Source organism: Gadus morhua, chromosome 7 (genome assembly GCF_902167405.1).
Source record: "Gadus morhua chromosome 7, gadMor3.0, whole genome shotgun sequence".
NCBI lineage: Eukaryota > Metazoa > Chordata > Actinopteri > Gadiformes > Gadidae > Gadus > Gadus morhua.
The window spans coordinates 8,242,649-8,524,319 of NC_044054.1; the positions used below are offsets into that span (position 1 = coordinate 8,242,649).

Here is a 281,671-nt window from a genome sequence, read left to right on the forward strand (position 1 = left end):
GACGGCTGGACTCCAGGCCGTAAGAGCCATCAGACTGGGACGAACCAGGACCTTTTCCGGGGCCAGCTCCGATGAACCGTATATCGCAGTTTCACAAGCCCAATCAGGTAGGACAGCCTCCGACATTAAAGGGGACATGTTATACCACCAGGTGTGAGTGTGATTAGCAATTATAAGCCTTTTTGGAAATCTGTGTCTTCTGACATCACAAGTGGGCGTTTCCACCTAGATGTGCGCTGGATAGATCAGTCTACCAGCCTACCCAGTGGACCGTAGCAAACGTTGCTCATCTATCCAGCATATAAAATACTCAGCAGGTGTGCAGCCTCCCACAGCCCCAGAGTCCAATCAGACTCTCCTTCAGCCATGTGAGGCTGCTTCATCCAGACATCACACGCACACACACACACACGGGATGGGCGATATGGCCTAAAATCCATATTGCGATATACATTGCAGCCTCTTGCGATGACGATATATATCAGAATATAAAAATCATAAAATAACCATTTCCGAAAAGCTTACATTGACCCTAAGGAAAGCCAAACTGCTAAATGTATTTAAAAATAAGATAAATATAGTATGTCGTTTTGAGAACATTTATTGTGCAACGCTGTAATCATTTAACATAATGTTGCAGATAAATACAATTTAAGCACAAAAGCTGCAGAGACTTAACAAAGAAATAGTGTCAAGTATTGGGTTTCTTTCCTTCAGTGCAAACCATTCTAAAAGGCACTACACTTAGTTTAAGTCCTTGGTTCTTAAATGCCACCCATGATGCCAGAGGCGGATGGGCCGTCGGAAGAGATCGGGAGATTTCCCGGTCGGCCGGCCGGCCAGCGAGGTTAGGTGGACCGGCCCACAATTGTGAGCGGCCTGCGAAGTCAGTTGGACCGGCCCACAGTTGTGAGCGGCAGCGAAGCGTCTGCAAGCCGGCCCTGAGCATATTTTAATCCCCGTCAAGACGCCGTGAAAATCCCCGAAATAAACAATACATGTCTCGAGAACATCCAACCAATATTTATACCACTTGCTTACTCTCGATGTCTCATTAATGTTTTTTTACAGAACTTTCATGGCCATAAATAAATAATACGAACTAGGGTTGCCGCACTATACGGTATTACCGGTGTTACCGGTGTTGAGGCTAACACCGATTACTCGGTGTTGCACACCGGCAAAAACCAATTTTTTTTTTTTTTTTTTTTTTTGGAGTAATAAAAAACAAATTCAGTAAAAATGAATAATATAATTATAATTAAGAAAATTAAAATGTGTAGAATAGGCCACAGTTCTGCCACAGTTCTGCTCTGTGCGGGAGAATTGTCGCGCCGAGAATTGACGTGCTTCCTTACAAGACCAAACAAACAACAGGGTAAACAAACCCTGCGAAGCCCAATCCCTGCGTGAGCTCCCCGTGCTACGGCCATCCGGAGGCGCACAGAGCTTTTGGCCGTGATATTATGATATAAAAAATTGTATTATACTATTATATATAGAACGTTATAAGACGCCGAGAATTGGCGCGCTGCCAGCCGCTGTCACCGAGTGTGAGAGGAGAGTTGAGGGAGAAGATGGAGGTTGACCTATAGTTTCAAAGTTAATACCGTTTATACCGGTAATACCGGTGTTGACACAAGCGTATTACTCGGTGTGAAAATGTCCACACCGCGGCAACCCTAATACGAACTACAGTTTACTTTAATTTGTTTTTTCTTGAATTGACATAGAATGGAGCAAAGACTCCTGGGATTGGGAAATGTGTTTATCCAATAAACAGCTTGCAGGTCAAGTCCATTTTCGGAAATGTAGGGGGATATATGAACGGCCCCACGTCTAATGGCATGACCCTAAAGACACGTCAGACAGAGAAGGCGAGGAAGTTTGTGGTTGCTTGCTTTTGCTTGTTGTGGCACTCATGGAAGGCAAGAAGAGAAAAGAGAAAGGAGGGGCTGAAAAGGCCAGAATAAAGAAGAGGCGGATGCTGGAGGGGGATGCATCTAAGTGCTCAAAAATAACAGATTTATTCCGAAGTCAGACATTAACGAGTTGTGCAGGTGAATTGACAGAAAAACAGTTAGCCAGAGCTCCACCATTGATGTTATTGCTAGGCGGGAGCTAGCACAAGCTGTTAGTCAAATATGGATGTGCTGGTTGGTATATTTCAGACGAATTAATGACTTAACTGATCTTTCTCTTTTAATGGATGGAGAATATGTTAACAAAAAAAAAAAAAAATTAAAACTGGTCTCTTTTTAGACTGGAAACAGACACTGTACTGACGAACCCTGGTGCGATTCGCTTGAGATGTGAAAGCGAACGCACCTCGGTCCAATCAAGTTCTAAAAATGATAGACGGAACGTCTATTGGATATTTGGGTCCGATATCCAAAAGACATTCCGTCTCCTCTTTGCTCCATGTTGAGCCACGACTCAATTTCACCCGACGGTCCGACAAAAGCACATATTAAGTATGTTGGAAATATACATAAAAATGCTGATGCATTTGACACATTCTGAGTCAGGATGAGGGAGAAGGACTTGGACCGGTCCGCAGATCAATGTATATCACGCTGGATATCCATGATTGTTTACTTTCACCGGCGCTTTCTCCCCCTTTTTTTTTTCCTCTAACGCTTTACCCCGCCCCAGACCTTTTTGTCCAATGATTTAACGTTCTTTGCTCACATCCGGGTTTGTTGACAAATTCTGGCACTGTTGCGAAAATTGCTATGTGAAATCGAACCGTACCAAAGCAAAAATGAAAAATGAACCCCCTCCCCTGTCCCCCCGACCAGGGCCCAGCACCGTATGGCCCGACGAGAAGATGGGCCCCTTCGGACCACAGGACCGCCGCTTCCAGTTGCCAGGCAACACAGGGTTCGACTGTCACCTGGAAGGCGTGGGAAACCAGAAGCTGTTCCCGCTACACCGAACGGTGCCGGATGTACTGAGTGCGCCCACTAGTGGCGAGCGGCACGAGTTTGTGCTGGCGCAGTTTGTCAGCGAGTTCCAGGTAGGATTCTTTATTTTTTTACTGATTCATCGGGAACAACGACGGAAGACGACTATTTTTGTTCCGCTTTTTTATTTTTTATTAACGTTTATTTATTTTTTCGCTATTATTGGAAAAAGGATCCGCAACTGTTTTGATGGTGATTCTGCCGATCAAGCTGTGTACCATATTCAGATTTATGATCGTTTACCGGGTACTATGATGGAGGTGGTTTACGATGTTTTTATTTTGGTGTCAAGTTGTTCACTTTTATCGGAGAGGATTCCTCAAATGATCAAGCCGAGTAGCATATTTTGATAAAATTCACAAGTTACGGGTTACATATTATAATATGAATATGAGGTAAAATGGAAGAAAACAGAAACTTAGAAATACGGGGTCGTACCATATAAGGTTCCTCCCCTATCTTCCATATCTAGCCATCTCACTCTGTAATAAAGAAAAAATAAAAATAAATATCGTACCAAAAAAATGAAGTATAGAAACACGGAATAAATATAAAAAATAAAAAACTGAGGTAAAAATGGAAGCAAAAAATGAATCTGTGTGCGATGGCCATTCTCTTGTCTTCCATTGATGTTGTCATGTCTGTTTTTGTGTGCCTATTATGGGTACAGGTGATAAGGGTCCGTCCTTTGCGTTTAAGGCTCAGTTATTGTTCCACGTCGACGCAGCGCAATGACCACGCAGACACTGCGACACAGTCGTAACCCTGTTTTGGTTCTGCGTCGGGTTAAAACGAGCGGACCAATCGTAGACATTGCGGCTGCGTCGCCTCGACCCAAGGTTACACTTTTCGCTAGGTGCACGTCAAGCCCTTGGGGTGGACGCACGGAGGGTCCGCAAGGACGTAAAGGGTCCGTAAACCCCCTTGCGTTGCGTAGACCAACCATAACTAATCCTTTACTACTCCTACTACAAACTTTAGGTAAACATGGTGCGTCCGCCTGGTCACTCGGGAGTCAAACCAAGGACCATTCGTGCTGGACTTATAACAAAGTTATAAGCTCCTATAACTTTGTTTTTACGTTTCTTCCCCAGACCAAGGAGGCGAACTTGTCGTTGAGAATGCGCAAGGCCGAGCAGTACTTTGAACAAATGTCCACCGACTGCACTGTGAACTCCTGCCCAGAGCTGCTGAGGAAAGGTGGGCGTCCAATGAGTTGTCTTCCGATTGTTAACAGGAAACTACAGGAACGTACAGTTAAGGGATGGGCATTTTAAGAAATGTCCTTGATCGATCATCGATAAAATTAAAGATCAATTGTCCATTTAATCTTAATTTTCTTTTACAAGCACCTAGGCGGTGCTTGTAAAAGCCCCACAATGAGCTCTTAAACATTTGGAAACAATTCAAAAAGGCAAAATCTGTATTTCAATTCCAATAAGAACCAAGGAACAGCCAACCAAGCGGTTTGGCTGTTCCGTTACTACGCAACACAACCTCCTTTTGAGCGCCAAAATGCTTAACGATCAATGGTCGATCATCGATTAGTCATGCCGATCCCTAGTTCAGTTAGACTATTGTTAAAGGGTTACTTATCACCAAGCTGTCTTTTCCTCCAGGCGCCCTATTGGCTGGTTTAACACAATGACAACAGGGAGGCGACGGCAAGCAGCCAATTGCGTACAGAGTTGTTTGAACTATGCCCAATTGATCACGCCTTTTGTGCAGAAAATGACAGTAGCCTCCCCAGACCAACGTGCAATCTACGATTGATCTTGGTCTGGCAATAGCCAGGCTAGTAGAATGCTCCATTCACTTGAATGGGCCATCCCAACGATCGGCTGTCAATTATCTTTTAGAATTGACCGTTGCTAAGCATAATTGACCGCTGTCAGGGAAATAACTGGCGTTGTTTACTCTATCCTTTACATATTATACCACCAGGCGAGAGTGTGATTAGCCGTTACAAGCCGTTTGGAAAACCTGCCTCATCCCACATCACAAGTGGGCGTGTCCTCCTAGATGTGTGCTGATAGATCAGTCTACCAGCCTACTCAGTGGACCTTAGCAAACTTTGCTTATCTGTCCGTCATACATCTAGGTGGACACACCACACTGATGCCGAACACACACCGGCGCCGAAGTGGCGTGTCAAAAAGAACGGCGTGTCAAAAAGACCGGCCCCATTATTCCGCATGTACTAGACCACACCGGCGGTGGCTAGACGCGTGCTAGCGCTCGGCGGCGCGCCGCCCCGCTAGCTGTTTGGTGCATCGCGACTTGATACAAGGTCCTGTACATATGGAAATTTTTGATGCACTAGACTAGATTAATAATTCCACTATTCAATAATAATGAACAATGACGGTAGATAAAGTGTGTAAAGTGACTAAACCGTAAGCAAAGTGCCTGACAGTACATAACAGAGGATCATTGGCATCCGGGCCATATATGTAGTCATAAAACAGCTATGTTCAGTATAACTATGGTAGCCTATACTATGGTAGTTTGTGGATCTGCTTCATCCAAAACATGTCGCAACGGTGCTGCAGTGCGCCGCTTCCTATTGGTGCTAGCGGCGGCTAGCGGTGTGTGGCCGGCTTAAGGATGTACCACAGAAAGGATGTTCATAGAAACAAGTGCCAAAAACTAGCAATTGCTAGGTTAACCCATTCCCCGTATACAACACAGATGGCTTGGATTAAAATTGTGATTGAAACACAAACGCTGGATTGTTTACAGATGGCATCACAGCTGTGTTTAGAATAGAATATAATTCTCTTTATCTTCATTGCACATAGTACAGCGAAATTTAAATGTCTTTGAGACGGTGCGAATCATACCGAGCGAATGCTAAATATATAGGGAAGGTAAAATATGCGTAAATCAAATAAAGATAAAATTTACTAAAAAAGATGGAAAAATAAAAATAAAGCGGAAAATATGCAGATAAATAAGAATAACAACTGAGGTAAACGGTATTGCACAGTAGCGTCCATATAATTTATTTTTTAGTGCAAACGGTTATATCCAGGTATTTTTTATGTTGCTTGTGAAATTAGATCTAGTTCAATGCAAAATGAGTGGGCCCACAGCCCAAACCGTAAATGGTGCGGACATGCCAATAGCATGACTAGATTCAGGTCCGGCACCGCTACTCGGATAACAAAATCCAGACACGCCGGTCACTAGGTGGCGCTATACCAAGGAATACGCGTTTGGGGCTATAACTCCCACACCGAACCTCCCACAGTCAAAAACGTGTACGCACATATTCACTGGAGTCTGCTGCATCTTTTGGCATAGGCCACGCCCATTTGCGTCCATAATTTTTTTTCGCAAAATCGCGAAAACTGCAAAACTGTTTTTTCCCTACTCCTCCCATATTTCTTGACCAATCGACACCAAACTTTTCACACGACATCGTCAGACTCACACGCAAAAGAATGCATCGAACACTTTTTTGATCCGACCCTCGACGACGAAACGGTAGTGTTTTGAATATTGGTTTATTAGCTAAATTAGACGTGGAAAATCAAAAATCCAAAGAAATCCAAAATTAGACATCGGATCGAGTCCAAATTTTACACACATGTTGGTGCTAACCTTAATGTCGTTCAATAAAAAAATCGGAAAATTCTGCCATTAGGGGGCGCAATAAACGAGGAAATTGTATATCTTCTACAGAATTTAGCCGCGAAAACGCTACACTGACTTCTCGCTACTCCTAACACAGTCAAATCCTTTGTATCCAGAGGTTCAGGGTAGCGTTTTGAACACATGCTTCGCGTTGTGCCGGCGAAATGCACATTTCTTGTCGCGTTGTGCCGGCGAAATGCACACTTCTTGGACCCCTGCATAACTGCTTGCAGTTCTAGTTTTTGCATTGTTCAGTTGGCGTATGGCTAAGAACTCGGGGCCAGAAAGGGTTCAATGTATTCAAGTTTAGATATGTTGTTTCGGGGGTGGTGGGTGTGTTCAAGCCTACTGGTTTTATGATACTGGGGAGGCTGAGTCAGACTGATTAGGCTCTGGGGCTTGGTGAGGCTGCAGATCTTTTGTTGCAGGGCTTATCAAGGCCCCATCCAGGATCAGCCAGCCTGGCCCCAGTGTTATGCTGGTTAAACCCCTGTGGCGTGATCCGACATCCATACTTCCCCCACTTATTGTACTTAGTTACCTCCGGCAGCAGCTCAGGAGGTAGAGCGGGTTGGCTGGTAACCTGAAGGTTGCCGGTTCAATCCCCGGTGCCTCCTAGCTGAGTGTTGAGGTGTGCTTGAGCAAGGCACCTAACCCAAACTGCTCCTGACGAGCTGGCTGTCGCCTTGCATGGTTGACTCTGCCGTCGGTGTGTGAATGTTCGCGTGAATGTGAGGCAATATTGTAAAGCGCTTTGGGTGGCCAATGGTTAGAAAAGCAGTCCATGGTTATATAAATGTAGTCCATTTACATTTGCATTTAGTTTGAGTACGTAGGGCGTTCCAATTACGATTGGGCGAAAACGATGGGAAGGAATGATTTTCATAGCGACATCACAAGTAGGCGTGTCTACCTAGACTTCTGCATCTATGGTGCATTCACATCACTGGAAATTATGGGGAAACATTTTCACAACGTCTGAAAGTTCACGTGAACGACACCTCATGACACTGTTATGATTCTACTTCCGTTCGGCAACTCGAGCCAAATTTTGATAACAGAGTTATCTAGTGACGCTCATGAACATGGCGGAGCATGAAGGTTTTACTTAATATAAAAGAATCAACCATTATATCACATACTGCACTTAGCTGAGCACACGTATTTCCCTTCACCACTGCTGGATCAATCATTTTCGATGGGGGACTTTACGGATCACAGCATCTTAATCAAATTTGAATAATCAAAAATAATCAAAAATAATCTTGAAAATAGTTTGAATATTTGCTACTACCACCAAGATATTGATTGAGGTTGTAATGTCTGTTGGCATGACTTTGCTCAGTTTTAATCGTTGTCTACTGGCATAGGCGTCAATTCCGCTTGCAACGATTGCCCACCAGTTTTAGGCAAGATTGATTTTGTACACACCACTTGTAAAAATAGAAAAGAAAAAAAAACACTTGAGTTGAATCATTATGGATTATTACACAGCTCTTCTCAATGCTGTAGACTGCTTCATTCACTTGTATGGGCCTTTCCAACTTTCATCTGTCAATTCTTTTTGTTTATTACACGGCTCTTCTCAATGCCGTGATACGCTCACGTCCAGCATATTTGTCCGCTGTCAAGGAAAGTGAATCTGATTCACGTCTTCCGTATCACTCCGCAAGTTGCCCGTTTACCTATCAACCCCAGCGTATTCGGTTGATAGCAACGTTAACGTTTTTGGCAAACTATTTCTCTGCTGATCAACACTACGAATGATAACAAATACATTGTAAAAAGACACACTGTGTGAAGTAATTTTTTCATTTTGGCAAGATGCCAATGCTAATAATACCAATACTCGGATGCAATGATGAGGCATCAGACAATCTAGTCAATTTAGCCTGAATACATAGGTAAAAATCACCAGAGCAGGTTGCTAGTACCAGTATCCGAGTGATAACCTGATGAACTAAATAGAAAAAAAAGAGAGAATCCTCATTGATCCCAGCACTTCTGAAAATGCACTTCCGATTGCGTCTGTCCCCAGCACATTTCAAACAAAACTGACGCCCATGTGTACTAGTAAACCAGCTCTAGATAACGGCAAGTGTTGCCTTCCATACAGTGGCAATACTGTATGTGCTTCCCATAAATAAAAGCAAAAGGATAGTAGGGGATAGGCATCAAGGAAATAAAGGCATGCAAACTTGAAACTGATCTAAGTAAGTACTGTTTAGTTCTGACCGTTTTTTATCGGATAAAAAACCCCTGCTGTGAAGAACTTTTAGAATCCCTACCGTGCCCGTTATCACTGGTGAGCTGTCTCGTTATCACCAGGAGAGTAAACGCGCCTCTATCCTTTGTATATCTAGTTGGACACGCTCACTTGTGATCATTCCCTATGCCAAACGGCTTGTACCAGCTAATAACACTCACAGCTGGTGGTGTATCATGTCACCTTTAACATACAGGCAGGTAACCCTATTCTAGTAGAACCCCCCCCCCCCCCCCCCCCCCAATGCAATTATTAGCCCTAAAAAAAAGCATTGAAACAGGATCTTTGAACCAACATCCTGTGTTCCCTTCTTCCCCCAGATCTCGACCTGTACTTCCCCGCAGTGCCCACCGGGGGCATCACCGTTGTCACGGTAACGCAGCGAAACGAGAGGCTCAGCGGGCCGCAGGAGAGCGGAGAACAACTTCTCGGTCAAGTGAGAGCTCCCGCCAAAAGCCCCCCCCTCCCCAGATTGGTTTTTGTGATTTAACTTAAAGGGACACTGTGTAATATTTTAAGTCATTTATTACCTCAAATCAACGTATTCATTCATAAATAAGTCCTCATTGGTGTAAAATGATCTCTGCCAAAAATCTCACTTATCCTCGAGCGAAGAATAATTAATATGTAGTTACATAGGACGGGTAAGCTTCATGGAGGCTTCCATGTTCTTCCGGTCTATGAACTGCCGAGAGGGACAAAAAACACTACGTGGTACAGGAAGTGCAAACGCGTTTTCACTCTGAGCCAGCGTGAATGATGACTGAAATAATTCACTATCTTGCTTGAGAAATAATTACTCATACATCATTAGCTTATGATTCAATGCAGTTTTAAATTTGTTTGAAATAACGAACCTCATCATCACTCGAATGACTCGATGAGGTAGTATTGGATGTCATCACACAGCTTCTTGGCACATACTGCCAACCGTAGTTTTTGAACAAGCGAGCACTATTAGTTTGAATGCAATATACAATTGTACCACTAGATGGGAGTCATTTTTACACAGTGTCCCTTTAACAATCTTTTTTTTTAATTTTTTTTTACAATAGTTTGTTACCGGCGCCAAAGAAATGTGCTTCGCTCTGTGGACTGCGGGCTACTGGGCCGACTTCATTGACCCCATGACCGGAGCGGCCGTAAGTTGACCCTTTGACCCCAACCCCTTACCCATTTACGCTCAATCATTGCGGCCCGTTTTAAGCCGATTTGAGCTAACATTGTTAAAAGAGACATATTACACCACCGGGTGTGAGTGTGATTAGCCGTTACAAGCCGTTCTGAAAATCTGGCGTCACTCTGGCCAATCATTGGCCAGCAGCCTTTTTTTGCGTTGCATCGTAGTGGAACCATAACTAAGCTGTAAGAGCCAATGGTAAAGGAGGGGGGGGGGGGCTGTTGGGGGGTACACAGTGTGGCCAATCAGATCACAAGAGCGGGCAGGTTGTTTAGTTAATAATATGGAACATACAGAACTTAAAAAAAAGAAAAATCGCAATCGCAATATCAGTTGGAATAATCGCAATTGGATTATTAACCCCAAATCATTCAGCCGTAATCCGAACTCCTTCCCTGTAAAGAGCCATTAACCCGACATCCATCACCTATCCCTGGCTCCTCCCCCTTCCAGTTCTTCGGATCGGTGCTCCCGACGTCGGTGGTCGCCGAGGGCGACCGGCGGCACCAGGGCTTCCAGATCGAGGCGTCGGGCTCGTGCACAGTGATCCGTCACGTGCTCAGGGGAACGCCGGTGTTCGTGGGGACGGTGTTCACCAACGCGCCGACCTACAGCTCCACCGTCGCACGACTCAGGGGACTCGCAAACGTACGCTGATCGGACGGGGATGGCGTCGCGCAGCGGAGGAAAAATGTCTGGGGAAAAAAAAATATCGGAAAGTCGGAACATCCGACTTGGGGTTCTCCGGTCATGGACATGAGACCCAGGTGCACGTCTTTTTGGATATTTTTCGAACTCTTGTTTTTATATGCTGTACGTTAGGTGCATCCGATTAAAAACAACCTGGGTTGAGCCGTGATTGTAAACTGTAATGCAACTTGTAGCGAGGTCGGGAAAGTTTAGTGTGGATTTCTGAAGTGGTGGAATGGTATTTTTTTGTCTTATTTAAAATCAGATTTGGTTGTTATCTTATCGGATTCACAGATGAAAACCCTGGCTGTTCTCAGTGTTTTTTCGCCGCAGTCACGAGATTTGATTTTCCGATTGTTTATTTCCAATGAGTAAATTGGATTTGAGAGGAAAAGGAAATCCATACAGCCTCTTCGCTGACTAGTATGGAGACAGTCAAGTTATGCAGTTTGTAATGTATATTGTTCACCATTTTATATCGTCTGTCAATAGCCCTTCTGGAACCCACACTTGTCATTTCTCAACATTACTAAAAGTAAAGTTTTATTTTTTTGTCTGTATTGTAGTCCGATTTCCTTTTTGTAGCCGATACAAGCAGTTTTGAAAATCTCCCTCTTCTGACATCACAAGTGGGCGTGTCCACCTAGATGTATGCCGGATAGATGAGCAACGTTTGCTACAGTCCACTGGATAGGCTAGTAGACTGATCTAATGATTTCTTTATGAATGAGATCAGATCATAGATTTATGGGACTTTGTTTTGTTATTCTGAGAACTGACCACCCAGCTTGGAGATGCTATTCTGATTCAAAGTTCAGACTTGCTCTTCAATGTTGTACCCTGGATCGGCTAAGGGCAAACTAAAGTTAAGAAATTAAGTAAGAAACACGTGTGCCTACCATATCATGCTGTACTCTACCTTACAGTGGAGCAATGCCATTATATACAATTTTAAACCCGTGTTGCATGTAGTCTCGTCCCTCACCACTAGATGTCGCTTTTGCTTTAAGAGCGACCAGCCCAACCAGAAGCAGCATGAGGTCCCACCAAGACGCACGTTATATCAGGCTTCTTACTGCTAGTTGTATGCTCTAATGACTTAACTAGAAGTGAAGAGGTTGCAACTTTAGAATGGGGAGCATGTTTGGGTTAATAAGGGTCAAAGTACTAAAGCTAAATGGATGAACAATATCCTACTTTAGAATAGGGAACATATTTTGACTTAATTAATAATACAGGTAATATAAACACTTTTAGTTTTCGGTTGTATTCCATAAGAATAGACTATACTAATTCAGAGTAATATAGAGGTAATGACTGTTCCTGTTCTATTGCCCCTTAAAAAGGCCCCAATGATGCCTTGGCTATTAGCACTCATATCCAATAATGGCTTTATTGACGGTAATTAAACAATAATTAGGAGATTATATTGGGTGAAATCTTAATTAATTGAGTACTAAGGGTAAAATAAGGTTATACAGAATAAGGTATTGATATGTGTGATGATTACTAATAAAGGGACAGTATACTGATAGGCATATTAATAAACACATATTTTCCATTAACTAGGTGCTTATTAATATGCCTATCTGAATATAAAATATTCCCTTATGTGGTTACATTGCTTGTAGAATGGTCATCTGTGATGACCGAGGAGGAAATTGTGACATACATTCACACATTCATACTGACAGGCCACATATGTCCTTGGTGACTAGAGAAGCGTCCGGCTCATACAAGGAGCCATTCATTCACATATCAATTCTGGAGATTCCAGCAGGCCAGAGAGGTATCCCATCAACCAAGTTAAAAGCAAAGCCGGGCTTATTTTGCTTTGCCTCGCTAATTTCAGCTAGAATTCAGTTGCATTCCATTAAAGTGATTTACGGAAATGTCCGCTGAGTAACCGTGGCAATTTTCCCGACCAAACTAACCAGAAGGGTATTCCATCAAAGTCGCTAATGAAAGCGGCGCATAGTTGATTAAGCCATGTTAGAACTAGCGCCAACTTCCACTTGAGGCTAAAGCCATTCCATCAACGCAGTTCAGCCACGGCTTGAGAACTTGTGTGTCGGTTTTCCCTTCATCACACAACAATATAACACACAGAGTGATGTCCTTTTATCCTTCCTGCAATGCGTTGACGTCTCCCACACAGAGTAATATGGCTAATGGCTCGCTGAATACGCGTCAGATTGGGTCAGACATTAAAATGAGCAATGTCACTGTCCGGTCGTCAGTATACTTATACCAAATAATCTATACAAATGTTTGAAAAATCCAACCACCTTCCAATTTCCCTCTTAAATGGCTGCAGTTGGTAATAATGTTTCCATTCTGTCAGTTAACAAGGGGTCATATTCTCACAGATACAAAATATAAAACATTGGCATTGTCGTTTAAACATAATTTAATGACGCCCATGTGGATCTGTATTCACTATCTGTAGCTTTGGATAAACATGTTTTATAAAAGATTCAACAGTAATATATGAGGCTGTTTGTTAAGGCTAAGTTTCAGTACTCTGTTATTGCATGTGGAGCCACTAGGGAGCTGTGAATCGGTGCAATTCACCTTCTGGCCAACATGATTAGGGTGAAGGAGATGTGTTTGGAATGGTTGAAGAGTCTTTGGTGCTCAACACACACCACAACAAGCAGGTGAACAGAAAATAAAGACTCAACAGGAACCCAATCCCAATAAATGAACATACAGTTCAAAGTTTAAAAGTTATTTTTATTGGTAACATGTTTGTAAAAGATTCAAATTTTACATACTGTGAAATTAAAAAGGGGTTATCACTCTGTCATTGTGCAACTTACTGGAACCTGAATAAATAATAAATTATAGTAATCTAAAAACAGACTTCCCTTAATGAGCTGGTTCCATCAAAAATAAATAAATCCAAGTGCCTGGAAAATTGTGCAAATGGGCCAGTTATAGTCCACCAGATTTAAGCAGTCGAACTGCCTGCAGAAAGAAGCAGCTCCTCTGTCAGAGCTTTAGGCGTCTGCCCGACTGCAGCAGGGTGAAGAGGCCAGCATTTGGGACTGAGGCGTCTTGCCTTTTTTTCCTGGTTCTTGCCCTCACCCTCTTGCTGTATTTATCTTCCAGGGTAGGGAGGGTTAACCTACGGGTTAATAATAATAATAATAATAATAATAATAATAATAATACATTTAATTTAGAGGCGCCTTTCAAGGCACCCAAGGTCATCTTACAGAGCATAAAGTCATCATAAATCATTTAAAAACAAGACATTGTGGAAAAAACAAAACAAAAACAAGGCAAAACAAACAATCAAGACAGAATTCAGTTAGAAGTTGTGTGCAAGTTTGAACAGGTGAGTTTTGAGTTGTGACTTGAAGGTTGTAATGGTGTCTGACTGTTTTATGTGTGGGGGGAGGGAGTTCCAGAGCCTGGGTGCTGAACAGCTGAATGACCGGGCACCCATTGTAATGAGTCATGATGTGGGGATACATAGTAGTCCAGCAGAGGTTGAGCGGAGGGAGCGGGATGGATTGTATTCTTGGAGGAGGTCGCAGAGGTAACTGGGGGCTTGTGTTTTGGAGATGAAAGGGAGATTGGAGATGGGCCGGTAATGGTTAAGGTCAGGTTCACTCTGCCGAGCGCACCACCCTCTGCAGGGTGCACGAGACATAATGAAAGGTTCATTCAAGGTAGGTTTGTTAAACCATATTCTGTGGTGTGTGTGTTTGTGTGTGTGTGTGCGTTTCCTTGTATGTTGGTGCGCATGTGCGTGTGTGTGCGGTGTGTATGCGTGCTTGCGGTGTATGTGTGCGTTCGCGCGTGCTTTGTCTGTGTGAGCTGCAGGCTGTTAGGCACATGCGCACTGACCAACTTGAGTAACTGGTGTGACAGGCCTGCTTTTATATACATACGTATATATATATATATATATATATATATATAACGATGCATGGACATGAAAAAAGATTCATACATTTAAAACATTTACAATAAGAAAAAATATACACAGACAAAAAGAAGAATACAGCTGTAGAATTGTCCAGGAATGTGCAAAATATGACAATGGAAAAATAACAATATGTGCAATGTGCCCGAAGATTGTGCAAGAAACTGAAAGGTCTTCCAGGGAACAGACCAGGGACAATTCTGTTGAAATCATTATAAAGTCAAATAATAAATTCTTAACGAAAGATCATCACTGGTTTATTAGGGCTGCTGCTAGCTGAGCTTCGCTGCACCTGTCCTCCACACTCCACACACCTCCACCCAAAGCTCAACTCCACCTTAATGGTGTTGAAACGCAAGACGCAGTGTATTCACAAGGGTGTCTCCACTTCGCTGAGTCTTTCAGTCACTGTGGGGAAAGGGTGAGGTCTATTTATTACATTATACTGGCACACATTATGGCCTGAATTGGATCGCCTGTTCGTTAATGCTCACCTGGCCCGACAGTTCAATATTTGACCTTGCTTTGCCGTAAGTTTCACAGTGCACAGTGCGCGTTTTGAGTTGGGGGCCAAGTGGCCCCTGATATTATGTTAAGAAAATCCCCCACACAACAAAAGGACAAATATTGTTCTGTCCTCTAACTAATTTTACTGTAATTTATACCTCTTGTCTTCATTATGGAGGGGGATATTTTTCATCGTGAGTTTTCCCTTCCGCGAATTTCAAAGTTGAAGCTTAATTTAAATTAGGGTGACGCCCAATAAAGCAAAGAAATGACCATCCAACTGACTAAAACATTTGTTGATTTGCTTAAGTATTTACTGGTACTTTTACTTTCAATACTTCAGTAAGTATACTATCAGAAAATTACCTTTGATACTTAAGTGCAGTTAATATCAGATACTTGAATTCTATTGGGTGCCTTTTAATTTTACCAGGGCCCTTTTCTGGGAAGATATCTACTTTTATTCAAGTATGGCTTTCAGGTTCTTCTTCCACCACCTGCTGTTGTTGTGTGTGTGCACGCTCACACACGTGTGTGTCAAAGATTGTGTGTCTGCCATTGAGTATAGATATACATCTACATCTATCAACAGACACGAGAGGACGCAGATTTCGGCAAACATTTTTTTTTTATTTTATATACATGAATTGGCAGTTGGGCCCAGGTGAATTGAAACAAAGTGTGTACGTCCAACATCGGATGGGACCCGACCAAGTCCACATCGATGTGACATCACACTGGAGAGAAACCGCAGCTTGGTCTAAGCGCAGGTGAATTTAAACAAAGCATTACACACAGACAAAGCTGGGGTTTCACTCCTTCGTGGTGTCATATCGATGTCGACCTGGTCGGGTCACTTCAGTTGTTTGACGTATATACTTTGTTTAAATTCACCTTGGCCCAGACAAGTATGTACGTCATACATCGGATAAGTCCAGCCCAGGTCCACATCGATGTGACATCCCACTGGAGTGAAACCCCAGCATTGTCCTAGCTTAGGTGAATTTAAACAAAGTATGACACACCTTAGTGTGATGCAACATCGATGAGGACTTGGTTGAGTCAGGGCTCAGACAAAGCTGGGGTTTCCCTCCTGTGTGATGTCATATCAATGTGGACTTGGTCGGGTGCCATCAGATGTTTGACGTGCATACTTTGTCTGTACAATGGTGCCGTAATACATTTTATTGTGCAGTTTTTTTTTTTTGTTTTTATATGCTATTTTTTTTTCTTTCTCCTTTCTTCTTTTCTTTTTTACTACCCACAATGGAACCGGGCAGCAAATGTTGAAAGGTCCTTCATTCTAAGGTTCAGCCACTTGCTGATCCGAGGCCTGAGGCCCTTCCCCTCAGCCTGCTTTGTGGCTTCCCCTTCCTCCTCAGCCTCAATGACCACATCCTGCTGTTCTGGGGTGTTCGGGGGTAAGTCGGTGGGGTCGACGGCCTTGGTTTCGGCCCAGGCCATCTTAATACGCCTGAAGGGGTTCTGGCGTGAAGGGCGGCCCAAAGGCTTCACCTCCTCCTGATCTGGCAGGGCGGTGGTAGCTGTTTGAACCCTCTCCTCTCTTAGTGCCCTCACCCGGACCCTCACGTTCCCCATGACCTGGGACAGGTCCTTTCTTGGGGCCCTGTCTGCTGTCAGAGACGGTGAGAGAGTCGCTCAGTCAATGTTTCGTGATTATGGTGATATATAAAACTCAAAAGATAAATGCAATGCAGCGAACTCACCAGGTTCCTCAGGGATCTGGCTTGGGTCCGGGGCGGTCTGGCCTGGGAAGGGGCTCCGGCCTGAAGGGCGGCCCAAAGGCCTCTCCTCTTCAAGCCGGGAGGTGGTTCCTGGTTCAGCCCTCAGCTTCCTGAGGCCCTTCACCCGGAACCTCAGGTTCCCTATGACCTGGGCCAGCTCCTTTGTGGGGGGCCTGTCTGGTAAACACACACACAAAAAGGCACACACACACAAGCAGGTCAACACACACACACACAAGCAGGTAACACCACACAAGAAGGTAAACACAACAATGCAGTCAGCTCACCAGGTACATTGGGGAGCTGGCTTGGTTCCGGGGTCCGAGGGTCCTTGGGTCTGAGGCCCTTAACCCGGACCTTCAGGTTCCCCTGGGCCAGGTCATTCCTGGGGGGCCGGTCTGCGGTCGGAGGCAGCCAGGCCACGAAATGGCCTGAGTCTTCTCCCTGGAGTTGAGGTTCTGTCAGAATGAACGACAAAACTGTGTTTAGTGATGACCATAGCGGCTGGGTGTTTGTTGCTGCTATGGGTTCTGTTTTAGTGACGGTGAATGTGAGAGTCGGTCAGTCAATGTTTTGTGATTATTCTGACGTATAACACGTACACACACACACACACACACACACACACACACACACACACACACACACACACACACACACACACAACACAACAGTGTAATGATTGTGGTCCGGGTTGGTCTGGCCTTGGTCCGGGTTGGTCTGGCCTTGGTCCGGGTTGGTCTGGCCTTGGTCCGGGGCGGTCTGGCCTTGGTCCGGGGCGGTCTGGCTCACTTTCAGCCCTGACATCTCGCACTCTGCGACCAACTCCGGGTCATTCGCCTCCTCATTTGTCTCCATCCATTTGCTCACCGTCTAGGACACAAACACAAGGCATCAGGAAGTCATCGGGTCAAACACGAACCGACACTGAAGACCCACGACAGGAAACACAAAGACGTCTCAGTCGCTCCGTGTTGGTGTCCTCTCCTTCCTCACCTGTCTCAGTTGTTCTTTCTCTTGCGACGAGGTGGAGACCGGATGGGGCGGGGGGAGGTCTGGAGAGGGGGAGGAGGAGTCCGGATCGGGGGAGGCCTCTTTCTCCTGTCGGAGGAGATCGTCACCATTAAGGTTTCCTCGCCCCTCTCTTCTCCATAGTTCCCTCGCTCTTTGCTAACTTGGCTCACTGGCCGCTGTGCTCGCTCTCTGATCACCAGGTAGCGCTCATCGCTCCACTCTCTGATCACCACTGAGCACAGCACTGAGGAGCGGTGACTTATATTTGACTCACTATTCCTGAGTCCCGGCTAGCTGCTATTAACTCTTGATATTCAAACACAAGGTTGAGAGTGTCATTCTTGTAGATCAACTGGAGCAGACACACACACGCACACGCACTGTGTGGTCCACAGCCCATATCATGCGTGTTTATCCCCAGGTTATGTGAAGGTGTGAAGGGTCTGGTACGCTATTAGCAGGGGCCCTTGGGGAGGACGTAGGGTCTGTGTGGCTATCAGAGACCGGGGAGGTAGCCAAAGGCCCTGTGCTGAACCTATTAAAGAACCCCATCAGCCCCTTCCTGACTGCCTTCTACCTGATTTCCTTTAAAGGTCCATGACATGAAAATCTCACTATGAGGTTTTCTAACATAAATGTGAGTTCCCCTAGCCTGCCTATGGTCCCCCAATGGCTAAAACTTGCGTTTGGTGTAAAACGAGCACTAGCTGTTCTGCTCGCCTTTGAAAAAACGGAGGCTCAAGTGCGCTGATTTGGAATGCATTTATGACGTCACCAAGAATCTCAGCTCCTCCCCTTACTCTGCCTGGCCCGCCCAGAGACGTTGGCCCGCCAATGAGACTCGACCGTGCGAGCGCCACGTGTGTGTGTGTGTGTGTGTGTGTGTGTGTGTGTGTGTGTGTGTGTGTGTGTGTGTGTGTGTGTGTGTGTGTGTGTGTGTGTGTGTGTGTGTGTGTGTGTGTGTGTGTTTGTGTGTGTGTGTGTGTGTGAATACACCCACTGTAACGCAAGTGTTTCTTGTCGGTTCTTTGACGTGTCTTGTATTTCCACAACGAGACTGTTGTGGGGGTTATCTGGGCCATGGTTGAGAAGGAATTGGGGGAAAGGAACTTTGGCTTTGACTCGTACATGAACTGCAACATGCCGCCGGTTGCCGCGAGGCACCATCACCCGGCAGCGGGCAGCCGGCAGCAGGCAGCACCCGGTTCAGTCGACTTCAGGTTGATGTGAAAGTGGAAGAACCAGAGACGTCGCAGAACCCGACAAAGTCGTTTGTGATTCATAATATCGTCTGGAGGCGCACACAGCTTTTGGCCGTGGTAATATGTATTCAATTATATAGATTTCTATGTATTATATGATATTACTTAGATATAGAGCTCCAGGACTGTAACGCAAGTGTTGTACACTTCCTTGTTATTTGGATAACCGTTCTGCTTTTGGTATTATGGCGCATAACACGTCGGACTCTCGTCTCTGGTATTTCTACAACGAGACTCGTATTGGGGGTTATCTCAGCCAAGGTTGAGAATGAATTGGGGGGATGGAACTTTGGCTTTGACTCCCTCAAGAACATGAACCACGACATGGAGGAGAAAGGGATTGTTGGCGGCGAATGTCTCCCGCTTGAGACCCGCTGAGGGACCACCGGTGGTGCCTAAGCGCTGCCCGGCAACGATCCCTTTCTGCTCCTTGTCGCGGTTCAGTCTACTTTACATTGATGAGGACGTTGAAGAACCAGGAACGTCGGAGAACCCGACGCGGTCGTTTGAGATTCATAATATCGGCTCACACAGCTATTGGCCGTGATAATATATAGTATATGATATAGGTATCTATCTAGGCTATATGATAATATTTAGATATAGAGCTCCAGGACTCCTGTGTGTTCTAGAATATTTACAGAACACGGCTAAAGGCTGTGTGCGCCTCGCCATTGCAATACATCCACTGTAAACAGAGTGCATGGTACCGTGGCTGCAAGCTGCTCAGGGCCACACCCCCACCCTCCTCTTTGACCCGCCTCGCTCCTCCTCATTTGCATTATAGCTACAGACACCAAAACAGCGCATTTGGGGGAAGCTCAATGTGCGACTGGCTCGGAGTGGCTGTAACTCTGCACCACGGCTGAATTTCGGGAACGTCTTTGAATACTGTGTTAGTTGCCCACTAATACCTATATTAAAGAATACATAAAATAGCATGTCATGGGACCTTTAAACTTGAAACCGGTTATGGTTTTCATACTGTGCCACACAACCCTTATGTTGTTCTGCTGGAGCTTTCTCTCCAGCTTCCTCCTGGATGCCTCTTTGTTTCCTCTCAGCCTCACTCTCAACTCCCTCTGGATGCTCTTCAGCAACTCTCTGTCACCGTCCCTAATAATGCCTTCTCTTCTTGTTTTGCAGACCTTTCACAGGGGATTCGGGGTTTATTGTTTGCAAAGCAACTCACTTTCCTAGCAGGCACCACATTATCGACACAGAAGGACATGTAGTCTGTTATACAGTCCGTAATGGAATCAATGTTATTCCCATGTGGTTCGCAGAGCACATCCCATTCTGTAGCCTCAAAACACCCTTGAAGGAGCTCATTGGTTTCTTGAGACCACCTCCTGACTGTCGTTGTGGTTACCGGTTGCCGCTGAACAATTGGTGTGCAGGTGGGACTAAGCAGAACCAGGTTATGGTCTGACCTGCCAGGGGGAGGAAGGGCTGTGGATATCATATGTATGCATCCAGTGTGTTTGCATAAAGTAAAAGCAGTGTTTTATTGTCTCTGGTAGGGCACATGACAAATTGGTGAAAAGTGGGGAGTGATGTAGAGAGAAAGGCATGATTAAAATCCCCAGAGATTGCAACGAAAGCATTTGCATTTTAGCAGTGACTGAGTTGATGACGTCACATGCTGTGTCAGCATCAGCTGACGGCGGTATGTTAACAACAATGGCAACAGCACAGGTGAATTCCGTCGGGAGATAGTATGGACGCAGACTAACGGCTAACAGTTCGATGTTAGGAGTGCAGATGCGCTCCTTTACCGCAATGTGGGAAGGCTGACACCACTGGTTATTCACAAGCAGAGCTAGCCCGCCTCCTCTCTTCTTACCACTCAGCCTGTGATCCCGGTCAGCTCGGCATAAATCCATTCATAGTTGTGTTTGCCTCCGGAATATTCTCGTGCATCCATGTCTCGGTGAAACACATTAAACTGCATTCTCGATATTCACGCTGTGATCTTATGAGTCTTCAGAGTTGGTCCACCTTGCTCACCAATGACCTCACATTCCCCCTGACCATCGAGGGGATGCAGGGCTTGAACCTTCTCCTCCTTGCGTTCCTCCTTACACCGGCTCTACATCCTCGGCGTCTTCTCCTTAGCCTCCTAAGAAAAACTCAACTGATCCACTTAGTGTCCATCTCGACTAAATCGTATGCTAAAACAATTGACTTGACACGAAACAAATCACTTAAAAACACTTAAAACGCAACTGGAGCTGCTGCAACAGGCTGCCACTAGCGCAGAGCCATAGCCGCGCTAGTGATGATGTCTACAAAGGGCTGAGGTACATGGATCTCCTCCAGTGCACTCAGCATCATTTTTTGGGATAGTGTTCCAAAGGCATCTCATCTTCGTCCCGAAGCTCAGGGGCCTGGGTCTTAAAACACCCCTGTGCAACTGGATCCTGGACTTCCTGACGAGCAGACCCCAGGTGGTGAGAATGGGCAACCACACCTCCTCCTCACTGACCCTGAGTACCGGGGCCCCCCAGGGCTGCGTACTCAGTCCCCTCCTGTACTCCCTGTACACGCATGACTGTGTGGCAACACACAGTTCCAACATCATCCTGAAGTTTGCAGACGACACTACCATCCTGGGTCTCATCTCTAACAACGATGAGACCGCCTATAGAGATGAGGTAAGGGTCTTGGCAGAATGGTGCCAAGACAACAACCTGTCTCTCAACGTCTGCAAAACCAAGGAAATGATCGTGGATTTCAGGAAGCTGCAGAGGGGGGGTCAGGACCCCATACACATCGAGGGAGCTGAAGTGGAGAGAGTCTCCAACTTCAAATTCCTCGGTGTGTACATCAAGGATGACCTAACCTGGTCCATGCTGGCAGGCTCAGCAGTCAAAACTGCACAGAAGCGGCTATACTTCTTGAGGAGACTCAAGAAGTTTGGCATGTCTTCAAAAACTTTAACAAACTTTTACAGATGCACCATTGAGAGCATCCTCTCAGGCTGCATCACTGCCTGGTATGGTAGCTGCTCCGCTGCCGACCGCAAGGCCCTGCAGAGGGTGGTGAAGACAGCGGAGCGTATCACCGGCAGCCATCTCCCCACCGTGCAAGGCATCTACAACAGTAGATGCCTGAGGAAAGCAAAAAAGATTCTAAAGGACAACAGCCACCCAGGCTATGGACTGTTCTCATTGCTGCCGTCTGGTAGACGCTACCGGAGCATCCGAACACGGACTACCAGACTCACAAATAGCTTTTTCCCCCTGGCTGTAAGGCTTCTGAATCAGAAACACTGAACCTCTGAACAGTTGCCACCTCCACCTACTCCCTGCTCCCCCCACTCATACAATTCACTTCATAGATATATTTGCACAATTTTAAAAACTTTTAACTTATGCTTAGCATTTCTTTTTAACTTATTCTCTATTCACACTTAAACTGCTGCTAGCCCTTCTACTGTACTCTGCTACAGAGATATATGTTGTTTTTTAAATTGTTGTATGTTAATGTTACATTTTATTGTCATATTGTTTTAGAGTTTTATGTTATTTTTGTTATATGTATGACGTCTACTGCGTAGATGAATGATGCTTGCCAAGTCGTAAGAATTTTGCTGTGCTGAAGCAATTTGGTACATGCAACAATAAACACACTTTGACTTTGACTTTGACTTTGACTTTAAAATCCAGGAATACAGTATAAAGTTTACATGATTCATGTTTAAAATCATCAACTCCAGTTTTAAGGCAGAACACATACTCGTTCAAGCACACACAAACTCTAAGCACACACACCCAGACACACACACACATCGACACACACACACACACACACACACACACACACACACACACACACACAACCCAACACACACAAGCACAAACACCCATACGTACGCCCGCACTCCCACACACACGCCCGCACACACACAGACACGTGCGCACGCACACAAAAACAACCACAAACACACACACAACCAAACACACACAAAAATCGAGGTGGGTGCAACATGCGGCCTGCACGTCACCAGGGTCATTCACAACGGCAATCTCAATATGTAATTTAGGATCATAATAATTCAGTTAAATGAGTAGCCTTTATTGAAAAGCTAAATTGTTGATTAAATAAACCATTGTCACTCTAATGTTATGTTTCAGTGCCACTAATAATAAGTAATTAAAATGCTAATCTTGTGTTCTGCACCCTAAAGCGACTCTGCACTCTGTCTAGTTGTTCCACGTATATAACAAACATAAATTATGAAACACACAACTACTTGAGATGCCTAGTAAGTTAATATATAACAATTGCCGACGAGAATCGTTTTGTATCTCCGTGGTGCAATGCTCCAAAAGACAGGACAAATTTGTCTTTGATGGCCGTCAGAATCGCGTTGTTTGCCCACCCGCATGGCTGCTACTTTAATTGAAACGCTACGGAGGAGGAGGACTGAGTGAGTGAAAAGAAACGAAACAAGTGAAAATGTTTGGAAATGTATGCTGGATTGTTTTGACAGTACTGTAGAACAGGTGTCTTCAACGTTTTCCAGGCCAAGGACCCTCAAACTGATTGATAGGGGACCCCCTACTTATATATTATCTAAAATTGTGTTTTATATTAAACTGGTCCTATAGTGCCATGTATAAATGTACCTTGTTATTTTGTATTCAATACCAAGATATTCAAATAATACACAGGTTCATATATTCATGTTTTTATTTTAAACATGTGCAAGGTACAGTGAGTAGGGTGGCCATGCCACTGCCATTCATAAACATAACACAACATAATAAACTGATACCTGTCAAGATCAACATTGTCTGTCAATTGCATGTAATCATGCATAAAAGCTATTCAAAGGGCCATTTTTAAAACATAAATGTGGAAACGAAAATTAGTGATGCTTGTTAGTGTCTTTTTTGGCCTGATTCACGTCTTTCTTCTCACTCCGCAGGTAGTCCGGTAACTTATCAACCCCTGCGTGTCCAGTTGCTAAGCGACGTCAACGTCTTTGGCGGACTATTTCTCTGCTGATCACTTATTTTGCCGATAATGACGTTGCTGTGCTGTCCTTCTTAATTAAAGGAGCAGGCAGAGAAAAGCTCTCTCCTGCTGGGCTTTCATTAAAATCAAATAAATAAATATTTATTTGATTTGAATGAAAATAAATATTTTGATATCTTGAATAGATTAGTGTGCTCTCTAAGAACTGGGATATTCCATCTTTATTTTAACATATTACTCGAGACAGTGTTCTGTGTTGAACAGCGTTCAATGGTTTTATGCGTCCAGGAGAATAGACGTCACCGACTCAGATATTTTTCCCTACACGGGGCATGGCTTTCGCCAACATCACTTCTCTCCTAGGCCTTTTTCCATCTTCTTAAAACGGTCTAAAAGCGATAGCTTAAGGGCAGGTTTAACCATCATTATTTCGACATTATATATCAACAACTCATTCTGTCCTTACGCTTCCATGCTCCACTATCTCAGGCTTCGGCAACGCGCGTCCCCCGAATCACCCCTTTTTATTTTGCCCAACGGCCTTCCAATGACAAAAGAGTGGTTCAGAGTCCATCTCACTAAGGGTGTAGAAGGCGGCGGCCTACCAAATAAATAAAATAATAAATGTAACCGCAAGTGGCGATTAAAAAGCTAAATTAAAAGTCAAGAACACACTAATGGCAGATATATAAATATGACAAATAATTATGAAGGAAAGATGTTCCACTTGATGCAATACTCTGGTAAGCTGCAAAGCAATGGCCGAATGTCATGACTCATGTTCAGCATGCTATAATCAGGATTCGAACTCTCGACCTAATGATCACCTGTACAAGGCATTATCCCATTGAGCCACTGATAAACTTGAACTGCAGCCTCATTCACATGTTCAGAATGTCCATTGATAGGCATACAACATCCAGAAACCTCCAAGCACACATTTCTCAAATTAATTAAGGGCTTTCTTAAAAGCATATACCTGAAAAATCTTTGAAATTCAGGGGAAATCAAACATTTGTAGTTTGAATTTCAGGTGCTGTTCAATGTTGTACTTCTTAAATGAGTGGTAATGACAGAATGTCATGTACAGCTTGTTCATAATGCTCTAATCAGGATTTGCACTCTCAACCTAAGGATCACCAGTACACCGCATGATCCCGTTGAGGCACTGACATTCCTGAACTACATAAAGCCTCAATCACATTGTGAAAATGTCGATTAAAAAGCACGCAACATCAAGAAAACTCCAGGCACATATTTCACAAGAGGATTAAGGGCCTTCTTAGAAGAGTACAGATCTGAAAATGTGCACTGTTAATGGTATCCACCTAATGATAGCCGTATGGTAGTTATACAATAACAAAATGGTCATATAGGCAAAATGGTTTGGGACTCTGGACGTTCAGCTTTTCTATGAAATTGTTGGAAAAGTCAAAATTTTTAGAGCAGAAGACCAGGGTGAAAAAGATTCATCTGATTTTAGAGATGACTGTGATGAAAGAACTTTGAGTCAAGGTCAATCCCTTACGGAGAAATAAGGCTAGTTCATAATTTCTTTAAATAGCGCCACCTTTGGGTGCGGTACCACAATTTGGGTTTATTAGTAGTGGGGGGTATTGGCATCCACCTAATAATAGTCTTATGTTTTTTTATCCAATAACAAAATGGTCATATAAGAAAAATGGGCCAACTGCTCCAACTTTATTGGCCAATATTTCTCAAATGGAAAAAAAAGTAAAACAAATTCTGCTCAATGATTTTTGTGAGGCTTGGTCTAAAGATTGTATGTGGCGATTTTGATGAATTTTTGATAATTTTTGTAGCCTTTGAATCTTTTTAATTTTGAGTCCAGGTCAATCTGTTGCGGAGAACTAAGCCTAATTCATGATTTTTTACAATAGCGCCGCCTTTAGGTGCAGTACCACAAATTTGGGTTTATGGGTAGAGGGGGTTATTGGTAACGATACCTAAAGTATTACTTTTACAGAATTTGAGGGGAAGAAAAACACGTTACAGAAACAATAGGGGCCAAGTGTTCAGACCCCTAATAATAATGCTTAAAACTCAAAAAAAAAAAAAAAATTAGAAAATCTCATACGTAAAGTGAGATTTTCATGTCAAGGGACCTTTTAAAGGGACAAAACAGCACGGAAACGCGGATGGACTTTCACGCCTCACACACAAGCCACAGCCAGTAGGGAACATGACAGATCCAGCTGACGTGTTCCACTTGACCCAACTGGAGTCACTTCCTGTCACAAGAGCTCAGACACAGGATCAGACATTTAAATTGGCGACGTCACAGTCTGGTATTCAGTGTACTTTGTACCATACCTAATGGTCTATACAAATAATGTTTGCAAATATTCACCGTCCTTCAGTCTTCCCTGGTCAATGGGCGCAGTTGCACGTAATGTTTCCATTTTATCTATCTGCGTACTATATCTTGTGCTTTGGTTGTACTTCCTACCTAGATCCAAAAGGGTTTGAAAAATAAATGTTTTACTTAGAATAACATATCATTAGAAAATCCTAACTCTTAATTCTAAAATGGTACTCATTACTAATTTATTATGAATGCATGGAGGAAAAATACCAAAAAAGAATTCTATCCCATTGAATATTTTTAGCATTTTGAACTGGAGAGGACGGTACAGAGGCAAACAGAGAAAGACCAGGCAGTAGCTGGTAATTAAAATAACTCATTGACATCTCAACAAATCAAAGGGAAGTCTGTTCATTATATCATCAGCATGATTAAAGTGCCAGCTGTGGCAAACCACAACCCTAGACAATGTGTTTTCAGTGGTACTATTAAAGGGATACGTCGAGAACTCGCATTCATCTGTCTTACCTGAATTTAGATGAGATGTTTAATTTAGTGTGAGTCTAGAAGGGGTGTTTTTTCTTTGTAAGCATTGGTTATCTATTAGGCGTCTTCAAGGAATTGCAGAGCTTCAGCTCCTCATGTGAGAAAAATACGTTTTTAATTTACAAAGACTTACAATGTTCAGAATAGTCACTAATTCAAAAGGAATGCCAGTACCAACAAAACAAGAAGCCGTTTGCAAGCATATCAAGGACTAGTAGAAGTAGTGTGAGTAGTGAGTAGCTACAAGCTACTTCGGCTTTCTAAAATACATTTGATACATTGCTTATTTTAGCTGGTAAGAAGGTTAAATGTGGGTATTAGGTAAGAGGTTAAAAACAGCAGATCTATAGAGGTGAAAGGTATAATAAGTCAAATGTCCACATCCATTAGTCTTGAAACGCAGACACTTATTTTGTTTGGATATTTGCTAACATTATTTGTATAGACTATTAGGTATAAGAATACTAATGACTTGACTGTGGCATTGCTCAATTTACTGTCTGATCTCACCTGACAGCCATTGGCTACATTACTTTGTGAGAAACGTCAACACATTGCAGCAAGGATAGGAGCAGATTTGTGTGTATTATATTGTTGTGTAATGAAGGGGAAAAGGACAAGTGTCTCCACTCTATTTCTTGTTGTTCCTTTAAATTGACCTACTGACTCTGCTGGTGAGTACCATATTTTTTATTGTTTCATTGTTTTGCTCTGTATGGGTAGATTCTTCCCTTTTTGGACTCCTAAGAATCATTTTACATGTGAATTACTTATGGCTCCATCTCAAACGATCTATATGTTTTCACTTGTAAGAATATGAAGGAATGTAAACCAAATAGCTAGTATTATTTATGGACTTACCATGTTTTTCCTCCAGAATAATGGGGTCCAGTCATCTCATCTGTAGTTTCATTGGTAGGTAATAAGATCTCATCCTTTGTTTATGTGTAAGATTCCCACCACGAATAGTTAGAATATATAATGGATACAATAGTTGCAGGATATATGCTCGTGATAGTATTGCCTGATATTAGCAAAGCCAAGTATACATTTTTTTAAGTAAATAGTATGTTGGCATCCCCAGGTGTCGTGGTCCTCCTGTGGAAGCCGACCGGCTTTTCAGGTATTCCTATGTTCCGTATTTAGGGGCAGATGAGTTTATCAAGTTCATCAACTTGATCAACTATCCTGTGGTTTCTTTATCAATTAAGCTGCATCCCGCATTAACGTGGCGTTGAGCGGCACGGCTATTCAGTCTACAACCATCTCAGACAGCGGGAAGGCTGAACACTCCATTGATGGGAACACCGACCCTGTGTGGTCGCACACCAGCTGCAGCCGTACCGAGGAAGAGGCTGAACCATGGTGGAGGCTGGAGCTGCCTGGTGTGTACCGGGTGTCAGAGATCCAGGTCACTAATAGGGAGACCAATAGGGAGAGGCTGAACGGCATTGAAATACTCATCGGGAATTCACTGGTGAACAACGGAAACGACAACTCAAGGTGAATCACTGGTAAAACCTACCCTACTATCACCCAATACTGTTAGACTCCCAGCCGAAACGTTCTGGGTTTGATCCCCAATGACCTCAACCTGCTTTTAAGTGTCTTTGGATAAAAAGTTTAGCATAGTTTACTCCCAGAAAATAAGGAAACACAACCAGTGCTCTGCTGAAGTACACCTGGACACACCCCAGTTACTGGAATTTAGTCTCTGAAACCTACCTTCACTAAACTACTGTATCTTCTCAACGTCTCTTTGCCTCAGGTGTGCCATAATCAACGATGACCCAGGCTGCTTGACTCAGACTGTCAAGTGTTGGGGAATGGAAGGAAGGTTCATCAACTTATACCAGTCCTTTGATGTAGCAGACGTTTTGACGTTTTGTGAGGTCAAAGTGTACGGAGGTAGGAAACCAGACCATCGTTACATAATCATCAATGGGGTATGGGTGTACCTGTTAGGGTTGTGGGTGCAGGCAGGCAGGTAGGACCCAGATGCAGACGGTTTAGGGAGAACAGCACTTTATTTCTGCCAAAAGGCTAAGGCAAGGAGCAAGGGAACACAGGTGACAACAGAGAACACGCAGGGCAAACTAACCACAATGACAGCACGAGGAACAAAGGAAAGACAAGGGCTTAAGTAGCAAACGCAACGAGGAACAGCTGAGACATATAGGGGAGGGAGCAGTAATCAACACAGGAGGGAAACACAGGGAAACACACCAAAACACGACAGACCATGACAGCATCAGTACCACTTTTGGTCAGCCATTATTGGTCAAATGCTGCTGGTCCTGATAGCTCAAATGGTAGAGCATGGCATTAACACTGCCAGGCTTAGGGGTGTAAAGGGGGGGGGGGGTTAGGCAGAACCCAAGTGCACGGACAGACGACAGTTGAGGACAGTTTCAAGGATTTAATTCGGTACAGGATCAGGCAGGCAGAGAGCAAACAGTAAAGTCACCGACAGGTGGGCAGGGAATCGTCGATGGGTCGACAACGGGAGGGCAGACAGGCAGGCGAGGGGCAGGAAACAGGGAAGCAGACAGGCTGGCAGGGACTCGACAACAGGCGGCTGGTCAGACAGGCGAGGGGTCGGAAACAGGCAGAATCGGTGTTGGAGGATCAGTGTTAGAGAAACAGTTCAGGAGAAACAGTTCAGGAGTTGCAGGAAAGCTCTGTGAGAACAAGAGACGATCTGGCAGAGACTGAGTGGAGAGAGAGGATTTATATAGAGGGATCACAGGTGGAGGTGGTTGGGTTAATTAGGGGAGATCAGGGTGGCAGGCAGGTGAATGGGAAAACCAGGGGCGAACCATGATAAGGGGGTTGTTTTGTAATCAAGGATACTTGTCTTAATAGTAAATAGTGGGTAGGGATGAGGTGTGTTGCTCAGATACTTAGAGGGAGAATTACAGAGCTGAGAGTAGAACTCCCTCAACACCACACTGTCAATTGCTTCCCCAGAGCCTGCTGCACCCTCCATGAGCACTCAGGTGATGGGGAGGAACATCACTCTGGTGGGGACGCCGCTGTGCTGGTCAGACGCCCTGCTCTACTGCAGAGACTCTCACTGGGACCTGCTAAGCCTCTTGGGCCCAGAAGACCAGGAGATGGTTGATGAGCTGGTGGCTCGGACCCCCTTCCCACTAACCAGCCACCTCTGGGTGGGCCTGCGCAGGTACTGGCCAGGCCTTAAGGGCTGATTATGGTTCCCTGTTGACGCAACACAAGGGGGTTTACAGACCCAGTATGTCCGTGCGGACCCTCCTTGCGTCCTGACAAGGCCCTGACATGCACCTCCCAAAAATGTTAACCTTCTGTCGCGGCGACGCAGCAGCAAGGGCTGTGATTGGTCCGCTCACTAAAACGCGACCCTGAACCAAAAACAGGTTCACGACTGCGTCATAGCGTTTGTGTGGTCCTTGCGTTGCGTTGGCGTGGAACCAAGGCCTCATGATCATCTGTCCGTCCATCATTTTGTCTTATTAAATACCATGAAACTAACAAAAGCTGAATATTGAGACACTTATTCTTCCTTCCACCCAGGTAACTCTTTCATCTCTTTCAATGTTGGTAGGTCCCTCTCAGGAAGCTCCTGGTTTTGGATGTCCGGTGACCCGATGGACTTCAGCCAATGGGACGACGGCTCACACCATCCCTCCCCCTGTGGGGGCGTGTCCAGCGTGGAACCTTCCACATGGAGGCAACGCTCCTGTGAAGAACATCTTAACTTCATCTGTTTCACAGGTCGGTGCCCAGCCTATAGAGCCATTACCAGGTCCTTATCAAGCCAAATATATGCATGTTCTACCTGCACAAGGGGGTCTCAGATAATATCTTGATAAAGTATCTCCTTTTCCATTCAACTTTTTAACATTTAAAAACAGCTGGAAATAGTTAGAGGTTGGCGCTTCCTGTTTGGGAAAATAAAAGTCCTCATGAGTATTACGCCCAACCTAGAATTGTGATGAGCAGTAGGTATTTTCCACCACCTTCATTCATGTTCTTATATTAATTTTTCCGCAGGTCCAACAGAAGGAGTGAATAAGTTGCGCTTCTATAGTTCCACAAGAGAGGATCAAACTCACTGCACCTAACTTGGCCTCATTGGGGAATAAAGTGGCTGATTCCGAAGATGTCCTAAGTAGAGTGAAGGTTCAGAAGCTTTAGCTCAGAGTGTCTGGTAGCTTGCTAGTTCTGCATTTTGTCATTTTAGGCTTTGTGACAGGCCATATTTTGTTCAAGCATAGCATAAAGGATATATTTACTTTGTTATCAATTACCTTATTTATGAGCAGATGTAGGACTGTCATGCATGGGTTCAAGATGAAAACAGTAAACATCGGTTTGGGGCTTCTCCACAGCCTCAATTTGGGGTTGGGGGTTTGTGGAGTGAGTGTGGTGGATGACTGGTTGAGGCAGCCTCACCTGGCCCGAGTCAGACTGATTGGACTCTGGGGCTGGCTGAGGCTGCACTCAGGGAGATTACCTACATTGCAATATGGAGCACTATCTTCATGTCTCATTGTCTGCAAACTCTGCAATAAACCGGCTTTAAACATTAACACCTTATGTCTACGAGTCATTTCAATAACTAAAATGCTAAATGATGTTTGGAATGAAGTTACACTACGGGACCAATGTGTTTGGGCAGTGGGACCGTGGCAGTCTTAATAATAATTTTGTCTCATGACCTCAGGTTTCAGAGGTTAGCCTCGCATCATAGGGCCAGAGTCTAGTCAGTTAGTGATAAGGGGAGTCAGAGATCTAACGTGCAGGCGGACAACTTGACAGGCGCTAGGACCCTGGGGAAGCCGTGGTCCTTAGGGTCCTAGTGCCTTTCAGGTATGAACTGATGGCGCGTTTCGACCGGTGGTTGTCGCTTCGGCCCAGCATGCCTTGGCCCAATAGGGAAGTTGCGGTTCGGCCAAGTTCAGTTACGGCTCACGTTTCCGCCGCCGACAATACCCTTACGGTGGGGCGGGGTTTAAGCAGGATGCAATAGCCACGGCAGCTATGTAAGCATCGTGACCAGTGGCGAAGCACAATTATCCGGGGCCCCCCTGCAGAGTCCAAGCATAATGCCCCTCCCACAAACCAACATAGGCCTACCACTCACTTCGCAGATTTAACTACAGAATTCCAAATTCCTTGACAGGCTGGCCAGCGCATTAAGTCTATGTGCCCAAGATACATTTACGTTTACTCTGTATGAAATAATGAATATCATTATCAAAATAAATGCTAGTTAAGCAACTGTAGGTTCATTAAACACAAAGGGCTTAATTATACCAGTGCTAACCAATTAAGACATTACAGAACATACATCTATTTCCAAAATGATTCAGAACATTGCACATGCAGTTATAAAGAAAATATCGCATGTACATAGAAGAAAATAAATAATTTAGGCCGGGCCTAAGGATATATCGGGACAGGCAGGCAATAGGCTTTAACATGCCTAAACAGTGTCTCGCTAGCCTACTAATTCAGTTCCTTATTAATTCACATTGCAACATTGTTCATACATCATAATAAAATAATAGGCCTATAACAAAACAAGGGGGAAAATTTGACTAGTCAGGAAAGCCTGGAAAAGCTGCATGAAGCCCATAATGTCTATATTATAGATGTAAAATACAAACGTGATCATACGGATAGCCTATCACAAGAGAGCAAATGACTGGTGCTTAGCAACGGGCTGCTCAGCCTCTTGCCTGCTTGCCGTCTTGTTAGAAACTAACGTTAGAGGTGGCTAAATAGTTTGTTATTATTTTCAGTTTGTAACTTCGATTTTTATTTTTATTTTTATTTATTTTTTAAGTATTTCTGTAACGAGGCAAAAAAGTTTCACAAATAAATAAGTGGGCAAGTGGGCACTGGGCGCAGTGTGGGGCCCCTAACACTGGGGGCCCCTGCACCGCGTGATCTGGGGGGCTTCCCCGACGCCACTGATCGTGACCTCATAGCAGCCCGACACAGTGTAGCCTGCTGATAAATCCAAGGAAAAAGAAAAACACGACAAATAAACAAAGAGCAACAACATCGAAGAAGGACTGCAAACTTTTGTCCGTCATTTTCTTCAAAAAACTATGCTTTCGCCGTTGTCCAGAAATATCTTGCGGGTTATGTGTTTGCGGAAGTGACTATTCTGTTGACCAATCAATGGAACCAACCCGCATCCGCCGGTGGTAACGCGCCATGATATATATTTACATTTGGTGGGTCTTAAAACAATCAGTCGGTGCATAGAAGCTTTACTTCTTTTAAACAGGTAGACAGAAACAAACCTACAACAGACAAGGAACTGACAAACTAGGGTATAAACTAGACAACTTAAATGCGTGGAACACAGGTGAACCGAATGACTCTGACAACCTCCCGCATGAGAGAGGGAGCTTGACCCCATGACCCTAGACTCTGGCCCTGTGATGCTGGGCAGTCCTCTGAACCTCTGAACTGTGACATACATTCACACACTCATATTAACAGGCCATATACGTCCTTGGAGCCTAGGGATGCGTCCGCTCCATGCAAGGAGCCATTCATTCACATATCCATTCTGGAGATACAAGCAGGCCAGGTGTCTGAGAAACCCAGACACTTGAGGCCACAAAAACAAGAGTAGTGCCCACACTACACCAAGCCACAAACCCACTTGCAATGCCCACACATAGCCACAAGGGACAAGCACCGAGTACACATACGGGCCTCCAGGAGGCGGGAGCTCAGCACCACGCTTAGCCAATCAGAGCACGTTATGGAGGCCACGCCTGCCGAATATTAAAGACACAACACATAGCCCAGGGGGGGAGAATGCTCCAGGAAGGGCATTCACGGATACCCAGCTAAGCGTACCTCCACGCGATCATATACAATTCCTCTCCTTTTGCTTCATCGATACCATAACGAACCTTTACCAAATAAAGTGAGTTACAAGCGATCCTAACTCGGCCCCCTTTTTCCCAAAAGGAACACAGCAGAACTCTGGGGTCAAGAGACTTAGGCCAGATTCACCCCATGGCACGTAGTTAACACACACACACACACACACACACACACACACACACACACACACACACACACACACACACACACACACACACACACACACACACACACACACACACACACACACACACACACAAACACACACACAGTCTAACCTGTAAAACACTTTCAGAAACACCACAGATCAAACCAGGCAACAGAACAGCAACAATAAGGTTGAAGTCATTAAAATAATCAGTGTATTAAGAGGACAATTTCTTTGTATTTATATATACTAGAGTTTCTAACCTCTAGTGGGTCATGAGTTTCAGAATCCATTGATTGTCATCGCACATATGTGCGGTGACAATCAATGGTCATCTATGGAAGCATGTATGTAGCAAAATTCAAATGGCAATGTAATTTGCAATTTGCAATTCAATAAGTCATTACATTATGCAATTGACAATTCATTATGCAATTTTATAATGTAATGTAATACGTTATTCAAAGTGTATTTTAAAATGCAGAGTGACAATGCAATCCTCAATTAAATTTGCAAAAGTTATAAAAATAAAAATAGAATAACATTTTGTCAAATTATTTTGAGTTCCTTTATTCAAATTGAAAAGCTATAGCGTCCCCGTGATTGCAATCCACTTCGCCACGCTCCGTGTGTTGCGATATTCAAATTACATTTCAATCCGCCAAACGCTTTGCAAAAGATTTTCCAAACGTAATCTCAAACCTTTTCCAAAAAGTCAATATGCAAAGTTGCAAACGTATCAGCCAATCAGCGTCTGGGTGGGAACTACGTCACTTGCTCACAATTTCCTTGTTCACGTTCGCACCAAGAAATACAATCAATGAAAAGTGTACCAGGCATAACATAAAAAATAACATTTAACTTAAATAAACTCTTTAAAGGCTTTGCGGTACAGGTGAGTCTTAAGGAGGGACTTAAAAGATGTCACAGAATCAGCTAACCTTATTTTCTCAGGCAATGCATTCTAAAGCTTTGGGGCTAACACAGAAAAAGAACCGTCCCCTTTAGCAGCTAGCCGGGACTCAGGAATAGTGAGTAAATTATAAGTCACCGCTCCTCAGTGCCGTGCTCAGTGTCGATCAGAGAGTGGAGTGATGAGCGTTACCTGGTGATCAGAGAGCGAGCACAGCGGCCAGTGAGGCAAATTAGCAAAGAGCGAGGGAACTATGGAGAAGAGAGGGGCGAGGAAACCTTAACGGTGACGATCTCCTCCGACAGGAGAAAGAGGCCTCCTCCTCTCCGGACCTCCCCCCCCCCCATCCGGTCTCCACCTCGTCGCAAGAGAAAGAACATCTGAGACGGGTGAGGAAGGAGAGGACACCAACACGGAGCGACTGAGACGTCTTTGTGTTTCCTGTCATGGGTCTTCAGTGTCGGTTCGTGTTTGACCCGATGAGTTCCTGATGGAACCCCTCTCCTGGAACCGTCACCTTATCGTGGTGGAGAGGTTTGCGTGTCCCTGTGAACCTGAGGGCTGTGTTGTCTGGAGCCTTGTGCTCCTGGTAGGGTCTGTCATGGCAGAGTGGTCTCAGGTGAGGGGCCAGACTTAGAATGGTTCAAAAACCTCAATGAATAACATAAGAAGAGGTGATGTGACCCGGCCCGGAGGAAGCCCGGGGCCCCCGTCTGGAGCCAGGCCCAGACGGAGGGCTCGATGGCGAGCGCCTGGTGGCCGGGCTGCCACGGAGCCCGGTCGGGCACAGCCCGAACAAACTACGTGGCACCCCCCCTCTCTTCATCCCATGGGCCCACCACCTGTGGGAAGACCCTTTGGGGTCGGGTGCGCAGCCACATGGGTGGCAGCGAAGGTCAGGGGTCTCGACGGACCAGACCCGGGCGGCAGAAGCTGGCTCTGGGGACATGGAACGTCACCTCGCTGTGGGGAAAGGAACCGGATCTTGTGAGGGAGGTGGAGCGCTATCAGTTAGATCTGGTGGGGCTTACCTCCACGCATAGTCTCAGCTCTGGTACCGTACTCCTGGATAGGGGTTGGACTCTATTCTTCTCCGGAGTTGTCGAGCGCGTGAGGTGCCGGGCGGGTGTGGGGATACTCATAAATCCCCACCTGAGCGCCGCGGTGTTGGAGTTTACCCCGGTAGACGAGAGGCTCGCCTCCCTACGCCTAAGGGTTGTAGGGGAGAAAAACTCTGACTGTTGTTTGTGCGTATGCACCAAACAGCAGTTCAGAGCACTCGGCCTTCTTGGAGCCTGAATGGATTCCTGTATGGGGCTCCAGTAGGGGACTCCGTAGTTCTGCTGGGAGACTTCAACGCCCACGTGGGCAACGATGGAGACACCTGGAGAGGCGTGGTTGGGAGGAACGGCCTCCCAGATCTCAACCCGAGCGGTCGTTTGTTATTGAACTTCTGTGCTAGTCATGGATTATCCATAACGAACACCATGTTTGAACATAAGGGTGCTCATAAGTGTACCTGGTACCAGAGTACCCTAGGTCGATGATCGATTTCGTGATCGTGTCATCTGATCTGAGGCTGCATGTTTTGGACACTCGGGTTGAGAGAGGGGCGGAACTGTCAACCGACCACCATCTGGTGGTGAGTTGGATCAGGGAATTGGGGAAATTTCCGGATAGACCTGGTAAGCCCAAACGAGTAGTGCGGGTGAATTGGGAACGTCTGGATGAGGCCCTCGTCCTAGGTATCTTCAACTCACACCTCCGGCTGAGTTTTTCTGGCATTCCTGTGGAGGTTTGGGGCATTGAGCCGGAGTGGGCGGTGTTCAAAGCCTCCATTGCTGAAGCTGCGGTGGCTAGCTGTGGCCTCAGGGTCTTAGGCTCCTCAAGGGGTGGTAACCCTCGGACACCGTGGTGGACACCGGTGGTCAGGGAAGCTGTCCGATTGAAGAAGGAGGCCTTCCGGGATATGATATCCTGGAGGACTCCTGACTCGGTTGCAGGGTACCGACAGGCTCGAAGGGCTGCAGCTGCTGCCGTGTCGGAGGCTAAGAAGCGGGTGTGGGAGAAGTTCGGAGAGGCCATGGAGAAGGTCCTTCGGTCGGCACCAAAGTGTTTCTGGAAGACTATCCGGCACTTCAGGAGGGGGAAACAGGAATCCATCCAAAGTGTACAGTAATGATGGGACGCTGTTGACCTCAACTGAGGAGGTCGTCGGACGTTGGAAGGAACACTTTGAGGAACTCCTGAATCCGAATAACATGCCCTCTATGTTGGAGGCAGAGCTCGAGGTTGATGGTGTTTCGTCGTCAATTTCCCTGGTGGAGGTCACTGAGATAGTCAAACATCTCCGCAGTGGCAAAGCCCCAGGGATTGATGAGATTCAGCTAGAAATGCTAAAGGCTGGGATGAGGATCAGCACCGCTAAATCTGAGGCCATGACTCTTAGCAGGCAACCGGTGGAATGCTTACTCCGGGTAGAAAATGAGTCCTTAGCCCAAGTGAAGGAGTTCAAGTACCTCGGGGTCTTGTTCGCGAGTGAGGGTACTATGGAGCGTGAGATTGGCCGGAGAATCGGAGCAGCGGGGGCGGTATTGCGTTCGCTTTACCGCACCGTTGTTACGAAAAGATAGCTGAGCCGCAAGGCAAAGCTCTCGACCTACCGGTCGATCTTCGTTCCTATCCTCACCTATGGTCATGAGGGTTGGGTGATGACCGAAAGGACGAGATCACGGGTACAAGCGGCCGAGATGAGTTTTCTCAGAAGGGTGGCTGGCTGCTCCCCCCGCTTCCCGACCCCGGATAAGCGGACGAAGATGAGATGAGATGAGTTCCTGATGCCGTGTGTTTGTGTCCTAGACGGTGAGCAGATGGATGGAGACGAATGAGGAGGCGAATGACCCGGAGTTGGTCGCAGAGTGCGAGATGTCAGGGCTGAAAGCGAGCCAGACCGCCCCAGACCAAGGCCAGACCGCTCCGGACCAAGGCCAGACCAACCCGGACCAAGGCAAGACCAACCTGGACCAAGGCCAGACCAACCCGGACCAAGGCCAGACCAACTCGGACCAAGGCCAGACCAACCCGGACCAAGGCCAGACCAACCCGGACCAAGGCCAGACAAACCCGGACCAAGGCCAGACCCCCGATGAACCTTGTGAGCTCATTACACTGTTGTGTTTACCTGCTTGGGTGTGTGTGTGTGTGTGTGTGTGTGTGTGTGTGTGTGTGTGTGTGTGTGTGTGTGTGTGTGTGTGTGTGTGTGTGTGTGTGTGTGTGTGTGTGTGTGCGTGTTATACGTCAGAATAATCACAAAACATTGACTGACCGCCTCTTACATTCACCGTCACTAAAACAGAACCCATAGCAGCAACACACAGCAGCCACTATGGAAGGACCTGGCCCAGGTCATGGGGAACCTAAAGGTACGGGTGAAGGGCCTCAGACCCAAGGACCCTCGGACCCCGGATCCAAGCCAGCTCCCCAATGTACCTGGTGAGCTGGCTGCATTGTTGTGTTTACCTTCTTGTGTGTGTCTGAGTGTGTGTTTACCTGCTTGTGTGTGTTTGCCTTTTTGTGTGTGTGTTTACCAGACAGGCCCCCCACAAAGGAGCTGGCCCAGGTCATGGGGAACCTGAGGTTCCGGGTGAAGGGCCTCAAAAAGCAGAGGGCTGAACCAGGAACCACCTCCCGGCTTGAAGAGGAGAGGCCTTTGGGCCGCCCTTCAGGCCGGAGCCCCTTCCCAGGCCAGACCGCCCCGGACCCAAGCCAGATCCCTGAGGAACCTGGTGAGTTCGCTGCATTGCATTTATCTTTTGAGTTTTATATGTCACCATAATCACGAAACATTGACTGAGCGACTCTCTCACCGTCTCTGACAGCAGACAGGGCCCCAAGAAAGGACCTGTCCCAGGTCATGGGGAACGTGAGGGTCCGGGTGAGGGCACTAAGAGAGCAGAGGGTTGAAACAGCTACCACCGCCCTGCCAGATCAGGAGGAGGTGAAGCCTTTGGGCCGCCCTTCAAGCCAGAACCCCTTCAGGCGTATTAAGATGGCCTGGGATGAAACCAAGGCCGTCGTCACCACCGACGCCCCCCCGAACACCCCTGAACAGCAGGATGTGGTCATTGAGGCTGAGGAGGAAGGGGAAGCCACAAAGCAGGCTGAGGGGAAGGGCCTCAGGCCTCGGATCAGCAAGTGGCTGAAACTTAGAATGAAGGACCTTTCAACATTTGCTGCCCGGTTCCATTGTGGGTAGTAAAAAAGAAAAGAAGAAAGGAGAAAGAAAAAAAAATAGCATATTAAAAACTAAAATAAAAAACTGCACAATATAATGTATTACGGCACCATTGTACAGACAAAGTATGTACGTCAAACAACTGAAGTGACCCGACCAGGTCGACATCGATATGACATCATGAAGGAGTGAAACCCCAGCTTTGTCTGAGCCCGGGTGAATTTAAACAAAGTAGTCAAACATCTGATGGGACCCAACCAAGTCCTCATCGGTGTTACATCACACTGAGGTGTGTAATGCTTTGTTTAAATTCACCTGCGCTTGGACCAAGCTGCGGTTTCTCTCCAGTGTGATGTCACATCGATGTGGACCTGGTCGGGTCCCATCCGATGTTGGACGTAAACACTTTGTTTCAATTCACCTGGGCCAATTCAACTGCCAATTCATTTATATAAAATCAAATAAAAGTGTTTGCCGAAATCTTCGTCCTCTCGTGTCTGTTTATAGAAGTATATGTATATCTATACTCAATGGCAGACACACACTCTTTGATACACACGTGTGTGAGCGTGCACACACACAACAACAGCAGGTGGTGGAAGAAGAACCTAAAAGCCATACTTGAGTAAAAGTAGATATCTTCCCAGAAAAGGGCACTGGTAAAATTAAAAAGCACCCAATACAATATGACTTGAGTAAAAGTCTTCAAGTATCTGATATTAATTGCACTTAAGTATCAAAGGTAATTTTCTGATAGTATATGTACTGACGTATTGAAAGTAAAAGTACAAGTAAATACAGCAAATCAACAAATGTTTTAGTCAGTCGGATGGTAATTTCCTTGCTTTATTGGGCGTCACCCTAATTTAAATTAAGCTTCAACTTTGAAATTCGCAGAAGGGATAACTCAGCACGATGAAAAATAACCCCCTCCACAATGAAGACAAGAGGTTTAAATTACAATAAAGTTAGTTCGAGGGCAGAACAATATCTGTTCTTTTATTATGCGGGGGAGTTTATAAACATAATATTAGGGTCCAAGTTAGGCCAACAACTCAAAACGTGCACTGTGCACTGTGAAACTTATGGCAAAGCAAGGTCAAATACTGAATATAAATATTTGAAATATCTTGCCAGGTGATCATTAAATGAACAGGCGATCCAATTCAGGCCATAATGTGTGCCAGTTTTATGTAATAAATAGACCTCACCCTTTCCCCACAGTGACTGAAAGACTCAGAGAAGTGGAGACATACTTGTCTCTGCACTGCGTCTTGCGTTTCAACACCATTAAGGTGGAGTTGAGCTTTGGGTGGAGGTGTGTGGAGGGTGGAGGACAGGTGCAGCGAAGCACAGCCAGCAGCAGCCCTAGTCTCCCTGGTCTGTTCCCTGGAAGATAGAAAGAAAATGATCGAGTTGGAGTCTTCCTGCCCCAAAGTGTGTTTGCACATGGGCAGCTCTACACTGCCTTTAGCAGAGGGAAGCGTGCAAGAGGTGTAAGGGTGTTTGTTGGAGACCACAAGGACGGCCTGACAGACAACATTGTGTATTCAGAACTGCTCTAAGTGCACTGTGGCTGACGAAAAAGTGAACATTTTTGCAATACAATATTACCAGTTCACTTCACTGTGTGACTGGGTCTACGTATTTATTTTGTGATTTGATCTCGCACTTAATCTTTTGGCTCACTGAGAGGAGTTGCTATAGATTACCATTGATTGTCTCCACACATGTGTGCGATGACAATCAAAGGATTCTGAAACTCATAAATTCAAAGAAATTGTCCTCGTACTTTAATACACTGATTATTTGAATGACTTCAACCTTATTGTTGCTGTTCTGTTTCCTGGTTTGATCTGTGGTGTTTCTGAAAGTGTTTTACAGGTTAGACTTTGTGTGTTTGTGTCTGTTTGTGTGTGTGTGTGTATGTGTGTGCGTGTGCGTGTGCGTGTGCGTGTGTGTGTGTGTGTGTGTGTGTGTTAACTACGTGCAATGGGGTGAATCTGGCCTAAGTCTCATGACCCCAGGGTTCTGCCGTGTTCTTTTTGGAAAAAGGTGGCCCCGTCAGGATCGCTTGTAACTCACTTTATTTGGTAAAGGTTCGTTATGGTATCTATGAAGCAAAAGCAGAGGAATTGTATATGATCGCGTGGAGGTACGCTTAGCTGGGTATCCGTGAATGCCCTTCCTGGAGCGTTCTCCCCCCCTGGGCTATGTGTTGTGACTTTAATATTGGGCAGGCGTGGCCTCCGTAATGTGCTCTGATTGGCTAAGCATGGTGCTGAGCTCCCACCTCCTTGAGGCCCGTATGTGTACTCGGCGCTTGTCCCTTGTGGCTATGTGTGGAGTGTGGGCATTACAAGTGGGTTAGTGGCTTGGTGCTGACCTCTTGTGGCTACAAGTGTAGTGTGGGCACTACACTTGTTTTTGTGGCCTTGAGTGTCTGGGTTTCTCAGACCCCTGGCCTGCTTGTATCTCCAGAATTGATACGTGAATGAATGGCTCCTTGCATGGAGCGGACGCATCCCTAGGCTCCAAGGACGTATATGGCCTGTTAGTATGAGCGTGTGAATGTATGTCACAGTTCAGAGGTTCAGAGGACTGCCCAGCACCACAGGGCCAGAGTCTAGGGTCATGGGGTCAAGCTCCCTCTCTCATGCGGGAGGTTGTCAGAGTCATTCGGTTCACATGTGTTCCACGTATTTAAGTTGTCTAGTTTATACCCTAGTTTGTCAGTTCCTTGTTTGTTGTAGTTTCTATCTACCTGTTTATAAGAAGTAAAGCTGCTTTGCACCGACTGTTCTGAGTCTGATCTCGATGTTTGGGGTCACCTTCCAGCACAAGCTGTGACACATGATCACTGTTTCAAGACAGCCCCACCAAATGCAAATATATATTATGGCACGTTTTCATCGGCGGATGCGGGTCGGTTCGGTGTGCAAAGGTGCGGCACGGTTCGCGTCTCCACTGCCAAAGGTGGGCTTGGTCCGGACTGAGCCGTGATGAGCCTTACTCATCTCACAGTACTCCTCCGTTGGGGTACTGAGACTTCTAAAAGGGTGCCGTAAGTTCAAGCTACAACCGCCGTCCATTGATTGGTCAACAGGATAGTCACTTCCGCAAACACATTACCCGCTAGGTATTTCTGGACAACGGCGAAAGCTTTGTTTTTTGAAGAAAATGACAGTTTGCCGTCCTTCTTCGACGTTGTTGCTCTTTGTTTATTTGTCGTGTTTTTCTTTTTCCTTGGATTTATCAGCAGGCTACACTGTGTCGGGCTGCTATGAGGTCACGATCAGTGGCGTCGGGGAAGCCCCGCAGATCACGCGGTGCATGGGGCCCCAGTGTTAGGGGCGCCACACTGCGCCCAGTGCCCACTTATTTATTTGCAACAAAAAAAAAAAATTCTCATCACAGAAATGTTTATTTTTTATTTATTTTTTTTATAAAAATCTAAGTTACAAACTGAAAATAATATCAAACTATTTAGCCACCTCTAACGTTAGTCTCAAACTACAAACTACGTGATGATACGGATAGTATCCGTATCATCACGTAGTTTGTATTTTACATCTATAATATGGACATTATTGGCTTCATGCACAGAAAAGCCTTGCCAGGCTGCCTGATTAGTCTTATTGTCCCCCTTGTTTTGTTATAGGCCTATTCTTTTATTATGATGTATGAACAATGTTGCAATGTGAATTAATAAGGAACTGAATTAGTAGGCTAGCGAGACACTGTTTAGGCATGTTAAAAGCTATTGCCTGCCTGTCCCGATATAGCCTTAGGCCCAGCCTAAATTATTTATTTTCTTTTATGTACATGCGATATTCTGCGATATTTTCTTTATAACTGTATGATAGAAAGGTCTCTGTGGAACTTATTATAGTCTCTCGCTCTCTCTCTTTTCCTCTCTCTGTCTAGAAATAAGCCTTTTGTATCTAATGAACCTACAGTTGCTTAAAGGGGACATATCATTCCACCAGGTGTGAGTGTGATTAGCCGTTACAAGCCGTTTTCAAAATGCGCAGCATTGTGACATCACAGTTGGGCGTGTCCACCTAGCTGCGTGACGGATAGATGAGCAACGTTTACTTCAGTCCACCGGGTAGGCTGATCTATCCAGCACACATCTAAGTGGACACGCCCACCTGTGATGTCAGAATGCTGCACATTTTCAAACCTGCTTGTAATGGCTAACGACACTCACACCTGGTGGTATGATATGTCCCCTTTAACAGACATAAACAAATATTGACACAAATTAATATGGACACTTATTAGACAGCACTTCTTTGACATTTATTTTGATAATGATATTCATTATTTCATACAGAGTAAACATAAATGTATCTTGGGCACAATGCAGCCAGTCAAGGAATGTGGAATTCTGCACTTAAATCTGCAAAGTGAGTGGTAGGCCTATGTTGGTTTGTGGGAGGGGCCTTATGGTTGGACTCTGCAGGGGGGCCCCGGATAATTGTGCTACGCCACTGATAAGTGTTGTTTAAATAAAATGCTTTTTAAATTTTAAAAATTCGTGGGATGTATCGAACTGTGGGTCAAAAATCGTTATACAAACCGAATAATGAGTTGGTGGATCGTTACAGCCCTAGTTGTTTGAGATTCAGAATATCGTCTGGAGGCTCACACAGCTTTTGGCCGTGATAATATATATTATATGATATAGATATCTATGCATAATATGATATTCTTCAGATATAGAGCTCCCGGACTCCCGCCGGAGCACCCGGAGTGTTCTAGGATATTTACAGAACACGGCCAAAGGCTGTGTGAGGGAGACGGGGGAGAGGGAGACGGGGAGAGAGAGAAAGAGAGAGACGGGGAGAGAGAGAAAGAGAGAGACGGGGAGAGAGAGAAAGAGAGAGACGGGGAGAGAGAGAGACGGGGAGAGAAAAAGAGAGACAGTGTGTGTCCAGCCGTCTGTCTGTGTTTTCTTTCTACAACCGACACAGAAACACTGAGGCACCCCCCCCCCAACCTAAACCAAGGGAGGAGATCAGAGAATATTATCGGAAAAACATAAGTTGTTTTATTTATCATTTCTGATTAATATATTATTATTATTATTATTAAGGCACTTATGTAAGCATTATTAACTAATAAAACGAGAATGATCATCAGCTGAAAACATGAGAACATTCAGTTGGATCAACTGAGTTGTTTATTACAATTATGCTTCATTAACAAATACAACAGAAAAAAAATCCCTTACATGTATACAATAAACACAAGGACTAAAACAATAAAAGCAGCAGACTTTACAAATCATCAACAGGTGTGCACATCTTACTACAATATAATAGCAGGCCTGTCGGACAAGTTATTCAAGTTGGTCAGTGCGCATGTGCCAAGCAGCCTGCAGCTCACACACACACACACAGCATGCCCGTCCGCACTTTGTGGCTCAAATGTAATATTACCCTCCTCCTTGAGCCTCCCGAAATGTCTTTACACTTTTTTGCTCAAACTTAATATAACCCTCTTCCTTGAACCTCCCGAAATGTCTTAGGGAATTCATATCCCCCCTCCCCCCTGTGGACTGTTTTAGTTGTTTTATTTTTCTTATGTTTTGTGTGTATGCTATGTGTGACTGTAGGCTACTGCTGCCTGTCTTGGCCAGGACACTTGAAGAGATGTTTAATCTCAATGTTGATCATTATTTTCAACTAACAATGGTAGTTCCCATGCATTTTAAAATGTCAATGCACCTTTCAGCCCAGAATAAGAGTAAAAGCTTTTGAATAATTGATTTGAATGCATAGTATACTACAATTTCCATTGAACAAATACCCGTTACCCGTAAATTGACTCATTTTATAATGTAATCAATGATCACACACTAGCTGCTTTCAGACACAAGTGTAAGTCCTGATATTCTCCTGCTATTCTCCTGATGGGCTGTATGTGTGATCAACATATCCTGACATTTGTACATTGAAAATCTCCAGAATAATACTGCCCCTTCAGTGGGGGCAGTATTCAGTGGGCGTGTCTGACGCTTCTGCGTGTTATTGAGTGAACCCCTTAATGATAATAAGCGTGTTGCCTATTGTTCGCTGAATGGTGAAAAGTATTTATTCCTCTTTTAAGTTATTTGTGGTGAACGCTTAAAGATAGGTCTTATCGTAACCCTAAAAGTACAAATCATACAATAAATTACAATAAATTAGTTCACAGCTGCACGTGTGTAGAAAATGTTTTTCTATTATTATTCCTGACAACAGTCAGCGGAACATTATAGGATCCGGTCCTTCCACGCCCTGTTTTCTCAGTTAAACACAGAAATCAACTACATTTGTCGAAGTGTTAGTTATATGAGAAATGAAGCAAAAGGATATGCTCTCTTTCTCCGGTAATGCAGTCATTCGCGACACCTTTCTTCTTCGTCGTTTCTTCTATTTGTCTCAAACTCATGCTCCAATCTTTCATTGATCAATGCTGATCAATGCTTGGAATTTTTGCCCATTCTGCCTCCATTTTGTCTATGGTCAAACCAAAACAATCTACAGTGAGAGCAACCACGCTTATCCAACCTCTTGCGAACTTAGACCCTATGTAATATCCTGCCCCTTGCCAGCCCACCCCCCTAAACCCCCCGTTGATTCTACTGATGTCTAAACGACATCGATGTCCGAATATAAAGCCTCAAGTGTGAATCGCCCTCAGGGAAAAATCTCCTGGTATACAAACTCGGCAAAAACGTGTGAAAGCGCCTTATAAGTAGAAAATTATTATGCTTGCCTCATTACGTAATAGGTGAACCAAAATGTTATGCAGTGTCACATTATAGGAAAAAAATAATTATATTATGCGCTCAGAATTTTTTTACATTATCGACTGGGGTTTCCACATTATTAGTATGGGTTTAACTAGAGGTTGAGCGTGCGCAATGCGCGCACGGACACTGCAGTATCTTTAATAACTGAATACGTCTGTGGCGGTTTGGTTCCCGAACAGACCACAAAAAATCAAGATACAGGTGAAAGTTATTTACAACATGCAACATTTCCCATAGACCTCTTGGTAATTATGAATAAAATATAAAATCTGCTTTAAATCATGTTCCATGTTAGGATTATGACAAATATATTGATATCAGAGCCCTAAAGACCAAAACGGAGAGAAAAAAAAGAGAGAGAGACAGAGAGAGGAAAAGAGAGAGAGCGAGAGACTACAATAAGTTCCACAGAGACAATGAGTCATCAGTCCTCTCAGGCCTCCAAACCCTCTTCATCAAAAACCACTCATCCTCCAACACAAAAGCAGTGTGTGTGTGTGTGTGTGTTTGTGCACATGTGTCTGTGTGTGTGTGTGTGTGTGTGTGTGTGTGTGTGTGTGTGTGTGTGTGTGTGTGTGTGTGTGTGTGTGTGTGTGTGTGTGTGTGTGTGTGTGTGTGTGTGTGTGTGTGTTTGCCCGCCCGCCCGCCCGTTTTTTTATTCTACCACCGACGCAGAGTCACTGAGGCATCCCCCCATACCCAAAACCCAGGGAGAAGGTCCTCCTGGGTGAAGGTGGACTGGAAGGTGTGGATGAGTGTCAGTGTGTCTGAGGACCCTCCTCCATCTGGGGACACTCTGTAGAAGGACAGAGTGCCAGCAGGCCGGTCCAGATACACTCCTACTCTGGTAGAGCCAGCGGGGGGGAGATTTTTAGCTGTCTCTCTATTCTTGTGCACGGTAGCGTAACCACCATCATCACGACAAACAAGAGTCCAGGACATGTTGTTCCGTCCAAGCAAGCTTTTATCACCCTCTCCTTTCCTTGTGATCCCTCGGTATGTCACTCCTATCTCAACGCGTTTTTCCCACTCTACTTCCCAGTAATGGCGGCCAGTCAGAACCTCCCTACACAACACCTGGAACCAGTAGTCAAATCTATCTGGGTGATCAGGAAACAACTGGTTTCCAGGCCGCGTCACCTTTCTGTTGTCCTCAGACAGAGAGAGTCCTATGCGGGCCGTGTTTGGGTCCAGTGTGAGTTCACAGGCATCTGATGGAGAACAAGACATGATTAGCTGCTGAACCATTCTTCATCAACATCATCATCATCATCATCATCATCATCATCATCATCATCATCATCATCATCATCACTTGTACTGTTCTCCTGCATTCTTCTATTTTTTTTCTTTCAGACTCTTTTTTTTTTTTGGTCGCGCTCTGCTCTTCAATTATTAACATAGAAAGACAGGTACTATAATGGAATCATGTGCTGTCAATTTTCTAAGCAATTTGACACATTGTGTTTAAAATAATTAGTTAAAGTTAAATATAAATCCCATGTGTGTGTGTGAGTGGTTGTCCCAATCAAAACATTGAAACCAAGACAAATGTACAAAGTGCATTTACTCCCTCAATTAATACACTACATAAACATATTATACATCAAAATGTTTACACACATTTTGCACTCAGCCTTCAAATGGACACCTGTGTAACCACAGACTGAACAAGTTGAGCTCAGATAGAGGCTGGAGATTAACTGATGAACCATATAACTGGTTCATATATACTATATATACATAGATATGTACTCATACATAAATACTATACATACATACCCATGTACTCATACATTCTTACTATATATACATAGATATGTACTCATGCATACATATTATATGTAACTGTACAGATAGATACCTACAAATAAACATCATAAGTCATAAGTACACATACAGGCTGTAAATAAACTTATGGTTTGTGTATATACATATATATATATTTACATATTCATATGTGTGTATCCATACATGTACACATATACATGTATACTTAAGTACATACATATATACATGTAAACATACAAGTATACATACAAACATATACATACATGTACACATCTATACACATTTACATATATGTATACATAAACATACATGTATACATAAATACAGATATGTATATATATAAATCAATGTAAAAATGTATACATACATATGTACATGTATACGTACATACATGTATACATTATGAGGGGCCGCCTGGGACAGAATTCATACTTGGTCTTACACACACTATTATAATCTTGCATATACACCAGTATACTCATAAACACACACTATGGTACTCCTTTTACATGTATATATGAGAGTGTATAGTTGTGTATGTGAGAGAGTATAGCAGTGTATGTGAGAGAGAATAGTATTGTGTGTGAGAGAGTATAGTAGTGTATGTGAGAGAGAATGGTATTGTGTGAGAGAGAGTATAGTAGTGTGTGTGAGAGAGATTTCGACTGAAACGGAAGCGAGTTTGATTCCTCAGTTCCTGATTGGCTGACAGAAGAGGCGGTAGCTCGCTTTTGGATAACAGCGTCTGCTAAATGCCCTAAATGTAAAAATGTAAATGGTAGCTTCTGGCACTCACAATACTGCTTCGTCATTTCACTCCGATTTTGTTATGCTGCGTTCGCACAAAATAATTATGGTCGTTTGTTCGCGTGGTCGCCTGAAATTGAGAGAGGCTTCCTCTTGGGACCGCCAATTCATTCTAATCCCTGGCCAGTCTCTACTTGTTGTGGATGTACCAGAGACGTCAGAAATGTATGAGGGGCCGCCTGGGACAGAATTCATACTTGGTCTTACACACACTATTATAATCTTGCATATACACCACTATACTCATACACACACACTATTAAACTCCTTTTACATGCAAGTATGAGAGTGTATAGTCGTGTATGTGAGAGAGTATAGTAGTGTATGTAAGAGGGTATAGTAGTATGTGTAAAAGGGTATAGTAGTGTATTTAAGAGAGTATAGTAGTGTATGTAAGAGAGTATAGTAGTGTATGTAAGAGAGTATAGTAGTGTATGTAAGAGAGTATAGTAGTGTATGTAAGAGAGTATAGTAGTGTATGTAAGAGAGTATAGTAGTGTATGTAAGAGAGTATAGTAGTGTGTGAGAGAGTATAGTAGTGTATGTAAGAGAGTATAGTAGGTGTATGTAAGAGAGTATAGTAGTATGTGTAAGAGAGTATGGTAGTGTATGTAAGAGAGTATAGTAGTGTATGTAAGAGAGTATAGTAGTATGTGTAAGAGAGTTTGAATGAAACGGAAGTGAGTTTGAATGAAACGGGAGAGTTTGAATGAAACGGAAGTGAGTTTGAATGAAACGGAAGTGAGTTTGAATGAAACGGAAGTGAGTTTGACATGTTCATAAGAGTCCGCAGAAATCGAATATCAATATTATTTTAGTGTAATTACATTTTGTATATGCACAAGCCATCTTATACAAAGCAGCCGAAAAATAGAAAACCGAAACGCTGCTATGTTTTTTTTTAGAAAACTGCGATTCAGGGTTAGAATTCTGCTATTGTCGTCTGATTCATTGAATCCGCTGTGTTTGCCAGGGTCTCACGGTGACATAGAGCCCTCCCACATGTCTGTAAGACCAATACTTCCTTGTTTACAAGCCTTACAAGCCAATGAGGCGATCACTATCAAAACGGTGCGTGTATACTTTGATTGACAGCTACACCAGCAGACAGCAAGGGTCGGGGACGGGCCTTAGATATCCTAATAGCCAATGAAAATACCTTTCTGACGATATCCAGCATGTCAAACTACATCTCACGTGTGGTTGAGAAAACAAATGCGCAAGGGGCAACCCTGTCTCTTCAAAATTACGTTCCCAGAGAACTATTCGGCGTTCTCAATTACGTTTGTCCTAAAACGTATTGTAACGACCTTGCCGGTGACATAATCATGTCGAGTCATTAGTTGAAGGTAGTTTTTAATGGACCAAAAACCAGGTCACCGAAACCCGTAACATTGTAACAACATTGTAACCAACAGCTGAAAAACCGGACCCAAACAAACCCCGGTTACCCCGGCAACACGGTCTCACTCGCGTGCAGGCCCCCACCCTCCTGCTCCTCCAAGGCCCCCCCCCCCAGCCGACCCAACGATTCGCCCCCCACGCTGATCGACAAGAATAACATTACAATACAATGCAACACACAACACACAAACCATTCAACTGTCCCAGGGTCGCTACATTGCCTCCCCCCTTCAAAGTTCCTCGTCCTCGAGGGAACAAACAAAGTCTCGGAAGCGACCCGGCGCTCTCCTCTCCCTACGAGGCCGCGTTGGGGCCACGGGGGGCTGGGGAGAAGCGCCTGGGGGCGAGAGGGGCCCACGAGTGTCAGGCCCGGGGGCGGGCAGGGGGAAAGGGAGGGGCGGGGCTGGGGGCCAAGTTGCTGACTGTGGTGATCGACAGGGAGGGGAGACAAGGCTAGGGTTAGGTGGGGACCCAGGGCCAGAACACTGAGGTGTGCGTGTCCGGGGCCCATTCGCACCGGTGCGGGGAGCTGCAGGGCTCGCTGGAGTAGGTTGAGGGGTGGCGGTGCCTCGATAAGGGGCCAACCGGTCTCTGTGGAGAGCCACCCTCCTTCCCCGAGGTGGTAGCTGGACCCTGTACACCACCTCCCCAAACCTCTCAAGGACCCTGCATGGCCCGATCCACTCGCTATCGAGCTTTGGGCATCTTCCCTTCTTTCTTTGCGGGCTGTAGGTCCAGACCAGCTCCCCAGCCTCAAAGTGCCTGCGCCCACGGCACCATGGACCGCTTGAAGCACTTCCCCACGCAGAGAGTGAGGCACCACCACCTGCCACCTCACCTCTCCGGTGGCGGGTTCCTTCCAGGCCCGCTGAAGCACGCCATCCCACAGTCGCAGGGCCTCGAACTTGGTGCCCTTGGTGACCAGGGAGAGAACGGCCACTTCTTCCCATGGGGGCCGCCGCTGTTGGTCCAACCACTGGAGCACTGGTCGAAGGTCTGCGTCCTCCTCCTGCTGCCGTCTCCATCCTGCGGTGTCGACCTCCCGGAGCTCACAGCAGACTGGGGACGCCACCTCCACCGCAGAACATCCCTCCTCCTGGCTGCACAGCTCCTTCTCACGGCTCTCCATCCTTTCACAGTAGCGGCAGTCATCCTGACTGCAGGGGCGTCGGGAGAGGGCGTCTGCATTAGTATGGCGTACCCCTGCCCTGTGCACCACACTGAAGCTGTAGGACTGCAGCTCCTCGATCCACCGTGCGACCTGCCCTTCTGGCTCCTTGAAAGACATGAGCCACTGGAGCGCGGAGTGGTCAGTCCTTACAGTGAAGCGCAGGCCACAGAGGTAATACTTGAAGTGGCGTACAGCTCTAACGATAGCCAGCAGCTCGCGACGAGTGACGCAGTAGCGGCGTTCAGCTTTGTTAAATGTCCTGCTGTAGTACGCCACCACCCGCTCCCCTTCCGGCCCCTCCTGTGCCAGCACGGCGCCATTGCCAACGTTACTAGCGTCCGTGTCCAGGATGAAGGGCAGGGCAGGGTCAGGAGGGGAGAGCACCGGGGCTTTGGTGAGAGCTCCCTTGAGTGTCTCGAAAGCAGACTGGCAATCCTCTGCCCACACAAACTCCCTGTCCTTCTGTAGCAGGCGGAACAGGGGAGCGGCCACACAGGAGAAGCCCCTCACAAAGCGTCTGTAGTAAGACGCCAGTCCGAGGAAGCTTTTCAGCTGTCTGGTGTCAGTGGGGGTGGGCCAGTCCTGGACAGCTTCCACTTTGTCCTCCATGGTGCTAATGCCTTCTCCCCCCACCCTGTGCCCAAGGAAAGTTACCTCTCTCCTCAGGAAATGGCACTTATCAGGATGGAGCTTCAAGCCCGCCGCAGCTACTCTCTCCAGAACCTGACGCAGTGAGGCAAGTGCTGTCTCGAAGGAGCCCCCGTGTGCCAGTATATCGTCCAGGTAGACGATACACTGCTGCCGGGGGATGCCGGCGAGCACTCTGTCCATCAGCCTCTCGAAGGTCGCAGGTGCATTGCAGAGGCCGAAAAGGAGGACCCGAAACTGCCACAATCCTCTGCTAGTGCAGAATGCAGTCTTGGGTCTGGCGTCCGGGGCGAGAGGGCACTGGAAGTAGCCAGAGCGGAGATCGAGTGAGGAGAACCAGGACGACCCAGCTACGACATCTAAGGCCTCATCAATGCGCGGGATGGGGTAGGAGTCCTTCCTCGTCACTGCGTTAAGTGGCCTGTAGTCAACACAGAATCTCCACTTACCCCCCTTCTTAGGCACCATCACCACGGCTGCTGCCCAGGGACTATCTGAGGGCTCTATGAGGCCTGCCTGCTGCATCTCCCACAGCGCCTGGTCCGCAGCCTCCTGGCGGGCCAAGGGCAGGCGACGCGGGCGCATTCTGATGGGCCTGGCATCCCCAGTGTCGATCTCATGCTGCACCAGGTGCGTCTGACCCACATCGCTCTCATTCAAGGCAAAGCTGTCCTTAAACTCTGCCAGTAGTAGCCACAGCTGCTCCTGCTGTTGAGGGTCTAGTCCATCACAGTGCCCCTGCCAAATTGCCCGCACAGTCGACAGCACAGTCTTCTCACCTATCTGAGGAAGCTGGGCAGGGCAGGGGAAGGGGCCCAGGCTCATGAGGTGGGGTGCTGGAGTGGCAAGGGAGTAGTCTGTAGGGGCCGAAACATTGACACAAGGGGGTGGGAGGGAGGGAGAAGGGTTGCGGGAGGAGGACTGAGACAATGGACAGGGATCAGGAAGACGGTGGTTGGAAGGTCTTTGCAAGGGGGTGAAGGGGGCCGGTGACGTGTGACTGGTCCATCTGAGCTGTTGTCGGTTGGGGCCGGATGTTGGAGGTGTTTGGCGGGGCCATATAGACTGTGGGCCCTCCTTGGAAGCCAATCGCCCCCCTCTCCAGGTCCAGCTGGCAGCCTGTACACCGCAGGAAGTCCAACCCTAGGATACAGGGGTCCTGCACAGCGGCTACCCACACTGGGTGGAGGACAGTCTTTCCCCCTACGCAGATGGACAACAACCCCTTCCCTTTCATGGGGGCCCTCTCCCCCGTGACTGTGCGGAGCTGCACAGTTGTAGGTTGGAGTACCGTCCAGGTCGGCAAAATGTCTGGCCTCACCAGGGTCACAATAGACCCCGTATCGACTAAAGCCAAACAGGCCACCCCCTCAACAGTGACAGGAACATGACAAAAGTCCCCCGCCCAGGTCCGCCCCACCACGACAACAGGCTCCAGGATGTTGTCGTCTGCTTCTGGGGGGGGTGGAGCCCCGCCCCCCCGGCTGTGATGATGGGCTCCTCCAGACGACGACGGCGGGGGTAAGGGGGCAGGGCCTCGCGTCTCCCCAATTACGCGGACCCTGACCCGTTTCCCTGGGCTCTCACCGTTGTAGGGCACTCTCTGACAAGGTGGCCAGGCTGCCCGCAGCCCCAGCAGACCCTCTGCTCTCGACGAGACGGGGGGCGGCGGTCCGCCTGCATAGAGACAGCGCGGACGAGTTCAGTGAGCTCGTCCACCCAGGCTGGCTTCTGTGAGTCCTCACTCCTCTCCCTCGCCGATCTCACCATCGGCTGAGGAGCAGGATGATCGTCGATTGCTCCAGCCCACACCAGCTCCCTCTCTATGGCCATCTCCAAGGCCTCTTGCAAAGTCTGCGGGTGGGCTAGCTGGGTCTGGATGCGCAGTTCTGTAGGGGAAAGGGCCTGGAGAAACTGATCCCGAGCGAGTTCGCTCTGCACGGCTGGCGGCATGTGGGCGTATGCTCGCCGAGACAGGCTCTCGATATCGTTGGCCAGGGCCCGCAGCGTCTCCCCCGGCTTCCTGCGCCTATTGCAGAGTTCCGAGCGCATTAACCCCGGCTTAACACATAGTCCAAAACGCCTCCTTAGTGCCCCCACTAGGGCAACATAGTCCCCCCTGTCCTCTGGGCTAAGCAGCAACAAACAAGACAATGCGTCGTCCGCCAGACACATCGCAAGCTGCAGCGCTTTGACCTTCACTGACCATCCGGCAGCATCGGCTAAAAGTTCAAATTGCGCGTGGAAAGCTTCCCAGTCAGCCTTACCGGTGTATCTAGGCGTCTTGATGGACACCGGGCTTGATGTGAGGAAGGCGCCGCCATGTCTGTCGCCGTGAAAATCATCTTTTCCAACGGCGGCTGGTTCCCGTTGGGCTCTACCCCTCACCAGAGACTCCGAAGCTACTCCACACGCCCCCTCGCCGTAGTCGTCCATCTCTATCTTCACCCGACAGTCCGCAGGGAGCATTATTGTTGTAGAGAAAAAAAAAAGTGACAACAAAAACAGGGCTAACGGCGATAGCAACTTCGGCTGACTCGCCGAGCACAGCAGGACCGAGAAAAAAATATATAAATAAAAAATAATGATAATAGTTTCACTTCTGACACCAATGTAACGACCTTGCCGGTGACATAATCATGTCGAGTCATTAGTTGAAGGTAGTTTTTAATGGACCAAAAACCAGGTCACCGAAACCCGTAACATTGTAACAACATTGTAACCAACAGCTGAAAAACCGGACCCAAACAAACCCCGATTACCCCGGCAACACGGTCTCACTCGCGTGCAGGCCCCCACCCTCCTGCTCCTCCAAGGCCCCCCCCCCCAGCCGACCCAACGATTCGCCCCCCACGCTGATCGACAAGAATAACATTACAATACAATGCAACACACAACACACAAACCATTCAACTGTCCCAGGGTCGCTACAGTATTTTGTCCGCGATTACGTGTTATTGAACGTATTGCAAATACGTTCGTCCTCAGCCTATTTTTTGCCATTTATTAACCTCTAGGGTTATGTTTGGTTGAAACGTATCCCAGATAGGTTAAATGTCAACGTATAGCACATTATTGTCATTAAGGCATATCTCCCTTTCAGGGAACGTTTCATTTAACGTATTTTGTCTGAAAAACGTATCTTGGCTGTGGATACGTGTTATTGAACATATCGCAAATACGTTCGTTGTCAACCTATTTTTTGCCATTCATTTACCTCTAGGATTATGTTTGGTTGAAACGTATCCCAAATATGTTAAATGTCAACGTGTAGCACATTATTGTCATTAAGGCATATTTCCCTTTCGGGAAACGTTTCATTTAACGTTATTTTGTCCCTGATTACGTCTTATTGAACATATTGCAAATAGGTTCGTTCTCAACATTTTTGTTGTTATTTATTTAAGCTACCTCTTGGATTACATAGGCTACATTTAATTGAAACGTATCCTTAATAGGCTACGTTAAATTTCGATAACACATTATTGTCAGCATATAGGCATAGGTCTACCTCTCGGGGAAGCGTACGTTTGATTGTAATGTTAATAGTCCAACGTTATATCAACATGTCACAAGAGGAGAAATTAGCTGCTGACGGGGTAACTGTAGGAGCGGGGGTTGTTTTGTTGATTTCTTTATCTAGGGCTATAGCTGTGGTCAAAGCGGGAAGTGTGCGTTGTCTGGGCGGCTGCCTGAACTGAGCTGCAGGAAATTATGTTCACACGTTTCTTCATTCATTCATGAAGGCTATACCGGTGAACGGTGACGTCAGACTCACGCCCACCTACAAACCAATCAATGTCCAGTATCAGCCTGTCCTCTCGGAAAATAAGACCACGTAGGTGGTTTGTTCCGCCACAGATTACGACCCATTGGAATTTATCCAAAACGAGCGAACGAGGCCCTCTACATGTGCGGGCAACCCTTTCTCATCAAAATTACGTTCCCAGAGAACTATTCGGCGTTCTCAATTACGTTTGTCTAAAAAACGTATTTTGTCCGTGATTACGTTTTATTGAACATATTGTAATGACCTCGCCGGTGACATAACGACGTCGAGTCATTAGTAATTGAATGAACTTTTAATGGACCAAAACCAGGTCACTGAAACCCGTAACCAACGGCAGAAATACCATCCAAAACAAACCCCGGTTACCCCGGCAACCCCCAACACGGTCTCACTCACGTGCAGGCCCCCACCCTCGTGTTCTTCCAAGGCCCTCCCCCAGCTGACCTAATGATTCGCCCCCACACTGATTGACAAGAAGAACATTACAATACATGCACACAGAACAACTGGCATAACGGACAACGAAATACAATGCAACACATAACACACAAACAATTTAACTATCCCAGGGTCGCTACAATATCGTAAATACGAATTCGTTCTCAGCCTATTTTTGCCATTTATTTACCGTGCTACTATGGCAGAATAAGGAATAAATTCATGCATTATCATTCAACTTGAACATGTGTTTTTACAGTATAGAGTGGTGGAGAGGGATGACGTATGTCATCAAACCCGGAAGTGAGCGTCGCCCTCGGTTCCCTTGACAAAAAGCCAACGGGTTTTCCATTGGATTTTGGATTATTGCAGAAAAATCCTCAACTCCTCAAAAACGGAAAATAAATAATAAATAAAAAATGCTCCAAAGAACGAAGTGTAAACCAATGCATTCTAAATGGGAGTGTTTCTCCGATTTTTCCATGCTACACAACAAAATGTAAACCCATGCAAATAAAGACTTGGTCATGGTCATAATAATTTCAATATCATTAATCTACTACTGAGTGTGTAGGGAGGTATTCTATTTTTTTCAACGGGGCTGAATCCAGTCACTTGACCGTCATGGTTGCTATGGTGGTTGCTATCGACCGCCCCCTCTAATAACTCTAAAAACCACGCGGCAAAGGAGCTGCCGTCAATTTGGTTGTTTTTGTCGTAAACTAGGGTCCGATGGTTGAAAAATAGACAGATATTCCAAGGTATCCTTAAAAGGCAGCTTGGATGTGTTTATTTTCTGCAGTTTAGACTTCTTCTATAACTAATTTTTGAAAGCAAAACACCAAGCTCATTGATTTAACGAGGGAGGGTTATTTGAAACAATTTATTCAATAAATATTTGTGAGAGGTCATTCCTTCTCCTGATTTTACTTCCTATTTATGTCTAGGGTAAACCCCTACTGTCCACAAGCACCCCCCCCCCTCCCCATATGGATTTGGAGAATTGTTGCCACGTCCCAGTGGTGGAGGTATCATATATATATGAAAGAGGGCATTCGATTATAGCCTACTGCAATGATCAATTAGGAGGCCGAAGCCCTAAAGGAAGTGATGCAATAGGTGACTGAGTCGACAACATTTAAGTAAGCTGTATAGCGTCTCTTATATATCAAAGGGGGTCTCAAAGGACGCATACGCTCAACCTGTGGCTCCAGCACTACAGGAAATGACTCAGCAAGTGCTCCATCTCGTTGCAACTCACCCAGCGGCTCGCTTGCAAGATTTTGGCCTGAAGTTCTTCCCAGACCTACACCCTAGCCATCCAACATGCATATCTGAGAATCAGGCCTCTCTTTAATAATGACAAAAAGTTATGAGAGAAACACACATTAACTTTTTGTTATCTCATAAGCGGTGTGGTGCCGGCTCCTTTTGACCTTTTGACCCCCGACTTCAAAAACGTGGCCACAGGCCAGCTGTGTCTACACACCTTTAGCCACGAATGTACACCTCCATCCCACAAAAAATGGGGACTAGAAACTAACCTCTGTCTTATGTACATGTACTGTACTGTTGGAGGTCACGCCCCTTTGCCGACCTTTTCGAGATAGCTAGGGATGCTAAAATGTTTACACACATTTCCCGTGGCCCCGTGAACGACATATCCGAGATTTGGAGTTCTAGCCCTTAGAGAAAAAAAGTTTTCCCAAATGGAGTGTCATTTGGACAAAGCCCCTCAGAAGTGTAGCCTGCAAGACCTAATGGTTCAGAATGTGGTGGAAAAACAGTTTTTGAGATAGGAAGGTCCTACCGTCCTGAAATTTTAATACCTTATTCTAGGGAAACTTGGCCCGGTCAGACCCCGAGGGCAGGCCCCCCCCTTCCTGCCCTCGGGGTCCGACCGGGCCAAGTTTCGGTGTGGTGGTCCCAGTTAGGCCCTAGAATAAGGTATTAAAATTTCAGGACGGTAGGACCTTCCTATCTCAAAAACTGTTTTTCCACCACATTCTGAACCATTAGGTCTTGCAGGCTACACTTCTGAGGGGCTTTGTCCAAATGACACTCCATTTGGGAAAACCTTTTTTTCTCTAAGGGCTAGAACTCCAAATCTCGGATATGTTGTATCTCGGGGCCACGGGAAATGTGTGTAAACATTTTAGCATCCCTAGCTATCTCGAAAAGGTCGGCAAAGGGGCGTGACCTCCAACAGTACAGTACATGTACATAAGACAGAGGTTAGTTTCTAGTCCCCATTTTTTGTGGGATGGAGGTGTACATTCGTGGCTAAAGGTGTGTAGACACAGCTGGCCTGTGGCCACGTTTTTGAAGTCGGGGGTCAAAAGGTCAAAAGGAGCCGGCACCACGCCGCTTATGAGATAACAAAAAGTTAATGTGTGTTTCTCTCATAACTTTTTGTCATTATTAAAGAGAGGCCTGATTCTCAGATATGCATGTTGGATGGCTAGGGTGTAGGTCTGGGAAGAACTTCAGGCCAAAATCTTGCAAGTGAGCCGCTGGGTGAGTTGCAACGAGATGGAGCACTTGCTGAGTCATTTCCTGTAGTGCTGGAGCCACAGGTTGAGCGTATGCGTCCTTTGAGACCCCCTTTGATATATAAGAGACGCTATACAGCTTACTTAAATGTTGTCGACTCAGTCACCTATTGCATCACTTCCTTTAGGGCTTCGGCCTCCTAATTGATCATTGCAGTAGGCTATAATCGAATGCCCTCTTTCATATATATATGATACCTCCACCACTGGGACGTGGCAACAATTCTCCAAATCCATATGGGGAGGGGGGGGATGCTTGTGGACAGTAGGGGTTTACCCTAGACATAAATAGGAAGTAAAATCAGGAGAAGGAATGACCTCTCACAAATATTTATTGAATAAATTGTTTCAAATAACCCTCCCTCGTTAAATCAATGAGCTTGGTGTTTTGCTTTCAAAAATTAGTTATAGAAGAAGTCTAAACTGCAGAAAATAAACACATCCAAGCTGCCTTTTAAGGATACCTTGGAATATCTGTCTATTTTTCAACCATCGGACCCTAGTTTACGACAAAAACAACCCAATTGACGGCAGCTCCTTTGTCGTGTGGTTTTTAGAGTTATTAGAGGGGGCGGTCGATAGCAACCACCATAGCAACCATGACGGTTAAGTGACTGGATTCAGCCCCGTTGAAAAAAATAGAATACCTCCCTACACACTCAGTAGTAGATTAATGATATTGAAATTATTATGACCATGACCAAGTCTTTATTTGCATGGGTTTACATTTCGTTGTGTAGCATGGAAAAATCGGAGAAACACTCCCATTCAGAATGCATTGGTTTACACTTCGTTCTTTGGAGCACGGTTATTTTTATTTATTTATTTATTTTCCGTTTTTGAGGAGTTGAGGATTTTTCTGCAATAATCCAAAATCCAATGGAAAACCCGTTGGCTTTTTGTCAAGGGAACCGAGGGCGACGCTCACTTCCGGGTTTGATGACATACGTCATCCCTCTCCACCACTCTATACTGTAAAAACAATTGTTCAAGTTGAAGGATAATGCATGAATTTATTCCTTATTCTGCCATAGTAACACGGTAAATAAATGGCAAAAATACGCTGAGAACGAATTCGTATTTACGATATTGTAGCGACCCTGGGACAGTTAAATTGTTTGTGTGTTATGTGTTGCATTGTATTTCGTTGTCCGTTATGCCAGTTGTTCTGTGTACATGTATTGTAATGTTCTTCTTGTCAATCAGTTTGGGGGCGAATCATTAGGTCAGCTGGGGGGGGGCCTTGGAAGAACACGAGGGTGGGGGCCTGCACGTGAGTGAGACCGTGTTGGGGGTTGCCGGGGTAACCGGGGTTTGTTTTGGGTGGGATTTCTGCCGTTGGTTACGGGTTTCAGTGACCTGGTTTTGGTCCATTAAAAGTTCATTCAATTACTAATGACTCGACGTCGTTATGTCACCGGCGAGGTCATTACAATATGTTCAATAAAACGTAATCACGGACAAAATACGTTTTTTAGACAAACGTAATTGAGAATGCCGAATAGTTCTCTGGGAACGTAATTTTGATGAGAAAGGGTTGCCCGCACATGTAGAGGGCCTCGTTCGCTCGTTTTGGATAAATTCCAATGGGTCGTAATCTGTGGCGGAACAAACCACCTACGTGGTCTTATTTTCCGAGAGACAGGCTGATACTGGACATTGATTGGTTTGTAGGTGGGCGTGAGTCTGACGTCACCGTTCACCGGTATAGCCTTCATGAATGAATGAAGAAACGTGTGAACATAATTTCCTGCAGCTCAGTTCAGGCAGCCGCCCAGACAACGCACACTTCCCGCTTTGACCACAGCTATAGCCCTAGATAAAGAAATCAACAAAGCAACCCCCGCTCCTACAGTTACCCCGTCAGCAGCTAATTTCTCCTCTTGTGACATGTTGATATAACGTTGGACTATTAACATTACAATCAAACGTACGCTTCCCCGAGAGGTAGACCTATGCCTATATGCTGACAATAATGTGTTATCGAAATTTAACGTAGCCTATTAAGGATACGTTTCAATTAAATGTAGCCTATGTAATCCAAGAGGTAGCTTAAATAAATAACAACAAAAATGTTGAGAACGAACCTATTTGCAATATGTTCAATAAGACGTAATCAGGGACAAAATAACGTTAAATGAAACGTTTCCCGAAAGGGAAATATGCCTTAATGACAATAATGTGCTACACGTTGACATTTAACATATTTGGGATACGTTTCAACCAAACATAATCCTAGAGGTAAATGAATGGCAAAAAATAGGTTGACAACGAACGTATTTGCGATATGTTCAATAACACGTATCCACAGCCAAGATACGTTTTTCAGACAAAATACGTTAAATGAAACGTTCCCTGAAAGGGAGATATGCCTTAATGACAATAATGTGCTATACGTTGACATTTAACCTATCTGGGATACGTTTCAACCAAACATAACCCTAGAGGTTAATAAATGGCAAAAAATAGGCTGAGGACGAACGTATTTGCAATACGTTCAATAACACGTAATCGCGGACAAAATACGTTTTAGGACAAACGTAATTGAGAACGCCGAATAGTTCTCTGGGAACGTAATTTTGACGAGACAGGGTTGCAAGGGGTGTGCGCTCTTCCCCAGAGTCGGAAGACCCTGAGACCCTGGCAAACACAGCGGATTCAATGAATCAGACGACAATAGCAGAATTCAAACCCTGAATCGCAGTTTTATAAAAAAAAACATTGTAGCGTTTCGGTTTTCTATTTTTCGGCTGCTTTGTATAAGATGGCTTGTGCATATACACAATGTAATTACACTAAAATAATATTGATATTCGATTTCTGCGGACTCTTATGAACATTTCAAACTCACTTCCGTTTCATTCAAACTCACTTCCGTTTCATTCAAACTCACTTCCGTTTCATTCAAACTATTAAACTCCTTTTACATGTAAGTATGAGAGTTTATAGTCGTGTATGTGAGAGAGTATAGTAGTGTATGTGAGTGAGAATAGTAGTGTATGTAAGAGAGTATAGTAGTGTATGTAAGAGAGTATAGTAGTGTATTTAAGAGAGTATAGTAGTGTATGTAAGAGAGTGTAGTAGTGTATGTAAGAGAGTATAGTAGTATGTGTAAGAGAGTATAGTAGTGTATGTAAGAGAGTATAGTAGTATGTGTAAGAGAGTATAGTAGTGTATGTAAGAGAGTATAGTAGTATGTGTAAGAGAGTTTGAATGAAACGGAAGTGAGTTTGAATGAAACGGAAGTGAGTTTGAATGAAACGGAAGTGAGTTTGAATGAAACTGAAGGGTTTCCTCATTACCATTTACCTCCACAAACAAAAAGTGACCGTGGAAAATAAAGTAAATAAGAAGAAATACCACTGACATCTTTTTACCACGGTTGTTTCTGCTGCTTGATTTAATTGTTCCTTTTTAACCGTACGTCCACACCAGGAGCGACCAGACGCTTTGGTCGCTCACAAAGTTTCGCTGCGAATATTTCTGTTCTCTTTGGTCGCTCAAGTCGCTCATGACATACAATTCAATTATGCAGACGCATTTAAAGGAGCCGTATGCTTTTAGTACAGACAGCCATATCAAAGAGTGAACTCCCATACACTTTGGCCATATTGCCGAGACGGTTTAGCTTGTTGGATAAAGTGCTTTGACAACAAGTAGGACAGTGATTCCCCCCAATATAAAAACACTCCTAAAATGTAGGCTAATTACAACCGAGAACAAAAACCCCTGCGTGCTGTAGTAGGCTAGTTAAAATATGTTTCACTGATCTGTATCAGCAAATCATGATCTGCACTCATTCGTCGCACTCAAAACAAATAGACATTGGCGCACATGGCTAATTTGCATACGTGCACGGGACTGGTTGGCTCCGCAAGGCAAATAACGGAACATATCTATCTATCTAGGCCTATCTGTCTATCTATCTATCTATCAACGCGTGTCTAGTTTTAATGTGATGTATTGTGTGTGTGTCCAGTCAGACTTGTTCTGTGTGGTCTTGTAGGCTACTGTCCTGTGTGGGCCGAACCACCTAAATGGATTCCCGACGATTTGTGTAGTTTGGTATTAATAAAGACTTGACTAGGCTATCTATCTATCTAGACTATTTAATTAACAATTATTCACCTCAGGCTCCGTGAATAGTGGGGAATAGAGGGATAAACGACAAGAGATATATCCCTTGTCATTTATCCCTCGTCTTGTCGATTAGTTTGTTTATGTGACGATTTCAAAAACCTTTTCGGTTTTGTTTAAAGCATGCTACACGCGATTAGTTGGTTAGATTGGTGGCATGTAGAGCAAATGAAAATGATTCCTGCTTAAATACGAACGTTCTAGATGTATAAATACTCCCGCTTATCATCACTTGGTATCCAAACCACTATGGCGTTTCGATCTCTGAACTGAAAAAAGGTTGGGTCGTACAACAACTCGCTTCTGGTGTGGACGTACTGTACGCCTTGAGTTGGTGGTGCTAGCTTTACTTTCAAAGCAGCAAGCCCACTAGATAATATAGGCGGCGGGCGCAGAGCCACATAGGGACCAATGTGGGCCAGTGCCACTATGATTGACAGGCGGCCCACCCCATCAGGAACCGAGGAATCAAACTCACGTCCGTTTCATTCAAACTCACTTCCGTTTCATTCAAACTCACTTCCGTTTCATTCAAACTCACTTCCGTTTCATTCAAACTATTAAACTCCTTTTACATGTAAGTATGAGAGTGTATAGTCGTGTATGTGAGAGAGTATAGTAGTGTATGTGAGAGAGAATATTAGTGTATGTGAGAGAGAATAGTAGTGTATGTGAGGGAGTATATAAGTGTATGTGAGAGAGTATAATAGTGTATGTGAGGGAGTATATAAGTGTATGTGAGAGAGTATAATAGTGTATGTGAGAGAGTATAATAGTGTATGTGAGAGATTATAATAGTGTGTGTAAGACCAAGTATGAATTCTGTCCCAGGCGGCCCCTCATAGAAATGTCGACGCAGTTGTTTAGGATTCATAATATCATCCGTTCTATAAAATATTCTAATCTAGAACACTCCGGGAGCTCTGGCGGAAGTCAAGGAGCTCTATATCTAAATAATATAGTTGCATAAAAAACTATACTCTCTCATATACAATACTATAGTCTCTCACATACCCAGCTATACTCTCTCACATACCCAACTACTGTATATGCTCCCTCACATATTACTATACTCTCTCACTTACACTACTATTCTCTCTCACATACAATACTATACTCTCTCACATACCCAACAATACCCACTCACATACATTACTATACTCTCCCACATACACTTCTATACACTCTCATACATATATGTAAAAGGATTATAATAGTGTGTGTGTGTGTATGAGTATACTGGTGTATATGCAAGATTATAATAGTGTGTGTCAGACCAAGTATGAATTCTGTCCCAGGCGGCCCCTCATAATACATATGTACATACATACATATATGTGTGTCTTGATGAATCAAACTAAACAGACACTTACACCTCTGTGGTCCTGGTTTCACCCTCCACCATCCACCATGCTCCACACTGGGGGGGGGGGGGGGGAAGGGGAGAGCAGCATGTTGAAACATTCACCTTCATCATCTGCTGTCTCATCACTTTCTATACAACATGAGTTACAGCTGCCTTTTCAAACCGCTTCATTTAGCAGTGGCTTGAATCCTTGCAGGAGACTTTGTCCCTGAGTGGTAAGCTGTCCTCTCCATACCTGAGAGTGTCCAGTCTCCAGCTTGGATCCTCCAGTCCAGCAGAGAGCAGCGCAGTTCCTGAGTCACCTGGGTGATTGTAGCTCAGGTCCAGCTCTCTCAGATGGGAGGGGTTGGAGCTCAGAGCTGAGGCCAGAGAAGCACAGCCTTCCTGTGTGACCAGGCAGTCAGACAACCTGCACACACACACACACACACACACACATACACACACACACACACACACACACACACACACACACACACACACACACACACACACACACACACACACACATTCACACATTGGCTACAATCACACCATTTATTATATCTGATTCAGAGCAGTTTGTACAAAAGTACCCTCATCAAATGGGTTCCCCGTACGTAGGGTAACCAGACGTCCTCTTTTGCCCGGACATGCCCTCTTTTTGAGACACTTTAAAAAAAAAAATGTCAATTTCAAAATCGTCCGGGATTTTATTAAAGCCTCATACATGTTCACATTGAATTTGCATTGAGTTCCTCTGGGTCGTTCACAAACTAGTTAGGCTATGCCCTCCCCTACTCAGTTCTGTTAGCTTTGCATTGGGGGAAGTGAGTAGGGGGAGTGGTTAAGTAGAGCCTTCAGATTGCAAGGTGTGACTTTAGAGTTACCGTCATGTTTTGTATTTATTTTTTTATCATTATTTTTTTACCATTATAGATACAAACATTGACAAATTTTTCCTACAGGGGATTGATAAAGTTCTATCTATTGAACAGAAAGTAATACTTGGTCATACTATGCACACTTTACCACAGCATTGGCCTACTTAATGCCACAGATATATTTTAAGCATTGGACTGAATGCCACATAAATATATAATTATGTTTTTGCAACGTTTGCAACGTTTAAAAGTTCAGGGAAAAGTATATGCCTATACTGGTGTTGCTTAGGCCAATATCCTTTTGAGTCAGTGGTGTTTCTGAATTTTAGTGTTAAGGGCCAATAATGCTTACCATCATACATTAGTCACCATGTCTGTGGACACATTTGTATGCAGTCAGATATTAATGTACCCCCCGCCCCCCGCTGCCGCCGCCGCAAAATCTCACTCTGAACTCAGTTCAAATCTTGAGAGCTCTGGGAAGAGGAAGTGGGGAGATGACATCATTACAGACACCAGAACTTCCTTCACTTGAATGTGACAAAACAAATGGTCCTTTCTCAATAGCTGCAACTCAATGAGATATTGTTAGGTTAGAGTCAGGAGAAGTCTGCTGTGTTTGATACGCTAAGACCGTTTCTTCACAAGTTCTAACATTGTGTTGAACCAGGGAGTGTTTTGTCAGCAGTGAAAAGAACAACAGAAATGCATTGGACTTATGCAACACTACACTAAACTTATATTGTTTTAATAAAGGACAATATGTTTCGCTTTACCACGGCGAGTGATCTGTTCTAGTGGTGAGCTGTGCATTTTATTCAGATCACAGCGCGGGTAAAGCCTCATCACCATGTCTTCACTCATGACAATTCCTCAGCTCCCATCAGCTGACCAGGGTTACATAATATATAACATTCATAATATACTAGCAGTTAACAGGTCAACTCCTAACCCTCATATCAGCGGGCTTACAGCGAGTTACATCAAATATAAAATATATACCGTGTCGTGTGTTTGATAAAATCCACCTAGTTGTGGACCATCCCTTACATATTAAAGGTCCCATAGCATGAAAGTTTCACTTTATTAGGTTTTCTAATATTAATGAGTTCCCCTAGCATTAGGTGTAAAACGAGCACGAGGTATCCTGCTCTGCCTTTGAAAAAACAAAACTCAGGCGCGCCAATTTGGAAATTTCCCCGTATGTCGTCATACGGGGAAATGTTTCCTCTCCTTTCTCTGTTTTGCCCGCCCGGACAATTTGGCCCTTCAATGAGACAATGAGCTACGGCCGTGCGAGCGCCACAAGTGTTATACACTTATTAGGTATTTGGAAACCGTTCGGCGCATAACACGTCGGGTTCTCTGACATCTCTGGTATTTCCCCAACGAGACATGTAGTGGGGGTTATCTCAGCCATGGTTGAGAAGGAATTGGGGGAAAGGAAGTTTGGCTTTGTCTCCCTGAAGTACATGAACCGCGACAAGGAGGAGAAAGGGATTGTTGCCCGCGATTGTCTTCCGCCGGAGCCCCGCTGCCCGCTGCCGGCTGCCGAGGCGGTGGTGCCTGGGCAGCGGGCAGCGGGGCTCCGGCGGGAGACAACTGCGGACAACAATATCTTTCTCTGCCATGTTGCGGTTCAGTCTACTTCAGATTGATTTGGAAGTAGAAGAACCAGAGACGTTGGGGAACCCGATGCAGTCGTTTGAGATTCATAATATCGTCCGAAGGCGCACACAGTTTTCAGCCGTTATAAAACATATTATATGATATAGATATCTATGTATTATATGATATTATTTAGATACAGAGCTCCAGGACTCCCACCGGAGCGCCCGTAGTGTTTTGGAACACATACAGAAGACGGTCAAAAGCTGTGTGCGCCTCGCCATTGCGATACATCCACAAACACAAGCGCATGGTACTGTGGCCCCAAGCTGCTCAGGGCCACAACCCCACCCTCCACCTTGACCCACCTCTAAAAAGCGACACATTTGTGGAAAGCTCATTGTAGGACTGGCTCGTAGTGGCTGTAATTCTGCACCAAGGCTGAATTTTTTTAATGTTTTCAAGTACTGTATTAGGAGCCAACTAACAGCTATATAAAAGCATTCATAAAATAGTATGCCATGGGACCTTTAAACAACCCCAAGGCACAGTTTGTAGAAGAACTGATAACTGACCTGAGAGTTTCCAGTTTACAGTGTGGACTCCCCAGTCCAGCAGATAGCAGCTTCACGCCAGAATCCCGCAGATCATTGTTACTCAGGTCCAGCTCTCTCAGACTAGAGGAGTTGGAGCTGAGAACTGAGGCCAGAGCTTCACAGCATCTCTCTGACAGATGACAGCCACTCAGCCTTCACACATAATAAACAGAACATGTTAGAAAATGTGATAAAATGTTCGGAGAATTGTAACCAGTCTTGTTACATACATGAAAAAAATGTAAATAATATGAATAACCTGGATCTTTAAAGGTCCGATGGCATGAAAATTTCACTTTATGAGGTTTACTAACATTAATATGAGTTCCTCTAGCCTGCCTATGGTCAATGAATAGCTTGAAATGGCGTTAGGTGTAAAACGAGCACTAGGTATCCTGCTCTACCTTTGAAAAAATAAAGCCCAGACGCACCGATTTGGAATTGTCCCCTCATGTCGTCATATGGGGACATGTTGCCTCCCCTTCTCTGCTTTGCCTGCCCAGAGAATTTGGCCCGCCAATGAGACAATGAGCTACGACTGTAGCTCATTGTTAAATGAGCAGAATGGTTATTTGGATAACCATTCTGCTGTTGGTGTTATGGCGCATAACACGTCGGGTTCTCTGACGCTTCTGGTATTTCCACAACGAGACTCGTAGTGGGAGTTATCTCAGCCATGGTTGAGAAGGCATTGGGGTAAAGGAACTTTGGCTTTGACTCCCTGAAGTAGCCTACCTGAACCGCGACATGTGGGAGAAAGGGATTGTTGCCAGCGATTGCGTCCCGCCGGAGCCCCGCTGCCCGCTGCCGAGAGGCAACACCGCGCTGCCCACTTTTGAGACGTTGGTGCCTCGGCAGCGGGCAGTGGGGCAATCGCTGGCAACAATCCCTATAACACCTGTTGGTGTTATGGCGCATAACACGTCGGGTTCTCTGACATTACTGTTATTTCCACAACAGGTCTCATAGTGGGGGCTATCTCAGCCATGTGTGTGTTTTTTTGTTTTTTTTGTTTGTTTTTTTAACCTTTATTTTTCCAGATAAAACATTAAGAACAGTTTCTTATTTACAATATTGATCTGGTCCAAGAGGCCCCACCAGGAATAAAAGGTACAAATAACAAAAACACAAGCATGACTAATTTAGACAAATATAAAACGGATATACAAATACATAACCTATGTACAGAAATAAAAATAGAAAACACCAATGCACTATAAATATAATAATAATTAAGATGGGTCAATGTTATATTGTGTGTGAAGGGTGTAATGCAAATGAGAAACAGTGGAATCAACTGGAGCAGGGGGGGTCTACTAAGACATAGTTAAGTTTCTGCTTGAAGGCAGACTGTGATATGAAAGCTGTAAGTTTGAGGGTGTCTTGAATTTTGTTCCAGTCAAAAGCTGCTGCAAAATGAAAGGAGTTTCGGCCGAAGGTAGTCCTGGTGAGTGGGTTGATGAGTTTGATAAGCTCAGATGATCTTGTGCAGTAAGTGCTTGTGTGTTGTGTGTATTGTAATACATGTTATTAGTGAACCTACACAGATGTTTTGGAGACTTTGACCACTGGCAGCATCCTCAGAAGACCCTCCTCTGAAGCAGAGTATTTATTCAGGTCAAACACGTCCAGCTCCTGTTCTGATGTCAGTAAGATGAAGACCAGAGCTGAAAACTGAGCAGGGGAGGGAGATTTTCTGGAGAGTCTTTCTGATGTCAGGTATTGTTCGATCTCCTTCACTAGAGAATGGTCATTCAGCTCATTCAGACAGTAGAACAGATTGATGCTTCTCTCTGGAGAGAGATCTCCATTTATCTTTTTCTTGATGTAACCGACTGTCTGATTGGTCAGGGAGTTTCTTCCTATCAGTTCACTGAGCTTTTCTTTAAACTGTGTCATCAGTGATGTACTTTTTTTCTGTCCCAGCAGACCTTGTAGGATAATCTGATGGGTCTCCAGAGAGAGGCCCAGGAGGAAGCGGAGGAACAAGTCTAGGTGTCCGTTCTCACTCTGTAAGGCCCTGTCCACAGCACTCTGGTAGAGGAAGAGTTGATCTGTCCTGGGGGTTCTTAGTTTTCCTGAGAGCAGATTGACACCATTGTTGATGAAGGACTGAAAGACATAAAGGGCAGCCAGAAACTCCTGGATGCTCAGATGGACAAAGCAGAACACCCTGGCCTGGTACAGCCCACACTCCTCTTTAAAGATCTGGGTGAACACTCCTGAGTACACTGAGGCTGCTCTGATATTGATGTCACACTCTGCCAGGTCTGCCTCATAGAATATCAGGTTGCCTTTCTCCAGCTGGTTAAAAGCTAGTTTTCCCAGAGAAACAATGATCTCCTTGCTCTCTGAACTCCAGTTTGGATCTGTTTCAGCTCTCCCATGGTACTTCCTGTCCCCCTGTATGGACTGAATCACTAGGAAGTGGATGTACATCTGAGTCACAGTGTTGGGCATCTTCTTTCCTGTCTGGGATGTTTTGAAGAAGTCCTCCAGAACTGTAGCAGTAATCCAACAGAATACTGGGATGTGACACATGATGTGGAGGCTTCTTGATGTCTTGACGTGGGAGATGATTGTGCTGGCCAGATTATGCTCTCTGAATCTCTTCCTAAAGTACTCCTCCTTCTGTGGGTCGTTAAACCCTCTCACCTCTGTCACCATGTCAACACACTCAGCAGGGATCTGATTGGCTGCCGCAGGGCGTGTGGTTATCCAGATGCGAGCGGTGGGAAGCAGGTCGCCCCTGATGAGGTTTGTCAGCAGCACGTCCACCGAGGTGGACTTTGTGACATCAGTCCAGTGCGTTTTTATCTGGAAGTTCAGAGGAAGTCGACACTCATCCAGGCCATCCAAGATGAAGACAACTTGGAACATTTCGTACCTGCAGATTCCTGCTTCTTTGGTCTCAATAAAGAAGTGATGAAGAAGTTCCACCAAGCTAAACTCTTTACCTTTCAGTAAATTCAGCTCTCTGAAAGTGAGGAGAAATGTGAAGTCTATGTCATGGTTGGTTTTGCCTTCAGCCCAGTCCAGAGTGAACTTGTGTGTTAAGACGGTTTTACCAATGCCGGCCACTCCAGTTGTCAGCATTGTTCTTATTCGTTGATCGTGTTCAGGTAAGGCTTTAAAGATGTCTTCACATTTAATTGGTGTTTCCTTCCTGGCCAGCTTCCTGGAAGCTGTTTCAATCAGTCTGACCTCATGTTCCTGGTTGACCTCTCCACTGCCTCTCTCTGTGATAAAGAGCTCTGTGTAAAAGTCGTTCAGACCTGTTGGCAGTCCTGCTTTAGGGATTCCCTCATACACACACTTGAACTTCTTCTTCAAATGAGACTTGATTTTAAGTTGGCACTCGACAGCAGCAGAGCCTAAATAAGAAAACAACAGAAGACATCAGTGAGTGGATGGTGAAATCAGTGGAAACTGGTAAATATTTTCTATCAATATCAACTTCGAGATACTTACTAGCTTTTTAACTTCGGTTGACGAAGTTGGTCATAACACGAAATGCGCGTGACAGATTCAAAATGTTGAGGATTATTAAAGTGTAAGTCTGACGCTAACAGCCCAAATGGCTAACTCTCATTGGCTAGGGGCGGTGCGCCAAAAGCTTACAAATCGCCATTTTCTTAACCACTAATACAACTCAAAATAGCACAAATGCTCTGCTATAGCATAACTAGGGTCCCTACTGTCACGCCCAGCTTTGCCGTGCTGGATGTGCCTCTCTACCTGCTTTGCTTGGCGTGTCATGATTATCCGCTATTCATCTATCGCCGCTAGGGGGAGCTGTCTCTATGGGCCGTGCCAAGGCTAATGACTGGGCTGATTGAGCGGGAGATAAAAGACGCCTTTCCTGTCGGCTCGGGCTCTCTCTCACTACGGCTATGGCCTGACGCGGAATGGCTGGCTGCAGCTTCGCTCCTCATTTTTACCTCACTTTATACTACACCTACTGATATGCACTACACTTTTTGGTTTGGCTTCCCGTTACTGATAATGTTTTGCATTTAGTACTTTAAATAAATAATTGTGTTATCTTTATAATCAGCGTGGTCGCCCTGTGTTACGTCAGCTCTACTCGAGCCAAGTGGTCCTGGCACTACACGTAAAAAAATGATCAACAACTTAGTTAGGGAACCGAGAGTGCTATGCTGATATAACAAGATAGCGCTGCATCTCTTCCACTGAGGTTTTCTGCTGTTGATTTGCCGCATATTGTAATCATTCGGTAACCTGATAGACCGACAAAAACACTGCTTATTTGGATCAAACCATTTAACCTGATAGACCCACAGTAACCCTACATATCTGGAACAAGATATGTGTGCACCCAAGTGAGTGCTACACACTGGTGGTGGTTAGTGAGGTCCCCCTACACTGTAAAGCGTCTCTGAGTGTCTAGAAATGCGCTATATAAGTTCAATCCATTATTATTCTTATTATTACATATCCGGAAAAAAACATTTAACCAGATACCCCAGAGTTACCCTACATGTTTGGATCAAACCATTTAACCTGATGGACCTACAATAACCCTACATATCTGGAAAAAAACATTTACCTGATGGACCCATAATAACCCTACGTATCAAACCATTTAACCTGAAACCCCCACAACAACCCTACAATATTCCCCCACAATAACATTACATATCTGGATCAAACCATTTAACCTGATACCCTTACCCTAACCTGAGGAAAGATATCTCGACATTGAAAATGTAGTGGTGCAAACAAATCTCAGATTATGTCATTTAGTCAGAACAGAACAAATTAGAGTCTCTTCTGCACTTCAAAATCATTATTCATTATGTTTTAAAAATAAGAGTCTCTTACCGCCCAACAGTGTATCAGCCGGTTCATGGGGATGTCTGTGGAACACACACACACACACATACACACACACTATTTAATTTATCCTAACTTGTAAACATCAGTATCAGTAGAGTCTGATAACAGCCAACTGGTCTGTTTTCATCGTCTGTTTGAAACTCCTACCTCTCCTCTCTTAAGGTGTGTCCATCTTTTAAACCAGGACGTCTATCCATAGAGCGGTCACTCTTCAAGGAGACACCGCTGGGTCTAGGGAAGACTGCGCTCTCCTGCTGGACTCTACAAAAAAAATATATGTTTTATAAATGTGTGAAAGATGGTGTATTTTAATAATCTCTGATAGATCCTCACCTCGTCTCAATAGACCGATCGTTAAAGTAAAAAAGTGGATCCATTGACTGGTCACTCTTCATGGAGACACAGCTGGGTCCAGAGGAGTCTGCTCTCTCCTGCTGGACTCTACAAGAAAAACAAGAACCAGGATTTATGGGCGTTTGATAGAGCTGCATCTTTATAAAATCTGGTAGATCCATACCTTTTCTCTATTGACTGATTTCCATCTTTAAATGTGACAGGTTGAATCATAGACCAGTAACTCTTCAAGGAGACACAGCTGGGTCCAGGGGAGTCTGCTCTCTCCTGCTGCTCTCTTCTAGAAATCAAGAACCGGGATCACACCATGTCAACCACTTCACTAAAACAGCCTTATCCCTCCTCTCATTCACACCATGTCAACCACTTCACTAAAACAGCCTTATCCCTCCTTTCATTCACACCATGTCAACCACATCACTAAAACAGCCTTATCCCTCCTCTCATTCACACCATGTCAACCACTTCACTAAAACAGCCTTATCCCTCCTCTCATTCACACCATGTCAACCACATCACTAAAACAGCCTTATCCCTCCTCTCATTCACACCATGTCAACCACTTCACTAAAACAGCCTTATCCCTCCTCTCATTCACACCATGTCAACCCCTTCACTAAAACAGCCTTATCCCTCCTCTCATTCACACCATGTCAACCACATCACTAAAACAGCCTTATCCCTCCTCTCATTATCGCTATGTCAACCACATCACTAAAACAGCCTTATCCCTCCTCTCATTATCGCTATGTCAACCACATCACTAAAACAGCCTTATCCCTCCTCTCATTATCGCTATGTCAACCACATCACTGAAACAGCCTTATCCCTCCTCTCATTCACACCATGTCAACCACATCACTAAAACAGCCTTATCCCTCCTCTCATTATCGCTATGTCAACCACACCACTAAAACAGCCTTATCCCTCCTCTCATTCACACCATGTCAACCACATCACTAAAACAGCCTTATCCCTCCTCTCATTCACACCAGCTCTGAGCGATCACTAAATCCTCGCCTCTTCTCAATAGACTGATTTCCATCTTCGAAGTCAACAGGTATATTTATATAGCAGTCACTCTTCATGGAGACACTGCTGGGTCCAGGGGAGTCTGCTCTCTCCTGCTGGACTCCTCTAGAAAAACAAGAACCAGGATTTATGGGTGTTTGATAGAGCTGCATCTTTATCACATCTGGTAGATCCATACCTTTTCTCTATTAACTGATTTCCATCTTTAAACGTGACAGGTTGAATCATAGAACAGTCACTCTTCAAGGAGAAACATCTGGGTCCAGGGGAGTCGGCACTCTCTTGCTGGACTCTACTAAAAAAAACAAAAAACAGGATTTATAGATGTTTGATAGATGGTGTATTTTAGTAATCTCTGATAAATCCTCACCTCGTCTCAATAGACTGATTGTTAAAGTGAAAAAGTTGATCCATAGACTTGGCACACCTCAAGGAGACACAGCTGGATCCTCTGATAAATCCTGACCTTTTCTCAAAAGACTGATCTTTAAAGTAAACAAGTGGATCCATAGACTGGTCACTCTTCATGGAGACACAGCTGGGTCCAGGGGAGTCGGCTCTCTCCTGCTGGACCCTACAAGAAAAACAAGAACCAGGATTTATGGGAGTTTGATAGAGCAGCATCTTTCTAACATCTGGTAGATCCATACCTTTTCTCTGTTGACTGATTTAGATCTTTAAACGTGACAGGTTGAATCATAGACCAGTCTCTCTTCAAGGAGACACAGCTGGGTCCAGGGAAGTCTGCTCTCTCCTGCTGCTCTCTTCTAGAAATCAAGAACCGGGATCACACCATGTCAACCACTTCACTAAAACAGCCTTATCCCTCCTCTCATTCACACCATGTCAACCACTTCACTAAAACAGTCTTATCCCTCCTCTCATTCACACCATGTCAACCACTTCACTAAAACAGCCTTATCCCTCCTCTCATTCACACCATGTCAACCACATCACTAAAACAGCCTTATCCCTCCTCTCATTCACACCATGTCAACCACATCACTAAAACAGCCTTATCCCTCCTCTCATTCACACCATGTCAACCACATCACTAAAACAGCCTTATCCCTCCTCTCATTCACACCATGCCAACCACATCACTAAAACAGCCTTATCCCTCCTCTCATTCACACCATGTCAACCACATCACTAAAACAGCCTTATCCCTCCTCTCATTCAGACCATGTCAACCACATCACTAAAACAGCCTTATCCCTCCTCTCATTATCGCTATGTCAACCACATCACTAAAACAGCCTTATCCCTCCTCATTCACACCATGTCAACCACATCACTAAAACAGCCTTATCCCTCCTCTCATTCACACCATGTCCACCACATCACTAAAACAGCCTTATCCCTCCTCTCATTATCGCTACGTCAACCACATCACTAAAACAGCCTTATCCCTCCTCTCATTCACACCATGTCAACCACATCACTAAAACAGCCTTATCCCTCCTCTCATTCACACCAGGTCTGAGCGATCACTGTTTAAATCCTCACCTCTTCTCAATAGACTGATTTCCATCTTCGAAGTCAACAGGTATATTTATGTAGCAGTCACTCTTCATGGAGACACAGCTGGGTCCAGGGGAGTCTGCTCTCTCCTGCTGCTCTGGGCTTCAACACAACACAACACAGATGTTGCTCAGACCAATGATGGAGTCATGATGTATCATTGCTGAGCTCTGAGATGGACAACAGTCACAGACACTGAGAGATCCTCTTCTTACCTCTTAGCTTCGCTCTGGCGGCCATGTTCCCCAAACAGAGTGGTTATAGAGGTAGGATCCCCCTCCTCTCTCTCCTCATCCATAGCAGACTGGAGACCTGGACAAAAACACAACTCCATATTGTTTCTACGGCCTTTCAGAGTTTATTTACTTATTGCGTTTATATAAGCTGCCTATTAAGGGGGCTGTTGTCTGTGTTTACTTTGGAGAAGAGGCGGACAGGTCATTCCTAGACACAGATTCATAGACCCTGTTATACTTAATAAGTGAAAGATGTGGAGACGCTGCAGAGAAATTTTCAATAACTATTTATAATCCCGCACAGGAGGTCTCTAAGGGCTTCAAATGTGTCAGATCAAGATCCAGCCCACCATGTGGATATCATACCTACTGTTCCCTGTGCTGGTTGCACCACTTTGAGCGCATGACCATGTATGGACTTCCGCATGTCGTATGACATCACTACCAGATTTGTGATGCGGGCCCACAGAGAACAAGGCCCAGAACATGATGAGGGTTAAACACCTTAACTAACCATGAGGGCAGTCTTCCTGACTAATGATAATAGTAATCATAACATCACAATTATAACAGCTGTAGATTATATCCCAAGTACCTTTAAAGTTCCCAATGGACACAAATCCTAAATAAGAAGAAAAATTAAATAACAATTTAAAAAATTAACATTAACCGCTTGAGTCCTGTGACGCCAATAAGCATATAGGTGCAATAACTGCACATAGCCACAAGAGCAGCAGGACCAAACATATAAGCTGTAATAACTGCACGTAGCCACAAGATCCCGAACCCTCAGATCCTCCTCCACTCTCACTCTGACAGTCCGACGATCCAAACTTAAAACCTTTGTTGACAGAGCCTTCTCACGAACAGCACCCCGACTCTGGAACTCTCTCCCCCAACCGGTCCGCGACTCTCCCTCCCTTCCCAAATTCAAATCCCGTTTAAAAACGTACCTCTTTTCCCAAGCCTATGACCTCCCCTACCCATAACCACCCGTATCCCTATCTACTATCACACTCCACCTTGCTTCTGTTTTCTGTTGTGCTGTCTTCCGCTTGTCCCCCCTGATTGTCATCTTCCTCTTCGTGTTTTATTTTGTAAGCGTCTTTAAGTCACTGAAAAGCGCTATGGAAAATGAATGAATTATTAATTATTATTATTAAGATGGCAGCACCATCACACATATGAGGATGCCGAAGGCGGGCTCTCCAAACCATAGCCAATCAGAGCATGTACTATGTCATATAGGCAACGCCTACTCCGTATCTAAACAGCACGCAGGCGGGAGGATACCAGAAACCCTATTGGCAGCTCATCACCACGGATGACCAGCTTAGTGTCTCTCCACACGTGTATGTACAATTCCCCTCCTTTTACTTCATAGTTAACATACAGAAACTTTACCAAATAAAGTGAGTTAAAAGCAATCCCGATTCGATTACCCTTTCTAAAGAACACGACAATTAAGTGACCCCCTACGTGATTCTGAGGAAAAGCCGAGTGCTGGGACTCATCGAAGTCGAGCGACAGGCTTACTACACCTTCCACGGGCCCATAGAACCAAGTGAGCAGAACATATAGGGCCCTATCTTGCATCCGGCGCAAGTGACTTAGTCACTGGCGCATGTGTCGTTGCTAGTTTACAACTGGCGCAGAGCGTTCTTTTCCCACCACCGCCACTCGCCGGTAAATTAGGGATTGATCATGCGCCCCAAGGGGCGGTTCGGCGGAAGGAGGAGGCGTGTTCTGGCGCAAACGGTATTTTGCCGTTTCTGAATACCATTGGGCTACTGACCAGGAAATACCTGGTTTAAAGTCAGTGGCGCGTTGTTCAGATGCTATTTTAAGGGCGCATGCATACAGGCGCATGCGATGCATACGGATTGCTTGTGCACCTCACGCATACACTTTGCTTCTCCCATCTACCTAGCCGCACATTCTTGGTAAATTATTTGGGAAAGAACAGCTGATGCAGCGATAATAAGTTGTACTTTTAAATCAATGCATCTGCAAACACCGTACAGCAAACACATATTTTCTTGACAAAGACATCGTGTAGGCCTACATGCCCATAACTTTTAGGATTGATGAGTATTTGATCGTGAAAAACATTGTTTTACCGCGAGTGAGTGTTAAAAATAATGAATGAATGCGGGCGCGCATGTGTGCTCTGTTTAAACACACGCAAACTAAACACGTAACGCATAATACAATCAATGGCAATGTCTATTACCGCGGGGACACATGCATATTAGGATAGCATACAATACTGATAAGAAACAATGTTTATAATGTATTGCGTATATCATTAAATAGAACCACAGTTACCGCATATCATATGTTATATCATATACGTTTTCTTTGCCGAAATTTATTTGAGGACTCAGTATTTCTGTAGTTGTGGAAGAAAACCCCTTATTCCATGTGTGAATTAGGCCATATTATTTGGCAATAAACTGAGCCATTTGCAGTTTGAAATTCATGTGCATCTGTCTCATCGGAGACTGCAGACGCGCTGTCAAAATATCAACTCGTCCGATTCAAATGCGCTCATGGCTCTTAAAGGGGATGGGAGCTGGCACTCTCATTGGTTTGTTGGACGTTACGCCCAAACCACACCTACGGGTAACTAGGCTGCTTCAGACCAACCCTTTTGACACTTGCGTCGCGGCGCAAGTGTAATTTATCCGCCTGTAAAATAGCGATAGCGCCGTAGAACCGCCCACAAAACGACTTGCGCTTTGCGCTTTCCACTTGCGTTTCAGACCGTTAAAATAGGGCCCATAGTCTTAAAGACTCCTTAAAGCTCCGTAGTCCCGGTCCTGGGATTAGAAAAGCATAACTTGACGTGAAGTTAAACAATCACAGAGAATTCCTTGCCTTGCCTTGCCTAAAATGTTAAGATCATATAGAGGAAGCAAAAGGCCAGAATTGGATAGAGCTTAGGACCCTTGAGGGCATTTCGGAATCAGCCTGTGAAAGCCTTGATTCAGTCCAACTTATATTGAATGGACATAGTACAGATGCAAGTTTTAAAACTGTGCGTATCAAAATCTGGGGGGTCCTTTACAGTTCAGACTGATATGCAACGGACAATTAGACGCAGGTTTTAAAAACTGCGTATATAAATCTGGGGGGAACAGTAAAGTTACTTGTAATAGTGATAAGATGTTGACTGAGTACGAATGCAATATACATTTCGAACTCTGAGGAGTTAAGCCAACTTGCATGAATGATAACAGTTTTTGTAAATAACCCTAATATGTACTAATGCATGCGTGTATGGGTGAAGAGTCTTAATGACCCTTTGTATGAGAGAGAAGACCAACCTTCTAACATTCCAACCTGGTAGTGTGTAGACAGAGATAGAGAGGGTAAGGTACAGGAAATAGGTCAGAAAACAGGAGTCCTTTCCATTAGTGTTTCAAGAAGAATTTAGGGACAGAGATACTGAGAAAGAGGAGTTCAGGGAGCCACTATTTGAGCTTACACCATATCAAACAATATTAGTGAGCAACAAACACACACACACATGTACACATACACATACATACATACATACATATATGCATATGCATTTGTATATATAAATATATATATGTATATATACACAGCACAGAGGAGGCAGATAGAGAGTGTGTTCTACTGTAATTGAGTGGTGGCCCTGTGCCATAAAATATAATATATTCCAGCAGTACAGACAGGGGCGGCCTTCCCTACAGGCGGGTTAGGCGGCCGCCTAGAGCGCCATCTAGAGGGGGAGCGCAAAATAATGCGCCCGAAAAAAAATAAAAAATAAAAAATTCTTATCGGTCACGTCTCCCTGAGTATTATCAGGCCTATAAATCATATAGATACTTTAATAGTAGAAAGCAGCTAAAACACCTCTGGATTCATAGCAAAGGCTTGACACACGGCGCCAGAGAGACTGGGGTCAGCGCGTACTATGGAACCCAACACGGCGCCAGAGAGTCTGATGTCAAGGCGTACTGACCTTAACCTCATGTTTAGATTAGCTGCGGATGTTGACCACATGCTTAAAGGAATGTATGGCTGACTGTCTGGGGGCGGGCATACCATATGGTGGACAGCTTCGTTTGTGAGGATAAAAAGGCTGGGATCTTATGATCGGCAGTGCCTTGCAAACTGCTCTGCTTTGTTGTTGCTTGTTCAACAATAAAGTCTTATGCCATACTTGCTCCGGACTCCTCGATTCCTCATGCTCTTTTAGTAAGTTGAAGTGATAGAACTCGGTTATTTTCTACTACATTTTTGGCGCCACAAACAGGATTGAAGAACAGAGACAGCCCAGCTGCTGGGCTGCCGGACGGGGTGCGAACGGGTCATACAACAGAGCTCAGATAAAAAACACTGAACACTGAACAGCAGGTAAAGTGTCTCGTCAAATTAACGAACCATTTTGAGTAGAGACCGTCTATTGCTCAAAGATGAGAAAATAATAAAGAGAAATGGGAGAAGAGGACCGCTAAATAAGGCACAATATGGCCCGTGGGAGGGACTTTTTATGAAGTGATGTATAGGGACATGGAGGTATTAATTCAATTAAATTCAATTGTATTAATAATAAGAAATTACAAAGCTAACAGAAGCGGAAAACAACTAATCTTGTAAGTCAGTAAACTTTTTTACCTTTGCCTTTGTTCTGAACTTGCTGTGCTGTATTTGGTGTGTGTGTGTGTGTGTGTGTGTGTGTGTGTGTGTGTGTCCTTGTGTGTGTCCTGGGTGTGTGTGTGTGTGTGTGTGTGTGTGTGTGTGTGTGTGTGTGTGTGTGTGTGTGTCCTTGGTGTGTGTGTGTGTGTGTGTGTGTGTGTGTGTGTGTGTGTGTGTGTGTGTGTGTGTGTGTGTGTGTGTGTGTCCTTGGTGTGTGTGTGTGTGTGTGTGTGTGTGTGTGTGTGTGTGTGTGTGTGTGTGTGTGTGTGTGTGTGTGTGTGTGTGTGTGTGTGTGTGTGTGTGTGTGTGTGTTTGTGTGTGTGTGTGTGTGTGTGTGGTTGGTAGTGTCTCCTAAAAGTGAATCCTGACAGGCCAGGTCATTTGATTTGGATGAATTTGTCATGTGTTTCAGCTCCAAGCATGACAATCGGATAATTCTTATTTTTGAGGTGTATATGTGTGAGAGAGAAAAAGAGAGAGAGAGAGAGAGAGAGAGAGAGAGAGAGAGAGAATGAATTTGCACTGTACTGAATGTGCTTGGATGTACTCTGTACTTGGTCCCTATATGTAACCTGTGGCCCCTTAATGGCCCCTGTTTTTGAAAAATCCTAGAACCACCACTGGGATCATTGACTCTGTGGTTCTGTGTGTCGCAACAACCTTGGAGACTTTTCATCACATCGTAGCGCCATGTGATATGGATCAATAGATCTTGGTACACAGAGCACTAGTGAAACACGGGTTGGTTCAGAGGGAGAAAGTGTTGGGAGAAGGGAGAGGAATGTAAAGAACGCAGAGAGGATGGTTGCGGACCGACCCAGAGATAATAAATCAGGGGAGAGTATACTCCTGTATTGGAGTATTAGAGTTACATGTTGATCACATAACATGAACAAATGGCATTTAAAGTTGTCCATAGCATGCACACCGCTCGTCCACAGAAGTCCAGGGATCAACCAGAGCTGGGGTAAATACAGTTTCACTCACCAAAGAGGAACTGTGAACACCCAACCTATTGAGGACTCTGCGGGAGCGCGGTAGAAATACACAGTACAACAGTAGTACCAAAATTACTACACAAATAAAATATTTCCTTAGGCATTACGGTAATAACAGACATTTTATTAAAAGTGATCATACAATCTAGAAATAATAATCAGCAATCCTTAAAATTAGACTAAATAAGTACGATAAAATGTTATCCAAATTTCTAATTGATGTTATCCACAGTAAAAAATAGGGGGTATTAAAAGCATACTTCAGATAAAACAATGAGGTTAATTAGAAAATGGAAATAATGTATAGATTCGATGTTGACCAATGAAAAACTAGATGAGGACAACACAGAGAGACATGTTGGGTACATAGAAGTGAATCAACAGTGGAGAACATCAAATGCCAGCAATAGGTAGAATTAAAGAAGATTAGGTCATCCAATTTAAATAGTTAGTTTAGGACAGTCGGGTAGAATTATGAAGGGATTTGTGATAATGAGTAACCATTAACACAGAAGTGAGTTGCCTAATATTGAAAATGCAAGTTTTAATATTGTGATTTCCTTACATCTCCTTAGTTAAGGACAACAGGTGGATTGACACTAAATCTGCTGGGAAGGGATCCTACATGCTAGGTTCTCAATTTATACTCAGAAGTAGTGGGTTTACCTTCCCAATGCCACTGCTACTGCTGCAACCCTTTTATAAAATGATAGCATTTGATATGATATTTTTAACTCTGATAAATTACCTTCGGATTTACCCCATCATACGCCCCGTCGCACACACAGGGTAATTTCCCTGATGTGTATCCATTACGCACACACTTGGCTGCATTGGTAGCTGGGACTGAAGACTCTGTCTCCATCCCTCCACTTTGCAATCTATACTACCTTATGGGTGGGGATAGGGATGGGCGATATGGCCTAAAATCCATATTGCGATATACATTGCAACCTATTGCGATAACGATATATATCACGATATATAAATCATAATATAACCATTTCAGAACAGGTTACATAGACTCTAAGGAAAGCCAAACTGCTAAATGTATAAAACAAAAGAAAGAAACTTAGTATGTCGTTTTGAGAACATTTATTGTGCAAAAGTGTAATCATACAACATAATGTTGTAGCTGCAGAGACTTTAACAAAGAAAAAAATCTTCTGTGTAATGACGTATACTTCTCTTAATTAAATTACAACTGGTGGTGTCTTGTTAATAAAGAAACGGATACTGTGAATTAGGGAAATACGTCCAGTATTAGGCATGGCTATTTTAAATAAAGAAAAATCTTCCAAGTGTGTGCACAGATACTTGATATTAAAACATAAAAGTGCAAAGTGAACGCATACAATTTAAAAATGAACATGAAATGAGCGCAATCACCAGCTCCTCCGTGTCGCTTTCAGCCATATTTGCTTAGATGACGATGATGCGTTGAAGCCGGTTGCAGCTTTTGGCTCTTTAAATTTTGCGGGTCGCGGATGATGCGTTGCAGCCGGTTGCAGCTCGTGGCTCTTTAAATTTTGCGGGATGATGCGTTGCAGCCGGTTGCAGCTCTAGCTCTTTAAATTTTGCGGGTCGCGGACGATACGTTGCAGCCGGTTGCAGCTCGTGGCTCTTTAAATTTCGCTGATCGCGGATGATGCAATGCAGCTGGTTGCAGCTCGTGGCTCTTTTTAAATTTCGCGGGACGCGGACGATGCGTTGCAGACGGTTGCAGCTCGTAGCTCTTTCCATGACCCGCTCTTTATATTTCGCGGGTCATGAATAGATCGCGTCAAACATGCATTATCGCGATAGAGCAATATAACTGAAATCTCTATCGTAGGCCATTTTTTTATCGTTTATATCGTATATCGTTTATATCGCGCATTCCTAGGTGGGGATTGATTGTATCCCAGGCACGGCATCCTGCAATAAGCCAGTATGGAAGGCTGGTTTGCCAACGACGGGTAAGTTCCCACCTTGAAGGCTGGGACAACCTAAGGCAGGCACAGTCACGATTACTTGGCAGGGTCACTGTGAGCACTGGCTCACTTGATCATGAAGTGACGAGCTACAACCATCATAGGAAGAGCCGGTTGGTGAAAGGTGGAGGAGGAACAGGAGTCAGATATGTCAGCTCTGGCCGCAGAAGTGGTGGACTTGGAACGGGGCATGTCGCGTTTTATTTTATTTAACCTTTGCGATGTATAGGCCTACTGACGCATGTAATGTTTTCGGTTAAGTGCATGACTTTGGGAACAGTGTGGTTTCAAGGCAGCTGATGGTAAACCCACCAATATCGACCGTTGGTTTGGGATATACTGCCTTCGATCTCCCTTCCCAATAGATTAGTTTTATTTTACAGATAGTTAAGGTTAGGCACTTCAAAGTTGATTGCACAAACAGCGTTGTTAGGTCTGCTTATCATTTAATGCATTGGCCATGCGTAAGGTGGGAAGTAGTGTAAAATAAATCAAGGTGGATACTGTAATCCAGTTTCTGACTAGAGAAGTCATGGCAAGGTTTGGAATTCTGATAGAAATAAGCTCAGACAATGGGGCAGCGTTTATTCAAAAAACACTCAAACAAGTGATTCAGCATTTGCATGTCAAACAAAGACTAGGTTGCGGCCTTCATCCTCAATCACAAGGTATGGTGGAAAGAGTGAATGGGACGCTCAAGACAAAAATCAACAACATTTGTGCAAGCACTAAATTGTTGTTTGTTTATTAATATTAATATTCGAATATATTCGAATATTTATTAATAATATTTTGACCATTAAATGCCTTCAGTAAGACCTGGATTGGGCTTCGCGAGGTTTGTTTACCGGCGTTGCTATGGTTACCGGTCTTGCGTGTTCCAACGATTTATTAGGTTTCTAATAAATCGCTGTCTAATCAATACTTCATTCACTGCCTCTTCCGTAGTCATTACAATATTATGAATAGACTGTGTCAGGTTCTCCGACCTCTCTCCCTCTTGGCCTGCCCATAACAGGTTCGAATATTAAGGGCTGCCTAATATTCGTTCGAATTTTTGATTTATTTTTTGATATTCAAATTATATTCGAATATCGAAGTTCGGAGTCAAAGCCCTGCACTACCACTGGCACTAATGAGTTATCGCATGCAAGCTAAAAAAACGCTGCATCTAACCCCGCATGCAATGCTTGCGGGTCGACCCATGCCTTCACCTATCATTTGAGGGCCCCATAAGGGACATCCATTATTAGTAATTAATTTAAAAAAGAATTAAGGAAAATATGTTTGAACAACTAACTGCTGTACATAAGTTTGTAATTCCAGCGAAAGAAACACGAAGTTCCAGAGTTGGAGGAGCAACCAACAAGAGGGGTGGAGCCAGGTGACCAAGTGTATCTAAGGGTGTTCAGGAGGAGATGGAACCAGCCCAGGAGAGAAGGACCATACAAAGTCACCAACGCAACACCTACAGCCATCTAGGTGGAAGGAAGTGCCACATGGTATCACCCCAACCATTGCACAATAGCCACTCAACCCAGGACAAGGGAAAAGCGTGAGGGGCGTGAGGAGGAGCCAGATGCAGACACGCCCGGGCCTGACCAACTACCCAAGAACCAGACCCAGCCGAGCCAGGAGCAAGAGCCACACGATGACGCTGAAATTGGCGAACCTGCTCCTGATCCTCTACGGGTTGGGCCAGATTCCGCTGGCGCAAGGACTGATCCCGAGGAAGACTGAAACTACAGAGACAACACAGACCTGGAACAGCCAGGAATCAGGGGCTGGTACTGAAGGAAGCTTAAGAGAAACACAGGACAATCCAGCCCTGTCACATTCAGGAATAGTTAAAAAGGAAGAGAGAATAGTCTTATATGCTCAGATACCACCGCAAAACCGAGTTAATGAACAAAATATGTTTACTGTTATGTCAGGTGTGTATGTGTATTAACTTTCCATCGGATGTATGAACTAGCTTGGAGGAAAAGTCACTGTAAAGTGTATATTCAGCCAAAACCAATGAAATGGTGTCAGAAAGAACATTCAACTTTACACTAGAAGCAGAAGTCCCTTGTACAATCAAAAATCAACCGGATAAGGTCGTTGAATTTGACCAAAGTAATTCAGGAAAAACTCCAGATAATGAAAAAGTAAATGCAACCACAGCCATCGATAAAGTAGATCAAGCTCCAGATAGATATATTGGGAAAGATTCACTTGTAACCGCTAATAGATAAAATTTGACTCTAGATGCAGGTAAGATTAATGTAACTTCTATCAGAGAAGAAACAACAATATTAGCAATCACTAATGTAACTTCAATTAGAGAAGAAACAACAATATTAGCAATCACTCATGTAAATCCCATTAGAAAAGAAACAACAATCATGAGTGAGCCAATAAACACACTAGCAACAAATGGTACAGCAGCTACTGTTCAGAGTAAGATAAAAAAAGACAACAATGCTAGCAGAAGTAGAGGTGACCCCAACAATGACACCAAAAGAGAATAATATAGAAACACTGGCAACTGCAATATCAATGGTAAATTCCGAAACTATGATAAATGAGATCGCAATATCGTCATTCACATCCGAAACTATTGTGGCTGGAATCTTAACATCGACACCCATGTTTCTTGAAGTGACTCTTGTAGAGCAGGCTATCATTCCTGAGGAGAGTAAGAATGTTGAAAGTATTGGTCGCCACTCAACAGCAAGAACCCTAAAACATTATGAACCTGACCCCTATGGACGCATTAGGGTAAGAACAGACCAGTTGTTCAGACCAGCAAAAAAAAAAAGTTTGCATAAATGGGTGGAATTCACTGGAAAACAGATAGTCCCTCCTCTATAATATTTCAATATAGAGGAGGGATTAAAATGTTACCAAAGCGACGAAGGAAGCAAGAAGGTCAGCGATGTAGGCCATATGCCAGAGGAACAATGTGGAATAATTTGGAATATCACAAGATACGATATCAAACGGAAACCGCTGCTTAAACAACCACCTGTCATTAAAGGTGATCAGCATCTACAAAGCCCTCGGCAAATGGCTAACAGGGCATATATGTCGACCTTGTGGTATGAAAGTGTATTCAAAAGTCAGGACAGAGTGGCGGCAGATCAGTTTTGGATCTGCAGAAATAAGATTCTTCGTCCCACACTTGCTAAGATGTGGAGAGGTAGATGCGCAGAGATTGCAATATTACCACCACTAAATTATGCTGTCGGTAACTTAGAAAGTACTAACGTAAAAAGGCGGAAAAGAGCATATGAACAAGACGAGAACATAAAAATTGACAAAATAGGACAACCCACAGGCATACCCGAAAAATTCAGGGCACGAAGTGAAATAACAGCAGAACTTGCGGCACTACTGCCAGCAATTGGAATCGCTAAAAATGCGGGATGGATCAACTACATTTATTACAATCAACAAAGGTTTATTAACTACACGGATGATGCTTTATGCGCTTTAGGTGAACAACTGAGAGCCACAAGCGCTGTGGCTTGGCAGAAAGGGGAGGAGTTTGTGCTCTTATAGGTGAAATGTGTTGCACCTTCATCCCAAATAACACTGCTCCAGATATATCATTCACTCCTGATTTATAACCTAAAATGTCTAAGAAAGGAGGTAAAGGACAATGCAGGCCATGACCAGGGTATGTTTGGATGGCTTGAAATTAGGTTTGGTGTGTGGGGAATGTCGCTAGCCAAAATAGGTGCATTGCTTTTGATAGTATTAACATTGATAGGATTGATTTTCTGCTGTTGTATTCCCATAGTCAGATCTGTGATAGCATCCAGGCTCTCTAAGGAAATGACCCTCATGGTAACGAGACGAGAAAGGGATGAACATTGCACTCATGGGCTCCAGGGCCTGATGACGGCAAACAGGAGAAGCGACTACGACAATGTCCAAAACCACCCATATGTATCCAGCACACCAATACATGAAGGTCACCTGAGCTATTAAAATCCATGCAAGCCTGCAGACAATCTTACATTTTTAAATGTTATTATTATGTTTCCTATTTTTGAAGTGTCATTTTTTTGAGTATATTATGTCACATATTTCTGAAATGCCAATTTTCAATGAATGCTGAAAATATTATGTTATGATTACTATGTGGGAATTCTATGTACACATTTGATATAATCGCATGCTGAATGTGGAACATTGTGTTGTTATTATTTGAAAGGTTTTATTATTTCATATGAACGAATTGCAGGGATCAAAATGTAATTTTTTTTTTTCAACCTAAAATCTGGTTTAAATCCCTGATAATTTTGCAGGTTGAAAGCCCTGATCAAGCTTAAAGGTTTTTTCTGATAACCAAATGTCGTGCTAATCTGGTCTAAAGGCACGTAGTCTTAGTGATAGATTAAGTAAAAAGGGAAGTATTACTGCTTTGTTTGTTAGTTCCAATAGGGGGGATATATAGGAGAAATTAACCATTACTTTTTATGTTAACTATGAATATTATCAGGCCTATTTATCATATAGATACATTAATAGTAGAAAGCCGCTAAAACACCTCTGGATTCATAGCAAAGGCTTGGCTGTTTGTTGGCTTAGTTGGCTGTTTTTAGCTGATTCTATCAAAATGCTATAAACTTGGAACGAAGCGGGCAGTGGTGTTGTGTGTTCGTCAATCTACCTATCGAGTCTTGAAAACAAAATGGCGTTGACGGGTGATCTACTGATGGTATTGTGTGTATAAAATGTCCTTTTTAATAAACAATCTGTACACTTACAAAGTTCTCAATGCCTCGTTTTATATGTTAAGACCCTTATTATACTACCAAAGAAGTGTCGGGCTACTTTTAGCCTTTTAAATGGTTTAAAATAGTGATTTCGTTTTTACCATAACCGCTGCCCCCATTGTTCCAAGTTTATAGCGTTTTGATAGAATCGGCTAAAAACAGCCAACTGAAGAAAGCGTCTATATACGAAATCCATTTTACACCGGAATTACCCTTTAAAGGAATGTATGACTGACCGGCTGTGGGCGGGCATACGATATTGAGAACAGCTTCGTTTGTGAGGATAAAAGGGCCGGGATCTTATGATCGGCAGTGCTTTGCAAACTACTCGGCTTTGTTGTTGCTTGTTCAACAATTAAGTCTTATGTCATACTCAGAGGCGGACAGAGTACACAGCTTCCTTACTTGAGTAAAAGTACAGATACCCCTTGCTAAATTTTTACTCAAGTACAAGTAAAAGTACTACAGTCAGATTTCTACTTAAGTAAAAGTACTGAAGTACTTGTTTTTAAAAGTACTTGAGTATCAAGAGTACAAGAGTATGTTTTCTAAATATTGCATTACTACTGCCACAGTGCTTACATTTATGTATAGAAAAGTCCTACATGGAGTTATGAAAAATGTTAACACCTTGGAGAATGTAAAAGGAATTGAAAGTAAAATCAAGTAATTTTTTATCTTTTTACCATGGCAATAGCACAATAGTATACTTAAGCAATAGATCACGCCAGGCTGTGGTATGTGCTCATTATACCACTGTTAAGGGGCGTTGTCCGGCCCCGACGCGCAGCGGAGGGCCGGCGACCCCCCTCACAGTGGTATAATGAGCACATGCCACTGACTGAAGTGATCTATTGCTTTTATACAACGGTTACTGTTATGGCGAAACGAAAGTCATAGACACACTACATTTAAAAAGAAACCAAGAAGGTCAAAGTAGCCGTTTTGTTAAAGACTACCAAAAAGTAGTCCCTCCTGGCTGCCGCTATGCATCGACGGTCGCTATGCAACACACTTTAGCGTCCCTCCGAGAGAAGGCTCCGATAGAGCGGTTCGCCGGCAATTTATCCTATGGAGCAGTTCACTCGCCGTGTGCTTAAGCTTTCGTTAGTCTCTCCATCGCCTTGCTCACTTCCGGAGTAACAACATTTACACCCTCTCCATCATCCAACACATGTTTTACTTTGTAACTGTTTCTACTTCCAGGCGCGGAGTGATATGCAAACTTTCACAAAATGATCGGGCGTCATAGCAGTTATGTATATGCTCATTATACAACAGTTGGGAACCAATTAGATCGCTGGATTTAGGTCCCCCGTTGTATAAAGTATAACAGTATACTCAAGAACATAAAAACAATTGCTCAGATTACATAAATATGCAATATCAGAAAAGAAAATTCAGCTAACAATTCTATGTATGTGTGAGTTTCTCCGTTTTTTTATCAATCAAATCAACAATCGTCTCTGATCTAATTCTGACCATGGAGTTGGCTTTGGCGGAAAGCAAAGGTGATTGCTGATAGGCTGAAGGCTGTCCTAATCAGTTTGAGAGGGAATCACGTTTGAGAGGGAAACAACAAATTGAGGGTTTCCGTGATTTTTCTTTTCTCCTTTTATTTTTTATTTTTCAGAAGGAGTAACGGGTACTCACGGTTATGGATAGAAATGTAACGGAGTAAAGAGTACAATATTTGCCTCTCAAATGTACTTGAGTAAAGTCATGAGTACTCCCAAAAAATGATACTCGAGTAAAGTACAGATCCCTCAAAATTGTACTTAAGTACTGTACTCAAGTAAATGTACTCCGTTACTGTCCGGCTCTGGTCATACTTACTCCGGACTCCTCGATTTCACATGCTCTCTTAGTTAGTTGAAGTGATAGAATTTGGTTATTGCCATATTTGAAGTTCTCTGTAGTCACTGTCCACAGGTCTCACCTAAACAAGCTTCTCTGTTTATGGCCCAGGAGGGTGCCTGGCACTGAGGACGCAGAGAGAGAGGGTAGGGACCAGCCCAGAGGTAATAAAACAGGGGAGAGCCCTGTATGGGAGAATTAGAGTTATATGGTGATCACAGGATTTAGGGATAATTATCTAGACTCCATAACATGAACCATTAGCATTTAAAGTTGTCCACAGCATGCACACCGCTCGTCCACAGAAGTCAAGGGGCAACCAGCGCTGGGGATGCTTGTTAAAGAATTCTGGGGAAATCCCGCCTCACCAAGCGGGACCGGGGAACCCCCCCCCCCCCCCTTTAGGGGACTGTGAGGGAGCGAGGTAGAAATGCACATTTCAACAGACCTGACAAGGTTTAAGTACCAAAATGACAACACAAATTAGATATTTCCTGAGGGATAACCGTAATAAAAGACATTTTATTAAAAGTGATTGAATAATCTAGAGATACTTAAAATTAGACTAAATAAGTATGATGAGATATTATCCATAATTCTAATTCATGTTATCCACAGTGAAAAATAAGGGTTGAAAAAAGAGGAAAGAACCATGTGTGTGTGAGCCTGTCTTCTCGTGTGTGTCAGGGCCACCGAGATAAGGGAGGTTACTCCCCTGATGAAATACACGTGGAGGAACTGAAAGAATACTTCAGAAAAAACAATAAGGTTAATTAGGAAATGGTCTTTATTATAATTTATTACGATAACATTTGTGTCAACCAATAACTAACTTGTGAATTGGTTTTTCTTTATGTTCAGTTTTTGTTTTGTTTATTGTATGTCACCGTACCTTTATTATCCAAATGTATAAGCATAATTGTTATAAGTTCGGATGACTCTTTATTCTACCCAGTTTAGACAGTTCTGATTGACGTGGCTCAGAATTCCCCCCACAAACTTGGTGTCAGAAGTAGGATCGCGACTCTCCTTGGGATCCCCCGAGCCACTCGTCAACTGACTGATCGTTCCTGCGGGTTCCAGAGAGGTGACGGTGGGGCTCGTGGGGGACTCTGGGAGAGTGGGCGATCACGGGTTCATACGGTGAGAATTCAAGTCAGTCATGATCAGAAAATGGAAATAATGCATCGACTTGATGTTGATCAAAGAAAAACTAGATAAGGAGAACACGAAGAGACGTGTTGAGTAAATAGGAGTGAATCAAAGTGTGGACAATATCAAATGCGGGCAATAGGTAGAATAAAAGAAGATTAGGTCATCCAATTTAAATAGTTAGTGTAGGACAATCGGGTAGAATAATGAAGGGAATTGTTATTATGAAAAACGGTTAACACAGAAGCGATATTGAAAATGCTAATTTTAATATTGTGATTTTTCTCTTTACATCTCTTTGGTTAAGGACAACAGGTGGATTAGCGCTACATCTGCTGGGAAGGGATCCTACATGCTAGTCTCTAAATTTAGATTCAGAAGTAGTGGGTTTACCTTTCAAATGCCACTACTACTGCTACACTAACACTTTGGTCAAATGTTAGCATTTGATATTATGATATTTTTAACTCTGATAAATTAGTGGCCAAAAACTTCCTTAACATAAAAAAAGGAAATGATGAATATACAGGGCGTTTTTAACATACTGGATCAAACAATGTTCCCAACACTGACACAGATAATTCAGATTGCACTCACAATTCCTCTTAACAGTTGTAGTTGTGAGCGATCTTTCCTAGTGTTGAGAAGGCTCCACACCTGACTTAGGTCAACAATGGGGCAAGGAAGGCGTCACTAACTTCCTCTTTTGTCCATTGAAAGGGAGCAACTATGCAAAGTGAGTCAAAGCCAAGTTATTGACCACTTTGCCACCATGAAGGCGAGGCGATACAGCTTAATAGGGAATTATTTAGTTAAATTTAACAGCTTTGATGGTTCTATAACATTTTCCAGGTTGATTGGTGGCAACGAGCCACCTCACCTTAAGTCAGAAATTCTATTAGTTTTAAACCTTGTTTCTTGCCTTTTTAGTCCATGTCGTTCTGGCAAACTTATGCTGTTTCCACACACCTTGTAAATAAGTATAGATGTACATTTTAGACTTTACCTCATAAAGAGGTGAAGGTCATAAAATTACTTTTTGCTATTTGTTTGTTAGTTACTTTATTTTCCTGAAATACTTATTTCTACTGTGGATTGAGGTTTAGGTAGCTAATAATCTCGTCTATCTTATCTTAAATGGTTGCAGTAAGAGGATCTTATTGTTTGTAAATCTTTGACGTGTGTATGTGTTTAAACAAATATCATTGTACGTACAATGTACATTGTACATTGTACTTACTCATGAATCTATCTTTGAATCTTTACCTTGACCAGTGCTTTAATATAGCCTACAGTATGACAGTGACAATAATGATTTTGAAGCTCGTATATACCCTTCTGTATCCATCTATTTCATATTGTGCAAACATAAAATAAGAAAAAGAGTATTGGCAGTTGGGGGCCCGTGCCCCAGTAAAGCTCTAGGTCTAGCAATGCCCCTGCTCTGTACTATCTAACCCCTACCTGCTCCTTATTGACCTGTCTCTTCACTGCCTAACCCTTACCTGCTCCATAATGGCTGGTCTCTGTACTGTCTAACTCCTATCTGCTCCTTAATCATCTGTGTCTGTACTGTCCAACCCCTGCCTGCTCATTAATGGCCCGTTTCTGTACTGTCTAACCCCTACCTGCTCCTTAATGACCTGTCTCTATACGGTCTCACCTCTACTGGCTCCTTAAAGACCTGTACCTGTACTGTCTAATCCCTACCTGCTCCTTAATGACCAGACTCTGTACTGTCTACCCCCTACCTGCTCCTTAATGGCCTGTCTCTGTACTGTCTAACCCCTACCTGCTCCTTAATCATCTGTGTCTGTACTGTCCAACCCCTGCCTGCTCATTAATGGCCCGTTTCTGTACTGTCTAACCCTTACCTGCTCCTTAATGACCTGTCTCTATACGGTCTCACCTCTACTGGCTCCTTAAAGACCTGTATCTTTACTGTCTAATCCCTACCTGCTCCTTAATGACCAGACTCTGTACTGTCTACCCCCTACCTGCTCCTTAATGGCCTGTCTCTGTACTGTCTAACCCCTACCTGCTCCTTAATTACCTGCCACTGTACTGTCCAACACCTACCTGTTCCTTAAAGACCTGTATCTGAATTCACTGTCAGTCACTTTGGACCAATATTAATTTTGACAAATAGTAATGCAACCGTATGTTTATTAACGTTTGAAACAATTTGTTTTTCCAGAAAACAAACCATCAACCCATTAAAGGGACTCTTACCTTTGTTGCATTTTTACACTTTTTGTTGGATAAGGTTAAATTGGTATTAATAAGGTAATAACACTCTAATATGCAAGACAGACCCACCAGGAGTAAAAACAAACAATTATTTTACTCTCATAATATTTAGTGAAAACTTCAACCAATAAAATTCTTCGGACCGAATGACCTTATTGGCCGACAGACCTGTCTGTTTGCTGCATGGATATATAAGGTTTTCCGTCTGCTTCTTGTGGCGCATTCGGGCCCGCGTCATCAAGGCGCGTCCTCAACTAGAGGGTTTGTTTTGATTCCACGGCAGACAGTAGCGAGTAGCGACCGTAGCGACTGACGATGGCAGACCAAAGTGGTCCACGGCGTACTGAAACTGCACCATTCAGTCTGATTAGGGGACTCATCTCGGACTCAGACTCACAGAGTTACCCTCCTCTGGAGCCTCAGGAAGACCTCCAGACTGTTGGCCACCAACTGCACCATTCAGTCCGACAAGGGGACCCGATTCGGCCTCAGAAGCCAAGTGGTCCCGCTCCCCTGGATGATTCTCAGGACCTCCAGACCGTTGGCAACCAACCGCACCACTCAGTCCGATTAGGGGACCCGTTTCGGACTCAGACGCGACGTTGTCCCGCTACTCTGGAGCTCCAGGAAGACCTCAAGACCATTGGCAACCAACCGCCACACTCAGTCCGATTACGGTACCCATTTCGGACTCAGACGCGACGTTGTCCCGCTACTCTGGAGCTCCAGGAAGACCTCCAGACCGTTGGCAACCAACCGCCACACTCAGTCCGATTACGGGACCCATTTCGGACTCAGACGCGACGTTGTCCCGCTACTCTGGAGCTCCAGGAAGACCTCCAGACCGTTGGCAACCAACCGCACTATTCAGTCAGATTAGGGGACCCATTTCGGCCTCAGACGCTACGTTGTCCCGCTACTCTGTTTGTAATGCTCATACACGTTTCTATATTATGACCCCTGGGAGTCTAAACATAACCCATGGGAGTCTAAACAGAACCCATGGGAGTCTAGAACTTTTGTACTGTAGCGACCCTGGGACAGTTAAATAGTTTGTGTGTTATGTGTTACATTATATTTCGTTGTCCGTTATGCCAGTTGTTCTATGTGCATGTATTGTAATGTTCTTCTTGTCAATCAGCGTGGGGGCGAATCATTAGGTCAGCTGGGGGAGGGCCTTGGAAGAACGGGAGGGTGGGGGCCTGCACGCGAGTGAGACCGTGTTGGGGGTTGCCGGGGTAACCGGGGTTTGTTTTGTGTCGGTTTTCTGCCGTTGGTTACAATGTTACGGGTTTCAGTGACCTGGTTTTGGTTCATTAAAACTACCTTCAACTACTAATGACTCGACATCATTATGTCACCGGCGAGGTCGTTACAGTACTCGTTAAAAAATAACGCTTAGTTTTGTACTTGTAAAAAATAACACTTAGGGGGTGGGGCATTGGAGGAAGGCGGGATGATTTGAATGTGCTGTAATTCTCAAATGCAACAAAGGTGAGAGTCCCTTTAATATCATAAATAAGTTATACATATTTATGAGTGAAGTACAGTACCTGAGTCTTCTCCCTGCTGTAATGAAGTGAGCCACACCAAACCGTCCAACTCAATAACAAGGAAATTATGTTGTGAATTAACCAGTTGGACCAGTTCCCCTTCCAGTTTACCCTCCTCTCAGACTAAGTTCCTATTGGCTGCTGTTCAATGACCCTACTGTAGGCTACAAATGTAAGATGTCCTGCTCTATGTGGGACTACACAGCATTTCTAAAATCTGGATTGAAGCCAATGGCTGTGAAGAAGGCAGGCAAGGCTGTCATCAGAAGGGTCTGTTTGACGTCAATCAAACTGCGCACTGGGGGAGGGTTGAGTGCAGGTGACCCTGTCACCTGCACTCAACCCTCGTCTATGCTGCCTGCTGTGCTCAGCCCAACACAGAACATCCAGTCACCGAAAAGTCTCACGCTACGCCGTTTCAGGAGGAATATGTTGGAAACCACCTCAAAGAAAAATGAAATGCACTCACAAAAAAGACAGTAAAACACCTTAAAACGGGGAAAAAGCAAGGTTGTTCTCAGAGTTACTTGATTTCAACGTCCATCGCTGGAAACGATTTTAAGCAACATGAGAGAATGTATATTTCTCAAGGTAGAAAGATACGTTTGTAGACTACCTCTCTGCATTGGTAACGTGTCCCTCATTGTCCCACACTAACACACTCTTTGTCACACATGAGGTTTGTTGGGATCTAGCCAGTGATTAAGACTTAAAATATAAAGAGAGCTATGATGTCTAAAAGCTCAGATAGAAAGACGGAGACACAGTGAGAGATTTTAAGTATGCTACAGTTCAAACATGTACCATGTAAACATTATTAACGCTTTTAACCACATGTGTTTACCGATAAATAATGGATCAGAGTTGAGTACAGTACCTTCGTCTTCTTCCTTCAGTAATGGAGTGAGCCACAACAAACAGTCCGACTCATTATAAGGAAATGATGCTGTGAACCAACCAGTTGGACCAGTTCTCCTCCCAGTTCACACTCCTCTCAGACTAGCCTCCTATTGGCTGCTGTTCCATGACTTCACTCTGTGATGAAGAATAATAACTTTATTAAGGGTCCCATGGCATAAAAATCTTACTTTATGAGGTTTTCTAACATTAATATGAGTTCCCCTAGTCTGCCTATCGTCCCCAAGAAGCTAAAACTTGCGTTCGGTGTAAAACGAGCACAAGGTATCCTGCTCGCCATTGAAGAAATAAAAGCTCAGGCGAGCTGATTTGGAATGCGGCCCCATATGTCGTCATAAGGGGCCAAGTTACCTCCCCTTTCTCTGCCTTGCCCGCCCAGAGAATTTGGCCCGCCAATGAGCTACGACCGTGCGACGTTACCATGGAATTGTTTCAGGAAATAAATCACACAAATATATTGCATTATAGTTAATCAGAATGCAGTTAATAGTTTATTATTTGACAAAAATCGACTAAACTATATTTGAAACTATTAATTGCCTCCGTTTAACAATAATGCAATATTTAAGCAAAGTGTTATCTGTAATAAGTAGCAGCCCACCATTGGCAACTACTACATCAATAAGAATGACAAAATGTATTTTTATTGATTTTTATTTTATTTTATATGATTTATTTCCTGAAACAATTCCATTGTAACGTCTCTGCCACCAGTCTGCGAGTGTAATTTGTAGACGGTCCCTAAAACAGTTAGCAGCCAGAACGTTGATGACGTTGTTGCACAGACATGATAGCAACAACATGTCTTTGTGATTTTTCGCGATACCCTGTCCTAAACTGTCCTCAACATACTTAGCCCGTAATGTAGTGCACTTGCGTAGATGAATCCGATTGCGTGGTAAACCAAAACTGAATATCCGGTGAATATCAAACCGGAGGCTAACTTGTACCTGTTGAGGCAGCATGCTCCGGTAGAGCTGCTCTTTAGCATTGCGGTAACCTCCTTCCCCAAAGTCACCTGGGGGAGGAGGGGCTGTGCAGGTCTTCTGGGTCAAGAGCATAGCTGGAGTAAGGACGAGAGGAGACTCCGGGTCTGAAGACACTGGGACAGGGGGTCTTGCATTCATCACCGCAGTAATCTCAGCCTAAGGGTCTTTGTGTGTGAGACGCGACGATCCACATTGAAGGAGCAAGCAGTCGAGGATGCGACGGGCGATGCCAATCATGCGCTCCCATGCGCCCCCATGTGTGAGATGAGTGGGGTGGGTTGAATACCCAGGTGCAGTTGTGCTCCTGGAGATATTTCTCCATGGTCTCTGAGCTGGAGCTTGGTTTATCCATCTTGTGTTCTCGGCAGGCACCAATGAAATTGGTGCCTTGGTCCGAGCGTATTTGCTTTGCTGGGCCTCTGATGGCGAAGAACCTTCTCAGGGCATTAATGCAACTGCTGGAGCTCATGGCTTCTATTACTTCGATGTGCACGGCTCTTGTGCACATACATGAGAACATGACAGCCCATCTTTTGATGTTGGCGTGTCCTCCTCTGGTACGACGTGAAGTGACCTCCCATGGTTCGAAGACATCCACACCGACATAGGTGAATGGAGGTTCTACTTGTAGACGCTTGGCCGGCAGATCTGCCATTTGCTGGTGTTCTGCCGAAGCTTCTTGCAGGTGACACACTTGAAGAGAATGCTGGGGTTTGTTTCTTCTGTTGCTAGCTTAGACTGAGCTATGCGACCTCCGACTCTGAAAAGCCCATTGCTGTCGATGAAAGGGTGTAGCTTCAATAGACTGCTACGAGGGGGGAGATTTTTGTTCGGAGGCTATGCTCTTCAGCTCTTCTGCATAAAGCTCATGCTGGACGGTCTCATCACGAAGATCCTGGCTCTATCCATCTCCTCCTCTGAGGGGCCCCTTGGACAGATGTGCCATCCTCTGCAGCTGCCCTTTTGTGCCGGCAGTGCAAAAGAACGGGCAGCTAGGATCAAAGGTGCGACTGTGGTGGTGACGGTCCATTTTGAGCAACGCCCAAAGCGTGTGGGGTCTGTAAGGTGACGAGAGACTACGGTAAGGTTAACAGCAATCTCGGGGTGTAAGTCGGAGTCGGAAGCGGGGTTAACAAGGTTGAATGTCCCTTGGACTTTGAGAGGGTGGGGAGATGGATTCCGAAGAAAGGCTGGTCCGGAGAGCCATGTTGTGCTGCTGCATGGGCTGAGGAAACTAGGCCGTCCATTCTCCAGAATGGAGGTTTGGAATGTTCCGACGTGGGGTGGCTTGTGCGCTCCCCCGAAGCACACGTCGCCGCCGACAACGCATCCAACGTCCAGCTTTGGGCGAATGGGGCGTCATGTGGACCTTTTATTTGGCTTCTTACTTTGTGTACTCTGAGAATGTCTCTACCGAGAAACAGGAGTATGTGTGCATATGGAACCAGGGGTTGGATCTCGTCTGCTATGCGTCTCAGGTGTCCGTGGTGTCGAGCAGCATTGGGGGTTGGGATCTCCGAACGGTTGTTTGTGATTTGGTTGCATTCGAGGAGTGTGGGAAGAGGGAAACTGGCCTTCTCATTGGCTGACTCCACAACGTAACCACGGGCCTTTCTGCCAGCTGTCTCCTTGAGAACTGAACATGTCCTGAGTGTGTATGGACACACGCCACATTGCAGATGCTGAAGAACTCTGACGTCGCAAAGGAACGGTTGCTTTGCTCGTCCAAGATAGTGTACATTCATCTCGACTCCTCCCTTCGTCCTTCAGGAAAGAGGCTGAGGCAAATCTTGGAAGATGCCCTGAGACACATTCCATCTCCAAATACTTCTGTGCACTTGGAGGTGACTTCCTGATTGTCCGCTTGTTCTCCTCCCTCCCCGTTCTCTGAAGCAGGGGGGGACGACTTGGACTTCCAGGGAGCTAGACCTGGGTGGAGTGCTGAGGTGTGACGGTTCCTGCCACATTCCTTGCAGTCCACCTCTGTGACGCAGTCCCCAGCTAAGTGGCTTTGTCACGGTCTGTCCGCCACGCCCCCTTCACCCTCGCAGCTGGGCTGCGTCAGGTGGTTAGTGGAGCCTTTAAGTTGACTGAACACTGTTCACCTGTTGCCAGATTGTCTTCGCTGTTGATTCATGCAAGTCTCTCCAGCTATTCGCCTGTCTCCTGTTCCCGGTTTACCGATCCTGCCTGTTCCCGACTACGTTCCCCGCCTCGTCCTACTGGATCCTCGTTCGCCTGTGTCCTGTCCCGGCTTCCCGACCCTGCCTGTCCCCGACTACGTTCCCCGTCTCGTCCTACTGGACCCTCGTTCGCCTGTCTCCTGTCCCGGCTTCCCGACCCTGCCTGTCCCCGACTACGCTTCCCGTCTCGTCCCTCTGGATCCTCGTTCGCCTGTCTGCTGCCCCGGTTTCCCGATCCTGCCTGCCCCCGACTACGTTCTTCGCCCCGTCCCCGTCGATTTGCTTGACGAAGTAAAGATCGGATTATCATTGTGTTTGCTGGTCTCTGAGTCGTGCTTTTGGGTTCAAATCTGCCAGTCTCTTCAGTGGAGCGTGACAGTACAATCTGGCCACAACATGAACCCAGCCGACTCAGATTCTTTCCAGAATGAACTACAGGCGCAAGGCAGCGTCCTGCAACGCCATGACCAACAACTTACCTCCATGGCGGAGAGTCTGCAGACGCTGGTCGCCCGCCACGAGAGCAGCATGGAATCGGTCCGGGATCACTTGCGGAGGTTACCCGTCGCCGCTCCTCATCCCGGTTCCTCTTTAACGTCTGAGGCTCGCGTGCCCCCTCCGGAGCGCTGCTCCGGGGCTCCTGGTTCTTGTCGCCCCTTCCTGGTGCAGTGCCTCCCTCTCCTTCGAACTCCAACCCTCAGCCTTTCCCACTGAGCGGTCCCGGGTGGCTTACATTGTCTCTCTGCTCACCGGAAGAGCCAGGGACTGGGGAACCGCCGAATGGGAGAGGGACTCGCCTATCTGCGCTTCGGTTAGTGCTTTCTCTACGGAGTTCCGTAAGGTTTTTGATCATGAGACTCCGGGTAGGGAGGCAGCTCGGGGGTTGCTGAATCTAACCCAAGATGGGAGAACCGTCGCGGATTACGCTATCGAGTTCCGCACAATCGCGGCTGATAGTAGCTGGAACGCCCCCTCCCTCATAGACGCTTTCTACCATGGGCTCTCCGGCCGCATCAAGGATGAGCTGGCAGCCCGGGATCTCCCTACTGACCTGGACCCCCTGGTAGCCCTTGCCGTTCGCATCGACGGACGTCTCAGGGAACGGTGGAGGGAGAGAGCCCAGGTTTCAGTCTCTCCAGCGCCGCCCCATCCTCCGTGAGATCCTCAGCCGCCTCCAACTTCTCAGCACGCCCCTAGTGGCTCACCTGAGCCTATGCAGCTGGGTCGGTCTCAGCTATCCATGGAGGAGAGGCAGCGCCGTTTACGTGCGAACCAATGCATGTACTGCGGTCAGGATGGCCATTTTGTTTCGGCTAATTCCAGTAAAAGGCAGGGCTCACCAGTCATCCAGAGGGCGCTGGTGAGTCGGACCGTGAACTTTGAAATGCCCTCTCGACCTCTGCTCCAGGCTCGTTTCCACTACTCCGGGCAGGACCACACATTCAGTGTCCTCATTGACTCCGGTGCCGACGCCAATCTCATGGACATGTCGCTGGCCACCCAACTGGAGATTGGACGCAAGCTCCTGGAGAAACCCATCCTCGCCACGGCCCTCGACGGCCGTCTTCTTTGCCGGGTTACTCACCGATCTGTTCCCCTCCGAATGAGCATGTCAGGTAATCACACCGAGACACTTGCCTTTCACCTCATTCACTCTCCTCAACAGCCAGTCATTCTGGGGTATCCCTGGTTAAGAAGACACAATCCACACATAGACTGGTCTACAGGAACCATCCTACAGTGGAGTTCACATTGTCATGCTGTCTGTCTTGAAGCTGCATTTTCGTCTGCCCCTAGTCCGCCTGCCCTTTCAGATTTCCCAGACCTGTCTAGTGTTCCTGGGGAATACCTGGACCTAAAGGAGGTCTTCAATAAGACCCGGGCCACCTCTTTGCCACCTCATCGACCGTACGACTGTGCCATTGACCTGCTTCCTGGCATGTCCCTGAGGCCCTGTATCGATTACAGGGGGCTCAACAACATAACCGTCAAGAACAGGTACCCCCTTCCACTCATCTCATCTGGCTTTGAACTTTTGCAAGGGGCCACCATCTTCTCTAAGCTCGATCTCCGAAACGCCTACCACCTCGTATGCATCAGAGAGGGGGACGAGTGGAAGACGGCTTTTAATACACCTAGTGGACACTATGAGTACTTGGTCATGCCGTTTGGACTCACCAATGCTCCCGCTGTGTTTCAAGGTCTGTTAAACGATGTGCTTCGGGATATGCTCAACATCTGTGTGTTCGTCTATCTGGATGATATTCTAATTTTTTCTAAGACCAAACAGGATCATGTGCAGCACGTGCGTCGGGTGCTGCAGAGACTCCTGGAGAAACAGCTGTTCATCAAGGCCGAGAAGTGTGAGTTCCATGTCCCAGAGGTATCGTTCCTGGGGTTCATCGTCGGTACAGGGAGTGTTCAGATGGATCCGGCCAAGAAGAGAGCAGTAACGGGATGGTCCGCTCCCTCAAACCGCAAGGAACTTCAGCGGTTCCTTGGGTTCGCAAATTTCTATCGGCGATTTATCAGGAACTACAGCTCGGTGGCAGCTCCCCTCACGGCACTCACCTCCCTAATCGTCCCCTTCCGGTGGTCATCGGTGGCCGAGAGGGCGTTCGGTGAGTTAAAGGAACGCTTCACTTCTGCTCCCATTCTCGTCTTCCCAGACCCAGGCCGTCAATTCATCGTGGAGGTGGATGCCTCTGACATGGGGGTGGGAGCTGTCCTCTCGCAACGTTCGGTCAAGGACCAGAAGGTCCACCCATGCGCTTTCTTCTCCCGCAAACTGTCTCTGGCGGAGAGGAATTATGACATTGGGAATCGGGAATTACTGGCGGTGAAACTGGCCCTTGAGGAGTGGAGACACTGGTTGGAAGGGGCAGAGTTACCGTTTGTGGTCTGGACAGATCACAAGAACCTGGAATATATCCGTTCAGCCAAGCGTCTGACTTCCAGGCAAGCCAGGTGGGCTCTTTTCTTCAACCGATTTGACTTTTCTCTTTCATACCGCCCAGGTTCCAAGAACCTTAAGCCTGACGCCCTATCCCGGCAGTACCAACCCGACGCGTTGTCCTCCCAGCCGGAGAATATTCTCCCTTCCACCTGTGTCATCAGGTCAGTCACCTGGGAGGTGGAGGAGAAAGTCAAGCGCTCCCTGACGGAGCATCCTGCTCCAAGCTCTTGTCCCAGTGGTCGTTTGTTTGTCTCTGCTAGTCTCCGCTCCCAGGTTCTTCAGTGGGGTCATTCCTCCCGCCTTGCTTGTCATCCTGGGGTGAGGCGCACCCTGGCTCTGCTGCGTCAGCGGTTTTGGTGGCCGTCTATGCAAGAGGATACCAAGGAGTTTGTCGCTGCCTGCCCAACGTGTTCCCAGTGCAAGGGCTCACATCAAGCTCCGCCCGGTCTCCTCCAACCCCTGCCGATTCCGCATCGCCCCTGGTCTCATGTCGCTTTGGACTTTGTCACTGGACTACCTGCCTCTCATGGTAACACTGTCATCCTCACTGTTGTGGACCGTTTCTCTAAGACACGGCGCATTTAATCCCTTTACCCAAGCTACCCAACGCCAGAGAAACTGCAGAAATTATGCTAAAACATGTGTTCCGCCTGCATGGACTACCTAGTGACGTGGTCTCAGATCGAGGGCCACAATTCACCTCTCGTTTTTGGTCTGAGTTTTGTACCCTCCTAGGAGCCAAGGTCAGTCTTTCGTCTGGATTCCACCCACAAAGCAATGGTCAAGCTGAACGCATGAACCAGGAGATGGAGACTGCTCTGCGCTGTCTCGCCTCCCGCAACCCATCCTCCTGGTCCAAACATCTGCTGTGGGTGGAGTATGCCCACAACACCCTTCCCAGCTCGGCCACTGGCCTCTCTCCCTTCCAGTGCTCCTAGGGGTTCCAGCCACCCCTCTTTCCCGAGCAAGAACGTGAGGCCAGGGTTCCTTCAGTCCAGGCGTTTATTCGGAGGTGCCGACACACCTGGAGGCAGGCTCGTTCGGTTCTTCTCCGCACCTCCGACCGCTACCGACGGTCCGCCAACCGACGTCGCACTCCGGCCCCCTGGTATACTCCAGGACAACATGTCTGGCTGTCCACTCGTGATCTCCCGCTCCGTGTGGAGTCCAGGAAGTTGGCGCCAAGGTTTGTGGGTCCGTTTCCCATCTCCAGAATAATCAATCCTGTGGCCCTCCGTCTACGTCTACCACGATCCATGAAGATTCACCCCACATTTCATGTCTCCAAGCTGAAGCCTGTTTGTGAAAGCCCGCTTCAGCCCTCCTCCAGACCCCCTCCACCCCCCCGGCTCATCGATGGGGCGCCAGCCTACACCGTCCGTAGACTCATAAGTTCCAGACGCCGTGGAAGAGGCTTTCAGTATCTTGTGGACTGGAAGGGCTATGGCATCGAGGAGCGCTCCTGGGTGGCCGCCCGCAACATCTTAGACCCGTCCCTTATCAGGGACTTCCACCGGGCCCATCCTGACCAACCTGGTGGGACGTCAGGAGCCGTCCCTTGAGGGGGGGGTCCTGTTACGGTCTGTCCGCCACGCCCCCTTCACCCTCGCAGCTGGGCTGCGTCAGGTGGTTAGTGGAGCCTTTAAGTTGACTGCACTGTTCACCTGTTCCCAGATTGTCTTCGCTGTTGGTTCATGCAAGTCTCTCCAGCTATTCGCCTGTCTCCTGTTCCCGGTTTACCGATCCTGCCTGTTCCCGACTACGTTCCCCGCCTCGTCCTACTGGATCCTCGTTCGCCTGTCTCCTGTCCCGGCTTCCCGTCCCTGCCTGTCCCCGACTACGTTCCCCGTCTCGTCCTACTGGACCCTCGTTCGCCTGTCTCCTGTCCTGGCTTCCCGACCCTGCCTGTCCCCGACTATGCTTCCCGTCTCGTCCCTCTGGATCCTCGTTCGCCTGTCTGCTGCCCCCGGTTTCCCGATCCTGCCTGCCCCCGACTACGTTCTTCGCCCCGTCCCCGTTGATTTGCTTGACGAAGTAAAGATCGGATTATCATTGTGTTTGCTGGTCTCTGAGTCGTGCTTTTGGGTTCAAATCTGCCAGTCTCTTTAGTGGAGCGTGACAGTCTTGTTGAGGAGCAGCACTGGAAACATATGTGATTGTCTTTTAGAAACTGCTTGCGCTCTTCGAGGGTCTTCTCCCAGAAGCCTCTACATTTACTCAGTGGGTGGTCTTTGTCATGGATGAGACAGTGCTTCCCAGGGTCAATGTTTCTAGGTCGCTCTGTCGGGGACACTTATGTCTTGTGCACAGATATGGCTGTCTTCATCTGTCTGTCAAACATCTCTTTCTTTTCAGCTGCTCTGCGGGAAGGTGGAAGGTTGAAGATGGTATCTGCTTTAACTGGCTTCCCTGCGGGTGAAGTCAGCAAACACAGCGAAGGGGGGAAAAGCCACATTGTTTTTTACCTTGTATTTGGACCCAAATGAAGCCCATTTATCCTGGAGGGTGAATGGAAGCTTGTCGACGATGGGAGCCACTCCTCTGGAAGTGTCTAGGTAAGACAAGCCAGGTAAGTAGCCATCCATCTTCACTGCTCACGGACGCTCTGTCATCTACGGATATGAATACTTTTGCTACACATTTACCACCTAGGGGTGTTGCAAAACAACCTGATAAAAAAAACCCACAGCTGAGACTTGCAGGAGCAGATTCGAGCAGTTGTAAAATGGTTTTGTGCTCGCTCATTAAAATGCTGAATTAACATAGCGTTCACAGATGTGCAACTTCTGATGCATTTGTTCAAATTTGGGTTTACGAATGCACACCTTTTGGGCATGTTCTCAGACTGTGAAACACGGGTGTGCGAATGTGTTTTGCACCAACTGCGCTGCAATAATTGTAGCAAAAGGATTTGTGCACCTGTAACACAGATTAGCGTACTCGTAGACCCTATTTTGTGTTTACAATGGTATAAAAAATATATTTATTTTTTTTACGACTACAAATGTACTGTTACACATTTGTGACTTTAGAGTACACATGCAAAATAAATATATGCGACTTCAAATTTACTGTGACTTTAGTGTCAAATTCTACTTTTGCTACAATAATACCTTCATAGAAGAACCAAAAAACGAATAAACAAACTTAAATTTTGATTTTCGTTTTTTTGGACAAAACGAAAAAACGGCTGGTTTTTGGTTTCTGCTTGTGTCAATTATTCCTAGAAAACAGAGTAATAAAACGTACCTTGCTCTTAGAGCAAGGTACGTTTTATTACTAAAAAAATTACTAAAAATATTACTGTATTATAGACACTAGCAGACACAGAGGACCACTTCAAATAACAATAATAGTATTCATAATCATTTGAAAATGAGAACTTATGAAGTTATGATGACTTCAGTGCAGTTGATGTTTAGCCACAGTTAATACATGCAGAGCAGACCTGCGATCGCTGGCTGCTGATTTCCTCACAGCCTGAGAGCTATGAGGAATAGGCCTACAAGTGATCACAACACATTACTGACAGCTGGAAATTGCGCATTTGTTGACCTTTATCCATTTAAAGTAAACAAATTATTTTTTCTTGTTGAAAGATATTTTATATTGTTTTCATATTATTATTTACTGATGGTGTTTACAGAATGCGAGTGCGTGTTATATTGAAAGCGAGGCTGAGTGTGCCTATGAATATAGGCTACAGTGAGTTTTTTAAGGTGCTGTACAAGCAAATCATATTGTCTACTTTGTACAGTGACAGGGAGTGTAAAGTAACCTACTTCATTCAATATCGAATAGGCTACTGTAGCCTACAATATGTACAAATGGTTTTGCTCATTGCAGTTGTAGTCAGTCAATGATCAAACTAGTAGCATGAATATGAATTACAGTCCAAGCGGGTTAGGCAAGGCAAGGCAATTTTATTTTTATAGCCCGTTTTTACAAACAGTTTGTCTCAAAGGGCTTTACAGCATGAGCATCATAACAACATCCTCCGCAAATTATATGTGAACATGTATTGAGGCTTTATTAAAATCCCGGACGATTTTGAAATTTCACCCGGACGCATTTGATTCCTACCCTTCCACTGTCAAATAGCGGCGCAAGTTGTGTGGCGTGTGAGCGTGTGCATGGGTTGAATTGCGTGCGTCTCACGGAGAGCCCTGCGCAATGTGCAGCTGTCAGAAATGTGTTGTAATCACTTGGATTCCTCAGCTCTCAGGCTGTGAGGAAATCAGCAGCCCGCAATCTCAGCTCCTTTGATGTGAACGCGTACAGAGCGCATAGTTCAGAGCCGGACAATGATGTCGTAGTAAAGCCCTCAGGTCTATTCTACATGTATTAACTGTGGATAAACATCAACTGCACTGAAGTCATCATAACTTCATAAGTTCTCATTGTCAAATGATTATGAACACTATTATGCCGCTTTTCCACCGCACATGTAGCTCGACTCGACACGACACGACTCGACACGACTCCACACGGTAGCAGCGCGGGTCCTTTTCCACCGCAAATAGTACCTCCTGGACGTGGGCGGGGTCGGCTGCGCGAAAGGGCCGTGACGTATTTTTGTACGCGACGCAAACAACACCTACGTAACTCACACATGGACAGAACCCACATAACAACAAATGAGGACATCGATGCGATGGTATTCGTGTTCGTATTATTAGCTGGCATGTTGAAGAAGTTGAAGAAGTGGAATATGTTGGCTGCGGCGCTGCTATGGCTGTTACCAGCATGGTTGCCATGTCGCTCTCGTGACTTCGTCACACTCTCTGGCCAATCAGTGGCCGGCCGTCTGCCGACGTCACCTTTTAGCATCGGCTCAGCCGCTTGGAACCTAGAGCGAGGCGGTACTAGAAAAAGCAGCCACTTCAGGTACCAGATACCATGTTTTTGCGGTGGAAACGCAAAAAATGCGAGCTGAGTCGAGTCGAGTCGTGTCGAGCTGGTACCATGCAGTGGAAAAGCGGCATTATTGTTATTTGAAGCCGTGTCAGTCTTGACTGTGGGTGGTGTGGTCCTCTGTGTCTGCTGGTGTCTATGATACAGTCTTTTTTTTTTCGACATTATCAAACGGAAGAACTTTTATTATGAAGAGCACAGGTCAATGAAGCACGCTAGCCAACAAGAGGACCCGCCCACCGGCGGAAACCAGATATTGAGTGGTAAATTCGTTTCGCTCAGTAAGAACCAAAAAACGAATAAACGAACTGAAATATTGATTTTCGTTTTTTTGACAAAACGTAGAAACGAATAAACGAACTGAAATCTTGATTTTCGTTTTCTTGTCAAAACGAAAAAAAGAAAAAACGGCTTGTTTTCTGGTTTCTGCTTGCGTCAATTATTCCCAGAAAACAGAGTAATAAAACGTACCTTGCTCCATAAGGTTCAAGTGCGGCCATAACTAAGGCTAAATATAATTAGAGAGTCTATTGCTGGTTTAGGTGGTTGGCTCTTTTTTCTTCGCTGCGTTCTGCCTTCTGGTGTAGCCTATAACTATAAATGTATCTATTTTTGTTTTTGTTTTTCTGTTTCGGGTTTAAAAAACCAACACACAAACGACACAAACACAAATAAAATACAGTTTATTTGTTTATTCCTTTTTCCGATTCAAAACTAAATCAGAAAAAAACTAAAAACGACTCTGTTAATTGTTTTTTCTGATTTTGTTTTAAATCGGTAAACCATAAATGTGTGTATGGTTAAAACCAACCATACACGGATTCACGTCAATTGTTTACTTCGGTGTTAAAAATCCCGGTCTTTGTTGGTCTTCCTGTTTATGAAGGTAAGGATAAACCCGCCCCCAGCCCCCGGCGTAAAAGCAGTTCTAGTTCTGGCCCAGCTCAATCCTGGGGCTGGAGTTGAACCGGTTTTTAGAGGCCGGAGCCGGTTCTCTGGCGGTGTGAAACCAAAACACTGGCCCTAGCTCCGAACTAGCCCGGAACCGGCTCCGATTTTGCGGCGGTGTGAAAGGCCCATAGGAGACACCACCCAGATATAGTCAGTTGGGAACCAGTGGCGGCTGGTGATCAAAAATGTTGGTGGGGACAGTAATAGACAGGGGGTCTGGGGTCTGGGGGTCTGGGGTCCCCCCCCCCCATAAAAAAAATTGAATTTAATAGATTTGATTTCCTATATTCTGGTGAATTTTGGGGATGGCCACTACCTATTTACCTACTATTCATTCAGACTCATAGCCTACATCCTGACTTGCAGGGCCTGGACTAGCTTACACTGCATATACAGATTCATGGCCATTCCAACAGCCATTGCTATTTGACCCATCGTTGTTATTCTGATATTGAGACAAATCATGATTACTGTCCTATAGTGTCATGTGGCTTCATTTAGTTTATATGCTACAGGCCGAAAGACTAAATTAATATGTAACTTACTTGCTCCTTTTAAGTATAACATTGCTTGGGGTTGTCCAATTCCTCCACTGAAAAGGGTGGAAAGTGCTAACAACTCTCTGCTAGTTAGCGATCTATCTCTTCTCTACAGGTAGTTGTGTTGCGCGAATGCTGCTGAGGAAGGTAGCCTATTTGATTGATTCGCTGAATTTAGTTAGCGAGCTTACATTGACTTCAACGTGGCCGGCCCCCCTGACTTGGAGGAGGGCTTTATTTCGAATGACCAATAACTAGCCCAGCCCAAATCATTGACGTTCAGACGCATTTAAATGGTTGCTGGCAGTGACAAGTAAATCACACAATTAAACAAGGATAAACGCTATGTATTTTTGTTGATTTATTTCGCATTGATAAAAGTTGGTTAATAGTTGGCAGATATATTCAAGTGAATATTTCACGGAGGGGCGGCGCCCTAGCACCCTCCATTGACCCACCGCCACTGATGGGAACACCACCCAAACATACTTAGAACCAGGAAGTAATATCAGAGGCCATTCTGAAAAAAATAGGATTCTTAAGTAGGATCGATCCTAATGATCACATAATTTTTTTATTGTTTGGACTCCCTTTCTAATGTTTCTATCAGCCTATTTGGTTCATGAAGTGTTGTGCTTTTTCTCCAGAAAGAGAGAAGTGTCTTCACGTCACGGTTAAAGCATGATTTCCACCGGGGACGTAAGCGCCGGTTTTTCCGTTGGAAAAACCCTTTCCAACGGGCGTGCCACGCTGTAGCGCTATCATTCCGTAGCCCTTCTATTTTTGACGCGACAGAGTATCCGGTCAATATTCTAAATAAAACACAATACTCAGCTCATGTAGCCTATCACAACTTCACATCAACATTACGTCATGACCGGTGGCACCAGGTCAGCAGTCAATCAATCAAAGGGTCTCAGAGGGTCGGTAACATGGACGACGAGAGACTGATTGTCGAAGTGGAGCAACATAAAATAATTTATGAAATAAATCATCCTTTTTATAAGGACAATGTCAGAAAGGACAAAGCCTGGCATTTTATTGCAGTCGTTTTGGGAGTGGAAGGTGAGTACATTAGGTTTAGGATAATCGCGTGATCTCGCGTGAATACGGCTGGCTAGCAAGGCAGTGCTACGCTGCCGTAACGCGCCCGTTGGAAATTGACGCAGGGCAGAGTTCGCAGCCGTTCCGCGGTACGTACGTCCCCGGTGGAAATCAGGCTTCCTGAACTAGACTCATGGTGTGTTCCTCAATCCCCGGACGCCAGATTTCCGAGTCAAAAGTCGAAGATCTCCCAGCTTTCTTGAGGCATTTCTCTGAGGCACGCCCCCTTTTTGTCTTCATCTTTCGGAATTCTGAGAGTACACCGAGAGCAGCGATGACGCTCTCAAAAGAATGTTTGCGCCGGTTAAGAGAATTATTTTCTTTGTATTTGTACCACGTTGGTCATTTTTTATGTTGATTTTAAATGCTTTTACACACTTGATGACATTGCTACTTTATTCCGGTCACCAATTTATACATTGCATGGTCCTGCTTTGCGTGTATTACAATGTAAAGTTGTGTTGTTTATTTTCGAGCTGGTTTGCTAAAAAGGTTAATGTAGCTTAACAATAAACAACGATTTGTCAATTTCATGCAATAATCGCAAATTCGAACGGGAACGCTATAAATTCTCCGAGACCGAAAATGACGTAAAAAGTGCAACTCGGAAGGCTGGCGTCCGAGGTTTCAGGAATTACCGGTATACACACGTTAACATTCTCTCTCTGTCTCTATCTGTATGTCTGTTTGTGAGAGAGTGAGAGTGAGAGAATGTGATTCTAAAAGTGGTGAGTGTGTTACGGACAATCTATTGTGTTGGTAACTTCACTCAAATCTATCTACAGTTAACTATGCATTTAGACAAATACGATCAAATATCAATATAATATGTGCAACCTTTTATGTGTGGTTGTTCAAGATACACTGAAGGCATGATGCCACCATAGGTTTGCAGAGAACTATACACAATATGCACACTGAAGGCATGATGCATAGGTTTGCAGAGAACTATTTACGATATGCACACTGAAGGCATGATGCCACGATAGGTTTGCAGAGAACTATATACAATATACACACTGAAGGCATGATGCCACCATAGGTTTGCAGAGAACTATATATAATATATTTCATTTCCAATTTTTCTGAATTGGATCGTCGACTAAAAGGAACTTCTTTGAGAGACGAAACGGAATTGCGCACATTTGCAGCCATGTTGAAATCATCAAGTGACTTGATCGAAGATATCCCTTCGCGCTCTTTGCTCAGTTACGTATGACGCAAGCACGTTAGGGCGAGTCCCAAATCCCCATTGAAAATGCATTGAAGGCTCAATTTCCGAAAAAAGTTTTAACATTAGAGTCCACGGAGAAGGCTTGGGCGATTTTCCACGTCGATGAATTCTCCCATAGAGGCGGGACCATTTGAAACGCGACTTGAATCTGACGATTCTGATTGGACAATGACAGATAATAGGTCTAGAACACTGAAAACGACTTTTGCCGTGATAGAGTAAAAAAAAAAAAATATCCTCTTTCTCCCAGTTGGTAGTGCGTAGCCCAAATCGCCCCTATACACCATCCGCCCCTGGTTGTGACATAATTCACACATTCATATCAACAGGCCACATATGTCCTTGCCAGCTAGAGCGGCTTCTTTCTCATCCTGAGCCTAGGAGAGGCATCCAGCTCATACAGGAAGCTATTCATCATGTGTCAATTCTAGAGATACGAGCGGCCCAGGTATTCGAGACGCTCAAGGCCACAAAAACAAGTGTAATTCCCGCCCATAGCCACAAGAGGTCAGCACCAAGCCACAAACCAAGTTGCAATGCCAACACATAGCCGCAAGGGATCAGCACAGAGTACACATACGGGTATCCAGGAGGCGGGAGTTTAGCACAATGCTTAGCCAATCAGAGCACATAACTGAGTCCATGCCTGCCCAGTATTAAAGTCACAACACATAGCCCAGGGGGCCAGAACGGTCCAGGTAAAGCATCCATCAGATGCCCTACTAAGCGTGTCTCCACGCGTGTGTGGTACACTCAAAACCAGACCACTACTTCAATTTATTGAATTTTTATATGTAAAGAGTTTCTAAGTAAAACCGTTTATATGAAAGAGTTTATATGTAAAACCGTTAATTAATTTATATTTTTGAGTACTTATTTATCGCTAATTATTACGGTCTAATATTGTTGTGGGGATCGGGAGTAAATATTTGTTGTGAGACAAAGCGTTAGTACTGGGAAACGGAAGGGCGGAACCAAAATTTGTTGCAGTCCGGAATTCTATGGTTGAGGGGCACTTCCGGTTCCTCGCCAGACGGATTTCGGAAAATGACGACAAAGCTTCGTTGCTTAATTCCTGTACTTTCATCTACCTGCTTTTCAGGGAGTCCGCTCTCAACAATCTATTTGTTACTTCCGTCCCGGCCACTTGGGACCGGTAACACGTGCATAATACAATTCCTCTCCTTTTGCTTCATAGATATCATAGCGAACCTTTACCAAATAAAGTGAGTTACAGTTAAAATTAAAGTTAAATTACACTTATCTCTTCACATTCGTTCTCTCTCTCTCTCTCTCTCTCTGTCTCTCTCTCTCTCTCTCTCTCTCTCTCTCTCTCTCTCTCTCTCTCTCTCTCTCTCTCTCTCTCTCTCTCTCTCTCTCTCTCTCTCTCTCTCTCTCTCTCTCTCTTGTGAACTCAAAGTTTGATTTACCACACTGCTCAGAAAAGATGAAGAGTGACACAGACACATTTCACAATATTACATCATAGTAAACCAATAAATAAAGATAATATAAACTTCAATAAACTAGACCTATCTATTCTTTGATGGAAATGTGTTCTGCCCCACAGTATGAAGTTATACAAATAAAAATGAAAGAGAAGAAAAGGAGATTAAATGTTGGGATTCAAAGTGGATTTAGAGAGAGACTCTCTCTCTCTCTCTCTCTCTCTCTCTCTCTCTCTCTCTCTCTCTCTCTCTCTCTCTCTCTCTCTCTCTCGCTCTCTCTCTCTCTCTCTCTCTCTCTCTCTCTCTCTCTCTCTCTCTCTCTCTCTCTCTCTCTCTCTCTCTCTCTCTCTCTCTCTCTCTCTCTCTCTCTGTGTTGGCACTTATAAGTGGAATAAGTGTCCTGATAATAGAGAGATGACCCAGTCGGGGCCGGAGTAACACCGAATTCTGCAACTCATCGAAAAGGGTTAAAAAATAATGTACGTTAGTGTCAAGAAAAACCCACCGGTGGGGGGAAATCTTTAACAATTATTCGCCAAAGGCCAATTGAATAGTACTATTATAATACTGTTCCCTACTTTTCACGGAGCTTGAGGTGAATAATTGCTTTAGTATATACTACACGTGAACACTCCAAAAATAAACAAGACAACACTTTTTGCCGGGATTTATTGGTTTTTATTAGTGGTTTATTAGTTTTTATTAGGGTGACGAGACGACCGTCACGCAATAAAAAGTTTAAGATCTCGATCATTGAATATTGCCCAATATCCCGAGAAAGCGAACAAATCAAATTGAGCCATCTTAGGAGGTTTAAGTGTAGCACATACTAATATGTTTTATTTATATTTTTGTTATAATGCACACGTGCATGTAGCAGAAAATGTGCATCAGCGCCCCCTGGGGTCACACTTTTCGGTGGGTCGCAGCTGCAGTGACTACAGGGGGAAATATATCATGCTTTATTCACAACAATACTGTCCGAGGCATATCATCATTGTAGTATGGTTTTGATAATTATTGGTTCCATTAATTTATCTAACACAAATAGATCGAAGAATGATACCAATAGATTATTCGGAAACAATCTGAAAGGAGTATGTCTCATTACTCCAGACCAATATATGGCGCTAGTGAACACCACCTCCGTTTACTTGCTCCCAGAGCGCTATAAATAGTGTTGCCAGATTGGGCCAAATTACTCTTTGCAGCCAGAGTTGCCAGATTGGGCAGGAAATCTGGCCCAATCTGGCAACACGGACTACAAAAAGGGTCATCGCCTTACTATCCGGCAGGTCTTTCTCTCAGGGCCTGGACAGATCACATCACCCGGACCGTGTTTTTCATATTCCCTACTTCACAACCGTTTTTTATCAGCATTATTTTCGGTATGTTTATGGATTTTACATCTGTGGTGTTTTGTGGACTATGAGTCTCCCAGTTTTTCCCTTTTTCTCGGTATAAAGGGTTGTTCGCCGTTGTGGGCATACTTCCCCTGAGCTTTGGTCTTGGATAACCCCTTTCTCCTCGGAGAGGGAACGCCGGGAGCGGGTTGCATCAAATGAGCGTTTAACCGGAGATAGGGCGGGACTTTCAGTTGCAAGGGTTTAGCTGCGGGAGTCCAGACAGTTTGTATTTCATTTGAGGGAAAATTGGTGTCACGAAAACAATTAACAATAAGCCTGCTTAGCGTTGTTGTACCAAATTGTCCCTTCAGTTGCTTTTACTAACTCCTTGGGACATTTAAGCTGTATTTCACAGCTCGAATGAGTCAAGTGAGCGGAAGTAGCTTCGCGGTAGACCGGAGTAACATTACAACTCATGAGCATCTCCCGCTACAACGGCCAGTATGTGTGATGCCCCTAGCTTGTGTTAGCAGGCCCGGCTAACAAGGCGCATGGCCGGGCTGCTGGCGGAGCACCACCGTTGGCGATGTGTTGTCTACTCTTTGTGCACTGGCTCTTTCTTTTTATATATTAAACGAATTCCACCCTTGCGTTCATGCATCTGCCTGGAAAATGCAACCAAATCGTATTTCCACACCTAGCATGACCCCCCCCCCCCCCCCCCCCCATTAAGGCTGTGCTGTGGACTAGCCGTTAGCAGTAGCCTTATAGCCTAGCCATTAGCTGTTGGAAGTAGCCTTTCCTTTTCATTGAGCCGGTTGCCACTAAAGAAAAGAGAGCAAGATGTTTATTTGAACAGCACCCTCGTGACGTTATAGTTGTGTTGTTACTGCGTTGTGTTATCTAGTCGCCACATCTACACAACTTGTGTAGATGTGGCAACTAGGTACATCCGGGTGTTGAGTTCGTGGTCCTGACTTTGTATACAGGATATGTATTGGTAATATTCCTGACTTTGTATACAGAATATATGAAGGTCTTTACCAGGATTATATTGGTAATATAATCCTGACTTTGTAAACGGGATTCATTATTCTACTGCCCTGCCTGTATTCGTAATATTCCAGACATTGTATACTGAATGTGATGATCCTGCCTTGCCAGTATTCGTAATATTCCTGACTTTGTTGAACCTCAACCTATGTATCAGAAAGGCATGATGTCATGTCTTTTTTTTTTTTTATATATATATACCATTTATTGGAGGGAAATTGACGATGCGCGTCCATGGTGGACTTGATGCTTAATGTTTTCACTAACTTCTAACTGCTTGTGTGTATTGGACTAATTTCGGTGTATTCTTGGTTTTGTTGTGTTTTCTCAGGGTGTCTTTTATGAATAATCAAAAGCAGCAAAAGCCAACGCTTACCGGCCAGCGCTTCAAAACTAGGAAAAGAGGTTGGTTGTGTTTTATATTTATTATTTTTGTCTTGCACAATACTTTCTAAAGCCCTGTCCACTCTTACCCGGATAAATCTACAAACGCATAAATATGTATCCGTTTAGCCCTGTCCACACTGAGGCCACGTTTATACGTAGCAGGGTGTTTAGAGAAACAAATATCCCCCCCCCCCCATCCGTTTTCAAATATAACATTGTGCACACGACATCGTTTTGAACATCGTCATTTACATCAACCCGCACAATTTACCGGCTCTCGTTTTGAAGAATAATCACCGCATTCGTTTCAATAGGAATCGCGACCATCTATACTTCCAACATAAAGTGTGCATACTTATAATTGGAAATTCGTCCCAGCCTTTATATACCACAGATACTATAGGGTCTAAAGCATATAACCGCGTTTTCTGATTACAATTTAATGTAACAGTAAGCTGACGACATCGCTAATTAACACTGCAACTGCAAATTAACCACACAGTTTACCATGGCAAGTGGTCGAACAAATTTTCTTTTTGCAATCATTCTGCACGCGCATCCACCGTGTTGATAAACAAATAATCAGCCTATATGGCGCGAACTTCATTCGTGTTCAGGCAGCGGGCGCTCACATGACGTTAAGCATTTACTGGCGCATAATGTGACGCTTGAGAACCGAAACCAAGTTTCTCCCAGTTGACACAACACATAACTGGCATTATCGAAAATCTCCACTTTGGAGATTTGTGCCGGAGTTTATAAAAATCTTTTTTTGTGATTAAAAACTGGGTTTTCGTATAAATGAGAGGCCAAACCGCGTGGAAATATCTGCGTTTTCCCTTTGTTTAAACGGGGCTTAAAACGGTGAATTCCGACACTAAAATCGATGCTTTCCAAAAACAATCACTGATGTGGATAATTGTGACAACGCTGGGTTCCAGTTGTAGTGTGGTCAAGGTAGACGGAGGCTTTCAGAAACGATGACGTTTGGTTGCCATGTCAATGCGCTGCCACAAGCTTGCGCTCGAGACCGAGACGCTCATTAAAAAATAGCAGGTGGAATGGAAATGATGATTTCTCTGTAAAAAGTACTTTTGTATCCAGTTAGAACTCAACATATTGTCTCAAACATATTCGTTAGTCCAACGCCGAAGGCGAGCGCTGTACTTGCTACGCCTAAGCTATGGGGAAAAAACGTGAAGACGCCAGTTCAAACCGTACTGGAGCAGGTTTGAACTGCTGATCAGCTGATAATTGCAGTGGATCAGCTGGCAAATCATTTTCACTCACAAGCAAAAATATGACTCAAACCAAAAGTACAAAGGCGATTTTATTTTATTTATTTTTTTTATTATTTTTTTTTTTTAAGAAACAGCGCTCCATGAACGGTTTGAACCCGAGTCTTTTCTCCCATCGCTTAAGCACAGCAAATACAGCGCTCGCTTTCGGCGTTGGGCTAACTAATATGTTTGAGACAATATGTCAATTTGTAACTGGAGATACAAAAGCACATTGTACAGAGAAATCATAATTTCCATTTCCCCTGCCATTTTTTGGTGAGCGTCTCGGTCTCGAGCGCAAGCTTGCGGCAGCGTCATGGCAGTGTCATGGGAACCAAACGTCATTGTTCCAGAAAGCCTCCGCCTAACCTGACCATGCTACTACGTGAACCCAGCGTTTTCACATTTATTCATCTCAGCCATCGTATTTGAAAAGCATCGTTTTCAGTGTCGGAATTTGCCGCTTTAGTCTGGACGGAAGTCTAAATGGATAAATATTTATTAGTTTGTAGATTTACCCGGGTTAGTCTGGACGCGGCCTCCGCGTCTTGTAGGGCTGAACCACTTGGGGAAATAATCGTATTGTGATTTATTTCGATGTAGTATTCAACTTATTATTTTTTTTTTTAAAGTTCCTTTTATGTTCTTTATAATTCATTAAACAAGCATCAATCATTCTGTAGTATGAAGAACACAACATTGGAAGCAGTCAACGAATAAACTGCGTTTTCCTTTAGGCCAGGCCTATGTATTAGTCCCGCTCAACCTCTGCTGGACTACTATGTATCCCCACATCATGACTCATTACAATGGGTGCCCGGTCATTCAGCTGTTCAGCACCCAGGCTCTGGAACTCCCTCCCCCCACACATAAAACAGTCAGACACCATTTCAACCTTCAAGTCACAACTCAAAACTCACCTGTTCAAACTCGCACACGTCTAACTGATCACTGTCTTGATTGTTTTTTTTGTCTTGTTTTTGTTTTATTTATTTATTTATTTATTAATGTTTTTCCACAATGTCTTTTTCCAAAAGATTTATGATGACTTTATGCTCTGTAAGGTGACCTTGTGTGCCTTGAAAGGCGCCTCTAAATTAAATGTATTATTATTATTATGTGTTGATGGATTGATATTAGAACATCTTTATTTAACTATTGAATTGTAAAAGAAATACAAATCTTTTTTTTATCACAGCCAAATTTTATCATTTGCAAATTAAGTTCCATTACATTTCAAAGTCGTGAATACGACTAATCATACGTCTTGTCATCATCATTATTCAACTATTGAATTGTAAAAGGAAAGTCTACAAGTCTTACTGATTTCCTGTCAATAACAAATCACACAATATAATTTTTTCATATATTTTTAATCACAGCCCTTGTGATTTGCAAATCGTGGTCCATTACATGTTGTCGTTTTGAAATTCGACTATTCATGCTCTCTTGTCATCGTTATTTAACTGTAATTGCAAAAGAAAAAGAAATGTGAATCTTACTGATCTCCAGTCAGTAACTAAATCCCTATTTTTATTATTTTTTTAATCGCAGCCCCTGCACTTTGCAATTCGCGGTCCATTACATCACGGTGTCGGTTTGAATTTGACTAATCTTATCATCTTGTCCTCCTCCAGATGAAAAGGAGAGATTTGACCCTACTCAATTCCAAGAAAGTATCGTACAAGGCTTGAACCAAACTGGCTCAGATTTGGAAGCGGTCGCCAAGTTCCTGGACGCCTCTGGGGCCAAACTCGACTACCGACGCTATGCCGAGACCCTGTTTGACATCCTGGTGGCTGGCGGCATGTTGGGTGAGTGGAGCTGGAGGCATGGTTCACATAGACACTGCTTGATTTATGGGAAGAAAATCTTCATCGTCACGATTATTTTGGGCAATGTTGAAATCCCGATTGTTTAAATGACTTATTTTTCGAAGTTAGAAAACGTGATGCATTTTATCTCCACAAAAAAATCTCTTTGACTGCATTAGAACTTTGAAATTTCCCCCTTAAATAATATAATGTATTATTTAAGGGGTATATAATATAATGTACAAATATAATGTACAAATATTCATCCAGCTGTTCTGCGAACAGCTGGATGAATATTTGTACATTATTTTTGTACATTATTTTCCATAGGGGCCCCATTTAGAACAGCCAGGACCCTTTTACGGGGGCCCCAGTTAGAACCACCAACTCTCTTAAGACGGGTCCCCCAAGTAGAACTGCCAGGGGCCCCAGTTAGGACCACCAGGTTTCTTGAGACGGGGCCCAAGCTAGGACCACCAGGGCTCCTGAGACGGGGCTCCAAGTAGAACAGCCAGGTCCCTCTATGGGGGGCCCCAGTTAGAACCAACAGGTCTCTTACCGTGGCCCCAGTTAGAACCAACAGGTCTCTTACCGGGGCCCCAGTTAGGACCACCGGGTGCCTTTTATGGGGTCCCAGTTGGATAAGAGTGCATTATGGGTATTTCCCCCGCTCTGAGCCATTACAGCGCTCCCCAACTTGATGGTCACCAGTAATCCGTATCAAACGTAGCATAGACGACAACGGCGAAGGTGGCTGTGCTGAATCCGGAGGCCTGACAAGAGCTTTCCCCTGTCCGCCTGTTCTTTTCACAAGGCTACTGTGTATCTTTACTATGCATTTATTTATTGGACCCTATGCCAATTTGCACAACACTTGCACCCATAAGCGCCGGTCCCTTTAACCAGACCTCTTGCATTTAACCTGCTCCGACAACTACGTTCAAATAGGCTATGTTTTGTATGTAGGCATTTCCCTTTCATCTGCTGTATCTGTTGTGTCAAGTGGGAGCCCTGGTAGGATACTGGATGGTTCTCCACTGGCTCCCTGTCAAACAACGCATCACACACAAGATCCTCGTTACCTACAAATCACTGGCCCCCCATGTACATCAGCGATCTCCTCCACCCCTACTCCCAGTCACCCTGCGCTCCGTGCTCACAGTGCTCTCCATTCCCCCAACCAGACTAAGATCTTATGGTGATACGGGGCCTTCTGTGCAACGGCCCCTACCCTATGGAATAACCTACCACTTGACATCCGTTCGGCCCCCTCTCTGATACTGCACCTCAAAACAGGCCTCACCTCTTTGACTACCCCTAAAACCCGATTTGTTGATGAATTTATATCATAACATCTTTATTTAAAGTTGACATATTATACCACCAGGTGTGAGTGTGATTTAGCTGTGACACCTCGTTTTGCAAATCTGCCTCTTCTGACATCACGAGTGAGTGTCCACCTAGATGGATAGATGGGCAACGTTTGCTACGGTCCATTGGGTAGCCTGGTAGACTGATCTATCCAGCACAAATCTAGGTGGACCGTTACTGATCTCCGGTCAGTAACGGTGAAGAAACACCCATCAATCGAAGCCTTCGCAATTTGCATATCACACTATTGCATCGCGGTTTCGATTTGAATTCGATTTAATCCTTCAGCCCTGGTTGTATGGCAATAATGTAGTACTTGACTCTTGAATCCGCCTCCTCCTACCACAGCCCCGGGCGGGACTCTGTCCGACGACATGACCCGCACAGAGTTCTGCCTCTTCACGGCCAACGAGGACCTGGAGACCATGCAGGCCTACGCTCAGGTAGGCACTGCCACGTTTCAGGACCTAGTTATTTTTTGTCTGTCATTCCCTGTAAAGGATCCAACTAGATGGACGGGTAGATATCTGTATCGATTTGGGGGAATAATCTAATTGTGATTATTATTTTTATTGGCTTATTTGATAGGGCCCATGCATATTTCTGAACATTGTTTGTAAAACACCATGTAAATATGCCAGAATTAGTATAAAAAAATACTATTTATCTGCTGTCTCTAGGCAGGTGACAGAAAATAACTTTAACAGGTACACTATAACTTAAAAAGGTAAACCTTATGGTGACCTATAAATCAAGGGTGTGTATTAGGGATGAGTCGGTCGCGACCGATTCGTTACAACGAACGAATCCCGAACGTGAACGACAAGAACTGGTTCTTTTATTCTTTTTTTTTAACATAAACCAAAAGTATGGTCACATAAATAAAATATACAAACGAACAGAGCTTTGTCTCCCCGCCACTTATATTGATTGAGTCTACAACGTTCTCAAAGATTCAGCCAATGAGAGGTAGCAATGGTGTTGCAATGGCACCTGGGTAAACAAATGACAAGGCGGTACCGTCGAATATGCGCGCTTTCTCTGTCTGACGTATCTTGGGTCATACCATTCGACGTGGGGCCACTCGTATATCCCCCTAAATTTTTTCGAAAATAGACTTGACATCCATCTGTTTATTGGATAAACGCATTTCCCAATCCCAGGAGTCTTTGCTCCATTCTAAGTCAATTTAAGAACAAACAAAGAAATTAAACTGTAGTTTGTATCTTTTATTTATGACCATGAAAGTTCTGTAATGCCTGAACAATGAAGAATTAAATGTTACAATTAAATGTAAAGTAAAATAAAATTATAAATGTAAAACCATGAATGAAATAGAGAGTAAGCAAGTGGTATAAATATTGGTGGGGCGTTTGGTTATACTATATAGTATATCTTCTCGATTTTCACGGGGGTTAGAGCCTAGAAGTGGTTTAAATTATGCTCACGGCCGTCTCGCGGGGGGGTGGGGCGGGGCAGACACCAAATGACGTAACGAACGAATCAAAAAGAACGAATCAAATAAACGAATCGTTATAGTGAACTGAAAGAACTAGTTCCCGGAAAATAATCATTTTGCCCATCCCTAGTGTGTATTAACCGTGAGTTGCTTTGGATAAAAGCGGTAATTGTAATTCAAAAATAATAATACATAGGACGTTTATTCATCCACGCAACATTGGAAGCAGTCAAAATATAACCTGATCTTTCCTTTAGGCCAGGCCTATGTGTTGAGAAGACTTGGTGAATGAATAGATATTATTACATCTTTAGTTTTGCTGTAAAAGAAATGTGAATCTAACCGATCTCCATTCAGAAACGGTAACAAATCACAAAAAGCAGATGCGATTTGTGAATCGCATTCTATTGCATCGAGGTTTCGATTAATCGTTCAGCCCTAACTCGTTGGCTGGCGGGATTTAAAAGTCGGAACGGGGAACAATGCATGGGTGGTTGGGACTGGCCGATGTTCAGATGGACCCAGGAGATGGATCTTTTTTGGGTACGGTGCTGACATCGGGCGGCAGTACAGACACTTGAGTATCGCTATCAAAACTGCTCGCTTAGAACGAACCGCCGCCTTCATCAGATAAAACGTGTACGCCTCACCAGTTTTAAATATAGGTTCAAAACGCACTCTACCGCCTGGCCTTTCCTCCCCCTTTATGACATGTTATCTTTTCATGTACCGACCTTTTTAAATCAACTTCAATGTGTGTGTATATACTGTAGGTATATAAAGTTGCGTTATGCCTTTTCTGCACCATGTACGGCACTTTGGCCAGTGAATACTGTATTTTAAAGTGCCGTAAATATTCATGTTTACTTACTTTCTTCTCCCCCCTCCACCCCGACAGGTTTTTAACAAGCTGATCCGGCGATACAAATACCTGGAAAAGGGGTTTGAGGAGGAGATCAAAAAGGTGAGGGGCCGGGTTCTGCGCGGAGCATGTAAGAACCCAAGAGGCAGTCGCTCAGGAGGTAGAGCAGGTTGGCTGGTAACCGCAAGGTTGCTAGTTCGATCCCCGGCTCCTCCCAGCGAGTGTTGAGGTGTCCCTGAGCGAGTTTAGTTAGGGTTACATTTTTTGGTTGAAAACTGACTTGTGTACGTATTTATGCCTACTCCTCTGTAATTTTACAATTATTTAATAATTTAGGTTAATACAATAATCACGCCAACTTCTGCTATTATTTCTGATTAATTGCACAGACTTAGTCCATGTGTCTCAGTCTGCTAATAAACTCTCTTGCAGCGCTGTAGTTGGAACCCCCTTGTTTAGTTTGTACATTGCTAACGCCTGCAATGCAGTCGCATCGTTCAGCTGCTCTGTTGAGTCGCAAGGAGCGACGATAAAGTGTGCCAAATTTTTATATTATTTCAGCCAAATTATGGACGATTCCTCAATGCTCAGTTTTGAATAACTGTCACCTTTTGATATTGCTTTATCTATTGCAGCCAAATTATGGAAATTTTGCACATTCTGCAATACTCTGTTTTAACACGCGTGTGTGTGTGTTCGCAACAGTTGCTGCTGTTTCTCAAGGGCTTCGACGAGTCTGAGCGCAACAAGCTCGCCATGCTAGCGGGAATCCTGCTGGCCAACGGCAACATATCTGCCTCCATCCTCAACAGCCTTTACAACGAGAACCTCGTCAAAGAAGGTGAGTGCCGGAGCCCCAAACCTTTCTCATTTCCAAAGATGTGGTTCTCCACTCAAAGATTTATTTAAAGGGCTCATGTCATGCCTCCAGGTGTGGGTGTGATTAGCTGGTACAAAAAAAATCATTCCATCCCTGTGACATCACAAGTGGGCGTGTCCTCCTAGATGTGTGCTGGATAGATCAGGCGACCAGCCAGCCCAGTGGACCAGAGCAAACATTGCTCATCTATCCGTCATGCATCTAGGTGGACACGCCCACTTGTGATGTCACTATGGCACAGAGAAGGAATGATTGGTTTTCATACGGCTTGTACCAGCTAAGCCCACCCATACCTGGTGGCGGGACATGATCCCTTTAAACACTGGGCTACCCGGGAGGAGGCCTGAAGCCACCTGATGCAAATCAGACTGTTTTTGAAAGACGCTGAAATTGTTTCTTTGCAGAAGTGAACAGTGTGAATAATAAGGGGTATTTTTTAACAAAACTGGCATCTAACCCTATTCTAGTAATTCCACCAAATGCAAACAAAGCCTGATATGCGATCTTTAAGCAATAATGTCTGGCTGCAGCCTGTAGGACAAGGACATCCATATCCGCCTGCTACGTTTGCACATTCTGCAATCCCCAATCCCCATTCTGCAAAAAAGAGTTTTTTGTACACAAGGTCGACCCCGATGCGTAGGGGTTAGGTTTTTGCTCGAGAATGACTGTCTTTTGTGTGTGGATGTTGTGGGTCTCCAGGAGTGTCCGCTGCCTTCGCTGTCAAGCTGTTCAAGTCCTGGATCTACGAGAAGGATATCAACTGTGTGGCCTGCTCTCTCCGCAAAGTGGGCATGGACAACCGCCTCATGGTAGGATGTGCCGCCGATGTCCGAGCCTTTTGATTGGCCGGTGTCGAGTTGTGTCTAAAGTGATTGACTATCGCGTCTTTAAAGCGTGCGATTGCCGCCACTTGGCACAAGACGACACGACCACAAGATAGTGTGTGTGTGTGTGTGTGTGTGTGTGTGTGTGTGTGTGTGTGTGTGTGTGTGTGTGTGTGTGTGTGTGTGTGTGTGTGTGTGTGTGTGTGTGTGTGTGTGTGTGTGTGTGTGTGTGTTTTATCGATTATTAAAATATATCGATATTTTTTTCAAACGCGATATGAAACGAGACCATATCGTCAATATAATTTAATTTGCGTTGAAATTACAGCACATTTGTTCCAAATAACACCAGTTTTGAACCGCGCCTGCCGCCTGCTATTTCGTAACTCTGCTTATGTCTCTCCCGCTCTGCCTCCGGCTCACACACACAGTCTCTGCCTGCCCCCCCCTCCACTGACTCACGTCACTTTTTGAAACATGAGCCGTGTTCGAAATCGTTCACTATTCATTGGGTATTTAAAGTGCACTATATTGTGCATGAAATTAACCACTGAGAATTCGAACACCACTACAAAATGGCGAGCACCCTATATAGTGCACTATATCCGTGATAGGGAACGATTTCGAACACAGCTATGGAGTCCGCCTGCGCATGCAGCTCCGAGGAGCTTGTTTGCAAGCGAAAGACCAACGGCTCCATAGTTTGGAAAAGTTGTCTGACGAATTACAAAATCACGTAATTTGTGGAGAGTGCTTAAAAAATGTCGCAACCAAAGGGTTGCAATTCTGTCCATAATATTCCGGAGGTGCACACAGCTTTTGGCCGTGATATTATATATTATAATGTTCTCAAATACGAGGCGGAGGCAGTGTCTAGTCCACGGTTTATTCAACCATCAAACTGTATTCAATTCTGAACGGTAGGAATAGTAATTGTAAATCGAAACGGTAGGTAGGTATAGTAATAACGGTAACTCCACAGTAACTTCAAGGTTTCTCACTCCGCGAGACCCAAACATAAAACATTAAAGGTCCCATGACATGAAAATCTCACTTTATGAGGTTTTCTAACATAAATGAGTTCCCCTAGCCTGCCTATGGTCCCCCAGTGGCTAAAACTTGCGTTTGGTGTAAAACGAGCACTAGCTGTTCTGCTCGCCTTTGGAAAAAACGGAGGCTCAAGCGCGCTGATTTGGAATGTCTTTGGTCTGTCACAAAGCATCTAAGCTCCTCCCCTTACTCTGCCTGGCCCGCCCAGAGACGTTGGCCCGCCAATGAGACACGACCGTGCGAGCACCACGTGTGTGTGTTTGTGTGTGTGAACACACACACTGTACCGCAAGTGTTTCTTGTCGGTTCTTTGACGTCTCTTGTATTTCCACAACGAGACTGTATTGGGGGTTATCTGAGCCATGGTTGAGAAGGAATTGGGGGGGAAAGGAACTTTGGCTTTGACTCGCTGAAGTACATGAACTGCGACATGCCTCCCGTGTGTTCTAGAATATTTACAGAACACGGCTAAAGGCTATGTGCGCCTCGCCATTGCGATACATCCACTGTAAACAGCGCATGGTACCGTGGCTGCACGGCAGAATTTCGGGAACGTCTTTGAATACTGTGTTAGTTCCCCACTAATACCTATATTAAAGAATACATAAAATAGCATGTCGTGTCCGCCCCCCCCCCACGCAGTCGTTACGGTTCATAATATTTCGGAGGCGCACAAAGTTTTTGGCCGTGATGTTATATATTATAATGTTCCCAAATAAGAGGCGGAGGCAGTGTCTAGTCCACGGTTTATTCAACCATCAAACTGTATTCAATTCCGAACGGTAGAAATAGTAATATCAAATCTGCGCACGGAGCGCGCACCCTGAAAATAATGTACAAATATGTATCCAGCTGTTCTCATAAATCTTCAAAATAATATGAAATGATAAAAAAAATTATAATTATAGTTTCTACTCGATTACTTGTTTGGAGATTGTTCGACCCGATACTCAAAAATCGCGATGAAAATGTTATAAATTTCACAGCCCTAGTTGGAGCACCTTTTGTGTAGCTTGTTTAGAGGGGATTTATGAATACAATTTATGGCGTCAATTCGTAAAGCACTTAACTTTTATTAATTTTTTTAACCCCAGGAACTATTCCCGGCCAACAAGCGCAGCGCGGAGCACTTCTCCAAGTACTTCACCGACGCCGGCCTCAAGGAGCTGGCCGACTTTGCCCGCAACCAGCTGTCGATCGGCGCCCGCAAGGAGCTGCAGAAGGAGCTCCATGAGCAGATGGCCCGCGGGGACCCCCAGAGAGAGGTGCGGCCCAAGGAGAACGGGCCAGTGCCCATTTTGTTTTTTTTTATAAATCAGTGCACACCAGGACGAATCCAATCGTCCTGGTGTGTGGCTGAGGCGCCCGTACTAGGAATGCGTCTGGCCCTTTCTGATCTTTTTGAAATCGTGGCAGATTTGAGCCGGATTCCGATCTCTTCGTCGGGTTGCGTTTCCAGTGAAACCACTGGAAAACTACATTTTTTTTGGTTGCCAGTTAGACTTGCCGTCACTGAGCCCGAAGTACCGGAAAATAAGCGATGACCATGTTTTAACGAATGAAAATGTCATCGGATGGCGGTATTTTGTTGAGTTAATTAGCATATTTATCTCCCCCCCCCCCCCGTAGATCATCGCCTACACCCGGGAGGAGATGAAGAAGGCGGGCCTCTCGGAGCAGGCCATGATCAGCATCATCTGGAGCAGCGTGATGAGCTGTGTGGAGTGGAACAAGAAGGAGGAGCTGGTCACAGAACAAGCCATCAAACACTTGAAGGTAGCTGCCGCGCTTTGAGGTGTCCATCAGGACCAGGTCCGTGGCCCTGGTTGTGGTTCTGGTGACTGGGGCCCCCCGTGTTAAGGGGCTTGGCTGGGGCCCTCGTGTTAAGGGGCCTGGCTGGGGCCCCTGTGTTAAGGGGCCTGGCTGGGGCCCCCGTGTTAAGGGGCCTGGCTGGGGCCCTCGTGTTAAGGGGCCTGGCTGGGGCCCCTGTGTTAAGGGGCCTGGCTGGGGCCCTCGTGTTAAGGGGCCTGGCTGGGGCCCCCGTGTTAAGGGACCTGGCTGGGGCCCATGTGTCGTGTTAAGGCACCTGGCTGTGGCACACCTGTAAGGTTCTAAAGCTCTACGTCTCGTCCTAATCCCCGTGTACTAGCCCATGAGAGGCAGAGCAGGCCGGGCCGTGACTGACGTCTCTGCGCTGTTGGCTAGACTCCACTGCTCAGTCAAAGAATTCTAATTCAGGGTTTCCGCGGGGTTGTTAAAGGTATTAAAAGGTAGTAAATGAAATTAGCCCGAATTAAGGCCATTAAAAAGTATTATAAAGTAATAAACGTCATCTGACGAGGTATTACATTTCCAACAAGGCCTATGAGTTTTTCAATTGGTGTTATTTACGTGCAGTACAAATCCATGCAATTTCTAAAACTTGCGTGGATTTATTTTTATGTTGCGAGTAGGACCTGAGAGATATCAATGATGTCACGTGCGTGCGCTAAAACAAACTGGATAGACCCGGCTGGCGAGGCCCAGTTCAGACCAAAGATTCGCCTCTCAACTCCTTGCGACTCCTTGCGACGAGACGGGCTGCGACGTTCTAAAACTGGGCAGTTCACACTGCTGCAACGGGCGGGGGGACGTCAGGTGGTTTGTACCCACTTCGCGAGTTCGCTTCTATTAGTTCAAAGTCATTTGAAAGAATGGGGAAATGCAAATTTTCGGACCTCTGGCTTGAAGAATTGATCTTTAAAGAATGATCGCAAAAATAACATTTGTTTGACCGGTTGAAAAAACTTTATATTTGGATTTTAAAACGCATGAAAATATAAATGAATGATCTTAATTCCTTTTCTTTGGCAAGTGACCGGTATAAGCGGGATAATGCCCTTCGAGGTGTCAAAAACCAGTTTGATCGATTGTAATTAAAGGGGACTACTTTTTGAGGGAGATTAACTCAAACAGAGTATACATTTAATAAGCATGCAATACGATTAAGAAAACGCATGATCAGTGAAGTATTTGAATTGTTTTATTATGTTGGCAAGCAAGAAGTGGAATAAATGGGATAATCAGTCTTATTAAAACGGTTTGTGCAACCAACCGCACAACAAGACATGATTGCGGCTCTTGTCGCTCGTCTCTTTCTGCATATGCTTGTAGAGCGGGGAGCGACGTAGACTGATAATCCCTCTATAGAAAGTACACTGGTGTGAATTTGCGCTACGGTATGGATTTTGTAGTTACCGTGAGACCGGTGTGACTGGTAGACAGCCGCGTTTACATGGACACTTCTGATCCGATTAGAAGCGGAAGAACAGCCCAATCGGAATAAAAAAATATTATATATACGGCTCAATCGGAATACAATTCTCTGATCGGAATAGAATTCCATGCGGAATAGAAGAAGTGGTGTAGTCCGCTATAGTCGACATTAGGGATGTCCGATATTGGCTTTTTTGCCGATATCCGATATGCGATATTGCCCAACTCTAAATTTTTGATTCCGATATCAGTCGATACCGATGTCGATATTTGTGTTATTTTTCCTCAAACCTAATTTAGGTAACATTACATATCTCCTGTTGTGGAATTAACACAACATGCTTAATGTTATTGTGATGCCCCACTTGATGCATTCTTGAATGCAACAAGGCTTTCCAAATGTTAACATTGTCTGTGCAAAATAAGAAAAATACTTCAACTTAATTTAAGGGAAAAGTGCATTGTTTATTTTATTTTTTTTAATGGTCTCAGACAACAGTTTGGATTACACTCTCCCTGAGATAATCTTGACAATGCCCACAACAAATAGGGCAAACGTGACTTCACAAATGATAAAACATTGTACCTGAACAACTATGTGCAACATAGCAGTATGTTTCTTTAACTAAAACTCATTGAGTTTTACAGTGGCATATTTGTGCAGTTATTCAATTAAGGTTATTGAGTTTAACTCAATTTATTCAATGCCCATATTTGGGCATTGAATAAATGCCCAAATATCAGTCAATTACAATGTGCACTGTACTGCACAATTTTGAAAACATTTATTTGAGCTACAAAAAATACTTCAGGCTTGAGGTGAAATACAAAAAATTAAACATTTTAAGGTGTACAAATCTAAGCAGCCTATGTCCCTAGCCCATTACTTGGGCTAATGCAATCATTGGAATTATAAACTGGGCTCAATCAGCACTGCTCTACATGAGCAACAACAAAGATATGCAACATTAAGGTAGTGTGCAATAAGAACAAGGAAGGCACAAAGTTTCAGTCCAGACCTTCCAGAGTAGCAAACAAAGTCCTCCTTTAGTATCAGTCCAATGAACGGGAATAAAAGACTGGCCTTCATAACGGGCAATACCCACAATCATTAAAATATACACTGGGCTCAATCCACCCTGCTCTTTCAATGAGTAACAACAACATGTGCAAATAAAAACAAGAAAGGCACTAAAAATAAAATAAAATAATAAATAATAGAAATAAAAAGAGCTTCAGTCCAGCCTAGTAAACGTAACTCTCCTTTAAAGTGCAACAAATGAGGCTAAAAGACTGATGCTGACTCGCCTATATGACTGGTCTAATTTTTTCCCATGTCCATATATGTGAGAGGTAGATTTTTCTGAATGAAAATAAGCATCTCAGCATTGTTGTGGTGTATGCGATTTCTCTTTTCGTCTATGACATGGGAGACGGCGCTGAATAGCCGCTCGCTGTCTACGCTGGTACAGGGCGCAGTGAGGTACTTGCGTGCAACTCGGGCAAGTGCAGGGAAGCGAATCTGGGTGGAGCTCCAGTACTTGAAAGGGCAAGCTGTCTTGAGGATGGTGGCTTCTCCCAGGTATGCATGAACCTAAATAAGAAGTAAAAACAAAACAGAAAAGTCTACTTACTTTTCTTCAAAGCACGGACAGGCATATGTTAATTTGATTCACTTTATGAACATTTTCATGTGAAGCACTCAACAAATCTGCTGATTTGCTGAGTTTATTATTTACTCACCTGTGTAGCTGTTTCGCCTGTAGTTGCTTGTTTGGCGACATCATTCTCTGTGAGGATTTTTTGGTACATGTCCTGCAGGCTCCCAGTTCGGGCCCTCTTAGGTGGGGGGTCCTGGTCCTCCTGGCCTGGATCATCTGCACTGGCACCAGCAGCGTGTTCTCGTTGAACATTGTCCACACTGGCCATTTCATCCACAACTTTCAGCAGCATATTCCGTGCTTCCTCCTTCTTATCCGGGTCGAAATAACGGTCTTTGTAGCGAGCATCAACCATGGTTGCAATTGCATAAAGAGGTTCAGTTTGCACACCATCAAAGCGTTTACTGACAGCTTCGAATAGAGCATGTTTGGCTGTTTGCACACCTTTGTCTGATTCATCCGTCTTGGCAAGCAGCCGTGTCAGGGACACCACACCAGGGATGACATCTGCAGCAGTGGCCTCTGCCGCGCTGATGTCCCTGGTTAGCTGCTCAAAGGGTTCCAGGAGGGTGATCATCTTCTCCAAAATCCCCCACTGGCTTGCTGTCAATGTTGTGGGGAGTTCATAATCAGCAGCATATGCACTCAAAGCCCTCTTTTGTTCCACCAGGCTCTGCATCATATAATAGGTGGAATTCCACCTGGTGGACACGTCTTGTTGCAGCTTTTTCACGAGCATATTGAGTTCTTTTTGTATGTCTTCAAAACGACTGCACGCAAGTGGTGACTGCTTGAAGTGTCCTACCACTCGCCTCCCAACAGCCAGGGCATCTGCAATACTGCGCTGAGACAGGGCACCTCCATTCACTGCGAGCTGTAAGGTATGTGCCATGCAGGGCAAACTTGGGACACCAAACTCCGCCGTAGCTTTAGCCATGTTCCGTGCGTTGTCTCTGACCACTACGTGCGCATTCTCCTTGGGGATTTTCCACGTCTCGAACATCCCTTCAAACGCAGATGCGATTGCTTCTGCCGTATGAGACCCGCGGCACTCTTGGGAGTGAAGCACAGCCTTTTTCAGCACAAAATCTTTATCTAGCCATTGAGCAGTCAAGCTCAACATGCTAACCTGGCTAACGCTTGAAGACCAGATATCTGTTGTGAAGCTAATGGATACATCATCAACAATTAGCTTCTCGACGTGGCTGTAAACAGCACTGTACAACTCGGGTAGGCAAACATCTGTTAAATACCTGCGGTTGGGCATGGCAAAGCGTGGCTCGAGGAACTCAACAAGTTTGGTGAATCCGGCGTCTTGTACGATTGAAAAGGGCTGGTTATCCAGTGCAATAGACTCAATGATTTTCCGATTTATGGCTTTTGCCCTGGGGTGGTCCTTGGCGTATTTCTGTTTTTTCTCGGTGGACTCTTTGAGCGTCAACTGAGTCCTTGTTTTCGGTGCCGCCGCCTGTCCCTTTTGCTTCTTCTCATTGCTTTGCTGCACAAATGCCGCGTAACTCTCTGAATGATTCAGCCTGAGGTGGTTGATTAAATTGGAAGTGTTGAAGGAAGAAGTTTTGGTTCCGCCTCGCATAACTGATGCTTTGCAGTCATTGCAAATCGCAAGTTTAACGTCCGAAGGAGAAACTTGAAAATAATTCCAAACCGCAGACATAGTGTTGAAACAGAGCGAGCAAGTTTGTAGCCATCCACGCTTGTTTGTTTGTAAGGTTCAAGACGCAGCTTGATGAGGTCATCATCTGTGCGCCGGTAAACGCTTCAGGAGCGCATAAGAACTATTTGGGTGTAACGCAAGCATTATTTTATCGGTTTTAAGGCAAAAAAAATCTGATACCGATATTGACAGATATTACATTTTTATGCTAATATCGGGCCGATAATATCGGACATCTCTAGTCGACATGTATATTCCGATTGGTTTGGGGTGGGTTCGGCTACTTTTTAACTTGGAGAGATGGTATCAGCAGCTGCTGTATTTCGCAATTGGTCAGTCGGTACTTTTATGCATACCGAACTTGACCACTGTCAAGGAAAGTGGATGGTGGAGTCTGGTAATTTATCAACCCCAGCGTGTCCGGTTTCTAAGCGAAGTCAACGTCTCAGGTGGACTATTTCTCTGCTGTTTTGGCAAGGAGCCGTGTAATAATGTATAGAACGTCGCCGTTCATTATCGAAAAGAATACCCTTCAGGGCGAAGCAAGACACCTCCGCTTCGCATCGCGGTCCGGTTCGCCCTGTCTGGGCTTATTTACCAGATAATGACCGGCGTTCTGTACTATAACATTATCCCTTACATAAATCATATAAGTCCAGACCAACACAACGGTTGTGTGCGAGAGATATACGAACGTAAGCTTACCACTTTTGTAAATGCCATAGGCCTATATACAGTACATTCGGATTGCATGATAGGAATAGATCTATTCCGATTACAAATCGGATCAGAAGTGTCCATGTTAACGCGGCTAGTGTTGTGTGTACCACAGTAGCTAATACGCGGTACTATTTCATGCAAAACCTTAACACTGTAATAACAATATTAACGAGGTATTTATAACTTAACTTCAACACTGGACACAAAAACTCTCCCTCTCTGACACTCTCTGTCTATGTCTACTATGTGACATATTGATTAAAAACTAGGGACCAAGTCCCGTTGGGACATCTTGACTAATCCAACTCCTATGGTCTCTCTCTTGAAGTCGTGCTGGTATTAAAAAATATGGTGAAGGTAGGTATTAAAAATGGTATTAAAAGGTAGTAAATTCAACTTAAGAATTTCTGGATAAACCCTGTAATTGAAGCAATTTTTTCTTGGTGTTAAATCTTTTATTATGGATAAATATATTTACATTATTTTCTATCAGAACATTTAGTATTTTTAATGGGAAATTTCAGAGTTCTCAGTTACAAAGTGTAACTGAAATAAATGCATAATGTTTTCAAACTCAAACATCAGTTAAAGTAATCCTGATTTCAACATTAACAAAAATGATTATGATTTTCATGTATTTTTCTCTCCCCTTCTCCCTCAGCAATACAGCCCCCTTCTGAAAGCCTTCACCTCCCAGGGCCAGTCGGAGATCAGTCTGCTGGTCAAGGTCCAGGAGTACTGCTACGACAACATACACTTCATGAAGGCCTTCCAGAAGATCGTGGTGCTCCTCTATAAAGGTGCGTCACTCACTCACCCACACTCACTCACCCACCCTCACACCCTTTTTCGGGGGAGCTGATCCTTAAAGTTGACACATGTGTGCTGGATAGATCAGTCTACTGCCTACCCAGTAGACCGTAGCAAACGTTGCTCATCTATCTGTCATAGATCTAGGGGGACACGCCCACTTGTGATGTCACTAGAGGCAGGTTTTCAAAACGGCTTGTAACGGCCAATCACACTCACACCTGTTGGTGTAATATGTTACCTTTGGGTAACATTAGGTGTGGGTGTGATTAGCTGGTACAAGCCGTTTGGCACAGGGAAGGAATGATTGAGCGACATCAAAAGTGGGCGTGTCCTATATGAAGGATGGATGAGCAACGTTTGCTACAGTCCACTGGCTAGACGGGTGGACTGATCTATCGGGCGTACATCTAGGTGGACACGGCCACATAAAAGAAAGCATCAACAACTTGGAGTACCGGGAGTTTATTGAAAAATACTGTTTCCATGTCCGTGCCTTACCGGTAGGTTCATGTTTCCATGAAGTTCACACAAGTCGATTACTAGCTATTGTAAATAATATAATAGAGGCGCCAACAAATTTAACTTGACTCCCCTCTTGACATATTTTTTTGGCGCTTCTATCATATTATTTACGGTAGCCGGTAATCACCTCGTTTCCAGGAAGTGTGGACTACCTGGAAACATGGATCTACCAGTAGGGCACAGACTTGGAAACATGTTGATGCTTTGTTTTATGTGAGGCAAATCGCTGCTCAAAATAATGGCAAATGGCTACAAGTGATGACACACAGTGGGAATCTCTCTGGAAACACATGAGAGAGAGACTGTTTCTGATGTAGTGCCATCGACGGTTTATAATAAACCCATCATGTCGCTTTAAATCATTCCTTCCACAACAATCAATCATGTCACGCCTGGCATGACATGAGCCCTTTGAACAACTGCTTGTTAAAATAATCTAAGGCTACCAAACTTCACTGCCACATCTGACTGGCCACATTCACAATCTGCACTGTCTTTAAAATACTCAGTAAAGGGCTGATTATGGTCCCACTTTCACGCAACCCAATGAGCACGCAGATGCTTCGACACAGTCGTGAACCTTTTATGGTTCTTCGTCAGGTTTTGGTAAGCGGACCAATCGCAGCCGACGGAAGGTTACAATTTTTGGGAGGCGCACCTCAGGCCCTTGCGGTCGACGCAAGGAGGGTCCGCAAGGACGTAAGTGGTCCGTAACCCCCTTGCGTTGCGTGAACGTGGGACAATAATCAGCCCTTAAGGCTACGAAACTTGACTCCCACCATCTGACTGGCCTTATTCACACTCTTTACCGTCTTGTCGCTCTCAGCTGACGTGTTGAGCGAGGAGGCCATCCTCAAGTGGTACAGCGAAGGCCAACAGAACAAGGGAAAGGGCATGTTCCTGGAGCAGATGAAGAAGTTCGTCGAGTGGCTGAAGAACGCAGAGGAAGGTGAGCGGAACCTGGCTGACGAGCGTTTGGGTTTTGCACGAGCGAAAACTGAAACCCTGGTTGGTGTTCCGTGGAATTATGCCTCGTCATAATTCCATGGAAATACCTTGCTTAACCCTTCTGTACACAATAAGGCTACTTAACTGATTTTAAAATGCATATATATTTCAAGTGTTATTCCGGCGGAAATTGAACCCAGTGTCTTTATTGGCATGAAGACCCATAAAATAAGTCCTCCAGACACTTTTCATTAATCATGGAGTATATAGAGCTTGCCCGCGAATGCACTGAGAAATGTTACAGCCCAAATGGCTTCCATGTTATTGGCTAGGGGTAGTGTGAACGCTTCCAAATCTATATTTTTTTAATCACTAATATTGGTCGAAATAGCACCACACCTCTACAGTTGCATGACTAGGATCTCTACACATAAAAGAAAGCATCAACAACTTGGTCTACCGGGAGTTTATTGGAAAAAAGTTTGAAAAATACTTTTTTCCAAGTCTGTGCCTTTAATGTTAGGTAGGTTAATGTTTCCAGGAAGTTCACACAAGTCGAGTACTAGCTATTGTAAATAAAATAATAGAGGCGCCCACAAATTTAACTTAACTCCCCTCTTGACATATTTTTTCTGCCGCCTCTATTATATTATTTACGGTAGCCGGTAATCGCCTCGTTTCCAGGAAGTGTGGACTTCCTGGAAACATGGATCTACCAGTAGGGCACAGACTTGGAAAACAGTAATTTTTTAATAAACTCTCGGCATTCTAACATATTGATGCTTTGTTTTATGTGAGGCAAATCGCTGCTCAAAATAATGGCAAATGGCTACAAGTGATGACACACAGTGGGAATCTCTCTGGAAACACATGAGAGAGAGACTGTTTCTGATGTAGTGCCATCGACAGTTTATAATCAAACCCATCATCGATCCCTTATCGTACGCGCATAACTAACGCCGACTTGTGTTTCTGTTCTTTCGCTGTTCCAGAATCAGAATCTGAGGAAGACGAGGCCGACTGAGACCCTGAGATGACTTTCTTCCAGTCCCAGGAGCTGTGCCCCCCCCCCCCCTTCCTCTTCCTCCTTACATCCCCCCCTCCTTCCCTCGCGCAGAATCAGGCTAACCCCCTCTGAATGGTTCTTTGTCGCTGATTAGCCCTGCCCCCCAGGGAAACATTCCATGTAGAATTGACAACCCGAGCCACCGCCGACGGCCCACAAAAATTCCAAGTTGTCATTTTTTCAAACTTTGAAATTTGAAAAATAATTGCCAAATGTAAACGTCATGGCTGCTCTGTAAGGGCTCGCCGCGTCTAAAACTTTAGTGTTCATCTCCGTGCGGGGATTTCATATTTGTACGAGTTGTCGCCACCTTGAAACTATCTTACTCAACACCCCCCCCCCAAAAGTTCCTCGCAGCCAACTCTTATCTTGGTTTCGTACTTCCAATTGACTTTTATATGGAATAAAATATTATTGAAATTATTTCACCCAGACTCTTTAATCGTGTCGTGCTGTTGAAGCCGGGTTTTTTTCTTCACTGAGCTGTAACCTTGGATCTATAGCTGTGTTCGAAATTTGAGTGTACATACGACGTTCCCTACATGTTACTCCGTATACCACAATGCAATGCGCTCATGTTTTTCCGGAGGAGAAGAAGGCTTTCGTTTAGAAATGTCAACAATCTATTTGGGATTTAACGTAGAAAATGTACCATTCAAAATTAATAAAAAATACCGTGATAAAGGAAATGTAACATTCAACATCAGTACAACCTCCAGCTTTCCTCGTGAGTGCCCGGTTTCTTTACATGATGTGGGCGCATCTGTCTGCGTCACACAAATACCCGGGGCATTTACTGACGTAAATGATGTTTAGAAATGTTCAGCGTAGTGTCCGAATTCTTGTTTGTTCGTTCCCTCTTCAGTGCACTATATCATGAACATTATATAGGGAATAGTGAGTGAGTGAATAGGGAACGATTTCGAACACGGCTTATGACTGAGTAGGTAGGTGCAGTTCTGGTGCCTAACTGCAGGTGGGAGTGTTGCCCACTAGATTTCGCTACACGCGATAAACGTATTGGTGCTTGGTCATGGTAATACCTTGCTCCCTTCAGCACACAATAAGGTGACTCTTAACTTAATTTTAATGTCCAATTAAAAATCCTGCTTGACCCCTGTGTACACAATAGGGTTACGCTTGACTGATTTTGATATACATTTTAAAATCTTGCTTAAGCATTATGTAAACGATAAGGTGCAACTTTGCTTATTTTAATATATATATTTTTTGTAACACCTTAATCATTACGTAGCCACCCTCGACACTGCATAGCCACCCTCCCCCTTCTGGCCACCATTGATTGCATTGTACTATAGTACTTGACTGTAGAAACTGCAGTAGCTGCTATCATGGCTGTAACACAGGGAATTGGTTAGCCTAGCGATTGTTGTACTTGCACTTGGTTCTATGAACATCCTTTCTGTACCGACAGCTATATATTGATGCACTTCTTACGACAAATGTACTTATTGTAAGTCGCTTTGGATAAAAGCGTCTGCTAAATGACCTAAATGTAAAAAAATGTAAATGTAAACGTTCACCACATCGCCGAATGTTCCGCTCCCAAAGTATCATCCCCATCTTCAAGAAGGGCAGTAAGGCCGTGGCAGCCAACTACAGACCGGTCTCCCTGACCTCACATCTCATCAAACTCTGCGAACGAATGATTCGCAAAGAGATGGTTAGCTTCTTTGAACAGAACAACATGTTCAACCCTAACCAACACGGGTTTCAGTCCGGAAAAAACTGCCTCACCCAGCTCCTTCATCACATCGAGGACATCATGTGCGACCTCAACCTCGACAGAAATGCGGATGTGATTTACCTTGACTTTAGTAAAGCCTGTGATAAGGTAGACCACAAAATTCTTTTAAAGAAGCTGCGCTCTTTCGGCATCAAAGGCAAGCTCCAAGACTGGATTACTAGTTTCTTGACGGGCCGGAAGCAGCACGTCATCGTAGATGGAGTCAGCTCCTCAATCATAGACGTCATCAGTGGGGTCCCTCAGGGTACCGTCCTAGGCCCCCTTCTTTTCCTCATCTATATCGATGACATCTTCTCTGTTGTCAAACACAGCAAAATCAAAGTGTTTGCAGATGATTCTAAGCTCCACAAAGACATATCCTCGCATGTTGATCGCATCCTCCTCGAAGAAGATCTCCTCTCTGTGGTCAACTGGGCAGAGGCCAACAACATGGTACTTAACGAGGAAGAGTTCCAGCTTCTGCAGCACGGCAAACTGTCTGACTGGAAGCAGCCCTACACCTTACCATCTGGACAAGTCCTCCATGGTTCCGACCATGTGAAAGACCTGGGCGTCTATGTTGATGTCAACCTCAACTGGAGAACACACATAGCTATGAAATCCTCCAAGGCAAAGAACATGGCTAGCTGGGTGCTACGCACTTTCACCTCCAGGAATGTAGCCACCATGATGCTACTCTATAAATCCTATGTGCGGTCCCACCTGGAATACTGCTGTCCACTGTGGTCTCCTCACCTGCAGTGCGATATTACCAAACTTGAAGCAGTCCAAAGATCCTTTACTGCGAAGATTCAGGGACTTGGATCGTCAAACTACTGGGATCGACTCCATCGCCTATCCATGTACTCCCTCCAACGGCGGCGTGAGAGATACACCATCATCCTAGTTTGGAAAATCTTCAACAACATCATCCCGAATGCTGTGAACCTCGACTTCCGCGAGACCTCACGGCACGGCACTTCCTGCATACGACCACTAGGATCCTCGAAATACAGCAGCATTAACACCTTGAGGTTCCACTCATTCACCTCGAGAGCCTCAGCACTGTACAACGTGGTCCCTCCTAGCATCAAAGTGCACACATCTCTGGCTACTTTCAAGTCAGCACTTGATGCGTTCCTTCACACTTTCCCTGACACTCCACCAACACCTGGGTACACTGGACAGAACAGGAACTCAATGTTGGAGTGGGCCGGTAGCACGTGTCTGTAACGTTGCTACAACACTGGCGGTGGAGATGCGAGACATCTTGGCCTGAGCCCTCCAGCTCACAACCAAACCAAGAACCAAGAACAATAAGCTTAGCTTTTATATATAAACGCCTGCTTTATGTAGGCTACACAATGAGGTGAAACGCAATTTTTTTTAATGTATATTTTTTATTTGTATAAAAATACAATTTTGAGCAGCTTCTCAACATTGGGCGATGTGCAAACGATTCAAACGTAATGTATGTAAGCAAATAATCTTTACACAGTGAAAGATTTCAGGGTTCTGACTGCAGTCCTGAGGTAGTGGGCAACAATGTCCTAAAATATTTGTCTTTAATGTTTCCTCCTGGATTTCGTTGACGGATTGACACCAACTCCCTATTTCATTCATTTCTTCCAGTTAACCTAACAACCACTCTTTAAAAATATGATATATGAATAATATTAGTTATTAAGTAATGCTCAGAGTTTATGGTGCGTTCACATCGCGCAAAATGATAGGGAAAACATAACGTCGGAAAGTTCTCCTGAACGACACCACATGACGCTGTTATGATTCTACTTCCGTTCGGCAACTGGGGCCAGATTTTGATAAGAGTTGTCCAGTTGGTGACGTATGGTTTACTAGTGACGTGCATGAACATGGCGGAACATGAACGTTTTACTCGTAAAAGAAAACCATCATATCACATACTTTACTATTGATTGACGTAACCGTCTGTTGGCATCAACTTTGCTCACTTGTAAACCAGCTCTAGATAAGGGCAAGGGTTGCCTTCCATACCATACAGTGCCAATACTGTATGTGCTTCTCATAAATAAAAGCAAAAGGATAGTAGGTGATATGCATCAAGGAAATAAAGGCATGCAAACTTGAAACTGATCCTAGTTTGTAGACCACCAGGTGGTCTACAAACTAGCCTTACGGAACAAAGCTAAAGTGTAATTCCGGCAAAAATTTAACACAGGGTCTTTTTCGGCATGAAGACCCTTGAAATAAGCCCTCCAGACACCTTTTTTCGTTGATAATCGAGTATAGTGCTTGCCTGCGAATGCCCAGAGCAATGTACAACACAAATGGCTTCCATGTTACTGGCCAGGGGCAGTGTGAACGTTTACAAATCGACATTTTTTTAACCACTAATAATGCTCAAATTACCACCAAACCTATGCAGTAGCATGACTAGGGGCCCTACACATAAAATGAGGCACCAACAACTTAGTTAGCATACCATGCGTTTATTTAAATAAACTGTTTTCCAAGTCTGTTCCTTACCGGCAGTGTTTGTAATAACGGCGCAGTTTAAAAGAACAGCGTTATTTTTCAGTAATCTAACTAATTACTGTTTCCGTCGTTAGAACGCGTTACCGTTACTGTACGTTAAATGCGGTAGGTTACTAAGGAATTGATTGATTGAACTGCGTATTCCGAAGGCACCCCTGGCTCCAATCACAAACTGCTAGTGAGGAGACCGGATGGGTTAACAATGAGATAGGCGATTATGATTGGCTAAGGCAGTCATTTTTCATGGTAGTCAATCAGAGCCAGTGTTTTTACACACAAGCCAGGACACGCGCGCCACACACACACACACGCACACACCAAACAGATTTGATGAAGCAGCAGAAATGGCGAGTCCGTAGCAATCTGATGAAAAGTTGGCATTTTCGGTAGTATTCGGCAGATGTTCCACAGCCTTCGCAACCAAGCAAATTAAAATTCAGTTGGAAGTATATCAGGGCCTTGAATGGGCAGTTCAACCATTTAACACATTAAGGCCAAGTGAAAACTGCTCAGAAAAATCCAAATTCTTTGATATAGCAACTTTCTTTTTTACAGTAACGCAAATAGTTACTTTCCCTGGTAACTAGTTATTTTATATAGAGTAATTCAGTTACTAACTCAGTTACTTTTTGGAACAAGTAGTGAGTAACTATAACTAATTACTTTTTTGAAGTAATGTTCCCGACACTGCCGATAGGTCCATGTTTCCAGGAAGTCCACACAAGTCGATTACCGGCTACCGTTAATAATTTAATAGAGGCGCCAACTAATTCATCTCAAAGGGGACCTTTTATTTATTTTCGACTTTTATGACTTATAAACGTTGTTATAATGATTGATAGTCATGTTTAACCATACACAAAAAACTATGTAGATTTTCGGGAAATTCTTCCTCTCATCTGGGCGATTTCAGCATTTTATGTCAACTCTCGGTTTCTTCCTTCTCCGCCCCCTCGCCCCCCTCCTGCCAACCCAACTCCGTTGTGATTGGTTACCTTAATTGAAGCGCGCGCGCGGGCAGATTTGACCAGGCATATGGGGGGGCGGCAGGAGTGATTTCCTGGAAATGTGAACAAGTGAATCGCAAATGTTGTCCCGAGTGTTTAGCGCTCTGCACAGCCACCTCAGACTGTCAGCAGGGAATACGTCGAAATGCATGTACGTCATTATTTGACAATTTAGTATACTATTACACTAAATAAAATATTTAGTATCTTAAGTAATCGTCTTGTGTGGATTTCCTGGAAAGGTAAGGCTTCACGGTAAGGCACAGACTTGGAAAACAGTCTTATTTAATGAACTCCCGGTACGCTAACTAAGTTGTTGATGCTTTGTTTTATGGGTAAAAGGCAAGTGAATTTGGAAACTTTCACACTGCCCCTAGCCAGTAACATGGAAGCCATTTGGGCCGTTGCATTCGCGGGCAAGCTATATAGGCCTACTCGATAATCAACGAAAAGGTGTCTGGAGGACTTATTTTGTGGGTCTTCATGCCGAAAAAGACCCTGGGTTCAATTTTCTCCGGAATTACATTTTATCGTATTTTATGCGGTAGTCTTTGTTGTCTAACACAGCAATTCCCAATCCGGTCAGTGGACCAGCTAGAACCGGACTTTTAAATATTTCCAGAAAAAGAAAAAACTACTTTTGTGTATGAATCTCAGGTGACGCTTCTTGCGTTTCTCTTAATATTTACTTTATATTATTCCATTGTAAAATGGAGCCTGAGACTCGCTTCCCGAAATAGACGTCCTTCAAAAAGGGGGGGGGGACTTAACCTCGTGGGCTCAGGTGACGGTAACCACCGAAACAAAGGCGGGACCGGGACCCCTCGCGCTTGGGACAGAAAGTGCATTTCAGTGATTCTATATTCATATTTACATCGTCATAGTCAGGTTTGGCGCGTGACTTGCGATCACACACACACACGCATACAGGTGAAGGCGCGATCCCGCGCCTCCATGTAAACATTGACGTCTCGTGGCTCCTCGTCGCTTCAAAGGGCCGACTGTTTCCCGCCGTCTCTGAGCTGCGGGGAGACAACATCAAACAATCAACACACCGGGGCTCGCGCCGAATTCAAACCATGGTCTTCCTGCCCTTGCTCGTGCTCGTGCGGCTGTCTCACTCACCGCTTTCCTCTGGTCGCTGAGGCAGAACGTGCAGATGGGTCTCAGCGAGGAGCCGCACGCGCCGACGGAGCCCTGGTACCGTAGACAGGGCCGCCGCTCCTCGCGCTCCTCCTCCCCCGCCCCGAGGAACAGCACGTTGGCCAGGTGCGCGATGTAGCCGGATGCCAGCCGCAGCGTCTCGATCTTGGACAGCTTCCGGTCCGCGGGCTCCGTGGGGATGAGCTCGCGCAGCGCGGTGAACGCCGTGTTCACGCTGTGGGTCCGCTCCCGCTCCCGGGCGTTCGCCGCCTGCCGTTGCTTGGTGACGCCCGGCAGGTGCCTGCTGCCGTCGATCCCCCCGCCCACCGCCGCCCTCCTCCGGGAGGGGTCTCTGGCGTCTGTGCCTCCGCCGCCAACGCCCGTGGACTCGTCGGAGCCGTCGCCGCTGTCTGAGTCATCCGAGTCGGACGGGAAGCCGTCCGGTTGCGCGCCTGCGTCTCTACCCGTGGCTTTCATGGTTGGCTTCGAGTCGACTGTGCCCGGGTGGGAGCGCGCGGAAAGGCGCCTGACAGGCAACGGCCCATGACCGCGAGCTGGAGTGAAAATAGCACCTGCGGGCAGCAGCTGCCGCGCGATCCGGTGACCGTGGGGGGCTCGCGCTGCGCGTCGCGTTGGCAGATCAGTGCCATGTCTAGAGTGACGGGTCCTTTCTTGGTCGCCAGGACGCGGGGTTTCGGGAGGGAGGAACAGGTGGGGGGCGGGATAGGAGGACACCTGTCGCGATCCGGGGAGAGCGACGGAATAAATATAACGACGCGGGTCCCCCTGCCTCCCGTGTGGAATTGACGCAGCGCGCGGGTCTAAATATGCCCCTACTTGACGTGACACGCTGCCGTCAGAACCTCTGACCTTAGATCCCGTTGGTTGCTGTTCTCAATTCTGAATCGATGAAAAATAGGTTATTTTTATGTTTTTTATTTGTAGTTTTACCGTATTTACATGGTATCCCTGAACATATTCATAACTTTTAGAGTGAAAACATTAAGTTGACAGGACTTTTATAGTGAAGAGAGCTGGCAGAGGACTTTTATAGCGAAACAATTAGTTGACAGAAAACTTTCATTGTGAAAACATGAGTTGAAAGAGGACTTTTGTAGTGAAAACATGAAGGTGACAGGACTTTTATTGTGAAAACAGAGTTGACAGGACTTCTATAGTGAAAAAAAGAGTTGACAGAGGACTTTTATCTTGAAAAAATGAGTTGACAGAACTTTCATAGTGAAAACATGAGTTGAACGAGGACTTTTATAGTGAAAAGAAAGTTGACAGAGGACTTTTATAGTGAAAACATGAGGAGTTGACAGAGGACGTTTATAGTGAAAACAAAGATGACAGACGACTTCTATAGAGAAAACATGAAGCTTTGACAGGACTTTTATAGTGAAAACAAGAGTTGATAGTACTTTTATAGTGAAAAAAATGAGTTCATAGAGAACCTTCGTTGTGATAACTTGAAGCTTTGACACAACTTTTAAAGTGAAGGCATAAAACTTTGACAAGACTTTTATCATGAGAACACAGAGTAGACAGTGGTTGCAGATCCTCCTGATTGGCTGATTTTCTCCACCTCACAGAATATTCAGTCTTGGTGAACACACTAGCTGAAGCTAAAAGCCAATCCCTAAATATTATAAAACATCCTTCCTGATCGAGTTTGCCGCTGTCCTCTCATCAGTATGAATGGGGGGGGGACTGTTTCACGGGGGAGAGAGAGAGAGGGAGATAACAGACGGTCCTCCCTCTCCTCACCTGCAGGACTTAAACCCCTTCTGAACAACCTCTGCAGGCGAGGGTCAGGCCCCCCCCCATCCTCCCCCCCGGGCAGGGTGGGGGGGCATGGCCTCCTCAATGGCGGCCCCTTGAGGCCCCGCCCCCCAGGACATGTTGAGGGGGGTGTGGCCCACTCAGTGGCGGCCCCTCGAGGCCCCGCCCCCCAGGACATGTTGAGGGAGGCGTGGCCTGCTCAGTGGCGGCCCCTCGAGGCCCCGCCCCTGGAACATGTTGAGGGGGGCGTGGCCTGCTCAGCGGCAGCCGCTCGAGGCCCCGCCCCCCCGGGACATGTTGAGGGGGGCGTGGCCTACTCAGCGGCGGCCGCTCGAGGCCCCGCCCCCCCGGGACATGGTTAGGGGGAGAGAGACGGAGGAGAGCGAGGACACCTCCCAGTAGAGCGAGCGGGACAGGAAGAGCTGGTAGAGGATCACCACGGCGATGGCCTGGCACAAGACCACCCCTATGGTCACCACCTGAGGGGGGGGGAGGGAAAAGGAGGAGGGAAGGGGGAGAGAGAGAGAGAGAGAGAGAGAGAGAGAGAGAGAGAGAGAGAGAGAGAGAGAGAGAGAGAGAGAGAGAGAGAGAGAGAGAGAGAGAGAGAGAGAGAGAGAGAGAGATTATTTATTACCCAATAATAATAACAATCAATAATAATTATAATTCATTTGTCAGTAAATGACGTGAAATAAAAGAAAGTGTCGCTTTCCTTTTAGAAGATGACAAAACCGAGAGACAAAACAATGGTCAAAATGAAATCGATAAAGATCTACAAAATGATCTTTATCTCCGCAGAGTTGAGTATAAAAACGAATATAATCAAGTTTAAGCTTAAGTACATTTATTTTATTCATTAAATGTTTTCGAGAAGAAAAGTTGGATACCTATTTGTAATTTTTTTTCGATTTTTTTGTTTATTTTCTTAAGTGGAAATTTCAAGGTTTTATTTGAGAGAAAGGCTGAATAAATGCATCATGTTTTTCAAAGTCAAATATTATCGTTTGAAAAATCCTGATTTCAATATTGACCAAAATAATCGTGATTATACATTTTTTTCCATAATCAACGAGCCCCTAATCTATGCATGGCCTTCTTGCGTATTGCAGATGTGTAGAAGCGGGGTCTCTGAGGTGTGAACATGGACCGGTGGGCTCACCTTCTCCCTCTGGTGGTGGTTAAAGACCACCGAGGTCACGACCAGCACCGGGTGGCAGAGGAACCACAGGAAACAGCCCTTCAAAGTAAAAGCACACCAAAGCCCAATGAATGAGTTATAAGGACCACACGACTGTGCGTGTGCGTGTGTGTGTCTTTGAGCGTGAGTGCGTGTGTGCTCACCTTGGAGAAGCCGAGGTAGAAGTCCCTCTTCAGCGCGCTCCGCTCCGAGGAGATGATCTGGTAGAGGACCGAGGCCAGGATGATCGCCATGGCGACCCGGAGCACCATCAGCAGCCCCCCGGCAACGCTGCTCTGGGCGTGGAAGCTGTGGTGCTCCGTTTCCGTGTACTGCTCCCATAGCAACAGCCCCCCCTGGGGAAGGCATCGAACCGTCACCCCTGGATACGTCACGCTTATTGTGTGTATGTCTGTGTGGCTCTATGTATGTGTGTGTGTCTATGTGTGTGTGTGTGTGTGTGTCTCCATGTGTGCGTGTGTGTCACTTAATGTACATACTTGTGCGGTTGATTCTAGACTCACCCCACCATAAGGTGTGATTGTTTCTAGACTCACCATCCTACTGGGGTGCGCTTGTATCTAGAATCACCTCAAGGTTGCGGTTGATTCTAGACCCACCACACCATGAGGTGCGCTTGATTCTAGAAGGTGCGATTGTTTCTAGACTCACCATCCCACTGGGGTGCGCTTGTATCTAGAATCACCTCAAGGTTGCGTTTGATTCTAGACTCACCACTCTGAGGTGCGCTTGATTCTAGACTCGGCACACCATGAGGTGCGCTTGATTCTAGACTCACCCCACCATAAGGTGCGTTTGTTTCTAGACTCACCATCCCACTGGGGTGCGTTTGTTTCTAGGCTCACCACTCTGAGGTGCGCTTGATTCTAGACTCGCCACACCATGAGGTACACTTGATTCTCGACTCACCCCCTCACCAGTATGGAGCTGATCCCTAGACCAGTACTCACCAGTATGGAGCTGATCACCAGACTAGTACTCACCAGTACGAGGACCCCGCCCAGGGCCAGGCTGGTGGAGGTGGGGGAGGAGTCCCACTGCAGGGGTCTGGACTGGGGCTTCCTACCGCGGCTCAGCGTCCAGCCCATACAGAGGCTGAGCAGCATGTAGAGCATGGACACCTGGGACACCATGTCCAGCCCTGAGGGGGACGGACAGACGGGGGGGGGTCATACCTTCCTGGCTTCATCTTATTAATCGTATATCCACAGTGTGTGTGTGTGTGTGTGTGTACTCACATTCTGCCAGGCTGCCCATGAGAGGAATACCGACTCCGTCTCTAGAGTACCTGGGACAGAGAGGAGAAAAACAGCCTTTAACATCACTCACACACACACACGTATCTCATATACCATATACTGTATGTCAAACAAACACACACACACACACACACGTATATATCACACACACACACACACACAAATCTCATACACTCACACACACACAGTGTGTGCGTGAGTATGTGAGATAAATACGTGTTTGTTAGATATATATATATATGTGTGTCACACACATATCTCACACACACACACACACACTCACACGCACACATCTGTGATGTGTGATTCTAGCCCCGCCCCCCTGTGGGTGCGTTTGATTCAGATACCCCCTCACCTGGCCAGGTGGAGGTAGTTGCAGAGGGCGGAGCCTCCCTGGAGGGCCAGTGCTGTAGAGAGCACCTGCAGGGCCGTGTGCATGGGCCCCCCCTTCCTCAGGGCCTGGAGGAGGGGCTGGACGTACACGCAGCCCGCCACGAAGTAGGCCAGCAGCAGCAGGCAGTAGAAGCTGTGGAGCCCTGGGGTCAAAGGTCAGAGGTCAGGGGTCGGATCGACATGAGAGAGAGAGAGAGAGAGAGAGAGAGAGAGAGAAAGTAAGTGCTATAGTTATAAACTAAGTATGATAGTAAGGGTATAGTGATGATCTAAGTGTAAGTATATGTTAGTGAGGCTATGGTGATGATCTAAGGGTTAGTGTATGATAGTAGTATGGCTATAGTTTGAATCTAAGTGTAAGTGTATGATAGTATGGCTATAGTTTGAATCTAAGTCATTTTGTGATAGTAAGGCTCTAGTGATGATCTAAGTGTTAGTGTGTGATAGTAAGGCTAGTTTTAAACTAAGTGTAAGTGAGGCTATAGTTTTAATCTAAGTGTAAATGTTTAAGGCTATAGTTTGAAACTAAGTGTAAGTGTGTGCTAGTGAGGCTATAGTGATGATCACAGCGTTAGTGTGTTAGTTAGGCTATAGTGATGAGCTAAGTGTTAGTGAGGCTATAGTAATGATCTAAGGGGGAGTGTGTGATAGTGAGGCTATAGTGATGAGCTAAGTGTTAGTGAGGCTATAGTAATGATCTAAGGGTGAGTGTGTGATAGTGAGGCTATAGTGATGAGCTAAGAGTGAGTGTGTGATAGTGAGGCTATAGTGATGAGCTAAGAGTGAGTGTGTGATAGTGAGGCTATAGTGATGAGCTAAGAGTGAGTGTGTGATAGTGAGGCTATAGTGATGAGCTAAGAGTGAGTGAGGCTATAGTAATGATCTAAGGGTGAGTGTGTGATAGTGAGGCTATAGTGATGAGCTAAGTGTTAGTGAGGCTATAGTGATGATCTAAGGGTGAGTGTGTGATAGTGAGGCTATAGTGATGAGCTAAGAGTGAGTGTGTGATAGTGAGGCTATAGTGATGAGCTAAGAGTGAGTGTGTGATAGTGAGGCTATAGTGATGAGCTAGGTGTTAGTGAGGCTATAGTGATGAGCTAAGGGTGAGTGTGTCAGGGTGAGACGGTGCCTCACCTGCCTCCTCCACGCTGAAATGATCGCGGGGGTTCCCCGCGGAGTCGGGGTTCAACAGCACCAGGGTGAAGCCCACGTCCCCATGGGAAGGAATGGGCCCTCCCTCCTGGAACGGGAGGGGGTGGGAGAGTTGGGAGAGAGAGGAGGGTTGGGGGGAGGAGGGGGAGAGAGAAGGAGGTTGTGGGAGAGAGAGAAGGGCGGGAGGGAGGAGGGGTGAGAGAGGAGAGGGAAGGAGCGAGGAGGGTGGGAGAGAGAGAGGGGGATGAGAGGAGGGGTGGGCAGACGAGAGAGGAGGGTAGGAGAGGAGGGTGGGAGAGGATGAGAGAGAGAGAGGGGAGGGTGGGTGAGAGACGAGTGGGAGAGAGGAGAGGGTAAGAGAGAGTAGGTGGAGGGTCAGCTCAAGTCCAGAGTGATTTGGGACGTTTATTCTCAAGACTTCTACTACGTTTGCATTCAGGGGATTTTGCGGATGCTTTTATCCAAAGCGACTTAAAACAATTCATCACACACAGACGGCGGAGTCGACCAGGCAGGACGAATGGTAGCTCGTCAGTGAGCAGTCAGGATGAGGTGCCTTGCTCAGGGACACCTTGACCCTCGGCTAGGAGGAGCCGGGGATCGAACATGCAACCTTCCGTCAGGGAGCAGTCGGGGTTAGGTGCCTGAAATGCTGTATACTAGAAGGGAGGCGGGCCCTTCCTTACCCCGCAGGTGTAGCGGTCGACGTAGAGCGCCTGCCACATACTGGGGGCAGGCTGGGAGGGGAGGGTCTGGTTGTGTTCCTCATCCGTCAGATGGACTGGAGAGAGAGAGAGAGAGAGAGAGAGAGAGAGAGAGAGAGAGAGAGAGAGAGAGAGAGAGAGAGAGAGAGAGAGAGAGAGAGAGAGAGAGAGAGAGAGAGAGAGAGAGAGAGAGAGAGAGAGAGAGAGAGAGAGAGAGAGAGAGAGAGAGAGATGCATGCAGTCAGATCTATGATGAGCTCCTGTTAAAATATGATGAATTAGCCTAAAAGTGAGACAATACAGAAAAACTAAATGTGGTTTCAGGATAGGAAGCAATAAGAAACCAGATACTTTTCTTGGATTTTTATGTGGATTACAACAAAAGAGAACAACTTAAAGAAACCTGAAGATAACTGAAGGAGAAGTGACTCGGTGACTAGCCTACAACAGGACTTAAATCAAAAAACGAAACCTGGACTTAACCAAGGTAAGCCTGATCACAGGCTAAGGACAGTTGCCCAAGAAGCCTTATCTACTCTTCATATGCATTCTGTTTATCTGCTAACCATTAAAGTGGGATTAGCAGGCTAGCATAGCTAACTAACTGTTGACCTCGGACTGTAGCTACGTCTCCATCTAAAAGGTGATGCGAATCTTTAGAAAGTTCGCAAAAAAGTAATTTGAATTAGGTGCGTTTCCATCAAGTGGTTAAAGCGGGTAACTACCCTAGTGCGGCCTGGAGGTGGCGCTGTAGGCAAAAAATGTATGCCTATACGTGGCTGTAATAAATGGTAGAAGTAGAAAAGCTGCAACAAATGTAACAGAAAGCGGTTAGTCTGCCAACAGAGAAGGGTAACAACAAACATGGAGAGAGGAATTCAGCAGCAATTGGTTTCCCTTGGGTATAACTGTTCTTTCAGTGAAGTTATCATTGGCTATTTTAACTTCCGTATCCGTATACGAAGAAATAGAGCAATTACAATGTACACAGCAGTAGCAAGGGAAATACGAGGACGACGTTGAGTGCCTTACGTATGGGAGAGCACGTGAGTACGTGGGTGATGACGTTACACATTGATGTCGGCAGGGTTGCTATGGCCGGTCGTTATGCGGAAAACGGAAAGACTGTCAGTCCTGTGTGTTCAAAATTCGCTACATCACAGCTGTTTCGAAAAGAGTGTTTCAATCTCCCATTTTGCGAATTTAATCTCTTTCGCATTTCTCAAAAACCCCTTCAAGCGAGCGGATAAACTTTTTCGCGAATTAGAGGATTTTTATGCAAATTCTTAGTGTTACCATCACCGTTTACCGATTCGATACTTCAAAGTTCGCTTAAAATCAGGGGGATGGAAACGCACCAAGTGACATTTGGAGCAGAACACTAAACATTATATCGCCGTGGCAACCAAGCAGCCAGCTGAATATAGGGAAGTTGTGTTTCCTAATAGGTGCACAGATGCTGAGGCTAGGAAAAAACACAAAGAGCAGGTCCTTTAACAAAACACAGAGGTCCTTTATACAGACTTTGCCGTTCAAAAAGGCAAATGTAACCTCATTTTCACACCAATGATGTTCCTGAGTGGACATTTGTCCTTCTGCAAACACTACGACAACATACGCAAAAGGGGAATTGGACGTGGTGGCAGGCTAACAATATGTGAAGATGAGACCCTGAACATAGATGACCCCGAGTTGACCATCTTCTACTACAAAAAGGGTACAGTCCTAGTGCAGGGTAATGAAAACAGCCTGAGCTCCTTCGAGAGAGCATTCCCCACGCTGAAAGCAGAGGTAGAGAGTAGACTGATGTCTCCTATACCTGCTGAGGAGCAGGAATAGGAGACATCAGTCTTAACATCGGCTCCACCAACATCCCCCAGCTCTGACAAGCAGTTCAGAGAATCACTGGCTCTTCTTGAGCTAGACTTGGCTGAATTCAAAGAGCTCATGCTGGCCAGGTTAGACAACTCCCCTTATGACTCTTCCAGGGAACTCAAAGAGGAGCTCCAGCAACAAAGAGTTGACAATGAGACATCCTTCTCTGAGCTCAGATATGCCTTCCAGACCATCCAGGAGGAAAATTGAACCCTCAGAGCCAAGATAACCAAGGTGAAAGAAGACGCCAGCAACAAGGAGAGAGCCCTCCTACGGGAAGTAATGCAGATGAAGGAGCAGATGGACATAAATAAAGCAGCAATTGACAATCATAAGCAGAAACACGGTCACAAACCCACTTACATTTACATAGGCGCATATTATCCATGACATAAATGTAGAGCTAACCAGAAGCTGCACTGCCCTGCCTAACGTCTATATAGCCCATCATCCCTCCATCGGCCCACAGGATCTGTACGACGGAGTCAGAAAATTTGCCTAAAAGATGTGGCCCTAGGACGGAATCCAACCAGCTCACAGCCCCGTCCTCCATACCCCTACCGCTACCCTCCCCCACCCTTCATGCAGAGCAATATGCCATTCTCCTGCTGGCCTTCGTCCCCCAAGCATCTACCTCCATCACCCCATCACAAGGCAATTCCCCAGCCCCGGAAGAAGACACCGTCCCCAACAAAAGCCTCACATCCGCAAGAGAGACAATTCTTTTTCTATTGTAACTGCACTTATGCATTCTTTTTGCATTAGCTATTGGAACAATCAGGGTCTGTATTCCTCAACCTTTGGCTTGAAAAGCACAAACCCTGAGTTCTTTAAATGTACTGAAAACAGTGATATTGTCATTCTCACTGAGACCTTGTGTCGAGAAAATGTTGCTGCTATGTGTCCAACCAACTACTCTGAGATCATTGTGCCATCTGTAAAACTACGAACGGCACGCCGTGGAAGAGATTCTGGTGGTATTCTGGTGTGGTGCAAGAATGAATTGACTAAACATACGTATATCAGTCGTTAAAACTGAAAAATATCACATTTGGCTGAAACTACACAATATAGGCCTCACTGAAACTACAACTTACCTCTGTGCTGACTACATTCCACCAGCAGAATCAGAATACTATCAAGAAGACTACTTCAATAATTTGTACTCAGATATGAGATACTTTCAAGCACAGGGAATAGTGCTACTACTATGTGGAGACTTTAATGCACGCACTGGTGTTGAGCCTGACTTCATAGACCCTCAGGGCAGTGCACATGTTTTTGGCCAGTCACCCTTGCATCTTTCACCAACCACCACCACATGAAGAAACCTCGACTGTGTGGTTAATAACAGTGGAAAAGACTTAGGGCACCTCTGTCGAGCCTTAGGCCTGCACATGCTTAACGGCAGGATACCAGGGGATTCTTTAGGGAGATTCACGTTTACTTCAGCCCCTGGTAACAGTGTATTGGATTATGCAATCACTGACATGGACCCCTCCTACTTCAGTGCATTCACTGTCAGGCGGCAAACTCCTTTTTCAGACCATAACTGAATTAATATATTCCTAAAAATGACCAACCAATTTACTAACACATGTTAAGAATCCAACCTACAGATGGGCTCCAGATAGCGCAGAAAAATTCATACGAGTGCTCAACTCACCTGAATTAACCTACAAAATAACTAACTTTGCTAACCAACAGTTCTGTACTGATGAAAAGAGCCTCAACATGGCTGTTCAAGAAGTGAACAACATTTTATACAAGGCGGCTAAAAAGGCTGAACTCAGAAAAAAGAAAGGGGTAACCATTAAAAAACAAAAACATGCGAATGGTTTGACACAGAATGTAAAAAAAATGAGGAAAGAACTGAGACATCTGTCAAACCGAAAGCAACGCAGATCTAAGAATGCAATAGTTTAACTCCCTTAAAAGATACAAAGAAACTATCCAAGGAAAACAACAACACTATAACAGCAAACTTCTTCATGAAATCGAAGAATCCATCAATAAAAAAGAGTTCTGGGGTATGTCGAACAATGAGTATAAAAGAACAAAAATAAATACCAATACAAAACGGAAATATTTGGACAGAGCATTTCAAAAAGCTTTACAGTGAAATAAATTTAACAGAAACAAATCAGAACCAGATCAAAGAAAATAGCACAATTTAGAACTGATATTTAAAGACAATCAAAATCCACTTGACTTCCCCATCTCAAGTGAAGAACTGACAGAAAAACTTAAATCATTAAAGTCCCATAAAGCCTGTGGGCCTGACAGCATCAGAAGTGAGATGCTTAAATATAGCAAACCTGCAATGCAGAATGCTATACTCAAATTGTTCAACCTTGTTCTATATTCTGGCTGTTTTCCTGACATCTGGAATCAAGGAATTATTACCCCAATTCATAAAAGTGGAAACAAATTGGACCCTAATAATTACAGAGGTATATGTGTGAACAGTAATCTGGGGAAGGTTTTCATAGCATTTTAAATGGGAGAATTCAAACCTTCCTTAACAAAGACAATACCCTGTGTAGAAACCAAATCGTCTTTCTTCCAGGCCACCGTACTACAGTTCACATTTACACCCTACACACTCTAATCGACAAACATGTAAAAAATATGAAAAATGGAAAAATATTTGCCTGCTTTGTTGACTTTAAAAAAGCATTTGACTCTATTTGGCACACAGGATTATACTACAAACTAGTAGAGAATGGTATACAGAGTTCTTCGCACAGAAACGGGGGGTGAGTCCAAAGCTTTTCAACATCTACATAAATGAGTTAGTGGTGCAGTTGGAACAGTCTGCAGCTCCTGGACTCAACTTTCAAAGCGCAGAAGTAAAATCAGGGCCTACAGCAGCACCTGGACCTGCTAGCGAAATTCTGCCAAAACGGGGCCCTGACAGTAAACCAAATGAAAACCAAAATTATGATTTTACAACAGAAGCCCAGATGTCAGGAAAACAAATTCACGTTCACTCAAGGAAGCACCGTCCAAGAACACACAATGATGGTCTGGATATTAATGCATCTGGAAGTTTCAGCATGGCAGTGAATGCACTCAAAGAAAAAGCCTGTAGAGCCCTTTATGCAATAGAATCTAAATTTTACAACATAAACATACCGATCTCAAACTGGTGCAAATTATTGAACAGTATAATACAGCCTATCGCGTTGTATGGAAGTGAGGTCTGGGGTCCACTCAGTGCACATGACTACACTACATGGGATGAGCATCCAATAGAGCTGAATTCTGAATTCTGAATTCTGCCGATCCATATTGAAAGTCCAAACAAAAACACCAAACAACGCATGTAGGGCAGAATTAGGTCGTTATTTGTTGGCTATACCTATCCAAAAACTAGCACTAAAATTCTGGATGCACTTAAAATCTAGTCCCAAGAATACCCTTCATTTTGAGGCCCAAAAAGCCAAGAACCGAACCCTGACAAGAGTCCCCTGTTCAGATTCGACTGTCAGGAGTTTCAAAACGAGTGGCGTCAGAACACTGCCACGTGAACTGCCACGTGAACACGTGACTCAAAGCTTGCGCCTGTGTGGTCAAATCTCTGAAAAGTCAGTGCTGAAAAGTCAGTTCTGAAAAAATACGTTGCAATGTCGTAAACGTACACCTTTACAAGTTTTTAAAAACTAAATATTCAACCTTTCAAAACGTATTTCTCAATGTATAAACACCTGTTTGCAGAATCCCATTTAAAAGGTTTCACAACCGGGCAACAATGAAATACACTGTTAGAACAGTGCCAGATTTGAAACTCTGCAAATGCGCTGGTGAAATTGTTTGAACTTTGAAAATGTGTTGGTGAAAATGATGAAGAAGATAAAATAGAACACAAAATCATGTTTACAGATGTTTGAATTTTAGTTTTAGTTTTTTTCAGGTTATAATCTCTTTTTTCAGTGTTGCAAAACCTTTTTTACAAGGTGTTGAGTTTTCAAACCCAGACTTACAAGCCTTTGAAACTTTTTTTTTCAGGTTTGAATTACGGCAGGAAACTGACTCCATACAAGTTTCCTGTGTAAAACCGAGGGGGTCAAATCCCCCGTTCGTCACGGCGCGGGGTTTCTTGGTTGACTGGGGAAGGCGGGGCTGTGCACGGAGTCTCTGACCTCTTTAGAATAATTTGTATTATTGCATACTCCCGAATGTTTTAATTTTTTTATGAATGAAGACACCCGCATGCAATAATGAGTTCACTCTATAGTAGGCTAACGATGCTCTTAGCGTCCTACGAGTACCCTGGAGCACTCGTTAGCTACGAGCGTTTTCAAGACGTTCGTTACCAACGATGCTTTCGGGAAACGGTGTGAAAACTGTACGATGCTCGTACGACCCACTCTGCGATCCACTTAGTCTAACAATGCTTTCGGGAAACGGGGCCCAGCACTGTTTCACAGACACCAATTAGAGTCAACTAAATAATTAATCAAGCAAAAGAAGTCTATTTAGAACATAGGACAAACCAAACCTCAAACCAAAGTAGAATGAATTCCTATCTGATCCAAAACAGAAATCACAATATGTCCTAAAATGTCATAACCTGTGAGATTCAGTCTGACTTTTTATTTACTTTATTATTGTTGTTGTTATTGTTATTATTGTTGGTGTTATTATTATTATCTGTTATTTGTACAATTATTCTTGTGTAACTTGAATATGCTTTGGCAATACTGTATTCAAATACTGTCATGCTAATAAAGCACTTTGAATTTGAATTTGAATTTGAATTAGAGAGAGAGAGAGAGAGAGAGAGAGAGAGAGAGAGAGAGAGAGAGAGAGAGAGAGAGAGAGAGAGAGAGAGAGAGAGAGAGAGAGAGAGAGAGAGAGAGAGAGAGAGAGAGAGAGAGAGAGAGAGAGCTTTGGTCTGTGTGTGTGTGTGTGTGTCTCTGTGTGTTCCACTTTGTGTTCCACTTTGTGTCTGTCTGCTTGTGGTTAGATTAGTGTCTGTAGTGCTGTCCCCTGGCCTATGGTTGAACCACCGCGGTCTCTCTCTCTCTCTCTCTCTCTCTCTCTCTCTCTCTCTCTCTCTCTCTCTCTCTCTCTCTCTCTCTCTCTCTCTCTCTCTCTCTCTCTCTCTCTCTCTCTCTCTCTCTCTCTCTCTCTCTCTCTCTCTCTTACTGATGACTTTGGCCTTGATGAGTCTGGCGGGGCAGCTGAGGTTCTCCAGGCTGGAGGCGGCCATGTTGGTGTAGAGGAGGAGACGGGCCTCCTTCTCAACGGCCAGGGGGACGTTATGGAGCCGGTTCACCAGCAGACCGTGGTCTCCTGAGGGGGGGGGGGGGGGAGAGAGAGAGAGAGAGAGAGATAAGATAAAGAGAGAGAGAGACACACATGTAGAAGACAGAGACATACACACACACACAGAAGAGAGAGAGACACACACACACACAGAAGAGAGACACAGAGATAAGATAAAGAGAGAGAGAGAGACATATATAGAGACACAAAGAGAGAGAGAGAGAGAGAGAGAGAGAGAGAGACACACACATATATGTGCACACACACACACAAACAGAGAGAGAGACAGGGACAAGGTAAAGAGAGAGAGAGAGACACACACACACATATAAGAATAGAGACACACACGCACAGATGAGAGAGAGACACACACAGAAGAGAGAGAGACACACACACACACACACACACACACACACACACACACACACACACACACACACACACACACACACACACACAAAGAAGAGAGAGAGAGACACACACACACACACACACAGAAAAGAGAGAGACACACATAAGAGAGGGAGAGAGAGAGATTATATATATTTCTTGTATTTAAGGTTTTATTCTTTGACCTCTTTATTGTTCACCTGCTTTGGTAATGCATAAAACCCTTTATTTTTTCATGCCAATAAAGCTTTTTTGAAGAGAGAGAGAGGGGTACGAGAGAGAGAGAGAGAGAGAGAGAGAGAGAGAGAGAGAGAGATATCAACTCCCGAGATGTATTGTCTTTTCATTGGTCCTGACAGAACCCACGTTGTCCTTTTTCCTGCAAGGACCTTAACTGAACCATGGACGGAACACGCGCACGCACACACACACAGAAGGAAAAGCTGCCCGGATGAAGTGGTGACTTCGTGTTCTGATCGAACAGGTGGAACGTAGAAGATGAAGAGAGAGAGAGAGAGAGAGAGAGAGAGAGAGAGAGAGAGAGAGAGAGAGAGAGAGAGAGAGAGAGAGAGAGAGAGAGAGAGAGAACGTGTGTGTGTGTGTGTGTGTGTGTGTGTGTGTGTGTGTGTGTGTGTGTGTGTGTGTGTGTGTGTGTGTGTGTGTGTGTGTGTGTGTGTGTGTGTGTGTGTGTGTGTGTGTGTGTGTGTGTGTGTGTGCACGGAAGATGAGAGTATTACCTTGGTACATGAACAGAGTGATGAACTGTCCGTTCTGCTCCCGGGCCACTTCGCTCTTGAAAAGTCCTGTCACAGTCTTACCTAACCCCCTCGCTGGGAAACCGAGCCACACACACATCAGTGTAAACACTTTATACTTGTACATCTTCCCTGCGTGTCGTCCTATTTAGACCGATAACGAACAGCCATCCCAAGACAGTGAACACCGACTTCACCGGACACACACGTTGAGTGTACGTGTAGTGTAATCCAATCAGGTGCAAGAGCTGGGCGGGACACCGAGGACTGGAGCCAATCAGAAAAGGGATGACGGCAGAAGGCTTGGCGGTTCCGCCCCCCTTTCTACGTGTCAACACTGCCGCAAACCGCGCGTCAACTGTCGCGAAACAAACCACTACAACAACAGTACAACAAGAGCCGCGGGAGTGTGACACGCATGTTAATGCTAACAGCGGTAAGAAACGAAGTCAAGGGTCCGTTTTTCGGACGGTAGAGCCCGATGTTAAGGACGTAACGAAAAATGGAGTCGATCCAGACTGTTCTGGTCACCGGAGGCTCCGGCTTCATGTGAGTTCCTTCTGTGTCCATGGAAACAGTCGCTGTTGTCCTCGTTCACTTTCCTTTTATAATCGTCTACCGTCTCCTACGTCCTTGTTCACTATACCTTTCCTAAGCGTCTATGACTCCTACGTACTTGTTCCCTATGCCTATACTGTGCTCAGTCTCCTACATCCTTGGTCACTATACCGTAACAAGGGTATATGTCTCCTACGTCTAGGTTCACTGTACCTTTTGTACTTAGCTGCGTCTCCTACGTCCTAGTTCACTAGAAACATTGAACCTGTGATGATGATCCACCTTCAAACTGTGTGTGTGTGTGTGTGTGTGTGTGTGTGTGTGTGTGTGTGTGTGTGTGTGTGTGTGTGTGTGTGTCATCCAGCGGCTCTCACCTGGTATGCGCCCTGCTCACCGCACGCCCCCAGTGGAGGGTCCTCAACCTCGACGTGGTGAGAACTCTTTACTCATTCTCTCGCGATTACTCACTTAACTATATAATAACAGTCGTAACTCTTGCGATTATTCACTTTACTATATCATAACAGTCGTAACTCTCGCGATAACTCACTTTACTATATCAACACTCGCAACTCTAGCGATAACTCAATTTACTATATCATAACACTCGCAACTCTTGCGATAACTCACTTTACTATATCTTAACTCTCGCGGTTACTCACTTTACTATATCATAACACTCGCAACTCTAGCGATAACTCACTTTACTATATCATAACACTCGCAACTCTAGCGATACCTCACATTACTATATTACACTCGCGATAACTCTCACGACAACTCCCGTGCTGATAGCCCCTCCTGTCCCTCACAGCTGGACTACTGCTGCAGCCCCCGGAGTCTCATAAGTGTTCAGCACATGGACAACTACTGCTTCATCCAGGTCAGCTGTCTGTCTGTCCTTCTGCCTGTCCTAGTCCTTCTCTCTCTTGATCTCTGTCTGTCTGTCTGTCTGTCTCTCTTGGTCACCCTCTATCTCTCTTTTGCTCTATGTCTGTCTGTGTCTCTCTCGCTTGGTCTCTCTCTCTCTCTGTCTCTGTCTCTGTCTCTCTCTCTCTCTCTCTCCCCCCTCTTTTTTTCGATTCAAAATAAATAAATATTATATCATATATATTATTTGCTAAAAGTAAACCTGTGTCCTTTTCAAAGTGTGTCGCTGCTCGCTATTACCCCATGTGTGATTTTCTCTCTCTCTCTCTCTCTCTCTCTCTCTCTCTCTCTCTCTCTCTCTCTCTCTCTCTCTCTCTCTCTCTCTCTCTCTCTCTCTCTCTCTCTCTCTCTCTCTCTCTCTCTCTCTCTCTCTCAGGGTGATGTGTGTGACCAGCGTCTGGTCTCTCACCTCTTCAACACCGAGGACATCGACGTGGTGTTTCACCTGGCCGCCATGACACACGTCGGTATGACGCACACACACACGCATACATACATACATACATACATACATACACGCACGCACACACCCTCCCCTGACTCCTCCCCCGCCCCTCCTCCTCCCTCAGAGGGGTCCACCCTAACTCTTCCCCTCAGTCTCCCCCTCATTTGTCTCGCCCCTAACTCTCCCCCTTCCCCGCCTGTCTCCCCCTCTAGAGGGTTCCCCCTCCCCCCTCCCCCCCTCCTGTCTCCCCCCTCTCCCCCCAGTCTCCCCCTCAGAGGCGTCCTCCCTAACCTTCCCCCTGTCTCCCCCCTCTCCCTGTCTCCCCCCAGAGACCTCCTACCTCTGTCCCTCCCTCTTCCAGAGGGTGAACGTGGAGGGTACCCGGGTGGTCCTGGCCGCGGCCCGGGGGGCCGGCCACGCCCTGCGGCGCTTCGTGTACGTCAGCACGGACGAGGTCTACGGGGGCGGCGGCCTGCAGGCGAGACTCATACCTCCTTGTCTCCTACCTCCTCGTTCACTGTGTCTCCTCGTCTCCCAACTCCTCGGTCACTGTGTCTCCTACGTCCTCGTTCACCAGGCCTTTATACTCTCCTACGTCCTCGTCTCCTATGTCCTCGTTCACTATGCCTCCAATTTCTTTGTTCGCTATGTCTCCTACATCCTCCTTCACTAGGCATTTTATACTCTCCTATGTCCTCGTTCACTAGGCCCCCTACGTCCTCGTTCACTATGTCTCCTATGTCCTCGTTCACTATTCCTTTTATACTGTCCTACATCCTCATTCACTATTCCTTTTATATATCCTTTTATATTTTCATGATGTCTTTCTGTCTGCAGGTGTTTGATGATGTGTGTGTGATGTCTGTCTGCAGGTGTTTGATGATGTGTGTGTGATGTCTGTCTGCAGGTGTTTGATGATGTGTGTGTGATGTCTGTCTGCAGGTGTTTGATGTGTGTGTGATGTCTGTCTGCAGGTGTTTGATGATGTGTGTGTGATGTCTGTCTGCAGGTGTTTGATGATGTGTGTGTGATGTGTGTGTGCAGGTGTTTGTGTGTGTGATGTCTGTCTGCAGGTGTTTGTGTGTGTGATGTCTGTGTGCAGGTGTTTGATGTGTGTGTGATGTCCGTCTGCAGGTGTTTGATGTGTGTGTGATGTGTGTGTGCAGGTGTGTGATGTGTGTGTGATGTCGGCCTGCAGGTGTTTGATGATGTCTGTGTGCAGGTGTTTGATGTGTGTGTGATGTCGGTCTGCAGGTGTTGGATGTCTGTGAAGGTGCTTGATGATGGCTGTGAAGGTGCTTGATTATGTCTGTGAAGGGGTTTGATGATGTCTTTGTGAAGGGTGTTTGGATGATGTCTGTCTGCAGGTGTTTGATGAAGACAGTCCTCTCAGACCATCTAACCCCTACTCTGCTACCAAAGCAGCAGCCGAATGCCTAGTTCAGTCCTACTGGGATGAGTACAAGGTACATACACACACACACACACAGATACACAGAAGGAGACACACACACACACACGGGCGGGGGGGGGCTGGTCCAGCTAGATGTACGCTGGATAGATGAGTCTACCAGCCTACCCGACTCGGTCGTTTGAGATTCATAATATCGTCTGGTGGCTCACACAGCTTTTGGCCGTGATAATATATATTATATGATATAGATATCTATGTAAAATATGATATTATTTAGATATAGAGCTCCAGGACTCCAGTGTGTTCTAGAATATTTACAGAACACGGCTAAAGGCTGTGTGCGCATCGCCATTGCGATTCATCCACTGTAAACAGAGCGCATGGTGGCTGCAAGCTGCTCAGGGCCACACCCCGACACTCCTCCTTGACCCGCCTCTATCCTCCTCATTTGCATTAAAGCTACAGAAACCGAACGGCACATTTTGGGAAAGCTCAATGTGAGACTGGCCCTTAGTAGCTGTCATTCTGCACCACGGCGGAATTTCAGGAACGTCTTCAAATACTGTGTTTGGGGCCCACTAATATCTATATTAAAGCATTCATAAAGTAGCATGCCATGGGACCTTTAAAGGAACCTCTGTGTGTCTGTTGTTTTTCCTTGGCTTCAGTTTCCAGTCATCGTCACCAGAAGCAACAATGTTTATGGACCCAGGCAGTACCCAGAGAAGGTACTGTCAGACAATGCGTCCCTTTTTTACTTTTTAACAATGTAATGTTTTTTGCTTTTTGCTTTTTTCCTTTTTAACTTTTTACTTAACAATGTAAAAAAGTTTATTTCTTTTTAACTTTAAACTTTTTAATTTCTAACTTTTTTAACAATGTATTGCTTTTTGCTTTTTTGCTTTATAACTTCACTTTTTAACTTTTAACTCTAACAATATATTGCTTTTTGCTTTTTAACTTGATTTCTTTTAACAATGTAATTGCTTTTTGCTTTTTTGACTTCACTTTGTTGACTTTTTGAACAGAATTGACAATAGAACAAATGGTGGTTATGGATCATTTTGTGGGGTTGCAACATTCACATTCAGGGCGATTAGCAGACCCGTTGATCCAAAATGACTGACGATAAGAACATTTGTCCGAAGAAAGTCTGCTATCAGTACAGTATGGATGTTCTTAAAAACAAGGGCCATGCACTAATAATCGCTAGGTTAACCCATTCCCCTTATACAACAGAGATAGCTAGGATAAGAACAACAAAGGTCCCTTTAATTATCACGTGAAACGTGAAAAAAAGGAGTAAGGGCTATCAGTCGTTTTTTATTTTTCTTCATCAAAAATGTTCAGACTTTGAACTTTTTGAACAGAATTGACAACTGAACAGATGGTGGATATGGGATATGTAGAGTGTGGGGTTGCAACATTTACATTAGCAGACACGTTTATCTAAAGCAGCATACATTTGTCTGAAGAAAGAGAAACACCAATATATCGCTGTCGGTACAGTAAGGATGTTCATAGAATCAAGTGCCAAGCACTAACAATCACTAGGTTAACCCATTCCCCGTATACAACAGAGATAGCTAGGGTAAGAACCACAAAGGTCCCTTTAATTATCACGTACATCAGAGCCCGACCGATAAAGGATTTTTAAGGCTGATACCGATACAAATATTTGGTGATTTAAAAATCCGATATTCCGATATATCAGCCAATATATATTTAAAAAAGAAATTCCAGAAACGAGTAACAAAACAAACAGATTTCCCTAACATTGGTTATTTGTAGTTATTTATGAGTCCTCACTAAAATAATAATGTAATGTAGTTTAAAAATTAACTTTATTTTATTGTTTTATTGTCACAAAAGAAAAGTCAAAATCAAAATGTATTAAAGTTCTGATATATAAAATGTATAAAAATACTAACTTAAGGTATGAAACTCAAAGTCCTTTGAACAACAACACAATAACCCAAAAAATCGATAGTTTGGAAAATGCCTAGTATCGGCCGGGCTCTAACGTACATTAATTAACATTCAATACACCGATTATTCTTCAATGGGGTGTGTCTTCCAACACATGTCATTAAGTGATGAGTGATGATTATAAAGACCAATCAAATCCTTGCGTTTCCGAAGCTCTATAGGCAAACATTGAAATGCGCACCGAATTTCCTGCTCCTTGAGTTCGACCACCAGATGTACAGCTCCTGAAACAAGGTTAAAGTTGAAATATTATACCACCAGGTGTGAGTGTGATTAGCCTTTACAAGCTTTTTTGAAAATCTGCCTCTTCTGACATCACAAGTAGCTTGTAATGGCGAATCAAACTCACACCTGTGCCCTACTACGAACCACGCTGAACATACCCAGGCTTTCTTGAGAAAACCTGGATCGACAGAGACACAACTCGCAATCAGAGTTAAATGGTACTACAACGCTCACTTAGGATTCGATTAGTCGAGCCAGGTTTTCCTCTTTCGGTTCAATGTGTGTTAACGTGAACAGGGCGTTTATCGCGTCATTTTACTCACCTTTACAAACTGGATAGATCAAGAGCAGTCTATTTCACTCAAGAGGAACAGATAGTCATAATTAAGTCCTATTAGGAGTTAAAAAATCAGATAACAGCTAGGGGCAACACAGTTGCACATAATAAGGCTTGGAAGGCGCGCTGGCAAAAAATAGCCCATTGTGTAAATTCGTATAAGTGAAAAGATTCTTCATATTGTCCATAAAATAACTATGCCAAATGCAAAATTGTTCGCCGTTAATCCCAATAGAGTGATGATAATTTCGAAATGCATAAGCAACGTCCAACCTGCCTTATTCTATAATTTATGAAATTCAATTTAAATGCACCCTATGTAAGAAATGTATCGCTTGTTTTCCACCTCCTCCGCCAGCACGGCCTTGAAAACATGGGTTAAAGTTTGCAATAAGCACAAAAAATTACTTCCATAACCTTTTGTGATTAAGTATTCAATATGACATAAGAATTGGGACTTTTTAAGCTTCACATAAAGGCGCATCACGTGGGAGACGATCCCCGCACGCAGAAAGTCAAGACTGACGCGCTACCAACACTCTACCACTCTCTCACGGAGACACACTGCGCAACAGTGAGGATTGTTTACATAAAGTCCAACAAGGACGATCAAATAGTGAATACCCTCTGATGAGAACCTGTTTCTTTCATGAAGAATATTCTCAGGCAATGCCAAGGGATCGGTCCCGAAAGACAGATCCCGAGTCTCTGTCGCAGAGACTCTTTACGATACGGGCTCCGAGGTCAACGGGAACACCCACACATTGGTGACGACATTGTCAAAAGAGGGGCTAGGAAGCTGCGCACGCCGATGTAACCCGATAGACTTAGCCGAGAACCTGCTCCAGACCAGGGGTCTCATTTATAACCGTTGCGTACGCACAAAACGAGGCTGAAATTGGCGTACGTGACTTTCCACGCCAAGGTTGTGATCTATAAAAAACCAACTTGACGGGAAAATGTGCGCAGCCCTAAGCAAACTCTGACGCATGGTTTGGAGGAAAAGGAGAATTGGCGACACAGATGGTGTGGTGGTGAACTGAAGTCAGACCGAAGAATTGTAGAGTGAGAAGAACGATTGTTTTATCATCGCCCTTCATAAATTTAATTTCAACCCGTATCATGCGTTAAATCCTAATCAGAATAATTTAAGTCAACTGCGTTATTTCTCAGTTATAACTCCAGAAACATCTCCTTAGAATAGAAATTAAAAAAAAATCTCTATTTAATCCCGTCACTCCATACTGTCCACTGACGGCGCGACTGCATGGAATAAAGCATCTGTCCAACATGTGTCAATAACATAATATTTTTATGTGACACTGTAAACACATAATCAAATGTCAATTAAATCCCAAGTGTGGAAAACCAAGCCACACTCCTCATCACAATCGTTGTCCGTTACTCTTGATGCTTTTCATGACAAATCAGGCATTAAAAAGGGGTTATGTTCAAGAACATTTTACGTGGGTGATTACAAACTGATTATCCAAGGTGTTCTCGGTCAGTCTTATTACCGTAACCCTATAAATGCAGAGGTGAGCGCCGTGGTAATCCTGCACCATAGGCACCTCTGGCTGACCATGCAAATGGCAGGATTCGGAGGGAGAGGGTATTTAGGGTCCATAACGATTTATTGGTAGGCTACATAAAAATATGTAACTCTATGTAACTCTATCTTTTTTAATTCTGGGACTGTGCGCTCCGTGCTACTGACAGAGTTCACTGCTGCAGCAACATGTTGCCACTCACTCTGCTTTTTGTTGTTTGCGATCCCAATCCCGTGACCGCCGAACAAATCTACCTTTTGGGCCTCCATCTCACCCACAAGTGTCCCCACTTCAACCTCGGTGAAATTTCGCTTTTTTGCTTTTCTCAGTACTTCTGCCATTGTTTCCGACAAGACAAAATACTTGCATCTGAGTCTTTTTTATATGCAGATCGAATTCATGAGTTCATTTGCATTGACCATTTATGGTTAAAAAGGGGCGTGTACAGGGCGGAACGTGAAGCTGATTCAGCTGCGCACTCTTGTAGGCACTCTGTGATTTATAAAGCAAAGATTGCGTACGGTGTGTGTACGCAGGGTTTTATAAATCGGAATATTTTTTGGCGCACGCAAAACTTGGTTTCTGGGCGTACGCACATTTTTAGTAACGATCCCACGCAGTTTTATAAATGAGACCCCAGGTTTGGTTGAGAGCATAAGTCCCCATGGGGATACAGTGAAGCTAAAAGAGATAGACTTTCGGGTCCCAGCTAACCCAGGCTTTGAGGGCAACATACCTCGCTAACCCACTAATTGAGGTTCGTAGTATATAGGGCACTGGTGATGTAATATGTCACCTTTATAATAGTCCTGAGGCAAACCAATTCATCACATCAGTTTACCTCGCCATTGTTTAAATTCTCCTCCCTTTAGGTCATTCCAAGATTCGTGTCCCTCCTGCAAGCCAACAAGAAATGGTCAGCATTAGTTATGTTCACTATGCCTTTTATACTCCTCCTACGTCCTTGTTCACAATTGCTTTTATACTCTCCTACCTCCTCGTCCACTATGCCTCCTACCTTCTCGTTCACTATGTCTCCTACGTCCTCGTTCACTATGTCTCCTACCTCCTCGTTCACTATGTCTCCTACCTCCTCATTCACCATGTCTCCTACCTCCTCATTCACCATGTCTCCTACCTCCTTGTTCACTGTCTCCTACGTCCTCGTTCTCTAGGCCTCCTACCTCCTCATTCACTCTGCATTTCATCCTCTTCTACCTCCTCATTCACTGTCTCCTACGTCCTCGTTCACGATGTCTCCTACGTCCTCGTTCTCTAGGCCTCCTACTTCCTCGTTCACTATGCCTCCTACCTCCTCATTCACTCTGCATTTCATCCTCTTCTACCTCCTCATTCACTATGTCTCCTACGTCCTCGTTCACTATGTCTCCTACCTCCGCGTTCACTAAGTCTCCTACCTCCTCGTTCACTTTGTCTCCTACCTCCTCGTTCACTATGTCTCCTACCTCCTCGTCCAAGCACCATCCAGGGCTCCTCCCCCAAGTCCCGGCACTTCCTGTACGTGGACGACGTCATCGAGGCCTTCCTATTGGTCCTCGCCCAGGGGGTGGTGGGCGGAGTCTACAACATGGGCGTCGGCCATGAGGTGCCCATCCTCCAGCTGGCCAGGGAGCTGGTCACGATGGTACGACCCCTTAGCCTTACTGGTTACCATGGTAACCAACAGGGAGCTAGTCACGATGGTACGACCCCTTAGCCTTAATGGTTACCTTGGTAACCACCTCGTTCACTAGGCTTCCTACGTCCTCGTTCACTCTGTCTCCTACAACCTCGTTCACTATTCTTTTTTTACTCTCATACGTCCTCGTTCACTATGTCTCCTACGTCCTACCAAATCATTCTACCAGCCTACCCAGTGGACCGTAGAAAACGTTGCATCTAGGCGGACACGCTCATTTGTGATGTCAGAAGAGGCTAATCCCACTCACAGCTGGTGGTGTAATATGTCCCCTTTAAAACTGGAAAACTGTCGGAAAAAAGAGAATCCAACCGAGCTTAACGTTGCGATACCTTGACGTGTCTCGTAGTATGACACCTGAGATGGCATCAACATGAGGTCTTTAAACTGTGTTTCAGATTCAGGATGTTCCGGAAACGCAACTGAGCGACTGGCTTGACTTTGTGCCTGACAGGTATGTATAATGAAAGAGCATACTTTTGTAATTTATAATTCAAATTGTTTATACCGTCCGTTTTTGTTTTCCCTGTTTGTTCTGTTTGTCTTGTTTTGTCCTTACTTCAGCATGTACCTTAGCATTTACTTTAGCGTATATTTTTGTTTGCATTCGTACTTTCTGTTCTTATTGTATTTCTTTAGTCTTTTTCCACTCGAATCAAAAAAGTCATTACACACTCCACTAACTTGTCAGGAAAAATGACACATCTATTCAAACTAGGGCTGTGCAATTAATAGGATTTGATCGCGATTTCTTGGTCACACAAACTAATTCAATTATGTAATAAATATAAAACATAAAAGTATATTATATTCATTAAATGTTTTATAGAAATTGCAGAAAAGCTGGATACATCTATGTACAGTATTTTTATTCTTAAGGGGTAATTTCAAAGTGTTATCGGAGAGAAATGCTGAATAAATGCAATTTTGAACAAACAGGTTTTAACAAAAATAATCGTGATGATTTATTTTCCATAACCGGGCAGCCTTAATTAAAACACTTATCAAAGTTGGCTAATAAACGCTCGGAAAGACTCAGGATTGTCGGGTGGAGGTCTGAACCCCTTCATTCCCTGGTTTGTGTATTTTTTTTACTTCCTAACCGTGCATACATAGTCAATACAAAGATGTAAATAGAAGCCTTGAATGGCGGGCGATGCAATACTTCCATACATATGGTTAGCCACATAGCATAATTGCCTTAGTCATATTTTGGCCAAATTGTGATATCTAAACAAACCCTACTCCTGATTCACTGTGCCTCATTGGCTATATCCTTAGCCAAGCAGACTATTACTTAATCCCATGGCATAATGTATATATGACTCCTTTAGTTAGGAAAGAATATTCATTTAAACTTTACCCTGAGCTGCATATATGTATGTAGTTTTTCACCTGTATATTTGCACACTTTTTGATCGCATTTCTTTATTTATCTGTCATTCTATGCAGTGGCAGAGCTAGTATGTTGTATTCCTATCTATGAGTAACAGCTACTTATGCACACGGACCATCCATACAACTTTCCTTTTCCACCGTGGCTATGTACTGTATGTATGTAGATATGTGTTGTATTGTGTATGTATGCTGGCTGCTGAAACACCTACATTTCCCTGCTGGGATGAATGAAGGATATCTAATCTTACCTTATAATTCGCAAAGTCAAATAGATGACTTGGGCAGAAAGCGATTATGGAAAGTAAACCGCACCCCGATTGGCTTAGGTTCTAACCAATGGGGCGCAGTGAATCAGCAGCGTTAGCAGTTAGGTTAGATGTCACACACATTCACACTCTGACCTGTGACCTCCCCGACCAGGCCGCGGCTGGAGCTCCGCTACCCAATTAGCAGCGAGAAGCTCCGGGGGCTGGGCTGGAGGCCGAGGGTCCCCTGGACGGAGGGGCTCCGCAGGACAGGTAACTCACAGGTCAAAGGTCACCAGGAGGTCAGGTAACTCACAGGTCAAAGGTCACCAGGAGGTCAGGTAACAGGTCAAAGGTCACCAGGACCCCCTCCATCCTAATAGTCTAGTCCCACTTTTGGTTGACTGTGGCAATAGTGTTGAATAGCTCCCTTCTTGAGACACACCCGACTATGGGAAGAGAGATGGATTGATTTATAGTTGAGCTGGGATTGTGTTTCAATGGTGGCTCGGTTACAGCAGCAACGCATAATACCACGTCTGAATACCGGACAAGGGCATTCATACTGTGGGCCATCGTGGATCTCTGTCGGCTTTTAAAACGTTGTTTCGTCTCCTCTCTTCCAGTCGAGTGGTACAAAAGCAACCCAGACTTCTGGCCGGGCGAGTCCGAAGACCGCGGGAACGGGACCGGCATTATCACCTCTGATTCATGATTTAGGATTCAGTGTTTCTTACTTCATCAGAAGGAAGATGAGCTTTATCTGACTCAACTCAAAAAAGCAGCAAGTTCGATTCTACATGTGTTTTTACCAAGTCATTCAAGAAAGGGTTTTTATATTTATACATTTTTCCAAAGGCGATATATTATACCACCAGATGTGAGTGAGACCAGGTCCGAACCTCCTGGAAACTGACTTATGAAGTCGGCAAGATATCTAGGCGGACACGCCCACTTGTGATGTCAGAAGAGTCCGATCACTCATAACAAACAATACGGTTCGTCACCTTTAAGGAATTCACAGATGCTTTGTAGTTCAAACTGAACATTTTACTTTTGGGCCAAAACCTTGGGGCCAGTTTTATCTGAATAATTGCCTGACGGGAACTTATAAAGAATACAAAGAAATGTCTGGGTTTTGATTCATATAGTTTGATTACATTGTAAAGACTATTTTTGTACTGTAAAATAATTGCATTCCGTTTGTGGTTGACAAAAATAAACACAAAATTAATAACTGACAGAATTGATCGTTATGTGACGAACTTAATAGAAAAAAGACAAACCCATACGTTACATTTTCAAAACCAAACCTTTAATTATAAAATGATAAAACACGCACATATTTAAGTGTTGCACAGAGGGCTAAACTATTACATCAAGCACTAATCTACGAAGGGGGCGCTTATTTTGGTGGCCTGTGCCTCCCTGGAGGCGGGCAAGTCTGATCGACTGACATTTATAAATATTAAAAGGTGACATATTACACCACCAGGTGTGAGTGATGGACACACTCAAAACATGGAACAGCTTTAGGTTGAGGGTTTTAATTGAGCACGCCTAGCAAAATGAATCCTTGTCTTTGTTTGCTATCCTGCTGTAGTGTCTTTGCAATTTTTTCATTTGTCTATTTGTCAGTGCACATTACATACACAATTATCACAGTCCATGCCATAACATTTTGTGTAGATGTGTTGCATAGGTTTCAAGCCTGTTGGCTAATTTGTAACCCCAGTACCCGGTCAGGCAAACCTAATAGATACTCCAAATATAATTTTTCAAAGAACTACATAGTAGTGTGAGTTAGTCATGCAGCCGATGTCACGATCAACATTTCAGATTATATCCGGTTGAAGTATCGGTGTTTGCTATCCGGCTGTAGTTACTGATGTAGTTTGTGTGTTCACTATTCTAGTTTAGTTTGTGTGTTTGCTATCCTTATATAGTTTAGATGCTGGCTATCCGGCTGTAGTTACTTGTCTAGTTCCCGTAGACTTCGCCCAACCCCCGGCCTTAACATGAGCGAACACCAACACACGAAAGGCCCCCAAAAAAGATGCAAATGACATCAAAGTATCAACAGATCCACATGTTTATTTATTTGTGTTACAAAGACTATAAAGATCGCCACTTGCCAGACATTCACAAGAGTGTAGGGGAAGGAAAAAAAAAACAGCAACTCAAATGAACCAAAAAAATTAAAATGTAAATAACTGGAGAGAATCTGGACATTGTTTTTTCGTACGGTTATGTTTTGTCTTTTTTTTTGGTTTATTTTATGTTTTTTATTTTTTTTCTCATTTACCATTTTTGATCTTAACGTTTTGTTTTTATTTTATTAATCCAAACCTTGGCATTGTTGGTTTCCGATTTTTTTAGTTCGCCGATTTAAAGACGGTTGATTCCAGCAGATCAGAATTTGTTGGCAATGACAGCCTGTTACGCGAACAGGCTTACAGATCCGATAGAGAGTCCAATATGACTTTAAAGGCAACTTCTGTAGGATTTTCTCCAAACGCATCGCTGTCGATACTGACCGCCGAGCTGTTGGTGCTAGAATTCGGATCCCGTGAGCCGCTTCCCCAAAAAGCAGATTTATCGGAAAGCCTTTTGAGCGATTGAAATTGAAATTTCTGCCCGTCATCGAGAAGAAATAAAATAAAATTGAAATCGGAAAAATTTGAGAACTTTTACAACTTTTTTAAAAGAGACAACGTGAAAAAATAAGCGGTTCACTTGGGACCGATTCGTCTAACATCAACACTTTCAACAAAATGTCCTCTGGCTCGCGGAATTCCTTCAAACGGGAATTCCCGCTATCTTGCCAGAGGAACGTCGCGGCAAAAAACAGCGATGAATGAAACGAGAAATTCCTACACGTCGCTTCTTTAACATTTAAAAAGCTCACACTACCCGAGAAAAATAGAAATTTCCACTCACACGATCCACGATATTTCGACATTCAACTGCCAGTGTTTTGTTTAACTGTCTTTTGGTCAAGTGACTTTCAATATCATTTTTTTTTTTATTAGGCTTATAAAAATAAATATTTCTCAAAAATGCTTGATAAATTACACAAACTAGCAGCAGAAGTAGATTCTAGGTCTTTGTTGTTGTGTGCAAATATGCTAATTTCCTCTGTAACTGTCCATCATGAACCCCTTCCTGTGACCCCCCCCCGGCTGCCTCGGCTGAAAACCCCCGTCCCCCACACACTGTTTCGTTCAACACACACTCTGTAGTTGAACACACACACACACACACACACACACTTCCTCACTCAATCACCCTGTGACTTCAATAAAACAAACGCACACAGTAGTGGTCGTTGTCTTAAGACACACACACACACACACACACACACTCTCCCCTGAGGGCGCAAAGGGAATGCCCTCGAGAAAATGTCTGCTGAACGTTAAAGCTGAATGTACAAACCTAAATAAGTATCGTGTCGCAGCGCATCAGAAAATCAGGGGTGGATTTAATAGTTCCATCAACCACATGTAAATTGGGGCGGCTGGTGTGGGGGGGGGGGTGTTAGGGGACGACCGCTAACCGCTGGGCTACCAGAAGCGTAGCACCTCTAATGTGTACGGCTATGGAGAACCCCGCTGTGTACAGGATTATGACTGTGAAAGGCCAACCCTGCCGTGTTTGACTATGTGACTGGAAACCGCTGTGTGTAGGACTGTGCGGACAGTGCAGGGAGCAGGACTATAGAACGACCGTGTGCAGGGATATAAAACCAGGGGGGTGAGGAGGGGGCCAACGGAGACCACCGCTGGTGTGGGGGAACACCGCTGTTTAACTGGGGGACGTCTAATCAGGACCCCCTGCTGGGAAAGGGGCGTCACCAAATTGAATGCGTCAAACGTTGGGGAAAAACGTTCGGGGTTGATAGATCCCGTGAACGACCTCCTCCGGAGATAAAGGTGTGGGAACTTCCCCTCTCGGAGTGGAGGGGAGAGTGGGGAGAGGGGAGAGCGTTGGTCGTGGCGCATGTACAAAATTATCTATTTACAAATCTGCTTGCGTGTGCTACGACGTCGTCTTCATGGTCCGAGTTCATGGGGTATACCGGCTGTTCTTGAACTTCACAGGGTCCTTGTTACTGACTCGGGGGGGGGGGGGGGGGGGGGGGGGCAGCATGCCTTGCCGGGGGCTCAGGTGGAAGATGTTGGAATTCGATAAGATCAAGGCACTGCGCAGGTCTCACAGTAAGTATGGGGTTCGTTCAGACACAATCCTAGCCGTGTAAACCCAGGAGAAGGCCCCCTGTGTTGAAAACAGAAATCTTGCTAATAAAAAGGGGGAGTGTCCGATGAATCAGTGGTCTGCTCTGAAAGGTCATTGTGTTGTGTTGCTACTCAAGGCGGAGGGTGGGGGGCTGGGGGGAGGTCAACTTTTAACGGCTCGTTCCATTATGGGCCCCGTCATGTCACCGCAGGGAGCAGGGTTCACTCCGTTCTGTTAGGACCTACGACTCTACGGAATCTGTCGAGGCGTAAAAGTCTACGTCTTTTCGGAATCCGTCCACGCGTAAAACTCCACGACTTCACGGAATCTTCTGAGGAAACAACTCTACGTTCTTTACGGAATGCTTCTTTTAACTGAATGCTCCTTGCCGGCACGTTGAGGTGCAAAGAGAACCGCTCACAACATCCCCTTGTAACAAATACAAAAACAACGCACACTGATGCCTAAAAAGCATGTGGGCTAGTACACCCTCAGCTCATATGCTATCCTCAAATACCTTATTTTAAATGTAGAAAAAAATGAACATCAGCAACAAAATGGTCACGAACTGCCAGCAGGTATAAAAACCGATTTATTTTTCTTTATTTATTTTTGGCACTCAACCAATTTTAAGACTTTCCAACATAAAATCCAATCGTCTAAACGGTGGGGAGACAAAACAACATTTGGTGTCACGTAACAGATGCTGCCACAGTACTGCTTTCTAATCGTCTTGAGGGGAAACGGATCCAGTTGTCCCATTGTAAGGGAAACTGATATATTTCTGACAAACGATTTCCCGAAGCAACCTAAAAGCCAGTGGCCAACGTTGCCACAAAACACAGCCAGAGACGCCCTGAACTCGCAGGCAAGACCCCGAACACATCACTGAGCAGAAGCGTTACCACGTAAAAAAAACACCTCCCTAGTTGCTCAAGGTCCAGAAGAGTCCACTGCCTAGAGTTGAGTTCCCAGATGAGATCATATTAATGCCCTCGCCACTGACTTGATTCAAGAGATTCCACAGGGATGCCCTCCCTCGAGTTGTGAGGGGTTTTGAGGTCTTCTCAGGTATTCAATGCTCTAACCATGGCCTAACGACTATAGAGGGGCTCTGAACAAAAAAAAATCCAATTCAATTAAAACAATACCAGCGAGACTTTGTCCCGTTTGACAGTTCTAATTACACGTGGGTGTGTGGTTCTTCAGTTTCTTAACAATGCAAACCAGCCATCCTAGGAATCTAATAATAACTTGAGTAAAACGATTGAAAGCACTATTGCTGTTGATTATTCTGGCGTGTACATGACCTCTCGTTGAAACTCTAATAAATTAAATATTTTGTAAGGCTGCCTCGTTTTTACAGCTTATGTCTGTCGGGGGGAGTGAAAATCGATGTTTAAAAAAAAAATATGGAGTACACAACAATTGAGAAAGAGACCTGAATTAGCTAAATAAAAGCCTGTAGAGGAATATTTCATTTCTGCTAAACTGCAGAATTTTATGTTTACTTCTTGACCAAAAAACAATAACACTTGCATACGTTAACTTGCCTTGTTTGTCTCTCAAAGCCGATGTGCAAAAAATTAAGGGAAGTAGAACGACAGGACCTCGCGTGTGTTACCAGCAAAGAATCTTCCTCACTGGCACTATTTTAATAAGGGAAAATACCCCCTTTTTTAACATTTGATTTTGTAAAACTAAATCCTTCTTTGACCCGAGGAAAACAAGGAACAAATGTGTTGCAAAACAAGATTCACCAAAAACGGTACGCATCTCATTTGCAGACATTTGCACATATTTACCACAGATGTCGTAAATCCTAAATCACGTACGAGAATAGGAGCGTCTCAACCCCCGAATACCCGAAAAACGAGGCCCTGTTTAAAAAAAATATAAATAAATACAAAATGTACGTTGTTTTAATTTTTAAACTCAAATCGTACAGACTGTACATTTTGACTTCTGCTGCTCGGAACAAAAAACATTTTAGAAGCGGGAATGGACTTCGTGTCGGGGTTAAGGAGACTAAAACCTAGCCTCCGATATATCGCCCGGACAGAACTAGCTTGGCTTCCCGGGCGTGACGCTCAGACGTTTAACTCGACTTCTATACAAAGCCGATGCTAGTGGTGTCCAGCGCCACTGGCTAGTGATGCCCCGTTGTACGACGCCCACCCCCCCAAAACACGCCCATCCCCCACTCGACTTTTTATCACCTCCAGGGAACCAAATGGATAAACTTCGAACGGCTTGTTTTTTTAGAGAAGACTTCTTCATACTAGACTCTCCAGGATAGAGTGAGCGAGAAATAAATTGAACTCTTTTGAAATGATTTGCTTTGTGTGTACCCCTTTGAAATAGGTGACTTTTGGCGGACGAGGGGCTTCTTTAAAACATCGACAGCGGAAATAGGTTTTCCCGTCTGCAGTCGTTGCGACAAAGGATCAGTTTCCCAAAGCCAATCAGGCGCCACTGAGCTCTTCCGCGGACCGAACATTCGGACACTCGTTTTCAATTTTCGGCTGGTAGCAATGCGGGTTCCACCACTTCCATTTCTGGGGGTCAAAAGGTCGGTAAACCCAGTGCACAGCTTCACATTGTTTCTGCACATCCAATTCGTTTTTTCAGAGAAAATAAATCGTAACTGTTTTTTCCAAAAAATGTAATCCATATCTTTTTTTTTTTATTCCGATTTAGTGGTCGGAATGGCTTTGGGAAACCCAGATGGTGCCCCCCTGAACCCCCAGAGCTCACGGTGTGACACTTAGGTCACCTCGAAACAGGGCGTGCCTTCCCAAAAGCATGTTACCCCTCTGCCGTCGCCTCAACTGTCCCGCAGCCAGTACCTTTCGTGGAAAATGTCGTAAAATTAAAAGATACACAGCACGGTCCACAGGCTGTTGCGATGCCGTGACATGTCCTGTGTTTAACATGAACACATTGACGCCTTTTCATCAATTGGTTGTTTTGCTTCACACAAACTTCGGATGCAATCTTGGCATCCCCGAAAGCAGGATGCAGTGCGTGGCATTTGATATTTCAATTTCAAACACACACACACACAGACTGGTACTGGGCCTTCGGCGACGCGGGTTGAACACAGCGACGCAGATAAGATGCTTTTGGGATTCGGCGTGTCAATAAGACCCTGCGATTGACTTCTATAGACGAACGATTTTTTAGGTTGTTTGCCAAGGTTTGATTTAGTTCTAGTTGGGTTTTTCCTTCCAAATAGAAATCCACAAAACATGTTCACCAAAACATGATATTAAAGACATATTTGAGTCACAGCGGGCTAAAAAGTTGGTCGCCGGTTTTATACACATATATATATTTATTTATATTGATATATATATGTATATTCAGGCAATTAAAACAAAGAAACACAATTGCAGGAGATACCGTTCTGATTCTCGGAGGCACAGTACACTAACAAATGCTCCATTGTTTTTTGCAGCAAAGAGAAAAATGCATTTCTGAGCGGGTGGAATTTAAAAGTGCACAAGTTCACGACTTTACCACAGTTTGTCGTCGAGAAACAACCATCGTGTCTCGCCGGCACACCTGTCAATCAAATTTCTGCCTTTCTATCCAAAAAAAATGAAAACTCTGCTAGGATACTCTGACTGTCTGTCTGTCTATCTGTCGCATGGCCATGAGAAGACGGCCAGTTTCATGGGATCGCTTGAACGACGAAAACACTGAAAGCTCTCTTTTAAACGCTGCGTGACGACTACTGGTGTCTGGGCTGGGTGACCTATGAAAACAGCCATGCCAGTGCACACACGGTCACACATCGACACTTAAAAAGAACTTAAGTCCAGGGGGGAGGGAGGGGATCTGGCGTCATGCCTTTGAATGCCGAGCCGTGGATTAAGGGAGTTAAGTTTGTGTGGATCTGGGAAACACAGGCTGGTCATACGCTGAAGTCAGGGGAGGGGGGAGGCGGTGAGTGACAGCTACATAGGGGGGGGGGGGGGGGGGGGGTGAGCACTACGGCGGTCACCGCAACCCAAAGGTCGATGAACTTGAGGTCATACCTCCCTCCCGCAGTGTGATTCCCCCTGAGCGATTTTTAAGGGGAAACTAAGGGTTAAACGACTCAAGACTCTCCGTTTCGAATCCCCAGCGTTAATGGGGAGCTTTGCGTTCGTCACGGTGATGATGAACCAAAGTGCACTAGAAGCTGAGGGGGTGGGGGTTTAGGGGGCGGGGCTAGCAAGCGATCAAAGACACAAAGTCCCATGAAAAACAACTGACTATTGTGTGGGATCCGTTTAGGGCTGTGGACTCTGTAATGGGAGGAGGTGGAGGGGATGCTGGACGAGGAAGAGGATCTAAAAAGGGGGGGGCACAACATTTCCGCACGGGGGGGCATGCTGTGGAACGAAAACAAATAAACCACTAGGGGAGGGTACGCTGAAGAGAAGGACGACGATAGACAAAGGGGGAGGGGTGAAGGGTCATTTGGGGGAGGGGTTTAGTTGCCCCACCAGTCCACCTGGGAGTGGGAGTAGTTGCCCCCGTAGCCGTCGCTGCTGTAGAAGTTCCCGAAGCCCCCTAGGGAAGAAAGAGAACACACACACGCACGTTAGGACCACAACCAGTAAGGTGGAAAACACCTCTGCACAGACTGACCTGATCCATGCCTCCTCCCGTACCCCCATCGCCCCTTCTCCTCCCAAAAAGACCCATCTTACGCACTTATTGTGTGTTTGTACGACCTGGCACTGAATGTACACACTTATTGTGTGTTTGTACGTCCTGGTGTACTTAATGTACACACTTATTGTATGTCACTTAGTTATTATTGTACTTAGTTGCGTTGCATGTTACCTTATCTATGTTGTGTACGGTGTATGGGTTAACCTAGTGATTGTTAGTGCTTGGCACTTGGTTCTATGAATATCCTTAATGTACCGACAGATATGTTTCTCTTTCTCCTGACAAATGTACTTATTGTAAGTCTCTTTGGATGTAGGCATCAGCTAAACACCTTAAAGGTGACATATTATACCACCAGGTGTGAGTGTAATCGGCCGTTACAAGCCGATTTGGAAACCTGCCTCTTCTGACACCACAAGTGGGCGTGTCCACCTAGACGTGCACTGGATAGATCAGTCTACCAGCCTACCCAGTGGACTGTAGCAAACTCTGCTCATCTATCAGTCATAGATTGATGACGGTTAATGTAATTTGTCACCTTTAAATGAAGATGTGAATCCTTGTACTTACCTCCTCCGAATCCGCGGTTCCCTCCGTGCACCGATTGGTTGCGGCCGCCGCCGCGACCACCAAAGCCCCCGGGGTTACTAGCGGCGCTGGTCTGGCGGTAGTCCCTGGCGGCGAACCCACCGGAGAACCTGGGGGAGAGAACCGACACTTAGCCGGAGAACCAGGGGGACAGAACACTTAACCCAATCCACCAGAGAAAGTGGCCATCAGAACCAACACTTAACCCAATCCACCAGAGAAAGTGGCCATCAGAACCAACACTTAACCCAATCCACCAGAGAAAGTGGCCATCAGAACCAACACTTAATCCAATCCACCAGAGAAAGTGGCCATCAAAACTAGGGCCCGACCGATTCATCGGCCTGCCGATTTAATCGGCCGATTATAGCCTTTTTGAAAATAATCGGCATCGGCCAAAAAGACGCCGATTACAACCGATTTCTTTCTTTATTTTTTTTAAAATGTTATTGCGCTTAGTATCCTGCAGATTGCGCTCCTACTCGCCTTGCTAACTAACAACTTTAGCTGGAGTAAAAAAGAGGAGATTGAATTTTACCGTACAACATGAAAGCACGCTCGCTCAGGCAGCTACGCGCTCACCTCACCAATGTACACAAGACGCGTTGTTTGAGCATGTTGTGCCTGTTTTTCTTTAGGTCCCAGGCCATGTTAATTTGTTATACAGTAGACTCTAACGGTGATACCATACTGCTCAGCACGCACATGTTAGTCACTGCTCACGAGCGCAGCACATTGGGAGTTAGTTAGTTATTTTACATTACACTCATTTTTGACTGTAAATGTATTCTAAAACACTCAAAGGTTCTGCATTCAATTCACATATTCGTCAAAAGTGTTTAAAGTATATTTAAGGTATCAAAAACTACATTTTATATGCTTTTTTTTTTTTTTTTTTAATCGGCCGATTAAAATCGTAATCGTAATTTTTCTCTGAAAATAATCGGCATCGGCACTAAAAAATCAATATCGGTCGGGCCCTAATCAAAACCAACACTAAACCCAATCCACCAGAGAAAGTGGCCATCAGAACCAACACTTAACCCAATCCACCAGAGAAAGTGGCCATCAGAACCAACACCTAACCCAATCCACCAGAGAAAGTGGCCATCAGAACCAACACCTAACCCAATCCACCAGAGAAAGTGGCCATCAGAACCAACCCCTAACCCAATCCACCAGAGAAAGTGGCCATCAGAACCAACCCCTAACCCAATCGACCAGAGAAAGTGGTCATCAGAACCAACACTTAACCCAATCGACCAGAGAACATGGAACACAGAACCGATACTTAACCCCATACACCGGAGAACAGTACCAACTGCTCCGACCCACCTGGGAACCTGTCCAGCAGAACGGTAACTTGACCTATCGGAGAATACAGGCCTTCGATTAACCCAGGCATCCTAACAAAGGCTGGCGTCTGTGGGGGGATCCTGAGTGCGGTCTTAGCAGAACCACAGCGACACCATAACTTAACTCCTTAACTTGAAGTGGATGTTTATAGGTAACAATTTATCGTAAAAACGCGAAATGTCGATGACTGTAAAAAAACCTTGGTAAACGTCTATAAAGTGTTCCAAACATCGGGAAGACATCCCGAACCTTTCTCCTTTCGGCGTGTACCTCTTGGAGCGCCCGCGGCCGGTGCTCTTGTGCTGGTGCTCGTAGGCGAGGCTCTCCAGCCAGGACGGCACCTCCTGCTTGGCCTCCACCAGGATGTCCAGGAGGTCCTTCGTGATGTTGCCGTTCTTGTCGTTGAAGAACGACGTTGCCAGACCTAGCGGAGGGGGAGGCACGGGATGAGGTTTTTGTTTAAAAGACGCTTCACGAGTTCGGAGATCCTTGTGAGCGATCCAAGGTTGACGATTTTTTGGACAAACATTTTTTATTTAGTTTTCTTCTAGGGCTGTCAAGCGATTAAAAAAAAATTTATCTAATGAATTACAGGCTCTGTGATTAATTAATCTAAATTAATCACATGCTTACAATTTGCGAGAAAGTATTTCAAAATAATTTAATTCAAGTAAATTATGGCAGATGAGTGATTCGATGAATAATAGACATAATAGACTTTAAAGTTCAATGTCTCTTCTTTAAAAAAGATGTCTTTCATTAACATACGGTGCATTTTAGAATCAAATTAATAACATTTCCATCTCATTCAAGAATCAACGCATCTCAGTCGAGTGCGGCTTGACGAGGCTGGTTGCTAGCGCCAGCTTCAGGGGCTGTGACAACTCGTACCTACGAGCTTGCTGCCAAATGTTTTGCGTTGAGGTGATATTTAAGGGTTGATGAACTCCGGTGACAGGAAAATTCCTTACTACGGAGATTGCAGATAACGGTGTTCCTATCTACAGTTCCGTCGGGGAGTTGTTTAGACTTGAATTTTCCCTTCACGGGGCCGAGCAGCGTCTTCTCATCTGCCTCCATTTTGTTTCAACGCAAATGACGCACCGGGTCAAAGGGCACAATAGAAGCGCGATTAATCTGCGTTCATTTTTTAACGCGTTACTTTTTCTGTGATTAATTAATCGAAATTACCGCGTTCATTTGACGGCCCTATTTTCTTCATAATATCTTCATAAATGTTTTACAGAAATTACAGAACAGCCCGATACATTTTTTTGCAAATTACTTTTCAATTAGCGTTTTCTATGAGCTTTGGGGGGAAATTTCATAATTCGCAGTTAAGCGTGTTTCTTTAGGGGCAAAATACTGAATAAACGCATCACGTTTTCAAACTCAAAAACAATCGTGATTTCAACATTGACCGAAATAATCGTGATTAAGATAATATTTTTTTCAGGACCTGCCCGATCCGTCCGTGACACTGACGGTGGGCGATGTGACACACTACACAATCAAGCAGCACACACAAGTAGCATACACTGCATAATCAACAAACACATACACACACACACACACACACACGCATCACACACACACAATCGAGCAACACAGACACAGCACACACTACACAATCAAGCAACACACAAATGCATCACACACACACACAATACACAATCTAGCAACACACGCATCACATCGACAACATTCAGGACGCGAGTATAGATGTTTCGTAGTTTACCCAGGTTCCCCACGCGGCCCGTACGCCCGATACGGTGGACGTACTCCTCAATGTCACTGGGCAGGTCGAAGTTGATGACATGCTTCACGTTGGAGATGTCCAGGCCTCGAGCTGCCACCTGCACACGGGGACGGATCGGACACAAGAAGGGGGGAGGGGGGTGGTTACTGGTACAATACGATCATTCTTTTACAATGTATAACTTGGGGCCCCCTCTCTACACCGTGTCATCACAGTCAGCCAAGGGGTCCTAGGCCTGAACAGCGCTGACGCCCCCCCAGTCGGGGGTGCTTCAGGGGCGGCCTTACCGCAGTGGCAACCAGGATGGGGCAGCGTCCGGAGCGGAACTGGTGCAGCGCCTCCTCGCGGTCGCGCTGGGACCGGTCGCCGTGGATACTGGTGCAGGCGTAGCCCTCGCGGTACAGGAAGTCCTCCAGGGCGTCGGCGCCCTTCTTGGTCTCAACGAACACCAGTGTGAGAGAGTCCTTCCCTGGGGGAGGGGGGGGGAGCGAGGGGATAATGACTGCACTGCATTTATTTATTATATATAAATATAAACATTCACCCGTTCATACACATTCACGCACAAATTCACCCATTCACGCACACATACATATACGAACACTCACACAACGACAGCGTAGTCAACCATGCTAGGCGACAGCCAGCTCGTCGGGGAGCAATCAGCTAGGAGGAGCCAGGAATCGAACTGGCAACCTTTCGGTTACCTGCCAACCTCCTGAGCTCAAGCCGCCTTTATAGTGAGGTGTTTTGGGGCTGTGGAAAGGGGGTACTATATGTGTGTGAAGTGGCACTCAGAGGGTAGGGGGGTGGGGGGGTGGAGGCTGACGATGATCCCGGGGTCTAAGGCTAGGGCTGGGCGATTAAACAGATTTTGATCGTGATTTCGTTTTTTCGGTTGATCGATCTACAAACTAATATAATCAAGTTTATTTTTTTTATTATCAATATTTTTTTTAACATTCATTTGCAGGACAGCTGGATACAAATTTGTACATTCTTTTTTATTCAAAAATGTTCTATTTAACATTTTGGGTATATTTTTTGAGGGAAAATGTCAAAGTTCTTGGTTAAAGAGGGTTAAATGCTGAAAAAACGCATCATGTTTTCAAACTGAAAAGAAAATCGTTTGAATAATCGTGATTTCAACAGTGACCAAAATAATGGTGATTATGATTTTTTCCATGATCAAGCAGCGCTACGTATGGCTGAGCTATGAGCTGGACAGGGAATGAATTATTTTGCTGAATATGCAAACGTCACTACAGTTTAAATCATGTACAACATCTTGAATTGACACGTTCAGCAAGAGCTACTCATCTCAAATACTGAAACAAGATGGCCTCACTACCACTAATGCCAACAGTCCCATCATGTCATAACATTTGTTGTACTCACTCTAGGGCGCGCAATCTCTGTCTCTCTCGTCTCTGGCACACTTTCCTTTTTTTCTCTCTCGCTTTCAATCTCTCAGAAATTAAACAGCTAACTGATTAGTGCATTATCTGCATGTTTGATTGAAATTGAGTTATAATTAAATTAGTGCTGTCAGTTAAACGCGTTATTAACGGCGTTAACGCAAAACAATTTTAACGGCGTTAATTGTTTTTTTTTTTTTCTTTGGCTCAAAACAAAGAAGCAGTAGCCTGACTGCTATGTTCAAGGCAGTATGTTTGTATGTTCATCGTTTAATTGCACTATAGGCTGAGTCCTAGTTTACCTAACATAGAAGCAGTAGCCAGACTGCTATGTTCAAGGCAGTATGTTCCTATGTTCATCGTTTAATTGCACTATAGGCCGAGTTTACCTTTGCAATTTGTAATATTTTTTGTATCGTCCTGTTTTGATCAGCATATGCCAATGTTGTCATCAATAAAAAAAAAATTGCACAAGGCAAGCCGATGCACTTCTCCATGTCGATAAGAGCATTAAAATGAGAAAAAATAATGGGACAAAGAAATGAAGGGATATTTAGCATAGAATTTTTTTTACGATTACTCACGATTAATCGTGAGTTAACTATGTCATTAACGTGATTAATCGCGATTAAATATTTTAATGGCTTAACAGCACTAAATTAAATATAAACTCCTTGATATCTGAATTAATTAAAGTCTTAAGAGTATCAGACTTTAATTCCGCCTTTTGTTATTTAGTGCCACATTACTATGTTAGACTTTGAGTAGACGATGGCTGGTTTAAGCAGCTACACCTGTCGGAGTCTGATTGGACTCTGGAAAGTTGCACACCAGGGCGTGCGGCATGGACATTTGCTGCACACTTACACTTCCGTTCAAAAGGTTTGTGGTCTAATGTTTTCCAAGAAAACAAACACTTTTATACAATCGTTTTCTAACATAATTGCACAATCAATTAGCCTTTTAACACAATATTTTATTTTTTAGCATTAGAACACAGGAGTGATGGTTGCTGTGATGGTTGCTGGAAATGGGCCTCCATCTACCTATGTAGATATTCCTTTCAAAATCAGCCGTTTACAGCTATAATCCATCCTTTACCACATTAACAATGTCTAGACTTTCTGATTACTCTGTTATCTTCATTAAAACAAACAAGAAAAAAATAAGGACAGTTCTAAGTGACCCCAAACTTTTGAACGGTAGTGTACATGTGGTTAACACATGAGGTGTGTATCTATTGAAAACATGATGTTGAACCGAGCACAATTACATCGCCATGTCACATAGATATATATACTGACTAGATATCGCATTCAGCTTCTAAGCACGTGTCAACAATCACGCCATCTCGTCGCGGGGTAACCACCCACCTGAATGAATGCTGATGGAACTGAGGTCCTTTCACACTCAAAGTTACTCTAAAACGCTTTATTTTTAAGCAATCTTCAAGCAGGAGTTGGTTTCTGGTTTGTTTTTTTTGGGTGGTTACCCCGCGGCAAGATGGAGGCGGTATTGACGCATACGTTCCACTGAACAGCGCAGCCCAGGCAATATCTAGTCAGTCTATATATCTATGGCCATGTCAGAGGGTACACTGCCTGCGTGGACGGCCACTATGGTAGCCCAACGTGGGTGACTACTTCACAGTTTCAAAATGGGGATACAAAACAGGACAAGGAAAAGTGCAGCCAGGGATGGAAAGTGAGCAAGGGGGTGGGGTTGGTGTTGTGTAGAGTTTGGGGGGTGCACGGTCCCCTCCTCATGCCCCGGGGGCTACGTGGACCACACTCACAAGGTAGACCACCCAGCAGTATTCAGAGGACAACATGACCCCAGGCAGTGCATTTTGACATGGTACATCACAGTTGGTGGTGGGGAAGGGGGTATGGATAACGATGGCCTGAGCAGGCGGAACAGAAACGAAAGCACACAACTGAAATTGTCTTCAAAACCACAATGTTTAAACCAAAATAAGATGATTCGGACGCAGGAGATGCTCAAGACAAAAAATATAAATAATAGTGACTCCGGGAATGGATGACAACGACCGCCCCTATGAGCAGGGGCTTCCCAAATGGTGGGGGGGAGGGTGTACAGCAAACAAAATAAAACTTAAAGGTGACCTATTACACCACCAGGTGTGAGTGTGATTAACCGCTTTACAAGCCGTTTTGAAAATCTGCCTCTTCTGACATCACAAGTGGGCGTGTCCACCTTCTAGGTGGACACGCCCACTTGTGATGTCAGAAGAGGCCGATTTTCACAACGTCTTGTAACGGCCGATCACACTCACACCTGGTGGTGTAATACGTCACCTTTAAGAATTTGAAAGGAACGACACAAAAAAAAAAGTCAACACCTTTGACAGAGCAAGCGACTAAAGTGGGGTCACACACGGGGGCGCGGCGACAAAGTGAGTGGAGGACGCTTTAGGGACTCGTTAAGGGGTAAATGGCGCCCGGGGGGGTGGGGGGGGTCACGCCGTTGGAAAAGCCACCGTCTCCAAAATGTGGAGAGAGTGCAGTGTGTCGTCCCACGGGTAAAACCGGTGTGCGACCCCTTGAGACGAAATAAAAACAACTTAAAAACAAGCTAACTTCAAAAAAAAACAACTTTACAATTAAAAACGATTTAAGTATGGAATGGAAGGGAGGAGGAGAGAAGAAAAACTGTGGGGCAGGGGGCGCTTACCGGGCTTTTCTATGGTCTCTCCTGTATTGTCCTGTATCTCGCTGGGGATCACTTAGAGAACAAAACCATCCACATGTCAAACCACCAGCACACCAATACTGTAATACACTAGGTGGAGGGGGGATGCAGCAGGGAAATCTCTACAGTAATACACCATGCAGGGCGAGGAGACCACTGTGCTTGCGAGCGGACGAACGTGACCTGCATCTCGGGGTACCGCGTGTTCCGATTTATTTCTGCCTTTTATTTTTTATTGTTTTTCTGCATTTTGTCTTAGCCGATTTCTTTTTTTCTTTAATAAAACCTTTGCAGAGATACGTACACAACAAAAGGCAAGCCTCTGTTTGAAAAGGCTGCTACTGAGTTAATGATTGGATGAACTTCTAGCACAGTGCTACGGTCCGAGCTGGGCTGGTGAGCAAGTTGAATAATTGAGGGGACGTTACCGAATGTTCCATTTGATATTTACGAGTTGTTTTAAATGACGAACATCATTTGATAAGCATTCCCTGTAGCATTACAGGCTATTGTAATGCTAATAGTTTTGCTTCCCTGATAATTATGGTCAATGTGGACGCAGCAGCTAAACTAAATTAGCAACATTGACCTAATATGCTTTGCTACAAAATGCCTAGAAGAGATTAACTAACCCAGCAAGGGTTATTCCCCGAAAAATGCCTTGCTCAAGGGCTGCTGGGTGATCAATTCCTTAGGATGTATGCATTGTGGTTAGAGTCCATCTGAAGACCTTTTAATTAATAAATAAGATTAGAATATATAGAGGAAATATTTCTTGAGGCCTTAATTTAAAAAAATCCAATCACTAAGAGATTGTTCTTTACAAGACTCGACTAACTAGCCAACTAACTAAGAGCCATCGCTTAGTGTATGTGATAGCTCTTGGTTAGTTAGCTTGTAAGCTCTTCCCCAGACACGCACAACTAGGAGAAAAAACTAGCTGGCTACCCTAATCCTAGGAGGACTAGCTGACTAACTATCGGTGATAGGGTTAGTTTAACCCTATGAGCAAAAGCTTACTAACTAACTTCTATCGGTTACAGGGTTAGTTTGACTGAACTCTGTATACTCTCAGAATCCCGAGTGGGACCGGCCAAATGGGGGCGTGCCTCGGTGAAACGCAGCAAGCTGGGGGGTTTTTCCCCTCTTTGCAACTCGAACACACCATGACTTCGGCAGGGGTCGGCATTGCAAACGTTGCAGTTCAGTTCAGTTTTATTCTTTGCCCCAAGCGGGCAATTAATTTGCAGCAAGACCACACATACCACAACAATACAGTCGCAAACGTTGGGGTTGTGCACGAGGAGGTTGGCCCTTGCGTACCTGTGGCGTTGAGGAGGTCGAGCAGGAAGGACCGCTTGTCGCTCTCCTCCACCCACACCACCTTCTGGGTGATGTTCTCAGAGGTGGAGCCGACCCGCCCCACCGCCAGGAAGATGTAGTCCTCGAGGAAATCCCTGGCGAGGATCTGAATCAGAGAAGCGACGTTTTAGCACACGCCCCCGCCGTCATGTAGACGCCAAACGGACTAGAGATGTCCCGATACCGTTTTTTCCCCTCCCGATAATGATTCCTGAACTTGAGTATCGGCAGATACCGAGTATATACCATTGTAACTACTAGTAACACTTGTTCTTATTGAATGGAAGACGGTAAACGGATGAGCGATGTTCCCATACATTTTCTGCCCTCTCGATACCAACCCCTAATTAAACTAGAAAATGCATCTCCTGCCGAAAATGCATAGTGCTGTAGTACAAAGTGAGGTTGAAAATATGTTTTAATAAAGCCAAAGAGATTAAGATGTAAAGAAACGTTACATGGCTTCAATAAAGTGGAGGGATAAGAACAGAGAAATCTTTTTTGGAAACAAATAAAGTGACAGCTGAAAGAAAAGCGCAAAGCATTGTTAAAAATGCAGAAATGCAAAATTAATTGAACTGAAGAATCTGAAAGGTCAAATGCATTGCAATGCACGTGCACTTGGAAGCTGAAATCAAAAACTTACTGACACTGAATTACATTGCCTGAAGAAGCAAAGTGCTGCAATACATTGTTACAAAAGCTGGAATAATAATCCCGCCATTATTTATTTTTTAAACCAGCTGAAATTTTATGTACTCGCCTAATGCTAATTTTTCCAGCCTAACGTTGTTAAAAGTAGTCCAATTAGGTGGGAAAAATCGCCCAATCTGGAAACGCTGCCTGAACATCGTAAAAGTAGTCAAATTAAGCAAGCAAAACTGCCCAATATGTCAACACTGCCGGCACGTCCTCACGCTCTAACCTCAGTGTAAATCAATGAGACTGACTGAATACAAACCGACATGGAACTTAAATTGTGATTTTGATAAAGCATAAAGGACATTTAAAATGGGAATTGAGTAACTAGGTGAAAAATTGAGGAAGGAGATAGGTCGCAAAGTTTCTCGAGAATAATAAAGAAAGAAGAAAGAATAAAACTTAAGAACAATAGTTGAGCACTTCATGCAGCACTCGCCTAATGATACCGAATATTAGGGCAATTCATCAAATTTTGATCGTGCTTTAGATTTTTAGGTCAAAGGATGACCAAACTAATAAAATCGGGTTGAAACCACACACACACACAATTTTTTTGGAGGATATTTATTGCATTCATTCAATGTTTTTTTCAGAAAAAAAACGTGTATGTGCACATACATGTACATTATTTTTGATTTGATCATTTTGTGTATTTGTTTTTAAGGGGACATTTCAAAGTTCTCAGTTACAAGGTGTATCTTTGTGGAGAGAAATGCTGAATAAAAAAAAACATTGACCGAAATATTCTGGATGCTGTTTTTCCCCATAGGGGAACAGCCCCTAGTCCCTACGTACCTGGATCTCCTTGGGGAAGGTGGCGCTGAACATCATGGTCTGACGCAGGCCCTTGGAGGGCATGGTGTCCTGCTCCACGATGCGCCGGATCTGGGGCTCGAAGCCCATGTCGAGCATGCGGTCCGCCTCGTCCAGAACCAGGTAGCTTTAGGGGGAAGGGAAGGGAAGGTAAGTAGTGATCGACCGATATATCAGCCGGCCGATATTTGAGGTTTTTTTTTCCTTCCGTCCTGCATGATTTACAGACAGACATTATTTTTTTAAATTGAGATATCATGGCGTCATATTTAGGCCCAATCCCATTTCTACCACTTACCCCTCCCCCTTCCCCCTCCCCCTTCAAAACAAGGGGGAGGGGTGAGGGGTAGAAATGGGATTGGGCCTTATGATGTAAATTGAGTGAGCAAAAGCAGCATCGGCTCCAAATATCGGCTCAAGGAAATCGTCTGCCAGTATCAGTCATCGGCTAAGGCTGATGGAAAATAAATCGGTATCAGCCCTAAAAAATCCATATTGGTCGATCCCTAAAGGTAAGGTAACATTATTCGTACCCGAATAGGGTGGATTTGGTTGCAGTTAAAAGAGTGGGCTGCTTGTACACACACACACACTTTCAGATCCCTACTAAAAACTAATTAATTTTTTCTTGCATTTAACTCCATATAAACTTAATAACTCACATTTTTTTGTGCTTTAAATAGTTTCTATGTTATTTGTGTGTTTATATCTGGATAGTTGATTTGTTCAGCACTTTCGTCAACTGTTGTTTTAAAGGGCTCTAAAAATAACTTGATTTGACTCAACACACAACATTCACGATATTGACTGAGACAGTGACAACAGTGCTCCCGACATGGAAACAGGGATGTCCAAAAGGTGATCCATGAGTCTAGCTGAAGGACTCGCATGTCGGCGACACCCCGTCCCTCCCCTCCTACTTGTTGCACGTCCTCGCACTTAATGGTCGCACTTATTGTATGTCGTACTTAGTTATAGAACTTAGTTGTGTATCATCTTACCCTAGCTATCTTTGTTGTATACGGGGAATGGGTTAACTTAGTGATTGTTTGTGCTTGGCACTTGGTTCTATGAATATCATTACTGCACCGACAGCGATATATTGTTGTTTCTCTTTCCAAAGACAAATGTACTTATTGTAAGTCGCTCTAGGTAAAAGCGTCTGCTAAATTCCCCATACGTAACAGGTCTGGATACTGCATTGTCAATGGGTATTGTGTACTTGAATCGAGACGATGAACCCAAGATATAAGGGTTCCTCTTGTCTCCCCGTGTCCCTCTGGTCTCCCCGTGTCTCCAACGGTCTCCCCGTGTTCCTCTGGTCTTACTTGCAGAAGTCCAGGCCGATCTTGCCCCTCTCCATCATGTCCACCAGCCGGCCGGGCGTGGCCACCAGCAGGTGACAGCCTCGCTCCAGGTCCCTGATCTGCTGCCCGATGTCGGCGCCACCGTACACCACGCAGGGACGCACCCGCGACCGGTACGAGAACTGTGGAGGGGTGCACAACGGCTCAACACACACAGGGGCAGAGAGAGCCACACAGACAGTGTGTGTGTGCGTGTGTGGACGTGTGTGCGTACGTACGTGTTTTCTGTGCACTCATTTCATATCATAGGTGGACACTGGTGAAGTGTGTGTTCATACCTTCATCCTACATCTGCAATGTGTGTTCGTACCTTCATCCTACATCTGCAGTGTGTGTGTGTGTTCGTACCTTCATCCTACATCTGCATTGTGTGTGTGTTTATACCTTCATCCTACTTTGCTATGAGTGTGAGAGTGCTTACGTGCCTACATATCTGCGTGTGTGCGTGTGTGTGTTCATGAACGAGAGTGTGTGCTTGCCCTCGCTCTTACCTTCCTGGCCTCATCGTATATCTGCAGGGCCAGCTCTCTGGTGGGGGCTAGCACCAGGGAGATGGGGTACTGCTTGCGACGCCCATATTTCCCATTGTCCTAGAAGAGAAGCCAGGTTCGTCATCAACAGTAGAAAAACAAACAAGGGTCTCATGGGTCTCGGGTAGGGCTGGACGATTTGGGGAGATAATCGAATTGTGACTGTTAGACCAGGAGTTTTCAAAGTATGAGACAGGGACATTTTCCCCAAACATTTTCCAAATCTTTGTGTTTTGAAAGATATTTTAAACATCTTTATGAACAATTTCAAACACCCGTGTGTTTTTAGTGATCTTTATTCTTTTATATGTTTTTCAATATTTTTATATTATATTAAAAGAAAAACATATTAAATATCTTTGTGCGTTTTTAAAGATATTTGTGTATATATTAGCATAGTATAGTTTGATATAATATGACTTAGTGAACGTACAGTTATGCAAACGCAAGACGCAGCTTAAAAATGAAACCTGCCTCCGCCACGCTAATGGTTAAAGCTGCGTCGGGTTTTAGTGAGCGGACCAATCACAGCCCTGGCTGCTGCGTCGCCTCGATGCAAGATTACACTTTTCGGGAGGCGCACGTCAGGGCCTTGCGGGGTCTGCAAGGAAGGTCCGCAAGGAGGTAGCGGGTCTGTAAATCCCCATGCGTTGCGTTGACGCGGAACCCTATTCAGCCCTTTAGTGAGCGCGTACATAGTTGCTAAATGCATAGAAACATCTTCCAAACGCAAGTCACAGCATGAAGCTAAACTCGTGTCCGTCAGTCAAATGTCAGCGCGTACGTCTCCCGTTGTTAGGTGGCCTTGAGTGCGTGGGGATCTCACCTGTCCAGACGCCTTAGCCGCAGCCAGTGCATCTCCTGGCCCATCCGCGAAGATCTGGCTGAGGATAGGCAACAGGAACGCGGCCGTCTTACCGGACCCTACACACCAAACAAAAATCACGTTGGGGACATTTCAGATGAGCAAAGTAAGCAGTATTTATAATAGAGGTTGACTTCAAACTGCACCAAAAGGAGGAACCGAAGTACCACTTTGACCACAGGGTGGGGCGCTATAATTCAAGACCTGTCTGTGAGAGTGAGAGAGTCTCTCTCTCTCCCTCTCCCTCTCCCTCCCTCCCTCCCTCCCTCCCTCCCTCCCTCTCTCCCTCCCTCCCTCCCTCCCTCTCTCCAGTGTGTGCGTGTGTCTACAGGATGACAGTGTGCGTGTAGTGTCTACACTGTACGTGTGCCAGTGTTTCCGCTAGAAGAAAATTATTTATTTTATTTATTATGCCGGTCATGTGACCGGGAAGGTTTAATTTTACCGCTCAAATAGGAAAAAAATCGGTCGGATACTGTCTGTGTATATTGCGCTAAAAAAAAATTGAGACGCAGGCTATATAAAGGAGAAGTAGTGTGTGATCATATTTTCATTCGCCATGGTTGTTAAATACCGGTACTCCGCAAAGCTTGCCGCCGGCTTTCGCTAGCTTGCCGCCGTTTAGTTCATAAACCTACGGTAGACTATAGCGATCAATTTCAGCGAGTGGACGAAATGTAACAACTTATTTATTTTATCATAGGCTACGCTACAATGAAAACCCTCATCGTTTTACATGAATTGGCTAAACAAATGACCGCTGTAGCATATTTAAACACAATTCAAATGAACACATTCGAAAGTATTTCTGCTCAATTTAAAAGGTTGAATCTCCTCGTGACTGAATGTTTGTATACAGCACTCATGCTGTATGCGCGCAGGGTTGATGCACTCCACTTTTTTCTGTGGAGAACCAGCGCCTTGAATATTCCGCATAAAACAAAACCCGTTTCGGCTCCGTGTGGACGGGGCCTTATTTCCAATCGGCCATATTGACCGGAGACATTTAGAATTTTTGGTCCTCATTTTTTTTACGGTCAAGGACCGGTAATTACCGGACAAAGGGAACTCTGACGTGTGCGTGTCTAGTGTCTACACTGTGCGTGTATGTGTCTACACTGTGCGTGTGTGTGTCTACACTGTGCGTGTGTGTGTTTAGTGAATACAATGTGCGCGTGTGTGTCTAGTGACTACAGGACGACAGTGTGCGTGTCTACAGTGCGCGCGTGTCTAGTGCCGACAGTGTGTGTGCATGAGAGAAAGTGTCGGTCTGTGACGGTGGCGTGTACCTGTCTGTGCGCAGGCCATCAGGTCTCTCTTGCTCTTAATGATGGGAATGGCGTACTTCTGCACGGGGGTCGGCCGGGTGTAGCGGGTCAGAGCGATGTTGGACATCACAATATCTCCCATCGCAATGTCCTGGAACTGCACACAAACACACCCACACCCACGGATTACATAAGGGTCACTGAGGGACCCCCATGGCTAGGATAGCCCCCCCGTATAGGAACGGTTTAGCCCAGGAGGTAGAGCGGGGTTGACTTGTAACAGGGAGGTTGCTAGTTCCATCCCCAGACAGACAGACTTGTTCTCTGGTGGCCGAACAACTCATGTAAATGCTTGAAACACGCTGAGAGCCATCCAGGCGGATGACAAACCAAGGTAACAGACAGACAGACAAGTGAACTCACAACATTTACATTCAGGGCGTTTAGCAGACCCTTTTATCCAAAGCGACCTACAATAAGTCCATTAGTCAGAAGAAAGAGAAACAGTACAGTAAGGATGTTCATAGAACCAAATGCCAAGCACTAACAATCGCTAGGTTAACTCATTCCCCACATGCAACAAAAGATAGCTTTGAGTAGGTATGTCCCAATACCACCTTTTCACTTCAGATGCTGATTCCACAGCTTTGGCTAGCTACGGTACCGATACTACCGATACTTTGTTGAGCTTTTGCACAAATTATAATACAAAAATATATGGAAGCACTTTGCTAATGATTGCCATAAGTAAAAAAAACATAAAACATCTAAAGTAAAGTTGAATGGCTTAAATCAAATGAAGATTTGAACAGAGTTCAAAAGAAAGTAAACAAAGTAACATCCAAAAAAAGGTTGGAAACAAGAGTTAAACAAATAGCTAAGTGGTTAAAGTTTGAATACATTTGAGTTAATATATAGAATAGCTGAGCTGTTACAGCTGTTTGAAATGGTTGAATCAAGTGTGCGCTTGTGCATGCGTGGGTGTCATCACTTGTAGTAACCAGGAAGTCTTATTGACGTTAATCTTTCACATCTAGTTAATCGAGATAAGCTCACAAAATCATACGGCTTGTACGGTTGGACTTTTTGGAGTCTCTTTCTGGCATATAGTTTGAATAGATATCATGATTGTGAAAAAGATTGTTTACGTTAGTCTTTAGCTTCTACCGTAAGTACATTGGATATGCAAGAAGCATTAAGCCTCTAGCCATATAAACGGGCTTCCCCACACCCTAATGCCTGATATATAAATCATATTTTCAATCGATTAATCATTTTAATAGATTAGTCGTCCGCGAAGTCCGAAATGGTTCTCTTTTGTGATCGCCAAGCTTGTGCTTGGCGATCACAACAGCTGAGATCAACCACTGTTAGCAACTCTATCAACAACAGCTGTGGTGAGCCGTGCAACAGCCAGGCTGTTTCTTCTTCACGGTTGAATTACTGCCAAACTGCTGACATGACTACAGGTAGCTCTCTTGCTCTAGCTCTCATGCGCCTAATTGGCGACTATTGTTGTCATCATGTGAAACGCTGCGCGGATCGGACCATATTTATTTCTCCCCTCCGATCTCCGATCCAGCGTAATGGGCCAATATCGGAAACGATACCGATGCCGGGGATCGGATCGGGACATCCCTAGCTAGGGGAAGACGCAGCATGATGCTAGTAGATGCAGTAGACTTTTAAGTGCCAGGACGTACAACATACAATAAGTGCGTATATTAAGTTCCAGGACGCACAAACATACAATAAATGCGTACATTAAATGCCAGGATGTACAAACATACATTAAGCGCGTATGAGGGGGTTGATTTTAGGAGTGTAAGGGAGGAGAAAGGGCGGTGGGGCGGTACAGGGAGTCTTGAGTCTCTTGCGGAAGCTAGTACAGACAGACAGACAGACAGACATGGACTCACACTCTCGATGTGATGCGGGCAGTTCTGGCCGGTGGCCTCCACAGGAATGTCGTCGTACTTCTCAAAGTTGATCCCGGTGTTGCTGCTGGAAAACAGCTCACTGGGAGGGGGAGGGGGGGGGGGGGGGGGGGGGGGAGAGAGAGACGGGTCACACGGTGCCTGTACTTCAGCCGGTTGGATCGCGCATGCTCAACTTTTCGCTGGGTCTCTGGAACCTTCTATAATACAAGTATGCTTGCCTGCCGACGTAACAACACAGACACCATGTTACAGACACGCAGCACAACATGGACACAGACACCATGTTTCAGACACACAGCACAACATGGACACACAGACACCATGTTACAGACACAGCACAACATGGACACACAGACACCATGTTACAGACACACAGCACAACATGGACACAGAGACACACAGCACAACATGGACAAAAAGACACCATGTTACAGACACACCACAACACGTACACACCACATCACAACATGGACAAAGACACAACAGAACACGGACACAAAGACACCACTTCACAACATGGACACAAAGACACAACATCACGGACACACCACAACACGGAAACAAAGACACCACATCACAGACACACCACAACACAGACACACCACAACATGGACACAAAGACACAACATCACAGACAGAAAAACAGCACATTTCAGACACAAAAACTAAACAGACACAAAAACAGAACACATCCCAGACAGAACATATTTAACACGAAAACAGAACACAAAACAGTCCCTCCAGAAAAATGCGGCGTTTTTTTGTGATTTATGTGGCCAAAAATCCTTGATTATGCGGCACGTTTTCTTAGAAAATGCGATGAAATATGCGGCATATTTATGCAATTTTATGCGATGAAATTGTGGGAACTCGCGAAAAAATGCGGGAACTTGCGAAAAAGAGGGGGAAAAGTGATTCCCCCAACACCCTGTTCTCACTAGGCTATTACCTTAATGTACAGAATCATTTCTTATTACTATCTATGAAAAACAAGCATACTACATCACAGCAAGTGCTCTGAATATTTACAATTTACAATTTGACCTGACGAGCTGGCTGTCGCCTTGCACGGTTGACTCTGCCGTCTGTGTGTCAATGTGTGTATTAAACGATGTAAGTCGCTTTGGATAAAAGCATCTGCTAAATGCCCTAATTGTAAATTGGAATATTTAAGTTCTAGTCTTGTTTTATTTGAGACCTTAAAACATGGCTCAAACTTACAAAACATTGAGTACAACTTCTGTAGCTTTACAAAAGAATCTGCTAAAACTTCTGTAAAAATGAATAAATAAAATATAAATAAATGTTCCTGTTTTACAGAGGAAGCTTCTCAAAAGAGTAGCAAAAAAGTGCAATCTTACAACTGTAAAGTTGAATCAACTCATTGAATGAAACTACAACAGTCCACTGTGAAAATGAAAACTAACTGCGTAGCCTCTAACACTAGCCAATCATTCCTCATCCTCCATCTCCTCTCCCTCAACGTCCATCTCTTTAACGCTCCTTGCATGTTTGGCTGCGGCAAAGTAGTTTTCCAGCGTCAACTTCCGCCTGTGGTCCAACACGCAGTTTCACGGAGTGCAAAATAATTTGCCCCCACTGTCGTTTAACAATCCGGGAAACTGCTTTGCACGGTCTTTTGCACTTATCTTTGTTGGCAAATGAGACCGCTTCATCTTGCCTTCATCACGGGGTTTGCGATGACGTTCACGTCGCGTAATTACGTCACTTCATAACGTTCCCATGGCAACAGGGGGAAATGGCAGCTTTTTTCGCGGAAATTGGCAGTTTATGCAGTGAAAGTGCGGCATATTTGAAAAAATGCGGCCCCCGCATGAATATGCAGACTTAGGCTGATTATGCGTTGAATTATGCGATCACATAATCGCGTTTTTCTGGAGGGACTGACAAAAACAGAACACATCACAGACGCACCACATCACAGACACACCACATCCCAGACACACACACACACACACACACACACCGCTTACACACACCAAGACTGAGTCACCACGAAGCACCACAACCCAGAAGCACCATGTCATAAACAGAAAGACACCTCACAGACACACCATCACAGACACACTACAACACAGACCACAACAAAGACACACCACGTCACAACACACATCACATACCTTTCGAGGCGTTCGTTTTGCGGGGTTTGTTTGGACCAGTCTTCGTCGTCTCTGCTCTCCTCAACCCAGCGACTGTTGCCTCCGCCTCCACCGCCGCCGCCTCCACCACCACCACCGCCGCCTCCGCCGAAGCCACCGCGGTCGAAACTGGCGAAACAAACACACAATGAAAAGGGGTTTCCTTGATGAAACCGGACCAGGATTCATTAAACAAATGCTAAATGGACTGCATTTAAATAGCGCTTTTTTGTAACCAGAGGCCACCCAAAGCGCTTTACATTATTGCCCCACGAGGAGCCGGGGATCGAACTAGCAACCTTGCGGTTACAAGCCAAGCCGCTCTACTTCCTGAGCTACTGCATTTCTACATTTCAGAGAACTGCGTTCATGCAGGGATCGTTTCCACAAAGCTGTGAAAATGGATGGATTTATCCAACGGTTTGGTTTATATGGTGCAACACCAGCAGTAGACTCCACTTACTCCACTCTAAATTAAAATAATGTGAAACAGCTTGCATTACCAAAAGGGCACGGTAGGGCAAGGTCAAATAAGCATTATCCGATATTTTATTCAACTATTTTATTTAGTTAGCACCGTAAATTATTCCGCGCTAACTCAAGGCCCCGTTGGCTTTTACGAATCTTTAAATCTATTGGAACATTTGATTATTGATTCTTTACATCCGTAAGAAGAAAGAGACAAGGCTTTCTGCGAGATACACAGCTGACTTCAGACCAGTACTACTTTCACAGAGATGGAAAACATACCAGGTAACTCTGGAGGTCACGCGGTAACTCCAGGGGTCACACTGCAACTCCAGGGGTCACGCGTTAACTCTGGAGGTCACATGGTAACTCCAGAGGTCACACTGTTACTCCAGGGGTCACACGGTAACTCTGGAGGTCACACGGTAACTCCAGAGGTCAGGTGTGAACTCTGGAGGTCACACGGTGACTCCAGGGGTCAGGTGTTAACTCTGGAGGTCACACGGTGACTCCAGGGGTCAGGGGTTAACTCTGGAGGTCACACGGTAATACTACACCCCCCCTCCTACAGCCTGCTCTTGCTTACCGTCCTCTGTTTGCGTTTCCGCGGTCGTTGAAGAAGGCCGACTTGCCGCGGTTGTTACCGAAGCCTCCGCCGCCGCCGCCGCCGTACGCCTCCTTTACAGTGTTCCAGCCGGCGTCTGTCGGCATGGTGACAAAGCCTTTAGTCGCTTGGCCGACGCCTCCGTTCAGAAAGACACATGTAGGTAGGTCAGCACGGAGGTTTACATTACAGGGCATTGAGGGGGCAAATCAGGGTGAACCACAGCACTCTAAATTGAAGGCGGTCGCCTAAGCAACACACGCCTGCCATCTTAACTACGACGTCAAAGAATATATAAGAAGATAACTTGAAAAATATATTCTTGTTGAAGGTGTTCATTTCAAAAAGCTGCTTATTTATTAGTCATATTATTATGATTTAATGTCTAGGGTTTCATTCCTAATTGTTGAACGTATTAGAGTGAGTTAGTCCAGTTAGTTACAGTCCAGTAACTTAGTTAGTCCAGTTAGTTCCAGTAACAGTCCAGTTAGTTCCTGTTACAGTCTAGTTAGTTAGTTAGTTCCAGTTACAATCTAGTTGGTTACAGTCTAGTAAGTTACAGTTCAGTTAATTAGTTTAGTTAGTCCAGTTACAGTCTAGTTAGTTTCAGATAGTTAGTTACTGTCGAGGCTCACCTTTATTCTCGTAGCCGGCGAACGCCATGGGCTGCATGGGGTTGATGGGGCTGATGGGGTTGAAGGTGCCGCCGCCCCTGTTGCCGCGGTATCCCCCTCCGCCTCCGCTGAGGCCCCGCCCCCGCTCCATTCGCGGCGGCCCGCGGTTGAAGGTGTTAGCGCCGTTGAGCCGGTTGTCGTGGTAGCCGTTCACAAAGGTGTTGCGGCCGCCGTCCCAGCCGCCCACGCCGTCTGCGGGGCCAACACACACACGCAGTCGTGAACGGCGACGCAGAGAAGGCTTCCGTAAAGGCTTAGTTGGGATTGGATATGAAGGACCACGCAGACGCTTCGACACAGTGGTGAACCTGTTTTGGTACTGCGTTGGGTTTTAGTGAGCGGACCAATCACAGCCCTTGCTGCGCCTCGACGCAAGGTAGGGGTAAACGGTGTAAACGGTACAGAAACCGTTGGACAATTGTTGTGTGAAACACGTTACACAGTAAGTAACGCGTTGCTACAGTAACTACTTTTTCATGTAAAAGGTCAAGTTACACACAACTACTGAAAATGTAACGAAACGTAGTTCCCTTTTCAATTCGGCACAACGTTACTTTTCCAAGGGACAGATTTGACAGCATACTGCCTTCTCAGGCAGTATGCTGTCCCTTCACGAGCTCTTATTCAACACCGTACGAGACGGACGCTGGCAGCGTGAAGCCGTCTCTGCATTTCGTCCAGAGACGTCGCTTCCGCACGCATTATCCAAAGCCAGTCCTTCCTTCCAAAAAAGCCAGCATGGAACGAGATAACAAACACCGTCACTGTTTAGCTGTGCAAGGAAATGGTTCCCTTTCAAAATGTTGATAGAAAGGGCTTTAAAGAGATGGTCAAAACACTCAATCCGAGGTACGCGTTAGCTGCTCGCACACTTCAGCCAAATTGAGATACCAAAACTATAAGCAAGCATGTGGAGAAAGAAATCCATGCTATTAAACATCAGTGGTTTTCAGAGATGGAAGTAACTTGAGAAAAGATTTAGCTTTTTTTTTTCTTGCAGTATTGCTGCCTAACCAGCAATTGACCCCTTCAGAAGCATTGAAATCAAAATTAGAAGATCAAATTAACATACCGGGATATAATACCGTTTCCGTCTATGCCTCAAATCATACCGCGATATTCATTTTAGTCCATACCGCCCTACAGCCCTAACGCACGGTAACCATTTTTGGGAGGTGCACGTCCCGCTCTTGCGGTGGACGCAGGGAGGGTCCGCAAGGAGGCAAGGGGTCAAGGGTAAACCCCTTGCGTTGCGTCGATGTGGAACCATAACTATGCCTTTAGTGTTTAAATGTCTAAATTATAGAATAAAAAGTATATTATATTATATCGCAGGTTCAGACGTAGTAGATGGACTATAATTCCATCTCTAGTTTTTGTGATAATCAGCCGGCTAAAATATTCAATAAAACCCCCAACAGGAGGAGCATGGGCGTCGCATCTTAACAGATCACAGCCCCCGGGATTGGGATCAGGGTTGCCAGATTCTGACAACCCTGGCTGCAGTGTGCTGCACACGGGTTGCCAGATTGGGAGGGGAAATCTGGCCCAATGTCCCCAAAATGACACAGGAGCTAGTTTCATCGTTTGGCAATCAGGAATACACAGTAGCATCACGTGTTCCTAAATTCAAAATATCAGTGTTCTGGTCCTGGGTGGGAGTGGGGGGTTGACCAATACTTACAGTTGGGCCCGGGAGTCATGGCGAAGCCGGGCTGTCGTCCGGCAGAGAACGCATTTCCTGCTGAAGACAAACATTGGTGAGTAGACGTAGACAACAGAAATCAACACGACGACACAAAAGTGGGTTAGTCCGTCGAAACAGGCCATCAGCCAAAACAGGAAGCAAGGATAGCTGCAGTGGGGGGGGGCGCCACCAAGGAAATACAAATCAAGCGCACCTTGGTCACTCCATTGATTTTAGGCATTTGTCGTTTTTTGCTGAACCCGACGTGTGATAGTATTGGAATTAAAAGAAGTGATCCCATTGCAGGTTGTAAAAGAGCACTACTCCATAGGCTCCCAGCTGCAGGAGGGAGAGGGTCGAGTTAATTTGCCTGATATGGAATCATTAACGATTTAAGCCTGCAGTGTATAAGCGAGGGGGGGGGGGAAGGGGGGGGGGGAGAGAGAGAGAGAGAGAGAGAGAGAGAGAGAGAGAGAGAGAGAGAGAGAGAGAGAGAGAGAGAGAGAGAGAGAGAGAGAGAGAGAGAGAGAGAGAGAGAGAGAGAGAGAGAGAGAGAGAGAGAGAGAGAGAGAGAGAGAGAGAGAGAGAGAGAGAGAGAGAGAGAGAGAGAGAGAGAGAGAGAGAATATATGTTTTACTGATATTGATTAATATCGCATGTGTAATTAATTTTACGTGTAAATTAAATACACATAAAAAATATTGAAGGCTCCTTAGTTCCTTTAATTTAATTATCATATGGTTTGATTGACTAGACTTATAAGATCGAGGGTACAAACAGCCCCGGGTTTTCCAAACTTTGAACTAGCCCGACTTAAGGATGACTTCTACGTCGTAACTTAATGAACATTTACGAGGCTCAAAACTTATGGATACCAAAGAAATCGTCAGTCTTGCAGCATTTGGTTTAAAAGGAAATAAATCATCTTTTTCTTTTAAAAAAGGGGGCCATGTACCACTGGTTGTATCCATCATTATTGCGACACCACACGTAAGTGTGTCCACCTAGATGCATGATGGGAAGACCAGTATAAGCTGTGGATCGTACCAATTGGTAGGATAAAACAACCGACCAGCCTAGCCAGTGGAGTGTCCCAACTGGTTTTATAGACAGACCAGCCTACAGTGGACTGTACCAACTGGTTGGACAGAAAGACCAGCCTTCCCAGTGGACTGTACAGATTGGTAGGATAGCTAGATGAGCCAACCTTTAGGACTTTAGTAACTTGAAGGGTAGCTAGACCAGCCTACCCAGTGGACTGTACCAACTGGTCGGACAGACCGACCAGCCTACCCAGTGGACTGTACCAACTGGTAGGACAGGCCGACCAGCCTACCCAGTGGACTGTACCAACTGGTAGGACAGGCCGACCAGCCTACCCAGTGGACTGTACCAACTGGTCGGATAGATCGACCAGCCGTCCAGTCTACCAATTGGACTGCACCAACTGGTAGGATAGCTCTACCTAGTGGACTGTCCCAAATCGGTAGACTAATGGGGACAGTTTGAAAAAGGCTTGTAATCAACATCACACCCGATGGCAGACAGAAACCCCTAAAGGCGTTTGAAAGCGGAGATTTCAACTTCTAAGCAATGTAGTGTAAGGGGAAGTCATTTTGACCCACCGGAAACGATTAAGGAAGCATATTATGCACTTGGTCATGCACAGAGATGCAGAGTTAATGCGACAGCTGAACCAGAGGTGGATTACGAGGCAGTAGAGAAGACTATGTTGATTTGAGTATGTTTGCAGATAGCTCATAAGCCATTGTGCACAAATCTTTTCAAACAAAAAAAAAAAAAATGATGGCAGGCGAGTTACCATTGGGGCTCTACGGGGAGTAGATTCCACTGAAAGGGGGGGGTTCACACCAAAAGCGAAGCAAGTTTTTGGCGCAACGCTAGGGCTGTGCAATCTATCGAAATCCTAGAGTGATTTTTGGCTCAAACAATATCAAAACTAATCGAATCGAGTTGAAACAGCTGGAGACATATTTGTTAATTATTTGCAATTTGAACATTGTGGTTATTATTTTAAGTGGAAATTTCAAAGATCTGTTAAAAACGCATCATGTTTTCAATCGCAAAAATCATCGTGATTTCAATATTGACTACAAGAATCGTGATTAAACTTTTTATACGTTTTCAGCTGTGCTCATATAATTGCAAAAGGGTTTTCTATCAATCAATTAGCCATTTAACACGATTAAACAATGTACCATTAGAACACAGGTGTGATGGTGGCTGGAAGTAGGCCTCTGTACACCTATGTAGATATTTCATTAAAAATAAGCCGTTTACAGCTAGAATAGTCATTGACCCGATAACAATGTCTAGACTGTATTTCTGATTAATTTACTTTACTTCATTCACTTATCTTCATTGAAACAAACTGTGCTCTTCTTTCTAAAATAAGGACCTTTCTAAGGCTGAATCCGAATACTCATACTTGACTACTATATAGTATGCATTTTGTAGTACGCCAAAAATATAGCGCGTCCGAATGCTCAGTACGCATTGTGTAGTACGGAAGACGTTTCCGAATGCGTACTACCGCCAAAGTAAACCACGGAGTTCACTACGCTATCCCACAATGCAACCGGAGTCTGGTAACGAACGAAAAGAAGAGATGGCTGACCCGACACCACCAGAAAGACGTCGTAGAAAGCGGCGAAAAAATGAGACATTAAAATGAGTAAAATAGTAAAGTAAGTAATTAAGTAAAAATTGACATTTTTAATTTAATAGCAACGATGACAAGACGGAAAACAGGTAACTTATCAAGGTAATTTTGCCGGCATCTGAGGGGAGATACGCCATCTCCAAACAGCTGGTGGAGTTTCGGCGATGTTCGGAAGCGTTCTGAGGCGTTCTACGCATAGCTGCAGACCGTACTACACTGTCAAGTGTAGTACCGTCAAGTAGTAGACACTGAAGAGAAATAGTATGTACTAAGTATTCGGATTCAGCCTAAATGACCCCAAACGGTAGTGTCTACAGTCGCAAGCATGGTCAGCTCGGCTTTTGCTGGCGGCGCCAAATGTAGAGTAAATGTTTGCCATTTGCGAGTACAAACTCCCGCGAGTAACACCCCTTGAATTTCGCTTGGCTTTTGGTGTGAACACACGGCCTTTAGAAGTGATATAGATAGATGGTTTGGTCCGGGCCCTGTATACGAGCTTGTTTAAGACTCACCATTTTGGGGAATTTCGTTGTTCCTTAAATGTGGAGGAATGTACCGCCCTGGGGGGTGAAAGAGTCTGGTTCAACAACTTTAAAGCTAAATTGTAAATTTTAGTTTGTTCATATTATTATCGTCAACTCATTTTCTGTACATGTAGACTTTAAAAACTTTTCAACTGCATCTCATTACTCATTCTTATCCCTTTACTGAAACACCCAAATTACACCGACATTACAGTAACGATAATTATTCCCTTTTATGTATTATGTTGTAATTGTATGCCCTTTGTGTCTTGTGCTTTGTTTTGTGCTTTTGTTGTCTGGCCGTTTGCTTCTGTCTTGTTCCGTTTATCTTCTTTGTATGCGAATAATGTTTTTGGAGGTATTTGTTCAGGACCTCGGAAACGAGATGTTACATCTCAAGGGGTTATCATGATCAAATAATTTCAAATCATTATTATTTATTGATTTTAAATCGCACAAAAAAAGTTGACATCTGCAAAAGATGTTTGGGCCAACATTTGGCTTGAGCTCCAGGCATTCAGAAGGACACTTCAGACATGATATCTGGGGAATGAGGACCGGAGGGACACGATTACTTACTGCCAGTGCCGCCACCCTGACCTTCTGCCGCTGCCAAGTCCAGGACAGCGAGCTGGGGGAACACAGGGGACAGACAGGTGAGTGCACACGTACCCACTCAGCAGACATCTATACAAACAAGGGCTGAACGATTCAGCAAATTCAAACCGATAGCGCGATGTCATAGAACGGATGGCGAGGCTGTGATATAAATAATTGCTTGTTTTGTTTTGTTACTGTTACTGACTGGAGATCTGCAAGTTCGTATAGATTCATCTTTTTACAATCTAATAATTAAATAAAGATGTTATATCAATTCATGCATCAATTCATCTCGTCATACCTGGCCTAAAGGAAAGAGCAGTTTATATGCATGTTATAATACAGAACATAAGGAACTTTAAAAGAAAAAATTGCTATCACAATATTGGTCTAACCCCCAAATTGTTCAGCCCCTTTGTGTAACGTAAATCTGTTTTTGAAAGAAGGAGAAAGGGGAATCCGTGAAAAAGAAAGCGCATCCAGAAACACCAAAATGCCATCAGTTTCAGATATATATCAGAATGGGATTCACCTCAACATGCTCTGACCCTCACCTGGCTTATTTTGTGTGGGGGAATTAGCCACCAGTTGCATGAAGCCCAGGCCCATGTTTCTGACTAAATTGTGAGTATTTGCACCCTTTTAATGTTCATGTCTACACTGCCTAATATAACTCGCTCACATTATTTACGTTAAGTGTATACATTTTTCTCCCAATAATATCTTGTTCAATTGAAGGGGGTACTCAGCTGAAAACAATTCTTAGAGGGGGTTCACTAGTAGGGAAAGTTTGATAACCACTGAACTAGGAAGCAAGTCATTCCATCAAGCCGCTCACAATGCATCCTGGGTAAACTACCAACCGGCAAATGCTATTCATTAAAAACTGCATTCATGAAAAATATACTTCTATAGGTGAAAATCATTACGTTGATTATGTTAGGGTTAGGTTATTTTGAGTAAGCTGAGCCGGCGAAAATACGTTGTGTCCCTTTAAAGGGGTAGTTCGGAATTTTGGACATAGGGCCTGATTCTGAAGTGAGCATTGGTATTCTTTATCACTGGAGACAGTTTAACACATTTCATTCAGTCCTTCTAGTTGCAGAGTTCGCTCGTGCTAGGCTAGCGCACGTCAACGGGCAATGCTAGCCTGCTATTAAAAACAGTGTTACCCACTCCACAGTACACCCGAGGTAAATCAATTACAACGACAGACTATAAATTTAAATGTCTGTTTATAGAATAATGTTAGAAATAAAACCAACCTTGCATTGCATTGCATTTTGAGGGAATTGCTGGGTCACAGCAGCAGTGTTATATTCCTGGTAGTAGGCTACGGCAGCGGCGGACTGATACCTAGGTTACCGGCTCTAGTTTGTTTACCTGCCGCTGTCATTGCTACAAACGCAGAGTACAGTGAACGAAGGAATTCTATTAGCGTATTCAATTAACAAGATATGGCCACGTTTGGAGGACTTAGCGATGCATCTGCTTTTGAAGACGATTATGTTTTTGTTGTAAAAAACGAATTTGTTGTATCCAACGAACCGTACATGTACGAGCCGGTGTTTCGATGTTCAAGCCAGCAGCAACAAGCCACAGTTGAGTCCTTTCTGGATCTCGCACTGGAAATTGGTGGAAACTTTGTGGTGCCCATCTGTAGCGTATATTTCTACAATTTCTAAAAGCACACTGAACCACCACATGTTGCTTAGTCGTTCAATTGCGCTTCTGTCCCACGCTTCTCTGTTTACGTTCTTCTGTCGTGATTCGGTTACAAAACTAACCGGCACATAGTAAAATTCCGCTTCTGCTGAGAAAGTAGTCCCTCGATGATTAATGCGATGCAAGGTTAGTTTTATTTCTTACATTATTCTATCAACACAGACATTTAAATCTATAGTCTGGCGTTATAATTGATTTACCTCGGGTGTACTGTGGAGTGGGTAAGACTGTTTTTAATAGCAGGCTAGCATTGCCCGTTGCCGTGCGCTAGCCTAGCACGAGCGAACTCTGCAACTAGAAGGACTGAATGAAATGTGTTGAAAACTGTCTCCAGTGATAAAGAATACCAATGCTCACTTCAGAATCAGGCCCCATGTCCAAAATTCCGAACTACCCCTTTAAGAAAAGACGCAACGGCATGTAAACACTGCACGACGGAGTTTGCATCAATATGTTCAATATGTTCAGATGTAAAAGGGACATTGAATATAATTAACCTCACTAACATATGGAGGAGTGGGATTAGTATTCATTTGAATGAGTCAGTCCAACACACTGATGCACTCGCGCACCAAGGAAAGTAGCTGTAACGGATAACACCATAGACTGTATGAAACGCACAAGGCCAACACATATTTAATCCAACATATAACCAAATGGAACAGTATCACTTGGGATGCACTCCATCATTCATAACAATTATCATTCAGACTGATATGCAATAACGTGATGTCGTTTTTTGGACATATCGTCCAGCCCTAGTCTGAAACGCAAGACTATCTGTTTCTAGTGAACTGTGCTGTAGGAGATCATTTAGCTTTGAGACGCGCGTCTGTCGTGTGTCTGTCTGAAACGTGTGTCTGTTACGAGTATCATTAACCCTCAAACGTGGGCTTCATGGAGAGCTTGTTGTACGTCAGGACAGCCAATGGGAGGCGCGTGTTTGAGCTAAAGGATCATCCATCCGTCTGATTTTCCCTCATTTCCCGTCTGGGAACAATAAAGAATCAAGATCATGCCATCGTGATCTGCACAAATCCACAGGGATCCCATTTGTGTGAGTGAGGGGGTGACGACCCTTCCAGTGATGACAACAGCCCGTTAACAAGGCACGAAGCTGAATAGCCTGTTGATTTTTCTTGAGGGATTATACCAGGCATAAGCCATTTTGAGAATCTGCCTCTTCTGACATCACAAGTGGGCGTGTCGTCCTCCTAGATATGTGCTGGATAGAACAATCTACCAGCCTACACAGTGGACACTGGACAGTGGCAAAACGTTGCTGATCTATCCATCATACATTTAGGCGGACACGCCCACTTGAGGCTGATTTTCATTACGGCTTGTAACGGCTAATCACACTCACACCTGGTGGTGTAATATGTCACCTTTAAGTCAAATATACCAACGCTTGCCTGGTCAGCCTTATCTAGTCCACAATGACGCAGAGGGAAATGATGGGGTTGTGGGGAAGACAGACAATGATGTCATGATGGGTGAAACAGGCCTTGCACATTGACAGCCTGGTGCTGATTTTAATTTCTCATATATTTATTTACTTTATTATTATCACTATTTAGTATTGTTATCTGTGCTGCTACTTATCTTTATGTACTTTATCGTGTTGCTGCTATGTGGCTGTTGGGGAACCAACCCTAAGAATTGTACACGTGTTCTTGCGTAGAGCAAGATGTAATAAAAGGGAAACTGACTGATTTGAAACGGCATCTAAATACAGCTAAGCTAAAACATAGAGCTAAATAGAAACTACATATAAAATAGACACACGTCAAGGAAATGAACAAATAAAAATAAACCAAAGAAATTAATAACTAAAGGTTGAGGTCATGAGTGTCTCCACCACGAGCCAAATAAAAAATATAAGTATGCGTTTATTTTACACATACATATACAAAGTATATTTATTTATCGAAAGATAAAATATTAATCTAAAAGTGAATTTTACACATACATATACAAAGAATATATTAAGTACATGTATTTAGCCAAATATAAAATACAAACAGAAAAGTGTTTCTTACACCCTGAATACATATACAAAGTATATGTAATCGGCCAAATATAAAAAAATATATAAGTATATATACAAAGTATACGTATTTAGGGGGAGGACTGATGGCTGCTTCACCAGCTCAGACTCCATCCTACCTCCATTTTATCTGCACAACAAACGCACTAATGCTGACCGCGGGGGGCGCTTCATCAAGCGGTCAGAGCGGGCCGCTGGATCCCGGGTCTCGAGTTAGGCGGGCGGGGCGAAACAAGCGGCTTGCCTTCTGGGCGCTTATCGACGTAAATAAAACGTGCGTATCTCGCAGTGTCGTGCAATACGTGTTATTTGACGTGCACAACATAATTCGATGTGTAAAAAAAACGTGTTTCAATCGAATTCAGGTGTTTACGTGCGTCTAACCCCCTACCAAAACCGTTCGGTTAACGTCAACGTATCGTTAACCCCGCCCCTCTCCGCGGCCAGGGGAACAAGCGCACCCCGTGCCAACTAGCGAGGTAGCATCAGCTTAGCGAAGGAATGCTACTAACACACTAAACCCAAGCGTTAGAAACAATCGGAAGCATGCAATATAATATATCATTTATAGAATATCAATGAATACCGCGTAGACCGCATCAGGACATTTCTATATAGATATGTTATTCCGCTGGTGAACGCGTCACAAGGCCAGGCTGCTGCAGGACATTCACACCGAACGCGCTGTGCAGTGTGGCTCGGCGCCGCCTGCGGTATGTTCCGAGCGCTGATTGGAGCGGAAAGGAAGCGCCTCCGCTTGCGCTCCGCGCTTCAGCCACGGTGTGTTGCGGCCGTTAGCATTCGGCTTCTGGTTTAGCCATAATGAGCTAGCTGAAGCTAACACGACGATCGGGAAAAGCGCCGGGAACAGACTGCGGATTATGTTGAAAGCCTTACCTGCTGCTCTAGACCGTGGACATTGTCGACGGCCACATGACTCATAACTATTGAATATGGAGGAAAAATGTTGACGTTGGAAAGGGGTCTCTTTGTTTGCCGGGTTGATGTGAACGCTGCGTTAGCCCCGCTGCGCGTCGTCTGTGCGGCTTCTCTTCTCTCTTCTCTCTCTCTCTTGTGGGTCACTAGGAACGAGTCAGGTTGCAAATTCTACTGTCGTGTTTTACTTTTGGGTGGATTATTTTATTTTTCTTGCTACGACGGCCGCAACACATCCAGACTCAGCTGACGCTGCTGTGCTTCCAGCTCCGTGCTGTGAGTCAGATAGCAAGCTCTGTGATTGGCTCCCCCTGACCCGAGACTTCCAACGTATCGCGATATATAGAGCTACTGTGTATAAAAAAATAAATAACACAGCATCTGTCGAATATGGAGTCAGAAATGTACACATTTAGACTAAATAAATATACAATAACACCACACAATGACACATCAGAAGCCTATTCCAACGTGAAAGTTAGAGTAGTAGTTAGCATATGTGTACCATTTGACCTCATGTCCATATAGACTTCATCTCCATGTGACTTCATGTCCATATAGACCACATCTCCATGTGACTTCACGTCCATGTGACACACTCTTTAATCATTGTTTGTAGTTTTAGAAATAACTCTAAGACAAGAAACACCATTTAAAAAGTTCATAAAGGTTAATAAGGATCCAACCAAATACAACGTAATTGATCTATTTAAAAACATTGACACAATTCAACTAATCGTATAAAACGTATGGTTAATAAGAACATGTAAAAGAGCAGTTTGCCAGTTTTATATTTAATCAGCATAAATGTCATTAATCCTTACACTTTGGATGAGTATCACTAAAATTACTTTTTTGTGAGGAATAATGAGATTACTTCATATAGTCTTCATCTCCAAATGACTTGTGATGACGATGGGACCCCTGGGAAACCTGTGAATCCTCTCCTCCCACTTTGAGTACCATTAGTGGGAATGTTCATCTTAGTACTGGTACTGGGACTGTTCATCTTAGTACTGTAGTGGGAATGTTAATTTTAGTACTGGTAGAGGGAATGTTCATACTGGCAGTGGGAATGTTCATATTATACTGGCAGAGGGACTGGTACTCTTTGAAAGAGGCCTCTTTTTTGGCTCCACCGCTAAGATGCATTAAAGATGCAAGATGATTTAGTCTGTTGATTAACCCAGTAGGTGATAGGGTTAGGGTTAGGCCTGTCCCCATATTAAGGTTATAGCCAGAGAAGGGTTAGGTTTAGGGGGTTAGGGTTAAACCCTGTTTGTTCGAACCCCGGTCAGACTAAACAAAGGAACATCTACGGAAGCTGCTAAATACTGATTTGGAATATAATGGATGTCATGGGATGGCAAACTGGCCAATTTTTAGGATGGTATCAAATGGCATTTGATGCCATTTGCGAGGAAATCAGCCCTGATTCTAAAATCAGGGCTGATTTACTGATCAAGACAATTACGAAATTTGCCATCGGTAAGTATTGACACGTGAAGAAGTTAAGTGAATAAGCATTTGTGGTGATATTAGTAACCATTACTAGCACTAACATTACCACTAGAACTATTTACGCTACACTTTACCTAATTTCTTCTTATTACTTATTACCCCCGTCTTAGTATCTCTTTATTACTTGCTTTATTTGTATTACTATTATTTATAATTATGATCTAGGCTGCTCCTTATTTTTCCTTATTTTTTTACATATTTAGAATTGTACTTCTCTTTCTTTACATTATCATGTATTGCTGCTGCTATGTGGCTGTTGAGGAACCAAGCCTAAGAATTGTACTCTTGTGTACTTGTGCAATAGGATGTAATAAAAGTAGTCCTCATTCTGATTCTGATTGAGATTATTAATAACAGCAGTGCAGGGCGTAACACCCGGGTAAAATCGGCAGGAGCTATTTTGTCATTGTAGTTGTCATTGTGATGTCGTGTTACCGGTTGGGTTGTGTGTAACCACACCCTGCTGGTGCGACTGACTTCATTATTATTTCATTTATCTTAAGAATGCAATTACAAATGATTGACTAGACTGAGGGGATTGCATTTTTGGTTCCATTTTTTACTGAGGAAATAGGAATGTATCAAATATTCAACTAAAATTAATTCAATTAAAACTCCTTGAAAAAACCCATGTGTCACTTAAAATTATACAGACAATACATCTGATTACAGGCTTCATGGAGCCCAGTGGTTCATATGACCTCTGACATGCTGAAGGCCCTGGTTAGTGGGGTTGCAAAGCAGGCCACACTATTGTTATTCTGGGCCTTCCTCATTATACTTTTTCTTTCTGATTTTCAGTACCGGTAATTAACACCAAATCAATACCAGGAAGTTGGGCATATCAATGTAAACTATTATGGCCAAACATTTATACGTTTTAATTATTCATTTGTATTGCATTTTTTTTTTAACTCTTTCTATAATAATATTATTTAATATGGGAGGTGAATGGGGGCAAAACGCTATAACCCCTCCAAACGGGAAAACCTGAGAGTTGTTGAATACACATATGTAGACTGGAAGTAAGGAGGTGTAACGGTTTACAATACACTTTACACTCTACTACACCTCATTAATTATTATAACTTATTACCACTGTTTTAGTTTCTCATATAACGACTTTTTTTATTGTGATCTATGCTGCTACTTATTTTTACATATTTTTCTCTCTATTTACTTTATCTTGTATTGTTGCTGCTATGTGGCTGTTGAGAAACCAAGCCTAAGATTTGTACTCTTGTGTACTGAGACAATAAGATATCATAAAAGTTATGATTCTGATTCTGAAATACAGGGAGCGATGCAAAATAGCTTAATTTAGCACGCAGATTTTTTTCGGCACAACGCGCATAAGCCCAGTTTTGATAGGCCAATATGTAAAGCGTCTTAGAGTACCATGGCTATATAAATTTCATTTATTATTATTATTATTATTATTATTATTATTATTATTATTATTATTATTATTATTATTATTATTATAAGGTTTGTCTGGATAGTTTAGTCTGTAGGCTACCTCGAAGATTTTGGAAAACCGTGAATAAATCACGCACGCATGCAAATGCCCAAACACACACAAACACACGCACGCACGCACGCACACACGCACGCAAACACACTACACACTACACACTAAATACTACACACACACGAACACACAGACTATAAAGAGCTTTGGTAGAAAAGTAATATATACAAAATTACCCCTAGCCCAATCTGGCAACACTGATGTCAGGCGGCCTTTCGGGATACGGGAATAGCTGAGTTTTCCTGACGTTATTTATGCAAAAATGAACAACACAATCGCACACATCCTCCTTCATATTTCTATAGTAGCGTAGAAAACGTGGCGTGTGTTTGCATCCGAGTACCACGTCATTAAAGTTGAAACCCTGGAAAAAAAATCCGTCACGAACAGGATTCGAACCTGTGCGGGGAAACCCCATTGGATTTCGAGTCCAACGCCTTAACCTCTCGGCCACCGTGACTACGCATGTGCATGTTAGAGTGTCTAATTTTGAATTCTATATGTAACGGTTCCTTTTAAACCAAATCCACCGTAAAATATACGATTTCTGAGTCAAAAGATTGTTTTTCATTATATATATTTATTTATTATATATATATATTATTAATGTTCAGAAACATGGTCTATTTCTTCAAAATTCGGTTTACACTACTAATAAATAAAATGGAAAAAAAACACTGTCACCATGCATGAATGTTTGGCAAACAGGAATCCATACATTTTAAATGTACTCTGGTGAGAATAACTGATCATCCTCCACCGACGACAGTAGCGGCCATCAACGCGATCTCTGGCAGGAAAAGCAACCAATCTCAGAGGGGTAAATGATAATTGAAAAAAATATTATTTGTAGATTCTTTCAAACAGTTTTTATTTCGTGAATTTATGTAAGGCACAGTTCATATCAAGTCATTTGTAAAAATAAAATTAAGATATAATATTAATATCACCACAGACACGTCAAGTGACCACGTTAAGTGACCAGGTCGCGTGACCACGTCATGTGACCCAGTCAACTGACCAGGTCATGTGACCAGGTCAAGCGACCAGGTCCTTCTTGAGGGTCACGTGACCACATCATGTGACCACGTCATGTGACCAGCTCCTTCTTGAGGGTCAAGTGCCCAGGTCATGTGTCCAGGTCCTTCCTGAGGGTCATGTAACCGGGTCATGTGACCAGGTCCTTCCTGATGGTCATGTGACCGGGTCATATGACCGGGTCATGTGACCAGGTCCTTCCTAAGGCTGCGCTGCAGGCTGGCAATGCTGGCGTCCAGAACCGCCATCCCGTGGCAGAACGCCACCTCGTCCCTCGTGTCGAAGGTGGAGCCTGACCCGACCGACCAATGGGACGCCACCTCCCAGTGGGGGGAGCCGTGTGATTGGCCCAGGCCCGGCAGGGGAGCGAGCGCGTTGGAGCTCCGCAAGAGCCGGAGAACTTTCTGGTAGCTCTGGCCGCCGCCCCCCAGCGATGAGGTCGCTACTTCTTCTGGCGGTGCAAAGGTCACCCTCTCTGGATCCAGCCAAGCCCCTCCCCTAATGGACTCACTGGCGCCTCCCCTTATCGACTCACTGGCCCCTCCCCCAACAAACTCACTGGCCCCTCCCCCCACTGACACACTGGCTCCTCCCACCACTGACTCACTGGCCCCTCCCCCCACTGACTCACTGGCCCCTCCCCCAACTGACACACTGGCTCCTCCCACAACTGACTCACTGGGTCCTCCCACAACTGACTCACTGGCTCCTACCACCACTGACTCACTGGCTCCTCCCACCACTGACTCACTGGCTCCTCTCATCACTGACTCACTGGCTCCTCCCATCACTGACTCACTGGCTACTCCCCCCACAGACTCACTGGCTCCTCCCATCACTGACTCACTGGCTCCTCCCCCCACATACTCACTGGCTCCAACCACCACTGACTCACTGGCTCCTCGCATCACAGACAAGCTGATGCAGCGGTCATCCTCCCAAACATCCGGGCAGGGCTCCAAAATACCAGCCCCTGATTGGCCGGCGCCCAGGGAGCTGAGGTACTGGTGGACCTGGTTGGACGAGGACCCCGAGTGGTCATGCCCACGCTGGTGTTGGTCCAGGGCCCGGCGGGTCAGAGGGGGCCCCTGGAGCACACTGGAGAGAAAAGGGGCCATATTTAAGGGCCGATTATGGTTCCACGTCGACGCAACGCAAGGACCCCGCAGACGCTTCGACGCAATCGTGGACCTGTTTTGGTTCCGGCCCTTGCGGTGGACACACGGAGGGTCCGCAAACCCCCTTGCGTTGCATTGACGTGTAATCATAATTTAGCCTTTAGCCTACAAGAAATATTCAAGGGAGCATATTATGAAAACTACACCTTTCTTGAGATTTGGAGTGTTGTTTTGGGTCTCTGGTGCTCCCACACGCATACAAACTTTGAAAAAAGTCTGTATATGATTTTTTTTTAGCGAGATATGCAATTCTGAAAGTACCCCGACTACAGTTACCAAACGAGCAAGTCAGTTTCGGCGCCCCCACCTACGTAGGAAGGGGGCACATTTGAATATTACCTCCCACTTCCCCACTCCCCTCGGCGGCAGTCAGGCAGCTCCGGCGAGGGGAGCTCGGCGGCAAGTCCGGCCGCTCAGCTCCCGGAGTGCAATCCCATCTCCTCCATGTGGCGGTTCATGGACTTGGAGAGTCAAGGCCAAAGTTCCTTTCCCCCAATTCTTCTCAACCATGGCCGAGATATCCCCCACTACGAGTCTTCACTTGTTGTGTAAGTACTAGTGACGTCAGACGCAGTCTTTATGATTCATAATATCATCCGAGGCGCACACAGCTTTTGGCCGTATAATATTATATAAATACCCATACATAATATTATTATTATTATTATTATATTATATGATATAGATATAGAGCTCCAGGAGTCCGCAAACGGCAACAAAACCTTCTCCTCCATGCTGTGGTTTAGTCTGACAGCTCATTGGTCGATGGGCAGCAGCTCATTTGCATTAAAGCTACAGACACCAGAAACTGCGCATTCTGAAGGGACTGAAACAGAGGGGAATAGCGGTAGGCGAGATTTATTTTCCTAAAAGCTATTTCCAGCAAACAGCTTCAAAAACATGTTTTCTGGAACTCAAAAACTATGTTTACTTGCCGGAAAACGCCATAATAAGTCTCCTTTAAGGGTCCCTATCATACCACCAGGTGTGAGTGTGATTAGCCGTTACAAGCCAAAAATCGTCCCTTCCCTTTGCCTTAGTGACATCCAAATTGGGCGTGTCCACCTATGTGTTTGCTGGATAGATCAGTCTACCAGCCTACCCAGTGGACTATAGCAAACGTTGTGATGTCACTAAAACACAGGAAAAGGCAGATCTTCAGACGTCTTTGCCTTTAAGTTCTTTTAAGATTTTCCATTTTAAAGCTTTGCATCCACACGACAACATTTTCAAAACTGTCCTCGTCCACACAGAATGCAACAAGTGAAAATGGTGTAGTGAGTATGCGAGGCCACTAGGGGGTGGTGTAACTCTTCACCTCAAATATGCAAAAAAGAATAATCAAACATGTGACCATCCCTATGCACCCCCTCAGTTGGGTCATAGCTGCGACTACAAGGGCGGGGCTCGGCCTCAGTATCCTAACAACCCCGGACCGTTTAGCCTTAGGTGCATGTGCATAGTAGCAGCCAGTTCGTGAGAGTAGCAGCAGAGAAGTGATTGTTGCGCAGCCCTGGAGCACTATATCTAATATTACATTATATAATAATAATAAAATATAAACGTATCTATATAATATAATATAATATCTAATATCACAGCCAAAAGCTATGTGTGCCTCGGATGAAATTATGAATCATAAAGACATCTGGTTGGACGAGGGCCCCGAGTGGTCATGCCCACGCTGGTGTTGGTCCAGGGCCCGGCGGGTCAGAGGGGGCCCCTGGAGCACACTGGAGAGAAAAGGGGCCATATTTAAGGGCCGATTATGGTTCCACGTCGACGCAACGCAAGGACCCCGCAGATGCTTCGACGCAATCGTGAACCTGTTTTGGTTCCGGCCCTTGTGGTGGACGCACGGAGGGTCCGCAAACCCCCTTGTGTTGCGTTGACGTGTAATCATAGAAGAAATCCAGATTGAACCGCGACATGGAGGAGAAAGGGATTGTACTCCCGGAGTCGTTCTAATTGACCACACCTGAGTACTGGGGAGTTATTTAAGCAGGTTTTCACCCTCCTTCAGGTGAGCACTCTTTTCGGTTGATGCAGGCTGTTTTAAGGCCGATTCATACCTCCGGATCCGGATGAAATTCGTCCGTCCGTACCAAACATTGTCTCCGGGACTACCCTTCATACCTCTGTCCGGTTTCAGCGTTGTTATGGATGTTACGCAATACATCCTCTAGAGGGCAGTGACTGTCGTGACACAAATTAACAGCATCGACAATCGCAAACATAGCATCTGTAGAGGAGCTTTTGCTTTGTGTCATCCGAAATAGGCAAAAAAGATGCAAAAAGTGTAGCCCTAGGCGGCGGTGGAATGTGACACCCCTCACCAACCCGCAGATTATCTCCTCAAAATGTTGAGCCATTTTAAATGACCAGTTACAACTCATTGCCAAAGCAGGGGAACAATAAAACAAAAAGATCAGGTATATCGTATAATATAAGTATAAAACGTTAAAATACACTATATATACAAATCAGATATTATACTACTCTATCTGTTTTCGCGAATGGTCTGACTTCTGACTCCATATTGCCGCCTCGATTTCCGGTGGTATTGCTCCGGGTCTCCCGGAGCACTCCGGATTCGTAAGCTCAGAGGCGACGGACCCATTGACGGACGAAACACCTCCGGGACCGGACGAAACGGTCCGTATCCGTATTTACCGTAGGGTGTGAATGGGCCTTCACTCTTTCACATTGGCACTTTGCTTTACCTAATTAGTTCCCCACAGATCCTTGCATTTAAACTAATTAGTAGTTACTGAATCTGTTTCGCCTTGTTTTGTACCATTTAAACTAAATTACCTTTTTGATTTAAAATTGAGTTATTTTTGACTCCCTTTTTTATGTGATGGCGTACGATTCCGTCGTTACACACGGCAGGAAACAACGAGCCGGTGTGTAACGTCTTTCTACCGCAGCGCCTGTCAGGGTCTGTGTTTCCAACTAAACTGTGCTCTGGAAGACGGTTTTAAAAGTCGCCGCTTTCAGGCCCCAAAACATCCGTTGTCGTGTGGACGCGATGCAAAACCGCAGCGAGAGAGACAGAGCGAAAGCCGGAGCGTGAGCCAGAGCGAGAGCCGGAGCGAGAGCCAGAGCGAGAGCCAGAGCATGAGCCAGAGCGTTAGCCAGAGCGTTAGCCAGAGCTTGAGCCAGAGCGTTAGCCAGAGCGTTAGCCAGAGCGTTAGCCAGAGCGTTAGCCAGAGCGAGAGCCAGAGCGAGAGCCAGAGCTTGAGCCAGAGCTTGAGCCAGAGCGAGAGCCGGAGCGAGAGCCGGAGCGAGAGCCGGAGCGTGAGCCGGAGCGAGAGCCGGAGCGAGAGCCAGAGCGAGAGCCAGAGCGAGAGCCAGAGCGAGAGCCAGAGCGTTAGCCAGAGCGTTAGCCAGAGCGTTAGCCAGAGCGTTAGCCAGAGAGAGAGACTTGTAACCCACCTGCAGAGACCGGGCCGAGACGCCATCTCCTTCAGCCTCGTCTGGGCCAGCAGGAGCACCTGGCCAGACGTCCCGGGACACCGGGCCACAGAGCCTACACACACATTAATCAAATTCACAACCGGAGGCATAATATGTCACCTTTAACAGGGGTGTGTGTGTGTGTGTGTGTGTGTGTGTGTGTGTGTGTGTGTGTGTGTGTGTGTGTGTGTGTGTGTGTGTGTGTACCTGCTCTGATGCGGGCGTTCTCGGCGTCCTTCTCATGCAAGGCCATCCGCAGCTCCGACACCTCCGCCTGCAGCCTCCCCAGCTGTGATTGGACGGCGCTAAGCTCCGCCTCCAGGCGCATTGCTAAGGGTGAGGAGGAGGAAGTGGTTTGGGTTCAAGGTGGAGTTTCAAATTGTTTTGCATCGTGATTATCACACACACACACAGGAGTAGTCATACCGTCACAGTGGCTTTCTCTGCAAAGTCTCTCGGCCCTCTCTCTCTCCTGCAACTGCTGGTTGAAGATCCTCATACCCCTTACAACACACAAGGCATCAACACACACACGGTATCAACACACACACATCCATGGCAGCAACACACACACACACACGGTATCAACACACACATCCACGGTAGCAACGCACACACACACACACACACGGTATCAACAGAGACACATCCACGGTATCAACGCATGCACACACACACGGTATCAACACACACACATCCACGGTATCAACAGAGACACATCCACGGTATCAACGCATGCACACACACACGGTATCAACACACACACATCCACGGTATAAACAGACACACACACACGGTATAAACACACACACACAGTAACGCACACACATCCACGGTATCAATGCACACACACACACACACACACACACACGGTATTAACGCACGCACACACACACACACACACACACACACACACACACACACACACACACACACACACACACACACACACACACACACACACACACACACACACACACACACACACACACACACACACAGGTCTGACCGGTGCGGCTGGGCGTTCTGGCTGCGTAGCGCCTGCGGGGCCAGGCTGGTCTGGGGCCCCAGAGGGCCCGGGGTCCCCTGAGGGCCATCTGCCAACGCCCGCTCAAACTCAGTCAGCAGCCGCTCTGCCGCCGTGTAACCTTGGAAGGACGGACCGGGAAGAGGTCAGAGGTCACAGAGAGGTCAGGGGTCACAGATGGGGCTTTCACACCTAAAAGAACCAAGAGCCAGTTCCGGGCTGGTGCAAGGGCCAGTTCCAAACAGGTTCCAGCCTTATCCCAGTTAAGAACCAGTTGGTTTCACACCGGCCAGAGTCAGCCATGGAGCCGGCGTGAGCAACGTCATGACGTCACTGCAAACGTCTCCGCTTTCCCAGCAACCCTCCCACCCTGCCGGAACTGTACAATAAGAAGAAGAACCCTCGCGCAAGTTTCAAACACAACAACAACAATTTCGTCTTCGATTCAATCCGTGTATGGTTTGTTCTTTGAATATTCCGATTTAAAACAAAATCAGAAAAAACTATTAACAGTCGTTTTTTGGTTTTTCTGATTTGATTTTGTAGCCGAAAAAGGGCAAAAGGAATATACAAATAAACAGTATTTTTCTGTTTTTTTAAATCAAAACGGGAAAACTGAATAATCCAGTTGCTTGTTTTGTTTGCGTGATATTTAGATAAAACCGCAATGAATTCCGGGAAAAGGGCACGCGGATTTAAAGAAAATACATATAAAGACGTTTCAAACGTTCCATCGAGTCTCTCGCATTCTACAATGGCCAGCTTTATTGTTTTCCGTAGGAGCCGGCGACTTAGTCTGCGAGTGGACGATCTGAAACTAAATCGGAAACTAGATTTTTTCTTCGAAGGTTGTGCTCCACACAGAACCTCCTCACCGTTATAACGGAGCACTTCGGGGCACCAGATTGCTTTAGAGCGGTACTGATCGCGTCGTGTGTCTTTCCAGTGTCAAATAGTTTACGAATAAAATCACCATAAGGTTCAAGTGCGGCCATAACTAAGGCTAAATATAAATAGACAGTCTGTGCTGGTTTAGGTGGTTGGCTCTTTTTTCTTCGCTACCCCTGCCTTCTGGTGTAGCCTATAACTATCAATGTATCTATTTTTGTTTTTCTGTTTCGGGTTTAAAAAACCAACACACAAACACATATAAAATGCTGATTATTTGTTTATTCTTTTTGCCCTTTTTCCGATTCAAAAGCAAATCAGAAAAAAACAAAAAACGACTAAAATCGGAATATTCAAAGAACGAACCATACACGGATTCACGTCCATTGTTTACTTCGGTGTTTTAAAAATGCAGGTCTTCGTTGGTCTTCCTGTTTATGAAGGTACGGATAACCCCGCCCCCTGCCCCCGGCGTAAAAGCGGTTCTAGTTCTAGCCCAGCTCAAAAGTGGGGCTGGAGTTGAACCGGTTTTTAGAGGCCGGAGCCGGTTCTCTGGCGGTGTGAAACCAAAACCCTGGCCCTAGCTCCGAACTAGCCCGGAACGGGCTCCGATTTTGCGGCGGTGTGAAAGGCCCAAGAGAGGTCAGGGGTCACACTCCATCCGTGAGCAGGGGGGAGGGGTTAGATTCGGACTGGCAGAGCAAGGACCAATCACAGCCCCTGCTGCTGCGTCGGCTCGACGGAGATAACCGTTTTTGGAAGCGCAGGTCAGGGCCTTGCGGTGGAAGCACGGAGGGTCCGCAAGGACGTAACGCGTCCGTAAACCCCCCTGCGTTGCGTCGACGTGGAACCATAACTAAGCATTAACAGTGCCAGGGTTACGGGTTCGATTCCCACTGGTAGAGCAAGCCACTAACGCTACCAGGGTTACTGGATTCTTTATTCGCGGTCCAAACTGCGTCTTTCAGTGACTCGTCTTTGGTTGGTTAACTTTTAGTTAACTTCTCAGGTTAGTTAGTTGGTTAACTTCTCTGGCTAGTTAACTTCTTTGGTTTGTTAACTTCGTTAACTTCTTTGACTAGTTAGCTTAGTTAAATTCTTTGGCTAGTTAACATAGTTAACATCTTTGGTCAGTTAACTTAGTTCACTTCTTGAGTTAGCCAACTTCCGTTCAAGTTTCCTTCATTCCAGTTGAGCGCCACCTCAAGGAGCAGGGAAATCAGTTAAGAGCGGCTAATTTTATTTATTAAAATAAAAACAATAATATAGAGAATATCGATATTAAAGTGTCGATATTTGGGACGATATTGCCCAACTCTTCAGGAATGAAGGTCAAAATATGCAGAAGAAATTCGTAAAAAAAAAAAGAGAAAACTATAGATATTTGGTTTCGCCTCTCGTATCGCACGACTGAGGACTACCCCTCGCCGTAACGATGTCTTGCCCCTCCCCCCCCCCCCCACACACACACACGTTACCTTTTCCCGCTAGCGCGGTCCAGAGCTCCTCCAGCGTATGTTGCAATCTTTCCACCGTGCACTCCTTCGCCGTCCACGCCCCTGCCGTGCACTCCACCCGTTCCCCCTCGTCCTCCGTCGCTCGGCCAGTGACCGCTCCTCCTCCTCCTCCTATTGGTCCAAAGGTAGGAGGCGGGTTCTGTAGGGGGAGGGGCCTCCCTGGCGGGTCAGAGGGAGGGGGGGCGACGGGCCGTCCCACCGGGATAGTGGGACGGGGATGTGGAGACGGGGCAACCAGGGAGAGAGGCAGGGCCAGGGGGTTGGCGGAGGGGGCGGGACCAGGGGGGGTCTGAGGGGGCTGCTGATAGGCTGCCAGGGAGGGGAGGGGGCGGGGGCAGGGGGCCCGTGTAAGAGGGTGAGACGGGGCCCCGGGCTGTGGGAGAGGGTGAGACAGGGCCAGGGCCCCTGGGAGAGGGTGAGACAGGGCCAGGGCCCCTGGGAGAGGGTGAGACAGGGCCCCTGGGAGAGGGTGAGACAGGGCCAGGGCCCCTGGGAGAGGGCGAGGGTGAAACAGGGCCAGGGCCCCTGGGAGAGGGCCAGGGTGAAACAGGGCCAGGGCCCCAGGGAGAGGGGGAGACAGGGTGAGGGCCCCTGGGAGAGGATGAGACGGGACCAGGGCCTGTGGGAGAGGGAGAGGGTGAGACGGGGCCAGGGCCCCTGGGAGAGGGAGAGGGTGAGACGGGGCCAGGGCCCCTGGGAGAGGGGGAGACGATGCTAGCGTGCCGCCGTAAGCCCCGGCTGTAAGACAGGCCGAGGGGCCGCCTGGGGGGGCCAGGCGGCCCAGAGAGGGGGCCACGGACTGGGGGTCTCCATTGGGGACCCCCGTAGGGCTCCGGGACGGCGTGGAGGTGGGCAGGCGTGCGTTGAACCGTGCGGTCGTCCTATTGGTCGGCTGACCGGACAGCTGATTGGCTCTGAGAGGGAGGGGACAACTGAAGGGTTAACTTCCGTCGAGGTCGCCTGCGTGAAGATTATCATCACAAAAACAACCTCAACACCGGTGAAGGTTCCTCATCCGCTCCCTACCGTCGTGGTCATTTCTCCAGAGAAGTTCTCCCGATTTCTCTATGCATACTATTTTAATGCATGCATACATTAGACCCCTGTCTAGCAGAGTGAGCACAGAACACCGTTAGACAGAGCTTTTTAAACTGTTTCACATCCTCCCCACTTTGGAGATGTCAATAATCACATCAGGTCATGTTTAACCAAGACACAGCGCTGCCTGGGTGTCTCTTTGTGTGTGTGTGTGTGTGTGTGTGTGTGTGTGTGTGTGTGTGTGTGTGTGTGTGTGTGTGTGTGTGTGTTCCATAAGGAATGCATAAGGGGACGCCCTCTCCCTTGTGACCTGGTTTACCCAAGGTCAACATTTAGCTGACCCTGAGGAAGGGCGCACAATACAAGGAGACGGCTCAAAGGAATCCACGAACGGACTTCGGAGGCGACGCCCACCTACCCCTCTGCGGGACCGACTGAGCGCGGGGCGTGTGGGGCGCTGGGGGGGGTCACGGCCGGGGAGGGGACGGCCGTTGGAGCTGGTGGATCAGACAGACAGACAGACAGAGAGACACACACAGAGACACAGAGAGACACACACACACACAAACACACAGACAGACAGACAGACAGAGACACACACACAGAGACACAAAGAGACAAACATACACACACACAGACAAAAAGAGACAAACATACACACACTCAGACAGAGGGACACACACAAAGACACACACAGACACAAAGAGACAGAGACACACAGAGAGAGAGACACACACACACACACACACAAACAGATAACACACAAACAGACGCAAAGAGACAGAGACACACACACACAGACAGAGACAGAGAGACACACAGAGACACACACAGATACAGAGACACACACACACACACACACACACACAGAGAGACATACACAGAGACACAGAGAGACACACACACAGACACAAAGAGACAGAGACAGAGAGACACACACACACACTTTTTATAAGAAGGGGACATGTTAACTGGTATGCAGGGCTCTACACTAACTTTTTTTTTCAGGAGCACTCGTGCCCCTAAGTTATACAATTTAGGAGCACAGGAAAAAAATGGGGGCACAATAGGTTTTTGTTTAGAACATTTATTAGCGTGCAGGAATTGCACACACCAACAGCACCAATTTACTAAAGCAAAATTAAGACAAATAAATAGACAAGATTATATTTAGGTTACACAAAACAGCACCAATTTCGGCTTCCACCGTACCAGGGTTATTGGGCTTGGTGCGTTTTAAATAGAAATCGGGACAGCGAGAATGCATAGTGGACTCGATGTGTTTCACCACAGCATCGCATTTCAGATTAGGGTTCCCCGTTATAAACAGAGAGGATCCTGCCATTGCCAATGGGGCTTCCTTACAAAATGTAAAAAACATTTTCATGTTCTTAGCATCATAAACTAGCCACCCGAAATCCTTCAACTAGTCGGGGTTGAATTTGTAGACTTTATCGACTAAAGTAACAGCATTAACTTTCTCCACGCAGTCTATTCATAATATTGTAATGACCACGGAAGAGGCAGTGAATGAAGCATTGATTAGACAGCGATTTAGATACCTAATAAACCGTTGGAACGCACAAGACTGGTAACCATAGCAACGTAGGTAAACAAACCCCGCTAAACCCTCCCGTAGCGCTCCCCGCCCGCGCTACGGCCATCCGGAGGCGCACAGAGCTTTTGGCCGTGATATTATAGATACAATACAATTATATTATATTATATACTATTCTATATAGAGCACGGGGAGTCGCAAACGGCAACAATCACTTTCTCCTCCATGCTGCGGTTCACCCCGGACTGCACTGCAGGGAACGGTTGGCCGGTTGAAAACTGATTGGCTGTTACGTTACGCACGTCACTCAGTGGCCACGCTTCTGAACGCTGATTGGCTGTCATCACGCGAATGTCGCGGCAAAGTTTAAATATTTCAACTTGAGCAAAAGTGGCGTGCTGCAAATCCACCTGAAAGGGTGGATTTGTGAACGCGCTCGCCCGTGCCGGGCAAAAGTGTCGCGCTGCAAGTGGAATCGCTGCTTTGTATGGAATCCTTTCGCCCCTTCGCGTTTGGTGTGAACGCACAGTATAGTGCGCTGTGGAGAAGTCACTCGCACGCGTGCTCCTGTTTTGTTTTTCTCGTTCGCACGCCGAAATATTCACTCGCAAATGCGAGTGAAATGGGCGCACTGTAGAGCCCTGCTGGTATGCACACCTTTCTAACTCTGCTAGCAGCACAGATACATTTTTCTGTAGTTTCAGAAATGTACAGCCTCACCTGGCTGAGATCAGACCGACTGAGTCCAATCAGCCTCAGTCGGTCTGATTGGACTCTGGGGCTTGGGGCGGCTGCACACCTGTTGCTCGTTGACCAATCAGTGGTCAGCAGGTTGAACCCACCGTCAAGTACTCACACTCTGATCCACAGTAGCCGCGATTGCATGGACACTTCTGAACCGATTAGAAGTGCAAGAACAGCTCAATCTGAATAAAGAATGATCATATATACGCTTCAATCGGAATACAATTCTCTGATCTGAATATAATTCCATACGGAATAGAAGAGGTTGTGTAGTCCGCTATAATCGACATGCATACACTTATTCCGATTGGTTTGGGGTGGGTGCGGCTACTTTTCAACTTAGAGAGATGGTATCAGCAGCTGCAGTAGTTCGCAATTGGTCCGTCTGTACTTTTATGCACACCGAACTTGACCACTGTCAAGGAAAGTGTTTTTTTATTTGCCTGACTCACATCTTTCTTTCTTAGCACTCCGCAAGTAGTCTGATAACTTATCAACCCCAGTGTGTCAGGTTGCTAAGCGACGTCAACGTCTTCGACAGACTATTTCTCTGTTGAACAACACTACGAATGGTAATTGTAAAATGACACACGTGTGAAGATATTGTTTAGTTTTGGCAAGGAGCCGTGTAATAAGCAGAATAATGTCGCCGGTCAATATAATAACACCCTTCAGGATGGGGTCCGGTTCGCCCTGTCAGGGCTTATTTTCCCAATAATGACCGGCGTTCTGCACAACATTAACCCTTACATATATCATATTTACATTTATCCAAAGCGACTTACAATAAGTACATTTGTCATAAGAAGTGCAACAATATATCGCTGTCGGTACAGTAAGGATGTTCATAGAACCAAGTGCAAGCACAACAATCGCTAGGCTAACCAATTACTGTACTATAATACAATAGAATACAATGTTGCTACACAACATTGCTACACAGTTAAGTACTATAATACAATACAACACAATGTACAATGGTGGCCAGAAGGGGGAGGGTCAAGTCGAGGTGGACTCTGAACAGGTGAGTCTTGAGCCTTTTTCGGAAGATAGTGAGCGACTCTGCGGTCCTGAGAACGGCAGGGAGCTCGTTCCACCACTGAGGTCCCAAAACAGAGAAAAGGTTTTGGGACCAAAGCCCAGACCAACACAACGTTTGTGTGCGAGAGACGTACGCTTACCAATTTTGTAAATGCCATATATACAGTACATTCAGATTGCATGATAGGAATAGATCTATTCCGATAAGACATCATATCGGATCAGAAGTGTCCATGTAAACGCGGCTAATGTCGGTTTGAATTCGATAAATCGTACAGCCCTAGTGGTGGACGACTTAAGGTTTATTGTACGGTTTGGTCAATGCTCCATGACCTCCATGCTGCCATGAGGAGATCTCTCTCTAGCTGGGTTTGAAATTGTTCCCTATTCACTCGCTCACTATTACCTATATAGTGTTTATGATACAGGGAACGAACAAACGAGAATTCAGACACTACGCTGAACATTTCTTAACGTCATTTACTGACGGAAATGACGTTTAGAAAACACGACCGCATTGCACTATGGTATACGGGAGTAACATGTAGGGATCATCGTATGTACATTCAAATTTTGGGTATTTTATTTTCCACAGTGAATGAAATTAACCACTGAGAATTCAAACAACATTACAAAATGGCGAGCACCTGCACTATATCTGTGATAGGGAACGATTTCAAACACAGCTTCTGAGTGCGCGTGGTTCAACCTGCTTACCACTGATTGGTCAACGAGAAACCGGTGAGAGAGAGAGAGAGAGAGAGAGAGAGAGAGAGAGAGAGAGAGAGAGAGAGAGAGAGAGAGAGAGAGAGAGAGAGAGAGAGAGAGAGAGAGAGAGAGAGAGAGAGAGAGAGAGAGAGAGAGAGAGAGAGAGAGAGAGAGAGAGAGAGAGAGAGAGAGAGACGTCTCAAATGTTCGGTTTTGTTACCGGCGACGTTCTATACATTATCCCGCTTAAAATCCCGCTTAAAACAAAACAATATCTTCACACGGTGTGTCTTTTTACAATGTTGATCAGCAGAGAAATAGTCCACTAAAGACGTTGACGTCGCTTAGCAACCTGACACGCTGGGGTTGATAAGTTATCGGACTACTTGCGGAGTGCTAAGAAAGACGTGAATCTGGCAAAAAATCCACTTTCCTCGTTGAAAGCGGTCAAGTTTGGTGTGCATAAAAGTACAGAGGGACCTATTGCGAACTACTGCAGCTGCTGATGCCATCTCTCTAAGTTAAGAAGTAGCCGCACCCACCCCAAACCAATCGGAATAAGTGTATACATGTCGATAATAGAGGACTACACCACCTCTTCTATTTCGCATGGAATTGTATTTCCGATCAGAGAATTGTATTCCGATTGTATATTTGGTGAAAAAAAAAAAGATTGAGCTGTTCTTTCACTTCTAATCGGATCAGACGTGTCCATGTAAACGCAGGCTGCGACAAAAAAACAACAAAAAACAACATTTTTTGGGGGGTATTTGTTACTATTACTGAGATCAATAAGATTTGTATTCTTCTTCTACAATTCAATTCAATAAAGATGTTATAATATCAATTCATCTCAACACATAGGCCTGGCCTAAATTAAAGAGCAGTTTATATGTTGACTGCTTTTAATGTTGTGTTGGTCGACTACAGAATGATCGATTGATTGTTTTGTGAATAATAGAGAATATAAAAGGACTTTAAAAATAAAAATGACATACAAAATCGCAATATTGGTCGAATAATCACAATTAGATTATTTCCCCAAATCGTTCAGCCCCATCCACCACGACCATCATGCGTCCTGGTGACATATTATACCAGCTGGTGTGAGTGGGATCCGACATACTAGGTGGACACACCGACTTGTGATGTCACTAGAGGGAGATTTTCAAAGCGGCTTGTAGAGGCTAATCACACTCACACCTGGTGGTATAATATCTCGCCTTTAAGCTATCGAACTGCTGCCGTTTTGAAACTATGGCTGCATCCGAATACTTAGTAGGGACGCACCGATCCGCTTTTTTCACCTCCGATAGCGATACCGATATCTGAGGTTTAGTATCGGCCGATACCGATCCGATACCGATATAGAAAAACAGCGCGAAATTATGGCTACAAACTGTAAGTTTCATTGAGGGGAAAAGACTGGGATCATGAGACTTGAATTTTTGGAGGTGCTTTATAAGGTTTGTGGTATTAAAGCTAGAAGGTTTAGTACCACCCCTCGGGACATTTACTTTGCATATGTTGCATGTCGCCGTGGAGCTTGCTGGCTTAGGTAAAGTGAAATAGCTCCAGATAGCAGATCCTTTTGCTCGCTCCATTTTGCAATCACTGTAGGCTCCGCACGGCGTGTTGCTTGTTTATGACGTCACTCACAGCGCACAGCATAGAAACTGAATAGATCAGCCAATAGATAGATAGATACTTTTATTAATCCCGTGAGAACATTTTCGTGGGAAATTCAATTATCAAAGCAGCAAGGTAGTAGGAATAGGATTCAAGTATGTACATAAACGTAAAAAAAAAAATATATATATATATATATATATTTTTTAAAATATGGAACGGCCCATTTGTCACCGATACCCGATCTAGAAATGTCTTCAATATCGGTACCGATACCGATACAAATATCGGATCGGTGCATCCCTAATACTTAGTACATACTATTTCTGTCCAGTGTCTACTACTTGACCATACTACATTTGACTGTGTAGTACGGTCTACAGCTATGCGTAGAACGCCTCCGAACGCTTCCGAGCACCGCCGAAACTCCACCGGATGTTTGGAGATGACGTATCTCCCCCCAGATGGCGGCAAAATGTACCTGTTTTCGGTCTTGTTATCGTTGCTATTAAATAAAAAATGTCTCTTTCTATGCGAATGGCTCTTGAAATGGATATCGCTGCTAGAAGGCGTCGTCGTCGGTCATCTCGTAGAGCGACTTACCGGCAGGTTATGATGTATATATGTGGACATTTGGTAAGTCATTTTTTTGGAATAATAATACATTTACAGTTATTTGTTACTCCGTGAAAAAGACGATCGAAGTTAATTTTTCCTTTTTTATTGAACACACACACACACACACACACACACACACACACACACACACACACACACACACACACACACACACAAATAAAAAGCCGCTGTTGGTGGTGGTGTCGGGTCAGCCATCTCTTCTTCATTTGTTACCAGACTCCGGTTGCATTGTGGGATAGCGTAGTGAGGTCCGTGGTTTACTTTGGCGGTAGTACGCATTCGGAAACGTCTTCCGTCTCAGTACGCATTCCGTACTACAGAATGCGTACTGAGTATTCGGACGCGCTATATTTTTCGCATACTACAAAATGCATACTATATAGTATGCAAGTATGAGTATTCGGATGCAGCCTAGGTCTCTTCTTACATCACAAGTGGGCGTGTCCAGCTAGAATTGTGACAGATAGAGGAGCAACGCAAGGCTGGTAGACTGATCTATCCAGCACACATCTAGGTGGACACGCCCACCTATGATGTCACTAAAACACAGGAAAAGGCAGATTTTCAAAACGGCTTTTAACGACTAATCACACTCACACCTGGTGGTGTAATATGTCACCTTTAAGGTCTCCTGGGAGGAGTGTAGCGTGTTGGTGGCAACAGCGGCATCGCTATGATTTCGAACCATCGGAGTAGGGCCCCAAGCCCATGGCTCCTCCCACCTGTCTTGGTTCTCCCGGTATTCCTCCTCTCCAGGTTGCGTCGCCTTCCAAGTGACCTTTGACCTCTGGTGTCCACCACGCCATTCTGACTTGGTTTACTTTCTATTGCCACACATTGTGGTGGACACATACACACACACACACACACACACACACACACGCACACACACACACACACACACACACACACACACACACACACACACACACACAGATAAAGACACACCCACACAGATGAAGACACAAACACACACAGATGAAGACACATCCACCCACACACACACACACACACACACACACACACACACACACACACACACACACATCCACACACACACACACACACACACACGGTCTCTCGTATACTTGTAGACACTGACAATACGTTAATCCGGAGACACACATCGGTCGGTTAACGGACGCTAAGTTAGCATGATACACACCGTGGGGGGAGGCAGACGTACCGGCCGAGTCCGCCTGGAGGAGGCGGTCCAGCAGGGAGGCACAGTGGTCCAGACCCCGGTGAATGGTGCTCACCTGGGGGGGGGGGAGAAAAAATAGTAAAGAGAGAGAGAGCTGGTCGCTGTGGTCACAGTAATAGTAAACAGAGAGAGCTAGTCCCTGTGGTCATAGTAATAGTAAAGAGAGAGAGCTGGTCCCTGTGGTCATAGTAATAGTAAAGAGAGAGAGCTGGTCGCTGTGGTCATAGTAATAGCAAAGAGAGAGAGAGCTGGTCGCTGTGGTCATAGTAATAGTAAAGAGAGAGAGCTGGTCCCTGTGGTCATAGTAATAGCAAAGAGAGAGAGAGCTGGTCGCTGTGGTCATAGTAATAGTAAAGAGAGAGAGCTGGTCCCTGTGGTCATAGTAATAGTAAAGAGAGGTCTGACCTGGTCCTCAGAGTCTGTGGAGTAGAGGGAGTAGGCCGGCACTGTGAGTGGTCTGGTAAACCTCTGAACCATCGCGTCTTTCTTCCTGTAAAGCAGGAAACGTTAGTGTGATAGAGTGTGCTGCATTGATGTCCACCATCGTTTGGCCTCCACGTTTAATAGGTGAGATCATTATAGCACCAGGTGTGAGTGTGATTAGCCGTTACAAGCCTTAAAATCTGCCTCTACTGACATCCTAAGTGGGAGTGTCCACCTGGATGTATGACGGTTAGATGAGCAACGTTTGCTACGGTCCACTGGGTAGCCTGGTAGATCTATACAGCACACATCTAGGGGACACTAGTGATGTCAGAAGAGGCAGATTTTTCAAAACGGCTTGTAATGTTATACGTTCTTAGGATAGGTTTTTTTCTTTCATCATGAGTGATTGGTTTGACTGCTCCTAGGCTAATTGTTTGTAAGGATATATAGTTGTTGCCAGTGTGCACAGGTGTCACCGGCTACCTAACAACAAGAAAGGTGACGATTATATTGAAGTGTATAGCACAGTTGAGGCAATGGAAGTGATTTGTACTGGTGAGTGTATTGCACAGGTGAGGAAGGATGTGAAATAAAGAACAGTCTCTATCGGTATTATGTTTTTCGTGGAAAATATTTTGGTAAAGAGAGAGAATTTTGGTCAATATTGAAATCCCGATTATGCAGAAAATTTATTTCGAGTTTGAAAACATGATTCATTTATTTCAGCGTTTCTATTCACTTAACTGGGAACTTGGGTTAAGGGTCCCCTTAAAAAACAATATACAAAATGCTGCTCTACGATTTCTTAAAAAACGTTTTCTTTTTTTTTAAATAAAAAATTAAAAAATGAATAATAATAATAAATCGTTTCTAATCTATTATATTAGTTTGGAGATCATTTCACCCCAAAATTACAAAAGAGAAATCAATCAAAGATCAATGAATTGCCCAGCCCTGCTGCTGTGAAGCCACGTTGTGACACGGTACAGTTTATTTACCCTCTTCTGGTCGTCCCCGTCAGCCGTCCAGAGGACACCGCCTGTCAATCAAATCAGCCCATTTAGATTCAAATCAACGTTGATGGCTAGACAATCAAATCTATCCATCAATCAATCTTCATCCTCGCACTGTTGCACTTATTTACGCACATTCTCCTCGAGCACCTGTCCATGCATACTATAGGGACAGTCCCTGCCCTGTCACTGCAGACGTGCTTATCCATCTCTTTTATATTCTTGTGGATATTTTACTTTAGCATCTTTTATTGTCCATATTTTTCATGTGAATATTTTACCATAATGTTTGTGTTGCTTGTTCTTTGGGGCAAATGGGAGGGGGTTTGAGAGTCCAGAGTTTGTGGGGGCAGGGAAGGGAGAGAGGGTAGAGATAGTAGTAATGATTATTTGAGCTGCATAATCTTACAAGCTTAACTAACCCTCACTACTAACCCTAACCATATTGATGTGTTTATTAGGGTTTATTTGAGCTACATAAAATAACCCTAACCCATATTGAGTAGTTGATTTAAGTTTATTTGAGCTACATAAAGTTACCCTAACGCACCTAACCCTAACCCATATTGAATATGAATATTATAATATATGAATACAATTGCGTACAGCCTTCTCCACAGAAAGGGGGCCTCCCTCTCACACACGTCGATCTCAGTGAGACCAAAAGGCACGAATATAAGACCAGGCGGACACACACTGTCCCTAAAGGTGCATTATTGGGGAGTTTATAACCATTATGCTCTCTGCTCCCCATCAAACCGTGCCTAGCGGTTCTGCACGGGTCTACGGAGCGATAATGTCGACATGCGCATGCGCAGAACCACTAGGTTGCCCGACTTGATAGGGATCATCGATTGGTAGTAAAACGGCTTATATTTAACTTAATACATCTTTGAATTAATACATCTTTAACTAAGTAGGGCTCACCGTTGAGGAGCTAAGGTTTGTCTTGTTAGCAGTCGCTTGCGTCTAGCATCAAGCGTGATCAATAGTCACTCTTACCTTGAGTTTGGAAGCACTCATCATGGCTAACAACACTTGGCGAAGAGTGTTTTATCCACCATCTTCTTTAGTTTGTAATATGGGAAACAAATAGTTAATTGCAGCGCCTCGCAGAGTCGTCAAACGGACGGCCTGCAGTCGCAGTTTCAAAGGGGAAGAGATGAGGCAACCAATGACTGCCCTTGTTGTGATGTCTCTGTCGTTTCATTGGCTCACACTGACGTGGATTCTGACGTTTCATTGGACGGCTCACACGTCATTCACCGCCCAGAAATACGGAACAGTTTCTATGGTTACTGAACTGTGTTTGACGCTTCTTTTTTATTATTAGGGGTCCGAGCTTGGTCCCCTATTGTTTCTGAAACGTTCCCCACCCCCCCCCCTCAAATTCTGTATAAGTCATACTGCAGCCTATACCGTAATTTGAAAACTCTTGAAATGTTCAGGTATGGTTACCAATACCCTAGCCTGGTTCTACCAGACTCTACCAGTACTTCACTTCATTTCATTTCATTTGTACAGAGAGTCTGGACCTAATCCACCAAACGTTAACTCACTTGAAGGCGGGTGTCTGTTGAAGTTTAAAATGATTGGATCTGCCCAGTGCCACTCTGGATCTGCCATAACCAATCGCTAACGTTTGGTTGTGACGTATGTCATGCGCCGGGAATCGCGCGCAGGTTACTTGTACACAAACCAAACACCTTGCGCGTCTGCACGAAAATGTCCGTCAACGACAGCTGCAGGTTTTGTTCGTCGAATTTAATTTATCAGGGAAAAATTGCACATTGTAAATCAACTACCGACCTACAACAACAACTCAAACTGGCGTACGACTTTATCGTCATTGTTCTCAGACACGCCCACTGTTCGCTGTTTGGGGGCCGCTGTGGCGGTGTCACGTTAAAATTGTACCGGGGGCGAAAATTGTACCGGCCTACGTCATCGTTTGTTTACATCCTGACAACCTGCCCGCCAACAGACGACGCGATGCAGAAAACATGTTTCCAAACGACGAAATAACATACTACAGATAGCGGATCGCTATCTGTATTATGATAGATAGCGATAACACTTGTTTTTACTTTATATTTGTATTGTATTTAATTGTTTAATCGAAACAATTAAATACAATACAAATATAAAGTAAAAACAAGTGTTATCGCTATCTATCATAATACAGATAGCGATCCGCTATCTGTATTATGTTATTTCGTCGTTTGGAAACATGTTTTCTGCATCGCGTCGTCTGTTGCCGGGCAGGTTGTCAGGATGTAAACAAACGATGACGTAGGCCGGTACAATTTTCGCCCCCGGTACAATTTTAACTTGACAGCGACACCAGAAAACCAAATTACATGCAGCAGGTCCAGGGCCCCGTTTCCCGAAAGCATCTTTAGCCTAAGTGGATCGCAGAGTGGGTCGTACGAGCATCGTACAGTTTTCACACCGTTTCCCGAAAGCATCTTTGGTAACGAACCTCTTAAAAACGCTCACGAGTCACGAGTAGCTAACGAGTGCTCCAGGGTATATAGGACGCTAAGAGCCTCGTTAGCCTACTATAGCCTCAGTGGCGTAACCAGCGGACATTCCTAGTATTGGATGCGTTTTATTATAACACATTGGTAATGGTGTATCACGTGCGTCTGAGCCTAATGTGGGCCATTATGTTCTTAGTTTGAGAGAGACAGTCCAGGAAATGTTTGAGCAGGCAGGGCACTTAAAATGTGTGAGAGAAAGTGGGGGGGATTTGTGCAGACTGACAAAGGCTACTCATAAAACGTAGCCTAAAATAATGTAATGTAATAATGTAAAATAAAAAAAATAATACAAATATTCATTATAAAAATATTTAAAAAAAATGCAAAGGAGCAGGCAAAAGGCTGGGATATGGTGGGGATTGGTCACGTTGACGGGAATGTTTAGTGACATGTGGGAGGGTGGAGGGGGTTAAAAAAAAGTCTCAATCACTCTTCGACGTGCATGAAAACCAGCCGCGTAGTTATGAGGGAGGCCGTCCTCACACCGATCTTCCTCGTCGTCATCGTCCTCAATGTCCTCCGGTTCAACCAAAGCTACCCCAGCCTTAGCTGCAATGTTGTGCAACATAGCTGTCACACATATCACAGCGCATGACTTGGCCGGCGAAAACTGGAGCCCTCCGCTGGACAGTATGACATTAAGGGGAACTTCTTCATCAACATTTTTCCTTCATAATTAACTCTGTCATATTTATATTTCTTCCGTTAGTGTTCTTGACTACAAATGTTTAATTTCCCAAGAATTTCAAAGATTGTTTAGGTATATGCTTTGAAGAAAGCCCTTAATTCACTTGAGAAATGTGTGCTTTGAGTTTTCTGGATGTTGCGTGCTTATCAATAGTCATTCTGACCATGTGAATGAGGCTGCAGTTCAGGTTTATAAGTGGAAAATCTTCCCTTAAATATGACAATTATATGTTATATTTATATATCTTCCATTAGTTTGTTCTTGACTTTTAATGACGCAGACTTCATTGCACACACTGTTTACAGAAAAAGAAAAAATCGAAGATGAAAGATTCCTTGATTATTACAACCCATTTTACTGCCGAAGGCAGTCAGAAAAAAATATACACATCTGCCTATCATATTCCTTATGCCCTATCGCCTATACAACCATTAAATAATATCTCTCAGTGCATCCTAGAATATGGTATACTTATACCATACAGTACCACACAAGACTCAATCTTACATTTTAATTTGTTAATGCAATACACAAGAGTAAAAACATTCATTACATTCATGAAATAATATCTGTCAGCGCAGAAGAGTAGACAGTCATAAATATGCACATCCGCCTAACTATTATAATAAAATTATTAATAAAACATTTAATTTGAAGACGCCTTTATCGGCATTCGAGGACACCCAAAGATACACAAAAGTCATTGAAGAGAAATAACAAAAAGATAAAGAAAAGATAATAACAAAAGTAAGAGAGATAGCAATTGGCATCAGATGGAAAATGGCAGTTTTAAACACGTGTTTAAGTTGTGATTTGAAATGGGGGGAATGAGTGGATGTTTCTGAGTTGGTGTGGAAATGAATTCCAGAGACGGGGACCAGAGCGACTGAACGCTCTGTGCCCCGTGGTGGTGAGACAGGCAGAGGGGAGAGACAGGTATATGGAGGAAGAGGAAGAGGCAGGATGATTATGATCTTCATGCCTATACATTCCTGAAATAACATCTGTCAGCGTATTCCTAGAATAGGGTGGCATCGGGGTCTGGCCGATACTTCTACAATGCTCACCACACAAGATATTGTGTATTAAAACGGCCGAATGTAAAATGTATTCAACTAAATGAAACATAAACATTCAATCTTACATTTTAATTGGTAATTAATGCAATGCACAAAAGTAAAATCAATACAAATCTAACAATTGATGATCCTTTAAAACATATGCACATCTGATTATAATTATTATAATGCCTCACAGAATGCCGTTATAATGAGAAATAAAAAATAACAGTCTCTATCTCCCTTATTCTTAGTTTGTCAGTGCAGCACGGTGGCCCGGCTGGAGTTTGGCTTTAGTATCTGCAGGGTGACGATCAGTCTGATCGTCCTCCGGAACCACGAGTAGAACAAGGCGTACAACAGCGGGTTCAGGCAGGAGTTCAAAAACAACAACCAGGCGCCCCAGAACCAGGCGGCAGATTTCAATGACACGTCCTGACCCATGAGCCCGAGGGAGGGAAAGTAACACAGGAGGAACACCACCACCACCACGCCCAGCCTCAGCGCCGCCTTCAACTCCGACCGCCGAGCCACCGCCCCCACCGCCGCCGCCCGCGACGACCTCATCTTCCGCATCTGGGACAGAGCGGCGCCGAAGACCTGCAGGTACAACGCCACCACGATGGATATGGGCGCCAGGAAGGTGACCAGCAGCTCCAACCAAACGGACGACCCGTCCACCATCACCACACATTCCCCTTGGCACGACGTCCATCTGGGCGGCTCGCGCACGTTCACAACCACGAGGCTGCAGTTGTAGACGACGGCGCACGACCAGCAGAGGCCCACGGCGAGCTGCACCCGGCCAATGGTCACCTCGCTGGTGTAGCGTAGCGGCTGGCAGACGGCCAGGTAGCGGTCCAGCGATATGAGCAGGATGCTGGCCACCGACGCCGAGGTCAGCACGTAGCTCAGCATGTAGAACGCGGAGCAGAGCCAGGGACCCAGGAACCAGCAGGAGCTGATGTAGTACTGCGCCGCCACGGGCATCACCACCAGGCCGATGAGCAGGTCGGAGACGGCCAGGGACAGCAGCACCTGGTTGGTGGGCGTGTACAGCTGGCGGAAGTGGGCGATGGAGACGATGAGCAGCAGGTTGAGCAGCACGGTGAGGAGCGCCAGGGAGAAGGTCAGGATGTAGAGGAGGCTGGCAGTGAAGCGGGGCCGAAGGCTCAGCCGGCAGGAGGTATTGAGCAGCAGGGGGTAGCAGAGGTCCGGCCCCGACCCTGCCAGCGGGCTCCTCAGTAGGGGAGACATGGCGGAGGACAGGGTGTCGAGGTGCAGGAGGTGGAGCAAGGGAGCAGAGGCCGGCTGAGGACCAGGAGTGAAGACCTGGCAGCGTCTGTGGCTCAATCCCGCCTCGGTACAACAGTTATACCCCTCTCTCTCTCTCTCTCCCTCCCTCTCCTCCCTCTCTCTCTCTCTCTCTCTCTCTCTCTCTCTCTCTCTCTCTCTCTCTCTCTCTCTCTCTCTCTCTCTCTCTCTCTCTCTCTCTCTCTCTCTCTCTCTCTCAGTGCGCTGAGGGGTGAGGGTTTTGACCTCCGGGCGCGGGGGGAGATCGAGGTGAAGGGCAAAGGTCAAATGATGACCTATTTCCTGTTTGAGAACCTGAGGGCGAGCGAGGCCGCCATCATGGGACAGGACGGGGCGGAGAGCGGCCTCTATGTAGAGAACCAGCCTGACAACCAGCGAGAGAACCAGCCTGACAACCAGCCAGAGAAGAGAAACCGGAGAACCAGATTTTTTTCTTTTGTGATATGTGCCTTCAATGAGGGATGAGGGATTTGTCCCTATGAATAGTTATACCATTGAAATACCATTTTGGTATGTCAGTATTATTATTTTTTTATTTTTTACTAAGCACACTTCCTTGTTCTTTCTACTGCAATTAATGGGGCCGGCAAATACTTATCTAGTATGTGGTTGGATAATACATGGCCTAACCACACAAAATCACACATCAACAGACACACTCTGAAAAAAAAATAAAACTTTGTAAAAATCATATTGTTTCAGACATTTTTCTACTTTCATTGAGGGGTGTATATCTTTATTCCCATGAAGACCTATTGAAGACACATTTGGAAAGACAATATAAACAGCACATTCATTCACATGTTCGTCGTTCGTCTAGGTCATGGTTTCTCAACGGGGGCGTTCGCACAACCTAGGGGGGCGCTGGGAACGTGAATCCATTTTTGGGAGGAGATTATTATTATTTTGTATTATTTTATATTTTTTTGGGGGTGAAGAAATACCTGAAATAAATAGCCTATTTTCATTTATTGGTTTCTAACCCCTCTACCGTCTCAGCTACTTTTTACTGTCTATGCGCAGTGGAACAGTGATAATACAGCGCGGTTCGTCCTGCACACGCCCAGACTCCCGTTACATCAGCTATCGTCATGATCTCTATGGTAACACTGATAAACAAAAAAATATCAAAGTTTCATAGCCCGTTTTCCTCCTTCCTCTTGTTCAGTTCCAGCTGCTCTGAGCGTAGTCTCCACGAAAAGACTGTTGCATTTCAAATACTAAATATTTAGGCCTTATTAGGCCTCTGCGTGCGATCTGTTTTCGTGGAGTCCGCGGTGCCCGGGCCGCGGTGCCCGGGCCATTCATTCATTCGTTCACGGGGCATGGCGGGAGTCGCGGGAGTGTTCGCGGTGCCTCAGGTCACGGTGCCCGCCCATATATATATATACATATATCTATACACATATATATCTATACATATATATATCTATACATATATATATATATACACATATATATATATACACATATATATATATATATATATATATATATCTCTCTCTCTCTCTCTCTCTCTCTCTCTCTCTCTCTCTCTCTCTCTCTCTCTCTCTCTCTCTCTCTCTCTCTCTCTCTCTCTCTCTCATTACATGTCATGAATATTCATAAATATTTGTATATTTTTTTGGACCAAAACAGGCTCAGAGGGCATTCATTGCTATTAATGACCAAAGCAAAATCAATGAAAGACGATGAACTGACAACTTTAAGCAATATAACACGAGTGTGAGTGGGGTTGTTAGTTTATTTATATTTTTTTATTGGGGGGGGGGGGGGGCACCAGAGGATCAGGGTAAGGTCAGGGGGGCGTTTGCTCAAAAAAGGTTGAGAACCACTGGTTTAGGTGAAGGATCTCAAACTGGTTGTCCGGGTAAAACAACCCTCCTTTGTCCATTTGAACCGACCAATGAGCTGAGCTGGGACACATTCAGATACAATTCTTTATTCAGCCACACTTAACTCAAATTTTTGCTCCCTTATGAATTAATATTGTTGTTTATACATAAGGCCATACTGCCAAACTGGGCCTCATTTGAGTTGAACATCAGGTCAGGATTTGGCTTCATCAGGAATGGCCCTCAGAATAACGCACACACACGAACGGACTCAGGAATACACTTGGGTCACGTGAGCACCTCCTCATAGGAATCCATTGGCTCCTTGTTAGGATCCTCCTCATAGGAATCCACTGGCTCCTTGTTAGGAACCTTCTCATAGGAATCCACTGTCTGGCTCCTTGTTCTTCTGTAAGCGGTGTGGGCCACAGGTGTCTGTACTACTTATAGGTGTCATAAAACACACTTCACACAACACATGATGTAACCTTTACAGTATTATCTCTGCATTGAGGTTAATGTTAAAGTTACCTACATCCAACTTTGACAATGAACTACTGAGAAGGCAATTCTCACGTACGAAACATTCTTGTCTGTTCGTATGGGAGAATCGTATGTGTGTTTTTTTTCGCAATAAAGTAATGCAATAAAATTAAAGATGAAAATGAATGTAGCAAGTCAAGTGCAGGAGAGGGACAGAAATCCCAGATGTCTTATAAGACTCTCCCCTCAAAACCACAGGTTCTGTTTCAAATGAGAAATAACGAGAGAACTGGTCACTGTTCTCATATTATGAATATTTCTATAAATTCATTTGCTCAAACTAACCTACGTTTAGACATTTTATTGGACAACTCAAACTTCATTCAACACCCAGAAATAAAGAACAATGTCTCTGTGAGTTACTGAGCTATCTTGGGGCCTCTAAGGATTCTGTATTTTGCTTAGGAAATTTCCTTTCCTAATGAGAGAACCCGGTAATACTTTGAGGAAAGTTTGTTTGATTTCTAAAAATGCTTAGGAAAGGTGCCTCGATGCAACCTTTATCGTACCTTTAGCATAGGTTACTCCTGACCTTGGATTATTGTTCTCTGAAAAAGAAGGAAGGTAATAACTTGTTTTTCGGAACTCACCCCGTAATAAATTAACAAATTAACATGGCCTGATCGCTCATGGTTCAACAAACTCCCTTAGTTTACCAACAGACACACTCTGATCATCTGTATCTCCATTTTGATGAATGAAGTGGAAAATTCATCTAACCCTTACCTCTTGGATGTCGTTGACATGACGGTAGTCAGGGCCGGCACTGTACACCTGGGGGCCGTACACGGTAATTTTGGGGCCCTGCCTTGCGGTTGATAGAGTAGTTTTGCCACAGAGAACATCCAACTATATGCATTCATAACCCTTACGGTTTTTATCCGTACCTCTTTGAACATAATTAGCCGCAATTATTTTACTACTTATTAAGTATACTAACTGAAACAATCAAAGTAAAGCTTACACACTTACCCACACTTCTACTTTTACTTTACTGTCTTAATGTCGTAAATGAAGAAAATGTTCTTAAACTTTTCTGTTGTTTATTGTCCCTGCATCACACATTGTTTCATTACAACGTAGTATAGTAGAGCTATAAGTGGGTTAAAAAACATGCCAAGCAAAGTAACGGTATATCAGTTCATATGTGTCATCAGTGATGTTTAGTATAGTAATGTCACCTAACAGGGCAACACTCGCTATGTGGATGGGGGATGGTAAACTCAATCTCACCTAGGGCTACCAAAGGGCTAGAACCGGCCCTGGGGGAGAGATCGGGAGACAGGCGATGTCGGACAACGGTAGAGAGCTTTGTTTAGCTTCGTCATGTACAGACGATGTAAAAAGCACATTCAGAAAAGCTATGTTTATTACACGGCTCTTCTTAATGCTGTAGAATGCGCCATTCACTTGAATTGGCCTTCCCAACGTTCAGCTGTCAATTATTTTTGCATAATCGACCATTGCTAAGCATATTTGACCGATGTCAAGGAGAGTGGATTTTAAGCCTCTGATTCACGTCTTTGGTATCACTCTGCAAGTGGTCCAGTAATTTACCAACCCCAGCATATTCGGTTGCTAAGCGACGTCAACGTCTTTGGCAAACAATGTCTCTGCTGATCAACACTATGAATGGTAACAAATAAATTGTAAAAAGACACGATATGTGAAGTCATATTTTTTTTGTTTTGGGGATTTCGGGAATAAAATGTTACTGATAATGACCAGCGTTCTATACATTATCCCTTACTTATTAGTTTTTGCAACAACAAAGAAGTCAAACAGGTACTTTGCTTGCTTTCTACGTAAAGATAAAGGCATTCCCTTTGCGTCACATGAGATTCTCCTCAAAGGATTCCTTTGGCTCCTTGCTGTTGTTCTTTGTTGGCCACAGAGGAGTCTGTACTACTAAGAGGTGTTACAAAAACACACTTCACATAACACATGATGCACCTATTACCTCCTCATTAAGGTTCAGGTAAGTTAAAAAAAAGTAAGGAAAAGAGAGATCGCAAATAACAAACCCTAGAGAAGGAAACACATCTTTTGTTTATTTATTTGCCTAATGAAAGAATAAGATAAAAGTACTTTAAAAAGAACATTTAGATCAAATTGAATTTAGGCTAATTTAAACCGCTATTCGCTCTAGAGAAGCAACAGTGGAATTGTGTTGTTGTTTTCCATCTAAAATAACTGTAATGTTGTTTTTTTTGAGAGTAAGGAAAAGCTTTGCCTCTTCATCGGTCCACACGTATCTATTAATCACATTGGCCATCTGTTCCATGGACGTATTTAAAGGATACATTCAGTGTTTCCCACACATTGACGAGACTATGGCCCACCACCAATAAAAAGAAAAACTCAACATATTGTGTTACTTTGTTTGGGTTAAACCAATTAATGGCAGCTGTGGCTGGTTCAGACTGCATGATTTCAGCCTGATTTTGCCCCGATTCGTTCGTCGCAGACAAAATTGCGAGTCGTAGGCCCTACATGATTTTGAAAAGTCGGCGGCGAGACGAGGTATTGTAATCATAGTTTCATAGTGGTTGGCCATTTAAGCGTGCCGACAGGCTTTTGTCGGGACGCGGAACACGCAACTCAAAAATCGGGGCTGTCCCCGCAAAACCGGGACGTCTGATCACCCTAATGCTGATCGGGCGATTGCGGGTATCAATTGTTGAAAAAAACATTGCTTCGGGTGGATATTGATATTAGGCGATGGGTGCGGATGACATTACAGCTCATCCGCGCATCGCTACTAACTAGACTTCACTGCACTACGCAGAGGACCGCCATCATAATGCCTAGTATAGGAACTCAGGATCCATTGTTATTTACACTTTGTTGCTGCGTTGTTGCTGCGTGTATCGTGAACGATACATAGTAAAGATTCTAGAACATTGCACCCTCGAATCTTGTAGTGTGGCCAGTCTTCCGACAAGACAAAGCCCGATTTCCTGGCTCTGTGATTGCATAGTGTGAAATCTTGGAGGAATAACTCAGAATCGACTAGTCTAAACAAGCCATCAGAGTGTGTGTGTGTGTGTGTGTGTGTGTGTGTGTGTGTGTGTGTGTGTGTGTGTGTGTGTGTGTGTGTGTGTGTGTGTGTGTGTGTGTGTGTGTGTGTGTGGGGGGGGGGGAGTTAGAGAATATTTTGCATGCACAGAATCTATGAATTTAATAGTGGGCCCCAGGAACACATTTTCTTAATTTGCCATGCCTTGTAGACAGCAAACAGCAACTCAGTGAAATACATTACACTGTTGGAGAGAGAGAGAGAGAGAGAGAGAGAGAGAGAGAGAGAGAGAGAGAGAGAGAGAGAGAGAGAGAGAGAGAGAGAGAGAGAGACGGACTGTGGTGTCTCAAATGTTCTGGGTTGATTCCCAACACGCCCTACCAGCAGGCGTCCTTGAGCTTAGTACCACCTGTTATTGAACGACACTGTGGATCAGAGTCGGCGTACATGATGGCTGGTTTAGCCTGATGACCACTGATTGGTCAACGAACAACAGGTGTGAAGCCTCCCCCAGCCCCAGAGTCCAATCAGACTCAGACCAGGTGAGGCTGCTGAGACCAGGGGCCTCTACGAATAGTCAAATCTCCTAACCTTTATGCCTCCTTTCCTTAACCTTTGTGGCAAACGTCATCGGGTCAAGGAGAGATGAAAAGGTGCTTCCTTTCGAACATAGGAAAAGACAGCGCTGTTTAAAATGAATTCATCTCCACTCTTCCTAACCGACGTCATTGCGCAACGGCAGGTATTGCCGACCTCTAGCGTCTCTAGTGTGAAACTACAATTTTCCGAAGATGGACTGCAACAAGCGCTCTTTGATCCATGCGTTCTTGTCGTATTGATCTCAATCAGGTTACCGCCAACAGTGAGAATCACTTAGGTTGGACTTGGCAAACTAAAATATTTTAGGTCACTTGAATCCCAATTCACATGTGAAAAAAAAGAGGCTAACCTTATGTTGATGTTGAAATTAACTGCCCCCAGTAGTCTTTCTTAAATGTGAAGTCGGCCTTTTCTTTTCTTATGGTGTATTTTATGTGCTTACTAACCAGCAATAAATGAATTCATTTATATTCAAATAATTAAGTTTCTGGAATTGGTATCCATTATATCAATTTTATTTTCTTCTCTTCTCTTATTCTACCTTACCGCGTCTCTCATGCGTCTTCGCGTAGAGTCTGTAAACACTGTTGGCGGCATGTTGCTTTAAATGTTGCATGTTGCTTTAAATAATCTCCTTAGGAAAGGAAATTTCCTAAGGAGATGACCCGGAAGTGCTTGGAAGAAAGGTGGTTCGAATTCTAAAAGTGCTTACGGTGCGTTTGAGTATTCTCTGCGAACCGACTCGGATCTGACGCCACGCCCACACTTCAAGCGTTTTATTATTTACCTCGTCGTTGGAGGAAAACATGGACGCCACCCGGAAAGCTGTTGTTGCGGTAGCATTGGCAGAGCACCAGGTGCTCCAAAATAGGTAGGCTATAGGGCAGGCCATAGGCAGAGATATGGACGCAGTAAGGTATTGCAGTAATACGAGTGATTGAAATCGCCATTTAAACCACCAAAGTGGCCCAAGCACAATGAAAACAGTTCATGCTTCAAGTCACACGGGGCGCAGCCATCTTGAATTCTGTCTCGGAATGTTGCTCGGTCACCACTGAGTTCAACCGAGATGGCGAGTTCGCCGTCCGAGGAAAAGGGGCGTTTTTGTGCGTGTCGCTAGGCAACGTCCTCGGACCTCCGAGACGGATGGATAATAAAACGCAGCATTTAGGAAAGGAACCTCGATGCTTCCTTTAACCCTCCTATATTTAAAGCAACATGCCACCAACGAAGTTTACCGACTCTACACGAAGACGCATGAGAGACAAGGTAAAGCAAAAGAATAGAAGAAAATAAAATACAATTGACAATGATGGATACAAATTCCAGAAACATGTTATTTGAATCAAAATGAAATCATTTATTCAACTGGCCTAAAATATTATTGTTGGCCAAGTCTGACATAAGTGATTCTCACTGTTGGCGACAACCTGAATGAAATCAATACGACAAGAATGCATGGATCAAAAGAGCTCTGTTGTAAAGCAGGCATTTCCAAACGGCGGACTGCGGTCCGGGTCCGGATCAAGTGACGGTCCTATCAGGAACCACTATTATTTTTTATTTATTTTTTATTTCACTATACAAAGCATGATTATGTTAATAAAGACATTTGTCACTGAAATACAAATTGAAAGGCAGAATAGTCCGTAGTACAGCATAAAGACAGCTAAAAGTAATGATCTTCACAGAGAGAAGATCATGCACTCACCGAACTCCCCCCCTCCCTCTGTTTGTAACAGCATGTGCGTAAAAGCGTCACTCAAAAAATAGCCAATCAAATCGTTTGTTTAACGGAAGAGCGATTTGGAGTGAAAAAATGGCTTTCTCGAAAATTAGGAAAGTTGACCACAAAAACAGACATTTTAAAGATGAATGGACTGACCAATACATGCTCATTCTCCCGCAAGTCAGTACTAAACCTTTGTTGAGTGTTTTATTTGTTGAAAACGTGGCGCTGATAAAAAGCGGGAATATTAAGCGGCATTACGAATCCAAACACAGATTGTTTCGAGGAAAGGTATCCCCAGAAGTCAGAAGTAATAGCCCGGAAAATATCCGAGCTGAGAGCTCAGTATGAGAGGTCTACGCGAGTCTTCACTCACTCATTAACAGGCTAGCAACGTGCAAATTAATGCTCACTGCATGGATTTTGGGGCAACATAAAAAAAACTTTCAGTGACTTGACTGTTGTGAAGGAGTGCTTCAACGCCGGTGCCGAGACGTTACTTGAAGGTAAACACAGGGATGAATTATGTGAAAAAATAAAGCTTATCTCAATGTCAGCTGCAACAACAGGTGATAAAAAAAAAAAAAAATCCGAAATGTTATCAGATGACGCACTGTCTCAGCTTGATGCGGCTGTTCAGAGTGCCCCATGCATATCCTTAGCCATTGATGACTCTTCAGATGTAACGGATAATGCACAGCTTTTGGTTTGTGTGTGATTTTTTCATCAAGACAAGAAAGAGATCTGTGAGGACCTGTTGGGTCTAACACCACTTGAGACACACACAATACGAGAAGATATTTATGAGGCTATTAAGGAGATGCTGTCAAAGAGGGGGATTGATCTAAAAAAGGTTGTCTCAGTCACTACAGATGGGGTACCTGTTTTGCTTACTTGAAATGTAGGCCTAGTGTACCTGTTTTGCTTACTGGAAATGAAGGCCTAATGCTCTTTTTGTGTTTATTTTAAATGTAGGCCTGGTGTACCTGTTCTGCCTACTTGACATGTAGGCCTTATGCTCTTTTTATGTTTACTTGAAATGCAGGCCTAATGTACCTGTTTTGTTTGCTTAAAATGTTAATATGTGTTACTTTGTCTCACTTGTTTTTCATTGTTAAAAGTAAGCTATTTGGAAATTGAAAAAAAATACATCTGAAATTATAAGGAAATATGCCACCGTGTTGATTGTATTTGACAAAAGTAGGCTATTAGGAGGTAGTAGGTTAGAGGTTCAGACCTTTCTTGGAAGGAAGTTTTAGTAACTGGACCTTGTTCAATTTTAGTTGAAGACCCCTGACCTAAAGAAACAACAATTCATCATCCGTTTTTCAGCTGTTGACTTCTGACTGACTTTTTGTGACGTTAATGTATCAATGGGTGGGAGGAGCTCCTCTGGGAGTCCGCACCCCGCATACGGCAACAATGCCTTTCTCCTCCATGACGCAGTTAAATCTGGACTTCAGAGAGTCAAAGTTCCTGTCCCCCAATTTCTTCTCCACCATGGCCAAGATAAGCCCCACTATGAGTCTTTACTTGTTGTAATAACACAAAATAAACGACTACATGTCGGTTTTGTAGTGTTAATACTCTCAATGTTTCGTTTATTCGATTTTTTTATATTCTAGTATTATGTATATTATGTTGTATGTATAGTTATACATGTTATTAGTGCACCTAAAGATATATTTTGGTTTACAACTTTTATATCCTAGTATTATGTTTATTGTGTTGTGTGTATACATGTTATTAGTGAACCTACAGAGATGTTTTGGAGGCTTTAATCACTGGCATCAGCCTCTGAAGACCCTCCTCTGAAGCAGAGGATTTCTTCAGGTCAAATATGTCCAGATCCTCTTCTGATGTCAGTAGGATGAAGACCAGAGCTGACCACTGAGCAGGAGAGAGCGATACTCCTGAGAGACTTCCTGATGTCAGGTACTGTTGGATCTCCTTCACTAGAGAATGGTCGTTCAGCTCATTTAGACAGTGGAACAGGTTGATGCTTCTCTCTGGAGAGAGATCTCCATTTATATTCTCTTTGATGCAAGACTCCGGCTGAATCCGAATACTTAGTACATACTATTTCTGTTCAGTGTCTACTACTTGACCGTACTACACTTGACTGTGTAGTACGGTCTACAGCTATGCGTAGAACGACTCAGAACGCTTCCGAACACCGCCGAAAATCCACCGGATGTTTGGAGATGACGTATCTCCCCTCAGATGCCGGCAAAATTACCTTGATAAGTTACCTGTTTTCCGTCTTGTCATCGTTGCTATTAAATAAAAAATGTCTCTTTTTACTTAATTACTTACTTTACTTTTTTACTATTTTTAATGTCTCTTTTTTTCGCCGCTTTCTACAACGTCTTTCTGGTGGTGTCGGGTTAGCCATCTCTTCTTCGTTCGTTACCAGACTCCGGTTGCATTGTGGGATAGCGTAGTGAACTCCGTTGTTTACTGTGGCGGTAGTACGCATTCGGAAACGTTTTCCGTACTACACAATGCGTACTGAGCATTTGGACGCGCTATATTTGTGGCGTACTACAAAATGCATACTATATAGCAGTCAAGTATGAGTATTCGGATTCAGCCACTGTTTTCTCATGGGTCAGTAGTACTTCCTCTCTTTCCCAGGAGACCTCGTAGGACAATCTAATTGGTCTCCAGAGAGAGGCCCAGGAGGAAGTGGAGGAACAAGTCCAGGTGTCCGTTGTCACTCCGTAAGGCCTTGTCCACAGCACTCTGGTAGAGTAGGAGAAGTTTATCTTCCCCAGAGTTGGGTTGATCTTCTGAGAGCATATTGACACCAGTATGAATGAAGGACAAAAAGACATAAAGGGCATGCTCAAATGGACAAAGCAGAACAGCCTGTCCTGTACAGCCCACACGCCTCTTTCAAGATCTGGGTGAACACTCCTGAGTACACTGAGGCTGCTTTGATATTGTAACACCCAACATTGTAACACCCTGCCATGTCTGCCTCGTAGAAGATCAGGTTGCCACAGGTTGATACTTCCTGTCCCCCTGTATGGACTGAACCCTCAGGAGGTGGCTGTACATCTGAGTCACGGTCTTAGGCATAATTTCCTGTCTAGGATGTTTTGAAGGGTTAGGCCAGCGTCTCCTCTCTGAATCTCTTCCTGAAGTACTCTCCCTTCTGTGGGTTGGTAAACCTTCTAACCTCTGAAACCATGCCAACACAATCAGCAGGGATCTGATTGGCTGCAGCAGGGCGTGTGGTTATCCAGATGCGAGCGGAGGAAAGCAGGTCGCCCCTGATGAGGTTTGTCAACAGCACGTCCACTGAGGTTGGCTTTGTGACATCAGTCCAGGTCTAGGTGTTCTGGAAGTCCAGAGGAAGTCAACACACATCCAGTCCATCCAAGATGAAGACAACTAGGAACCGGTCGGCGCGTCGTTAGCAATTGAAAACATCCGGGGCTTTAGCCCGGGGGGGAGCACCGTCCTGACTCCTGCTGCTACGGTATCTTAATTAATTAAATAATTAATTAATTAATTAATGTATCGATTAATTAATTAAGGGCGCCCCCAACACATAGATCGCCTATGCCGAGCGCCAGGGCAAAAATAAGACATTAGAATAGCTATAGATATAGCCTGCGTGCACCTACCCGAGGTCAAGAAGCCATCGCTGCTCCGACTGACCTTTCTCCCCCAGACAGGCAACGGCAAGTAAGTAGTTGTCTGCTTTTATGTTTCATTTTTAAGTTATTACTTATTGTCAGTGTAGGTTTAATGTTACAGATAAAAACATGCTTTATATTTATTCAGCATTTCGGAGTTCTAATGTTTTCCCGGAATATGCATTCCTAAACTGTTCACGTCAAGTTCTCTTTAAGATCGCATGAGATGATATGTGCTATCGCGCGACCTGTAACCAGGAAGTAAACACTCGCTTGCATGAAATGATATGCGCTATCGCGCGACGTGTAACCAGGATGTAGATTTAAATAATGAAAAAATAATCTTCCCAGACTGTTTCTGTTACTTGCTTATGCTGTATGCACGTTGTTTAAGAAGCTTATCTCCATATAAATCTGAGCTGTACATGAATCTGTTAATGAAGTCTCATTTCGACTCCTTCCTCCACTTCACTATTCATGTTCTGTTGCTTGCAGTTAACTACAGCCGCCCTTCCTGGGTAACGCCACCACCAATCCCTGGTCATCCATTGAAGCCATCTCTCTCACTCTGCACAGTCACACTGTTGCGGCTTCATTCTCATTGTCTCATAATCTCATTATTATGGCTGCTGTGGATGCTTTAAAAAATAAACATTTTTCTCTTAGGTAAAATCAAACCAGTGGGTTAGATTGAAAACCTCCAAAGCAATGTATTAAAAGTTGAAAGACAGTCCTATGTGAAGTTTCTTTTTTGGGGATTTTCAAAATGAGGTACCAGAATGGATTGTCAACCCACTGTTTCTCAACCCTCTCCGATTATTTCTATGAGTAGTAGTATTGCATGCATACAGTACTCACATCAGCGCCACAGTAAGCCTATAGAGGCTGCAACCATTTGCTTCTCAAAAGATTGTAGTGTTTTAGAATGAACAACCACTAGAGAGACAAGACAAGACTAATTTTGATTGACAAGTTGGCTAGATTTATATATGTAGGCCTATTAATATTATTTTTTTATTTATAAGAATGAAAGAAATTGTGTAATGAAAGAATAAAACGATGCATTTTTGTTTGAATAACATCTTGCTCCCGCGGCCAGTGCCAGCGCCGGCATTGCAAGGGGAGGGATATTACGTACATTTGCAGGAGGCGGGATAAGTGCGGCCGCTGTCACTCAGGTTTGTTTTGGTTTGACGCAGACAGCATGGAGGCAGAACAGACCGCAGAAGTCAACGCGATCGTCTTCAATGTTGCTGCAACGATGCAGCATATATTCAGAAGAGCAGCCAGTACGTGTATGAAAGCAGCTATATATATGTATATATATACATACTTTTTTTTTTTTTTTTTTTTTTACGGCTGAGATCCGGGGCTGATCCCAAAAGATCCGGGGCTATAGGCCCGAATGCCCAGGTTTAACAACGCGCCTGCTGCAGATTCTTGCTTCTTTGAATAAAGAAGTGATGAAGTTCCACCAAGCTAAACTCTTTCCATTCCAGTAAATTCAGCTCTCTGAAAGTGAAGAGAAATGTGAAGTTTATGTCGCTGTTGGCTTTGCCTCCAGCCCAGCCCAGAGTGAACTTGTGTGTTAACACAGTTAATATTATAATATTTTTTCCTTTTTCTTGTTGCGTGTTTGTGAGTGTGTGTGTGTGTGTATGTGTCCGGTCTTGAATGTGGACCAGCATTGAGATAGAGTAGTCTCGTGTACTAGGTGTTCTCAGCTCTATCCTGTGCGGGGTGGGGGGGTCAAGGGGTGTGCGGTGGGATATGTGGGGGGAATGGAAGGGTAGGTTGGGTGGGGGGAGGTTGGTTGGTAGGGGTGGGTCTGTATAAACAAATATAAGTATTGAGGGGATGTAACTTTGATTTTGAGGAAATTCTGATGAAACTCTGATATTGATGAAATTCTAAAATTGCTATTTTATTGTTGTTTTGATGACTTCCTGGTACCTTGTTGTTTTTTTTTAAGTTTTTTAAAGTTTTAACTTATCTTTTCATTTGGCAAATAAATAAACAAAGTATATTTTCTTCTCTGGGGTTTGTTATTTGCGATTGCTCTTGACTAACTTATTCAACCTTAACTGAACCTTTATGAGGTAATAATATGGTAAAGGTTACATCATGTTTTGTGTGAAGTGTGTTTTTGTGACACCTTTAAGTAGTACAGACACCTCTGTGGCCCACACCGCTTACAGAACAACAGCAAGGAGCCAAAGGAATCCCTTGCTGGAGAATCTCTAGGGGAATTCCTTTATCTTTACGTAGACAGCAAGCAAAATACCTCCAAAACGAAAAAAATTACTTCATACAGTGTGGCTTTTTACAATTTATTTGTTACCATTATTAGTGTTGATCAGCAGAGAAATAGTCCAGCAAAAACGTTGACGTACTATACAAGAGATATCACTTGCAGAGTGACACAAAAGAGGGCAAAAAATGTACTTTCCTTGACAGCGGTCAAATACTCTTAGCAACGGTGAATTATCTTATATAATTTACCACCGGAAGCCTTGTAGGGCCCATGCAAGTGAACAGAGCGTTCCACGGCATTGAGAAGACCTGTGTTATAAGCAAAAATAATTAATAGCTGAACATGGGGAAGGCCCATTCAAGTGAATGGAGCATTCTACAGCAAGACCTGGGTAATAAACATCCTCATCCTCATCGTCATCCGCTTATCCGGGGTCGGGTCGCGGGGGGAGCAGCTCAAGCAGCGGGCCCCAGACTTCCCTTTCCCGGGCCACATTGACCAGCTCTGGCGGGGGGATCCCGAGGCGTTCCCAGGCCAGTGTTGAGATATAATCTCTCCACCTAGTCCTGGGTCTTCCCCGAGGTCTCCTCCCCACTGGACGTGCCTGAAACACCTCCCAAGGAAGGCGCCCAGTGGGCATCCTTACCAGATGCCCGAAACCACCTCAGCTGACTCCTTTCTAAGTAAAGGAGCAGCGGCTCTAATCCGAGTTCCTCACGGATGGCTGAGCTTCTCACCCTATCCTTAAGGGAGACGCCAGCCACCCTTCTGAGAAAACTCATCTCGGCCGCTTGTACCCGCGATCTCGTCCTTTCGGTCATCACCCAGCCCTCATGACCATAGGTGAGGATAGGAACGAAGATCGACCGGTAGATCGAGAGCTTTGCCTTGCGGCTCAGCTCTCTTTTCGTTACAACGGTGCGGTAAAACGAACGCAATACCGCCCCCGCTGCTCCGATTCTCCGGCCAATCTCACGCTCCATAGTACCCTCACTCGCGAACAAGACCCCGAGGTACTTGAACTCCTTCACTTGGGCTAGGGTCTCATTTCCTACCCGGAGTAAGCAATCCACCGGTTTCCTGCTAAGAGTCATGGCCTCAGATTTAGCGGTGCTGATCCTCATCCCAGCCGCTTCACACTCGGCCGCCAGCCGATCCAGTGAGTGCTGAAGGTCACAGGCCGATGATCCAATGAGGACCACATCATCTGCAAAAAGCAGTGACGAGATCCTCAGACCACCGAACTGCAACCCCTCCCCACCACGACTACGCCTCGATATCCTGTCCATGTATATCACAAACAGGATTGGTGACAAGGCGCAGCCCTGGCGGAGACCAGCACCCACTGAGAACGAAACTGACTGGCTGCCGAGAACACGAACACAGCTCTCGCTTTGGGAGTACAAAGATTGGATGGCCCTGAGGATAGACCCCCTTACCCCATACTCCCGCAGCACCTCCCACAGTTTCTCCCGGGGGACCCGGTCATACGCCTTCTCCAGATCCACAAAACACATGTAGACCGGATGGGCATACTCCCAGGCCCCCTCCAGGATCCTTGCGGGAGTGAAGAGCTGGTCCGTAGTTCCACGTCCGGGGCGAAAACCGCATTGTTCCTCTTCAATCTGAGGTTCGACGATCGGCCGAACCCTCCTTTCCAGCACCTTGGAGTAGACTTTACCAGGGAGGCTGAGAAGTGTGATACCCCGGTAATTGGCACACACTCTCTGGTCCCCCTTTTTGAACAGGGGAACCACCACCCCGGTTTGCCACTCCTTTGGCACTGTACCCGACTCCCACGCGATGTTGAATAGGCGTGTCAACCATGACAGCCCCTCAACACCCAGAGCCTTTAGCATTTCTGGCTGGATCTCATCAATCCCTGGGGCTTTGCCACTGCGGAGATGTTTGACTACCTCAGTGACCTCCACCAGGGAAATTGACGACGAAACACCATCAACCTCGAGCTCTGCCTCCAACATAGAGGGCGTGTTATTCGGATTCAGGAGTTCCTCAAAGTGTTCCTTCCAACGTCCGACGACCTCCTCAGTTGAGGTCAACAGAGTCCCATCCTTACTGTACACAGCTTGGATGGTTCCCCGTTTCCCCCTCCTGAGGTGCCGGATAGTCTTCCAGAAACAATAATAATAATAATAAACATAGTTATTCTAAATTTGCTGTTGGCCTCGTCTTTCCAAGTGTTTCTTCGATAGCTCTTCATGGGAATAAAGATATATACACCCCTAAATGACATAGCCTGAAACAATGCGATTGTGATGAAGTTGTAGGCCCTTTCCACTTCATTCAACAAAATGGAGATACAGATGGTCAGGATGTGTGTTGGTAAGCTAAGGGAGTTTGTTAAACCATGAGTGATCAGGCCATGTTCATATTTAATTAGTGAATATCTAGAGTTGTATCGTATTTGACATTTATTATGGGGTAGGTTCCAAGATAGCTTAGTAACTCACAGAGACTGTGGGTTCTTTATTTCTGGGTGTTGAATGACGTTTGAGTTGTCCAATAAAATGTCTATACCTAGGTTTGTTTGAGTCAATAAAATTAAAGAAATATTCATTCGATTTGATTTATTCAAATCAGAAAAGAAATATTCATAATATCAGAACAATGATTTGTCCTTTCCCTTTTAAAACAGAACCTGTGGTTTTGAGGGGAGGGAGTCTAATAAGGCATCTGGGGTTTCTGTCCCTCTCCTGCACTTGACTTTCTACATTCATTTTCATATTTTAGTTGATGTTATGTCCTTTGATTGTGCAAAAAGTGAATTATAATGTATTGCCTTCTCAGTAGTTCTCAGTAGTTCATAGTCATTGTTGATTCGAGGTTAACTCTGACGCAAACTCGCTCTACTAACTTTTCATCACTTCATTCTTAATGAGGAGATAACACGGTAAAGTTTACATCATGTGGCGTGTTTAGCGTGTTTTTGCGACACCTCTACAGACTCCTCTGTGGCCCACACCGCTTACAACAGGGAGCCAGTGAAATCCAATGAGGAGGTTTTCATGAGACCCAAGTGTATTCCTGAGTCCGTTCGTGTGTGTTATTCTGAGGGCCTTTCCTGATGAAGCCAAAACCTGACCTGATGTTCAACTCAAATGAGGCCCAGTTTGGCAGTATGGCCTGATGTATGAACAATAACATTAAATCAAAAGTGAACAAACATCTTTGTTAAGTGTGGCTGATTAAAGAACTGTATCTGAGTGAGTCCCAGCTCAGTTCATTGGTCGGTTCAGATGGACTAAGGAGCATTGTGTTATCCGGACAACCAGTTTGAGATCCTTCACCTAGATGCTACATAGCTATGCTAGCTGTAGCATTCGGGGTCATCCCTATGTTCCCTTTTTTTTTTTTTTAAGAAGTCCTATGTTCCCCCGTTTTTCCCAAAAAGGGTCCTATGTTGCCCTGTAGCAATACATACCGGGGAGCATAGGACCCTTTTTCTGGAAAAGGTTCCTATGTTCCCTGCATCTATCAATCTTTAAAAATATTTAAACTTTGACGCGACATTCGTGTGATGTCAGCCAATCAGCGTTCAACAGCGTGGCCACTGACGCCTCATGCCCACTGCCTCCGTCCGTGGGGACGGACGCGCAATGCATTGTGGATCCGTGCGCTGAAGGCTCCGTCAAAAAGTTGAAAAATGTTCAACTTTTTCGGCAGCGACGGATCCGTCATCCAATCACATCACGTATGCAAATGTAAGCACTGTGACACTACTCAGGCTCTTACAACCCTGGAAACCTCCCCCATCCGTCAGCCACGCCTTCTGACGTCCTTTGGTGCAGTGGGCACGAGGCGTAGTGACATGTGTAACGTAACAGCCAATCAGCGTTCAACCGGCCAACTCAGTGCAGTGCAGTCCGGAGTGAACTGCAGCATGGAGGAGAAAGTGATTGTTGCCGTTTGCGACTCCCGGAGCTCTATAAATAATAGTATATAATATAATATAATTGTATAGATAATATCACGGCCAAAAGCTCTGTGCACCTCCGGATGGCCGTAGCGCGGGGAGCTCTCGTAGGGATTGGGCTTCTCGGCGTTTGTTTACCGGCATTGCTATGGTTTCCGGTCTTGTGTGTTCCAACGGTTTATTAGGTAGGCCTATCTATTAAATCTCTGTCTAATCAATGCTTCACTCACTGCCTCTTCCGTGGTCATTACAATATTATGAATAGACTGCGTCGGGTTCTCCGACGTCTCTCCCTCTTCCACAAAAGGTAAAGACATGCAATGGCGGTTATCTCGGCCGGAATTTGGCAGTAATTGTGGAATCAGTAACAGACCGGGGAACATAGGACCCTTTTCGGGAAAAGTGAGGAACATAGCCCAGTGATCTCTGGGCAGAACGAAGCGCTGCACCTCTTAAGGGATGATATCTACGAGAAGGTGTCCATCGTGTATGCTGACCGTACAGAGCTGGAGCAGGACGCCATCAGTGTGGAGGTCTTCACCAACGCCCTGGCCGACGCCGAGGTGGTGCAAAAACTACTGGAGAAGCAGCCGCCCGCCCTGTCCAGAGCATATGACATCGCACACAGCTACGAGACCACCAGGAGGGCCGCCAGAACAGTCACACAATTCATGCAGCCTGGCCAACGCAGCTTTGTAAATCAGAGAGCCAAGGCCACCACGGTATGGGAAAATAACAGCATGCCAGCTTGGAGCCAGTGGATCCAGTGGGGGTAGCTGTCTGGTCTGTCGACTCACCAGAGGGGGGCATATGCAGAGGAACTGCCCTTCACCCCGTCGACCCAGACAGCAAGATTGGACAGTCAATAAGAACACCGCACCCGACACAGGTATAATGGTCACCTGTACTGCAAGTCAGGGAGATGACATGTGGGTTAAAATATTGATATATGGACTGGAAATGTGTGCTCTGCTTGACTCTGGTGCTCGGAGGAATGTGTTGCCCCTCCATCTTTTCAACTCCATTGCCACAGAGTCCAGACCCCCAACAGAGCCATCTGTCGCGCAGGTCCTGCAGGTTATCGGCCCCGGTGGTCTCGCAGTGCTGGGGGAAGTCAACCTACCAGTACAAGTGGGGAGCCGAGCTACCAATGTCAACTTTATTATGGCCGACACAGCAGAGAGCACCGAGGTTATCCTGGGGCACCCTTTCCTACATCAGACAAGTGCCCAGCTGGACTATGGTCGCCGTGAGATAACCCTCTGCGGAGAGAAGGTACCTCGTTTTAACCCAAGCCATCAGTCCCGGGGGCACATTGTCAGAGTGGCCCGCACAACAGTGTTGGAATCGGGGTGTGAGTATGTAGTCCCCGGCACCGCCGACCTCTGCCATGCTGCTGACGGAGACCTGATGCTGAGCCCAACTAAAGGTTTCATCGAAAAACCCCACGTTCTAGTGGCTCACCTCATCGTACAGGCGCAGCGGTCCACCAACGCTCCCATCAGAGTCTTCAACCCTGGAGCCTTACCTGTCACATTGAAGAGAGGCGCTGTGGCAGGGATCCTACAACCAGCAACGGTGTTGGAGGAGCTGGAGCCCCAGCCACCCCTCGCCCCACCGGCCTCTGAGCTCATTAACTCTGTCTCTGCTTCTTTACCCAGCCACCTGCAGGTCCTGTATAATGAGAGCTGTGCTAGTCTGCCCAAGGGGGAGCATGAGAGGTTGGCCCGCCTGCTACGGTCATACAGTGACGTCTTCTCCACGGGGGCCACTGACCTTGGCCGTACGGGCCTCGTGCAGCCCGTTTCATGAGGCCTGCTGTTTTACTGGTGGACCCCTGGTCCACCAGTGAAACAGCAACCACACAGGATGGCTAGAGACAAACAAACTGCAGCAGACCAGCAGGTGCAGCAGAGCCTGGACACTGGTGTGGCCCAACCCAGCAACAGCAGCTGGGCTGCACCAATTGTTATGGTGAGGAAGAAGGACCAGACTTCGCGGCTATGTGTCGACTACAGGCTTTTAAATGAGAGAACCATCCAGGGAGACACCACCAAAATGCGGACGCGCTCTCCAGAAGACCGTGCCGGACGTCGTGCCCATGCACAGTGCCAGAGCCTCAGTAACGAGCCCCAGCACAAGGGGATTCAGTGCAACATGGACGAGAGTCCAGCTGAAAAAGATGCCGGAAAAACTCCTGCAGGGCAGCCTCCAGTGGGGGTAGTGGTGCCCGAAGACAGCTATAGAGGCAGCCCTGCAGTCGAGTTTGATTATCTTCCAGTCAAGATAATCACTGATTGTCACTGAAAGCGGACGCTTTCAGTGACAATCAAGCTGGCTCTCTGTTCCGTCCAAGTGTCTGCAGGGTGAGTGAGCCTGCCCAAACCAACCTGTTCGGTGGTTGGACCCAAGAGCAGTTAATCAGTGCCCAAGAAGCTGACCCAGATATAGCACCAGTGAGGGAGTGGATGGACGAGGGGAGGGACAGGCCACCCTGGGCCGACATAGCACCCTACAGCCCTGCCACCAAAGCCTACTCGTCGCAGTGGAAAAGGCTCTACCAGAAGGACTGAGTTTTGCTGAGGAAATTCTACTGCACATATGGAAAGGTGTTCTATCCACAAATCCTGTTGCCTCAAGAGTACCGCACCTCAGTCACGGAACAATTGCACGATGGCCCAGTCGGTGGCCACTTTGGAGGAGAAAGGACACTCGCACGTCTCAAGGCCCAGTACTACTGGTACAATATGAGGGATGACGTCACTCTGTGGTGCACCAGCTGTGCTGCAAAAGCCTGCCCGAAGAAAACACCTTAAGCCGCCATGGGCACAGTGCGAGTTGGTGCCCCCCTTCGAACGCATCGCAGTCGATTTAATGGGACCCCTAAATGAAACCCAAAGGCGCAACCGTTACATATTAGTAGTACAAGACTACTTCAGCAAATGGGTGGAAGCCTACCCGGCTCCCAATGAACAAGCAACAACAGTGGCCGAAAAGATTGTGCGAGTGGGTGTGCAGGTACGGAGCTCCACAGTGCCTACACAGCGACCAAGGTACCAATTTCGAGTCAGCTGTGTTCCAGAGAATGTGCGAACTGCTGGGAATCTACAAGACACGGACCACGCCGTTTCGCCCCCAGTCAGATGGCCAAGTAGAACGTTTCAATGCCACCCTGCAGAAAATCATAGCCACCACTGCAGAACGATGTCACGGGGACTGGGCCATTATGACCCCATATGCAGTCATGGCCTACCGTGCATCCAAACACAGCTCCAGGGGCCTGACGCCTAACATGACGCTGTTCGGACGGGAAGTTGCGGAGCCAGTGGATCTTGTTGCTGGGTTGCCACCTAACCCAGACACCACTACTACCCCTCCATCCTTTGTCGTACAGCTCCGGGAAAGGCTCAAGCTATCTCACCAGTTGGCCCGGGAGGCGCTGGGAAAATCGGTTGAGCGTGCCAAACGACAGTATGACAAAAAAATGTGCAGAGTCCAACACAAAGTCGGTGATGCAGTATGGTTCCTAATTAAAGGCACCAAGAGAGTGAAGAATAAAGTGCGGAAGTTCCTGCCTTCCTACGAGGGTCTGTACTTTATCGTGGGCGTACTGGACGACTTGGTCTACCGGATTAAAAGGGGTCCGAGGATGAAGATGAAAGTCGTTCATCACGACAAACTCAAAGCTTACCACTCCAGGACGGCACTAGACAACGGCTGGGTCTTTTGAGAGGCTTAAACGTGGGCTTAAGTGGAGGGGCCACCCCCGCCGTCAGACCACAGCTCTTCTGAAATCGACGTCAGTCCGCTTGACCTTTTGGGCACAAAACACCAGAGACGGAGGACCCTGTTATGGAAGCCCTCCCAGGCCTCTTCTCTCCACCACCATCACCGAGCAGCAGCCAGCTCCCTTGCCACCCTGCTGAGCCTTCACTGGAGGAGGCTGGGACCCCACGTACGGCCAGGGGAGAAGTCGCTCGTCCTATTTTGAACTCCACCCCTCAGCGTCGACCCCGGAGGGTCCGCAGAGCTCCTGACATGTTTGGTGACTGGATTGGTCACTAAGCGTAGTTGCCTGAGGTTGGGTGTAGGCGGATCGCTGCCCTCAGAAAAAAATAAAAAAGAGTTCCTGTGTTGTCAAAAAAAAAAGAAAACAAAAGAGTTCCTGTGTTGCCAAAGCAAAAATAAAACAATATAGTTCCAGTATTGTCAAAGCAAAAGAGTTAGAGCATTGACAATTACAAAGGTTTCTAATATTGTGTCATCACAAGTGTGATTTTACTATATTGAGGTTAAAATGTGAAGTTTGATACGATATGGGTTTAATCTAATTGTTTCCTAGCAACAGTCGGTACTTTGAATACTAATGGGCCGCATAGTTTTGTTAAAGCATCCTGGATATATTAACTACTAAGACACTTAATGAGCATGCGTGTGAAAGACAATATATATAAAAAATAATTTTTAATTGTTTGATAGAAAATATTGCCCTATTTTTGCACTTAAAATCCTGCACCCTGGAGTAACCTTACGCTAATGTTGAGTCGAGTGGTTAAAGTACTAGTCACATTAATTTCCCATTGGATGTATGAGTGTTTATGCCATTTGCTTACATGTACGAAAGAAGGAGTATGCAATATGCTTTAATTTATGTTTATGGACATTGCCTTTTCGCCTTAACTTCCGACTGGAAGAGGACCCCTTCAAGGACTGTGGGAAACACGGGTTATGGTTGGGGATGTTTGTATAATGACTGTCTAATTAATATTTTCCTGTGTACAGTCTAATGATACTGGAGATATGTTAAGGGTTTAAACATTCTCCAGAGTGGGGGTAGTGTTGCGATCTCTGCCTCCCCCTGGCGGCTTGTTGAGAAAATATGTGTGTAGAGTGCATGTGTGGGATGTAGTAGAACAGGTGTGTTGTGGGTAGGGATGAACGATTGACAGCGCGGGAATCAGTCTCAGTCTACGTTGCAAGGTGATAGAAGTGTAATCCTATATCCAGCTGAAAGCTAGCAAGCAAGTGCCTTTGATGCTTTTAAATGTACCACTGTGAAGGAATAAAGCCTAGTTCATTGCTGCAACCAACCAACGCCTCACCGTTTTTGCTTCGGCTCTGTTAACCCGGACCACTAGATGCAAGTTACCTGCAACAAGCCAAGTCATTAGTATGCGACCAGCTCGCTCCCAACGACGGTTCGGTGCATGGAAGCTGTGAAGGTAACAATAGGACCCTTTTTTAAAAAAAGGGTCCTATGTTCCCCAGCCTCATACAAAGAGGGGAACATAGGACCCGGGGAACATAGACACGCTCCCTAGCATTCTAGTTGTAGCCTTGAAGTCCCAGAAACAGGAACAAATCTTCTTAAATGGCCATGGCTTTTAGACAGAAAGCAGCAACTCATTAAAATACATTTGTTTCCACCTCTGACCTCTTAAGTTCTTGCAGAAACAATGAACACAGCTATTCTGAATGTGCTGCATGCGGACTCCATGGGAATTAAGATATACAACTTATATACATTACATTTCGGGCATTAAGCCAACGCTTTTATCCACAGTGATTTAAAATCAAAAGTACATTTGTCAGAAGAAAAAATTATGAACAATAAAATAAGTGATATAATTCTTTTTTACAACAAACACGAACTTGAACACGAGTAGCCTATAATAATTATTATACAAAGATACACGATTGAATATAATATTTTTGTTTGAATTGAAACACGCATACACCTTAGGATAATATATTTTTGTGATAATTAGAAGGACTAAGTGGTCCTATTTTCGTTGTAATTAGATTTAGTTTGATCAAACTTGATCGTAATCGTGCAATGTTTCGACAACCTGGCGAAACAGTGATATAAAGAAAATTCCATAGTGCAGCGTAAAACATCTGAACAGCACCTGAGTGTCGGGCGGGGTGAGGCGTTCAAGGCAGGGTGAGGCATTCAAAGCACGGTGAGGCGTACAAAGCAGGGTTAGGCGTTCAAAGCAGGGTGAGGCGTTCAAAGCAGGGTGAGGCGTTCAAAGCAGGGTGAGGCGTTCAAAGCACGGTGAGGTTTTCAAAGCAGGGTGAGGCGCTCAAAGCAGGGTGAGGCGCTCAAAGCAGGGTGAGGCTTTCAAAATAGGTGGCAGATACGGGTGCTTGAGGGTCAGACAGGGTGAGGCGTTCAAAGTAGGTGGCAGATCCGGGCGCTTGAGGGTCAGACAGGGTGAGGCGTTCAAAGCAGGTGGCAGATCCGTGCGCTGAGGACGATATCACCACTGCCACCTTCTCCGTTGTTCCTGTGATATGTTGGTGTGATGTCCCATTCGTAAGGAGTAACTGCTCGCTGAGGGGCAGCCATTAGCATGGTTAGCTTAGCGTCCTCTTCTGATGATGACTTACTGGTAGCCGGTGTAGCACACCGTTCAGGTGTCTCCGTGGTGTTTGCTGGGTGTGAGAAAAGAATGGCCGTGGGTGAGTACGAATCCAGTACCCACACACCAACTTCACACAGAATACAACAATAGACAAATCAACAGTGGCTCGTACCACTACCACTTGATAACTTTACACTTTCACTTATTTGTATTTATTTATTTATCTTATCTTATTTACCTTACCTTGGATTGTTGCTGCTATGTGCCTGCTAAGGAACCAAACCTATATATTTTACTCTTGTGTTCTTGTACAATAAGATGTAATAAAAGCAATTCTGATTCTGATACATACTGTACTTTCTCGGCAATGACGTTATTTGACTCCGTGGTCCAAAATGTTTTTTTCTGCAGTAGCCCCGCATCAATTTGCCAAAATCAATGGAAGCAGATGAGACTGATTAGCTCCGTCAAGCGCTCACGATGAACAAAACATAATATTTTTTTTATTTATTATTATGAATTATTTATTAATTATTTATTTTTTATATAATTTAAATTCACTGTTCTCAAAGAGATTGGGGAATTCACAAAGAATAACCTTTGATTTGGAGATCCTACTCAAGCCTGTCGTAGAGTAAACACAGGTGTCGCTAATGACCCTGATTACAGGTATGCTCGTTAAACGTATCGGGGGAGTGGGCGGAGCCGTAGGAGTGGAACAATTACATGAGTGTCTGTGTACTACTGTGCTCTGGCTGGTTCTCTGAGTTCCTGTTAAACTGTGCTCTGGCTGGATCTCTGAGCGTCTGTGTATTAATGTGTTCTGGCTCGTTCTCTGAATATAAACAGCCGTTTAGTGTCTGTGTATTAATGTGCTCTGGCTGGTTTTCTGAGTGTCTGTGTATAACTGTGCTCTGACTGGTTCTCTGAATGTCTAGATAACTGTGCTCCGGCTTGTTCTCTGAGTGTCTGTGTATTAATGTGCGCTGACTGGTTCTCTGTACATAAACAGCCATTAAGTGTCTGTGTATTACGTTGCTCCGGCTGGTTCTCTGGCTGGTTCTCCGGCTGGTTCTCCGGCTGGTTCTCTGGCTGGTTCTCACGCTGGTTCTCTGGCTGGTTCTCTCGCTGGTTGTCATGCTGGTTGTCAGGCTGGTTCTCCAGCTGATTCTCTGGCTGGTTGTCAGGCTGGTTCTCTCGCTGGTTGTCAGGCTGGTTGTCAGGCTGGTTCTCTACGTAGAGGCCGCTCTCTGCCCCGTCCCGTCCCATGATGGCGGCCTCGCTCGCCCTCAGGTTCTCAAACAGGAAGTAGGTCATCATTTGACCTTTGCCCTTCACCTTGATCTCCCCCCGCGCCCGGAGGTCAAAACCCTCACCCCTCAGCGCACTGAGAGAGAAAGAGAGAGACAGAGAGAGAGAGAGAGAGACAGAGAGAGACAGAGACAGAGACAGAGAGAGAGAGAGATAGAGGGAGAGATAGAGAGAGAGCAACATTTGTCTTTCTGTGTGTGTGTGTGTGTGTGTGTGTGTGTGTGTGTGTGTGTGTGTGTGTGTGTGTGTGTGTGTGTGCGCGTGTGTTTGTGTGTGTGTGTGAGTGAACGCGTGAGTGAGTTTGTCTGTCACCAAATGGGCATGTACACACGCACACACAGTAGTAGTAATAGGGTGTACCTGTAGATACAGTGCCTACCTGTAGGTCTCCCAGTATCCCCAGTACCTACCTGTAGGTCTCCCTGTAGTTACAGTACCTACCTGTAGGTCTCCCTGTATCCCTAGTACCTACCTGTAGGTCTCCCTGTAGTTACAGTACCTACCTGTAGGTCTCCCTGTAGTTACAGTACCTAAAGTAGGTCTCCCTGTATCCCCAGTACCTACCTGTACGTCTCCCTGTATCCCCAGTACCTACCTGTAGGTCTCCCTGTAGTTACAGTACCTACCTGTAGGTCTCCCTGTAGATATAGTATCTACCTGTAGTTACAGTACCTACCTGTAGGTCTCCCTGTAGTTACAGTATCTACCTGTAGGTCTCCCTGTAGTTACAGTACCTACCTGTAGGTCTCCCTGTAGTTACAGTATCTACCTGTAGGTCTCCCTGTAGTTACAGTACCTACCTGTAGGTGCTGGGGCTGAGGTGGATGTGGTCCGGCAGGCCGTGGCTCTCCATCCTGGAGGCCGTGTTCACCGTGTCCCCGAACAGGCAGTAGCGCGGCATCTTGTCCCCCACCACCCCAGCCAGGACCGGGCCCGTGTGGAGCCCCACCCGGATCTACATGGGGGGGGGGGGGGGGGGGAGAGAGAGAGAGAGAGAGAGAGAGAAAGAGAGAGAGAGAGAGAGAGAGAGAGAGAGAGGGTGAACAGAGAGAGAGAGAGAGAGAGAGAGAGAGAGAGAGAGAGCGAGAGAGAGCGAGAGAGAGAGCGAGATGGAGCGAGATGGAGCGAGAGAGAGAGACAGAGAGAGAGAGAGAGTGGGGGAACAGAGAGAGAGAGAGAGAGAGAGAGAGAGAGGTAGAGAGCGAGAGAGAGAGAGAGAGAGAGAGAGAGAGAGAGAGAGAGAGAGAGAGAGAGAGAGAGAGAGAGAGAGAGAGAGAGAGAGAGAGAGAGAGAGAGTGGGGGAACAGAGAGAGAGAGAGAGAGAGAGAGAGAGGTAGAGAGAGAGAGAGAGAGAGAGAGAGAGAGAGAGAGAGAGAGAGAGAGAGAGAGAGAGAGAGAAAGAGAGAGCGAGAGAGAGGTAGAGAGAGAGCGAGAGAGAGCGAGAGAGAGCGAGAGAGGTAGAGAGAGAGGTATCATATCAATGACATTTGACTACGTAGTTGAACACCGCCATGACCAGTGAGCAGCAGGCTGACTAACGCCATAGAGAGAGAGAGAGAGAGAGAGAGAGAGAGAGAGAGAGAGAGAGAGAGAGAGAGCGAGAGAGACAACAAGTAATATGTCTTTCTCTGCACGCGCGCGTTTGTGTGTGTGTGTCACCAAATCGGCATATACAAACACCCACACAAACGGACATACACAAACACATGCACAAATATACAGACAGACAGACTGACAGTTTCACCAGACAGGCTGTAGACCATGTACGCCCGCACACACAGAAAAACTATCACACAGGTGGTGGTGGTGGTGGATGGTTTGTGTTGGAGGAGGTGGTGGTGTTGGAGTTATTTCTGAGGGTGGTGCTGATGGTGGTTGTGGTGGTGGTACTGGTTCTGATGGTGCTGCTGATAGCTGTGGTGGTATTGGTGTTGGTGGTGGTGGAGGAGGTGGTACTGGTTCTGATGGTGCTGCTGATAGCTGTGGTGGTGTTTGTGTCGGTCGTCATTCTATGGTACTCACCTGTATGGGTTGCCCACTCACGGGATTGGTCACTTCTCGGGCAGCCAATCGCATTCCTAGGGCAAAGTTGGCCACTCTGTGGGCGTGGCTAGGTGTGGGCACCGGGACTCCTCCCACAACCATATATGCATCACCGATGGTCTCCACCTGGTAGAGAGGAGAGGAAAGGAGGTTAAGGGGAGGAGGAGAGGGGATGGGAGGGGAAGAAAGAGTTCAGGGGAGGAGAGGAGGGGAGAGAGGAGAAGAGGAGAAGGGAGGAGAGGAGAGAGGAGGAGAGAGGAGGGGAGAGGAAAGGAGAGGAGGGGAGGAAAGGAGAGGAGAGGAAGGAGAAGATAGGAGAGAGGAGAGGAGAGAGGAGAGGAGAGAAGAGGAAAAGGTAGGAGAAGGGAGGAGAGGAGAGGAAAGGAGAGGAGGAGGGGAAAGAAACAGAGAGGAGGTGAGGGAGGAGAGGATAAGATAGGAGAGAGGAGAGAAGAGGAGAGGAGGGAAGAGATTAAAAAATGAAATGATAAACGTATGATATACCTACATTTTTAGGCTAGATTAGTCATGATACTTTTTTTTTGTGTTTTTTTTTGTTTTTCTGTTTACATTTCAAGGCCCGGGTCTAAGGGGTCCAGGGGCCGGCTCTGGCCCGCGGACCGGCAGTTGTGCAGCCCTGGTCTAAGGTCACCTTGTAGACGTCGTGGACACTGGACAGGCGGTCGAAGCGGGAGTACATGGAGTTCAGCATGTGGACGATGCGGATGGGCTCGCAGGCGGAGCAGATGTTGGTGAAGGTGACCACGTCGCTGAACAGGATGGTGCACACCTCAAACTCCCCTGGGGACACAGAGATCCAGAGAACCAGTCAGAGAACCAGTCAGAGCACAGTGGTGGTGCAAACCTCAAACTCTCCTCGAGACACAGAACCAGTCAGAGAACCAGTCAGAGCACAGTGGTGGTGCCCACCTCAAACTCCCTTTGAGATAAGATAACCAGTCAGAGCAAAGTAATACACAGACACTCAAAGAACCAGCCAGAGCACAGTAATACACACACACTAAAGGGCTGGTTATATACATAGAAACAGTCAGAGCACAGTAATACACAGACACTAAACGGCTGTTTGTATACAGAGAACCAGAGTCAGGGGGAAACAACACATGTTTAGTTTTGAATCTTTTTTTTAATTAAAATATTTTACTCTCTTTTTTTAAAAAACAATTAGCAAATGAGAATGAATATAACTGACGATAAAATCTATTATTAAAAAAAAAAAAATATATATATATATATATACATACATACATACATACATATATATATATATACATACATACATACACACACACACACACACACACACACACATATTAAATACACAGACACACACACGTATATGTGTGTGTGTATATATATATATGTGTGTATATATATATATATTGTGGCAACCCGGTACTCGATTGGGCCGGGTTCCACGGATAAACGACACGTTTAGTGAGGGTTGAAGCCATCCAAGGCATTTATTACATCCAACTTAAATCAAACACGAAGTAAACGCGGTCTCTAGGGCCTTCGTGGGCCTCTAGCTGCTCGTGGACCCGAGCGCTTCCTCCTTCCTAGCTCTCCTCTGTCTCCTCTCTGGTCTGCCCAAATGTCAGTCCTTTTATACTGCCTCCTCGGCTTTCGGCCAGGTGTCCCCCAATCACGCTGATTGGGGAGGCGAAAGGGCTGCTCTCAGTCGCCGTCTGGTGGGTGACGGCGGTACACGCCGCCCAGGACCAAGCCTCGGGCTGGTCGGGGCCGAGGCTTACGGGGCGGGATGCCACACTCCTCCACCCTTTGTCCAAGCCCCGGGTAGACCGGGCCCCCGCCCAGGCAGGAACCTCTTTGGGACAAGGCATCGGCTGCGTCGTCTCCGGCAGCGTCGTCTCCGGCAGCGTCGTCTCCGGCAGCGTCGTCTCCGGCAGCGTCGTCTCCGGCATCGTCGTCTCCCGCCGCTTCGTCTCCCGCCGCTTCGACGACGCTGCCGGAGCGCCGTCTCCGGCAGCGTCGTCTCCCGCCGCTTCGTCTCCCGCCGCTCCGTCTCCCGCCGCTTCGTCTCCCGCTGCTTCGTCTCCCGCCGCTTCGTATACCGCTGCGCCGGCGGCGGCTGCATCTCCTGCCGCGGCGGCGGCCGCATCTCTCCTGCCCCGGGACTCTAGTGCCGGGTCCCAAAGCCGGCGGAAAATCGGGCAGTCCGTCCCTACTTCGTAGCGGTACCGGGAGGTGGGGAACAACCCCTACCCGAGCCGTGAACACCCCGCGTGGTGTCCGGATGACCACATGGCTGCTCTCATAGGTCCGTATGTCCCCGTGCACGCAGGCCACCTCCATGGGTTTCACCTCCCTCCTTCCCGCCAAGTCGGGGCGGAGGAGGGTGACCACGCTGCCAGTGTCCAATATGGCCTGCGTGTCCTGGTTCATAACCCTTGCTGGTATGGTCGGGCTCCGGGACGTAGTCTGTGCCCAGCAGGTCGCCAGCATACAGGGCCGACCCGTCCCCACGTCCGCGTCGGCCGGCGGTGCCGTCCCGTCCCGGTCTCGCGCTGCGGCCTTGTCTCCCGCTGCGGCGCCGGCGGTAGCGGCGTCCCTAGCAGCGGCGGTGGCGGCGTCCCTTGCGGCAGCGGCGGCGTCCCTTGCGGCGGCGGCAGCGTCTCTTGCGGCGGCGGCGGCGTCTCTTGCAGTGGCGGCGACGTCCCTTGCGGCGGCGGCGGCGTCCCTTACGGCGGCGGCAGCGTCCCTTGCGGCGGCGGCGGCGTCTCTTGCGGCGGCGGCGGCGTCCGTGTCGTCCGGGTTCTGCATTCCGAACGGGTGGGTTATTTTACCGGGGGGTCGTAGTGGGATCTTCATGTTGCCTGCATTCTCCACCATATGTGGCAACCCGGTACTCGATTGGGCCGGGTTCCACGGATAAACGACACGTTTAGTGAGGGTTAAAGCCATCCAAGGCATTTATTACATCCAACTTAAATCAAACACGAAGTAAACGCGGTCTCTAGGGCCTTCGTGGGCCTCTAGCTGCTCGTGGACCCGAGCGCTTCCTCCTTCCTAGCTCTCCTCTGTCTCCTCTCTGGTCCGCCCAAATGTCAGACTGATATTTGGGCGAAAAAGCAAGAAAGAAAGAAAGAAAGAAAGCCGAGGAGGCAGTATAAAAGGACTGACAGTCCTTTTATACTGCCTCCTCGGCTTTCGGCTAGGTGTCCCCCAATCACGCTGATTGGGGAGGCGAAAGGGCTGCTCTCGGTCGCCGTCTGGTGGGTGACGGCGGTACACGCCGTCCAGGACCAAGCCTCGGGCTGGTCCGGGCCGAGGCTTACGGGCTCTCTTTTACTACAGTGGAGTAGTTCCTCTCATTTGGCAGCAGCTTCCGGCTGATATAAGTGACCTCCGAAGCGTCCGTGTGCACTATGAGGGGGGAAGCAAAGTCAGAGGTTATGAGAACCGGCTCCGAGCACAGGGCCTCGCGGAGCGTCCCGAAGGCCTGGTTGGCTTCCTCGGACCAGGTGATCCGATCTGGCAGGGTCTTCCGTTTCAGGTTCGTTCAGGGGGCTGGCCAGCGTGGCAAACCCGGGGATGAACTGCTGGTAGTACCCGACGAGTCCTTAGAAGGATTTCACCTGTTTTTTGGTGCGGCGTTGGGGCCAGTCCCGAATGGCGGCCACTTTGGTTTCCTGTGGTCGGACGGCCCCCCGCCCTACCTGGTACTCCAGGTATGCCGTCTCCTCCAGCCCGAGACGACACTTGGCTGGGTTGGCCGTGAGGCCCGCCTTCCGCAGCTCCCCCAGCACCGCCCTCAGCTGGCGGATGTGGACATCCCAGCTGGGGCTGTAGATGATTATGTCGTCGATGTAGGCGGAGGCGTAGTCCTGGGGGGGCCTCAGGAGCTGGTCCATCATGCGCCGGAAGGTGGCCGGAGCGCCATGTACTCCAAAGGGTAAGACGGTGTACTGATACAGCCCCCCTGGTGTTGAGAACGCCGTCTTCTCCCGGGCAGCCCGGGTCAACGGTACCTGCCAATACCCCTTGGTCAGGTCCAGGGTCATGAGGTACCGGGCTGGTCCAAGGCGTTCAATCAGCTCGTCCACCCGGGGCATGGGGTAGGCGTCGAACTCGGATGCGTCGTTCAGTCTCCGGAAGTCGTTGCAAAACCGGTAACTCTGGCTTCGGAACGAGGACTACCGGGCTGGACCAGGCACTGCGAGACTCCTCGATGACACCGAGCTGTAGCATCCGGCGTACCTCGGCCTGGATGGCCTCCCTCAGGGCCTCTGGGATCCTATAGGGGGGAACTCTCACCTTCACCCCCGGCGCCGTCCGGATGTCATGCTGGCAGCTCGGAGAATACGTCCCGGTGCTGCATGATGACCTCCCCGAGGTCTTGCTTCTGGGCCAGGCTGAGGTCCTCCCCCACGGGAACCTTCGGTATCTCGCGTTGGGCCGCCAGCACTAGGGGGGCCGGGTCAGGGGTCCCCCTCCCCCTCTCCACTGCTTCAAGATGTTGACGTGGTACACTTGGGTAGGCTTCCGCCTCCCTGGTTGTCTAACCCGGTAGTTCACGTCACCCACCCGTTCCACTACCTCATACGGTCCCGGCGAGGAATTTGCACTCTGCTGTGGGGACCAGGACCAGTACCCGGTCTCCGGGCTGGAAGGTTCGCAACTGGGCTCCCCGGTTGTAGACCCTCGCCTGGGCCTGCTGGGGAACAGGCCGTGTGGTAGCAGCTGGTCCCAGTTCTTGCCGTCCAGGTCCATGGCCTTTTTCACCATCTGCTTCAGGGTTTTGTTAAAGCGTTCCACCAGGCCATCCGTCTGGGGGTAGTAGACTGTAGTCCGGAGCTGCTTCACCTGCAGGAGCTTGAGTAATTCCTTCATTACGCGTGACATGAAGCATGACCCCTGATCCGTTAGAACTTCCTTGGCTATCCCCACCCGACTAAACAATAGCATGAGTTCCCGGGCGACCGCCTTCGCGGTGGCTGCACGCAGGGGTAGAGCCTCGGGGTAGCGGGTGGCGTAGTCCACTAGTACCAGGATGTACCGGTGACCCCGGCTGGTCTTGGGCAGGGGCCCCACAATGTCTAGAGCTATACGGTCAAAGGGGGTTTCGATGATCGGCATGGGGACGAGGGGGTTCCTGACCGTGGCCCTAGGTGCGACCCTCTGGCACTCGGGGCACCCCTGACAATGACGCTCTACGTCCCGCTTGACCCCCGGCCAGTAGAAACTCGCCAGGACCCGTTCCCGGGTTTTGTCCATCCCCAGGTGGGCTCCCAGGAGGTGGGTGTGGGCCATATAAAGAACCTTGCTTACGTACGCTCGGGGCACTACCAACTGTTCCTTCACTCCCCCCTCTCCTTCTGCGACCCGGTACAACAGTCCCCCCCTAGTGCTGAAGTGTTAGTGTGGCAGGGGACTCACCGAGTCTCGGGGCTGTCCGTCGTGGGACACAACGTGGCTCCAGGCATGCTTCAGGGCCTCGTCTTGTAGCTGGGCGCTGGCGAACTGGCCTGGTCGGGCCAAACCCTCCGCCTTCCCCGGTAGAAAGTCTGAGAACTCAGTCAGGGGGGAACTCTCCGGCTCCTCCGGGGGGTCGGGTTGCTCAGAGGCCGTGAGGGTGTCCGGAGTGTCGGTGTGGGGGCCCGGTGACCCGGATCGGACGTTCCCTCCTCTCCCCGTGCGGATCGGGGACCCCGGTGGGGACGGACCGTTCCCCTCGGACCCCTGGTCCTCTACCGTCGACTCCCCGTGTGACGTTGGGACTCGTGTAGCTCAACAGGCCGGCCGCGCTCCCCTCGCCCCTCGGCGGGGAGACTCTCTCCTGCCTCGGGATTCTCGGGCCGGGTCCCTGAGCCGGTGAAATATCGGGCAGTCCGTCCCGATTAGGAGTGGCACCGGGAGGTGGGGAACAACCCCTACCCAAGCCGTGAACACCCCACGTGGTGTCCGAATGACCACATGGCAGGTCTCGTCAGTCTGTGTATCCCCGTGCACGCAGGTCACCTCCATGGGTCTCCCCTCCTGTCCTCCCGCCAGGTCGGGGCGGAGGAGGGTGACCACGCTGCCGGTGTACAGTACGGCCTGCGTGTCCCGGTTCATGACCCGTGCCGGAATGGTCGGGCTCCCGGACGGTCCTTGCGTCCAACAGGTCGCCAGCATACAGGGTGAGCCCCTCCCTCTGTTCGCGTAGGCCGACGGCATCGGCACATCCCGGTCTCCAGGGCAGGATCGGGCGAGGTGGCCGGGCTGACCGCACCCGTAGCACCGCCGCTGCTCGCGTCTCTCCTGAGACACGATCGGTGGGTCGGGCGGAGGGACCGGGACGCCGGCCGGGGTTCCCCGTCGGTCTCAGCGGGTCTCGGCGGGTCGTGGGGCGTCTCCGGTGCCGTCGCTCAGCCGCTGGACCACCTGCCAGTTCTCTAGTTGTCTGACTAGGTCGTCCACCGAGTCGGGATGGTGGTGGGCCAGTACCCTTCGGGCACCCGGCGGGAGTTGTCGGATTGTATTGTCTATTAGGACCCGGTCTCTAGGGCTGGGACCCTCCCCGGTCGACAGCCACCGCTTCACTAGGCGGCTGTGCTGGGCAATCTGCGTCCGCACCGGGCCCCGGACGTCGAATCGCCAGTCATGGAAGCATTGTGCGCGGGCCGCGAGGTTGTGTCCGTAATAGGCCAATATCGCCTGCTTCAGGGCTGGGTACTGCCGGGCGGTCTCCACCGGCAGGTCTTGGCTCGCCTGCTGGGCTGGTCCGGTGAGGAACGGCGTCACGATATGGGCCCACTGCTCCTCTGGCCAGCTCTCCCTCTGTGCGGTCCGCTCGAAGACCTCCAAATACGCCTCGACGTCGTCCTCGGGCCTGAGCTTGGTGAGCCGGCTGGTCGGGGCGGTGATCGGGGCGTCGCGGACGGCATGCTGCGTGAGTCGGAGCACTGCTTCGCGAAGCAGGGCTAGGCTCTCCGCCGTCTCCCGCTGCTGTTCGGCGGCTTGCGCCTGCTGCTGTCGCTGGGCGGCGGCGGCTGCGCTCCCCTCCGGGTTCTGCATGTCAGACTGGGGAGGTTCTTTGCCGGGGTTTTGCCTGCACTCTCCACCATATGTGGTAACCCGGTCCTTGGAGGGTCGGGTTCCAGGTAAGAATCACACTGGGTTAGGGTTTAAAGCCGTTCACGGCGTTTATTGCTCCAGACAGACAATGTTCAAATGGAGTACAATCGTTCAAGTTCTATAGGGTCTCCCTGAGCCTCTACCTCCTCGTCGCTGCCGTGCTGTCCTCCTGTCTGTCCTTGACCTCCTTTTAACATGGCTCCCCTGCCACCGGCCAGGTGTCCCCCAATCACACTGAATAGGGAAGCGAAAGGGCTGCTCTCGGTCGCCGTCTGGTGGGTGACGGCGGTACACGCCGTCTACCACTGTACCTCGGCCCCGCCCGGGCCGAGGTTTAAGGGGCGGGATGCCAAAATATATATATATATATATATATATATATATATATACATATATATATATACATATATACTAGAGCTGTCAGTTAAATGCGTTATTAACGGCGTTAACGCAAACCAAATTTAACGGCGTTAAATTTTTTATCGCGCGATTAACGCAATTATTTTATACAAAAACAAAATTACAAAAATCGACGATAGTTTGACGAGGAAACCGGTTGACGGACAGGCGGCCGGACCAATATCTACCTGCCTCCACCTTGCGGCCCTCTCTCAGCTGATTGGCCACATGCTGCGGCAGCATGGCGTACAGCAGCGTCTCCGTCTTCTTCTTCTCCACCGCCAGGTGGTGAGACAGGATCCTCAGCTCCTCCTGTCTCTCTCACACACACACACACACACACACACACACACACACACACACACACACACAAAGACACCAAATGTGGACATACACACACACGCGCACACGCACGCACACACACACACACAGCAAATGTGGACACACACAGACACACACACACACACACACTTGCATGTACGTCTAAGGTGAAGCACCAATTGATAAATGTGCTGCATGGCGTTGCATGTCTGCCTCCCAGTGTTGACAACAAGGTGTTACCGTTCTCACAAAGAATCTGTAACAATAATAATATCATATCAATGACATTTGACTACGTAGTTGAACACCGCCATGACCAGTGAGCAGCAGGCTGACTAACGCCATGGAGAGAGAGAGAGAGAGAGAGAGAGAGAGAGAGAGAGAGAGAGAGAGAGAGAGAGAGAGAGAGAGAGAGAGAGAGAGAGGAAGAGAGACAGAGAGAGAGAGAGAGAGAGAGAGAGAGAGAGAGAGAGAGAGAGAGAGAGAGAGAGAGAGGTAGAGGTAGAGAAAGAGAGACATAGAGAGAGAGGTACAGGTAGAGAAAGAGAGAGAGAGAGAGTGCGGGAGACGTAGGTAGAGAGAGAGAGAGAGAGAGAGAGAGAGAGAGAGAGAGAGAGAGAGAGAGAGAAAGAGAGGAAGAGAGGGAGAGAGGAAGAGAGACAGAGAGAGAGAGAGAGAGAGAGAGAGGTAGAGGTAGAGGTAGAGAAAGAGAGACAGAGAGAGAGGTACAGGTAGAGAAAGAGAGAGAGAGAGAGAGCGGGAGACGTAGGTAGAGAGAGAGGAGGGGAGAGAGAGACAGAGAGAGAGAGAGGAAGAGAGGGAGAGAGGAAGAGAGAGAGACCTGGCCCAGAGCCAGTCGGATTGGACTCTGGGGCTGAGGGAGGCTGCACACCTGTTTCTCGTTGACCAATCAATGGTCATTGGGTTAAGCCAGACGTCACCACACACACTTACAGCGAGAACCCCACCTAAACCCCACCTTCTTTCTCTCCAGCTGGTTGCTGAGCTCCATCTCGGCCAGCCTCTGCTGGTTGAGCAGGATCAGGTCGCGTGTGGTGTCGTGGGGGGCGATGTCGGCCAGGTGGAGCCCTCGTTCCTCCAGCTCCTGGAGGCTACGGAGCTTAGGGGAGCAGAGGTACAGCATGCAGGCCAGGGAGGGCATCCACACCATCTGGCCTGGAGGGGGGGAGGGGGGGAGGCAACAACAGCAGGGGTGAGAGGAGCGGAAGGGAGAGGGGAGGAGGAGAGAACATGGGAGGAGAGGAGGAGAGAATAGAAGGAGGAAAGAGGAGGAGAAGAAAGGAGAGAAGTAGAGAGAGAGAGAGAGAGTGGAGGCAGAAGAGGAACAAGGATGGAGGAGAGGAAAGGAGGGAGAGGACAGGAGGAAAGAGATGAGGAGAGAGAGAGAAGGAGAGGACAAAAGAGGCAATGGGAGGAGAGGAGGGAGAGGAGAGGAAAAGGGGGAGGTAGGGAAGAGAAAAGGAGGAGGGAGGGAGAGGAGAGGAGGAAGGGAGGGAGGGGAGGGCGTCCACCCCATCTGACTTGGGTGGGGGGGGGCAAGACAGCAGGGTGGGGACATCATCACCAGTGAAAGCCCCCAGAGTTATGACGGTAGTGTAGCAGTGTATAGTGCTTTCCCATTTACGCGTAAGTCCTGTTATTCTTCTGATGGGCCGTATGTGTGAACAACATTTCATGAGTGAGAAAAGTGTTGGAGGAAAGAAAGAAAGAAAGAAAGAAAGAAAGAAAGAAAGAAAGAAAGAAAGAAAGAAAGAGAGAGAGAGAGACTGTTCACCTGGCCCGAGTCTGATTGGACTCTGGGGCTGGGGGAGGCTGCACACCTGTTTCTCGTAGACCAATCACACAAAAAAATACAATGTATAAAAACAAAGATTTTTGTCGATTTAGCTCCAAAACGTGTTTTGGACTCCACTTTTCCCAGGACAACAAAGATGGCCGCCTGTCCTCCCCACCTCTTAGCTTGAGGGCCGTGCGCTGGTGCTGAGGAATCATCTCCGTCTGGGTCTTCAGGACAAACTGACTGTTGATGAACTTCTTGATGCTGTCGATGGTGAAGGTCACCTGTTGGCCACATGAAGGATATATATATGTACCAGTGGCGGCTGGTGCTTTGTAAAGGGAGGGAGGGAGTACATGGGACTCAAGTTGTTTCAGTGAGCAAAAAATAGCAGGGAGAGATAATTAAGTGAATAAAATGTATACAAAGCCACCAGGGCAGAGGAGAGCAGGGCGAGGTTGTTGATCGCCGCCGCAGATTGTGAGGCACAGACGAACACTCTGTCCGTCAGGCCGACAATCTGCTTCTGGAGGCGGTCGGGGGGCAGCGGCTTCTCGTTAGGATACCATCCGGCGCCCGGACAGAGAAGCGCTGCCAGGGCTGGTTCCAGGCGAGGATCCCTCGCCGTCGTATCAGCCCACCCCTCCACGTTGGTGAAGTCAGTGAAGGCCTTCACCGGGGCCTTCAGGCTAGAAGGGCCTCCATCCGCAGCGGTAGAGAAATGCTGAACCGGTGGGAACAGGGGACACTGGGTAGCCCGCCAGGAGATAGACAGGGTGCGAAAGCACTCGCAATGCATTTCATCTGACATGGGGGCGAGAGGCGGGGCGGGCATAGGGATGCCCTTGATGGCCGCCGCCTCGCCCATGATTTCGCCGAATAGATCGGCCATCCGGCATGGCTTCTTCAGGTGCCAGTCACCCGGCGCCAGGGAAGCGGGACAGGAAGCACAATGAGGCCCTGAGAAGGGCCCAGCTCTTAGGGAAGCGCTCTCCAGTGGCCCGGAAAAGGCCCGTTGGTCTGTCGCCTCGCCCACGCCGCTGCCACAAGGTTCTACAAGCTTAGAAGTCATGTTCTTGTTGATCAGTACAATGCTGAAAGAAAAGGGAGAATGAGTGGCGGTATGCGCCGCCTTATATACACGGTGCCGTGGGAAATATGTTGATTGGTGCATAGTTGAAATTTTCAGTGCGTGCGGGCACGCGCACGGGACAAGCTCATAAGGTGAAGCCTAGACGGCGTAGCCTTCATGAAATAGAACAGCGCATTCTGAAGGGACTGAAACAGAGGGGAATAGCGGTAGGCACGATTTTTTGTCCTAAAAGCTATTTCCAGCAAACAGCTTCAAAAACATGTGTTGCAAAGATATCAGTGACCTGGTCATACCAAACTGGATATTTTTTAAGTGATTTCTGAATTGCGGTGTCTGTAGCTCGATGTTTTCGGCACCCTTTTAGACGGCTTGGTAACCCAACGGAGGAGTACCGGTCAATAGGTAAGCTCAGCGCGGGTCGCTAACATTGGAAACGCCAATATAAGCGACCAGAGCCACACCGTACTCAACAAACAGTACCACACCGCTCGGTGGAAGCATAGACTGAGAGGCGGGTTCGTGGGTTCTCGTAGCCTAGACTTGAGGGGATAACCCCTCCCTCCGGGCTGCTCCACAGCCAGGCTGCTCCTGCTTATTTATTCATAGCGAAGCCAGGACTCCTTCTTATTGGTTCATAGCGCAGCCAGGGCTCCAGCCTATTCGTGAATAGATTTTGTCGCATTTCAGATCGTCACAACCACTCAGAGGATGAATTTCATCCTCTCTCCCATTGAACCCCATGTTCTTCACCGGCCGCCAACACTCCCGGGGAAATGAATGGGAGACAATGGAGGCTGAGGGAGGAACGTCCTCAAGCAGTAATTTTCATTAGGCGACAGGGGGTGCTAATGCCCCTTTACCCAGGGAAATGAACATTATATACACAAAGGCATTAAAGTAGTCATATTTAAGGGCATTAATTCATTACAGTAGTCTAGCGATCTACTATTTTTATCACAATGTTAAGGAGGAACTTCCTCCCTCTCCTCACTGGAGGAGCCTCCACTGATACGTACTTATAATAGATGGAATAATACTTCTATAAGAGATACTAATAGAAGTATTTGTCTACATATTATGAGTATATATTATGTATATTATTAAATATGTTATTATGTTTTATGTTTTTACTTATTATTATGCATTGGATATGATACTCAGTATTATAGTATAGTTAGTATAGATAATGTATATATGATTCTTTCTAATAGATCGATGATACCCAGTTCATATATTATTATATATTATGAGTATATATCATTCTATATATCATATTCTATATTCTATATATATATTATAGTATAGCTTTATACATATTATTTAGTCTATACATTATATATATTATGTACTATTATGAGGATTTTATATCCCTGACTTCGCGAGTATCTTGAGGCCATCGCTGTGTTAATTTACCTTTAAATCCAGAATAGACCATTGTTTGGAGATGACACCTTTGAATCTAAGGGTAAAGGCTCAGTTATGGTTTCACGTCGACACAACGCTGACCATGCAGACGCTTCAACGCAGTCGTGAACCTGTTTCGGTTCTGCGTCTGGTTTTAGTGAGCGGACCAATCACAGCCCTTGCTGCTGTGTCGCCTTGACGCAATGTTAAAAAATAATTAACCATTAGGCAAGGACGTAATGAGTCCGTAAACCCCCTTGCGTTGTGTCGACTTTGAATCATAACTCAGCCTTTAGTGTAGTGACCTCCTCTCTGGAGGGTCGGACCTGGGGGTGGACGATGGTGAAGTACTCATCGATGCGGATGTCTTTGGTCTGCAGACCGGGGACAAACTTCTGGATGTTCACACCTGTCTGCTTCACCTTGAGCTGAGAGAGAGAGAGAGAGAGAGAGAGAGAGAGAGAGAGAGAGAGAGAGAGAGAGAGAGAGAGAGAGAGAGAGAGAGAGAGAGAGAGAGAGAGAGAGAGAGAGACAGAGACAGAGAGAGAGAGAGAGAGAGAGAGAGAGAGAGAGAGAGAGAGAAAGAGAGAAAGAGAAAGAGAGAAAGAGAGAGAGAGAGAGAGAGAGAGAGAGAGAGAGAATCAGCATCAATCGCCACACAGTGTGCAGCGATGTTCCAGTGCAGTACTACACGCAGCCTACAGAGGGCAGCCTTACGTCCTGGTCAAACACGATGTGGAAGGGGAACGCGTTGCAGAAAGCTTTCTCCTCCATCCACAGCTTGTCAGGGTAGGAAGGGGTAAAGGTGTAGCGTAGGTTCTCTAGGGTTAGGCATAATATTATAATATTAGATATTATTGTATATATTGTGAGCGTTGATATTTTATGTATTATGATGTAATCTGTGGCATAATAGGGTAAATATATTTGGCAGATTTTTATATTGAATATTTTATGCATCATTATATTGTAGATAACATAACAGATTTTTTTATATTATGAGTATAGAAATGATATATTATATAAATTATGAATATACATATTATACAAATGATTATGTTCGATTAGTAGCTAATTAGTGCAAATAATGTAGTGATTTATTATTATACAATATACAATATCTATATAATTATTTATATAAATTGTTACATAAATTATTTGAATTATTATTATTATGAACTTACATAATAATCATTACGATAATAATAATTTATATTTTTCTATATTTGTATACATATTTTTAAATAATATCTATACATGTTTGTATATCTATATATATATATATATCTTACATATATTATTATTATTCATACATATAATAATCATAAATAAATTATAATTATAAATTATATTATTATGATTATTGCACCTTTCCTCAGACAACCACCAATAACAGACATAATACAATATTATTATTAAATATACATATATATTCTTCTGATTAGTAGTGGACGTTTTCCCAGGAAAAACACTGATAATCACAAAAACACAGATATTACACATATATTATTATTAAATATACATATATATATTGTCTTTTATGGGTTGTCTTTTTAACTATTTATTGTTAATTTTTAATGATTGTTTTGTTGCATATATTCCCTTTTTGTTTTTACTTCTGTAGCACTTTGAGATTCCTGAAATATGTGCAATACAAATAAAATGTATTATTATTATTATTATTATTATTATGTATTGTTCTGAGTAGTGGAGCACCTTTCCCCCAGAGGACCACGCTGCGGACCAGACCCCAGTGGCTCCTCACCCCCCGGGGCAGGAGCCCCTGTCCACTGGGTGGGGGCCCCGAGAGGCCGGGACACCGTCCCTGCATCCCCTTAAAGGCATCCGCTTGCTAGAACAGATGGAGGGAGGGGGAGAGAGAGAGAGAGAGAGAGAGAGAGAGAGAGGGAGAGGGAGAGGGAGAGGGAGAGGGAGAGGGGGAGAGAGCGTGAGAGAGAGTGAGAGTGAGAGTGAGAGAGAGAGAGAGAGAGAGTGAGAGAGAGAGAGAGAGAATGAAAGAGAGAGACGTTTACAAACCATTTCCAGATGAACCACCAGCATTTGAAACAAAAGAACAGGCATAGAAATAGACCAGTGGTTCTCAAATTGGGGTCCGCGTACCTCTAGGGATACTGCAGCGGGCACTGAGAAAATTTGAATTAAATTTAAAAAAAATAAAGAAAACTAATAATAACATATAACAAAAAAAAAAATATTCACCCCCTAGCAGCACACAACCAATCAGAGTATCCAATGGCTCCAATCCTCAGACGGCCCACACTCTGAGACTCTGCCTGTTAAATCGGACCAGACACCGTCCGCGCAGCTCCAAATGCTTCCAACACAGCTGAACACGGCAAACAGATTTGTTCCCGAACTCTTCCAAGTATCCCCCAATATTTCAGATCGTTTCATGTGTAACACTTGGCAAGGAGAAACTGGGGATCGCACTAGTGACCTTCCCTCAGTGGCAGTCAAGCTGAGGGGTCTTGCTCAGGGACAACATATTTTACGATTGTTTACAAGTGCTGTGTTGATGGTCCCCTATCATATGAAGTTAGACCACTAGAGAGGTCTTCAGGTCTAAAGATAGACTCGGAGGAGCTAGGAGGAGCCGGGGATCAAACCAGCAACCTTCCGGTCACCAGCCAACCTGCTCTACCTCATGTCACATGCCTCCGCAAATAGAACAGCTCCTCCTCACCTGTTGGGGGTCCTTGGCCCGCCTCTGCCCCTTCTCCACCACAAGGGCGGCGCTACGCTTCTGCTGCTTCACCAGGAACACCACGTGCTCCTTCTTGCCCGTGCGCTCGTCCTCCTCTGATTGGTTGAGGATCGTCATGGTGACCTCGCTGTCAAAGAAGTCCTTTGCCACCGCCTCGATGATCCCTGGATGGGGAACACATGTATATACATTTATATTTACATTAAGGGCAGTAAGCAGATGCTTACTGCGACTTAAAGCGACTTATGACATTTCATGCACACATTCACACATTAACACCCATTCACCCATTCATATACATTCACCCAAACATTAACCCATCCACACACTCATACACACATTCACCCATTCAGACACACATTCACTGAGTCACACACAAATTCATCCATTCACGCTCAGCGCCAGCAGAGTTGACCACGCAGGGCGACAGGCAGCTCATCAGGAGCAGTCAGGGTGAGGTGCCTTGCTCAGGGGCACCGCAACACTCACCTCGGAGGAGTCAGGATCGAACTAGCAACCTTCCAGTTACGAGTCGACCCGCTCTACCTCCTGAGCACCTGTGGACATATATACGGTACCTGGTACGATGTGGTACTGGTCTGCTAAAGTCCTTCCTTGTACGATATGGTACTGGTCTGCTAAAGTACGACCTGGTACGATGTGCTAGTGATGCTAGAGGTTACCTGGTAAAATGTGGTCTGATAGTTTCCTACCTCTTACGATGTGGTAGAGTTTACCTAGTTCCATGGGGTAGAGGTTACCTGGTACTATGTGGTAGAGTCCTTTGCGGTCTGAGTAGTAATGCAGCAGCATGCCGTCCCCCTCAATCTTCTCCACGCGGAACGAGGGCGCGTTCATCTCCTGGTCCGGAGAGCGATGGTATTGGACGTAAACAAAGATTCACAGAGAAAACGTTAGCAATGATGGAGCTAATATAGCAGTGGGATGTCGTTGTGCTAGATTTTAAGCAGGGACCCATATTTTAGCTGTTTATATGTCTTGGGTAGATGTGTGTTAGGTGTACGTCATGTGTTTTAGTTGTGTGTTTTATTGTTCTTTCGGGCGGCCACCTGGTAGGACAGGGCGAGGTAGCTGTGTGTGTTATGTGTGCGAGTGAGGTGTGTGTGTTAGGTGTGTATGTATGTGTTAGGTGTGTGTGCGTTAGGTGTGTGTGTTCGGTGAGTGTTCGGTGTGCCCACCTGGTAGGACAGGGCGAGCTAGCTAGTTGTGTGTTAGGTGTGTGTGTGTGTGTGTGTGTGTTTGTGTGTATTTGTGTGTGTTACCTGGTAGGAGAGGGCCAGGTAGCTGTGCAGGGCGTCCAGGTTCTCTATGAACTCGGTGAGGTTGCCCCCTAGGGTTCTCAACATGGTGTCGTAGCCCGCCTGCTTACAGAAGCTGAAGAAGTGTTCCCCGAACAGCTTCAGGACCACCTCGGGGGACACGTCTGGGGGGGGGGGGGAGACACACACACATACACAGGTGTCACAGAGCCTGATGACTACTGGCTCCTGACAACCATCTTAACCGGATGTGGTTGTTAGCAGGTTGGCCTTTTTGTTTTTCCATCTTCTCTTAGCTATCTTTGTTGTGTAAGGGGAATAGGTTAACCTAGTGATTGTTGATGGTTTTATGAACATCCTTACCGTACCGACCACGATATATTTTTGTTTCTCTTTCTTCTGACAGATGCCCTTAATGGACATGTAAATGTGTTTCTATTGTAAAAACCTATTTAGCTATTTTTGCCCAAAATAGTAAACCTGCAGTGAGTATTTTCCTTTCAATACACAATCAAAGGAATTTGATTAAATTCATCCCACAATTGATAAACCTTTCATTCAATTGACCCAATCTCCCAACACACTGGATTCAGGAAACTATTTTTTTTTCCAATCCCAGGTGTATGGTTTGGTTGTTTGGGTGAGGCTTGGAAGGGGGGGGGGCGGTGTTTGAGGTGTTATATTCAATTACAGGCTATTCCCAGATCAACCAGATGCTAACTTCTCACCTTCTGCGTCCCCCGGTCGCCCGGGATCGCGATCGGGGAGACCGACACTCAAGAGAACTGAAGAAGCAAATCAAATTAGCGGACCGAATCCAGACATCAATTGGGTGTAGTATGGCGCCCCTTCATAGAGTTTGTAGAGAACCTTTTTTACAGAAACGCAATCCTGATTTCTCTGAATCAGAATTATAATCGTTTTTCCAACGTGACTGTAGTGTGACCTATTGATAACTGATTCTTGGATGTTTATATCTTAATTTTGTTATTAATTTTGTTGTAGTTTTTTCTGTCTGTCTGCATTTTTTCTTTTTTACATCTGCCTCTTCTGATATCACAAGTGGGCGTGTCCACCTAGATGTGTGATGGATAGATGAGCAATGTTTGCTACAGTCCACGGGGTAGCCTGGTAGACTGATCTATCCAGCGCACATCTGAATGGACACGCCCACTTGTGATGTAAGAAGAGGCGGATTTTCAAAACGGCCTCTAAAGCAGGTGCGTGCTGTCCAAATGGGCAGGTGGTAGCCTAGCTATTGCCAGACCAAGCTCAATTGTAGATTACACGTTGGTCTGGGGAAGCTGCTGTCATTTTCTTCAGCACAAGAGGCGTGATCAATGGGCCTAGTTCAAATGACGTGATCAATGGGCCTAGTTCAAATGAACTAGAGTCAAATGACTCTAGTTCAAATGACACCTAGTTCAAACCAGCCAATAGCGCACCAGGGGGAAAAGCCAGCTTGGTGATTGGCTCTCGCAAAAACATATCGAAACTAATATGAAATGTATTTCTCTTCTCAAGACCCTTCTGCAGGGGTGAACTCAAATCGCTGGCTGGGTGGGGCTACCCAGTCTAGGCAGGCGGGGCAGCGAACTACTTGCAAAAGCATGCTCTCAAAAAAATGAACCCTCAGTAAATCATTAATCCAAGTCTATTTTTAATAATGTGATTGGCACATTAACCATCTATAGTTTCTGTAGGCTTTTGAACTGGTCTGTAGACATCAAAGTTTGGACGATGGTGGCGATCCTATGAGTTTAACGTGTCACGCAATGTTGGGGCAGGGCAGCTCAGCGACTATGTTTATCGCATAACCCTGCAGGCTCCAATAAGAATTGCAATCCGCGCTAAAAGACGCCTCTATGGTCGTAAAGTAGTCTGCCCCAATGGTCATATTCTATAACTGTTGTTGTTTTAACCCGAATAATTCCATGAGTATCTTTCGTTACTTTATCAGATGTAGATATTGCGAGTGGTTTTAATGTAGCTCGAAATAGACATATTAAAAAACATGAACATTGTGGGTGTTGTCTTAAGGGAGTAGTTTCTGCCCCACTGAAATTTAGGGTCACCGCACGCTACTGTTGTAAAGGCTATTATACTCACACCTGAGGTGCGTTCAGAATCGCAAACATAAGCGAACGTTCGCGAACGATTTTAAACATTTTCCGTTAAACGAACATAAGCAAGCAAACGTTTACGAACATAGGCAAACTGTCTGAAGAGGTAGTTCTCCACAAACAGAGATGGATCGCGGTGCTCTCTTTGGCTACGTGACATTCGTTGCCATGGCATTAAACTAAACTATATTGAAATCATTTACTCCTTTCCTACACAGAAAGCAATAGATAAAACGTTTCATATAGCCTATCTACACCCTTACTTCAACTGTTGTCTTTTGCATCCTAAAATGCGATTTGAACGTTATATCGCAGCAAGTGGGTACAACTTCGGCGACGTAGCCCTCTATTCTTGAATTTTCCGTACTGGTTGTCTGCAGTAGGCTTTCAACGAGGTCGACCAATTGCAAACCCTCTTCTGTAAACTCTTCCATTAACATGGAGGCTGCTGCTAATACCATGGCCTTCGTATCCATTTTTTTCGTTCACAGGTTGTTTAGAACGGTGTTCAAAAATCGTTCAAAATTAATTGTTTAATGTCAACGCGTTCGTTGCGAACGTTCGCCTATGTTCGCTGAACTTGAACGCACCTCTGGTGGTATAATATGGGACCTTTAACTAACGGTTAACTAATGGTTTTAACTAACGGTTCCCTACCCAGCATGCTGCAGGCCTCCTTGACGAGCCGCAGGGTCACAGTGTCGTCGTAGACCTCGTAGGTCATGAAGGTGTCCTGAACCTCAGCCAGGGAGCTGGGCGAGAGAGAGAGAGAGAGAGAGAGAGAGAGAGAGAGAGAGAGAGAGAGAGAGAGAGAGAGAGAGAGAGAGAGAGAGAGGGGGGAAGAGAGCAAGGGAGAGAGAGGGCAAGAGACAGAGAGACAGAGAGAGAGAGTGTGGCCGAGAGATTTATAGATAAAATATAAATGTAACATTATAAAGGTGTGCTGGCGGGTGCATGCAGACTGACCTGAGCTTCTCCCAGGTTTCCTCTCCAAACTTCTCCGTCACCAGGGACTTGAGGCAGGTGTTGATGAAGCCGTACTAGGGTGGAATAAACAGGTACATCTCTCCGGTAAAACACCTTTCTCATCCATTTGCTTTCGATTTGTTGTGCAATTAGATAACTTAATGTTTTTATTCACAGGCTGTTTCCGGTTATATTCAAATTCAGCGAATAGAGGAAGAATTTAAGTCCTGTATGTTCACAAGCAGGGTTGCCAGATTGGGCCAGATTTTCCTACCGAATCTGGCAAAACCGGCTGCAGCAAACCGGTATCAATGTTCCCAGATATACAATCCAGTAAAATAATCAAAGTAAAGCAGTTGAGGAATAATGTGTGTTGATATGTATGTATATATATATATATATATTATAATTTTAATTGAGTTACTCTTGGCACCGAATATAAAGAGAAATTTAATTTAATAAAATGAATTTGGATTTTGCAGAATCTAATATGCAAGATGAACCCCTGTCATGCCAGATACAAATTTGGGAAAAGACTAGATGTCATATCGATATGAAATAAAAAGGAAAACATGGATAGATCAAACTTTATCGTCCACTGAATTTACATACTGGAAATTTATTTGGCATTCTAACCCTAAAACACAGCAAACAACACACAGACAATATAAGTTAAGTTATATAAATACATAAAATAGAATATAAATACTAACATCAATCGCATCAAATCAACTAAAACATAACGTAATAAGCACGGCTTACCATTTCTGTTGTCTCTCTGCTCAGGGTGTGATACTCCCACAGACTCATGTACCTTTTATAAGACGTCCCTCCGAGACCGTAGGCCTACCCAGCTATCAGGTCACCGGACCTCGGTCACTTTTATAGCGATACAATTAAATGCTTAGTTAGATGGTATCTAGATGGAATACAATATCAGCGTTTGAGAACTTCTCTGAGATGAGTAAATGCTTTATTCGGCTTTAAAGGCACCCAGTGCAACTTTCGAGGCTTAAAAATAAACATTCAATTTCTAGTCTTTTTTACACG

The 281,671-nt window shown here is 45.4% G+C and overlaps 11 protein-coding genes and 1 non-coding gene across 31 annotated transcripts in view; 4 read left to right on the top strand and 8 right to left on the bottom strand.

Moving 5' to 3' along the window:
• The window catches only part of LOC115546504 (methylmalonic aciduria and homocystinuria type D homolog, mitochondrial), a 12,912-nt gene extending 1,613 nt beyond the window's left edge, over positions 1 to 11,299 (top strand). For all 3 annotated transcript variants that reach the window (XM_030360015.1, XM_030360016.1, XM_030360017.1), the window contains exons 3-8: positions 1 to 107; positions 2,802 to 3,019; positions 4,061 to 4,166; positions 9,192 to 9,307; positions 9,927 to 10,013; positions 10,505 to 11,299. The exon at positions 1 to 107 is cut by the window's left edge and continues 35 nt beyond it. In XM_030360015.1, coding sequence (XP_030215875.1) covers positions 1 to 107; positions 2,802 to 3,019; positions 4,061 to 4,166; positions 9,192 to 9,307; positions 9,927 to 10,013; positions 10,505 to 10,708 — 838 coding nt within the window. In that variant the 3' untranslated portion in view covers positions 10,709 to 11,299. The remainder of the gene's footprint in view (positions 108 to 2,801; positions 3,020 to 4,060; positions 4,167 to 9,191; positions 9,308 to 9,926; positions 10,014 to 10,504) is intronic.
• A 15,224-nt stretch (positions 11,300 to 26,523) lies between these two features.
• LOC115546508 (uncharacterized) lies at positions 26,524 to 31,633 on the top strand. 4 transcript variants are annotated; one of them, XM_030360022.1, is made up of 8 exons: positions 26,524 to 26,602; positions 27,942 to 27,979; positions 28,149 to 28,187; positions 28,276 to 28,567; positions 28,833 to 28,972; positions 30,035 to 30,248; positions 30,648 to 30,817; positions 31,097 to 31,633. In XM_030360022.1, exons 2-8 carry the CDS (start codon positions 27,946 to 27,948, stop codon positions 31,165 to 31,167), a joined length of 960 nt encoding a protein of 319 aa, XP_030215882.1. In that variant the 5' UTR covers positions 26,524 to 26,602; positions 27,942 to 27,945; the 3' UTR covers positions 31,168 to 31,633. The 4 variants fall into 4 exon arrangements, with proteins under 4 accessions (XP_030215882.1, XP_030215881.1, XP_030215883.1 ...); XM_030360021.1 differs by lacking the exon at positions 26,524 to 26,602 and adding an exon at positions 26,609 to 27,738; XM_030360023.1 differs by lacking the exon at positions 26,524 to 26,602 and adding an exon at positions 26,609 to 26,880.
• A 15,078-nt stretch (positions 31,634 to 46,711) lies between these two features.
• LOC115546488 (NLR family CARD domain-containing protein 3-like) lies at positions 46,712 to 72,356 on the bottom strand. The gene is made up of 8 exons (XM_030359979.1): positions 72,237 to 72,356; positions 72,075 to 72,109; positions 69,161 to 70,603; positions 68,773 to 69,112; positions 67,209 to 67,382; positions 64,398 to 64,571; positions 64,170 to 64,216; positions 46,712 to 47,269 (listed from the first exon to the last, which is right to left on the bottom strand). The coding sequence occupies exons 1-8, from the start codon at positions 72,284 to 72,286 to the stop codon at positions 46,719 to 46,721; spliced, it is 2,814 nt and encodes a 937-aa protein (XP_030215839.1). The 5' UTR covers positions 72,287 to 72,356; the 3' UTR covers positions 46,712 to 46,718.
• Positions 72,357 to 112,932: 40,576 nt separating this feature from the next.
• LOC115546510 (basic leucine zipper and W2 domain-containing protein 1-A) lies at positions 112,933 to 135,107 on the top strand. The gene is made up of 12 exons (XM_030360025.1): positions 112,933 to 113,082; positions 114,425 to 114,498; positions 117,398 to 117,574; positions 119,294 to 119,388; positions 121,303 to 121,368; positions 121,972 to 122,107; positions 122,849 to 122,958; positions 125,118 to 125,288; positions 125,653 to 125,799; positions 131,996 to 132,134; positions 133,496 to 133,618; positions 134,610 to 135,107. The coding sequence occupies exons 2-12, from the start codon at positions 114,435 to 114,437 to the stop codon at positions 134,639 to 134,641; spliced, it is 1,260 nt and encodes a 419-aa protein (XP_030215885.1). The 5' UTR covers positions 112,933 to 113,082; positions 114,425 to 114,434; the 3' UTR covers positions 134,642 to 135,107.
• A 1,083-nt stretch (positions 135,108 to 136,190) lies between these two features.
• Positions 136,191 to 141,715, bottom strand: LOC115546514 (transcription factor 15). Its single transcript, XM_030360030.1, has 2 exons — positions 141,080 to 141,715; positions 136,191 to 140,976 (listed from the first exon to the last, which is right to left on the bottom strand). The coding sequence occupies exons 1-2, from the start codon at positions 141,572 to 141,574 to the stop codon at positions 140,944 to 140,946; spliced, it is 528 nt and encodes a 175-aa protein (XP_030215890.1). The 5' UTR covers positions 141,575 to 141,715; the 3' UTR covers positions 136,191 to 140,943.
• Positions 141,716 to 142,212: 497 nt separating this feature from the next.
• Positions 142,213 to 156,791, bottom strand: gpr180 (G protein-coupled receptor 180). 2 transcript variants are annotated; one of them, XM_030360008.1, is made up of 11 exons: positions 156,654 to 156,791; positions 155,865 to 155,957; positions 154,618 to 154,764; positions 147,571 to 147,665; positions 146,867 to 146,972; positions 145,695 to 145,875; positions 145,319 to 145,368; positions 145,064 to 145,221; positions 144,224 to 144,415; positions 144,042 to 144,119; positions 142,213 to 143,361 (listed from the first exon to the last, which is right to left on the bottom strand). In XM_030360008.1, exons 2-11 carry the CDS (start codon positions 155,872 to 155,874, stop codon positions 143,200 to 143,202), a joined length of 1,179 nt encoding a protein of 392 aa, XP_030215868.1. In that variant the 5' UTR covers positions 155,875 to 155,957; positions 156,654 to 156,791; the 3' UTR covers positions 142,213 to 143,199. The 2 variants fall into 2 exon arrangements, with proteins under 2 accessions (XP_030215868.1, XP_030215867.1); XM_030360007.1 differs by lacking the exon at positions 156,654 to 156,791 and having other exon boundaries at positions 142,224 to 143,361; positions 155,865 to 156,193.
• On the top strand, positions 156,233 to 168,847 carry tgds (TDP-glucose 4,6-dehydratase). Of its 2 annotated transcripts, XM_030360012.1 has the most exons (12): positions 156,233 to 156,431; positions 156,805 to 156,871; positions 157,255 to 157,323; positions 157,747 to 157,837; positions 158,145 to 158,293; positions 159,183 to 159,281; positions 159,898 to 159,957; positions 164,203 to 164,246; positions 164,810 to 164,975; positions 165,428 to 165,483; positions 166,848 to 166,945; positions 167,299 to 168,847. In XM_030360012.1, exons 1-12 carry the CDS (start codon positions 156,385 to 156,387, stop codon positions 167,385 to 167,387), a joined length of 1,035 nt encoding a protein of 344 aa, XP_030215872.1. In that variant the 5' UTR covers positions 156,233 to 156,384; the 3' UTR covers positions 167,388 to 168,847. The 2 variants fall into 2 exon arrangements, with proteins under 2 accessions (XP_030215872.1, XP_030215873.1); XM_030360013.1 differs by lacking the exon at positions 166,848 to 166,945.
• On the bottom strand, positions 168,747 to 206,673 carry LOC115546490 (ATP-dependent RNA helicase DDX3X). Of its 13 annotated transcripts, none has more exons than XM_030359988.1 (21): positions 206,328 to 206,673; positions 201,635 to 201,686; positions 201,044 to 201,091; positions 197,846 to 197,902; positions 196,123 to 196,353; positions 195,470 to 195,584; positions 194,398 to 194,544; positions 192,236 to 192,335; positions 190,338 to 190,473; positions 189,010 to 189,107; positions 188,145 to 188,243; positions 187,615 to 187,775; positions 186,269 to 186,413; positions 184,733 to 184,877; positions 183,392 to 183,442; positions 179,567 to 179,748; positions 179,259 to 179,376; positions 177,791 to 177,944; positions 177,500 to 177,532; positions 176,147 to 176,274; positions 168,747 to 175,471 (listed from the first exon to the last, which is right to left on the bottom strand). In XM_030359988.1, the coding sequence occupies exons 1-21, from the start codon at positions 206,370 to 206,372 to the stop codon at positions 175,392 to 175,394; spliced, it is 2,325 nt and encodes a 774-aa protein (XP_030215848.1). In that variant the 5' UTR covers positions 206,373 to 206,673; the 3' UTR covers positions 168,747 to 175,391. The 13 variants fall into 13 exon arrangements, with proteins under 13 accessions (XP_030215848.1, XP_030215845.1, XP_030215847.1 ...); XM_030359985.1 differs by having other exon boundaries at positions 195,470 to 195,626; XM_030359987.1 differs by having other exon boundaries at positions 197,846 to 197,905.
• A 3,123-nt stretch (positions 206,674 to 209,796) lies between these two features.
• On the bottom strand, positions 209,797 to 209,878 carry trnas-cga (transfer RNA serine (anticodon CGA)). The gene has a single exon. It is a non-coding gene; the product is annotated as a tRNA-Ser (tRNA).
• Positions 209,879 to 210,272: 394 nt separating this feature from the next.
• ccdc14 (coiled-coil domain containing 14) lies at positions 210,273 to 229,684 on the bottom strand. The gene is made up of 13 exons (XM_030359978.1): positions 229,528 to 229,684; positions 228,511 to 228,551; positions 227,492 to 227,576; positions 227,069 to 227,141; positions 226,605 to 226,706; positions 219,982 to 220,060; positions 218,487 to 219,439; positions 216,103 to 216,241; positions 215,520 to 215,596; positions 215,301 to 215,423; positions 215,073 to 215,166; positions 213,286 to 213,367; positions 210,273 to 211,472 (listed from the first exon to the last, which is right to left on the bottom strand). The coding sequence occupies exons 1-13, from the start codon at positions 229,549 to 229,551 to the stop codon at positions 210,639 to 210,641; spliced, it is 2,706 nt and encodes a 901-aa protein (XP_030215838.1). The 5' UTR covers positions 229,552 to 229,684; the 3' UTR covers positions 210,273 to 210,638.
• A 3,341-nt stretch (positions 229,685 to 233,025) lies between these two features.
• On the bottom strand, positions 233,026 to 234,245 carry LOC115546507 (trace amine-associated receptor 13c-like). Its single transcript, XM_030360019.1, has one exon. It carries the CDS (start codon positions 234,069 to 234,071, stop codon positions 233,073 to 233,075), a length of 999 nt encoding a protein of 332 aa, XP_030215879.1. The 5' UTR covers positions 234,072 to 234,245; the 3' UTR covers positions 233,026 to 233,072.
• Positions 234,246 to 257,236: 22,991 nt separating this feature from the next.
• Positions 257,237 to 281,431, bottom strand: gucy1b2 (guanylate cyclase 1, soluble, beta 2). The gene is made up of 17 exons (XM_030361039.1): positions 281,384 to 281,431; positions 280,622 to 280,695; positions 280,313 to 280,407; positions 277,536 to 277,696; positions 277,014 to 277,113; positions 276,232 to 276,416; positions 275,244 to 275,361; positions 274,245 to 274,348; positions 273,854 to 273,955; positions 271,206 to 271,314; positions 270,212 to 270,408; positions 269,100 to 269,223; positions 262,064 to 262,212; positions 261,391 to 261,537; positions 260,169 to 260,323; positions 259,092 to 259,444; positions 257,237 to 258,127 (listed from the first exon to the last, which is right to left on the bottom strand). Exons 1-17 carry the CDS (start codon positions 281,429 to 281,431, stop codon positions 257,916 to 257,918), a joined length of 2,433 nt encoding a protein of 810 aa, XP_030216899.1. The 3' UTR covers positions 257,237 to 257,915.
• Positions 281,432 to 281,671: the final 240 nt, after the last annotated feature.

Excerpts from the sequence above, each read along its gene's own strand:
- LOC115546508 (XM_030360020.1), top strand. The coding sequence starts at position 27,916 with ATGGACTTACCATGTTTTTCCTCCAGAATAATGGGGTCCAGTCATCTC. Across the intron at positions 27,980-28,148 it reads TCTCATCTGTAGTTTCATTG|GTGTCGTGGTCCTCCTGTGG; the intron begins GTAGGTAATAAG and ends TGGCATCCCCAG. Across the intron at positions 30,249-30,647 it reads CTCTGGGTGGGCCTGCGCAG|GTCCCTCTCAGGAAGCTCCT; the intron begins GTACTGGCCAGG and ends CAATGTTGGTAG.
- LOC115546488 (XM_030359979.1), bottom strand. The coding sequence starts at position 72,286 with ATGGATAGACGTCCTGGTTTAAAAGATGGACACACCTTAAGAGAGGAG. Across the intron at positions 70,604-72,074 it reads GGCTGATACACTGTTGGGCG|GCTCTGCTGCTGTCGAGTGC; the intron begins GTAAGAGACTCT and ends TTTCTTATTTAG. Across the intron at positions 47,270-64,169 it reads GAAACCAGGACCACAGAGGT|ATGCCTGTGAACTCACACTG; the intron begins GTAAGTGTCTGT and ends GTTCTCCATCAG.
- LOC115546510 (XM_030360025.1), top strand. The coding sequence starts at position 114,435 with ATGAATAATCAAAAGCAGCAAAAGCCAACGCTTACCGGCCAGCGCTTC. Across the intron at positions 122,108-122,848 it reads CGAGAACCTCGTCAAAGAAG|GAGTGTCCGCTGCCTTCGCT; the intron begins GTGAGTGCCGGA and ends GTGGGTCTCCAG. Across the intron at positions 132,135-133,495 it reads CGTGGTGCTCCTCTATAAAG|CTGACGTGTTGAGCGAGGAG; the intron begins GTGCGTCACTCA and ends TGTCGCTCTCAG.
- LOC115546514 (XM_030360030.1), bottom strand. The coding sequence starts at position 141,574 with ATGAAAGCCACGGGTAGAGACGCAGGCGCGCAACCGGACGGCTTCCCG. Across the intron at positions 140,977-141,079 it reads TCAGCGACCAGAGGAAAGCG|CTCAGAGACGGCGGGAAACA; the intron begins GTGAGTGAGACA and ends GTCTCCCCGCAG.
- gpr180 (XM_030360007.1), bottom strand. The coding sequence starts at position 156,009 with ATGTACAAGTATAAAGTGTTTACACTGATGTGTGTGTGGCTCGGTTTC. Across the intron at positions 145,222-145,318 it reads CATGGGCAGCCTGGCAGAAT|GGCTGGACATGGTGTCCCAG; the intron begins GTGAGTACACAC and ends CGTCCCCCTCAG. Across the intron at positions 144,120-144,223 it reads TCTACCTCGGCTTCTCCAAG|GGCTGTTTCCTGTGGTTCCT; the intron begins GTGAGCACACAC and ends TTTACTTTGAAG.
- tgds (XM_030360012.1), top strand. The coding sequence starts at position 156,385 with ATGGAGTCGATCCAGACTGTTCTGGTCACCGGAGGCTCCGGCTTCAT. Across the intron at positions 156,432-156,804 it reads ACCGGAGGCTCCGGCTTCAT|CGGCTCTCACCTGGTATGCG; the intron begins GTGAGTTCCTTC and ends TGTGTCATCCAG. Across the intron at positions 158,294-159,182 it reads ACGGGGGCGGCGGCCTGCAG|GTGTTTGATGAAGACAGTCC; the intron begins GCGAGACTCATA and ends GTCTGTCTGCAG.
- LOC115546490 (XM_030359984.1), bottom strand. The coding sequence starts at position 206,372 with ATGAGTCATGTGGCCGTCGACAATGTCCACGGTCTAGAGCAGCAG. Across the intron at positions 188,244-189,009 it reads CGGCTAAGGCGTCTGGACAG|GACAATGGGAAATATGGGCG; the intron begins GTGAGATCCCCA and ends CTTCTCTTCTAG. Across the intron at positions 177,945-179,258 it reads GGGCCGCGTGGGGAACCTGG|GTCTGGCAACGTCGTTCTTC; the intron begins GTAAACTACGAA and ends CCCCTCCGCTAG.
- ccdc14 (XM_030359978.1), bottom strand. The coding sequence starts at position 229,551 with ATGATGAGTGCTTCCAAACTCAAG. Across the intron at positions 228,552-229,527 it reads TGAGTGCTTCCAAACTCAAG|GCGGTGTCCTCTGGACGGCT; the intron begins GTAAGAGTGACT and ends TTTGATTGACAG. Across the intron at positions 211,473-213,285 it reads ACTCGGGGCCCTCGTCCAAC|CAGGTCCACCAGTACCTCAG; the intron begins CAGATGTCTTTA and ends TCCTCGTCCAAC.
- LOC115546507 (XM_030360019.1), bottom strand. The coding sequence starts at position 234,071 with ATGTCTCCCCTACTGAGGAGCCCGCTGGCAGGGTCGGGGCCGGACCTC.
- gucy1b2 (XM_030361039.1), bottom strand. The coding sequence starts at position 281,431 with ATGAGTCTGTGGGAGTATCACACCCTGAGCAGAGAGACAACAGAAATG. Across the intron at positions 273,956-274,244 it reads ACATCGTGTTTGACCAGGAC|CTCAAGGTGAAGCAGACAGG; the intron begins GTAAGGCTGCCC and ends TCTCTCTCTCAG. Across the intron at positions 271,315-273,853 it reads TCACCATCGTCCACCCCCAG|GTGACCTTCACCATCGACAG; the intron begins GTCCGACCCTCC and ends TGTGGCCAACAG.